This window comes from Excalfactoria chinensis, chromosome 4 (genome assembly GCF_039878825.1).
Source record: "Excalfactoria chinensis isolate bCotChi1 chromosome 4, bCotChi1.hap2, whole genome shotgun sequence".
NCBI lineage: Eukaryota > Metazoa > Chordata > Aves > Galliformes > Phasianidae > Excalfactoria > Excalfactoria chinensis.
Genome location: NC_092828.1, coordinates 7,933,995 through 8,169,146, shown reverse-complemented (window position 1 = coordinate 8,169,146; position 235,152 = coordinate 7,933,995). Strand labels below are relative to the sequence as shown.

Below are 235,152 nucleotides of genomic sequence, written 5' to 3'. Positions count from 1 at the left end.
TGGTAAAGTGTGAACACAGAGGGGCTTGTTTAAGAGGATCTGCCATGGAAAACAATATCTCAGGGAAACCTTCCCCCCAGCAGAGCCTGTAGCAGCTCAGGATTAAGTGGAGCAGCTTTGACAACCCAACTTCTAAACCTTTAAATCCCAGAGTCATAGAATGGTTTGGGTTGGAAGGGACTTATGTACACCTAGTTCCAATCCACCACTATAGACAGGGATGCCTCCTACTAGCCTGGGCTGCTCACAGCCTGGCTTTGAATGCCTCCAGAGAGGGGACATCTGCAGCCTCTCTGGGCAACCTGTTCCAGTGCCTCACCACTCTCACAGTAAAGAATTTCTTTCTCATATCTAGTCTAAATCTGCCCTCTTCCAGTTTAAAGCCATTTCCCTTTGTCCTGTTGCTATGTGCTGTATTAAAAAGTCCCCCCCCCCCACAGCTTTCCTATAGGCTCTCTTCAGGTACTGGAAGGCCTCTATCCTGTCCCTCTGGAGCCTTCTCTCCTCAAGGCTGAAGAGCCCAACTCTCTCATCCTGTCCTTGTACAGGAGGTGCTCCATCCCTTTGATAATCTTCATGGCCCTCTTCTGGACTCTCTTCTGGACTTTCCCTGTATCCCTTATGACCACCAGTCTCCAGTTTCCTTCCAGAGAGGGCCCACACCTCCCCTGACCTTCCTTTTATCACTGATAATGATGTGTATGAGGGCTGAAGTTTACCATCCCAGCTGGAGTTTTGGAAGAAAATCCAATTTCCACCTTTCAGCACAGGTGTTAAGCTACGCAGTCAGAGCTGTGCTGGTGAACTGATGGAGTGGAAAGGATATTTTCAGTGTGCGATTCCTTTTATCCGCAGAACCCCAGTATGATGGATAAACACAAGCAGCAGCTTCTTCACTCATAGTTTTCAGTCCTGGCAGCTTTGTGCCCTGTGCCCGGGCTTTCTGTGCCTCTGAAAGCTATGATCCTTGAGCCTGCCCCTTCCTCTGCCTTCTGCCCCTTTCGTTTGCAGATTGCCAATAATCCTTTAAATGAAGGACTGGCAGCCAGTGCCAGAGAACAGCGCCAGCCTTTGGGGTTGTTTTGGGTGCTGGTCCCTGTTGGGTCACAATCTTTCAGCGCTGTTTCATCTGTTTCCTGCTCCTCTCCCTGTAAAAAATAAATAAATACAAAGCATTGCTGCTCTTTTTACCCTTTCTTTTTGCCTTTTAGAAGACACTGAATACATCCATCAGTTTCAAGCAAGAATACGACAGCAGAAAGATCAGAGCCTGCTTCCTGGCAGCCATTACCATGTAAAGTAGATGTCTAATTTCATTGCAAGTTTTGCTGAGAGAAGCACATTCTGCTCCAGCACTCATTGATCTGGGGCTTTTTAACGTTACCTGAATGAATGGTGCAGCTTGTGAACCTTTCTTACAACTTACCATTCTGCTTCTTTGGCTTTTGAATCTACCACTACAGGAGGAAAAACAAACAAACAATTTCTCATCACTCTTCTATCATCTGTTATCTCAAAATGTCCCAAAGAATTTACTTTTCCTTCTCACTGTGATGCAGTGGGGCTGTGGGTGTTATGGTAGATCTCTTCATAACATGAAAATGCTCAACAGAGTGCACTGATCATCCAGGTTTCCACTCCGTGCTGGAGAAATCCAGCAGAGAAAAGGGGTGGAATTTTCTTGTCTCTCTTTGTGTCTTCTCTGAACTGTTTCTGCCTCTGAGCGATTCAATTCCTGAATTTTAATTGTCGTTCATAGAGCGGTTGGACCCAGAGTATGTGAATGAGGGTTTCCTGTGCTCTGCCCACCTTTCTCTGATGATGGAAGAGAGGGAGCACTGGATGGGGCTGTGTCCTCCCAGCATGACAGCAGGGAATGAACAGCAGTCCCAGAGATCATCTTTCTCAATCCTAGTTGGACAAAAGGAGGTTGAGAACTTAGGCCTTAGGATGCTGCAGTCATAAGATTTATTCCTAGGAAAGCACAGTTTTCCTGACTGTCTTCTTAACATTTCATTTATTACCAGGATATCCCCAAATTAGTTCCAGAAGCCTTAAAAATAGTGGGTAACAAAGAACATATTGTCATAGATGGTGCCTCAGGCAGCCTGCTCTGGTACCAGAGCTGGAGGTTGGTGGCCCTGCCTGTGGCAGAGGGTTGGAACTTGGTGAGCCTTGGGGTTCCTTCCAACCCAAGCCATTCTATGAGTCTTTGGAAAAGATTAACTGGGAAGCAAATTACTCTCCTTGCTGAAGTGTCAGCAACTCCTGCAGCTTGGGCTTTGGTGGACATGGCATTGCCTGGCTAACAGGAATGGCAGCGGTCGTGGTGTGAAGGTCTTGGATGCAGAATATACCTGCTAAAGCACTAAAAAAGAGGTAAGCTGGTCCAGCTGATTTCCATAACACCGTAGCATTCCAACACCTATGCAACCACCTCGTCTCAGTGACCTGCTAAGAACAATATTAGCCCAATGATTGCTCTCAATTCTGCTTGACAGGCACAGAGATTCCCCATATATATCACCCTACAGGCATATGCGGCTATTATCTTCAGTGTCCCCAGGGCAGCCTTACAAAGGGGAATGCAACTTTCAGTTTCTTATGCGTAATAAGAAGCAAGAACTGCTGGCCAGCCATCCCAGGTGTAACTTCAATGCAGCACAGAAGACGCTGCCACTCTCCTGGCCAGGCAGAAGGGAATGGGAGAGCTGGGAGTGGAATGTGGATATGCAGAATCCAAACCCATGGGAAACTTGTGCTGCTCATACAGCGGCATATTGCATTGAGGGCTGAGATACGGAACATCTTCTCCGAGGTTCCCCAAAGCCTGGATCACTGGGGACTCATTTGTGATACAAGACCAAAGATACCAGCTTAAAATTGAGATTTTACAGCTTTACCAGCTGTAACATTCCTGTCCAAACTGACTCACTCCTTACTGCAGTGAGTGTCTGTACTTCAACTGCAATATTTCGCTGGCTTGATGAGATTATTTGCTTGCCCCTGGATTGTTGGTTTATTTCTATGTTTTGCTTTAACTTCCTAGCTGTGTCTTTTAATCTTCAGAGCACTGAGCAGCTAATACAGTCCCAGAATCATACAATCAAATAGTTGCTTGAGTTGGAAGGGATTCTTAGATGCCATCTAGTCGTGCAGTGAACAGGGACACCTACAGCTCCACCAGGTGCTCACAGCCCTGTCCGGCCTGATCTTGGGTATCTCCATGGATGGCGCATCCAGCACCTCCCTGGGCAACCTGTGCCAGCGGATATGATACAAGAAGATGCTGAGCACCAGAAACCTCTGGCTGCAGGCCCTCTCAGAGCTACTGCTACTCCAACCGAGTGGATCAGCGCAAGGTCTGCTGTTAATAATTGTATGGTAGTTGTGTGAATACGTTGTGTCATCATTCTGAGCTTTCCCATTCCCGTGACAGAAAGTACCCAAGATTTCCCAGGGGACAAGGCACATTCAGATAAGGCTGGCACCACTCCAAGGGCACGTAATTGCCAGAGAAAGGGAATTTACTTGATGAAGAACGAGAACATCGGTTGATTTACAGGCTGAGAGCTGACTCTGCAGGGGGTGGAACATCATCTTCCTTGTTGTTGGAATAGGCTGAGGCTGCTGCGCATCTCAGGCCCCGAGTTAATAAACACTGACGTGTTTGCACAGTATGTGCTTGCAAGAGGCATTTCTCTAAGTGCAAGGAGGCAGTTTGTGCATTAGCAAGGCCGGCAGAAACATTTCCTGCACCACTTCAGTGTCTGAGTTGTCAAGTGCAACAGCAGTACCAAAAGCTTCAGCAGGGCTGGGCCTCTTAACACGCACTGTTTCTGGGCACAGACCATAAGCACAGGGCTGGGTTTTGATGGTCTCGGTGTTATTGAGAATACCAAGAGAGTCGCAATGAATGCAGTCTCAAAGTCAAGTGCTTGGGTGCATCACTCCATTGATTTCTGCCCTTCTGATTGGTAAATAGTGGCAAGTTTGGCCACAAAAGCAGCAGATTTCTGCCCTTTGTACCAGTCTTCCTCTCCCTTAGTCCCAGTTCTCTCCAGAATGGTGCCCAAAGGCTTTTGAACAGAATTGAAACAGTGACACAGCATTAAGTAGTCAGAAATTGTGATTTCAAGGCTCACTTTTCCCCATAGAATCACAGGAGTTGGAAGGGATCTCTGGAGATCCTGCAGTGTGACCCCGTGCAAGGCAGGTTCCCCACTGCAGGTTACAAAGGAAAGCATCCAGGTGGGGTTTCATAGACTCATAGGATCACAAGGTTGGAAAGGACCTACAAGATCATCCAGCCCGTTCAGGGGTGGCTCACTGCTACTTGAGCCAAGGGGAACTGAAAAATGACATTTCTGTTCTTCCCACCTTTAAAACATCCCCATTAAAGCAGCAAGTTCTTGCCAGCTGAAGCTGAGGGAAGCAGACGGGAGCTGTGTTTGGTTATGATAGCTTTATAAATGCTTATTTCGTGCTGTAAGAGTGTTCCATCCCATTTCAGTTTCTCCAAGCCATATAACAACTCTCCCTTTTGGCTAATGAAGTGCTTTTAGTCATCCCATTCAGAATTAAAAATACGACCTTGCTGTTGTGCCAGCTGAGAGATGGGTGTATGATCAGAATCCTTTTATTTCTTTGTGACAAAATTAGAACCAGGCTGGGACAAAGAAGGGATATTTCATTACACGCCTGCAAGTAAATGGTACATCAAAACACTCCACAGTACATCGTGCGCTTCAGCAAGGCTGTGTGAGAGGTGCTCCGTGCTGAAGGTTTACCTGGAAATCCCCAAAGGAGGGGCACCCTTCTGCATGGCTGCATTCCCAGCAATCCTATTTGCCTTGAAGCACAAAAGGAAGAAGTGGAGAGTGGCTTTATTTAAGAACATATGGTGGTTGGATGCACCGGAGATAAAAATAATGGTTAATAACTGAAATCCAGAAGGGAAAGCAGATTCAGCCCGAATGGATTTGAAAGCTTTGTCAAAGAGAGCAATTCCGATCTGGCAGTGTGAAAGCTGAGGAAGTTAGCAGGGGGGGCTGCCTGACATTTGCTTGCTGACAGAAGACTGCTGTTGCAAAGATCCCTTAGAAATCAACCTAACCCAGGTTATCCACCCAACTGCACTTGCTGCTACTGCTGTGGTTCAGGGCGTACAGGGCCTGGGTTTCCTCTTTTACCCCGCTGACTCCGAGCATTTATTTAACCTCCTTGGCCTTGGGTTCCCTTGTATACCATGGAAATACAAGCACTGCAAGTCTTCCTTCTGAGTCTCTCCAGCACGTTATCCAACCTTTTGCTTTCACAGTAAATCATGGATGACTGGAAAGGCTCATTATCTACAGAGCAGGTTGGTCTGTCAAAAAGCTGCTTCAGCCGAACTAAATGATGGTTCTCTCCTGCAAAACACAGCAGCAGCATCAAGTCAGAGGAATTATACGGCGGGAAATAAATGAAGCACAAATCAAACCTCTGTAAAACGACTTAAGAACTGCTACGTAATATTGACAGCGCTTTAAAAGCTGTACTTGTTTTGTTATCATGAGTAAAGATGGCTCAGGATTCCTGCAGCAAACAGATACATTCCCAGTGCCTCGTGACAGCATTTGGGACAGCTTCCTGCAGCATCATCCTTCAAGCGTTTATTAAATCAGTTCAAGAGCTGTTTTTTCTCTTTAAGTGGCAGTAAAATACTAAAACTTTATAGACTTTAATAAATGCTCAGGTTCGACCATTTACCAACCTGTAGTGATCTGACTGTTCAAGCCTTACAAAAGGCAAGGTACCAGTTACTGTACAGCTTCTTGTTGCAGGGTGAGATGCTGCGCTTCAAAGACAGCCGCAGTGAGCCCATGGAGCCGCAGTACTTCCCACTCAATACAATCACAGAATGGTTTCAGTTGGAAGGACCTCACAGCCCACCCAGCCCCATCCCCTGCCATGGGCTGGCTGCCTCCCACCGTGGGCCAGGGCAGGGACTGGTTGTGTTTCTTGCTGTATCCATGTAGAAGCTCGGCGATCTGAGGAAGGAAGAAGGGTCAGAAGCCAGGAGGATGTTAGTGGAAAGCACAAGTTTGGTTAGGAAAGTAGTGGCAAGAGGCAAAGGGGATGAGAAATACACCAGGTTTTTTACCTACTCTTTCTTTTACATCACGAGGCCCAAGTGCAAGGACAGCGCACCTTTGTGTGTCGTATGTCCCACAGTCCAGCACAGAAGGCGGTCTCCAAATGCCCCACACAACACGCGTGAGGTCATTCATGCCTCTGCACAAGTGAAGAAATCTTTTATTAAAGGAAAGAAAAATAGCACCAATGGAAGTGCTTCTTAAAAATGAACCCTTTGGATGCACCCGGGTTCCTGTAACCTTTTCCACAAGCCCAACCTGAGAGTCACTATGGCAACGCCAATGCCTGTTTTCTCCTATTTCCCCATTGACATCACACTGGGGGAAGTTGGCCTCACAGCACCAGGGATGCTCCCGGCGCCCACTGCCTGTCTCAGATCCTATAAATAAAAGCAAAACAATACAGACAGGGTTATCTTCCCAATGAACTCAGCTTGTTCCGACAAAAGAGTTCTGCTCCACCAGGTAATTACACTAATTGATGCTTTTAGCTTCATTCTGGTTATCACGTGCAATCCCTCCTCACTACTCCTCAAGGCCACATCAATAGCAGGATGTTGGATAATTCCCAGTGAACAGACAAAACAAGGGGCATCCCCTCAGTCCTTAGCAAGACAAACGCTATGCCTGCAGATGGGTAGGGGCCTTCCAGTATCTAAAAGGGGGTATAAGATAGAAGGGGCAGACTCTTTAGCAGGTCTGTTGTGGTAGGACAAAGGGAAACTGTTTCAAACTAAGGAGGGGAAATTTAGATTGGATACGTGGAAGAAGTTTTTGATGCTGAGGGTGGTGAAGCACTGGCACGGGTTGCCCAGAGAGGCGGTTGCCCTGGAGACACTCAAGGTAATGATGGATGGGGCTCAAACAGTTCTAGGATTCTATGATTCCTTTCTGCTGCATCGTTAATACCTAAGCCCTCTCCACAAGATGCAGATCATACACATTGACTCTCTCTTTACTCTGCCCTCGTGAGGCCCCATCTCGAGGACTGGGCCACCAATACGAGAAAGAGAGGGAGCTGTTGGAAAGGGTCCAGAGGAGGCCACAAAGATGATCAGGGGGCTGGAGCACCTCTCGCATAAAGACAGGCTGAGGGAGCTGGGCTTGTTCAGCTTGGAGAAAAGAAGGCTGTGGGGTGACATCATTGCGGCCTTCCAGTACTTAAAAGGAGCCTACAAACAGGACGGGAGTCAACTCTTCACAAAGGCAGATAATGGCAGGATGAGGGGAAATGGTTTTAAGTTGAGGGAGGGAAGATTTAGGTAGGATCTCAGTGGGAAGTACTTGGCTGTGAGGTGATGAGGTGCTGGAACAGGCTGTGCAGAGAGGCTGTGGATGCTCCATCCCTGGAGGAGTTCAAGGCCAGGTTGGACGTGGCCCTGGACAGCCTGGTCTAGTATTAGATCTGGAGGTTGGCGGCCCTGCCTGCAGCAGGGGGCTGGAGCTTCATGATCCTTGAGGTCCCTTCCAGCCCCAGCCGTTCTATAACAATATGATTCGATGTGTTTGTGCACCACTCACCCCAGGCTCAGTTTCCTGGCTGCAATAGCAGCGAGCTCCCTCTGCGACACAGTGCCAAAGCTCCTTGTGATAACAAATCAGATGCCAAGGGCTGCTGTGCAGAGCTTGGAAACCTTCATCTATACGAGACTTAAACCCACTTCCCAGCCCTGGAACGTGCAGGTAATACTCACCCCATCATACCTATGGCTGAGGAGTCAAGGTTGGATGTGAGGAATCAGCCCGGGCCAGGATGCCTGTGCCTGGGTGCTGTGTCCAAGCAGACAGAGCGCTCTGAAGCAGCGCCCTTCTTGTTGCCCTGCACAACACCCAGCTCTACTCTGGACACTGCAGAAAGCTGCTCTGCCGTTTCCAAGGTGATCCCGGGGTGAAGGCTGCTACATATTCCCTTGCAGGTAGCAGCAGCTGTAGCTGGGAGATGCCCTTGGACAGGCCGTTGTTTGCAAGGAGACAAGGCAAAGCAGAAAGAAAAGATCTGTTGGTGATTGTTTCTTAAGGACCGGTAAGAAAAAAAGACAAATTAGGGCATTTTATTCGTGAGATGGTGAGCGTTTCCTAATGCAGCTCGAGCCTTTGCACCTGGGAATAAGCACTGCAGCTCCATTGTAAACAACAAAATGAATCATTTAATCCTCATTTAGCACTGTCCTCTAATGCAATGGATACAAATGCAGTTGGTGCCTCCCACTGAGGCTGATGTTACGGGAGGGAGGCGCAGTGTGGATGGAGGTGTGCGCTCCTTGCCATGCAGCACCGGCCCCAGACCCCAGAGAAGTTCTTTGGGAACAGCACCTTCCTGCAGCTCCTCACCCAGAGCTTTGCTGCAAACAAAAGCCACATTTAGTTTGATTCGGCCTCGCTGGACTCTTCCTACTGACCTTGAGCTCAGAATTTCACAACACGCTGTGGTTTTGCAGGCGATGGATGCTTGCTTAATAGATACATTTCAGTGGGTTCCCTATGAAAACAAACAGAAGCTCACCCCAGAAGATGTTTGTCTCCTTTCGGTTTCCCTTCTGATCAGTCTGTGGGGAAACCATAAGTGTATCCTGCACACACTTGGATGTAGCCCACATTTCTTGCTAGCGTCACGTCAGTGTCCAGTCTCAGGGTGGACGGTGATTTCCACTAAGGGTCCACCTGTGCCTCCAGCAACTGATGCCAGATGCTGTAAAAGAGAAGTAATAACAGCAGCCCCTCACTCCGTTTGTAGGCCAGCTCTTCCCAGGGAAGTTTTGCCTGGCCTCCTAGAGTTCACAATCAGATTAAACACGGGGAGATAATGAGCTGCAATACAGCACGGGCAGCCAGAGAGCAGTCATTCGCCCATTGGCACTTGTTGTCTTTGCTATGTGGGCTGGAGTTCCCAATAGCACCATGGTACATCCAGCGGCATTAGGGGACAGCATCAGTCAGCAGCACGTGGTGCATACAGGCAGGTTGTGCACTTATCTTGTATACAGGCAGGTTGTGCACTTATCTTGCAGCTCTAACGGTGCAGGGAGCACCATGGAACACCAACACTGTTACAGAACAAACCTCTCTTGCTGTTTACATCTGCACAGCCTTCAGTCTGCCTCCAGCACGCTGAAATGCTGCAACACGTTCGCTATTATTGGCTTATAATCCCTCACAGCACACACAGGGCTCGGAACAGGCACGAGGCAGAGGAGGGCAGATACGTGACGCAGCTTTCAGGAGCCACGTTTCTTTTTAATTAATCATACCCAGACCTGAAATGATACATCAGCCTGTTGTACAGCCATGTGAAACGGGTTATATTTCCATGTAAAATTAACGAAGCGGGAGCATTGCTGGCCTCTTCCTATCCAGATACTCAGTCCCTCCACCTCACTAAGCTCAGCCTTGAGCTCCCAATCCCCGACCCACCTCATCCCCTCAGCTGCCAAGTGGCACCTACTGACCTGGCGTCCCCCCAGGGCTGTGGGATTCACCACCACCTTCTCACAACAAATGCAGTAGAGCCATTACCCCCCCATTACCTCAACAGTATTGTCACAAGTTCATTTATTTCCCCCTCCCCTTCCTTTTTGCAGTCTGTATGATCAGTTGTTAAACAGAGGATGGCTCACTTCACCCCACCCCACAGCCCCCAACCTGCAGCAGTGCTTTAAGTAATTCACTGCTTTACCTTATTACTCCGGCGTGTTGTCAAACACAGCCATTTTATTGCCATCCAAACCACATCTCTTCCCCGAATTAATACCCATTATTTTCCTCTAGCAGAGTTTATAGAGACAGAAAAAGATTTCTGCCCACCTGGAGCCATTGGGGGGAGATCTGTGAGACAGCACCGCCTCAGCTCTGCCCATTAATCTCTATTGGCACCGAGACTGTTTGGAGCAGAACCCACAGCTCCCCTCCCTGCATAGCACCAGGATCCCCAGCCGTCACCACTGTTCTTCTCTTGGTGTCTCTAAGGCTGCTCAGGGTTGGAGAGGAACCTCAGCACACGTATAAGGGATGCACTGCCTTGTGCCTGCTGGGAGGAAAGGGTGCAAGAAAGAGCTGAGCCCAGATCCTAAGTCTAGATCCTAAGCTTTGGACCTAAGCTGAAGCACAGTTTTCTCTGCTTGTGCCCCGCACTGCATCTTGGTTTGATGAACTGAGGTCCTCAGCATCAACATGAGGTGCAACGGGGCAGCACAGCAGCAGCTCAGCGCCCAAAGAGATGTGGGCGTGCAGAAGGATGCTGTGGATGGTTGTGGCTGCAGATGTGGAAGCACAGAGGTACGAGCAAGGAGGTTACATGGCAGCCTGACAGCCAGCCAGGTGGCAGAAATAATGTCTGGCGTAAAGGCAGTTTATAGGAGAGCATAAATGGAGAGATAGGAAACATTTGCTTTCAAAATCACTTTGAAACGAGCTGTCTCAGGAATCCTAACAGAGAAGGAACGGCAACAGAGCCAGCGAGGCCCCATTGGGCAGCAGCACGGAACGTGAGCAGCTGGAGGAGAGAAACAAGATAAAACAAAGCTGATGAGCTGCACTGAGCGGCAGAGCCCACACCCTTACAGAAGCCCCTCAAATGCCCTTCAGCCAGAAGCGGTGTGAAGCCAGCCTGCAGCAAGCACTTCTCTATCAGCGCCCTGCAGGCTGCTCCTGGTGGTCCCGAGCCCCCATCACACTGCAGCACATGGAAGGCATTTTCTTCAGTGTTGGAAGACTTGCACCGTACCCATCCTATAAACTGGCAGGCTAGAAATGAAGCTCTTAAAGAGCCTCGTTAAATGAATGGCTAAACCTTCACCCTGGGCTGTTTTAAAATGCATCTGCCTGCAGAGCAGCGAGGAGGAGGGAGGCACAAAGGTGTGCACGATCCACGTGTGAAACACCAACAGCCAAATTGGAAGCTGTGATCCAATTTCCCATTAATAAACAACTTAAGGAAATGGCGTGGGAGCGTTGGGCACAGCAACGAAGGGCTGTAGGAAACACACATCAGGTTTTAGCAGCATCCGTCATTCAGAATAACAACCAGGCCCATCCAAACACATTGGCTTTCAGACCAATGGAATAGACAGGCCTACAAGCAGCCCTCTGGTGCAGCGCATTTGTACAGGGATGTGATGTAAGCCAACATCTCCACAAAGGGCTCACACGGACACAACAGGTAGCCTGACCAGAAATGCCATTTCCCCTCTCCTTACAGGGCAGGAGCTTCATTGAGAAAGAATAAGGAAGGCAAAGCAGAGGGCTGAGGAAAAGCCACAAGGCAACGGCATCTTTCTGCCTTGTTTGCAGCACAAATGAGCGGCTGCTCCCTGCCGCCCTCCCAGCGTGTTGCACACAGCCACGGTGCTCACAAACAGCACCAGCAGCTCCGCCAACACACAGCAGCCCTTCGGAACGCTTGGAATCGTCAACAGCCACGACAAGGAAGAACTCCTCATTGAGCAAATTCCTTTTTATTTCCACCTGTTGAAAGAGCTGTTTGCTTACCAGCAGAGTCCAACATAGATGTGACATACAGACATGAATACAATTAAATACAGGAGAAATTGAACTATATACAACGAGACATACATTTACAGAATGGAAAAAGTCTTTATATTATAATCTATCGGCTCTTGCCAACGTGAAACATCACCGGAACGCAAATATATCGGGGTTTCCTTTTCCTTTGTAACTAAAGAAGGAAAATGCAAGTTGGCATTTGCCCACATACTGAGAACTTCTTCAGAAGCACAGATCTGGGGCACTTCTCAGGCTGCACAAAAGCTAAAAAAAAACCCTTCTCGTTAAATATTTCGTTGTTTGGGTATCTAGGTTCCAATCAGGGCTACTGAAGCACAGACTGTTCAGTGGTATTTACACGGAGGGAGTTGTGCAAAGTCACGTCAGGCTACAGCTTGTCACTATGGCAGCCACGTGGATGCGATGCAGCCTCACCCGGAGGTGATCCATTAAATCCCCTCGTTACCAGCAGCAGCCACCCAGCAAAAACTGCCCTCAAGTTCTTCCCCCTTCACGGCCTTTAAATATTTTCACAGTTTAATGTTGGGCTGCTTCTCTTCATATTTTAAGTCACCTTTAGGACTGTCCCAGCATTTCAACTTGTTTGGAGCAGAACTTCCAGCCCTCGCTGTGCTACCCTATAAGGCTGCTGTGTTCCTTCACTTATGGGTCCATGTTGCCATCGGGGCACACAGGAAGGAGAGATGCGTAACCTCCTGGTAGTTACAGTATTGCCACAGTGCAGGACCTGCATTGTGCTGGTAACAGAACCAAAGCCAAGCTTCCCCAAAACACGCAGGAAGGTATTGCTGTTCTTTGGGATGCTTTATTACACCCAGTAATGCCCCTCAACATCCTAAAAAGAAACGTGGCTCTTGGGATGCAATCTTCAATCGAGAACTTGAGATGGCTAATTAAAAGAGCTGCTTTAATTAAAGGCTTCCTACCGATCCCTAGGACAAGTCAGCAAAGAAGCATCAGAGCCACTGCTAACCGAGTGCATCCTTCAGCCACATGTTGCCCAGAGCCCAGAATACTACTTCTAAGGTTTTCCATAATCAACTATTAGGGCACCTGACAGTCTCCTTTGGGGTTTATTTTACATACCAAACTTCAGCCTTCACAGATGCAGCTGCAGCACACGTGGACCACACCACACTGATTTTAATGCTCTCGGTTATGATCCTGTTTGCATCAGCTCATCTGGAATCCCACATCAGCCTGCAGATTTCCTCTGGTTTAAGGTAGATGTTTTTAACTCTGTTCTGGAACAACAAAAAAAATGTGACCAGACAACAGTGCCTAAACCTGTGCCCTCACCTGTGCCTTCCTGCCTCGTTCAAACACAGAGCTCCCCCCAGGACAGGCTCCTGATGTCTCTCAGCATCACGCCCACAACGAAGGATGCACGGCCTTTAGAGCAGAGATTAATAAAGTTCTTTGTCCCTCTCAATTCACAGCGTTACAATTATTTAAATGTTAATCTTATGCATCAGGCTAAAACCAGTCAGGTGTGTCAGGACAGCAACTGAAGAGAGCAATGAAGTGAGCGCACTGAATTGGAAGCATTGCATTGGGTACACTCCATTCAGTAAGAAGATCTACCTGGGTAGTTTGGTATTCAGCTGACGAGAGCAAAGCATACATACAATTTGCTTCTCATTCATCACTAGCAAACCTAGAGGACACTACCTGCTCCGCAGCCACAGAGCTCCATAGAATTGCAGTAAACCCAGCATCTCATCATGCTGGAAACCAAAGGCGTTGTGGTTCACACACAGGGATTCTCGGCGGTGTTCTCACGGTGCACATGCTGCTAATGGGGCCACACATCTCAGATCTCACGGAGTCCACAACAACATCTACACCTTCAAGCTGTCTGCTTAAAAAACCACCTGACTGCTGGTTAACAGCAGGTTAATTGACTGCGTTGCCCCCAGATGACAATTCAGTTAATGATGGAACCATCCATTGTTACAGAACTTATTCTACTTGGGCAAAGGCGATTTAGCAGAAAGAAATACACAATGAGCATCTGTTAGGAGAAAAATAAAAGCGCGATGGAACGGCAAACTGTTCATCTGTACTTTGGGAGGTAACTATCCCGTATCTGTACACAATGGTGGGAAGAATCTCAAGAAGAAATAACAAAATATTCAGACCCCTCTTATTCACGCATTAAAAAAGTAGAAGGAAAGTTATTTCCTTGAGTTATTCTCAAAAAATCAGTTTTATTTGGACGTGTGCACAACCTGTTGCTCCTCAAATCTTCAGAGCATCGAAAACGTGACATTTTTCCCCAAAATCCAGTTGAATCTGTCCTGAGAAACGTAAGTACTCATATATAAATCGGATGGTATTGTCTATGAGTGAGTTTTTTCCTACAGGTTGGGCAGGAGTTGGCGTTCCTAAGGGAGTCGCGGAGGCACTGACTACAGAAGACGTGGCCACACTTGGTTGACACAATAAGGCGTCCACTCTGCACAATCTGGAAGAAAAGAAACCACAGCAGGTGTTTCACAGAGCTGCAGGGCTTGGAAGGGATCCCCACTGATCACCGAGTCCAACCCCCTGCTAAAGCAGGATCCCTACAGCAGGCAAACATGGAATTCAGCTCTGCTGGTCTACTGGCACCAAACACCACTTTGGTGCCCACAGGCAGTACATCACTGCTGTAATAACAAACCTCTCAGTGTCTTCTCATCACTTATTTTTCCCCCTGCCTACGCTACTACCTAGTTTTACCTTAGAACCCAAGCCTGCACTTCAAGCTAGCTACCTGTACCATCCCCACCCATCCCAAAGGAGTTGTGCAGTTCACCCTCTTCCCCATTCTCCCTCCAACAAGAAAGAGAAATGACAACGTGGATCCTTACCTCCGAGTAGCCATCCATGCAAATTGGACAGCTAACAGTACCAGAAGGCCTTGTGGTAAAGGGAATAAAACAAAACATACATCCATCAATTTCATGGTACACTGAGAGTTACTGAAACATAAAATGTCACATCATCATCTGACCGCGTTGACAAGCCATGACATTTCATCTGAAGTTCCCTGCATAGCTTTAATTACATCAATTTATTGCATTCAATAAGCAGGTTGGGTCTCTGTCACCAAAGGGAAGCAGCTTCTTGGTTTTCATTCGTCCTTCAGCACACCATGCAGCACACATACAGCAATGCTCAGCTTCAAGACATTGTATCAGTTCTGTTACTAAAGGACAGCTACGTGGTTTTGTAACCATTCATTCCAGAAATGAAAGAGGCTGATAAATTAACACATCCCATATTCCAATTAAGTGATGTCCCAACCCAGCAACATACATGTACCCTTCCGACCCCTGCAGTTCTGTAATCCTGCCATCTCCCGTATTAAGCAACAGTTTATATAATTCATTAATAACAACAAGGATAAAAAGCCTGAGATACCCTTCATCCCATAATCGTTAATTCAAGCAGCAAGTAATGCTGAAGTCCATCCCTAGTTTCACATACATAATTGAATTCCATTAATTTCTCCATTTTTTACTACTCAAATTCTTTAAGCAGAGGCTATAATACCAACTCAATAATTAATTACAGCTGATGATAACCTTCACATGAGCAAGACTAACTCAGCTCTGTACTCTGCCACAGAGCCATTTATGGTGCAAAACTATAACCTCACCTTCACGTCAATGATAGAAATTATATCACTGAGTTGTCTTAGCATTGTCTACACAGAGCAGGAAGGCCCAGCTCTAACAGAGAAGTATGAGCATCTAAACAATTACCTTTTTACATTAACCAAAAATAGGCCCAAAGTAACGAGTTTGCAAATTCAATGAGAAAGAGCACTGCTTTCATATGCTACAAGCAACTTCACATCGCACATTTAATAGCCTGAAAACCAATGTTCCTGTATCCAAGTTCTCTTCCATACTGCCCTCTAGTAAACTAAAAGGCTCACAGCCCGCCGAGGTAAGATCAGCGTGATGAGCTGCTTCCCAAAACATGCTCAGAGAGGCTGTTATGGAGTCCACCTTAAAATGCCTCCGAGTTTTAGAAGTAAGAAGTTACTGCCACCATCCAGACATTTGTGAGTTTGGTTTTTTAAATCACAGTGCATGTCTTAACTCATAGGACTGCTGGGCTGCACAGCTGGATCTGAGTTGAAGGTACCCAAAAAAAGGATTAACAACATCTGAGCTTTAAGGTCACATATAAATGCCTGCAGACATTGGGATGCAAAGAAGGTGAGTTAGCACATCCCCATTATTACACTGACTTCTCTTTGTCAGTGTGATAGACCACTTAAAATTCAAAACAAAATCCCCCACCACTGCTCTTCAGCTTGGAAATTATCAGCCATCTTGCTGACTTCTCCTTCACTCCCTGGTAACCACAGCAGGCAGATCAGCTGTGCTGTAAATGCCATTCACTTGGCTCAGATCCAGTACCTCATGCCATAAGGTCAGCCAGGGATACTCTATTCAGAGTTGCAAGATTGTCAGAGAGATAAGAACAGCCGTCCCTCCTCAGTAACTGCTCTCAGTCAGTTGAGAAGCTCGACTCTATTTTAAGTATGCAGTAAGTGCTTAGGAAATATATATAATGCAAAGAAAAATAGATTTATTTTCTTTAGTTTATTATCCATTGCACTTCAGTTGCAGTTTGGTTTAGTCTATTTCCTTGTCAGAGACAGTCACTTAATGATAATACAGCCTGAACAGTACGGCCTAAGCACACAGCACTACTGCCAACAAAAGCCAACGTTACAGCCCTTAGTAGAAATCTCTTTTTTTTCCCCCCCAAAGCATATTTTCAAATATATTTATACCACGTTTCTCTTGTGACCATGTGACAAGGAAGCTGATTTCATTCATAGTTTAGTAGATTACGGTACCAGATCATCTACACCAATGGAAAAGAATTCCACATCTTAACAGCACTGCCAGAGCTTGGCACAAGAGGCAGACGCAGTGCATCATGAGCTACAGACTGCCACTAATCCTCCTTCCTTGCCACACTTCTTTAGCTTATAGATTGCAAGTAAAATTGTACACCCACCTTGCGTTGGCTTTTTAGTCAAGAAGTGCAAACAGTATCATTTTGTCACTATGTGAAATGTCATGCTGAACTAATCTGAAGTGGAAACTAAGTTATGATTTCAAAGATAAGCCAGACCATAATGATCCTGCATGCACAGAACAGCAAAACTCAATGTTTGTTAGGCCATAAGGCATACATACCTGGAGCTTGCAGTTTCATCCTCCAGTGGTCCCAGCTCTCGAGACGCTTTATTTGTTACATACACATCATTATCTCTTGTTTCATCTTCATCATCGCTACTAAGCACACAGCTGTCTGACTGCCGCTGGCCTCTTAGCCTGAGATTTCTCCTCCGTTGTTGATTCTCTGTAATTTATTAAGTTAGATGTACCATAAAATACATACAGAGAATTCTACAACACTTTTACTACCTTGAAGAATTAAAAAACAAATAAACAAACAACAACCATTGATTGTTTAAAATAAATAAAGGAAGGTAGAGAAGACTCAAGTTTCTGAGGAGCGCAGGGAGGTGGCAGAGCAAAAAGGTTCGGTAACAGTGAGCACTTTGTTCAGACCTGTATAAAGCTTGAGATTAGAAGGGAGCACCATCCCCCACAATTACCTAAACTGCTTAGAGCACTGATATCATTGCCAGCAGCCAGTTGCTGCTTCAGGGGATTACTGACCATATGGACAAACACACACACGCCTCGGGACATTCTTCTGGTAACAAAGTCAAGTCATTTTTCACAAGTGACAGAAGAGGCACCTAAGTGGCACATTTAAATGAGGTAGTTGCTTTCGTTTCTCACTCATACAAGAACAGAAAAAAATTACTGAGCTCACAAAACCCAGAGGTTATAGAACCGCTGTTTGCTTTTCCACCATCAGAAACTGCACGCAAGAATTATTTCTTTGCAGCTCCATCATTAACACCAATGCTGGAGCCCTAATTATGATTTCATAAATAGCCCAAACATTTAGAAGTCCTTGTATGATTACTGAGTTATAATCTCTATTGCATGTGGGGCTTTTGTTTTGTTGCTTTTTTCACTTCCTTTAGAGCCCCCAATGGATTACATCCTAGGTAAGCAGCTAACAACTTCTTAACACACCTTGGGTACTGTAATCAGAATAAGGTCTGAAAGGTACAAAGGATTAGTTTTGTTATACCTTGTCTATAATTCCAGTTACACTTGAGGCAGAAAACACCCAACTGATCGGTGCTACATTTGAGGAGTGTCAGACTACATAATGAAAGTAGCACAACCTTTGATATCTTTCTACGTCATTTCCTTCAGTGCAACACATGCTAATTAGGCCTTTGAACACAGTCTTACTCAAAGCAGATATTCCACTGCTACAAACGCTGACCCAAGCGACTGATGACTTCATGCTTATGGAACTTCTGCACTGGAGAAGAAAAATGTATTCTAAGAACATCCAGTGGGTTTTATTTCAGATACTTCACATCAGCTTTCACAGAGACTCTGAAATACAGATTGAATCCATTCCCTGAGGTGCTGGCCAGGTACTACAGCACTGCTCTTTGTTTTTCCCTGAAAGCAGTTTCAATCCATGCTGCTCATGTTTGTGGGAAAGGAAAAGTTCAGGACAATTCCTTGATTGCTTGTAAAATGGAAACTCACCTTCAACGATCTTCAACGATGAACCAACACACACAGCATGGGAGGGAAAAGAAAAATAAAGTTACATTGTAGTATGCACTGAAGTTTTATGTACAAGCAGCTGAATAGCTATAAATCAACAACAAGGCAAGGTAATGCCTACAACAAAGGTAAGAATTTCAGGATACCACAATGTCATCTTGATTAACAAAATGTTAAAATAGTTTCAGAGCAATGACTCATTTATTAAGCGATTACTTTGGGTTTTGCCTTCACTGCTGCTAAGGGAAGGACATGGAGGCAGCTTAAGAACTATCTTAATCTCCTCTCTGCTCCCCAGTTTCAGTACCCCAACTTGATTGAGGCTGGAGGCAGCTTTATCTCTTTCTCCCCCCAGAGCAGAGGTTCAGGTGTGATATCCATGAACGCCTCAAATCACACTAACTGCTGAAAAATAAACAGAAAACCAACCTGCTGTTACATTCAGTGGAACCAAAGCCAGGGCAATGCAAACCATGTTATAAGGATTGCAGCATTCCCCTTGTACAGGCTCAGCAACAAACCCTGTTATTCCCACTGCTTGTTTTTGGTTCTGCAGGGCAGTAGTGGCATCCCAAAACCAGCATTATTAACTACGCTGCAGACTGGATCAAATACTGCTCAAGCTTTAATAACAACAGTAACAAAAAAGTGAATTTTCAAAGACTTGCTAGAAGTTTAACCAGCTCCTAGTGCTCAGGCAACTTGTAGATGCCTGAACACTTCCTATTTGTCACGCTGAAGACTTACTGCTACTTCTTTGATTTTCTGTTTAAATCATCAGCCTTTTCCCTTGGAATATTCAACACAGCTTCAGCTTTAAATGGCATTTACTTACATGACCCATGATGGGTAACATAACCCCAAGACTGGGAGCAACAAGCTACTTTAGACTGTGCTCATCACCTGCAGGTGGTAGTCACAGATGCAGATACATTAATAGGTCCATCTGGGATTGGATGTGAGCTCTGAAATGCTACATAAGAGCCACACTTTAACCCTTTAACATAGGCTACTTACTGAGATGCCAGAAGACAAACTTAGCAGCTTGTCTTCTGACAAACTAAGGCTCTGGTAAGCTATGAGCCAAGGCCCAGTCTTGTACAGACTAAGTTTACTTCTGCAGGGAGTGTATCCACTTGCTTATACTGCACAGATCTCCTAATGCAGGTCAGTACACATTTCAAAGGAATGCACATACTGAAAAGCCAACTTTGAACTCATCCTTAGACTCTATCAGCAGCAAGCACAACCCAGAACTCATTTGACTACAGCATTTAGATAAGCATGTCACTACTTACCACAATAGAATCATTGTGAGTTAGATCAACTACTACGGGCTCAGAAGATTCACATGTGAGATCTACTACTTCTTCACCGGCTTAAAAACATAATGTTAGAACACAAATCAGAGATCATAGGAGTAAAGTTACCCATCGGTGTATAACAGGCTGAGGTATCATGCAACACTGCCCCATCCCTCTTCTCTTTGGTAACATATTCAACTTTTCATTCATGCTTTGCTGTCATCACTCTATATACAGTATTAACAGCTTCTGCAAGTTGCAGTGCACGACTAACTGACCTCATGTACTTTCTGATATATCAGTAGCTTGTAAGAGGTACACAGCAACACATTCATCTAATATAGGAGAATGTTTATCACACTTTAAAACATGAATCAAACAGGATATAAGAGTCTTTTCCAGTCCTGTAAATGTCCCAGTATCACATCTCATCTAACTTTCAAAAGCCAAATACAGAGCAAAACCAGAAGCAGCCATTTATTTACCTGGAGACCAACAGTTACTTCTAACCCTTTCTTAAAATTTCAGAAGACGGTTTAATTATCTATTTAAAAGGTTAAAGAGGCTTTTTAGGTTCTGGTCCTTTAGTGAAACACACTGGGTCAGAGCTCCTCCCCTCAAGGGACTGATCACAATTTAAAATATCTTTTAAAAACTTGCAACTTTCCCCATTTAGTTTGCTGTTATCTGAAGTGGCAGCTGCAGTAACCCCGAGTGCATCAGACCAGATAACTGGATGCGTGAGCAACACATGAGTACCTTTCTTACCTAATTCACCTATCTATGGAAGTGAAAGCATTGCACCCCAATAACAATCTTAGCTGTCGGTAGGCTTGTTCATTGCTTCCATACTATGCCCTTTCTTAAACAAGTAGCTTTCCACTCCCCTTCAAAGGGCCTTGGATCTGGCAAAAAACATATTACGTGGATTCCCAGCACTCCAGGAGCAGCCTGTTTTCTTACAAAGTTAAAAAGAAAGCTTACCACTTTCTTCCAGTTCTATTGGCTCTCCTTCTGAAGCCATCTCTGTGGTAGAAGCTATCAGTCTGCTTCGTTTCTGAGCTTGCCTAGAGTTAGCTGATCCTCCACGGCGCTTTCTTGGAGTCTAAGAGAGAAGAAAGCCTTAGCACGTTATCTAGGAGTAATACTAATGCAGCCCCCACTTTTGCAACATCAAGGTAAACCAAACACACCACTAGGAGTCTGTAGCACAAATATAACAGCGGTATGGGTGACTCCTATCTGAACTGATCTCATCAAGGAGCAGACATTGTGCCAGGTTTCCCACAAGCTGAGTCACAAAGGAAAAAGCCACACCGCATTCTGAAGGTCTACATGCAAAGATGAGCTCACAATTACATCAGGTGTTAGCTTCCAGCCAATCACTGCCATCAGCCTGGCCTAAAGTTTTCACTCATGCTCCAAGTATTTCTGAAACGCTGCTAGCACCTACAGATAAGAAACTTTTACATATCAAAGAACATGAAGTTAAATGGCAAATTAGTGCTGCAGCGTATTTAAAGCTGTTACCAAGATTTACACAAATATGATAATACATTTTAAGAATCACTTTTGCATTGATCAGTAAAATACTTACTGTACTCATGGTGTTTCTTGATCTAGAGTTACAGAAAAAATAAGAGGCACAAATACCATAAAATTAAACGCGAGGAAGCTACAATTTTCAATTCCTGATATTTCTTTAGGCAGTACACTGTTAAAAAGTCCAGATTTCTCAGTATCTTAGAATGACGTCCTTCCAAACCTATAAGAAAAGAAGAGAGAAGATTACCTATCTGTAATTCTTGTTCTCTCAAACACACCCGAACTTAAGGATGCCGTTTCTGAGCCATGAGCTTCTGACCAGAGCTGGAATGGAAGTCCCACAAGTTTAGTATCAGAGCTACAGACCACTAGAGCAGGGTTTGATGCCTCACTTAAGCTCACTTGTTTCCTTGCTAAACACCAGAGTAAATCAGTTTAACAGCAAACCAGAAAGGTACTAAGGAGTCCCAATTAGGCTTTATCTGAAAAAACAACCTATTATTTGAAGGTAATGTTTATGTGGGGGCAGAAATAACCAGGAGTCATGTTGTAAGAAGCCATCCTTAAAGAACAAAAATTACAGATAAGCAGACCTCTTTTCTCCAAACCACACCAGACTAAAACGTGGGAGTTCAGCAGCTTGAAATGAACCTAAGGCAAGTGGAGAACAGAAATGGCTGTGTAGAAAGGCTCCAAGAAACACTACTCCATCACAATAGCAGGGGTCGTGCCCTGCTCAGCAGGCAGCCAGCTGCTGGATGACCCGGACCCGCTGTCCCTGCAGGGCTGAGCTCACTGCTCTCTGCTCACAGCTCTGGCTACGAAAGGTGCCAACCGTGGCTCATTGAACAGGCCCACATCTGCACAACTGCAACCCAGTGAGTTCCTAGCACTTCTGGATACAAACATGGGCACACACCTGAGCACTGCTAAACCAGCTCTGACTCTCACACACTTCACCAGCTGTACTCAAAGCAGGAAGCACAAAAGATGCTCCCTGCACACAGAACTCACCCACACACCCTTCTCAGTTCCATACCACTCTGTATCCAGGTGCAGTGCATGCACCTCATCCTACTGCTTACAGGTTGAGATTTCACCTCCAGTGAATGAAACCTTTCCACCACCTCTCAGCATCACCAAGGCTTGGGAAGACCCTGTTTTACTAAAGCAGATGCTTTGCTCTATGATCACAATCTTCAGGTGCTGTACAACTTCCCTGCTCTGCATGACCATTACTTACAGGTTTTATTGTGGAGCTTTTAGAGGCAAGAGGGGGGTGAAGCAAGGAAGGCAAGCAACACAAGGGATGAAGGATGTCAATAAAGAGCATGTCCTGGCACTGCTGTGTTCCTTCAAACTGCAGCCTCTCAAAGACAAGATACCAGCTTCATCTGCCAGCTACTGAAACACTGGCAACGTGTGCTGTTCCCTGCGCAGCAGGAAGGTAACAGGGCTGAGCAACAGATGAGGCACATTAACTCACTGTGCCACTCTTTGTATGCCAGCTTAACCCAGAAAGCCAAGCTACACCTTCCTCAGCTCCCCTCTGATACAGAGATGGAATAAAAAGAACAAAATGCTAGGGAATACTGACGTGTGTATCTGAGGATCACAAGGAATTAACCTTCATACAAGCTTTAAAATTACCAACAGCTGGAACTGTTTTCATTGGAGTCTCTTAAGGCAATCTGATATATCTATGCTTAATACAGAACCTACACAAAGCCCCAATGCTCCTGCCCCACTCTAGTCTGCAATAGGCTTAAATCTGAACTTCTCTGGGAGCATCTTTCAAGAAGAAAGCTGAGCACGGATATCCACGGGGAGCCCACTGCTGTAAAAACCCAGAGAGGGAAAATCCACCAGCATCCACAGGAGTCACTAATGAGGGAAACCAGACTGCTGGAACTTGTTACAACTGTGGAAAACATCTCCTGACCTGGCAATGTTTGTCTTGTAAGAGCAAACCTCTCCTGTGTGGCTGCAGATTTCTACAGTAGGTTCTTGGCTTACTCAGGAAGCTTCTCCCAATGGTAACTATCCATACCGCAAGGAGGAGGAAAAATGAAGCCAAGCTTACTTGCTTTGGTACAACACAGATCAAGTTTCCATTACATAAGAACAGAATTAACAGCTGCAAATCCTGCTCATTTAGGCACCTGTTCGCTGATTAGCACCTAAAGGCTTTCAAAGCCCCAGGACCACTCACAGGCTCAGACAGCCATATCAACACATAAGGGCTGCGAGATCCCCCTCTAACACACACTGCTCAACTCAGCACCTAATAGCACAAGCAGGCACTGGGGGGTACAACCCCAAAGCAGAAGCATCCAAAGCTCCAGCTGCAGCCATTAACAAAGTCATCTATTACATCTGTAGCATAATCAGTTCCAGATTATAGAATGAGGATTTTCATTTATTTTTTTTAAACAATGAGGATATTTTTATAAAAATGAAGTTCAAGATGCTTTTTGAATGCAATAATTTTGCAGATCAACTTAGCGAGCTCATAAATGCTTCCAACAGGCAGAGGACTTGTCTTGCATCACTGCAGGATGATGTATTCCTGGAACAAACTGCTCTCCCTTTCTCACTCCACATGCAGCTACTGTTCTGTCATTCACCTCTCCCAGTTCTGAAGTGTTGCTGTCCTCACAGTGAAGCCCAAGGCTTATTCTAGCCAACCTACAGGCATTTTTGGTACTACAGCCACTGGGGACGGGTAGACACTGGAGAAAAACAAAGGAAAAGCCATCTAAATAAAGGATGTGAATAGCACGAGTAGAGTAACATTGCACCTTGTATATTTATGGCTTAAGTCTCCCATTAATATTTTCTTTATAAAATAAATTAATATCTCCACCGAGTTCAAGCTGACCTCATTTAATGTTCAATTACATTCCTACAAACTGCATTCTCTGTACGGTATGAACCACAAGCTTTTCTTGCACGACTCTGAGAACAAAGTGCTGACCTCTCTCATGCTCTGAATGATTTGGAGCAATTCAGCTTAAGCAAGCAACAGATAATTTCACTGTGTCTGACTAACACAAACAAGACTTCATAAACATTCTAAACATTACAAACAGGTATAAGGCAGTAAAGCAGCGTTTGTGGACAGCAGCCATGTCAGACCTGGTACGTGCAAGTCACAAGTATTGTGAAAATACATCGAGCCCATAGAAAAAAAGCAAGTTCTGTGGTTCTCCCTGCAGTGGTGCTCAGGCCCGGCCCAGAGGCACAACCTGGCGACGGAGAGCTCCCCTTCCCACCAGGCAGCAAAAAGAACCTCCTTCCCTGGATCTTATCTAAATCTTTATTCTTCCAGCTTGAAACCACTTCCCCTTGCCCTGTCACCACAGACCCCACTAAGGAGTCTGCCCCCCTTCTTTCCTGTAGCTCGCCTTTAAAAGCTAAAAAGCTTCTATCAAGTCATCTCAGAGCCTACTCTTCTCCAGGCTGAGCAGCCCCAGCTCTCAACCTGTTCTCATGGGGGAGGTGTTCCATCCCCTGGATCACTTTTGTGACCCTCCTCTGGATGTGCTCCAACAGCTCCATGTCTCTCCTGTACTGAGGACTCCACATCTGGACACAGCACTGCAGGTGAGGCCTCACCAACACAGAGCAGAGGGGCAGATCACCTCCCTCTCCCTGCTGGCCACGCTACTTTTGATGTGGCCCAAGATAGAGCTGGCTTTCCATGCTGTGAGGACACACTGCTGACTCACGTCCAGCTCTCCATCCGCCGTTACCCCCAGGTCCTTTTCGGCAGGGTGGTGTTCCAAAAGCCGCCTGGACATTCTGCTCCGGCAGAGCTGGGCCAAAGGTCCCTGCAAACCTCAGCTGCGTGTCTCAGGTGTCTTCAGAGACAGCGCTGGTTTTCCTCCGGATGCAATACACCAACTTCACCAACAGCAGCCACCCAATGCGTTCCATTTCCCCACGCTCGGCCTCGCGGTGCCGTGCCGCAGGAGCTCGGCATGAGGTGCTGCGGTGCCAGAACAAGCGAAGCCCTCCGGCCCGGCTGCACCCCGGGCACCGCACAGGCATTCAGCAGCAGGCCATAAAGGCACAGCCACGGAAACGCAGCCAGAGCTGCCATTTGGCCGCCTGACCTACTTTGTAAACGCCAACAAAACCCGACGAGGACGGCTCAGAAGACAAGCTCTCCGCGGCTCCCGGCGCAGGGTTTCTCATAGGAAGGCCGCAGCTCGCTTTCACGAAGGCCTAGACACACGGACGGACGCGGTTCCCCCCCGCCCGGCTCGGGACGCGGGCAGCAGCAGCCCCGCAGCGCTGTGTCACGCCGCAGGGCGCAGGCCGGCCCGAAGCCCCGCTCCCATCCCCGGGCCGCAGGAGCCGCAGGCAGCACTCGGGAAGGCCGGGCCCGAGGCCCCGCGCTCGGCTCGGAGGGACCGGAGTTCGCGGCCGCCGCGAGAAGCTCCCGAGCCGCGGACAGGCCGCGCCGCCCCCCGCCCGGTGAAGGGGTCGCGGCCGCCTCCAGCCCCCAGAGAACGGCAACGCCCGGCCGGCCGCGGCTCCGCGCCCCGAGCACAGAGACCCGCTCCTCGTACCCCCGGGGAAGCGCGGCCCCCGCCCGGCCTTCACCTGCCCCCCCTCGCTCCTCAGCCGGGCGTCGCTCCCAGCTCAGCGGCGCAGCCCCGACCCGCCGCGCTCACCTTCCGCCGCCGGACCGGCAACGGCGTAGCGCGGCGCTCGCCCCCGCCCTTCCGCCATTGGCTGCAGCGCCGCTCGGCGTTGCGGGGAATGGCGGCCGCGCACGTCAGCGGGGGGGCGGGGATCCCGCCTGGCCCCGCCCCGCTTCCGGCCCCGCGCGCCGCTGGGAGCTGCGGTTCGCACAGCCGTACTGCGCCTGCGTGAGCGCTCATGGCACGGCCGGGTCTGTGAGCCGGGCAGTTACATGGAAACAGAGCGCGCTGTGAGCCACGTGACTCCGCAGTGTGCGATTAGAAGAGCTCTCTTGGTGAACCAGGCTGTCACTGAGCCCACACTGGGAGAAATCCCCCATAGACTATTTAAGAACCATTTGTCCGCTCATCTTCTCTTCAAAGACACAAATAAATGGATCATGAATTATTCACACCCCCGTGTTTACAAGCTGACTCCCCATTATCTGTGTGCAAACCAGCCCGGCCTTGGGTTATCTGTGCCACTGGGGCAGCACGGTGAGTGCAGCTGCATGGCTTCAAAGCTCACCCAGCTCTGACAGCATTACAGCTGGTTTTGTAATTGAAAGCTAACGAGTCCTTTGCCAGCATTGGATCACGTTAGGTCTCAGTATAGCATGCTGGAATGAGCTGTATTGTATTTAGTGCTCTGGTGGCCGTAGGCAGAGTGGCTTCTGCCTCCAACGTGAAGTCATCTGTGTTTTTTATGAGGAACTGTGGTGTTTTTAGTGTTACCTCATATATTCTCTTGCAAGATCTGCCATCATCACAAAATCAGCGGGCAATGGGCACAAGGAGAATACTGGAATGTTTCCCCAAAGGCTCAAAATGTCCTACATTCCTCAAAGCATCGATCCTGAGAATGAATTTGTGCCTCAGTCCTCAAGTAACAAGAGCACTTCCAATGGTAAAGAATCCACAGCTGGATTACTGACATCCCTCTGCCCTTTCATTTGGAAGCTGGGAACACATGGAGAAGGAAATAGCTATAAGTCAGCTTGAGTACAGTTCAGTAAGGATTCTGAAGGGGGGAAGGAGCATGCGGTGTAACAGATTGCTTAGATTTCCCTATCGTGTTCTGGAATATGACACAACAAAATACTGACCATCCACAAAGGAAGATTAGCTCCCTGCCACACAGTGTTTGTTGTTTGGAGCTTTTACACGTCCCTGCCAGATACAATGTCATAGTTGCCTCTTTGTAGTTCTGCTGCTATCGTTCTTCTTTTCACTCTCCTAGCTTAGGAGATAAGCTCCCTATCTCTTCCTACTGAGAATGAGTCCTGCATTGCTTTTGTGCACCACCACAGTGCTTACAATGAATGAAAGGCGCAGCACATTTTATCAGCTTGCAGACTGTGGAAATGATCTTTGCAGCTAGATGGCAACAAAAGAATTCCACCAGACTTCCTTCAGTAAGAAGTGAGATGTGTCATGTTGTGAGAGCAGTAAAAGCAGCTGCCTGACTCTAACGTCAGTGGCATTTTCCTTCAATTTAAATATTTGCAATAGCCTTAATTAAACACTTAGTAACTGGCATCACGTTAAAATAGAAATACATTACGTAGTCTTACTGCTCTGCAGATTCTAATTCAGATTTATCTCCTCCTTGGCTGTGTGCCTGGAATAAGTCTCGTGATTTAAGGGCTGTTTTACACAGTATAGAAATTGTCATAGAGGGCAAATTATCTTCTAGGTGAGTAACAGAATTCTGACTTTTCTGGAAGCAGCTTGCTAAAGAGCAACGCTATGTCCTTCCACTGCTTAAAGACTGAGCAGACTGCAAATAGAGGGATGGTCTCTGGGGTTGCTGAATGCAGCCTGTAGGCTATCGTGTCATCCCAACCTTCCAAATGATTTCCTTGATAAAACCAGTGTTGAAACTGGTGATCTTGTTACACACAGTTACTGTCATGTAAGAAGATGTGTTAGGATCCCGGGCCAAACACGCCTGCTGAAAAAATGCTGATGTAAACAAGTACTGCTTTTTTTCCTCCCCCATTTTTATTCTTTAGGAAAATGAACACAGCAACCCATGGCACAGTGCACAGTGACAGCAGTAATATGGACCTCAGCATTCTTGCCCAGACACTGGCCATCTCGGTTTCTTTCAGCTTTTCATTCTATTAGGAAGAAAATGTAACATTACAGCTACAAAATTAAAATTGCATTATAAAAAATTAACACATTTCCATTCTACCATGTCTGAATGACCCAAATTTTGCTACTAAAATGGTACAGGTGAAATAAAGATTAAAATTCAACCTTGTAGTACACAGTTGCTCTGGGAGGTTTCCAGCAGGCCTGGGTTTGTTCCAAGTGTACTTTATTTTACTTCAGAGCGCAGAATACAGGATGTGGCTCCGCTTTTTGCTGCCTCGTACGCAGCCATTTTCTCGGCTGTTTCTCTGGCCATGAAGCCGTATTGAAGAGACTTGAATCGCCTTTCCCGACTCTCTTCCAGTTCTTTCCAACGGTTCCACTGCAAGGAGTCCTGTAGAGATGACACGCAGAGGATCAGACTGCTGAGAATAGGATGGTTTTGTTTAGAGGATATACTGAACTTTTATTGGACAATTTGGCTGGCAACACAGCTAGCACGACTGGGAAACACCATCAGTTTGGGCATGATGAATGGAAAGGAACTCAATTGGGTTGCTCAGTTTATGATGAAGTACGCAGCTGCAACACTACATTGAATGTGAGGTCGATAGCAAACTATTGGGATGGCTCGTTCCCATGCCACTACCTCGTGTTCTTTCTCTGCAATCAAGTTATCCTTGAAGCCACAAATAAACAGAATCTATCACACTCTGCTGTCAGCTGATTTACAAGCTAGTTCACAAGGGAGTATTCCCAGAAAAAGCTCAGAAACAACAGAAAACAGCTACTTCTTCATCTGATTTTTCACCGAAAATGGTAATTTTCTTTTTTTCTTTTAATTAATGGTAGTTAATCGTAGGGGTTGGAAAGGACCTCTAGAGATCATCAAGCACAATCCCCCTGCAAAGCAGGCTGCACAGGTAGGCATTCAGGGGGGTCTTGAATATCTCCAGAGGAGGAGACTCCACAGCCCCCCTGGGCAGGCTGTTCCAGTGCTCCATCACCCTCACTGTAAAGAAGTTCCTTTGCATATCGGTGCAGAACACGCCATGCTCTAGTTTATGGCCATTTTGCTTTGTTGTGTCCCCACAGACTGCTGAAAATATCTTAGTTTTCCCAATTGCAATATAAATTCTGTTTTATTCAGAACTTTAATAGCGATTTATGAACAAATGTTACCTTCACTTAAACCAGCACAAACCCATTGGGCCTCAAGGGCTGTCCCTAAAGTAACTGAAGCCACAGTCTGGACTTGGGGCTGTTGTATACTGGGTTAGTCTCACTCTTTTTCTACGTACTGAAGAATCTAAAAGGTAGCAGTACAAACTGAATGCCAGATAACTATTGCACTGTAATTAAACACTTTTTCCTATAGCTTTACTAACACCATTTACAGCACTATGCAGTTCAACTAGAATAAAGGTGCTGCTGGGCATATCTGACAAACGCTGAGCTACTTCCCTGTAATAACATTTGGGCAGGGTCATGCAGGGTTGGACAGCACTGACGGGAGACACACCAAAACATCTACGTAATTCAGAGTAACCTTAAGGTTCTCCTGTTGTTTTCTTTCCTTTTTTACAGATGTCTTAACAACTGAGCAGGCCCTACACAAAGATACTGTGACATCTTAGGAGGGGAACTGTGTAAAGCTTTGCTAAAAAACAATAATAAACTGCAAAATCTAACTTCCAAACAAGCAAACAAGCCTTGTTTTGTTGTTTCTTTCCCCACTTTTATGCAACACAGGAGCACTCATACAGACCCACATCAGTAGTAAAAAGTCTGAGTTTGTAATTTGTTTACTTTATAAAAGTCTCACATTTGTAATTATATGGCTGCTTGCCTTTGAAGTCTGCATTTATTGCCTCTGCTTTATACTGGACCCCATTCAGCAAAGTGATTAAGCATATGTTCAAAGCCTCAGTTCAGAAAGCCATCCCAGCTTAGGAAATGCTTTCTTCAAATACGTCTTCAGTATTCTCTTTGCTAAAAAGGAACAGACCTAGCGCTCTGCGTAAGCATGCACTTATACAAGCAGTGGCTTGAAATGGGGATACTGAGGACTGCAAACGTTGGTACTCTGAAAGATTGCACTATTTCAGTTTGTAAAATATGTGCATTTGAAAAATATAATTTTCCCCTTCACTGAATTCAGCTTCGTCTGTTCCACAGAACAAGTAAAAAGTTATTATTTTAGTGGATTGGGAGATGTAGTTCTAATTTCTTACTGGGCTGGTACAGCTTTTAAAACATGACCCCATCACGACTGTTCACTGCAATGGCAGGGGTGGCAGTAGCGGCAGTTCTCACCACTTGCTTTCAGATGCTTGCCAAGGAAACACAACCACTGTTACCAGCATTAAGCCTACAGCCTATCGATGCTTTCATTTGATGTTGTTGGATCATGTAGAGGAAAGGTTAGGTATCATTTCCTTATAAAGGGAATGATAAGCTGAAACCTGCCTTGGGTGCGGGAGGGGGTGAGCATCCCAGTTTGATGTAGCGGGATGTGCCTGTTAGGAGGGTGAGACAGAGTTAGGGACAGGGGTCAGATGCTGTTTCAGTGTGTGGTGACATAAGCAGAAAGGTGGGTATTGTGTGGATGGACCCCAGTCTGTGGCAGCCAAACATAAGGCAAGGAGGTGAGGTCAAGGCCATGGTGAGGAGACTGTGCCTATGCAGGAAGAGGGGACTTGCTACTGTCCCTCTAGTACGGCTTCTGCCACCCTTGCCAGTGCTGGCTGTACAGCAAAACTCTCAACAGAAAGTCTACTGCAGAGCTCTTTTCCTTATGTACTCCCAGACCTTTCTTGATGCAGTGCTGGCTTTCCGGGGGGTAATCTTTAAGAGTCCTGTTTGCTTTTTACGCTCCATTGCTTTCTCTGCAATTTTTCTCTGCAGTTCTAAAATGCGTTCATCTTTCATTTGCCTTTCACCAGACTGGGACTTCCTTTTCTTTTCTTCTTGCCTGCAAAATGAAAAAGAAGCCATGAGAATGTGAAGTAATATCAACCTATGCAATAAATCCATTTGATTATATATTACTTGGATGACAAAGAATTTGCTTTTGCTTCTGGGAACCAGGTTGGCTGAAAACAGGTTTAAATCACATGGCTCAATAGATGTGGTATTCACAGCTTGCTTCTTGTTTAAAGAACAGTATTACTAAACAGTACAGAATCATTTCTTCCCATAGGATTCCATGATGACAATATCTGACGATATTTCAAGCCTGACATGACATTCTTTAGCAAAAAAACCATGCAAAACTTGTGTTAACACTGCAGCTTTTTGCATGTGGAGTTTTCTTAACATGGTCTTCAGTATTCATCTCAGTTGCTGTATTCTTTGACAAATGCAAGATATTTGTTTCTGCATAATCTGAATGTCCAAATTCAGAATCTATGGGGTGGTGATGTATTAAAATTAGAGGTTTTAGGAGAGGATAAATTGATAGTACCATGTGTAGCATATGTGTAAGGCATAGGAGAATGGTTATGGGATAGTCTTTTATTTATTTATATTTTTTCCTTTCTATTATAGCAACTTTTTTTGTCTTTTGGAGTTTACATTTTTGTCTGGTTTTGCTTGCTTTCCTTCAGCTGGTGCAATGTACTCACAATTTCTTTTTCATGTAATTTGCATCACCTGACACTGTGACTTACTTTACATCCAACTTTACATCCAGTGTTCCCTCAACATTACCCCTGAACTTGTCTGGGTACTATCATGCTGCAGTGCTACGTCATGACCAGTTGTGATTCTCTGTTCGGACTCTGAGGAGAGTCTGAAGGAGCTGGGAATGTTCAGCATGGAGAAGAGGAGGCTCAGAGGAGACCTTATTGCTCTCCATATCTTCCTGAAGGGAGGTTGTAGTGAGCTGGGGGTCGGCCTCTTTTCTCGTGTCCTTAGTGATAGGACTAGAGGGAATGGTTTCAAGCTATGGCAGGGGAGATTCAAGCTGGACATTAGGAAGTATTACTTCTCAGAAAGGGTGGTCAGACACTGGAATGCACTGCCCAGGGAGGTGGTGGAGTCACCGACCCTGGGGGTGTTCAAGGAAAGACTGGATGTTGTGCTGAGGGACATGGTTTAGTGGGAGCTATTGGTAATATTGGTAATTGAATGGTTGGACTGGATGATCTTTTAGGTCTTTTCCAACCTTCATGGTTCTATGATTCTATGATTCTATTCTGTTCAAATCCAGTGCTAATGTAAGCATCAAATCTACCAAGGGATATTTATCATTATCTAATATCTCACCAGGTTAGATCTGATGTCTTCTCTCAGCTGGCAAGGATAGTTTTCTGCAAGGTCCTTTTATATTCCAGTAGTACAACATTACAACTGCTATTATTGGAAATCAGAACAGGACTTGGAATAATCAAGAGCAGAGTGCACTGGGGCCTTGTTAGCCACTGTTGAACTCTTATTCTGTGAGTGCCAGGTCCAGTTTCAGGGACAGGTCGTCCTTTGGAAATGTTTTACAACAGGATTTCTCCCTCATCTCTCATGTCTTATTCCAAGGTGTTTTCTCATGACTTCCAGAGGTCCCTGCCAACCTGAACTCTTCTGTGATGCTGTGATTCTCAAGGAGTTGGAAAAAGGGGAAAAAGGGGTTTTCCTTCTGATGCTAGAACCACCAGTTTGCCTTCAGAAGTGTCTGTGTTGAGATTCCAGTGATCCAAACACTCTTTTCATCTTGAGAGAGATATTTTTGTCCGTCTTCGCTAAGAGGAAATTCCTCTTAATAGCAGGTATTCTTCAGGGCAGCCATTCTAGACTACATTACCCAAATTCTCAGAACTTGGATGCACAGGAGATTTGACCCATGCTACACTCCTAAATGCGACTGTGAACTCTTAAAAAAGGGCACAGTGTAGCTTGGTTTCTCATTTCCAGTTGATTTCCTGCGACTCTTCCTGAGCTTCTCAGTTTGCGTCATGTTGTCTACTTGGGATAACACTTCTGTCCCCTCTTTAATACAATCACACACTGCAACAGTGACCTTAATTTTTAACACAGTTCTGTAAGTCTAAAAATTATGTGCTATCATATAATCTAATTGAGAACATGGGTTATTTCTATTTGCATTGCAATGAGGCACTGCATTCCAGGGGATCTAAGAGAATATAACAGTAAGGTTTTATGTAAATAGTCAGTGATTAAATATTGTCAGTGGGAATAAGCAACAAAACCTTTCATTACATGCAAATCCAGATTCTTGTAAATACCACTACAAGGAAAACAACAAGAGGTTTAACATCAGGAAGCAGCAGTATCTGCTTCTGAATTGACATTCTAAATAGTTGATTATTATTCAGTCCTCCTCTACATGAAGTCACGCGTCAGCCATGCATGCACTTCCAAAAAGCATCTAGTCCCATAGATTTTCAGATGCCACACCACATTCTAATGGAAACCTAGAGAGGGAAGTAAAAAAGGGATTTTTCAAGTTCTGTTTTTCTGTGATGGCCAGTGAAGAACTTGTAGGACATGAGACAGAGAATCCTCATACAACTTCTCTCTCTCTGTATCACATATCTCCTAAGGAAGCAAGTTAACAGTCACTCAGAATGAGATAGTCTATGGCTAGAAGAACCCTCTCTAGATATAACATAAAATTATGTGATAATTTTTGGAAAGCATATACAGAATTTTTAGTTTACTTACAATCTTAGAATCATAGAATCCTTAGAGTTGGAAGGGACTTTTAAAGGCCATCTAGTCCAACTGCCTTGCAGTGAACAGGGACATGCACAGCTACATCAGGTTGCCCAGGGCCTGGTCCAGCCTGGCCTAGAAAGTCTCCAGGGACGGGGCATCAACCAACTTTCCAGGCAGCCTCTGTCAGTGCCTCACCACCCCCATTGTAAAAGACTTTTCCCTTTTGTCTAGCCTAAATCTACCTCCTTTAAGCCTGAAAGCATTTCCCCTTGTTCTACTACCACAGACACTGCTAAAGAGTCTGTTCCCTTCTTTCTTGTAGCTCCCCTTTAGATATTGAATGGCCACTACTAGGTCACCTCACCTAGAGAAGAGGCTCTCTTGCCCAGTCTGAACAGCCCCAGCTCTCAGCCTGTCCTCACAGGAGAGGTGTTCCATCCCTTGGATCATTTAGGTGGCCCTCCTCTGGATGTGCTCCAACAGCTCCATGTCTATCCTATACTGAGGGCTCCACATTCAAACACAGTACTCCAGGTGAGGTCTCACCTGCACAGAGCAGTGGGCAGGATCACCTCCCTTGATCTGCTGGCCACGCTTCTTTTGATGCAGCCCAGGATACATTTGGCTTTCTGGACTGTGAGGGCACATTGCTGGCTCATGTCTAGCTTGCCATCTATCAGCACACCCAGGTCTTTTTTGGCAGGGCTGTTCTCAATCCTTTTATCCCCCAGCTTGTTTTGGTAGTGGTGTACCAGGTGAGTGGTGAGAACATGCAGACTCCAGACCAGGCTAGGTCTAATTCAAAGTAACCCCACCAAACCACAGATTTGGAGCCTTAGAACTGACTGGTTTAATCTGTTGTTTGATTTTTACTGTATTAAATTACTTGCAATATAGACATAGCCTCACTGGGGTGAAAGAGAATTGTAACTGAAGTATATGGGCACAAACCTGCAGTATATTAGCATGTATTCCAACAGTCAAAAATCTTTTAGAATTCATGTTTGAATGCTGAGAACTCAAATGTTTGTCCACTTCATATGCCAGTGCTAATTTTCAAACACTGTGAAATTCTTGCAATTAAAGGGAAGTCCTGCATATACACTGAACTGATTCTTAAATGTTCTGAAAGCACTCGTAAAGCTACTGCTGTGATGGATGTAATGGCTTTCAATCTATTAAAGGCTGATGTTTCTGTGATTTTTCATATTTCATTTCCTATTTTGTTTAATATAGTTCATTATAAGCTAGCCCAGTGTGCTTCTTTTGTCCTGATGTATGTCTGTAAATGATATTGAAAGGAACTTGCTTGGTAGGGACCCAATTAAACTCCAGCTGACACTAATTAAAGCAGATTTGTTTAGCAAAGCTTAGCCATCACACTTTGGCTGATTAGCAAGAGCCTTCAACATAATACAGTCACAGGTATAATACGTGAGTTTTCGTTGATGCACAGTGGTATCTTATGAACACCACTAATTCTGTAAGCATAATGTGATCTTTGTATCTCCTGTGTAGTATATCAATACAAATCAGGCAATTAATCACACTGACTTGATAAATATTCTGAGAGTCTAGACCTGTAAATAGGTTTAATGCACAAAGCCCATAGTTTGTTTAGAGAATAATGAAAGCTGCAGCAAAAAGTCTAGCATATGTAAATACGCCAGCATGCTGTGTATTAACAGAAATACCACCACCGATTTGCCTTCTACATGATCAAGTATTAAAGACATTCCTGAAGAACAACATTAATAGTATAATTTGATGATGCCTCTTTATAATTAATGTTCCCAAGTTGTGACCTAGAGTGCCTGGGAGGTGTGAAAAGAAATGCCTTGTAAAACTGATACTGAAACTTTATATTTCCTTCATTTAGAGAACAAATGGGACTCCATTAAAATAAAGTATATTTCTGTATTCCTTATCATGAATCTGAATAGAAACTTGCAAATTCCGTGTATAATTTTATTTGCATTTTACCATCATTGGCATGGTCATCTGTTCTAAATAACCTCTCAAATATGTCAGGACAAATCCATGCTAACTTCACATTCCAGCATACTTTATTTCAGGAATTAGAAAGGTTTTAGCTCTGAATTAACACAAAGAGCCTATTTTAAAGAAACCCAGCTCTATATGGTATGTACACACTGCATATCTACCGTAACAGATGATTTTTAGAATACTTACTTGAGAAATAGATTTTATGTAGTATACAAGTTCTTAATGCCTGGTTTGAATCTCTAGTGGTAAGCAGTGACTTGAATTGCTCCCACAGGATTTCACATGACACTAAATGTTTTGAGATGGGAATTTGTCTCCAGCTCAAAGTCTATTGCAGGTCCTTTAGTCTTCTCTCCATAGATGACAGAGAAGACAAGGTCAATGATCTATGCAGTCAGTCCACTGGAGCTGCAGCTATTGATTCACTAACCTCATTAAAACAAGTTCTTAAGTACTAACACAGTATAACCTTACTCTTTGGAGATTAACTATCAGCTACAAACCAAATCAGAGCTGGGACCAGTGAAAACTAGTTAAATGAATACATCAATACTGCCTTACTACTACTGTAATTGAGATTTAGATCTGGAAGATAAATCAATAACATGAATTGAACTCCTAAGAAGCCACCTTCTGTATCCAAGTGATAAACACAAATCTAAAACATGTCTAAAGACGCACAGCTTTAGCCTGATAGAATATGTCTTCGGAATGGCAGCCTGAGCATCTATTTGCAAAATAAACCTGGCAAGACAAGAAGTAAACTATCAAAGTCACAAAAGAAAAAAGGTGAAAGAAAACTTGCGAAAACAACCAAAAAAAGGGCAGAGGCAAGATGCAGTAAAAACGGCATAAGAGCAAGAGGTGGTCCATATTTTACACACTCACACAGGCTTTCCTCTTGCCCAGATTTATTTGGAAATAATTTAAACTTAGATTTTACATTCCTTGTGGATGGGATCTGTCTTTTGTATTGTAACCATCTATGATGGTTATGGATCCTTTATGACAACGAATAATAAATATGAAAATTAATAATAAATATGCATAATGAGTACAAAATTTGATCAGAGAGCCTGTAAGCAAAGAATCTTCTCTTTGATCTACAGCTATAGTATATTTAATTTATAATTTGTTATTATTATCAGAAAATCTCCTTCTTCAAGTATCTTCTAAAATAATGCCTGCCCTTTCACATAACAAATGAAGTTCAAAGAAGAAAACTGCAGGCCTAATGTATTGGTTTAGGTGAAAATGAGGAACCACTTTAAGTAGCAAGTAAGAATGATTATAATAAAATCAAATGAGTTCTGATTAACTGAAAAAGAGCAGCAGAAAGAGCCTCTTACTCAATGCACAGTTTTGGCTCTGAATTCTGGCGCAGTACTCTCAATACCAGCTGAGCACAGTGTCTTCAGCCATGAATTCAAACTGATGAAAAAGATTTGTTAAATTTGATGCAAATTATTTTTAGGAGTAAAAAGAAATCTTGGTCCCAGTGTAATCTTTGACAAAAGCTACACTGCTTTATAAAAGGGCAGAATTTCGCTCTCAACTTGTCTTTTCTTTTCATGGAACAAGCAAAGTATTAACAAAGTTTCAATGTGTTAAGTGTCATATACTGTTTCATACTGACTTTAATGCAGCCGCTCGTCCAAGTTCTGCTCTGAAAACGGAAATCTGGTCCAGTTTATCTAGAAGAAGTTGTTCCTTAGCTTGTTTATCTTGAATTATCTGGTCTCTCTTCTCTTCCTCTGCTGCCTTCTGTGCTTCTCTAAGTAGAGCAAGGCGTTCACGTAGTTCCACTATTGACATTTCACAAATTAAACCATGGCCACCAGTCTAGGAAATAAGAAGTATAGATTTAAATATCACTGTAAATGGCAAGGAGAGAGAAGAAGAGTACAATCAGAGTATTTTGATTGTGTTCCAAATCATGCTGAATATTTCTGGACTTCAAAAAAGACAGGGATGACTCTAACCTAAATGCTATTTACAAGCTGGTTTTAAAGTGTGGAGGTTATCTTCTGTGTGTGTAAAAACACAAGGCTCTCAAAACCTTTCATGAAAAAATATTGAAATATAGAATAAGCACAAACACAAAGTATGTGCTGTCCAATAAAAATCTACTTGACTTATTACTTTTAGTTTCAATAAGCCTTTTCAAGTTTTGAAATCTGTAAAACAGCATCTTTCTATTTTGTTAAAACCAAACCTGACTTTACACTCAAAAATATGCATCTACGTATCCATCTACGTATAAGGAAAATTTGCACAAATATCCATGAATACTGAACTTCTCTGGATCCATCTTTGCAAAATTTCACCCCTTTCACAGCAATTAATATTCTTTTGTTTAACAACATATTTTTGGTACACATCGTTCATGAAGATCTGGTATCACGGCATGTTATAATAGAAGACATGGGTGCAGGAAGTCAAGATGCTTACCAGACTCTTTTTATACGGTTGTATAATATTAAGAGTGAAAGACTGGTTAAGATTTTGATCACAAAGACCTTGATCTAATTAGTTCCACAGAAAATGAATGGCAAAGTTCAGAAAGGCTGAATTTGAGACAGGCAAAACAAATGAACTACCACTCCTCTGAATGTTATTTCTAAGATTGAACATAAGTAGTAATGATAAATATATGCAAGTAAAACTCATTACAGTCATTTTAATGGAGAGAAATTATTCAGTTCAAGAGCTGATGTGTTTTCAAGCAATGCTTTTCAGCAGAAAAACAAAACAATCCCTTGTATTGAATACTGAGTTGCTTGTTGACAGAATACAACTTGCCTTTCACAAAACAGAACATGAATGGGAAGGGAAAAAAATCAACCACCAGGAAGAGAAAAGAATGTTCTGTTATAGACACATACTCAGATTGTGAGTTTGGCTGCAAGACACCAAGTATGGCAGAGAAACAGACTGAACTATGTGCTGCTACCGCTGTGCTTAAGAGAGCTTATTATTGAGTTAGTTTGGAGAGCCTAATGATACAAACTCATCAGTGATGGTGAATGAGTCTTGGGCAGGAACCAACAGAATCCTCCAACATTTCCAAGAGTCTCTCCTGTACTTTTGGTCCCCACAACTTCTCTTTCTAAAGCTTCGAAAGTTGTATCAGTAGGAAGAAATCAACATCTCACTGTTTTTTAAAACCCAAAGTTTGACTCTTGAATTTTGGCTCAGTGGTTTCTGCTTCCATACTCCTCATGTTTACCAAACATGACCGAGACACTGGTCACAAACAGCATCATAAGAAGAGTGATAGAATAACCCAATTAAACAATCTTCTCTATGCATCTTCTTCATAAATATGTATCCCCATAACTAAATGAAAAAGTAAATGATTATTTCTTTCCTTCTGAGATTTCAGTCCTGAGTGAAGTTGCAAATGGTAAGTACTATATTACCTTGTCTGTAATTTAAGCTACTTAGTGACTGCTGAACTGTACTCATGGGAGGTGAAAGGAAACTGTTTTGCAACAGGGCATATATACCAGTGGTTGCATGTGAGCATGGTAAGTAGACACCAAAAAGATCTAGGAAAGTGAAGCATGGAATGGTAGGGATGAATACTTTGAGCACGTGCATTTCAAAAATATTCAGTGAAGACAGTGAAATGATTCCTAGAAGAAGAAAAGTTCTGTACTTGTACAGTAGGTAACGCTGCTATTAGAGAAACTGAAGTGCCATCAAGGGAAAAACTGGGTACTTCAACGGTTTTGAGTAGTGAGCATTTTATGAATACATACTTAATTTCACGTAGCCTATAAAAGCCTTTTGTAGAAATAAAAAATAGGGCAAGACATCACCAAGAGAATCCTAAATTACTCTGAGTACCATTGTTAATAGTGGGTATACATGAACTGTGAAATAAGCTGAGATATCATTCAGGTTGGCTCTCTTGCACTTGCAATATGACCTGTATGGTCATTCCACTTTCAGCAACCTTATACTTTGGTTACCACAGATATAGCATAAGCTTGATTTCAGTTAAGTTTTTTACATATGCCTTGAAACCTATTGTGTTTTCCTACTTTGCCTTTGAGAAGAGCTGGATGGGAAATTTACTTTAAAGCCACATTCTGTACTTAGTTACAAACAGTGTAAACTACCAGTGGAAGTTCTGTGTCAAGTTGGCAGCCATGTACATGGCAATGAAATTAACCACATTCAAAAGTAAGAAAGTACTGGCATTCCGGTCACCTTCATTTTCCTCAGTGAGTGCCTGCACCATTTTATAGGAGTTGCTGTGATTAAAAAAGTAATGACATTTCCACACGCAACTACTTTGAACTGTTCTGTCTTTGCAGACTGTCTTACGACTTTGCATCCTACATCTTGTGACTGAATCCAGGTAAAAAAAACAGAATTGATCACATTTAAAATTGGTGAGGTCACTTTGTATTACTCTGTGACTTTGTGAAGGTGGATGGCACATGTTGAAATCAGTTGGCAGTCTCTTTTTGAAACATGTCTGGAAAGCCAGATGCTGGCAGCAGAATTCAAAGGAAATTCAAAGGGCCTATGATTTCCCTTACTATCAGAAGTGGTAAGTAAGTTCTCACTTATCATCAGAATATTCTGCATGGTAAAATTTTCATTTTAAAAAATTTGTGAAAGTTTCAGATCTAATCTTTGTCTCATGGGGTCACTTCGTGCTTAACACCATGCATCTCCACTCAGTACACAATTCCTCTGAGTGTGTGAAACACACACAGTACACATTAATGTAAAAACAGTAGTTTTTTTCTTTGAGCTTACCTCAGTTAAATCAACAAACTTGTGTTTAAGGCTTGGTAAAGATTCAATGGCTCGTATTTGTTGAATTAATTCATATTTTTTCTTAAGTTTCTCTTCCTCTTCTTCTAAAGCCTGCCGAAGTAGTTCTCGATTTTCTTCACTGACTTCCTGCACTGAAAGAACTCATCTCTGTTAGCTGGCAGCATATTTTAACAAGTGGTCTATCTGGAGGAAAACTCATATGCGTTTGTGAATAATGATAATGATGCATATCTAGATGTACTTGAAGGAGCAATCTGTCATTGCTGTGAGGAACAATTAAAGAACCAAATGGGTGCTTCCCACTTTCACTATCATTCTATTCAATGTAGAAGCATATTGTATACATACATAAAGTAGACAATTTGAATTATTTCTACTTAATTTCTGTTCTAATTAATGTATATTGTTTCATTTTTCAATAAAAGGATATTGTACAACATCAAACACTTGTAGTTTATGAAGCTGTACATATCCTAGAAATCAGTGACACACAGAGGTTGGTAGGCTTTGCTGTGCCATTTCAGATTGGCTAACACTTTCTGCCATGCTCAGTACAATTATAGAGATAGTTAAGCAGTAAAAAGTATTCTGCTCCCCAAAATACGCAAAATTTAACAGAGCCCATTTGTACACTGTTAACATTTATTGACATGTGTTAACATTTGTTAACATGGTATTGCTTTGGAATATATAGTCTTCTGCCTGGAATTCATTCACTGATGTATTAACTAGGAATTTTATTTAAGAACTGTGGAGGATGTGTACCACAATTTCTCTTCATTCTAATGACTGGTCTGTCTTGTGCTAATCCTTCTCCTTTTTGGTACTGTTCTTACTGGCAGATGTCTTTTCTTTCCTTCAGCTACAATTATCTCCTCCAGACTGTCTTCTCTAAAGAAGACAATAATCTTGAGCTATGATTCTTTCAGAGAGGTTGCTAGGCAAATCTCTCTTAATGGCATGAATCACAGGAATCTGAGCTTCCTAAATTGATTTGACAAAAAGTACAGCCATTCAAGTATGCTGCTTTTAGATGGAAGAGAAATCAGTTGCAGAGCATTAGCATTGTATTCTTCCCTTTTAGACAAAGTTTAATTCCCATAAGCAGCAAATTAGAATTTCTGATCTACCTGCTACCAACTTAGTCCTAAAATTCATATTCTTACATTTATGGGAATTTATATCTTGGATACTTCCCACAGCTTCCTCTTTCTTTCAGTAAAATTTTAATTGCCCCTCTAAAAGAAAGTGATCTGGGGACATTTGGCATTGTATCTGTTTTTTTCTGGCAATATATAAATACCTATCTGCTGTTTGTACTTCTGAAGCTTTAGTTTTGCTTGCTTTGCATTCTTGTGTCCTTCCACGACCTTCTCCACCAGTTCTTTCACTTCTTTCTGTTCATGTAGACATCTCTCTGCATACTCATGCATCAGCTCTGCTTTCTAAATCCCAAAAAACACGTTAATAAAATTCCTGATAACCAATAATAAGAGAGCTTTAAATAACTGAAATAGTGCAAAGACAACTGCATTCATTGGACTATATCATCCCTGAAACTGAGATTCATAGAATGGCTACAATCATTTTTAAATGGCTGAATGAAACCACACTCCATTCAGTTGTACATTTTAGGGTTCAAGTTGTTGCTTGATAGTCTGTTTAGATAAACATAATGCCAAAGTAGCTGAAACATGTATTTTTAAGGACTGAAAAGGACCCCATTAAGCACATTTCCCTTTTATGATGCTCTTAATGAAAATCTGTGTGGGTCTATCCTAAATTGCTGAGTCACTACTGACATCTGTGAGAGGTGACCAAGAGAAAAGTAGTGGTCAGCCTACAGGGCATAGCAACAAACCAAGTCAATAGAAAAGAAAAACAGTGGAAACTGCCCTGTGATAGTCACTCTTCAAACTATTACTTCTATAGTACTTGATTATTCCTTGAGCATTTGCTTAGTTTATAAGAAAAGCACCAGAAAAAAAAAGTGAGTTTGAGAAAAAAAAAGAAGAAAAAAGATTTAGCAATGTTTTGGGGTAAATGTGATTTGTCATGTTGGAAAATATGTGAAAAGGTACTTTTTGGCATAAGTATTCCATTTTCCATATCTGTAGATCTAAAGGGGGTTCCTATCTGAATTTTCCCCAGGAGACATACAGACGTGCTGGATAATATGAAATAAATTGAATTATATCTGCTTAAGGAAGCAAATTTGTTTATATTCACAGCTCTCACTTTAACAAGATAATTAAATTAGTCACATATTGGTGATTTCATTGCAAATGGTGCCTAATATCTCAGTGTATGAGCAAAAAGAATATTAATAATGACATGAATATTGGGAAGGGTGCTTTACTTTCAGTTTATATTCAATTGAATTCAAAAGTGCTATCGATCAAATCAAACACTTGTAAAAACTACTTAAATGTATAAACACTGCAGTGTCTGGAAGTTACAGCATTGTTTACAGACTCCAGTGAGTAAAGACACTGTACAGAACTTCTATAATTACTTGTAATAGGCATCATCTATGGTAAATTTTGCAGTAATTGAATGCAGGCAAAATTTGAACAAAGCTGTATTACCTCTTCTCGCATTAGATCAGCTTTCTTCTTATTTTCTTGAACTACATTCTGATGGGCTAAAACTGCCTCTTCATGACTCAGTTTCCCTCGAAGCCTTCTGCACTCTATTTCAGCCAGCTGCTCTTCCAAATCTTTTCCACGCATCTGCTTTTGCCATTCCAAGAATTCAGAGGGGTCTCCAGTCCCTCGTAGCAGATTTTCAATTCTGCAAGAGTGAGGGAAGAGTACATCACACTCTGGCTCTCCGGCCCTGTTTTGGTTTGTTAAACATTTCTAGAAGGATTTGTGACACAGAGTGCATGATCCCTGCAGAGAGAAAAGGTAGTCACTGTGAAATCACCAAACTGATGTATTTTAATTCCAGTTCAAGAGGTCCTACTAGGTAGAAAGCCTGGGGAAAAAGGGCAGTAAGAGAGTGTATGAAAACATGGATGTGAATGTTGTCAGCACAGTAAAGCCCAAAGAGAGGGCTAACTTTATTTACAAGTACATTCTTATAAGAAGCAAGGAGAATCAGGCCAAAGGCATGTAAATTTTCTCAGGAGATTATTTTGCTTAGAGGTAGAAAGAACAAATAAGTTTTCTCCTTGGCAGTTTTCTTGCCAACTTTACTGTAGAGAAATAAAAACTTCTCTTATTTCTGTTCCTGTTTCGTATTTCACCAATTAAATAATCCAATAACGTTGTTGTAATGAGGAGAGGAAGTATTCAGCTATTAAGTAAAACCACATCCTTGGTTGGTCAGGAGAGAAAAGCAAAGCCCTGGTGCAGGCCTTTCAAAGTCCAGCAGCAAAGGACTGAATGAGCCAAGAGTTTGGGCACAGACAAAAAATGCAGTGCGTGGTGCCTCACAGTTGCTCCCTGATGCATATATATGTATTTGCTTTGTGTTAGATGCAGCTGAAGATTACATCTCATGAATAAAAAATAATGTTAAGGGGAACGTTATTCCTTCGCAGAGCGCAATAAAATTCTACCAGATAAAGTGAACAGTGTCGTGTATAATTGTATGAGAAAATTTCAGTATACATACACAGCTGGTAATGACAGGTGATAGCACAACATGAGTGACGTGTAAAATCTTACTGCTGAAATTCTGATCCATCTATCAAAATGTCATACAAAAGTCAGATTTAACTTTAAACAGTCATTCCAGGACTTAGAATAACAACAGTACTTAGTCCTTACCTTGCTAAGTCAGGTGGATTAGTAAAAATATTAAATCAAGATGACGATGTTACAGGTTTTATCTTAGTTGAAATTATTACTGAAAGCATTCTGTATTTCTAGTTACAGAATACAGTCTGCAGTGGACATCCAGAAGCCCAATTAACATCAGCTGAAAATCTGTGCTGCATAGTCAGGCTTCCTTACGTCAGAGCTCTGTGTGCACAAAATGGACCTGCAAGATGCTTTTCCCCACCCCTAGGATTTAGTTGCCTGTATTCAAACACAGCTGTGTTATGGTGCAGCTGTGCACCACTGGATCTGACTGCAGAGAGAAGAGCTGTGTGAAAAACTGCTGAGAAAATTCTATCTGTGGAGCTTCTTCCTGGAAGCTGCATTTAAACTCATGGTAGAAACCTTTGTCCTTGGCTATGTTGCAGGTATGCCTGTGTCCAGCCTTGTACCTGCTAACCCTATCTTGTTGACTTGTCTCTGGGCTTGGCCTTGGCCTGACTCGTCCCTATAGTCTTGCCTAGTGATCGCTGGATTGCTGGCTGACCCTGCTTCCGCTCATTGGACCCGCTCTGCTGCCTTGCCAAGGTACTACGGGACTGAGTGGCTTCTCAATGAGGACACTGCCCTTGCATGCCTTGCTGTCACTCACACTCCTGCTCATCCAGCCTGTGGTTTTAGTCCTCCCATACACCTTACTGTGACAGAAAGGAACAGGTATTTCTATACACAGATAAACAAATTCAACTATCGACTTTGCATGCAGTCCCACACCCTCCTCACTCCCCCAACCCCAGTTCCTCCCCCCTTCAAAAAAAAGGTGTGTGAAATGTTTAATATATATGCTTAATATATATGCTCCTTTTATAATGGACACAAAGGTAGAAGTGCACTTGTGTCATTATTTATTCTGAAGAATTGGAACAAATGTAACAGTTGATCTTTACTGGACTTTACGAACGGACACTACTATTATTCTTTATCAAGAGGTGTGAAAATAATCTGAGGAAGATGTGTGATCATACCTCTGGAGCTCCTGTTCCATTTTTCGCTGATAGAGGGCACCCTCTCTTAAAATAGCTGCTGCATTTAATTTAATAGGTAAATTGTCGATCTGTCAGTAGAGGGAATGTATATACAATCGTTAGTAATGTAAACCATAAAACAGAATATAAAAACATTTCCATGGGTTAAATAAATCGACCCAAGACAGCATAAATTTTGTTTAAAGTATTCATCTAGCATTAATCTGACATTCACAATGAAATTGCACGCTGTTCATAAACCACTCAAGCTGCTTAAGAAATCAGCAAAGTCCCCCAAGTGGATTATAAATTTGTAATCACTCTTGGACCATGTCAAATCCCTTAGAATGTGTTCACTTCCTTTCATTCGTTCAGTGCTCAAGTTCATGGTGTGCGTGGATTCCATCTGCTTTGGACAAAGGAAATAAACAGTTTCCAGAACAAAATATTTTGAATTCCTGCCTCTGAGGGAAGGTAAATTAGCCAAAAACATTAAAATAAAGCGGTACCGCTTACATGACGTTCTCAAAAGTTCTTTTTATTTCTTTTTTTCTTTTTTTCTTTTTTTTTAAATAATCACAATTTTAACTTCAAAATCTTCCTAAAACAACTGGCATTACCCATTGCCATATCTAGTTTCTAGATCCTGGAAGCAAAGTTCTCAGTGAGTCAGTCTTCTCGTTACAACTTGGACCAGATCCTGTGGTTGCTCTGCAGTTCCTCAGTGTATTGCCTTAGGACTAAACTCCCAGACAATCTCTAAATATTGCATGAAGAAGGGAACAATCTCTTTGCCAGTTTAAAATACTCCTTGCATATGTAGACTGCTCAGATGACAAACTATAGCACCTTTTCAAATGCACAGAATTAGACGTGATCAGAACTAAGGCAAAGCAGGGCAGATAGGATAAAAACTGGGATCATTCCTACAGAAAACAAAGCTTAGTCGTGACAAATTTGACCTAACTCCAGAAAAAAATTCTTTGCTTAATGCCCAAATATGTATTTAAACTCCAAATTAACAGCTTAATGAGAAGCTGACAAACTGATGCACAGAATCACTCAGGCTATATGCTGCAGATACCGTACACACTGCAGTCAACTGGAATGTGTAAGTTAACTGGAAAATTGATATTTTATAATTGATATTAATTAGGCAGGTTGAGGATAATGAATGTATGCTATCACCTGGAAATTCATTAAGTAGAATTAGCAAGTTTTCCTCACAGATGGCACATTTTAATGGCAAAAAATTAACTGCTTGCTTACTTATGGGCAAAATGATGATAGCTAAAAGAATTTGGGACAAGAATGTGACTTTGTTTGACTCTATACTTATTCTTCTAAATGCCTGATGATATCCTTCCTTTTGGTCCACTTATCAGCCCTTACACTGACATTTCCTCTTGACATTTGCCCTCCAGCCTGTATTATACCCTACACTGGTGCAGAGTAGACATTTTCTCTGACAGATGCAGAAATTTCCATATAATTGTTGATTAACTGCATGGACAGATTTCAAGTTCTGTATTTACTAAGTAAAATGTGGCTAGAAAACTGAGTTAAGTCTGATTATGAAAACAATTTTAGCTTCAGATTCTCATGTTGTTAAACAGAAGTATGAATGAAGCCCACATAGTCAAAATTACTAGAACTTCCAAGATATGTAAAACAGGCATAAGTAAAATAACTGCAAAGATTCTTCTGTTTCTTGTGGTATCAAGGAATTCTTGAATTTTCCTCACACCCTTCTGTTGTGAGATACTTCCCCTTTTCTAAGATGAGAAAATGGAATAAATCTGGCAAAATGTAGACCAATTAAATCTCATGGAATAAGACTGCATTCACTGTGACCAACTAATAAACACGCAGTAGCTCACCAAAACCAATACATACAGAAAGAACAAGGCCAGAAATGAGCAAGAAGCAGATTGAGACAGAGTGATGATACATTTGTATGGTCTCACCTTTGCAGTAAAAAAGATGAATAGAGATTTTGTAACGGAAATAATTGTTGGTGCACACAGTAACTGAGCATGATAGAACTGAAAAAGTGTATTTAACATAAAGTGAGTGTTCTAAAAAGAGGAAAAGAACATAATAGTTGGTTAAAACATTATGTGATGTCATTCATTTGAGGACAGATTATACTCTTTATAACACATAATGGACAAACCTTTCAGAGATAGAAAGGCAAGAGGAATAAAAGCATTTTGAAAGTCAGTAACAATATGCCTGTCTCAAAAGTTAGAGCAGCCTCTTGAATACCATCTAACTGACTTTTATGGCAAATGTATTTAGATGAGAAAAGCTTCCAGAGAAGACACTAGAAGGTGTTAGAAATATCCCATATCAATAGAGTAAGATGCCAGATCCACATTTTTCTTCATGCAACTTAGGCAGATGGCTTGACTCTCCTGAGTTGGCACTTAAGTTTCAGTTTTTTAAATTAAGAGAAAAGAAAGTGGAATATACATAGTCCTGAACCAAGTTCACATAATCACAGGTCAGATGTTTGGGTTGTCTGGGTAGTTGTTTCCTGACTTTTTTTCTTTTGAAGGCAAAAGGAATTGGGATGTGACTGTTTTCCCATAATTTACATGGTCTTAGTTTGTTAGGAAGCAGGTTGAGTAGCTGATACTGTTGTTAAAGATAACTTCAGTGTGTGGTAGGTGCCAGATATTCCTTAGAAATGTTCATCAGGAGCCCAGTTCTTCAAGAAGGGGACCAGACTTCTCAAAGTCTGTAAGAACTGTATACAGTTTTAAAAAGTAGGTAGATTTGCTCACAAGGTTTTTGAGGTGACAGTACAAGCACAACTTCTACATAAAGCTATTCTGGACATTAATTTAAATGAAAGGTCACTGATTGAATGATGAAAGACTGAAGATTATCTGTAGCATAACTACCAACAGCAATGTGAGTTTTCATCTATTATACAACCAAGAGTGGAACAAATTTTCTGTATTTATTTATTTATTTTCTGTATTTTCTGTATTTTCTGAGCCTTGCAAATCCTAGCAGAGAAACATGCAGTTTAGTGGATTTTATGACCCGAGTATGTGTACAAAGGGCAGAAGATAAATAACCAGATGGACTGTATATTGTGTATCAGGCAGTCATTATCCAGAGTCAGTGCTCATCATTCTTTAGGGTCTCATTTTGAAACAGTGATTCATAGATTTCAGATTCTTCTGTCCCTGTGCTGAGTTCTTAAATCATTAGTTCACACTTATTTTCTCCCTGTGGGCTATTCTTAATCCTCAGCATTTTATATGTAAATTTCTCTGACTGGAATTGAAAACATGGTTAAAGCAATATGGTTTCATGCTACAGACAACTTACTTGTTAGTGTTCTGAGGGAACTAACAGGCTATAATTGATATGATCAGCCCCACCTAGCACCTCCACTCAGATCCTTTGCCCACTAGTCCAGGATCCCTACATAAGCTCAGTGGGGGGTTTCCTTTTATGTTAGAGGTGATTTGGCTCCTCGTCTCTCCAGTTTGGTATGTGGCTGTCCTTACTGGACTTCCAGCATGTATCTGCATTAATGTAGCATTGTTTCTTGACTGGTTTTCTTAGGTGCATCCCAGACCTCATGTGTGACTGCTTTGTGTAAGGGTGATTGGCAGCCAGCAGAGCCTGTCACTACCAGCACAAGCCTTGCCTTGCCCTGGGCAGATACAGTAACCTACTTCCTGGATGGTGTGGGTACTGCCTGTGCTTTTATAATCCTTGGCTTCTAGTTTGGCATCTGTCCTGGAGCAGCCACTCTTCGTTTGGTCCCTGACCATTTCCTCGTGAATTGTTACATGTCCACAGGCCTAAACTTATAAACCACAAATCTAACCCATCTTGTTCTGGCCACAGAATATGACGTAAAACCAAAGATTCCATTAGACTTTGCATCAGCAAAAAATCTGTGTTTGTCACTCAAAAAATTCCAAACATATGTAGCAATGGGATCTGAAACATTACTCACCCTGCTTTGGATCTTCTGAGCCTGGAACACTGGCGTGCTCTTCCTACTGTCCTGTGTGCTCTGCAGTTCAAACTAAAATCACATTTTTTCATCTCAGAGAGATGTTTTCAAATACTCAGCAAACAATGTTAGCTCTGTACTGAAAATCATTCCTGAGTACTCATCTAGAGTAACAAATATGATCACAGGATCTATATTTTCTTGTTATACATTCAAAACTTGTTATGTACACCCAGCACAGTGGGAATATTTCATATCAAATGACTATACAAATGTAGGTCCAAATAAAAACTTATGACAAATATTATTATTTTATTTCTATAACCTTTATCAAGTAAAATAATGCCAAAGAAGTAACAGTGACATTTCATTTACCTATTGAATTCTACCTGTCAACCATGAATATATTCAGCTCTTAAATGAAATAGATAGTGGGAAGACAAAAAGTGGTGTCAGAGGATATTTCATGGAATCATTAAAGTAGTCAAATTCTACTGAAGGTCATTAATTTCATTTTAGGGTGATACTGACACAGAAGTGTCTACACATCATAAGGACAAATACAGTGAATAGAATATGCAGATGCGATGAATATATTACGTAAATACTTTGTGACAGAGGTGTAAATTAGAAATCAACCAAAGCAAGAATTTGATATGAAAACTAGTGTTACTGCCTCAGCTTGACTGATCTGTGGTCATAAAAATGAATGCAAAAATAATATATAAGTTTAGAAGAATATTGGAGGTTTGGAGACTAGTTGGAGTAGTATCATGGGAGGTTTCAGTGTCTCAGAATCATGAGAATAAAACAGCAGGATCAGAACAAAAGGGGGTTGTACATTATAAATGCAAAGAGACAAATGTCAGTATGTCTGTTGTACAATCTGAAAACAATAATAAAGATGTGAACTGACAACATAATGTTTAGTGACAACACATAATTCCTAGCCTCAAATAAACAACAATTTTCAAATATTTTGAGATATCTTTACACAACTCTGTTATTTTTACCTTCATACTTGGAGATATTTAAGCAATTAAGTTTTTTTGTAGCATACCTCTGGTTTCATGGCTGCACACCTGAACTGGTTTGTGTTTGCTTTCAGAAGCAGATCCTAGGATAAAAGCAATCAGCTTAAGGAGTATGGTACATTCATAGTCTCTGTTAATTTTCTGTCTGAAAAAAACCCTGCAGCACAGACAATATACTAATTTGTTTCCAGTGAATGGAGGATGTGGTTTTCCTGTTAAATGAGAAGACTATGATGAGATCTGAGCACCGAGGATTGTTCCAATAGGCAACTCCAGCTGTCATTTCAAACGTGGGGGAGATAAGTACAAGCATTCACATTTCTTGCTTTTAGATATTTCTTTTAATTGTAATCTCTAATCGAATCTATGAAATAGACAAGATTTTCCAATGGCTTTCTTGTGGGCAGCTGTCCATACTGTCAGTGCTTTTATAACCATCTAGCATACGGTTACCAGTGCTCTCACTCCATTTTTCACAGCTGGTTCGAATTTGTACTTACAGCTGTAGCTATTACAAAAATGCTACAAAACAAATGGCATTTTCTTTCAGGACCCAATATTTCAGCTTGTTTAGCGAAGAGCCTAGCAAAGTGACCTTTGCGAATGCTTTGGATTCCTTTTAAAATGTTCCACAGGCAACAAAAACTGCTGTTATTGCAGCTATAATTTCTGTGGTAGTTTTCTTTTGTTCCCTGTATTCATGCATTTTCTCCACCAAAGAATGTGGCTGGTATTCGAGTGATTTTATAGTTGTCATAGAGTTTTGACAATATAGGCACTGTGATATCTTGATTTTCCTCCACAATTTTTCCAGGAAGTTCATACGTACAAATAAGCACACAGACAAATAAATGTGTGCTTTCTCCACAGGAAATAATAAGAGGATAAAAACGAATGCAGTACTGTTTGACAATAAAATACCATGTACTGGTAATCTGATGGGTCAGCAAAAGGAATGCAAAGTTTATCCCCCTAGAACTTATCACACACTATAGCTTTCACTATAGTTTACGAACAAAATCCAATGCCCCTTTCACAGGGACGTCATGAGAGCCCAGAAGAGTGATAAATGGTTTTGTATGAGTACTAGCTACTAAAAGTTAGAGTAAGGCATTTTCAGAATGGAGGTGGGAGAGTGCAGATAAAAACAAGTTAAATAGCACATGTTTTATCCAGCTTATACTGTGATTGGATTGGATATGGTGATTGCAGTGTGGGCAGAAGAAAGAAGTGGGAACTGACATTTAATTAATTCCCTTCCAAAGAGAAGAAGACAGTAATCTTCTTTAACCATAATAGGAGCTAACCTAGTGAACAGGTTTCATAACAAAGATTGGATCAATTCAAATAGCTAGATCTATTTCTTTCTGTGGAGGCACTTAAGCAGCCCCTCCCTTCTCTTGCCCTCTTAATACACAGATCATGTACCAATTCAAATATCTAGATCTGTCTCTTTCTATGAGGGCCCTTATCAGACCCTCCCTTCTCCTGCTCTTTTAACACACAGACCATGTACTCTGCTTCTTTACAAATCATGATGACTTCCCACTCTCTCAGTCCACTGAAGGAAAGAGCATGAAATCTGTGTGAAAAAGAAGTTAGAACCTACTGATATTTTAAAATTCTGAGTAATTATGTGGTTATTTATCAGTTACTACAGAAGGCAAATAAAAGTACAGAACATATTTCATATTTCAAGTCTGAACATATTTCATATTTCAAGTCTTGATTATTAAGTGAATGTGTTAAGTACCCACATGTACTGTAGAAATAAAAGAGACAATTTCTAGCTCGTGAAGAGAAGTAATTGTTTCTACTGCCTTTTCTAGTTATTTACATAATCTATCATGTAATTCCTATTCTGTGAATAAAAGGTGAACCTACACCCAGACAATTAATATTAAAATAAAGGGTGATAGAACATATTAGAGAATACAAACTTCATGACTCTAGGGAAAGAGCCAGAAGTTATTAGCTGCAAAAGCAAAAATGTTTCAGATAGAGTTCACTGACTTGTGAAAACTGGCACAAGTTGCAGAACAAATGGTTAGAAGAAAGAAAAGAACATAACAGGCACATAACAGAATTACTTACTTCTGCTTTTTGGCGGTTTTTTGTTTTGATTTTCTCTAGTTGCTTTTTTTCTTTTGGAGGCTTGTAGGTGCTTGGAGGAACCTTAAAGAAAAACAAAGCAATGATATCCACAATACGGGATATAAACATTCAAAGTGGTGCAGTCTTGCAATGAAAACACTGCATTCACCTCCGCTATAAATCAGCTGCAGCTATTCATAAAATAATGTTTATTTTCTATTATCGCCCACACAGAAGCCATGGACAAATTCCAATTAGCTGGGACCACTCAAGCTTTTCAGACCTGTCCAGTATAAGACAAGTCCTGGACAAGGGACAAGAAAGAAAGAAAAACCTGAAACAGGTACAAGAAACGCTAAAGAAATAATAAACACCATAAGCCCTATGAAGGGGGAAAAGCAGTTGCTAGAAATGGAAAGGTTTTATTTGGCATCTTATAAACTTGAGCTTTGTAGCACTGACAGCCCAATAAGGCAGCTTCACAAAGTTAAAAGGTGAGGTTCTTTGGCACAGGGTATGGCCAAAGTTTAGTAAAGACACATACTTCACAGGTTATTAAATGGCCAGGAACTGCAGGAACTTCTGTGCTGAAATGTTTGGAAACTGAGAAGGCTGTTGGAGAAAGCAGCAACTAAGCTTGGCTCCTCCCTGTGCTCTTCCTACGCATCTATGTTTGGTCACTACTGGAGAAAACACACTGGGCAAAATAAGCCTTTGCTTTGGTCGACTGAGACTGCCAGGATGTACTTCTGTAAACTGATATCATTGGAGATGTAGCTTAAATGTTTGGAGGTAGAGGACTCAGCCTTAATCAGAAATGTGGGAAAGAATTCACATGTCAGGAAACGCAACAGATAAAATGAAAAATGCATAGTCTGGCTGTCCTTTGGCTGAGCAGAAACTAGGCAGAAGGGGGAAATGGGAGCTGCACGGTTTTCGTCTCAGCTGAAGCTTCTCAGGGATTTCAGTATTTGCTTAAGCAGAATCTGGAAAAAGACTGAATGTCTCCTTCCTGTGTGGGTGAGATAGTCTACCAGCTTACAGGACATCTGCTTAAATATTTATCTTGCTAAAAATGTTCTACCTCCAATAGAGGTTTAAGAATTAATTCAAGAATTAATGGGAAAAATCTGTAATGGGAATGGGGGCATCCCATCTGGTTTTACTGGACTATATAAAGAGCTACGCTTTGAAAAACTCATAGCACTGATGTACTTTCCATTGCCTTTGCTACCTGACATCATTATCTACAGGCAAAACAAATGCTCAGATAGAAAAGGCCAGCAATTAAATGCATGGGTGAGACTACTCAATATCTTTGTGAGCTTTTTAAGTGAAGTAGAACTGAAAGTATTTCCCGGCAATATCTACAATTTTTTTTTTATTATGCTTTTACGGATGGAGAAATTAAAGCCCAAAGGATTTGCAAAGGGTTGCACAGGCAGTGAGTATCAGTTTATTTCACTCTTCCCAGTCATGTGCTTTACCTGCAAAACTACAGTCATCTGTCAGTGTAAGCTGATGATCTCTCCACAGAAAGTGCTGTGCTTATTCCAAGTAATTAAAGGAGGAGATTTCTCAATCAGCTGTTTCAGAAATGATCCTAGCCTTGTAATTTAGCCCTCAGATACCATGGTTATGATTACCAATCGTGCAGATGGATAGACAACACAGCAATTATCCTTTCTAATAATAAACAACTTGCAGTTGTCAGAAGAGGATGAATATATCACTATAGGCAAATTGTAAATTCCAGCAATAGTGAGACTGGAAAGGCCAAACTGTACCTACTTAATTCTTTGTATAAAGGGGGCTGGGAGTGATACACACCAAGCTTGCCTTTCCCCTCTAGCCCGGGGTCAGGTTCTGGATATGTTTCTACCAGAGGTTTATTTCAGGAGCAGACATCATGAAAATTTTAAGGGAAAACAAAATGGCATGACATACTGAGCTGACACCGTGCACAAAGAAGCAGAACTACAGGCTTTTCTATGGGGCCCTGAGACAGCAGCTCTGGATAAACTCCAGACCCAACATGGGCTATTTAGTGCCTTAAAGGTGCAGAGAAGCAAATATCCAGAGAATGTCAAATGATTTCTAAGAAACCATTCAGTTTTGTTTAGTCACTCCCAAAATACGTACCCAAGTAGAAAGTCCTTATTTTAGATGAGGCAGTGTCACAATGCCAGGAGAATATAAGCTTCAGGAAGAAGTGTGAGAGGAAAATATAGTACCGAATGATGGATAAGCACTCTGAACTTTGGTAGTGACCAGAATTCTACTTTTTTAAAGTTACTGTTGTAAGCAATGCTTATTCTATAACAAGATCTGTTTTTATACATAACAAGATCATGAAGGCAAGTATATTGTTTGTTCTATATATTAGCATCCCATACAACTCTCCACCACAGTGTCCAAAACTATGTTCTACTCTCACTTTCATACATCTTTCTTGCCATCCAGACTGCCTCTCCAGTCTCTGCTGAATGTTCAAAATCTAAGATGGTGATGCTGGTAGTACTGTGGCAAATCAAAGTGAAGCTTTATTTGCTGAGATAGGCAAAGGGATGGGCACATCATATGTCACTACTGTGCTAATTGCTTTACATTCACACAACCTATTGCGTTTGCAGACTTGGCCAGAATGTAATCCAAATTTTGTATAACCCTAACAACAAAAATGAATCTCAGTAAATTCATCTGCATTAAAGCAATTTTATTCTAAGAAGAGCTGTGCGGCATAAAGGTACTAAAATGACAGCAATGTGACTCATTCCTATACCTATTAAGTAGTTATTAAATGCAGTTTTTCAGAGCCCAGTATTAAGTTGTTCCAATGTAAAATTCCATTAACTGTATAACACACTACCATTAAATTGCTCTGTTGTCTTAAGATGTAAATGGTATCTAAGAGCATTCAACATATGCATTATTTAAAATCTGAAGTGCTAATGGGAGGCGGCAGATAACAATGACTTCCAAGCTCACTTCCCACTGCATTTAAATATAGATGATTTTGGAGTCTTCATTAAGTTTGTCAGAGCAACATGATCCCAAATCCTGTTTGCTTTACCCCAACGAGGTAACTTAAAACCAATTAGAATCATAGAATCATAGAATTACTCAGGTTGGAAAAGACCTTGAAGATCATCAAGTCCAACCACAGCCTAACCAGTAGCCTATCTCTTAAAAAACAACCACAAAACAATACCACAACAACAAACCTCTGCTAAATCATATCCCTGAGTACCACATCCAAACGGCTCTTAAACACATCCAGGGATGGCGATTCAACCAATTGCGTGTCTCTGGTTTTTACCAGTGTGACTGAACCAGAATCTTGAACATTTAGTAAAAGCAAAGCTTACCATTTCAAAGACTAAGCCAGCTCTCATTTGTATGTGAGCAATAAATTTAAGCAGAAAAATTTAGAGATTCGACATTAATACAAATAGCAAGAAATAAAATTCCACCCTCAAGAAGGAGCTGCAGAAGAATTAGTTATTTTTATAGAAATCTGACTTTTGATAATATTGAAGATGAAATGAATTCTTGTTTGTCTGTCAGAGGTTTTAGATTTTCTATGATTATTTTCAAAGAGACTATTAAATCACTTACCGTCACTTTGCGCACAAGAACACACAAGTCACAGTTAGCTCACAAAGCATAAAAAAACTCACAGGGGGACATTTTTCCGGCACTGGTATTGGCAGAGGTACAGGAATGGCACGTGGCTTGGGAACAGTCAAATTAAATTCCTTTGGCTGAGTGACCGTTGATACTTTGACGCTGGTAGTACGATTACTTAGCTTATCCGCAAGTTGTTCTATCAGTTGCTGTACTTTAGGCTGCCATCTTCAAATAAAAACAAGATTTTTTAATTTTATTTCTTTTTTTTTTTCTATTGTACAAACTTACAGTATTTGCAGTTGGCGCTTGTGTGAATTCTGTAACACTTTGCACCATTGTTAACTTCCTATAAACCCATTAATTTCTACTTATGATATAGTTGGATTGTGTTATTTCACCTCTTGGTAGATGCTACTCCAGAAATAAGAGCCAAAGTTTCTTCTGAATAAGCAACTGTGCTGCCAGCTTATTTTGCAGCAGGATCTGGATAAGAAACAGCAAATTGGCTTTCAGAAGCAGAGTACATCCAGATGAAGAGATTATGGACTGACAGTTGTCTAAGTATTACTGTTGTCATCATCTGACAGAGTACGAAATCAATCTCACAGCAAATGCAGGTCAAATTAAAACAAAAACCAAAAAACAAGTAGAAAGATGTACGGAATTTGGTGGAATTAGCAAACGAGCCCTCAAAACAAGTTGGTGCCTGTCGGGCAGTTGAGATGATTTTGATTTCTATGTTTGGATTTTTGACTGTATGATGGTTCAGACTTCTTCCCAAGAATGACAGGAAGGTACAGAATTCAAGGTGGCATACGAACAAGCTATCACAGGGCTGATTTTGTTGACAGAGCTTAGTGCCAGCTATTGAGTCTCCATATTTATTCAACCTGTAAGTATTACACATGTAATGGAGTTTGCCCAGAATGTAAAAATCAGACGACTGCAAATTTATTGTGACTTCTTTATGTGACTGTTATCTTAACCACTACTGCCACTATGGGATGAGGCTTATGAGTAACTTCTGAAAAAAATCAGACTTTTATATCAACCTCATATTTCAATTAATTTAAGCTACTGAAGTAATTAAATTGACCAGTGCATCCTCAGGCCCTTGAAAAAGGTTTCAAATCAGGTAACAAAATCAGGTCTTTAGCATTCTTGTACAACTTACATTTGCTTGTGGGCTTGTTATACGGAATGTGACTGTGTGCAAATGACAGTTCTCACTAGCCTACTATTAATGAAACACAAGCAACAGATAATATTGTTATTCTGTATCTCTGTATCTTCATATCCTTGTTGTAAGAATACTTCATAATGACAATTACTACACAAGAACATATTGAGCCAAATTCTGACTTCAGATATGTCTCTGTAATTATTGCAGTATGCAGTGGAACTTTATTTCAAGCCCAATCTGTAGTACTACATTTACTAATTTCACGTAGTCAGGGTTAATTCTAGTGACTGATACTGTAGAACTAGACACAAATTGTTTTCAGCTGGCATTGTTTGTAACAGTTCTGTCTAACAGCCTTTGACATCATTTAAGGTAATCTCTGTTGCAGTGAGGAGGAAATGCGGTTGCAGCCACCCAGGTGTACCCATGTTAGCTCTAATTTATCTGTCCTGGGTGAAAACAAGAGTTAAAAAGTTGCACAAGTTGCTGAGTAACTGAAATACAGGCACTCTTCCTCCTTGTGTAAATGTTCCAGCTTAGTAAAGGGTGTGGACACACCTGTCCCCTTCAAGCATTAAAACCACTAAGCGATGCTGCAACTGTGTAAATGAATAATAATTTAAAAATATTTGTTTACACACTTATCTGATTTGTTCAGAAGGGGTTTTACAACTGTCTACTTAAACAAATCTGAGCACAAAGCTAAGCTCCTTTTCACTTTCTTAATGTCACACAGATGTCAAAGTGACTTCTGAGACTGGACTCACTCCCTGAGAGAACACAAACCTGCTAGTGTGAGGTTTGATCTATTCATGGGCAATAAGAAACAAATTTAGACCGGCTGTGGAAGGACTTCTCTATGAGAGAACCTTGCCTCTGGGTAACTAGAAGGGATTACAATGGTCTCATGAAGACAAGAAGGGTTCTCAGTGACTTCATTGGGAAAAATACTTTAAAAGCAAATTGAATTTTTATCTGAAGGTTTCTGTATTGCATTTAAACTCTTGAGGCGACCACAGGTTACTTAAGTACTGACTGCTTACCTCAGCAGTGGATCGATCCAGTTCTCCTTTACATACAGTGAATCATACAACTGACTCCATTCATCTTTTATCCATGTGTTCAAATACAAGGCATTGAAGAAGAATCTAAGAAACTAGTAACAAGTGATTTATTTTTAGTATGGTTATTAAAGGTACAAGGTACATAAAACTACAAGAAAAAAAACAAAAACAACACCCAAACAAACAAACATGATTTGTTTACAAACACTGCTGAAGAACTTGGTTTTATTTTACCCTGTATTATAACTATATCTGCTCGATATTTTCATGTCCTTAGTTCTGCTAGGAAAGCCTCATGATCTTCAGCACTATTTAATGAAACATTAATAGACACTAAAATATTTTAATGGCCTAAAAAAAAATGTAGTGGCTACAACATGGAAATGTTTTGATGCATCTTTAAGCTGATTCAAACATTGTGTAACAAAAGTTTTCATGAAAAAATAAAGTAATTGCTACTCCCATACACTGAACTTAGTTTCATTACACAATAAAGTTTTGAAGTCCAATATACGTGCAGCCAATTCCTGATTATTTGTAGCTGGATGAGCCATGGTGCCCCAAAATACTTCAGGCCTGGCAGTGCACCTGAATTACTTTGGATCCTTTCAATTCCCTGGGAACTCTGCAGGGAGAACTGATGAGAACTACAGCAGCTGCTGTACAATGTGGTTTCATTTCTTATTGTAATACAATTAATGGGCACATTCCCATTAAACTAGGAAGCTTCAATTTGGCACATATATATTATATGGCTCTAAGTGTTTGAGAAATAACAACATTTGGACTTCAAACAGTCTCTTGAAACCCTCTTGAAAAATGGCACTCAGATTCAGCATGTGTTATGGACATACACATTTCTAATTTGAACCTCAACTTTTTCATTTCTGGAAATGAAAGAATTCCTGGCAATCACAGAATCAGAACATCCTGAAGTGGAAGGGACCTGAGTATCACACCAAAATAATCCGAGTAACAGCAAAAAAGCCCTAAATAATACAGACACTGTGGGATGTACTGGATAACTGCATGCAGTCACTTGAATAGTATCCAGTGGAGACTGCAGGTTTTATTATTTCAGGCGTGGTTTCAGTCCTGTCTTATTTGGGTTGGTTGCTACAGGGCCATACAGGTCTTTGTATTGAGTTTTTGTTCCAGACTAACAGGCAGCTTCTTAATTCACAGGTGGTGCCCAGCTCAAGATGGGTTGGAACCTCATGAATTACTCAGCTATGAACAGTATAGGTTTGGCTCTAGGTGTTTGCTGCAGAAGTTACAGAAGCACAGATGGCCTGCTACATTAAATCTGCAGACTTCTGATAATTTCCAAGGAATCAACCTGTAAATTTGGTCTTATTTTCATCTATTCAGCTTTTGGTAGAGTCAACTGTCTTATCAACAAATGAACGACTACGTGATTGTTTGCACTTTGGATTCCCACTCATGTCTAGAAATTAGTGTTCTTCCCCCAAACTGCAGATGCTGATTCTTCACTACCTAGAATATATTTCATTTCTAAAAGCAGGACTAGAAACTAAATGTTGAATTGTGAAGGCTTTTTTTTTTTTTTTCTTTTTTTTTTTTTTTCCCTGTTCCCAGGTTCAGTGGAGTTTGCCAAGTATATGATAAGTGAATGCATTTCAACCTCTTGTTTTAGAAACTCATTCGTTCCCCTTACAGAGGATCTTTCCCTGTAATACCCGTGTGTTCAGTTTCTTTTTTCACATAACATAATTATCTGTGCTTATGCAATGTAAAAATAAAATGCTGAAAGTCTAGACAGTGCACATAGTCTCCAAGAGTAGCAATGCATGGCATGTACACTACTTCTAGCAGTTACAACAGTTTTTACATACAGGTATCCCAGGTGCGGATATGATTATAGAGCCAGAGAATCACGTCCACTGCCAAAGTACTCCTCTTACCCTATGGAAGGCCCTGACTGCACCCACAGTTTGTAAAAAAATGTATTTTTATATCCCATGTAAGCAAGTATGTACACAGGGATGTATTGAACATGAGCTGATATACTTAAAAAGACCCTGAGGTGAGAAGTTCATTTCAAGTTTTTGAGTATTCAGAGTGTTTGCAGAAGAAGCTGCTGTGGAAATACTGCAGGTGGTGTTTTATAAACCCTCCAGTTTTCTTTCATTGGCTTTCATTAATTTGAACTCCTCTTCCTTGTCTGTGTCCTCAATACTCTTCTTTTATAGCCTACTCCATCCTCAGAGCCTTCAATCAGTTTTCTATTATGTTGTCACATGAAACTAAGCCTCTGAATTATTGTTATCTGAGCTTTCCCTGGCTGATCTTTTCTGTCTAGGTCTTCTAAATATTTGCTTTAGTAATCTTCTACAAAGTACTTGCAGCTACCCCTCCAAGGCAGATGAAACTAATAAAAGCATATATTTGGTGATTTCCGCAACTCCACTTGTGTACTCATCATTAACATTTCACACCATGTTAGGACAAATGGGTAATTCTGTTATGGATAGTTGCTATGATGTATTCCTATGAGGCAAAGAGAGTGGTTAACTGTGTAATCAGACACACATATTGTGATGTGCATTTTAGACTTCTGTGTTTTAGTCACAATCCTCAGAGAAATGCTGTAAGGATATGCCCAAAATGCATCATGTGGGAAAAGACCTTGAATGCTGTCCTGGAACAGTTATCCAGGTAATGCAAGGAATACCAGTGATAATGCAGGGATTGCCAGACATTGGTTCAGATCCTAGGCTGCCTGAGCCCAAGTCTGCAGTCTTGGCTTTGATAATTCACATTACAGACAGCAGATCTGGGCAGAATCAGATCCATGAAACAACAGAAAATTTTGTTTCTTAACAATAGAAACTTCTGTTTGTGGGCTGCATTACTAGGAAAAATCCCTTACATTTCTGTCTTTGGTCACATGTGAGCAGGTGGCAACCCCAATATAATAGTTCTTTCCTTTTAGAGCAGCAAAATACAGTCTAAAGTCCTCAGATTTCTGTTTGTTTGTTATCAGTATTTGTCTCCTTAGTGAAGACACCAGACAGTCATTCGGAGAACAGCATTACTCTGCTTACTCCTCTGTCCTTGATGTTCGTAGCCCAAGTGTTTAAGTACTCAATGAGCAAGATGAGCTACATTCATTTCTTCTCTGAAAGTGGTGGAATTATGCCAGAAATTGTACCCATTTTTACTATTTTAGCCTCCTTTGGCTGTAGTAATGCATTTGTACTCATGGGCTGAATTAATTCTTGCTTATGAGAATTTGAACATGTCCTACTATATTTTTACCCAGTGGAATTATTTCTAAAAAGGAAATTTAAAAATGGGGCATTTCCTCATTTGAAAGCATTTTCACATTCACAGTCATTTACATTCATGATACAAGCTTTTGATTCTTGAGTCAAGGAAGTAATTGCAAGAAACAGTAGATTCATTTCAGTAGATTTCATTCTATACAGATCTACCGGAGAATGAGATTACTTTGGCACACAACTGTCTATACAGCTATCTGCTGTACTAGCAAAGGCAATCAAGGACTTTCCTGTCCACTCTTCTCTTTACCTGTTGATTCTTTCCCTCTTATTCTTCACTCAAAGTTGAATCATGTGTAAGCTTTCCTACTAAGAAATGGACAACTCCATTTTGAGAATCCTGAGTTAAATACATGCAGAAAAGTGTCCTAGCATGGTCTCAGGTCCTTCTGCCACTGTTTGACCCAGCTTGGACTTCTGTCCTTATATCCTTGAGGAGGATGATCTTATCCTACCTCCTACTGATCTTTTCTACTATTCCTATCTCACAATAACAGAAATAATAATGTACGCTTCTTATTCAGTAATTTGACTTGCAGATCTCAGAAGTTCTTTGCAAATGACTTCAGTGCCATTGGTAACAACCAGAACAGAACAGAATGAAACATATTCTTAAATGCTACAGGGAATGCATTTTTTACAAAGCAAGTATGAAATTATAAATCTTTACTTCTACTTTTTATTTCAACAGTGTCCTTCCTCTACCATACAAACCCCAAAATAGAATCACAGAAATCAAATACTAAAATGTATGAATAATTAAGCGTGAAAATAGGCTTGAGTTAGCAATGTATAACTAAGTTATTCAAGAACAATCCTGCTAAGGTTATAAAACTGGGTTTTATCTTATCATCCTGTAAGTATACAACCACACAGAATTCTTGTATGTATTCTTAATAATACAGTATGTGATCTTATAATTTTCTATTCAAGCAGGTGAATGTGTGTGAACAAGACAGTATTATTATTCTGCCTGGAAACTACTAGAACAGGCACCAGTCATAGCGAAACTGAATTTCATTCAAATGGATTGTGTCATGCAGTGCTCTAAGAAGGTTTACTCACACCAGTAGATCTCATTCATAAACATATTGCCTTTAATTTCATGAAAGCTACTGATTTGTGCATGGTTTATCTGCATGATTAAGAAAATTCCAGTCAGCCTGTGATATGCGGAAACATTTCTCTTTTAACTGAAATGTATTTTTTCTAAGTAAATATGTGTGAATAACTATTTTCTACCTCAACTGAACAGAGGCACAACAGTCATCAGGCGATATGTACAGGTCAGCATCCTGATGGAAAATCCCAAATTGCTGACAACTTCAGGCTGTTGCTAAGGCTGTAAATCTGCTTCTGGCTGTTTATTGTCTCAGTTGCTGGGGGACCAAATGCTGCTTCTAAATCCTCTACTGCAGGTGCATTAATATAATCTAGTTTCACTTTGCAGACAAAGGTCCTCTTCTAACGCAAGAAAGGAAAACCTAGGTACCATAGTGATAAGGATCTGATCAAATACTTAAGCAAACAAAGTTTCATCTACAGGAGAAAAAAATGTGGTAGGTGCAGATCATCGCAGATGTAGCACTTCACTACCAGACAAAAATTATTCCAGGCAAGAAGGAGAAACTGTCTGAAATAATTCATCACAGTACCGGCTCTGCATACATCTTGGTGAACAGAATCAACAAGAGATAACTGGTATGTAGTAGGAAGATTGTGTTGCTAGCTGAATGAGCTCAAGATGCATCCAATCAAGTGGCTTGTTTCTAAGATGTTTACTAAAGAACAGGCAGGGAGAGCATTTTAGTCAGAGTGATTTGTCTGTCTATCAGATTAAGGTAATTCTTCTTTGTTTGCTTGTTTTTTTGTTAATGAAATATATCATTTTGTTCTGTGAATGGAATTAATAAAAACAATCCACGGTAAACCCATGAAAGCAAAGTGACCAGAGTGTTCCCAAAAGCGTTATGCAGACAACTTAACCTTCTTTCTCCCTGTATAATACAAAACAGCTGTGCTCACGGAAAAGACAAAGCAATCCACGTGAACATTCAATGTTCAGAAAAAAGAGAAACATCACCTTTTGAGCATTAATGATTAAAATTTGGCTATCCCCCAGATCTCACATGTATATAGAAGGCTATGTTATTCATTATTCAAACACTGTGTTTGTATGTGCTTTGCAACACCCAGATTATCACAGTTAACACAAGTATGTCACCAGTAATCTAATTTTTAGCTTATTTCTCCAAGAAAGCAGGGCTTATGAGAAAGCATTGCCAGCCAGTTTATCCTTCTCCCTGGCATTAAAGCACAGCTTTTAAGATAGTCAGCACTTTCAAACATTTTTAAAGAGAAGCAAAAGATATTTACATTTTTATAGCTTTTATGAAAACTAGCAAACAAGTAGAGGAGAGAAACCCAAACTGATGAGTAAAGAGGAAAAGGCAGGCAGAATTTTGTTGCCACGCTTTCTATTTGGCAGCAATGCAATTGTCAGTTGTATATATTTTGTAATTGGTATGATGTAATTGGTACATGCATAACTCCAAACTAGAAACTCTGCTTTTTCAGTAAAGCATTGGAAGGGCAGTAGGATTAATCATCAAAGTGGCAGTGGGTTGCTCGGGGAAAAACAGAATACAAATTGGCATTAAGAGATTCATTGTGCATGGCAAAAACTTTTTCTACTGCCTTAAGATGGAATGCAAGCAGATCCAAGAGTGAGCCAGAAGGACAACTGTATATCATGTGAACTGTAGATCGTGGGATTATTCTACTTCCTTAGATGATAAAAAATCTTTGACTGAATATGAGGTAGTTGCTGCCTAAGTACAGAAACTTAAGATTTCCGTGATAAGAGAATAATAATTTCTATTTAATTGCTGAATTTAAATTGAAAACTAATTTCTCAATTTAAATTATCCTAAAAGTTGAAGTTATCTGATTAACTGATTACAAGGAAGAAAACACTAATTAGTGAAGAAAAAATTGTACTTTTATTACCTTATGCATTTTTACAGTGTCTAGAGATTTCACAATTCTGCTGAAGTGCTGAAGACCAAGCTCTTCTAGTTGAAAAGTCGCCAAATAGCAAATAACTGTCAAAAGAGAAACATATTCAAAATGCAACAGAGAAGTCTGGTATACCCACTACTCAGCATCCTCTAGGACTTTAATCATACATAAGTCATCAGTGTTGCTTTTCTAACTGGGCAATACAGTTCTTGACAGTGAGAAATTGTAAAAGGAAAGTTACAGTATTCACCTTATGCTTACTATTTGCATTGTGACTATGTTATGGTTCATATAAATCAGTTATGTTTTTCTTGAGTTAAATCTAAGCTAGCATATGAAGAATTTATATAGAATTCAATGCAGAAATTGTAACAGTTATCCACATACACTAAAAATGTAAAACAACAGTAGCTATGCAAAAAGTATCCAAGATAGAGGTCCTCCTTGTACCTGCAAATATCTGCAAAGCTGGGAGATCTGTTAGTGCAGAATTTGGAACCCTCTAAGATCTTGCCATGATTTTGCAGTCATTTCATTATGTCATCCTCATCACTAAAATAAGCAGCTCTGCCAGCCTCTAAATGCTTGTTCCCTTTCTCTCCTTGCTGGCATTTCTTGAGCAAGTACATCATGCACACAGCCAAGGTGAATCAGTTTGTGGATTTTAACCTGAAACGGGTTTATTATCTGTTTGCCGGATGGTGGCTAAAAGTTTGTTCTAACTCATGGGGGTGAGAATGGGAGGTGATAAGGGCAGCCCATTTCTTTGAGCAGTTGTACCATCCAACACACCAAGTATATGCATATTCTATCAGTGAAACTCCATGTCAATCTGGCAATAAGGCAGGGATATCAGGAGTCAAATGGCTCCAGAGAGGCATGACTGAAAAGTTGCTGAAAGAATCAAATTGTTATAAACAGCTCTCTTGTGATGCAGTGAACATTTTCAGTATTAAAAAGGTCATTCTGGCAAAATTTAAAGGAAAAGAAACAAAAAAAAAATGTTCTGATAGTGGATTTTTCAGCATATCCTGTTTTTAATATTTTTGGAGAGGATGGCTATTCCCAAGCCGTAGTTTATTGTACAAAACAAAAATTTTAAGCATAAACATTCTAGTCTTTCATTTCCCTTTTATTTGCAAGTGACCACTTGGTGTAGATATTGCATTTTTTGTTTTCATTCTAAATTACAATTAAAGCAAATGTTTGAATTGTGGGATTCTCTGAGAAATCCAAATCTGATTCTCTCATGGCACGTGTGCAGTTTCACACAGGAGGAATCAGTTCTTTGAGGTTTCAATGGGCCTGCAAAGTTCACAAGCTTCTGTATCAGCTTTTATTTCACCATGTTCACTTGCATCAATCAGCCTTCACTCGCACTGCAGTATTTTAGTTGCCACCAAACCAATAAATTCTTGACCAATATGCTGCAACCAACTCAGTGTATCATTAGGCTTCAATCTTGTGCTTTAGCATAGCAACATATTTAAGCAGTCTTAGGAGAATATACATTTATCTCCTACAAGCTTTATTAAATTCAAATCTGCTCACACATAGCAACAGCCCTTATAAGCAGCTTTGATCATTTAAGTGTCAATGCAGCTTGGCAAAGGGAATCACAAGCCGCTTAAAAAAATATAAGCCAATGACCTTAGACTCTCAACTTGTTGATAAGGGAAAATCTTCTAGGATCTCCCCTTTGTCTATGATTAATGGAGGCTTTTGAGTGGACCAGTCCTGACAATCCAATTATAGCAACACTCAGCTTAAAGGTATAATTTACGTGATCCAGACACTGAAAAACAAGGCTTTGGAGAAACGGAGACAATGAAGCATTACCATTTAGAATAAACTCAATCTTCTATGAATTTTGTCCCTGACGTTCCCTTTAGGTTGTTACTTGATTTAGACTTCCAAGTCTTTCCTGGGACTGTGACAGAAGCAGCCAGAATTAAAGTAAAAATGAAATAGCTTTTTAAATATAAAATGTAGATGTGCTTATGTTAGCTTTGTTTTAATATTTTCAACCATTTTGAATGAAATAGTCTGGACATTACAAAGTACCTCAAAAGACTCAGAGAACCAATGCCAGTGCAATTCATTATTCCAATTCATTTAGGAACTTCATAACTCAGCCTGAATGTGCCTGTATTAAATGCATGCATAGCATAAAAATATGTAAAAGATAACTTTTTAATAGTTCTCAATGCCTGAAATAACATTGGTGATAGTACCCACTCTAGCTAACTAGCTCATTCTATCAGATATAGTTGCATTATAACTGATTTTAATCTAGTATCTAGTGTAAGGTAATTGACCTAACATATAGAGACAAGATGTAAGTCTATCTATAGCGTGATGACTGATGATGGAGAAACTATATGTCTATATGGATAGAAGCAATGGTTTCTTATACTGTAAGACATGCTGCAATCCTCAACAGACAGAGCTCTGTTATACAGCTTCATGTCTGAATGGCAAAGGTATTGAACGACATAGAAAACAATAAAGAAAACAATGAGCTCTCAAGATACTTCTAATCAGTGATGCTATTTCCAGCCTGTAAGTTACAATTAACCTAATCTTTAGTCATATTCTACTGAATTTTCTCAGGTAAATCCAGCTGTTACCTGTGAGAACCCAAACTAAATAACAATTCCAGGATTTAGACATTACAACATTAGGCTATTGGAAAAGGTCCTGTATTGCATACTGCACTGAGCACAATGACAATACTTGGAATGCAATAATAAGACCCAAACTAATAAAATAATGTTTTTTAAAGATCTGTATTAAGCATATTTGCTGTTTTGAGGAAAGCTTACCTATATAGAGATTACGCTCAGAAATCAGACAGTATCTCCCATCTCGAGCAAAAAAGGCATTGACTACTACATCCAGTAAGGATTTATATTCTATGCATCCAGCTAGCGTTTCCAATACAAATTTATCTTCTGCCACATTAAGAGTCTATAGAGACACAAAATTGATAATGATTAATGTTTTCTGGAAATCAAATGTTAGTTGTGTATAAAAAGAAGTACAACTGTTTTGAGATAACTGAAAAACACAAACACATTCAGCTCAGAAGGCTGTCACACCACAGGTATCAATCACATTTTTTAAAGAGATTCCTTTTTGGGATATATTTTGTAAATCTAGGAACTGCAGTACGGATTTGGTAAGAGATTTTCCCCAGATAACGCAAACTTATTGATAGCAACAGGAAAAAAATTCATTAATGCTAAAATTGTCTTTCTACTGTTCATCAGGCCATGCTTTTACCTTCTCAATTACCTTTCAACTGCTTTCCCCTCAACTACTGGTTGGTTAGCTTTGCAAGCATCTCTCATGAGTACTCCAGCATGAGAAAGGCCAGATAATTTACAGGTGAAAATAACATGCAGCTATCATCTCTTATTGCACTCACTGAAATTGATCAAAGACAATAAATCTTGAACAATATGCTGCCAGAAACAACCTCTCTATCTCAAATATTACAGCTTAATAATTATTACCTGTTTTGTTGTGTAAAGCACAGTAAGCTTATAGTAGATGAATACTGGATAGTTCTATTTTTTTAACGTTTGGAAGCCTATATATCACAGTGTTGAGCAATGTCTGTACTGGATGGAAGTAAAACTTCGCAATGTGTGTCCACAGTGTCATTCTCATAACAAATATCTGAACACATTCTCTGTATGACACTGAATTTCAGTTTTCCTCATTCCCCAGTGTTTAAGTTGAAAAAGAAGGATCCTGGCTGTGCATGAGATTGACTGACTCATGTTACGAGTACGTGCTGACTGGCATTATCACTGCCTTTTGAGAGATTCCTAATGCCCTTAGTCTGCTTCTGAGGGCATATTTTCCTGCTCCCTGACACTTAGCTGTGGCTGGGAACAGGTCAAGTTGCCTCGAGAGCAGAAGAGAATGTGTAAGAAAGCTCAAGCATAGGATTTGTGAACACAAACAGCTTTCAAAATTTGTTAGTACAAGAAATATCACAAATTACATGGAGAAGTACCTGCAAAAAACAAGCTTTGCCAGTGTGGGTGCATGATAATAAATATGAGCTGTTTAGGGGAGGTCAGAGAAGGATTGGTAAGAAAAGAAAAGTTCTTGTTTCTGGAGAGAAGGAAGGGAAAGAACGTCAGCCATGCCGTGCTCAAGGCTCCTCAGGATAAGGATTTAGTTTAAGGTGAAACAAACATTTAAGGAAGAAGATAATATTTTATGAAAAGATGGAATAGCTTTCACCTCCTGAGAGAACTGTGTAATAGCATGTACTGATCTTGCCTACTTCTAGGCAGAATATGCACATTTTGCAGATGCTGTCTGATTAATTTACAGCACTTCAGATATCAGTGCTAGTCCTCTCCAGGGGTCTAATCAAAATGCCATGAAAATGAAAGAAAATATCCCTACTGACTTTACTGGGATTTGGATCAGCCAAAACTGAGCCCTCTTTCAACCCTGCAGTAAGTGAAAATGCTTCTAGCCATTTCAGTAGGGAAAAAACGTCCTAGGATGTTAGGATACAAATAGGAGAATATACTGCTTCTACTGTTTAGAGTCTATGTTGCAGACACCAGCTAGTATTTTCACGTAACACTGCCGTTCATCTCAAAGAGGTGCAGTTAAGGCTATTTTCCCTCGTACTTATTAAATTACATGAGCAGGATCTTGCAGAAAAATCAGATTCCATCCTTTTCTTAGAAAGATCATAACATGCATCTGTGTCAGTAACCGATAATACAAACTAGATTCGTGCAATTTAGTAGGACTTTTTTCCACCACATTTATCAAAATAATCTTCCATTAAAACCGATGACATTTGACATTTGGAGATTTTACTCACAGTTGAGTGGGTATGTGTGAGACATGCAGCTGAACCAACACAAATGAGAACGATGAAGAGTTATGCCAAATTACACCATGTTCTTGCAAATGGAGAGCTCATAAACAGGTTCCTCTTGTTATCCATGTCAGAGGAATAAAGGAGCAGAACAGTGAATATGGAGTGGCTATTCTGACTTTACAGAAGTTAGCTTTTCAGGAGGTGGGGTTTGTAAAGGTCATATGATGGGTCTGATATTGCAATTCTAATTAAAGCAAATAATTCCACTGAAAATAAAGTAAGTATTTACATAGAGAAAGGCACAAATATTGCACGATATTTTCTGTATTAGAGCATGCCTCTTGTTATCATAGCAAAATCTTGATTCTAACTGTCAGTTGGAAGAAAAACTGCCTGGGATGATTCAGTTTGATGCAAAACTTTTTTCCCTTCAAAATGAACAGAAGCAGTCCATTTTTACAGAAAGCCTGATAAAATCATGTAAAATCATGTCCTTGTGTAAAATACACTTGATGAAGGGTCTCTATGGATGCAAATCATTTTTAACAGATTTAACTGAAGATACATAATAAAAAGAAGGGGCTTTTATAAACAAAAATGTAGATTATTATCTGGAGGGCATCAATCTGATGGGAAGAGTATTAAAAAACATTTAGGAAGATAAGCAAAGAGAAGCAGTGTTTGCATTCAAACAAGGAATAATAGAAATAAACATGCAGTTTTGAATGTGAGTATCCATGATTTAAAGAATCAAGATAGATTTAAATAATTAAGTAAATGTGTTTTCCAGGCAATTCAAATTGTACTCTGTTTTAATATCGGTGAGGTCACAACACTGGAACAAGAGCATTTATATGCACTTACTGTTTGTTTTTATGAGTTTTTAAGGCCATAACAGACTCTTTGAGATCAAAGGTGAAGGCTGGCCTGCTGCAACTAGGAGTCAAACATCATGTAACGAAGGAACCCATGTTCTTCAAAATATTCCCAGTGAAAAACAAGTCCAGTATTATGTTCCAAGCATTATAACATACAGTGCAATAAACACAAGGGTTGTAAATAGCTGAATTACAAGTCAAAGTGTCATTTCTTTCCTGGAAGAAAATCACGTATGGGAACATACTGGGAACAATCAACATAAATTCTCTTCATGGCATAAAATTAATATGATGCAGAAATAAAATATATAGAAATAAACTCAGAATTTCCTCTAGACTAACTTTTATCATAACATTCTAATAACAAGAAACCAAGTACGTGCAGTATTTCATTTGTTTTACTCTAAAAATAGAAGGCTAATAATGAATGAGATCCCTAACTCCACTTGTTTACAGAAACACGAATTAGGAGTTGCAAGAGGGAAATGAGACAGACCTTTCTCTCTTGCTTCCTGAGTGGCCTTGGAGAGATTATGTTCTCTCTCAAAACTTTGGTTTACTAACCTGTGAAATTTATTTAGAACATATTCACATTATGAATGAAAAGTACAGTGATATAACAAGGAGGAATGGCTTTAAACTAAAAAAAGGGAGAGTTAGATTAGATGTTGGGAGGAAATATTTTATTCAGAGTAGTGAAGCAGTGCAACAGGTTGCCCAGAGAAGTTGTTGATGACCCATCCCTGGAGGTGCTCAAGGTCAGGTTGGATGACGCCTGTGCACCCTGAGGTGTTAGAACTAGATTAACTTCAGCTACTATGAGCATTTACATTGCTCCTCAAACCCACCTCATTGTCAAAGAAAATAGGCTTTGGTGTGTAAAATCCCCTCTGCTATCTTCTCCTTGAGGTTCAGGCATCAGCATGTGGCTGTCAGATGTAATAAACTTGTGGACCTGGTACCTTACAATACTAGTGTCCATAGTGGCTTCTACAGGTGATAGAGAACCTGGGGAAGGTGCTGAATCTCAGAACAGATTCTGCAGTGACCTGTGCATGCTGCCTTTTTAATTTGAGCGAAATAAACTAGCTCAAATTTGTTGGTTTCACCAGAAACAACCTCAAACAGCTGGACAATAAGCTAACAAGTGTATTTTCTGTGGCTGAATTCTGTATAAAAAGATTTTATTTTGCTGGATAAATTTTTGGATTCCCATCAAAAATATAATGTAGCAAGTGAGCTGAAATAGAATGTTTTAAGCTATCCCAGAGAAAGGTTTTTGCCTTATCACTGACATCAGCTATGCTCTGTTTTCTCCTCCATTTGAAAGAGTTTAATAAGAATCCTAACATTCACGGTTTTCTAATGGAGTTACTGCTTCTTTTGTCTTTATGTCACCTTTCCTGGGCTGAGAAGAGCGATGCTCTGAATATTAATTTTTACAAGTATTTATTTTGGCAGCAGTGAATTTAGCTGAACTTACCCAGTCTTTGCTCAGTGAAAAATGATTATTTTCAAACTGGATTAGTTCCCTGATGTAATTCAACACATGAATGCATAAAGAGTTACGCCAGTACAGTGCAAGAGGCAGAAAGAAAATAGGTGCCTAACTGGAAACTGTTTAAGAAAGCAAATAGCCAAGAAATGCGAATGGATTCAACACCTCTACCTGTGGTCTCCATATCAGACCTCTGAAGTTCTATATCCCTGTAGTCACTTATGCAGAATGAATACAAACGAAATTAATTACATGGAATAGCAGCACATTAGACTTCATTGTCAGAAGTGGAAATGAGTAATTGAGCTACACAGCAGTACAGAATCAGTTTTGTCAACGTAGTTTGTTAGTACACAGCACATACAGACAACAATAGGCTAATAATACCAATGTCTTCATCATTTTTTAACGCTCATTCAATCCACTGGCTGCATCAGCTGAAGTCAGGGTGTCACTAAGGACAAAGAGATGGGAAAAGATGACAGAGCATGGTCAGTAAAGGATAGGAACTGCTTCAGGCAGTGTAGCTACAGATTGGCAAATCTTGGTCTGGTTACTTGCAGTATTAGATCAAAACGAGGTAGTCAGTTTACTGCCAGTTGCTTTCTATCCCACTTTTGTGACAACCACTTATGTCCTCAAAGCAAGAATACTTGATCCTGTGAGTCAGATTCTAAACTGCTTATGTATATGCAAATAGGTGGTGCTTACAGGAACTATTGTTTGGAAGGAGGAAAGGAGAAAGAAAATGATGAAACAGTTTAGAAATGGAGCTTTCCCTGTAACTGTCAGATTCATTTTAGGACATTGTTGCTTCCCCCATCTTTAGCTGCTATCCATGCAGTTACTCAACCCTTCTGATCTTTTTACTTGTCTCTTTTCTGGTGATAACTCCAAGAAATGTGGGCTTAAAATAATGAATGAAAGATGTTGGTACTTGAAGAAAAATCTAGGAAAGCTACAAGAGTATGTTAGAAAGCTGATAACTTCATACTTAAAACAATTTACTAAAAAGTTGCAAACGGTGTAAAATGAACTGAAACTGAATGTACCTGCAACATCTTAGCTGATTCCTCCAAGAAATCCTCCACGCTCTGATTTTCTGGGTTAAATTTGTTAAGCTGTTGGATTATTATCGTAATATGTTTTCCATGGCTGACCATCTTCACCATGGAGAATCCTATAAATATAGTAAATCATTAATTTTTCATGCCTTCTTCAGTTGTAGCATAATGGATGTTGATAGGCTCATAGAGAAAACACACTGCAGTAATGTACGAGAGAACATTTAGGTCAAGCTTTCAAAAATCACGGTTATTCAGAACTGCTAAAACAAGAAATCTGTAGAAATGTCAATAAAATGCAAGAGATAATTGCATATTTCTTACTTAGCAAATATCTCAGGATATCATAAGGATGATACTTTAAATGGCTTCTGTATCAGGTTACTTGATACAATATAATTAAATACAATCTCGAGAACAACATTAACTTTTGCAGGTGTGCTATACTGGTCCTACTCTATACATTGATCTTCCCAGTGAGATGTAAATGAAAACAGAATTTTCGGCCTTAAATCCTGTTACACATTGATGTTAACAGCCTATTTTTCAGAAAGAAAAATAAAGGAATGGGAATAGAGACATGAGAGGTCAGCAGGCTGGGCACTGATAACTACATACAGGTAGCCACAGCCAGTGCCAGGTTTCTGAAGGCACAGCAGCTTGTTGCTTCTTAGGCTTGATGTTTTGTTTCAGAAGTGAAAGGATTATGCCTCTCTCAAGTGACATCTTACTCATAGGAGCCAGAGTTCACAGAGCCAGCTACCTGGATTTTAATGTTCACATGACAAGAGCTATAATCCATTAGTTTACACACGTGTGTTGCTGTGTTAAAGATAGGAATGATCAAGTCTGAAAGTCATTAATCTGGCTTAGCAACCAGAAAAAAACGAACACAGAAGTAATTCTGCATGGTGGAAAGTTACGTTCCTGAACATTGTTCTTGCATTTTATATATCTTCATACTCTGCTGTTGGGAAAGAAAGCTTGATCGAGATGATTCACTGCCACTGTGGTAAAGATAATTCATTTCTTGTTGTAAAAGGATGTTGTAACATTTCCTGACGCTGTGTTCTCAAACCCTGCCTTTCAGAATTATCGAACTCAATTACAATTGCCTAAGCAGCATTTTAATCACTAAATTATCGCTGAAAAGGAAGCGTTTGTCTGTGATTAGGTGCAATATGGGCATTGGTTACCTTGTGTGGTGAAGACAAAGTGTCCAAACGCACGGCGGCGCCGGCGCTGGCGGAGAACTACCCGGCAAGGAGACAAGATGGCGGCGGTTGTTTGCCGCCGTTGCTGAGCAACGCAGTTATTCTCTGCTCTGTTCTTGCGCCAATGAGGGGCTTAGAAATCAACCGGTCGATTGCTACGCGCTCAGATAAGGTCAGCTGTGACAGACAGAGGCTTGGCGTCCTGAGCGCAACACGCTCAGCGCCGCTCATAGGAAGAAGACTACAAATCCCGGCATCCGCTGCGCCGCCGCGCTCCGCATCGCATCTCGGGTTGCGTCGCGTGGCACGCTGGGGGATGTAGTTCCGCGCCCCCTCCTCGTGTTACGCAAATAAGCGGCTCGGTAGGCAGGGCGAGCCCTCCGGAGGCCGCCCCCAGCCGCCTTCCGATTGGTCGAGGGGTCGGTGGGCGGTACTGAGTGGGAGCGTGGCCCCGCCCTCGCGCATGCGCTGAACGGAGAGAGGGCGCTGCTGTTGGGCGGGCGGCCGCGCAATGTTTTGGGGGCGGGCGCTGAGTCGCGCAGCGGTCGGTGCTGCCGGTGCCGGCGGCCGGTCCCTGCGCTGAGGCGGCGGCGCGCAGCCTGCGCTCGGGCGGCCCCGAGACCCTTCGCCCCGCGGAGCCTCCCGGCCAGCGGCAGGACTCGCCGCGCTCCCCGAGCAGCCCGCTGTGCGGGCGGGCAGCCCCTGTGGCCGCAGCCGGCGGGCGGCGCGCTCCGAGCGGCGGCGGGGCAGCGGCCGCGGGGATGATGAACAGGTTCCGAAAGTGGCTCTACAAACCCAAGGTGAGCGGCGGGGCACGGCCGGGGGCGGTCAGGGTGCCGCCGCCTCAGCGCTGCCCGCGCGGCTCCGGGGGTCGCCAGGGGGCTGAGCGCTGTGCGATGGGCTCGCAGCCGCTGCGTGGCGGAGCGGTCCCCCCCTTCGGCACGAGCGGGCACCTTGCGCCGGGCTCGGGGCGCCGCTCGCTGTCAGCATCCGCCGCATCCCCGTTTCCCCTCGGCGATCGCGGCGGCGTGATTCGCCTTACGGAGCGCTCGGTTTAATTTTGTCCTGTCACCGCCGCCCGTCCTCCTTCCAGCGCTCGTTGGCAGCGCTGAGGCTCCTTCCCGTCACTCTTTCCCGCACGCGGCTCGTTCACCCTCGTGACAGCGCTGCCGGGCTGCGAAAAACCAAAGGAAAAGTTGAGATGAGGCTGCAGAACCGGAGCGCGGGTGGCGGCGGTGCGGGCAGGAAGCGGCGGTCCGTGCGTGGGGGACGCGGAGCTGTGACGGCGCTCCGAGCGGCCGCGGTGGAAACCGAGGAGGGATGGAGTGAAGGAAACGCAGCGAGTGACGGCGGGCGGGTTTTGAAAGACTTCTTGGTGTTTTTTTATCGGCGAACTTTTAGTGAGCTGGAAAAAAAAGATGCACAGAATGAAGTGTGCGGGAAACTGCAAGTGCGGCTTTTGGGCACGGTTTCTGGATCCAAATGGATCGGGTTTCACGTTAATAATGGCAAGTGATCTCACGTAAATCTTCTTTCTAATAGGGATTCGGTCTCTTTATGGTAAGACCTGCCTACCGCTATGCAGTACCTTGCTGGGCACGGTGCTCTCAGTACCCGCTGTGTGCACTGGGCAGTGCATGCCCTTATTTCCATGGGGCTGAGCCGTGCTGGGGGATCTTCCCACCCCACTGTGTGCTGCTGGCCCCACCTAGCACTGTCATCTCATGCCATTGCACTGCAGGCAGCAGCGGGGCCTTCCTGCTCCAGGGAGCTGCCTGAGGTAGGCAGAGTCTCAGTTGTTCCGCTGAGACTTTGTTTGCAAATGGTCCTGGTTGGTTGTGAGAGCAATAAGCGCTGCCTTTAATCTCGTGTTCAGAATGGTTCAGTGTGACAGTGTGGTTTTCAGAAGTAGCCTTGTTTTTGTTTTCCTCGTTTGCCTATTCTTATGGATAACATAATTAAATTAATAACAACAAAATGTTTCAAACCTTGGCACTTTTTGGTAGTGTTTGAGATGGAGAAGTTCTTGTATAGGGACTTGTAGTACTTGAAGGGAGCTTATAAGCAGGTGTGGGTCTGGCATCTTACACAAGCAGATATCCGTGGGATGAAGGGAAATGGCTTTAAACTTACAGAGATTCAGGTTAGTTGTTAGGAAGGGATTCTTTACTGAGGAGTGTGGTGAGGCTCTGGCACAGGTTGCACAGTGGAGTGTGGGTGCCCCACCTGCCCCATCCTTGGAGGTTCTCAGGGCCAGGTTTGATGGGCCCTGGGCAGCATGAGCTGCTGGGGGGCACCCAGCCCATGGCAGGGAGTTGGGGCTGGGTGGGCTGTGAGGTCCCTTCCAACCTCGGCCATTCTGTGATTGTCTGATTCCGTGACTGTAACTTCCCTGGTTATACTGCTTACTGTCCTGTTTTGTCAAGGTATTGTTGAGATTCTTTCTGCTGGGGTTAATGGGTTCCAAGGTTTCCTTTGGAATGCTTTGAACTTCGTGTATCCTGGAGGTGGGTACTTTTGGGATATTCAGTCTGGTGGGGGCTATTATTACTGATGTTGCTTAGTTATAATCTTGTTTGGCACTGCAGGTGCCAGGTATGTTTTATCAGTTAGATATTGCAATTGCTAGTGTTGGAAACTGCTTCTCTTGAGGCTTTCCAGATGCTAGTATCATGTAATAGACTTCTGCATGGCAGCATGTATTGCTGGTTGTTTGTTGTTTGGTAACATCCAGAGGGAACTTCAAAGGCAATGGAGGAATGGGATTGGGAAGGAGCAGGATGCGATGTGCTCAGAGCACAATGCATTCACAGTGCAGTTCATTCAGAGACCTCAGTAAATGCTCTGAATTGATCCCAGGGAAAACTACCTGATAGTCGAATCCCCCAGAAGTATTTGTGTAAACTATTTCAAATAATGTTTTTACATAGGGGAGACTAAAAAATGAAACAGAGCAGGTATTGCTTAGCAGGATGTCATTACAAAGCTATCAGCATAATTGTCAAGTTGCTGCAAGAGGCAGGGACCTGCATCGGGACACACACGGACTTTGAAACTGCTGCATCTGTTTGAATGTAGAGAGGATGTGAGAGAAAATGTGAGTGTAGGGAAGTGCAAAGTCCTGGCTAATGCCTTTCCTGCATCATTATACTCTTGCTGTCTCACCCTGTTCTAACTCTCCAGGTATGCTGGATACCCAGATTTAATAAACTGGCTCTAATGCTGATGGCTGAGGTAAACAAAGGGTGAAACAAATAAGAGCGACATGATGTACGCAGCTGGTAGGAGGCTGCTCTCAGCTGAGATCATAGAGGCAGAGCAGAGAGATGAGGCTTTGTTTTCGAACTCCTGTGCTACGTAGGTTGCAATCTAATTTTTGAGTGCTTTCTGTGAGATGAATCTGCAGTCCCCAAACAGGAAACAGCCTGGTAAGCTCTTGGAAGGGAGTTAGTGTTTGCTTCTGAGCCAGGAGAAGGTGCAGAGGAGTGACTGGAAGCAGCTCAGGGCTGCAGCATGCAGAAGCTGTGTGCTGTGACTGCCTCGGGATGCTGCAGGCATCCCACTGCCTCCTTGGCACAGCTTCTGCTCCGAGAAAAAGGGCGACTCCTAAATCCAAATGTTTACTACAAGCACAGATATAATAGAAACATTTCCTGTCACTCCTTATCCTGTGCCTTTTGCTGTCGGAACATTCCACAGGTGCTAGGTCAGAGCCTGCTCCCAGGCAGATGAGAGCATCCCACAGAAGGATGGGAACAGGCTGCTTTTGTGCAGTTATGAAATGCTTTTGATAACCAAAGTATTCAGAGTAACTCCTATGGATGTTGCTGTTTGAGGTTTGAGAATAGCTGGAGCAAAGAGCAGGTAACTTGCTTACCAGGGTCGGTGTTGAACGGAGCTCTGATTTATCAGTATTTTGAAAGAACTGTTCTGTATTTGACAAGGGGGGGAAAATGTGTTTCCAACCAAGACTTAAAGATGTTTTAATTGCTTAGTATAAGAATGCAGCATCTTTGATGGATGCTCACTTTCTGTGTTATTCTTTTGGGGCAATTAGAGCCAAGAAATACATTTTTCTTGAGATTTCATTTTTTTTTTTTAATTTCAGTTACTACTCTTATTTATTTATTTATTTATTTATTGCTCTCATCTTCTTTTACTGTGTAGGTACATCTTGAGATAAATGTTCAAGAATTCCTTATATTCTCAGCACAAAGTTCATGCTTATTGGTAGCAAGTGCTTTGTTTTATGCATGCTTTGTCCCAGTCGGGTGTTTGTTCACCAGGCTGGCAAGAGCCTGGAGGCCTGATGCTGTTTTTTTAGCACCTCTTCTGCTTGGGGTGAGCTGGTAAGAAGATGCTGTGCAAATAAGAACATCTATCAAGAGTTGCCCAACATAGAAAAGGGAGAGCCAGCGGCAATAAAACATAATTAAATACCTTCTAGGAGCTTCAGCTTTACCTTGTGCAAGGATAAAGGGGGTGGTGGTGCTGTTTGCTATGTTGTTTGTTTGTTTAATTTAAGAGCAGGTAAGTACTGAGCTTTAAAAGTTGTATTTAAGGATGTTATCTCGCTTAGGGAGCATGCTCAGAGTTACTTTAGAAATAGAAATAGGAAATAAATATTAGGAAAAATAGCCAGCGTTGATTTTTCTTTTTGAAAGGAGGATGAAAGATGTCAGGAATTTCTGAAGGGAAGAAAAAGTTTTATATAGAAAATGAATAGAAATATGAACTATGGAGGAACAGAAGACAGTAAAAATTAGTCTCAAGGATGTGCTCAACACACTGTGAAGAACACTTCTAAAGTTGATTCAGTAGAATGAGATGTAGGAAGGGCGATTTTAAGCTGTGTTTTCATTTCTCGCCATTTCAGCCCATCATAAAAAGATGAAACTGCTGGGGTAGCCAAGCAATTATTGAGACAAGTTTAGAGTGAATGAATGGAAGAGGTAGGACCAGTTTACAGAGTAAGAGTTGGAAAGCTGTATTTTGTTTTAGCTGTGACTTCTACATCTTCAAAGTGAAATATTTACTACTTGTGGGAGAGAACCAGAGTGACTTCAGTCTTGGGGAAAAATGTCTTAGAAGGACTTGAAGGAAGAGTGAAAGATAAATATGATTTGTAGCACAAATTTGGTGCTGTACGGTAATCCAAGTTTCTGCACCATGTGATCAAAATCTGGTACTTAATGCCACATGTATATTAACATCTGATGGCTTCCAAACCCGCAAGGATTGGTAATCTGTCCTATCTGGGGAAAGAACACTGGATTTCTGGAGATGCTCACTGTTTTTAAATCAGCTCTTTGATCTCGCTCAATTACCTGCTTAATTCTTCTTGTTACTACTGTCTAATGAGAGGCTGCAGCCATTGAACTGCAGTGATCAGCAGTATTGATAGGAATCCTGTGGAAGGCGACCAATAAATCAACATATGTTATTCTGGCTTCACAGTTCTGTGTGCTGAACAGCTTCATTTTCAAAGCACCATCTAGTGGTTTGAATTCCGGTGTGGAAACTAATAATGTTTTGCTGTTTGTTCTGCAGCTCAGTAGCTAACTTAAAATAATGACCTCTGGACAGGATGGATTGCTGGGCTGAGGCCGGTGGGGTGAAGTTCAACAAGACCAAGTGCTGTGTCCCGTATTTTGCCCACAACAATGGCAGATGATGCTACAGGCTTGGGGCAGAGCTGCTGGAAGACTGCATGGAGGAAATAGACCTGGGATTGTTTAGTCTGGAGGAGGCTTAGGGGAGACCTCCCTGCTGTGTATAGCTACCTGAAGGGAGGTTGTGATGAGGTGGGAATTGGCCTCTTCACCCCTTAAGTAGTGACAGGACTGGAGGGAATGGCCTCAAGTTGTGCCAGAGGAGATTCAGGTTGTGCATTAGGAATAATTTCTTCTCTGAAAGAGCGTCCAGGTAGTGGAGTGGGCTGCCTAGGGAGGCGGTGGATTCACTGTCCATAGAAGTGTTCAAGAAACACTTAAATGTTGCACTGAGGGACATGGTTTAGTGGGGGAATATTGGTGGTAGGATGGTTGGAATGAGTGATCTTGGAGGTCTCTTCTAACTTTGCTGATGCTATGATTACTCTGATATGAGAGAAATGCATACACTTCGCAAAATGACTCCTCTTATGTGTGTTGCTGTGGGCAGAGTTACAGTCTATCAGACTGAAGGTCCATCTAGCCTGGTGTCGTGTCTGGTGGCTCTCAGTGTCCTATAACAGATGCCTTGGGGGAAAAGACGAGATGAATGGAAAGTGATATGTCCCCCGGGCTTTTATTTCTTTTCAGTTTATGGTAGTCTGTATCTTAGTTGTGTGATGAGCTACAGATTGTGCCCTTTCTAATTCAATAGCTTGAGAACATTCTTCCTTAGTATCTAATCATTTTTCAGTCCATTTATACTTCTGGCTGCCTTAATGACTACTAGCAATGAGTGCTTAAAGTGAGCCTCCTTCTAGTGACGTGTGTGTTTTCAGGTGTCCATCAGTGTGACCCGATGTGCTCCTTGTCCTTCAGACTCCCTTCTGCTCTTCATCTTGGATATCCCCTTGACTGCACTGCCGTGGTGGTAGCAGAATGTAGAGAAAAATTCTTTTTTGTTTTAGTGCTTTTTGATATATATATTTAGAACACAATGTGTTCTAATGTTTAGAGTGCCCAAAGAATTCTTTATTCCTGAGCTAACTGGAAGAAGCTAGCAATAAAAACACCTTCGACACGCTTCATTTAGTTATTTGAGTAGTTACTGTCTCCTGTCCTGGTAGTTTTGCTAGCAACGTTCATTTACAAATGTATTCAGTGAAGCTATTTTAAAATAACCATGTTAAAAATAAATTAATTGAAGCCTGAGTTGGTGTGTTTGGCTCATGTCTGAAAACTGACCTGCCTTCAGAGTGCATCTGACAAAGCAAGTTTCTCAAGCTTGATTGTTTTACTGGAAGGTGTTTCTACATTGGAGTCTGTCGTACCCATCCTCAGGAGTCTTTGTTTTCATTTTCAAGGTACAAAATATGCAAATACTTCTTTGTAGCTAAACTTACCAGCTGGGGATAACTGGCTTAATGGCCTCATGCTTGTGTTCTGGAAGTGAACTGCTGCCCTTCAGGCAAGCTGAAGCTATTTAGTTCCCTCAGCCAGAGCTATCCCAAGTCAACAAAGCAGAGCACTCAGCCTGCATACAGCCGACATAGCTGTGTAACAGAGCTTGGTTTTCCTTTGCTGAAGCAGCTTCAGCTGCTTGATGTTGTGAAGCAGGTAAGTGACACAAGTTCTGATATGCTGTATAGAGCTGTAGGTTTAGGATACAGGAAAAGGTGAGCTTTGTATGTTTGGGCAAAGTAGGGTTCAGCCTTCCTGTCTCAGTGTGCTGCTAAAACTGGAGAGCCTCACTCTTGTTTTATTATATATTTGATGAGGTGGATCAGGCTTGCTCCATTCTGTTTATATGTCTGTTCTCCTCTGCAGACTATGGGAATTTTCTTCTTGTTTCCCCAATAGTTAGTAACAATTTTGCGTTACCTCCATGGGCCTAGCCTGGGAATTCTTGACGTTCCTAGTCCTCTTGATGGTGGCTCTGCTTACTCCTGTTCCTCTACATTCACTATATTTTCCTCCTTAGAGTATTAATGCTTTTGATATCATTTAAGGTCAGGATGCCCTGAAGAACTGATCAACAGGATATAACTGGGTAGAACTAGAGGAAAATAGGATTGTAGAGTGAGGCTGTGAATATGTGTAGTATTGTGCAGCAAGTGAGACTGACCTCTGAGAATGTCATGTGAAGATTGCCCCTGCTTTGCCCTGTCTTTATAGGCCACAGTTTCATCCTTCTTTTTCTTCCACAGGCCCTTATACACTTGATAGCTGTTCAGAATGGATAACATAACAGTGAGCGTTGTGCCACTTCCATGTACTCCTGGCTGGGTGAATGAATGAAGGGGGGACTATTGGGCAAAGAACATTGAGAGGGAGAGATGAAGATGGGGTGGTGGAAGAAAGTGCTTGGAATAAAAACGTCTGAGATGAAATTTAAGGGTGGAAAAAAGGTGATGCTCTCTCTCCAATTGCGTGCTTTATATTTTCAGATGGGGCATAGGTGAAAATAAATTGACATGATGTTTATGCTGGAATGTGTTAATTCCTGCCATTCCAGCCATCACTTTGATCTCTGAGAATTACAGGTGGTTGTAGATAAACTAACCAGATGTTCAGGCTGTTCTGCATTTCTACGTGGTGTTCTTCTAATTTTCACCTTCCTCTGTAAACCTTTTAATGTGGAAAAATTTTCCTGAAATTCTGAAGTTCATCAGATATTATAAAGAGTCAGATTGGTTTTGAGAAGAAACTTGAGCAATGTTATAGAGCTGAGCATGAAAGGGTTGTTGTATGTTTGTCTGAACTTGGCTTTTGGATGTTTGTTATCTTAGAAGTCTTTATAGGGGTGATGGGAGGCTCTCATATCAGTGCCTCATTGCCTGATTCTCCTCTTATAAGCACAAACCTGTTGGTAGGCATTTCACCTTCTTGTTTCCAGCTGCTGGAGTTCTAATGCTCCTACTGTACAAATAAGAACATGTCAGACTGCTTTCTTTAAAGCCTTCCAGATTCCCTGCAAGAACCACCTGCTTTTATTTAATCTTCAAGATTCAGGAAGATAGAGTACCTCACTTCTGAATGTGTTATTTAATGCTTTTGTGGAGTGTTTTTATAGAGATGGATGACTGTACGTCATTTAGTTGACAGCCATATAGAAGTACCTTGACGCAATTGAAATGATGTCATTCTATGTTGCAAGGTGGATTATGAGAATTAGATGGAGTTAAAAGAACGTAGAAGTAGGAGAAATCATAAAGAGCTATAAAGCAAATCTCATCTTTCTCCCATGATTTCTTTTGTCTTGGATTTTAGAGGCATAAGAGATGAAGTGAAAATAGTAGTCAGTCCCTTGGTGGTGACTGGTGTGTGTTCAAGCTGGAACATGCTGGTTGTGGGGTTACGTGTGTAGGTCCTGTAGGGACATGTGGTGCCCTGGGTGAGATCCCTTATGTTCTTGTGTAGGCTCCACTGATCTGCTAGGTGGTGGAACTTAAAATAGGTATGTGATGTTTGTTACTCATCACAACAATTGGAAGAAGGCTGATTAATTGCTCTGCTTTATGTTAAGTGCATATTGTTTAACTATTGATGTTCCCTGATGTCATGGTTCATCTGGTTAATTTTTTTCTTCTAATTAAGTGATTAGCAAGAAATGACTTCCAAACTGGTATGTTCATTTTGGAGACTTGTTTTGTGTGTCGTGTTGTATTTGTGTATTAGTTTTGTGGAAAAGTGATTATGGATTTCCTGTATTTTGTTAATATTTTTGTTAATTTATCGTGCTGTTGAAGTTGGTGAGACTCACTGATTTTTGAGGAAGATAAATTCTATCCCAAGCGCGTGCTCTTCTGGTTCTGTAATAAAGGTGCTGCTTCTTGCTTTTTATAAATTGATTCTTCAAGCTTTCTTCCTCTCATGGCTTTGGTCAGCACGTGTGGCATACGGTTGTCATGGCAGTAGGAAAAAGGTGCAGAAATGCTCTATTCCTACGAGGAGAAGAGAGTTTTATTAGTGGCCATTAGTCTTCATTTCATAGCATATATTCTGTTCAGACATTAATTTGCGTTGTTTTTGAAGGTGTGTTATCTCAGTCACGGTACTTCTTTTGTCAGTTGTTTTCTTTAAGAAAGCTTCAGCCTTAGACGGTCTGTTTTTCAGTTCAATGCTTTCGCTTCATAGCTTTGAGAGCTGCGGTTTGGGGCCTGCGTGGTAGATGCTACTGCATGGGGCTGATTAGAAGAAACTGATGAATTAATGTTAAAACAAGTCAGACCTCTGAATTTTCAAGCATTTTCAGATGTGGGACTGGAATACCACATGAAAAATGAACAAGTCTTGAGAAATGCAAGCATCTTGAAAGAGACACAACATAAATTTCAGTATAAGCAGGGTAACTTTGTACTGTAGCAGAGTTCTATTAATTTCTTCACACAATGTGTGTATCAATGTGTACACGTGCATCATCTGTTATTATGATGTTAGCAAATACAAGTGAACTGATGTCTAGTTGTTTGTTTCCTACCTGAAGCAGAGCTAGATGGTTATTTGAATTCACCTGGCTTGATCGGTGTTTTAAAAGCTTCTGAATTAGAGAAAACATTTACCCACTAAATATTAATGCATACTTTTTCAAAAGAATAAACCCTGTCAAATTACTGCAAATGTTTCTTGATGAGTATTCCTGAAGAGTCGCTAGATGACCTTGCTGCTGGGAGCATTGCTTTCAGCATAAGAAAGCCAAGCACAGCTTCATCTGAAGCCCAGAGAGCTGTATGTTACTGGGCAGGCCAAGTGACGCAGGGCCACCAGGGTGATTTTGGCTTATTCTGCTTTTCTTTCTCTCCGTGCTTACATGTTATGAGTGATCCACAACTCGTGTGTCTTCTGTTTGTTCATAAAACACCAAACAGGATTATTTTTTTCTAGCTTTCAAAAGGGGAACCAAGGCATGAAGGTTTAGTTTTCCCAAATATAAGTTAATAGCCACAGCAGCGAGAAAAAAATTATGTGGGGTTTCATTATTTTATTCCTTATCCATCATTACTCCTGTCCACAACTTTATATGATGTTACTTTTCCTTTTAAGATTGCGCTACTGTCATGGTTTACAGCTGAAACTGATAACCAGATTGTATGTACTTTGCTATTCAAAGACTGGAGCACAGCTTACTGTCACCATATGCTAAGATTCACTGCCCAACTCCTGCTTACAAATGAGAACGTATGGGAGAGATGGGTAACGGTGATTTTCTACTGTTAATTAGGCACATTCAGACTGGCTCCTCACTACCCATGCCTTCAGTCAGCTCTGTTTCGTCATCCCCATCTCCCCCTGGTGGTAAACCCTCTGGGTTATTTGTGGTGGGGGAAGTGTCTGCCTATTCAATAGCTATCCAGCAGTCTGAAGTGCAAAGTACTTTTCATTGAGATGGGGTATCTTACTGAAAGATGTTATATCTTGCTTGGTTTGTGGAGGCAAAAAAAAACCAAACAACAAAAAACAACCAGCCAAAAGATGTTATCAACACTGTATAATAAAGTATGAATTAGAACTGCCTCTGAAATACTGGTGTGTGAGATGCAGAGGTATTGCAGCATTGGATGAAAGCATTGTCACTAATGATTAAACTCAAACTTTGAACCTCTTTGCTGCAAACTCGTGCCAGAATATGAGTCAGTTTATAGCTACTCCATATCGCAAGTCTGGTTACTTAACTCTGCTACTATATGCTGTGTGATTCTTTTACTGCTCGTTAGGCAACTTTTCTGTTGTAATGACAAATTTTTTGTGAAGTACTGTGTGCTTTGTAGGCTGCTGGCCCTGTGCTCTGTGTGAGGAATGGGGTGGTCGTGTTCTACATTGGATCACTTCCTGATACAGCTGGAGTACAGTAGTCCATTTGCGTACAGTAACTGGGAGAGTATGTTGTAGCTTTATTGATGGAGGAGCAGCAGGATCACCCCTTTTTTGTGGCAACAGGGTCTTCTCATTACCTTGTATAGACCATGAATTTGTGTCTTCAGTCTTTGTGATTTACATCTTATATTCACAACAGGTAGTGGTAGAATGAAATCTGTCGTCTGAAGAAAGATATACTGATGTTGCTACTTCAAATATCACCCGTTTTATTACTGTTTCTCTTGCATGGAAGATGGTGACTTGTGTAGTAAGGGAGCAGTCTGAAACCAAGGTGAAGTCGTGTGGAACTAAAAGAGTTGGATTTGTGATTCAGTTTTGTATTGCAAAACACAGGCCCACCTCAAGTTATTTTTAGGTGACGTTAGGGTACAGACCATGTATTAATGTAGGTAATACTGAGGTGACAAAGGCACAAAGCAAAGCTACAGAAGCAATGAGCTATGAAAGGATGGGGGTTTTTGCATAGTTGAACTGCTTCATGCTTTGAGATAGCTGTGCTTTTAAACAGGAATTGTGAAGGTACTGAAGTATCCAGTTAATGCTGTATTGTCTGTTTGGCATATCTGCTTTCTGTTTCAAGTTCGTTATGTGAATTGTCAAACTTAGGACTCGCTAATTTGGAGCTTGGAGCCAGTAAAGGGATGAATCAGCCACATTCAATGTTTTTAATTAATTTCCAAGTCCTTAAAAGTCTCTCCCCTATTTAATTTTCATCAGTTGATTCACTATTAATACATTTAATGGCAGTATTGTCCGATAATGTAATATTTTTCACTTTGCTCTTACTGAAATAAGTTTTATGATTTGTGTCACTTTTCTCTGTGGGTTCTTTACAGGGAGTTGGAGAAGTCTGATCTTAATCTGCCTTCAAAAGTATTTTTAGGGCATTATTTCCAAATTCTAATTAGGTCTGAAAAATTGATGAGAGACGTACTGAGGAATATGGGGATCGAATAGAAATTGGCTATAAGCAGTGTTGGAACACCCTCTGCAGCCTCCTAGTTTTTAAATGAGCTTTATACATTTCTGATGATAGTTTAATGGTATGAATATAACAAACACAAAAATCAAGTATCCAGGTGCTTTATGGGCCCATCCAAGCACAATGGCAGATTCTTAGGGAAAATAATTAATTAGCATGTTTTAGGCCTTTTGTGTCTAGAACCCTACTGTTTTAGACCCCTCATATCCTGTCATATCTCTCCTGGAAAGAAAATCCCCAGCAGCTTTTGTAGGTTCACTGCAGTTCAGGCTGAAAAGTAAATACTGCATCCAGTGGAAATTACGTGGGAATTAGTTCTGTATGGTGGTCAAATTATAATGCTATTAAATAAACTGGGGAGAAAAGCTTAAGAATTTGCCTTTTTGAGGCCTAGTTTACTGCCTCCTGATCACAGTTGTCCCAGGATTTGGTAACCAATGAATCATATGAGCTGCATATTCAGCAACAGACTAATCTGATGTCATGCTGGGACATGGGTTCAGGTCAGGTTGGCAAAGAGCATGGCCAAGTGCATCGCCACTGCTATGGCCTTCCTGGAAACATCTGGGTTTCTTCTAATCTGCTGCTGAACAGCCTGACCCTGTTTAATTTATGAGCCAACCTAGCTGGGCTGGAGAGTAATGTGCAGTCTTTATTGCCTTATGAGACAGCTGAACTGCAAACTCCTTGTGATTTGTTTTCATAGGGGAATGCTATTTTAAATGTACAACTGCAGTTTAATTTTTTTTTCCTGTAATGCCTTATTAAATTGGTGACACTGTGTGAAACCTTCTTTGTTACTTCAGTGTCTTTAAAGGATTGGTACAGAATAGCGTAATGGTATCAAGTAATCAATTATGTGAATTTTTTCTTTTATGTCTGTGCAGAATTGCCCTGCTTTGATGATGCTATTATATCAAAGCTTTTTGTGCGTTGTAATTGTAAATAGATTTACAATTGGGCTCTGAGCAAGCATCAGAGAATTGCAGAAGGGATGAGGCTGGAAGGGACCTATGCAGACTGTGTGGCGCATCCACTGTGCTCAAAGCAGGATCACCTAGAGCAGGATTCTTGGGCCATTGTCCAGCAGGCTTGACATGTTTCCAACAATGCAGACTCCCCAACGTACTCTCTGGGCAGCCAGGTCCAGTAGATGGTCAACTGGCTCCTGGCTGGCTTCAGTACCTTATCCTATGGGATTCTTATAAGCCAGACCCTGAAAAGGCTGAATCTTGTCTGAGGGCTGTGATTGCCTTTTCTTCCTTCTGTAAAAACTATATTCTTAAATAGATGTTAAAACCACACTAACACATCTAAAAGGATTTGCTATTTCAGTATTGTAGCTAGTAAATCAGGTCTGGACTGGGCTTCAATTTACATAATCAAGTTCTCAGACTTGTCATAAATGGATTTCACCACTTCTTTAGACAATCTATTGCTCTTCCTTTGTATGTGAGTCCTTTCCAACTCAAAATGCTTTTTCCTGAAGTTTAATCTGACTTCTTTCATGAGCCTGAAGGAGTGTGGAAGAACTTGTCTTTAACTCTTTACATATTGGAAAGTTGGTGGTGATAGTGTTTTTTTTTTATTTAGCTTTGCCCTGAGTGAGCTATAATTGTTTTAGTACATCTATAAGCTGTATTTTTGGAAACCTTTTATTCTTGTTCCTCTTTGCTTTTCCTTTTTCATTTGGAGATGTAGATAGCATACAAAGCTTGATGGCCAGTGCTTTGGCTGGGCTGGAAGGAGTGCCATTGGGTCTGGAATGCACTTCTATAGTGCTTGTGTGTGATCTTGGTTTTATCACTGTTGTGACATTGACTTCTATTTAATTTATGATCTATGGCAATTAGTTGATCCTGCTTTGAAGTGCTCATTCATTAGAACCTATTTTTCTTGAGTACTGCTTTCTTGTTTCATTTCGGTTAGACCTGAGCTTGCCAGCTGATGAGTGAGCTCTTCAGTGCTCCCATTGCTTCCGCAGCTTTGCATATGGTGTTTGTTAGAACCCTTGCTGTCCTGACTCAGCCTGTAAGAAAATGGTTCAGGGATTTTTGAGAACTGAACTGACCTCATTTCCACTCTTGTTCCTTCAACTTAGCTTTTTTTTCCCCCAGTTAGATTTGTTGGCTGAACAAGTTTGAGGTGCAGGAGCTGACTAGCAGCCAGCCTGGTATGTTGGAATGGGGGAGGAAGATTCTGGAGAAACGGGATTTCTTTCAATTGACAACAGCAAGTTATTACAGTTCATCTGTAAAATGGAGTCAGTTTATTGTAATGTAAATTCTATTCCTGCTTTGGAAAGCATTTTTCATGCCTTAATGCAATCTAAGTGGACTGTAACAACACTTAATTATTTTCTTAAATTGTACGGAGCCAGACCCATGGCAGAACGTGAAACATGCTCAGACTTCAATAGCATACAGTATATACACAAGTACTTAAGCAGACTTTTATTTCTATCTGGATTGTTTCTCTAGTTTCTTAATAGTGTCACGTGGGACAGTGTGAAGAGTAAGGCAGAAGAAGTCCCTCCTCTGTGTTCCCTAGACCAGTCATGAAGTTGCAATTGAAATTGTTTCAATTTGTCCTTAATATAAGAAAATAATGTTTGTAGTACAATAATACATTGGCCTATTAAAGCTTGCAAACTTAGGATTTCATAATTCTCCCAGCCTTTCCTGTCTCATCTCTTCCTATGCATTGCCTTAAGCTGAGTTTTCCAGAATTCTTTGAATCCTTTTCCCTTCCTCATCCGTTTTGCCTTTGGCTTGAGACAAGTGAAGATCTGGGAGATGGCGTAAATAAGCATGAAGTAACCAAGGCTATTCAAGGGCTTGCGGCCCAGAAAGCCAACCATAATCCTGGGTTGCATCAAGATGACCAGCAGGTTGAGGGAGGTGATCCTGCCCCTCTACTCTGCTCTCATGAGACCCCACTTGGAGGACTGTGTCCAGTTCTGGGGTCACCAACACAAGAACTACTTGGAGCTCTAGGAACGCTTCCAGAGGAGGGCCATGAGGATGGTCAGAGGGCTGGAGCACCTCCTCCATGAAGACAGGCAGAGAGAGCTGGGTTTTGCAGCCTGGAAAAGGCTCTGGGGGGACATTATAGTGACCTTCTAGTACCTGAAGGAACTTACAGGAAAGCTGGGGAGGGATTTCTTTGAGTGGCTGATTATATTGCTGATTTACTTTGTGGTCTCCTTCAACTTCTGCAGTATCTATTTGTGGCATCCTGGAATGTTTCTTTTTGTTTTCTTTTTTCCTTTCATATTGAAAGTAGCCCAAAGTCCAGGGTGTAGTTCTTGATTTTTAAGTATTATGGGAGCTTACAGACCTTTAAGAGATACCTGTACATGGGTGAAGAAGGTGTGAGAGACCTCAGCAGCTTCTTAGGTAGCTCATTGAGTGATTGCAGCTGAAGAGAGCCTGGGGCAGGGTGGCTGCTGCTGGTGTGTGTTGAATGTGTGCTGCTGCTAAACAGCCTTATTTTCAAAACTCACAGTGATTGAGAACAAACCTACACTGACTTCTTTTAGTTGTTTGGTTTTTTTTGGTCAAAGTGCAGCTTTAGCCTAGTGTAGCCGGCCTGCTTCCTTCATCGAGGCTGAAAAAGATGCTTCTGGAGCTAAGAGATTGTAGCTGCTGCAGGTGTCTTTTGGTATTGCTTGCCACTTGGGAGAGCTGCTGTTCTCTTGTGCTGTGAACCTGGGCAGGTCTCACTCCTGCATATCTGTGCATGCTCCCGCTTGAGCTCCAGAGGTGAGCTGAGGAATTGACTGCTAGCACTTGAAATGCTGTTATTTTCTTCATAAGAGGCACTTTCAGTTCTTGTAAATAAAACAATTATTGGTCAAATATCTTAGAGGTTTTGGAGAAAAGAGATGAATCATAGCAATCAATAAGTGTTTGTATATGCTATGTAGGATTCCTCCAGTTTCTGACCTTTCCTAATGTCATGTTCTTCCACAAGAAAAAATAAAATAAGCCTGAAAGACAGTGAAGGACATCCACCATACTGAGCGTGTTACTTTAGCCTGTTTCTCTCTTCTGACTCTCCTCTTTTACCTATTGAGTACAGCATCGGCTACTTTGAATCTTTGTTTTAAAGGCTGTTTGGTTTCCAACTTACAGAAAAGAAGTTGATAGAAAAGCTTTATATCTTTAGTAATATTTGCCATAACTTGGTTTATGTTCGCTTGTTTTCATCCAGCTTTTGCAGATGGTGTTTTAGTTGGTTCCAGAATGCTGCTAGTGGGAGTGACTGCCTGAAGGTGAAGTCCTATTACTGTCTTAAGAAATCCACACTGGATATGGCATTTCTCTGTTTGAAGACTGGAAAATATTGCATCTATTTTAAGATAACTTGCTGGTTTGGCTGAATGGGCAGAAGAAAACAGGAAGATTGGAAGCTTGTTTTTTAAATGTAACACTTTCGATATATTTTGGCATTGAAGTTTGCAGGTATTAGTTGGCATGATTTCGTTGGTAGTTTTGTCATGCTTGCAGAGAAACTTGAAGGAAGGATCGTTGTCTTTTTCTCTCCTTATGCATTGCTCCTCATCTTAAAAAAAAAAAGAAGAAAAGCTTTGTGAATTTCTTAATGCTAGGAACAGGCCCAGGTAACTTATTTAAGAAAGATAGTTGGGCTGTCAGGCCGCGTTTAGCACGATCTGTTGTCCTCTCTCAGAGCTGTCAGCAAGAGAGGGATCACTGTAGCGTAGTGTTATGACTGTGGGGTCAGTGTGGGTTCAAGTAGTCACTAGGATTTTGTTGGCCCTTTCTTGGCATTTCTAATCCTTGGTACTTTCAGTTTCATTGCCTGCGTCAGTTCAGCTAAAGCTCACAAAGGTTTGCTAATCTCTTAGGCTTACCCTTTTGGTATCATCTGTGTAGATGAATGTCGAGTAGCAGGGATAGGGCCAGGTCAAAACTCTGGCACAGTTTAGGTCTTTTTCTAAAAGCGAAGTGGCCCGAGGTTTTCTTGATTATGAAATCTTGCTTAAAATAAATAAATAAATACATTTAACTGCTGTAGCTTGAAGGAAAGTAACTCTTCCTGGGTGCAGCTGAAATGTGAAGTCACAGCTTGAATCGGTGATTGAGCACCTGGTGGGAAGGCAGGGCCAACCCAGGGGAGCTCAGCTGCATGTGGAGCAGTGGAGGTAAGGATATCTTGCTGGAGACCTCTGTGTACCTGAGGCCTTTCCAAGGCAAGCAGATTCTTTCATTTGTTTCTGTGCCCATAGCTGTTGCATTTGAGCAAGTCCTCACTTGCTGCAGCCTAGGACTTTGCTACTCTGCTGTCACTGCTGTGCTTTCCATCACGTTACACTGGGGAACAAGTCAAATTATGCAGTTGCTGCCAGATTAGCCCGTGCTGTATCCCCATTGTCCCACTCTTCTGAACATCAGCAGTATTTGAGCTTTAACTGATATTTCCAGCAGCTTTGTCTGAACAATTGGTGAACTTGAGCAGAAAGCCTTCTGAGAATGGGATGTGAAGCTTGAACCCTGGGGTCCCTGCTGACCCCAGCTGCCCTGTGATTCTGTAGCTGTGTGGTAAGGCAGAGCCCTCATTTTGTCACATGAGAAATGCAGATGTTTGCCTTTTGTACTGGAATTAATCCGATTATAGTGTATTAATCTCAACTTTGAGTACCCATAGGTGTTGTTTCACTTCTGCTTTTCCCTTGAACAAATTTTGGGCTCAGCATTGTCCTGTGGTCTATGTTGTTGGCTTTCTTTTCCTCCCTCCTTCAGAGCTGTTTTTTGTGTACCTTGTTCAGAAGCTGAATTTCCTGAACTACTTAAAAAGGATCAAGTCAGCCTGTTAAGTTAACCTTCTTAAGAGGTTCATTTTGTTGAGGGATTGTGTCCTTTTCCTTTCCTGCAGCAAGAAGAGGTTTACCAGTGTCAGCAGAATGTTAGTCACCACAAGCGGAGTTACCTTCTTCATGCACGTGAGGTCACTGAAAGAGCAGGGCGAGGTGATAGATTATTTATTTTATGGATGAATGTCTCCATCCTGGAAAGATTTTTTTCAATCACAAATGTTAATGAAAAAAGCCACATAACTGGCATAACGTCAGGGGCTGCAGGGTATGCCTCCAGATGAGTCGGTCTTCATTTTAAGAAGTTTATTTTCTCAATGTTGTTGCTAACAGATGAAAAACTTCTGTTGGAGCAGCGTGGAGATTAGTGTCCTGTATGTCATTTATTCTACCTCTTGGGCTACCGGTTTAATAATATTGGAGGAAATTCTTTGTGGAAAAAAATCATGTTAGACACTTGCTGTTATTACTTTTTTAATCCATGTTGGCATGCTGTACCACAGCTACTTTGATAGGCTGGAGACTATTTATCAAGAAATAACTGAAAGAGGAGGCTGGAGAGATTCTCTCAGGTCACCTGGTTGTTTCTCTGCTCAGAGCAGGGCTGACTTCCAAGTTAAATCTGACTCCAAATTGGGTTGGGTTGCTGAGGTTGCATCCACTGATTTACAATCTTAGTTTTCAGCTGGATGGAGTAATTACTGTCTATAAGTGTGTATTACAACATAGATATAATTAGGATGCGAATGCACGTATAGAAATTTGGTGTCTTGAACTTCTTAATTTTGATATCTACCTTTCTCTCTACCTTCTTAATTTTTTCCATAGGGACAAATTGCTCAGTGTGCAGATATTAATTTGGGGGAGAGCAGAACCCTAACAGAGTTATTGGGGGCAGGAGGAGAGGCTTTTTCTGTGACTTAGGAAGTCTCTTCCTAGATCCCTGCTTGCTGTACGTTGTCTACCGACCTGAGGTAGGGATGTGTGGGGCTACAGCGTGGTGGTGAGACACACTATGAGCAAAAGTTCGTAGAGATGTGGATGGGAAAACACATTTGCCATCTGGAATTACACCTGAGGTCCTTATTATTGCACTGAGAGATTAGCTCAGATTCTGAGACTGGGGATGATTGGGAATAGGTCAGAAAAAATTTCCCTGTGGTGTGCAGAACGATTTAGAAATACAGAGATGGCAGCGATGTCCCGGTCCTTTTCCAAGTCAATGGAAATTGTATTGCTTGCTTCACAGGAAGTGAAACTTCCTACCCAGCTTTTGGAAAGCAATATCTGGTCTAAGACTTTCAGACAGAGTTTTTTTGGTGTGGGTTTGTTTTCCCCTGAGAAAATTTTCTCCCAGGTGACTAGGAGAAGTAACTGACTGTAGTGCCTGGAAGTGTAGTCACACGTCATATTAGTTACTTATGTTTTCTTCTACCAGGACATAGAAATGTCAGTGTCCTACTTAGTGTTTATTTTATTTAGTTTAGATTTTTACAGAAAGAGCAATTGCTGCGACTTACCTGCCCTGGGACAGAGCTGTTCTCAGTAGCTGTTCTGTCACATGCGATGTCCCTAACACAAGTCATTGGAGATTTGGTGCAGCCAATGCAAGTGTTGCATGATTTAGCAATTTCACAGCATCAGGCAGAGTTGCTGTGATGTGCAGAAACAGCTTCCAGACTGTGGCAGGGAGACTGGAAAAGCTTCAGTTATTCTCAGAAGTGTTTTGTAACAACTGACTGCCCAAATCCTACTAGTTAATTAGCCTCCACTGTAGTAATTACTTCATAAAGTCACTCAAGTACACAAACTGAACGCGCATCTTAAGTGGGTGCAACTCTGTGTGTGTGGTGACTGGACATGAAATACTTCAGAAATACTTCTATATGTAACAGTAATTGCAATCAAATAGTTGGATTATTTCCTTAGCAGCTATAGTTTGTTCTCCCTGGCTGGAGAAAAGTTGCACGTTGCAGCCCAGTCTGTACAAAGGAGCTTCCATAACTTCAGAAATGATATGATGTTATTTGCATTATTTTCAATGTCTAGCATCAGTTTATGCAGGCTGTGTGTTCTGTTTCTTCCTGTATATATCAACTAAAAAAACCCAAACCCTCATTTTCTATTGCAGTGTCAGTTTAATATGATTTCTCTCTTAGAGGAATCAGTGAAAAAAGCACTCTATATCCAAATGTATATAACACTTAAATGCAAGGGAATCAGGTAACCTTTGGAAACATAGCTGAAAATGTCCAGTCCTGTGACTTAGCACTCTTAAGTGCAGGTTTCAGTAAGCTTTGTGAATGTGTTTTAACACAGTAGGTAGACACTTGAATATAGCATTAGTATTTTTGCTGAAATCTGTTATTGTACCCTAAGAATGAGTGCAGTTTTAAAACACCCTCATTGAAAATCAGTCAAATATAATTGGGGGTGAATGTTTTGTGTTGTTTTTTGTTTTGTTGTATTTGAGATACTTCCAGCAGCTTGACAAGTGAGTCTCTGCATGAAGCTGTGTGTGTGTGTGTGTGTGTGTGTGTGTGTGTTCTGTGTGTGGATTAGTACAGGTGGCTGCAGGGAGGCAGGTGTACATTTCTGTTGCTGCATTGGAGGCCTTATCAGGTTTGCATTTTTCTGCTTGTTTGTTTTAATGATATTGATTTCCAGGTGTAGAGGTGGCTGTGGGGAGTAATTGATAAAGCATCATCGCTTAGGTCAGCATAGGTCATCTTCATACTGCATTGCATAAGTTGTTGAGAGCAGAGTTGGATTAAAAAATAAGGCTAATAAATGAACCATAGCTAATGGTGTCACGGATTTCTACAGAGGTTCTTTCTTAGAAAGGTTTGGCTGAGCAGCAGATGGAGGCAAAGAGTACTCATGACAAATGCATCTTCTGTTTTTCTTTCTTCTTTTCCCTTTTATTTGAATAAGCAGTGTGTATTTTTTATAGCTGGCTAGGATCAAAGCACTGATACTTAACATGTGTGCAGTGTTAAAGGCCAACTGCTGACAGGGCAGTTTTCCTGTTGTATTTCCTTATTCTGCATGACGTTTTTATGGTGAAGCTCAAGGAAATCGAATCTTCAGTCTCTCCACCCCCCTCTTAAATCCTTTACTTTCAGTGATGCTTTTCCATCACTGTTGTGCTTTGGAGAAATGAATTTGCAGTGCGTTGATAGCTATTAGTTCTTCCAGCCTTGCAGATTGGTGCTGCTGAGAAAGGTTGGTCTGACTATAGGCTTTGAATTGTGCCAAGCTTATATTTAGAACTAAGCTCTTATAGCAGTCAAAACTCTACAGTTTAAGTATAGGCCAGACTGGGTTTCCAGAGGCTACTAACCCCTTGTTTTTCTTTAGGATCTGGTGTATGGTTGAGGGTAGCTCTTGGTATGTGACTTTGTGAATAATTGTTCAATCTAGGCTGTGTCTATTGCAAGCAGCTTTGGAGTTCAGAAGCAGCCGGATGCATCGGAGTCTAACAATGGAAAGCAAATTTAGGTTCACTGACAGCTTCTGTCATTTGACCACATCATGCTTCATGTAGTTTGAGACCAATTTAGACAATGGGATCACCCGTGACTAAGGTTAGACCTTCCTGTTGGAGGAGTTGCAGTATGCCTGACATTCACATGCATGCAGACCCTGTGGCTATCGCCTATTAGTGACATTGATGTTTTATACAGAGTATTAGATGTGGTTTTGTTGCTACTGGTGCCCATAAATGGACAGTGTGTTAGAAAACTAGTGAAGTGCTGGGAGGGTATATGGCATCAACAGCTTTTCTTTATAATACATAAATAACTATTGTCTCGTAGTTTAAAACAACAGTTTCAGGGATTTGAAGTGTATGCTTCTTTCTAAAGGTAGCATGTTCTTTAGCGTCAGTGGTTTATGCTTGTTTGTGCTCTCTGACAAAGAGGTAAAGCTAGTGTGGAAGGATTCAGAATGCTTCTGAATTTGCACGTGGGATCAGAAACCAGAAATTCTTGGATGCTGCTGCTGCCACTTATAACACATTGAAGTACCTATAGGTGTGTTACATAAAGCCACCAACTCGTTTATAGGAGTGGTGGCTGATTACTTTGGGGAAGGTGGTTTAATAAAATCCAAGCAAAATAGCCCCTGAAGAGGGGTCTCTATTACCAAAATGTGTACTAATGATTAGGAGGGAATTATCCTTTTGAGCAGAGTTGGTAACAATTTTTCATGGAATTCAGTAAGTTTCACTTTCCTTTATGCTTTCTTTCCTTTATGCTTTCTGACTTTCTTCTTTCAAGTATTCTCGTATTAGGAATGAAATTTCTGCCTATCAGTGGTTGACATTGCAGAGGAAAGGCCTTGATGTTATTAAACTGGAACCTACAAAGTCTTTCACATACTTATCAAAGTTGTTCTTTGGATCAGTTGGATTTCAAAGTAAACATTTGTTTTGGGTTTCAGATCTTTTCAAGCCTTAACAGACCTTTATTTGGAAAATGCCCATTTTAATTTGAAACATGTTTCTCTTAACTTTGATTTTAATCTGGAAAGCTGATATTTACTCTGATGTAGGGGACTTAGTAAGAAATAATGTGGATAGACTTAGAGATGGTATATGATGGCAAAAGGAGAAATATGAATTTCAGTGAAACATTTCATGTTTCCCTCAGACTGCATAGTCTGGCTTCATCTCACCGTGTTTGTTTTCAAAGAGATTTTAGAGGTGTGACACTTCAGTGACAAGAAATACAAGTTTGATTCCTGCTATTTGAAGTAATGATGCTGAATACAGTGTTTGAAACTGAAGGTGTGAATTCAAAGTGAAAATTCTAGTTGACTTTTTCTTGCTGATCTTCAGGCAACATCACAAAACCTTAACAGTATTGTGATTGCTTTGCAGTGATGCATTCATTATGAAAGTGATGCATTAAGAATAAGTGCTGTCATCTGATCAGGAAAAAGGCCAAATCCTAGTGAGATGTAAGATCTAAATCTTAAATTAGACTTTTTAATCCTTTATAAACAGTTTAAAACTGGAAAGGATAAGACTGAAGGTGATTATCAGAAAACAGTTATCTTGCTTTGTTATTAAACAAGTGTTCAGGTATCGGTCTGAATGCTGTCATGTTTGGTTTGTGGCTCAAAGCTGCGTTTCTGTGAATTCATTTCTAGATGAAGCTTTGGAAATGACCTAATGAAAATGGTCGTTGTAATAGTCTTTGTAGAATCATAAACTATCTTGAGTTGGAAGAGACCTATGGAGTCCAACTCTTTTTGTGCACGTGACTGAAATACTACCTTGTTGATTTTGTTATTGCTCACGTGTAATTATATTTGTAATATAGCAGTAACTTAAATAAGAAAAAAGTAAACAGAACAAGCAAAGAAACAAAACAACTTTGAGACTTCTTTAAGGAATTAGAACATTTGTATTGTTGGCTTTGGCAATATGTTATTGGTAACCATTCTAAGTGTGTTCACAGCTGCAAAGAAAGCGTCCATGTGAATTCTGTGTCTTGGTGCTGCAGAATTTAGGTATGAAATTAGGGGAACTACACCTCATTTGGTTTTGTCAGCATCAGTTGCACTGGGGAGGTGAGCTGACTGCACAGCTCTGGGAGCACTGTTAGTGCTCTGAGTGCATCTGTTTGCAGAAACTGAATTGCTGGTTGGTTCTTCAAATGGATGCTGCTTGCAGAAGATTGCAGTTACTGGAGACCCTTCATTCATTGTGGACAGTTCAGGTCCTACCTTTCTGCAGCCATCAGTGACTGCAAGCCAGCCCATAATGTGACTCGCTTACTAAACTCAAGTCTCTTGGCAAGAGAGCAGTGTTTGTTTGCTGTAACTATTGCCTTGCACTTCTCACATTGTGAAGAAAATCTTTTGCGTTATTCAGTGCAAGTTTCAAGGCTTTAAATCTCTTTTTTTTTAGTTCTGAAGTTCTTGATGTTATGTTAATGTTCTCTTGCAAAGGGTTTGAACCTTTGAAATTTTTCTGTTACTGCATGTTCTGAGCTTTGAGAGTCTGACAAATTTGACAGGCTTGTTCTGCAGGAGATGCCTTGGAATCAGCAGAACAGAAATAGACCCACTAAATACTTGCTGGAAGGTAATGTATAGCAAGAGTTTGAAGGGTATCAAGAGATCCTTCCACTCTGACATCTGTATGTAGAGATCACATCATGGAACAAGGAATAGAGCTGAATGTGTGTGTATGCATGTGTGTATATCTGTTTCTCTTTTTTATTTGCAGCCTGGCTAGGTAACTAATAAATAGTTTTTATCCTTAAAAATGTCACTGCTGAGTTAACGCTGGTAAATGTATTCCTGTTTATTAGAGCAGGGAGATAATGTTCTAATTGAGATGACGCAAAGTTTGTGTGAATTCTAAAGTATCCCGAAAAAACAAAAACAAAATACCTGAAGTATTACCTGCAACTTAATGAAATCTATCATTTGGTGTTTTTGGCTGTTAACTTATTTGGATCAATACACTACGTGTTGGGATGATGGGCACCTACCTGACTGAGGCCTTAATTTGCTTTCATGTTCAGCCAGAACTTCTTCTTAAAGATGTAAGAGATTTGAGATCTGTGAATGGAAGGACATGAGATTTTGCTGAATGTTGTCTTGAAGACGGCATAGAACTGTTGGGGATAAATTGGTTTTTAAAACCAGTGTAAGCTGATTTATTATGACTGAGCACATGGAGGAAGCCATGATTACATTAGGCAGGCCATAGCCTTGGTTTGTTGATGCTGAACTTGATAGTCGGGAGATCGCAAGTCTTCTGTGCTGGGTAAAGGAAAATACCTTCACGATTCCGCTGCTGCTGAGAGGCCATGGTTAAACTTGTTTTCAAATCTGGTTTTGTTTAAAAATCTGCACCACGTGGTGCTTTAGAGACTTGTTTTGTCTTGTTGATCTGCCTGCATTTCTGCAGTGCTGCAAAGGGCATAAGGTTGAGACTTCTGGGGGGAAGGAAGGTTACCTGCCTTGAAATATGTGCAATAAAAGTAGAGTGAGAGCTTGTGTGTAGTTCCCTGCAGCAGCGTGCTGTTTGCATGCTTCAGAGGAAGGAATTGTTTGATCTTTCAGGTTGATCTTCCTGCAGCAGATGTCACTATATTTACACTATAAAATGATTTTTTTAATTATTAAGTTTCTGCTTGGTCTTTACAGCAAGAATTAATGCAGTGAAAAGCTCTTCTCCAAACCAAAAATCCACAGCCACAGTTCCATCTGCTGTCAAAACCTCCTTATAAGTATGACTGCATTTCTTAAATATATATATATATGTTTTCTAAGGAGCTAGTTGTCATTATTTAATGTGTCAGATTAAGAAACCTGTGTTTCATACTTCATCAGAGGCAAAATAGGACACTTTCATTAAGTATTTTCAGATAAAGCAGTGTGTTATGCTGTAATCAGACATTTCTCATTGCTATCTTATCCCTTTAAATAATTAGGGGCTCAGTAGGGAAAGCAAGGAAAGAGCCATGTGAAGAAGTAGTTATCTTTAAATAGTTATCTTTTCTTAGATAGAGAGGAGTTAAGACTGAACCCAAAGAAGGTTTAGTTGCACAGGGTATGTAAACATTGATTATAGTTGCAGATATTCCTTAAGGTCAATGCTACATCATTTTATTTTTTCACATACTCCAACTTTCACAATTTCACTAACACTGAGGTTGCATTGACATGTTCCGAGTGGTAAGTTTTGACTTAGTTTATTCTAGTTTTAGTAACAGTAGTGATTTTGATTAAATATGCTAAAATTAGTGCTAATGTTAAACTGGGCCCTTATCCTAGGGAGGAATCCATCCAGGAGCTGAGTTGCTCAGGCTGTATGCAATGTTATGTATTCTTCCTCTTGCACAGCAGTGAGATAGCTCAGTGGTACTGCATTAGTTGTAGAGTAAGCTTTCTGATACAGGGTAACTTGGAGGAAAAAGAAGTGCAGTAACAGTAAACTTTGTAATTTGGAATTATCAATCCTTAATACTCTGGCTGTTTAAATCTGTGTGGTTCTTTCAGTTCAATCTGAAGTACCAAATCTCATTTGCTTATGGACTGCAAATCTGCTGTTCCTATAGCTTGTGCAGTTCGTGTTGTCCTTCTTTGTGTGGTCATTATTAAAGCAGCTACTTCAGCTAGCAGTGTCTCATTGGAGCCTTGGCATACCTGAACTATAGAACTTGTTTTGAATGCTTTGGGTGGCACTAAGTCATGCTAGGTAAGCAACACTGATTGTACCAGACTGCTGTGTCAAAATGAGTGCTGCCTATTTCACAGAATGTCGTCTAGAGCCTACATAATTTTATCACAATTATTCCTTCACTGGGTTTACACTGCATCCTAGTGGAAAGAAGCTGAATTCATGTATCATCAGGTTTGAGTTTGGGATGTCAGTTAGTGCTCCTAATGAGCCTCGTCAGGAATGGAATCTTTGTGGAAAAGTGTTGGAGAGTTACAGAATCTCTTTTGTGTTGTTGTTCACTGTAGCTTATTTTCAGAATTATCTGGACTTCCTGTTCCTAGGGCAGTATCAGGGCTCTGTGCTTATCACATTTACATGAAGCTGTCAGATAGTTGGACTCAATCTCTGCAGGTCTCTTCCAACCAAGGTGTTTTGTTTAATCCCCTTGTATTTTTTTTTCTCCCCCGTATCTTGTTGGTCAAGTTGCCATTGAGCTGTGCTGAAATTGCAGTGGAAAATGAAGTGAAATGGGAGTTGAAGAAACAAAGCAAGAAAATTACCCATTACTGATTTGGAAAGTATAACTGTGAGAATACAATGAAGTGCATGTGAAGAATCTCGGTTAGCTTTCCACCTGTGTTTGGTCACAGTGAAAGATGGCAAGATCTGCTTAAGCTTTAAAGAGCACAAGTCACTTTGTAGCTGGAGCTGCTGGGATGTCCTCATCAAGTCCATAGTAGTCAGCATCCTGAAGACGAGTACTTTTAGTGCTGCTGTTACCCCCAGTGGCACCACTGCTGTTTATACTCAAAACAGATTAATTTTGGTGGGGTTACTTTCAAATCACTGCTGGCCTGCTCTGTTCACAGGGTGCAAGTGCTGTTGTCAGACCTCAGCTCTGATGCAAACCACTCCGTGTTGATTATTATCCTGGTTGACTGGACTTGTGTAGAGGTTTTAGCTCAACTGTAAGGCAAGCTTGGATGAGAAAACAATCTTGGTGGTAAACCCACCCTTCATTTTTATAATTATAAAACAGGTTATGAACTCTAATAAGTTTTTAACATCGTATTTTCTGTCACAGGAGTATTTTCACAAAGAAATAATTTTGCTTTTACTTTGGTGATAAATGACAAGACTTTCCTATAGTCGTGACCTTACTGCAGCTGGAAGTGTTCCTCGTAAGGGGAAAGAGAACGCACCGGAATGTCTTTCTGATTGAATATTTGTACTGTGACTGCAAACTTCTTCTGAAATAAACTCCGGGGAGAATAAATTGAGACAGAAGTCAGCACCTTCTTCTGAGTTCTTGCATGTGGAAATGCCCTTGGTGTGCATCCCATGGTGAGGTGACAGATGTACTCCCTAGGAAGGGAAATCCCGTTGCTTTCTGTTAAGATTTTCTTGTTTGAACAATTCAGCTCTACTGGTTTGGTACCAACCTGTGTAAATTTCAACTATGCAACTTTGTTTGTAACTGTTCAAATGTTTCTTGAATGCGTAATTGTGGTAAGTTTTGTATTTGTACATTACAGTGTTTACTCAGAAGATTTATAACTTTATTCACTGTTAGTTAATGAGCTGTTTTATTTATAGTGGTACATGTAATGTTGATCTTGTGATTTCTGCTGAATTAGATTAGCTGCTGTACCATCAGACCATCATGCAGCCTGTACTCTTCATAGGATTTTTTTCAGAGCCCATATATTTGGGGAAGCTAATCAGAAGATTAAAAGTCTTTCCATATTAAATGCTTAGTGGAGACTTTGAAATGCAAGCAGTATAATTTCCTCAAAACACTTTTAAAGACATGAATTACTGTCACTGTGAGCTGGGGTGCTTCTGTGTAGATGACTGGCTCAACTTGGGCCTATGTCTGTAGACTGTGTGGCTGGGCCTGAAGGAGATGTCTGTCTGATCAGCAGCAATTGTTGAGGGCAAGTGTAAGTGCTTGCAACTCAGTGAGGAGGGGTGTTCTGTTGATAGAGCTATCAGCTGTGGAACCATTGCTTCCTGAGCAAGTGTAACTGTTTCAGTTTTTTCCTCTTTGAAGAATGTGTTGAGATTTTCAGGAACAAGTAACACCAGCCAGTTACATCATCAGGTGTCTCATAATTCTTTGCCTGTGGTGACAGTGAATATTTTACTTAGATTTACCCTTTCTTATGTGGTGAACTCTTGTCTCCAATTGCTTGATCTTGGCTATGGACAAGGAGCAGCACCAAGGCCCTCACTGCAGCTGCTCATGCCTCCTCCAATGATGCTGGGAGCCATATTGCACCTTCACAGCAGACAGCCTGACAGCTGCAGAGCCACCCTGCTACCACTCCCCTGTAACTTCAGCTTTTTTGTACTCTGTTCTACAAAGCTTAAATACACATGGGAAACATTTGCACTTTGTGTTAAGGATGTCTATAAATATATATTGCTGATAAATTTTTGTGATTTTCCTCCTGACTGACAGTGTCATAGATTGCTGTAGAGAGCTGAGGATGTTTTGTTAGGAGCAGGATGGGAGAAATCACTTGAAGGTTTATTCACAACTTAAAAGGCTGTGGATTGTGTGGTGTGTTGAAGGCTTTGAAGTGGTGACTCATATTATGCATCATCAGTATCAGGAAAGAGTGCTTTATATAACGTTGGATTTAGATCTTGCTTAACGTTTCAGACAAGTAGATTACTTTTAGAAACAGTGAACATGAAGTTTGGAGAGATGTGAAGTTGGGAACTAGAGTGATGCACTTCACAAATCACATTAATAAGCAGCTTTGCAGGAGGAATACAGATTTCATAAATTTATTCCACTTTTGTCTATTATGAGCCATTTGTACTTCTATGATTATAGTAATTCTGGAATGGTTTAAGTACAAAATGATGGTTTGTACAACTAAGTGTTACGTCACATTCTATATTGAAGTTATTGTGACTAGTTCAATGACCAGCCTTTGCTTAGCTTTCTAATTAGCATGAATTGCTTAAAGCTTTACCAGTTCCAACTGTTCTGGGCAAAGTTTGCTCTTTTAGACCGAGGCATGGACAAAAATACTTAAACTTTGGAATTGCTTCCACTGAAACTTGAGCATAGTTTCTACACTGTGAACTTGGGTCTTCAATATATCACATTGTCAGAAGAGGCTTTTATCGCTTCTCACTTGAGCTTCGTTTTTCATGTGAAGAAATAATACAGCTGAGTCAAAATAAATAAGGGAAAAAAGCTGTCTAATCCTACAAAACACAACATAATTGGAATAAGAATATTTTTAGAGTCCCCTACCCTACCTTGTTTTATGTGCTCAAGAGCTCCGTGAAGAGACTCATCCTGTCTCAAGCAGATACAGGAATGTAGTGCAGGAGCTGTATGGCCTGAAAGGGGATCCTCATTCTGTTGCATAACATTGTATGGCTGTATTTCTCCTATCTTTCTTTCATTAGCTTGCAGTTAATGCAGTTATTAATAAGAAATCCTTGGAATGTTTTCTGAAGTAAGTTACCAGCATTATAGCTGTGAAAGTACTTAAACTGTAATCTGATTAATCACGAATCACATACTGGATGTGTGCATTTCCTGTGGTTTGTGTGGGTGTTTTTGTGACCATCCACCATTACCATTGTAAGCATTTGATTTTGTTCTTATACATTAAAGAAAGTCATGCAAGATATTATCTCTTGTTTTTCTAGCATTTTGGGTCTTAGAAGAAGTCGAGTATCTTTCAGTTTGGGTTATGCATTCCTTTACGTCATAGTTTGCTTCCCTCTTTCATGCCACTGCTACAGCCTTGTACTGTCTTTGTCTTAAGGATTCAAGAGATTACAAAATTTCACTTAATGATACAAACTCATCTTAGTTCTTTAATAGGAAATTTCTCTTTTTCTAGCAAGATGAACATGTGAAGAATTCATTTTCTGTCATAAATCTACGGTAGAAAGAGAAAACTACACAAAATAACTAGTTGAAGTCTTTTTCAAGACTGATGGTAGCCTGCGGATTTAATTCATTGTTTTGCTGTGAACTTAGTAGTGCTCTTTCTGATTTATTTATTATTTTTCTGCCCGGTGGTCTGATCTTGTAGGATCTCGCAGGTAAAGGAGAAGTCAACAGCCTAACAGTCTTTTGAAAATTGTTTTGTGCATTGAGACATGAGTTTGGAGTATGACTGCATACAATTAGATTTGGAGAACTGACGTCTTGTGCTTTCTTAATATTCTTCGGAGGAATTAGATTTTAAATTTTATCTTCTTGATTAAAACTTATGCAGTGTGTTTTCTCTTGAGTGCTTCCCTATCTACAGGTGGAGGTACAGCTCCTCTCCAGTGGAATACTGAAATGGAGGATAAAGAATTAGCCAAAAGCAGAGCTGAGGCTCTAAATTGCTCCACTTAATTCAGTCTTGCTTGGTAGTTACTCTTCTAAATTAAATAGCAAGGTAAAATCCTTCTCTGGGATGTCTGATGTAAGAACTTTTTCTGGCTAAAACCTCACTGCTTGTGTGTTTGAGAAAAGCTCGTTGCCTCAGAATCTCTATTTTGTACCTTACAATTCTTACTTTGAATATCTCTCCTCTTTATCTGAAAACCGGCAATTCTCATTTCTTAATCAGGAAGTGAGAAGATTTTTTTTTAAACATTGGCTTTTGTTTATAACTATGAGAGAGATGTGAGAGTTCAGGAAGGAAGCATTCAGTGTACTGAATAGGCAAGGAGATGAAAGATTGGCAATCGTGGAAATGCTGGTATGTTAATACTACATATCTGACTTGTTCTGAAAAAGCATTTTTCTCCAGGTGGAAATTTACATTTTGATTTGAAAGAGTCCTTTAGAACATGCGAGAAGTTGAATACCCAAACCCAGAGGTTTCCCAAATGACATTTGAGAACTGTTATGTATGTCTACTTTTCTTTATCAATTAGGTTTAGTTTTAAAAACATTTATTTAATAATAAGCTCATCATGTGTTCATTCTTATTCTGATAAATCATGGAATGATTTGGGTATACGGTTGGCATTCTGGTTTGAAGTGCACGTTGCCAGCTCATGTTGAGTCTTTCATCAGCTGACACCCCCAGATCTTTCTCAGGGCTGCTCCCAAGCCAGTCTGCACTCAGTCTGTATTTGTGCTTGGCTGATTTTTGTCTTGTACCAAAATAACCAATGCTAATTATTGTTGAAGGGCTCAAATTTCATGGAAATATCTGTGGGGAAATTGCAGTCTTTAATGGAAATAAAACCTTAAAACCTGGTCAAGTCTGAATGTCAGTCAGGTTTCTAACTGCAGATGCAGTGTAACTCTGAATGTTTCAAAGTACTGTAGATCTTACTGTAAAATAAAGCACAGCTTCACAGTAGCTTCTGCTCTGTGCCTTTTAAAAGCACAGTTACAATAAGTTATCATAAAATCATCAGGTAGCAATAAGTTACAAGTGTTTGTGGAGCAATTTCCCTGTCTATTGTCTTTCCCAGAGGTGGGTATTAAGCTGCCAGGATTGATCTCTGTGTTCAGCAATATTACTGCTGGAACTGTTTGAAACTATTTTACATTTCAAGAGTTATTCTCCTAGTTAGAAAAGCTTATTTGTTCTTTCTCACTTATTTTAACATAAAGTAACTTGCTAAACCTGTAGTGGTTTTGTTTTAGTTTTTTAATAATAGGGGAATTGCTTACAGAGAATGATGCTGTTTGAAAAATATTGATTTGAAAGATTGCTCTGGAGAGTTGTGATAAATGGAAAACATTAGTATTATAATGGAAATATTCCTGACGTCCTCTTAACAGTCAGGTAGTGTGGTATATAAAGTAATGCAGTGTTGGTAGTCTTGAACTATCTAACTTCTCTACCAATAATCAAATGCTGTTAATAAGGTTTTTCATTTGTGGCTCTCAATACTGTGTAGCTTCTTGTGTGTGCCTCCCAAGGAACAAGTGGCTTTCTCATCTGCAAAGCTCTGTTTTCTGTGTCTTAGCCCTCAAGGCACTTTAAAAATAAACTTGGCATGTCAGGTTTTTTATGCAGTATTCTTTCCCTGTACCAAATACAATCTTTCCCCCTGCATCTGGATTCATACAATCAGTCAGAGTAACATCCTAGTTATTGTGGCTACCTAAGTCTATTCTGTGCTGTTTTGCAGTGCCTCCCTCTCATAGCAGGCACAGAAGCTATTTTCTTTATTGTCTTTGCTTTCCTCCCTAATACAGCCCACCTAACTCCAGTGCCTGTAGGAGGCTTCATTTAGTACAGAAATGTCAGCAGCTCTGCGCAGCCGGACACGAGTACCAGGTTGTTCTGCTTGCTTTCTTCCCTGCTGCTCCTTGGCAGGTCTGCTGCTGGTTTTTTTCCTATATAGTCATCAAATACTTGACTGTAGCCAGCTTCCTCATGGGATTAATTGGTGTGCTGGGTATATCTTGTTCCCACTTAGGAGTGAAAATCCTAAAGCTTTTTCTCTCTCCAGATAAATACTCAGAGCTCAGTGCGATGTCCAGCCCAAGGCAGGCAGGGGATTGGAAAGAAAAGGCCTTCCTGAGGAAGGGGGAGGTGGGAACAAGTCCTTTAAGTCAGGGTGAGAATTTATTCTGTGTTTTAGCAGTCTGAATTAGAATAACTCACCTGAGGTGCATGCAGAACAAAGGGGATTCGGTGGTTGCTGGCTGGTACAGTGAGTAAAAGTGACCTTGTTTGTTCGGTGTACTTCCTTTTACAAACAAACAGAAAACCCTTGTGAAACTCAGATGTCTGAGTATGTACTTCATCTTAACCTTTCTCATTTCCCCCTGTCTAGCTGAAATATTGATGAAGTTTTGTTCTGTTTTTTTTCTCCAAGCAGTCAGATTCTCTAGTATCTCTAATTGCAGCGCTGTGTTACATCCTGGAATCCATGCAGGTTGTTCGAGTCATTTTGTTTAAGGCCATTTAAGATCAAACAGACAATTCTAGAAAAACTGCTTTGCAGTGCTATCAATACGTATTGTTTTTTAGTGAATTTTGGAGGCTAGGAGGTGAGTGGTAGCTGTTCATCTTTTTCATGTACAGACAAGAACTTGAGGCTGTGTCAGAGGCTTTACTGAAATCCAGATCAATGACATCAGTGAATCTTCCATATAAAAGACACTAAATCACACATTGTATCTTACAGACAGAATAGCAATGTACCACATTGCATGTACCTGCTTTTAGGGGAAAATCATAGAATTGTGGAGTGGTTTGGGTTGGAAGGGCCCTTAAAGGCCATCTAGTTCCCACCATCTGCTGCTGCAGGCTAGCTGCCCACCAGATCAGATTGCCCGGGGCCCTATTCCACCTGGCCCTGGACACCTCCAGGATGGCACATCCACAACTTCTCTGGGCAGCCTGTGCCTTTTAAAACCCTGTTTTCCCAAAGAAGCTTGTGGTATAAATTCTGCTTTCTTTTTGTTAGGTCTTTGGGATGATAGTCGCTTTTGTGTTGGCTTAGAGCAGGACTGAGTGCTGCCCACTGTGACAAATCACATTTCTCAGAGTTGTTGACTGATGAACCAGACTCTAACAGAGGATACAAAATATCTCCAGTGCAAAACTATAAAGATCAATGGAAAAAATTAGTTTGTCAATATTTGTTTTATTATGGGGAGGGATACAGATGTTTTATTCACAGTGTGGCGCTTCAGGGCTGAAGTGTTTCACTTGGCATTCAAAGTAATTTGCCAGGAAGGAGAATGACATTCAGAAGAATGTTCTTCAGAAGTTTGTTGCACGGCAGCCTCAAGTTCCCTTAGGTGATCCTTATTTTTTAATGCAAAATCACCATTTTACTTACCTGCTGCAGCATCTTGGTGTGTCTCTGTGAAACGAGCACTTCTGCTTTCCTTGTGATTGTTTGTCAGCTTGTAAGTTTATGCCGTTGTATTTTACATGGAAGTTGGTCATGTCATTGGTGGCATTTACTCAGATCCAGACATGAGAGTGCATGAAGATCTTAGAGATGAACCTTTCTCTTCATGGCCAAAATAAAACAAAGAAGGCTGTTCAGAATTATGTAGCAGCCTCTTAAATATCACCTGACCTTAAGAAAACAGTAGCAATAAACAAACCTTGGTGGGCTTGTACAGTTTATGTGAGCTGGAGTTAGAGTTGTTGCAGGCTGATGAGATTGAAGGGCTGTGTGGGTTTGTGCTGTGCATGATTCTGCTTGGCTTTTGTGTCTCAGACCCTCACACTGCATCTTGTGTGACTGTTGCATGGCACAGCTCCTAGCTGTGGGGAGCAGGGCTTCAGCTTTCTAAGCTCCAGGAGGTTAATTGGAAGTCAGGTGGCGTATCTGATGAGTATCTTCTTACCTGGTTCTTGTAATTAATACTGCCAGATCTGCATAACTGCACTTGTCAACACTTTGACCTCTCAAGGGCATCAGTCGTCCAGCTCTGCCATCAGTTCTCCCTGTGGCACAAAGCAGCTTTCAAGGAGCAGGTTTGGGGTACTTTGTGGCCTTCCTGCCCCATGTGCTCTGAATACAGGTTTCTCACAGACAGCTTCTGCTTTGTGCTCCCATCTGGCTGTGCTTCTATGGCTGCTCTGTCTCAAGCCTCCCATGCCATCAGCTAGCACATATGATGTGCAGGGATGCAGTGCCCAGAAGCAGATTGCACCATGTCCCCTTGAGCTGCCTCAGCCCTCAGGTTATCCACGGGCGTCATCTGAATCTCTCATGGATCATCCCATCTTTCATACAGTTATCTTTCCTTGTCACATATGAAAAGGGAGGGCACCTCAGGATGGTATGTTCTTCCATCTGGTATGATTCATCAGCCTGCTGCCAGAAGGCAGAAGAAATGTGGTCATAGCTTCGATGTGGAGGAAGAAATCTTGAGCAAACGCAAACATGGGACTGTGCATGTTTAGGTGGAATTTCCCTTGAAGGTTTATTTTGCAGCCTGACACGTACTGACATTGTATTTTTTTAATGCAATGTGGTCAAAAGTGTTTTTCTTGTTATCCATAGAAATTATTTTGAGTCATATATTCTTGGTACTGAAAGAGATGGTGTTTCTATTGTCTTCTGAAATACTTGGGCTTTGTTTTAAGCAATGAAACTAGGCCTTATTTTATATGGTTACTACTTCTGTTTTCACCAGGAGTTAATGTCTTCCAGAATTCCTCTGTTAGATTTTCCTATAGCTTTCTTTCTTTCTTTCTTTCATTTCATTCATTTCACCTCTGCTTATCTGTATTTCTTTGTCTTTATATGCCTTCTTCACTTTCTCTGTTCTTTTCATTGCTGTAATACCGGTTTCATTGTTTTTTTTTCCTTAAGAGGAAAACAACCCTCAAAATATCAAGACAATTTAATATCTCTATGTGGGACCTAACCCAGCAAAAGCATCTTAATGCCAAACTTCTGTTGTCCTTTTTTCTTCTAAAGGTTTGCTCTATTTAGTTTCCTCCTTTGAACTGGCAGAGTGAGCTTCTCAATGGAGGATCAATTTGTTTTTGCAAAGCAATGAATCCCTCCCCATGTTTTGAATCTGAGACAATTTAAAAGCCATGAATATATCTTCCCCCTGTTAATAATCAATAATACATCAATACATCAATACAGGCTGCCTGAGTTGCGGCCTGTCATTCTTCTGGGGTACTTTAAGGAGCAAATGTTGTGTTGCGTTGCTCATTGCAAGTTTTTATATCTCTTTGATTTAATGTTAAAGGCAGTTCTTGCTTTGCTGTTTACAGCTGCTGAAATTTGTCTGATTTGCTAGTCTGGAACTGGAGAGAGTGCCTGGCATACTGCCTGCTTTTCAGCAGCTTGTTGCGGACAGATGTTGTGCTGTCTCCTTCTGAGTGTTTTAAAGCTGCTCGAGTGAATTCTTCAGACAGCAGTTATAAATCCACATACGGGCTTTTGAAGGCTAATAATTCAGACTGTAAGGCTAAAAATTGAAAGCCTCGAATGGCATATTTGACATACTGCTCGGTGGGCGCACACGAGAATCAGTGTCAGCCTTCCTTAGTTTAAAATACACCTAGGGAAAAAATAAATACAAAATCTAATAAGTTACAGTAATTATGTAAGAGATTATAAAACTAGAGAACATCCAAGTGCTCCGTGAGCTGAGCTTGTTGCTCTGCTTCACAAAGTGTGCATAAGATCTAACTTTGAATATTCACATTTTGAATGTGCTAATGGTTATCAGCGCAGTAGATTCCCTGTGCCTGTTTCACTTCATTATAGATTCATATATATGACTTAAAAGTAAAATGATTTGCATGGCTGTAATTCCCTGGAGAATACTGGAATATAAATCAAGTCTGACTGCTGTGTCGGTTGGAAAAGGTTTCTGTATTTCATGTGTTTCAGCTTGGGAAATGCAAGTGGAGTGTGTGTGTTTAAGACTTGCTTGCTGTTCGGTATTGTGCTGCCACAAGGACACCTCCAGAACTGTTGTATGAACCTTGGTTAGGGCTGGGCTACAAGAAATTCCAAGTAGGACCAAATGCAGTTTGTGATGATATATCCAATACTGTCTCAAGAAACTCAGCTGAACACAACTGTGATCGATCTGCAGTATGTTCTTAACCTTCTGTTTTCTGTTCCTGAAGAGAAATCATTGCATGAAAGCAGGGATGAGGTGGATGGGGAGGAATTCAAAACTGACATAAAGAATAGATAGTTTTGGAATGATGCTGTTTAGAAATATTTTGGTTTGCTTTCTTGCACCCTTTGTTATGAAACTGTAGCTTTAGTGGCATTTAGCATCCAGATGTGTTTTAATTCCAGCAGCACTTTTCAGCCACTTGTCAGCCTGTAAAGCGAAGCTTCCCATCCTCATGCATTGCTGCATTGAAGACTGAAGAGATGAGCTGGTTTAAGCTAGTGTGAATGAATACACAGGTTCAACAAGAACAGAAAATACTTCCTAATGAAGTTGCATGTTGTTTAGTTTTTCTCCTTCAATATGGTACTTACATCTTAATTTTATATCTTTTTCTGTGATAGTAAGTGCAGAGATTCTTTGTAAATATACCATGTGCTCTCCAGGGTCCTCTGGAGGCCACAGGAAAAGGTTGGGATAACTTGTCTCCATCTTTTATTTTGCTTTTTGCATGTGAATAGATGTGAAATACTGTCCTCAAGTTAGACTAAGCTGGGTAATATGTGTTCATATTGTGCATGGTCCTTTAAAGGGATTTTAACAGTTTTTATTAAATGCATTTATCCTTAGAGCAGCTTCGCTTGTTGTCTCTTACTGCTGTTGTTGCTCAGAATTGATTTATCAAGTAGCACAACATTTTAGTTTGCCCCTAGCAAGTTTTGGCAGGCAGCACTGAATTGCAAGGTTAAGCTTAGTGGGATTAACACATGTCAGTGCAAAACTTCTGGATTACCTTCTGCAGAGACAGCAATTTACAGTAGCCCCCATGAACTAAGTTATGGATGGAACATTTGCATTGAATTATTGTTGTTTATTTTTTTTCCTCTGTGATTGAGTTTTGTTTAATTTCTGTTGGTTTCATTACATTGTTGCTGTGCAGGTAGAAGTGCCAAGTCTCATTGGTTGTGCTGGTGCAAACGTTCTCCTGTGTTTTTGGAGTTGGCTTTCCCTCTGTGCATGGAGCTTGGGTTTTGGTTATGGTTAGGACCTGGTGTTCTGTCAAGCCAGTATCTTATGATTTAGAAATGATATGCAGGTAATTCTGAAACTGAAATTGTGTAACAAATCTGATGTGAGGTTGGAAGAAAATCTGCATCCTGTTTCATGACTATGTTGTAGATTAATTCAATTAACGTGTTTTTTGTAGGTATGCACACAGATCTATGTACATGATGCTGAGGAGGCATCCTTCTTTTTCTTTACTTCTCTGCCCCCACCCCTTCCTTTTTCTTTTTCCATTCCCCAAACACATATGATGTATCTTTTTATGTATTGCAGGGTATGACAGGGAATTTGGCCTCACTCCTACCCCAGAGCTGGGTAAGATGGGATGGAGGAGCTCAGTCTCCTTTTGGGGGTGGTATGAAGAAATGTTCAAGAAAATCAATCTTGGTTTCATTTCTTAATATGCTTTGTTCTCCCTATAGTACTTTATGGAATTTACAGAGCTTTTATCTTGCTGTATACAAACTCAGATGTCTTTCCTATACAACATTTGGTCTTTTTTGTACTCTTGGTATTGCTAAGCAGGATGCGGATCTGTTATGGACTAAAATGTGTAACTTCATCTCCTCCACATTTTTAAGCAGAAAATCAAATTTGAATAATCTGTGTTTGTTTACAAAAGCAAATGACAAATCTCAGGTCATCGGTTTGTCATCCTCTATCATTTTGGTTTGGTCTTTGTTTATCCTTAAATCCCTCTATACTTGTTTTTGACTTTTGACTTGTGCGGTTATAAATGGTGTTGACAAACAATGAGTTGTATTAATGTGAGATTGCATCTTCCTTTCCACATGCAGCGCGCAGAGAATAATGAAAAGCAGAGGCTGATGTTGCTTGTGATATATGTGGCATTCACAAGGCATCATTTCTGCTGCTGTCCTTGATGAAAATTATGCTGTCAAAGATGCTAGCTATCCATGTGCCAGCAGATGGGTTTCCTTTGCTTTAAAATGTCACCGAACTTTATTGTGGTAATGGCTCAAGGAAAAAATGGTAGAGAATAGATTGTCATTAGCTAAGCAGAACTGAACAATGAGAAAGCATCCTGACAGAGCTCATTTAGAAAGGTGTTCTGTTGTTTTCTGGTTTGTTATCTTTACTGTTATGCAGTTCTGTGGAAGGAAATAGCTGTACAAAGATGCATTAAAAGAAAATCTAGATTGCCCCCCAACTTGTGTTTTATCTTTGGATTTCATTACTTTATAACACTGCAATGGAACCTGCATCAAGTTTGTTAGTGTTTGTTGTACAAAATTGTGTGTTCTGAACATTTTTTTTTCCCCACTTCTGTCTAATAATAATAATAATAAATACTGGAAATTAAGTATCTGCAAAACCACTGCAAAAGTGTTAATATATTTGTTGCTGTAATTCAACTTGTCTGTTGTCAATAATCAGTGCAGTTCAGTTTCCATTTGAACCTATTTCAGGCTCATATTAAAATGCTCTTTAATTCTGATCTCAGATGATGCTTAAAGCATTCCAGCTTTTCTGTTGGATCTTTTCAACTTAAGAACATAACCATTATAAGGTGACTCTTGAAATACATGCAGGACTCTGCCTGTACAGTGGGGAGGTGTGTCTGCTTTGTTTCTGTTGGGAAGCAAGCGTGTGGAGGGATGGGTGGAAAGTAAGGCTGGAGTTACCTCTTGCTGTACAGTCCTTTGAGACCATAACTGTGTGCGAAGGTAATTGAATGTGAATAACGACAAGCTCTGAGAACAACCTGCAAGTAAGACCTGAACGTGTGGAGTACAGACATCTTCCTACAGGAGAATGCCTGTACACACTTTTTTTTTCCTTAGTGTTTCAAGATTAGCACCAATGAGCACCTAAGCTGGAAAGCAGATGAATGCATGTCTGGGGGTTGACAACCTCAAGTTGAAGAGAACTCTGTAGAGTAGATTAACCAAGGCAACTCTTCTTTCTTTTCATAGCAGCCAGGAGTGGCTCCGTCATCTGGATGTTATTGGAGCTGAAATAGCTGCAGTTCTAAGAACTGTTTAGTATGTTTTGTATAAGTAGAGTTTTAGGAGTCTTGTAGCTTAAAGGCTGCTTTTCTGCCATGATTTAGATGACTGCCAGCTGCATTGTAAGGGACCTCTGGAGATTAACGGTGCAAAAAAGAAATCTTCATCTTCATAACTGTAGAAAGCAATGGACACTCAACAATAATATAAAACACAAAGCATAACCCCAAAGTTGTCAGAACTGACCTGCACTAGAGGGGTAGGATTGGAAGGAATGAGTAATAAAAACTTTACAAAGGAGCACTTGTATTCCTTTTTAGCTTTCTGCCTAGCGATGTCTAAATACTTTGTGCTGAATTTGCTTTATAGGTTTTTTGTTTGTTTTTAAAAGTTAACAACCATTCCTCTAAGGAGAAACAAAAATTCACTAAAGCTCACCCGGTGTGGCCCCGTCCTGCTGCTGTGAGCCTACAGTTTCTTGGCTGGAAGTCTGCCTCCTCTGCTTTTGGTCCTTTGTGGTACGCAGAACACAAAGTTCCTGACTTTTAGCTGAAACTAAGTTATATGTGTGGCTTAAGGTGGTTAAAAATAAGAAAACGCCTCAGAAAATGCCTTTTTAAAGATGGAGACACCCTTGGGAAGTCCTCCTGTTTTTTAGGCTAGTAAGTCCTGGATCCTGGGACTGAAGAAACAAATGTTACAGTTTTTGGTACTTTGGAGTTATGTTGGAATAACTGTTCCCTTTGCTGTTACCTTAACACCTCGCCTTCCTTTTGATTTTTTTTTTTTTCTTCCCAGACCTTTGGTAAAAGGCCGGGTTGGTTCTGAGCTACTGGTCAGGGCTGGTTGCTGTGCAGTAGGTTCCAAAGGGCATCGCCTAGGGGGATGAATGAGACCAGATCTGTTTTATGAAGTTAGGACTTAGTCTGCTGCTCAAAAGGTGAAATTTACTATGGCGGTTGCAAGGTAAGGTATACTGAACCTCAATGGAGTTGGTGTGTAATTTGGTCTGGGTGCTGGTGGCAGCAATCGGCTGGGTGCCATGGCTTGTTCTCCAACCCTAGTTCTGCTTAGGCTGGTGGTGTTGAAAGCCATTTCAGGGCTTCTTGAGGTGGGAGAAGAGTCTGCATTTTTAGAGCAACTGTGGAATTGTATTTTTCATGCTGGTCATTTGGGCCGTTCCCTTTCAGAAAGGGTTTTGTGTAGCAAACGGGCTGTTGCTGCCTGACTGTTTTTATGCTTGGCTGAGTGGATGAGCTGTTAGCACCGGTGTCTGGGGATTTGGACATGGGTGTCTCTGGAATATTGTCTTTGTAAACTGTTTTTACACAGTGAATTACAGAGTGAAAACCTATTAATAACAACATTCTCCACTGCCAAATTAATGCAGAATTCTATTTCATAAGCAAGTTGATATAATCTGACTGTGGGACTGTTCTCCAGCATCGGCAAGCAGAGGCATTAAACATAAACAGCGAAGCATCAGGGCTTCTACTCTTTCAGTTTTGCCTGTGTTCAAGTTGGTGAGCAGGCTTAATATGAAATTGAGCTACCAGACCATGAGATAAATGCTGAAGGTGGATCACCTGTATTGCTCAGCATCTCAACACCCACTGAGATAAATAAAGGGCTCAGTATATTTAGTGCTCTGTTCAGTTTTCCTTTGAAGTGAAGCAGATTTGGCTGCATCAGTTGTTACTTGAAGCTGTGGAGGCTGATAACAAGCAGTGTCTTCCAAGGCCTGTCTTTTTAACATCTTTATTAGTGACGTAGATGATGAGATCAAGTAACAGTAAGCTGAGCAGTGTGGTTGATCGTAGAGTCATAGAATGGTTTGCGTTGATACAGCAGAAGGAAGAAATGCCATCTAGGGAGACCCTGACAAACTCAAAAGGTGGGCCATTGTGAATCGAGTGATCTTCAACAAAGCAAAGTGCAAGGTTTTGTGCTTAGATTGAGATAATGCCAGATATGCATACAAACTGCAAGCAGATTTCCTTGAGAGTAGCCATACTGGGAAGGAGTTAGGGGTTGTGGCTGGTGAAGAACTTAGCATGAGCCAGCAGTGTGTGCTCGCAGCCCAGACAGGCAATGGTATCCTGGGATCCATCAGAAGTGTGGTGCCAGCAGGGGGACGGAGGTGATTGTCCCCCTCTATTTTGCCCTCACAAGACCCCAACTGAAGTACTGTGTCCAGGTCTGGGGCACTCAGTACAGGAAGGACGTGGAGCTTTTGAAGAGGGTCCAGAGTAGGGGCCACAAGGGCTGGAGCACCTCTCCTATGAGGGTAGGCTGAAGCAGCTGGGGTTTGTCAGCCTGGAAGAGTGAAGACTGCAGGAAGACCTTGTTGTGGCCTTCCAGTGTTTAAAGGGAGTTTATAAACGTGGAGGTAATCAACTTTTTATAAGGGCAGATTATCAAAGGATGGGGGAGAATGGTTTTAAACTAAAGGAGAGGAGATTTAGATTAGATGTTGGGGGCAGTTCTTTACTGAGCAAGTGGTGTGGATGCCCCATCCCTGGAGGTGTTTAAGGCCAGGCTGAATGGGGCCCTGGGTGATCTGATCTAGTGCTTGATCTAGTAGCCAGCAGTCCTGCCTGTGGCAGGGGGCTTGGAACTTGGTGATCCTTGGGGTCGCTTCCTGCCCAAGCCACTCTATGATATTGGCACGATTAGAGATCTATGATCAGGAAATAAAAAAATAAACATTAAAGGAAATTGAATATTTACAGGACCTGAATGCAGTTCTGTAGTTGTGAAGTCCAGGTTCTGAATTGCTGAATTAATCTGAAAGAAGCAGAGTTGGGAGGAAGTCTTGAAAACCCAAAAAGGAAGTCTGCAGTACATTTCTTTTATTACTGTACTTGTATAATTGGCCTGTTTGCCTAATAGGAGCAGATTAAAGGGGCTGTGATTAGCCATGGGGAGGTCTGAGAGTTACAGTGAATAAATCTGTTTGTTAAATGAGTTCATAATAGCTAAATGCTGTAAATCTTTTTTTGTTTCCTGTGCGCTGTAAATGCATTATTTCTGTGTGGTTGAAAAAGTCACCTTATGTCTGATCTCAGTGCAGGTTTTTTTGTTGTAAAGGTATGTGTGGTGAGAGCACTTCAGGAGACTTGGCAGAGCTGCACCTTCTCCTAACCATCCCTGTTTGACCCAGCTCTCTTCAGCTTGAAATGGGAGCTCAGTGTTCCTATTGCTATGAGTAATTGTGCTGGTTAATGATGAGCAGGATGCTTAACTACAATGTGCTGCAACTTGTCCAAATTTGATAGTTCTGCTGCTGCTTTAAACTGAGACCTGGTGGTTCCGAGAGTGCAAAATAATGTTTTTCAAGCTTTCATTGTGCAGCTGTTCTTCATTTTCAGAGGTTATTTTAGAATATGAAAGTCATTAACCATTTACAACGGAGCTCATTACAGCTTGGCTCATTTAGCATGTTCCCAAGGAATAAAAAAATCCAATCTCTACTCAACTGTAGCTGAGCGTGCATTAAACTCTACCTCACCCCATGTGTGCTGTGCTGAGCTGCTGTATGCCAGGCTTAAAGCTGAGTTGAGGTGTGCAAAGGAAGCCTTATGTCCTGGTGCTGGTGGCTGGGATGGGGCCAAATCCTACCTTGCTGTCAGGGCAAAAGTCTGGCTGTGGATCTGCAAGCAGAGCTGGAGGCAAGAGCTGATATGAATCTGGGAAGAGCAGTTTCTTCCTTACAGACCCCCCTCCAAGGTATGCAGTGGGGTTTGAAGGTTTCTATGATGTTTAATATGAGATTTTGATTTTCACACCATTTTGCTAAGCGTTGCTGTATGGGAGTTCATTTTATTGGCTGAGCATTTCTTCTGCAAGCTTTCAGAAAGAAAACAAAGTGCTTCAGAGATATACTATGCAAGTTGTTGAGTTAGAAGATTTGGATTTTATGGCCTAATGTGAATTGTCCTGAAACCACGTATTTAGACAAGTATTTTTTAGTACCCCAAGTGTCAGGCAGTGAGAATGTAGGATGTATAGGTAAAAGAAGTGATGAATGTGATAGGAGGCTGAGTTAGCTGAGTAAACTAAACTGAGTTAATTGGTTTATGTACTACAGTAAGGTATTCTTGCAAATATCTGAAAAATACAGTGGGAAACTGTGTGATAATATTTGACAAATGTCTGTTTGGAAGAAGAGTTAGCATTCAGCCATGCAGTATCACAGTGGATGCCGTATGGGGAAGGGAAGGCAGCACAATGGAAGATATGCAGTGTGCAGTGCTGTGGTTGGATTACTGGGAGTGTTGGTGTACCTGTGGGAAGGGTGCTGCAGGGCTGGGCACCCACACAGCTTCCTTCCTTCAGCTGGGATTGTTCTGAGCAGGGATGCAGAACTGCAGTGACACCAGAGAGCTCAGTGCTGGCACAGTGCACAGTGAGGGGCCTTGAAGTCACTCCTTGCACCAAGGAATGTGAACTCATCCCAGCTGGTGCACCGACACGCTGAGATGTCTTTACTGCCGAGGACAGGTTTTAGGAGAACGCAGGACTGCAAGTCGCTGCCAGCAGCTCGACTCCAATCTAATTGTGTCATGTTTCCCACAAAAGCTTTGCTGTGCAGCCACATGACTGCGGCATCCATAAATAATCACATAATCTCTGCTAGAGGGCCTGCGCCAGGCTCGCAGCACAAGTCGCTTTTTGGAGCCCTGCTGATTCTTTTTACTTTTTCCAGCTCAAGATAGTAAGAGCTTCCCAAAGACACCGGGCCCTTTTTCTTATCTGACCTTTTTATCTGCTGGGTGTGGTAGAAAGTGAGTTGTAGTATTTTTACACGCAACTGAAATAGCACAAACGTGCAGTAATTAAAACATTTATAATTGGATTTTTGCATTTGATGGAGCATATGAATATGGAATAGGATTCCGAGACACTGCTTGGTTATTACTGCTTGTGAATAACATGTCTAGGATAAGGTGCTCTTAATCAAATGGCTGCTTTTTTCCTTCCTTTTGGCAGTATTTATGAAAATCTCCATAATTCTCTTATGCAACCACTGGCAGCATCATGTTCTCAGAAAGGGTGAGCTGTGTCCAGTCAAGGCCAGGACAGAAATTAAGGCTTTAAATAGGAAAATGTTCATGTTTGAGCTTTTGCCTATTTTAAAGCAATTGTGCTCTTGCTACTTGCTTTTCCTATATGTGCTAAGGAGGGGGATGTTACCTATACAGTTGTTGCACAACAAATTAACGATGTCAGCGTTGTCTTAAAGCCATTTTTCTTTCAGCAGAGGCCCTGGTAGTGTGATTGTAGAGTTTCAGGTGTAGCGGGTTCTGAAATAGAGCTCTTCTGTTGCATGAAATGATTGCTGTATACTTGAAAGGTTACTTCAGCAAATGTTGCTGGGCCTTTTTAACATAGCCCTCAAGTAATGAATAAAGCAGATGGTGACAAAATCCTGTGAATAGATGGTTAATTTTTTTTTATTGTATCTTGTCATTAACCTTTTGTTCTGCTTAGTCATGTGTTCTTCCCCCCATCCCCTGTAAATAGTAAAAGAAGGATAATGGGAGTAGCCACTGAAGGCTTAAAGTGTTGGTTCCTAGTGAAAGTTTCAGACCTGGTGTGTCTCAGCCTCAGTTAAATGAGGAAGATGGAGTTTCGCAGCTGCTGTACTTTCAGATCTCAGATCAGAGCTGCACTTGGGCTCCAGCTCTTGTGCCTGCTCAGCTCTGTGAGCTGTATGAGTCATGGGCAGTGCCAGCTGGGGATCCCTTCCGTGCTGCAGAGTGCTTCCACTGGTACAGAGTAAACAAGTTTGGCATTACAGCAACTTTTATCCAGGAATCTCTGATTGCTTTATAAACACCGGTGGCTTAGTTCTCACAACATTGTTCTGTATTACAATGCTTTGCTGCAAGGGAGTGCTGTGAGCATGAAATGTTACCTTCATTTTCCATGTGCAAGATGGGTATCGTGTGGTTCCGGTGCAAAAGATGTTTGAGATGACTTTTCATATAAGTCACAGGATGGACTACAGTTTAATAACACTTCATACAGTTACAGGCTAAAATTGAAGACTGTAATCATATTGTTCAAGGCCTGGAACTGCTCTGTAGCCATAGAGTTACCTGGAGCAGTATTTGTCCCAGGTAATCATACAGCAGTCAGCAGATTTGCCAGTACCCAAGCTGGTGGTTTTCTCATCGTTCACAAGACGTACAGGTTCAAGAGGAACTGAGGTCAGAGAGGCCCTTTCCTTATTTAAACACTTGTGAGTTTATTAAGCTTTTTGTTCTTGTTTTGCTGCATTTAATGCTTCTTTTCATGGCTTCTGAGTAATCAAAAACTATAAAAAAATGGCTTTTCAGGTTCTGGGAGTTGGATTCCTCTGAGTTCTGTCCAACTCGTAATGCTCCTTGATTCTCTGCTGCAAAGTTTAATGGCTTGAGCAGAAATTAGAAAGCTGAAAGAAAAGCAGGAAGAGAAAAAACATAGGATGAGGCAACAAATCTCATCTGCAAGAGTTAAGAGGATGCAGGTTGTTTTCTTTGGGGCCTTCTGGTTTCTTTGTGGCTTTTTTTTTCCCCTTGTCTTATTCAATCAATACAGTTTTTCTTCAGATCATGATTCCTTAACAAAATGTCACCAGCCTAGCAGTGCTTCAGGTTATGATCTGCATCACATCAGCAGCCTAAAAATATAGCTGAAGTTGCTTGCTTTTGCTCATAGGTCCCTAACATTGTTGTTAAACACTGTGACTGAGTAGCAGAGCAGTTAAGACAGAAACATTTTCTGTGTTTTTAATTACTTTTCCCCCCTCAAACTGCGCAAGGTTTGGTGAGATTTATTTTTATTTCTGGGTTCAGAATAATTGGATTACATTTCTTGGAGCTGTATCAGCTGAGAGGAGGTCTTGTGTAATAAAGGAGTGTAAATAAAGCTTGAAATACAGTAGGTTCCTCCAAAAGTAATGCCTCCCATTTATTTCTGTGGAAATGGCAACAAAGAGCATAATAACTGCGATAGAGCGAACTCTCAGCTGCAGAACACTACTACTTTTCAACACAGTTGCCACCATTCACTATGCATTTTTTGCCAGTGATGAGCAAGAGCCTGCGTGCCATGCTCATAAACATCTGCACCAATGGAGGTGACCCACCGTTGCTGTCACCACTACTGAAACACACCACCCACTGCCTCACTGTGCTCACATCCACTGTTTGGGCTCTGTAAATCTTTAGCAAGTGCCGGTGAATGTCCAAGAGTGCAGTTTTTTTTTCTTCTGATTGGAGGAATTCAATTCTACATACTAAGTTTCCCATTCTTGACTGAAAGGTTCTGCTTTTGCTTTGAGGCAATTGAATGTTTCTATAAAAAACAGGAAAAGTGAATAAGAATATGAAAGCTTCTCATTTAAATCATCATACGCATTATGTTAATACTCTTTTCTTCAGTCTTCATGGTGCATCAGCAGTTGTGTATCTGTGAAGGTCTGTGAGGCTGACCGGGGAAGAACGAAAGAAAGGAGTGACACCAACAGTGTGCAGCACCACGAGTCCTTCCCTGAGGATCTGATAGGAATTCTGTATGGTGTTGGGTTGCCAAGCATTGTTTTCTGCTTACAAAAAAGAATTTACTTGCAGAATTGCAGTTTATCATAGAATCACAAGGTTGGGAATCATAGAATCATAGAATTACTCAGGTTGGAAAAGACCTTGAAGATCATCAAGTCCAAGGGAAGGACCTATAAGATCATCTAGTCCAACCATCCTCCCATTACCGTAGCTACAGCAAACTGCTGAACCATTTCTTGGAGCTCCTCCTCCTTTATCCATATTACCTATATAGTTTTTGTTGACTTTAATGAGTGAATAATTGAAGAAATCTGTAGCATGTTGTAAAGATGAATTCCCAGATTTGATTGATACCACACTTCCACTTTGTCTTGATATTGATACCTCTAGATTAATGCACAAGGAGGACTTAGAAAGCATGATGAAAAGCAATTTAATAAGAAAATTAGCAAAACTCAATAGGGATTATGAGTCTTTTCTAGAAGAACACCATGTTGGTTTCACTTCTGCCTTTAAACTTTATCTACCAAACATGTGTGCAGGCTTCTTTGGCCCTTTCTGTGCAAAGTCCTTTTTTTTTTAAAGAAAAAATCCTTTTTCATAGTTATATTCTGCAGAATGCATCCAGTGAGGAAAATGGGATTTTCTAGTGCTTTAGTTTCACAGCAATTTTCGGTCCCAGCGGTTCCTGGGCTACAGCTGCAAGTTTCTTAGAGTATTAGTTGTCTTGAAGGCTCGTCCCAGATGAGATACGTAATCACCAAAGACATTAATTGTGCATTAAATTACTGCACTCTGACTGTTCAAGTGCACTTCTTAACCTCATCTTCTTCAGTCATATTTTGTATTTTATACTGTCAAGAATTTACTGAATGTTACAGTGAAATACTTTGCATGATTACTCATAAATTGTGTAAGTGCTATTCAGCTCCAGATGTTTAAAAATAAAAAGATGTTAGATTCACAGTGGTGCTTTGTTTGTTCATGTAGAACTTGCCCAGTTGGGCAGCTTTTCAGTTAAGATACAGCAGTGCAGATCTTCTTCCTCTGAAGGTGAAGTTAGGTGGGTTGGGGTCAACATCTGTGCCAAGGCACTCATCTGTCTTGTCCCTGCTTGAAGATTTGTCTGCTGTGTGTTTGACTTTAAGCTGATGTATGTGATGTTCCTTTGAGCCATAACATTTGTCTTATACATAGAGGGGAAAAAGAGAATGAGTGGATTCTGTGTTTCATCATCTGTAATTTGTTGTCTTTATTTTCTTCAATTTTGATTCCTAAGTAAACCCTTCCTAAGCGTCAGTCTGTATTTAGTGATATTTCTACTTGCATCTGCCTTTGAAGCAATGTGCATGGGCATAGAATCACTAAGGTTGGAAAAGACCTACAAGGTCATCCAGTTCAACCATCCATCCCTTCAATAAAGATTGGTTGCTAGTACAGATGCTTTCAGTATTCACAGAAAGAGTGGGGAGAAAAACCCTATTTCAGTGTGTGTATGTGCACAGAATATTTGTAACAAACTTCTGGAAGAAGCTCAGAGGCTCAAGCATAGACCCCTGATAGCTGCCTTGGCTACTATTGGTTACTGGAAACTGCTTCAGCAAATGTTGGTTTTTGAGACATTCCCTCTGCCTTCTCTGGTTCTCTGTTTGAAGTGTTCTTTCCTTGGGATCCTGTATTACTAAAGGGGAATGCTTAGAGGCTAATCTGTTTGGCCCGTTCTTACCTCAAAGATGTGACACGAAACCGAACAAAATGACATGATAGGTGAGATAGCACTGTGAAGTGGTCAGCAGGGAAGAACGTCCAGTGACTTCTAATAGTTGAACAAGTAAGCAGTGCTGGATGGAGCATGTTTAGGGCAAACAGATGGTTCACTACTACTCTCCAGCATGTGATTAACCTGTAGAACACCTCCTAGCAATATACAGATGTTCTGTAATTACAGCCTTTTCAGAAGGCAGCTAGACAAATGATGTTAAGTCCTGGACAGCACACCAGAAAGTTGCTTGGCTGCAAATATTACTGGATTTCAGCTGCGCACAGAGCTGCTGGATGCCTGCTGTAACCACAGCTGGAAATGGGATTTTGACCTGAGCAGACACTTCTGCACTGATGCCACTGTTTCTGTTGTGTGTGGAAGGTTAAGGCATGCATGTTGCATTTGGAATAAGAATGCATCTCGTGTCTCATTTTTATAGTGTTAAAAAATCTTCTGTTAACTTACAGGCTTGAGTGAAATTGAAGACACTGAGTTTGCATGAATTTGCAGTGTCTATCTCTGTAAGGATTCTCGGTTGCTGAGTGCAATTGGAGCTATGAACCTCGGGTAGGTAGCAATAGTGTGAAGAGATCCTGTTGGAAGGGAGAGTTTTCTCTTTGCATCCTGAGCCAACTGCTTGGTTAATGGACATGTTTGTCCACTAAGCCTGGTGAGTGTATGGAGAGGTGTGGCTGGCTTGCTGGCACAATTTGTTCAAAGAGAAAAAAGAAGTTGAGATATTAAAGAATAACCTTCAGGTTCTCATTTGTACCACTTCAAGGGAAGGAGTGATGAGGCTACTTTTTAATTTAGCAAAGTGCTTAACATTTTTTATTAAGAGAAAAAGGAGCAACCTACAGAATTTATCCGTGTATATATATATATATATATATATAAAACAGTAACTTGTTCATTGTTATGGAATCTACAGACCTGTTATTAAGCAAATGCAGAATACAGTGGGACTAGAATGTTGTGCTTGATTTGGTGTTTTTGTTTACTTTTGGGAAGAAATGAGAATAAACGTAGAGGTGATTTAGTCTTTGTTGTCTTGGCTGTTGAATGTGGGAAGAATGACATACCTGTAACCATTTGACATAGAAGTCAAATCCACATAATTACTTGTTGCTCTGCAGCAAACTGTTGTGAAGCATAAGCATAAGCACATAAGCAGAAGCCAGCTTCTGAAAACAAAACCTGTTATTATATATTGAACTGCTCTAGAAACTTAAATGCATTTATATAGAGAAAATGGTATTACTGAGAAGGTGAGCAACCGCAGAGCACGTAGGTGAGGGCTTCAGCAGTGTCACAGGAAGGGAAGGTAGTGAGGAGCTGGCAGCCCATACGGACTGACCGAGCTGACCTGCTGCATGCATTCTGCTTTGTGGGCTTCTTCCTTTTCATGGAGCTCAACTGTTGAGGCTGACAGTGGTCTATGAGTGCAATTCAGGACCATCGCAGCACGAGCAGGTCATGATGGAGCTTTGAAGTTGTGGCACTGTAAATGCAGAGGGTGGTTATTAAACTGGAGAAAGGAATGCAGCAGTTTCTGAAACCCTGCAGTCACTCAAGTTGCTTTCCAACTAAAATTAAGATAGTGTTCTGCTAATAGTCTAAAAATGGAAGATAAGCAGCATGACAAGGCACAGAACCCATTTTGGTTTTGCTGACATCCGTTTCGGTGTTGTGAGGATTATAACTATGGCCAGTGGTTTGATCAATTTAGTGGGCTACTACAGGAAGAAGTGGATGTTGCGATATTACTGTTTTGTGTATGGAAGGTATATGGGATAAGCAGAGAGCTAAGAATAAGTTTTATCTTAAGTGTGTAAGAAGATGATGCATGGTGTTACATCAGTTTGGTAGCAGCAACAAGTTCAGTCTGTCAGGCTGGTACTTTATGTGAACCTTCCCAATGGCAACCAGCAAAGGCTTTTTTTTCCTTCACTAAATCTGTCAAAATCTGCCTTTGGCCTGGCTGTTCTTCCATATGCTGCAGAGTGCTGCAAGAATGGGGATGCAGCTATTTCTTACAGACAGTATTTTGCTGTGCTCTGGCATATTGGTTGTAGAAGGTAATAAGCACTTATTGGGTCTTTCTTTGTAGCTTTTTATTACTCAGTGCAAAATTTCACCTGAGAATTTGCAAACAAGTTCATTCTTACGTAGGTTGCTCTGAAAATAACACCTGCTATTTATTTGTTTGGAAACTCCAACAGATGCAGAGAGCCAAGTACCACTTTGATAGAGCAAACTGTCACCACCATTAGCTGTTTCATGCAGATGAGCTGATTGAGATGCTCTTCATTATGCGGTGTGACAGCTGTGTGTGTCCATCTGAAACGTGGCTTGTCTTTCATGTCACTGTCACAAAGCAACAAGATGAAATGGAGTAATGGTGGGAAGGTTCAACCTCTACCACCGTACCACCAGTATCCGTGTCTGATGGCACAGACCATCATAATAAAATAGGAGGAGTTACTTTCAGAGCAGCCCTCATCTCAGTACGGTGATATCATGTTGGAATGCAGGTTGTTTTCTAGTATCTTACAAAATCATTTCTCAAAGCAGTTCAACCTTTTCTGTGTCATGCAAACAGTCACACAGGGACTTTGTGTAATTCCACATTGAAGTATGTTCTTGCACATAAACCAACTTCAAAACATTTTTGTTTTTTCTTCCAGCTGTGCTGCCGTGGTTCAGTAGCTTGCTTTCACACTGAGTCAAAATAACCATAGATTTGTTGGATAGAAACAGATGTCAGGATACTTAGAACCGCCTTGGTGCCATAACATCAGTCAGTGAACTTCTGACTAAGATGCGAGTGGGGCAAAGTTAGATTTTTTTGTACTCTAAAAACAAACATTGCGTACTGTACGAGACGTTTCTATGCAGATTCTTTAATCTTTTTTTTTATGGTTGTTTTGCTTCTGATGAGACTTTGGTAGCATTTTGGTTTTAATGAAACAACTTGTGGACAACTGCAAAATTAAGTCTGAGTTCATGCAAAAATAACTTCCCTGCTGAGCAGGTCCCGTACACCTCTTTCCTTTTCAGGCTTTCCCTAATTGCTGCAGTGTAACCTGGAGTTCTTCTAGGAGAGTCGGTTGTTTCAAGGCAGTAGGAAGAACAAATTTAGTGTGTACATTCACAATGCAGTGTTACCGCTAAAATTCCCTATGTTTGTACCACCAAGGAAACTGCACTGACTACATTACTTTTCTTTCCCCCTCCCTCCTCCACCCCTCTGGAGTCAAGAATCTGCTTTGATTTTTCTTGCTTCCTTGATGAATCCACAGGAATTTTCTTTTGTTTTGAATCAGTCCAAGACCATATAACTAAATGCTGTTTTTTTGGTTGTTTTATTTTATTTTATTTTATTTTATTTTATTTTATTTTATTTTATTTTATTTTATTTTATTTTATTTTATTTTATTTTATTTTATTTTATTTTATTTTATTTTATTTTATTTTATTTTATTTTATTTTATGCAGAAGTTGAGCTATATTACAGATAGAATGTAGTCTTAATCCAGGTTTCTCTTCATCTTACCTTACCCTGGCAGTAGATGCAGTTTCCAGGAGATTCCTTCTTCCCTTTCTCCCTCTCTTTGCCATTTTCTCTTGTTGTACTTCCAATGATTCAGACTTGAATGCTTTGATCTCAGCTCATATTCATCCTATTTATGCTTGGTGCAGGGCTACCTGGGCAAGGTTGTGACTGTGGCCAATCCAAGTAACATGTCTGTCTCCCTGGAGAGTGAGTGCTACTTCTCTTTATAAATAACCCTGGTGCTCCACACCACACTTGCTTTCCCGTGTAAAGCTTTTTGGAGGAAAAGCCAAGAGTGCTATTCCATGCACAATTTGGAGCAGTCAAGCATGATGATCAAATTTTCCACTTTGTGATAACTTTCTGAAGAGAAAAGATGCATCAATGGAGGGCCACCATCTCTAGGGTAAAACACAGGGAGTGCATGGGGAGACTGAGCAGGAAAAGCTTCTATGAATGAGCACATCTTCAGAAATAGAAGCTTTTGGGAATAGCTAAGCCATCTGTAATATGGAAGTTTTGAAGTCAGTATTTGCATTTGTAGGTTCCTGGCTGAACTTTCCCATGCAGAATGGGTCATTTTGTTGTCACAGTCTCACGTGGGGATGGGCAGCCTTCATGCAGAGCTGTGATGTTTGGGTGAGAACAGCTCCTTGATGTTAAGTCTGCAGTAGAATTTGGTGTAATCTGACTGTATCAATCCTTGGTTTTCCTTTGGACTGCTCAACTTGATGTTTTTTCTCCTTCTGCCTGAGCTGCTGAGGCTGTTTGTGCTTCAGCAGGATTTTCCTTGGCACAAGCTGACAGTCAGTCCTAAGTCTGAGAAAAGAACTTGTTTTGATTCTCTTCCCAGCTATGAACAGCACTGAGTTTACAAATGAGGAGCAATCCTCAGAATGGGTTGGCCCCGATGAGGAGGGATTTTTGACTGTGCTGGGTGAGGGTCTGTGAACTTCTTTATGGCATCACTACGCTGGAGTGGGAAAAGAAAGCCTATGCTTTCTTCCACCCTAAGAGGAAACAGCATTCCTTGGTTTTAGATGTGGAAGCAAAGTATGGATACTGCATTGTAGCAGTACAAGTTGTCTGTTATCCTCTGCATGTCACTGTTGCCCTACCAGGTTAGATTCGTCTCTCCCAGACAACAGCTAATTATCAGTTCCTTGTAAGATGTGTATTTAGTAGAAGGCCACGTTTTGGATGTGTAACTCTCAGAACATAATTGATTTAATTTTTTGAGGCTGTGTAGGCTGCTATCTCCAATTAGGGTTGTGACTCCCCATGAGAATCAATTTGTTTTGTTTGTCTGTTTGCTGGTTTTCTAGCCTTTCTAGCAGTTCTGAGCTAACTGTGGAGATAATAATCCAGTGTTTAATGAAAGCACCTTTAGTGACATGCCAAGAAAAATGGAGACAGCCAAACTGACTTGATTTTTAATTGCAATTTTTTATCTTTATTATCTATGTTGTCCTGTGATGCTGGATTTGTTCTTGCTTTATTGAATAGGATTGTGGTGTGAGGTTTGAACCTTGTGTGCCTATTTACTCTGCGTTACACCTCCACATCCTGCTGCACCCAGGCTGACAAGCTTTGTGTCTGCAGGGCTGATTCAGAGAGCAGGGAAGACCAGTCAGCCTGAGCAGGTTCACACACGCTGCAACTGCTTTCCAGAAGCCCAAGAGAGACTTTCTGCTGTTTCAGGGAGCGAGCAAAAAGCTTGCTTTATATATTTGGTTTGCTATGTTGTCACTTTTAAGCGCCAGACTCTTATGGTAACTATTTTCTGGCTACAGTGTTTTTCTGGAAAGTGACACGTTGGTTGGGTCAGGGCAATGTCCTCTCCTAAATTCCAGTTTCCTGTGTCAGAAAATATCAGGACTCCAAGTGTCTCATATCAGAATAATTTTACTGGTCAGATAAAAGCTTTATTAACTGTGTTCATAGCAAGAGATCACTGGGATGGCATCTCTGCTCTGCTCTTCTGTTCCCTGCCATTTGATCACAGAGACCAGTCTCTTGATCCAAAGAGAAATTGAAGAAAGAAAAATCTAACAAAGCCAGATATCCCTCCTTGGGGGTCCAGACGATTATTTTTGTGTTAACAGGGCAGGTGGCTACCCCAGGCAGGAATGGGCTAAAAGAGCTTGCTGTCTATCCCTAGGAAGGAATCATACAGTGGATGTGTGACAGTATAGAGAGCTGGCTCTTGGTGGATGGAAGTAGGGACTGGAAACTATCAGGCTGCTTTTGGTCAAAAGTGCTGTTTTTTTTTTTTAGGTAGGATAAACTTTTTAACCTGGCCTCTCAAATCTTAAATATTAATGTTACCACCACACTTAAAGATACAGATGGCTTGCAGTGAGATGCACTAGGGCAAGCCTTTATTTTTACGTCTCCCATTGCAAGCCAGAATAAATTCCTCAGTATGTGGAATATGTGAGAGTCACGTCTTCTGCTACATACGTTTCATTGCTGAAGTGCCTGACAGCGCTCTGCAGGACAGCGTTCCCATCTGTTGCAGGGGGTGATGCCTGGAGAGCAGAGCTCAGTCACTGCTGGCCTGGACAGAATGGGGGGGAAAAAAATACTTCTCCATTTAAACTGTGGTTTTCCAAATTTTGTGTGCAATATATTTTGCTCTGATTGCTGTAAAATAAACTTTTATGTAATATGTCAAGAGAGAAATTAAGTGCATTTAAGTGAGAAAGTTCTCCCATTTCCCCTTGGGCTCTTCTAGAAACGTGGAGCATGGAAGGCAGGCTCACCTGCACTTCACAGTGCAAACTGCTTTCTGGTAAGAAACATATGTAATCACTGGGAGCCCTAGCAGTCTCGTGGTTTTTTGTGTTTCCTGTAATGGAACTATTCCCTGGGAAATGAAGCCGTTTGTAATGGCTTTGCTGCTTATTTGGTGGGTCTCACTTCACAGGTAATATAGTTTCTCCTTTATGGAATAAAACAAATTGCATAGCTTTCTTGAAATTGTATTTTACAAAGACAGTTGCATAAATAGAAGAGCTCTTAGTGTGACTCTTGTAATTAAAGTTGCCTCATTTATTCAAGGATTTTCTATAAGGGCTGAGTTAAACATAGGTTTAGATGTTGGCTTTAACAGCTGATTTTCTGCTGGACTGCATTTGGTCCTCAGAAGTTACCAGTGGGCAAGAGCGGGTAGGTTTGCTATGGAATTTGAACATTTGAAGAGGAGGTGAGGTTTGTGTTGAGCTTATAAACCCATCTTTTCATTTCTGTCTTTATCTCCTGTATTTGTACTGTTCTCAATGCCAGTATCATGGTTAGTTTATGTCGACATTCGAATGTGTGTTTTTGTGCTTTTGTGCCCCGTGCTTCAGGTTCTTATTGCTTTCCTTGCTGTAGCACCTGAGCACCTGGTGATGGGTTGAACTTTATTTTCTGTGGATTTTTAAATTATTTTTTAAGATTTAATTCTAGAGAACGTCTGTCTCAAACTGATCTTTCTGAAACAATTCATATTCATGTATCCCCTAGAAATCATTTCTTTTACCATACATTTTTTTTTCCTAACATATTATTTTGCTTTACATGAGATTGTTTTTCCATATATGGAATAAATGTATAAACATATATCCCAGAAATGTGTCACTGTGTTGTAATCACCGAGTACTTTTACGGTCTTGCTGGTAATGTTTTTTTCCCTTCTAGTAGTGAATTCCTGTTCCTTTGTGTAGGATGCATGGGGAGCTGCCCAGTGCTGCTGCAGGTGCTACAGCCAACAACTGAGCAGTAACTGCTTGGAGAGCAGAAGTATAATGCCTGCTTGATTTACGCTGCTGTTTTCGGTCCATTTCAAAACCATAATTGTGTTTTGCTGACTGCAAATCATCTTTGATATCCCTCCAAATGATGTGTATCCCCAGTCATGATAAATTCCAGGCTATATTCTTCTGCCTGTCATCTCCACTTGATTAATTCTGGACTTTCTTTTCCTCTTGAATAAATAAACAAAAAAGTAAATGAATAAAAATTGTTTCTGCATGCATGCTGTAATTATGAGCGTTAGTCATGATTTTGAATAGTACTTGTGATCTCAGTGCAATTTTGGGTTACGATAAAATCATCCTCTGAAGCTGGTGTCTTTCTCAGCAAAGACTTTAATTGCATATATTCCACTTTAATCTAACTGTAATGATTTTCAATGCATACGATTGATAACTTAAAGTAATGTAAGAAATTATACCAAGGAAAACAAATGACAAGAACTAACCCCCCTTCTGCATTTGTAACACAAAGTAAAGTCTTGAGCTGGAAAAATGGAAAGGTGGGCAATGACAACTGTTACATTTGATCTGACCAAATACCGTGACTGCATGACTGTTTGCAGAATACCTGCATATGGAATGAATCCACCTAATATCATCTATTTGTGGAGTAGTCATGAAGTTACTGGGAATAATTAATAACTTCAATTTCAGATTTGCCAGAACTTTTTTGACCCTTTGTTGATTTTATGCTGATGGTTTTATTCAGAGAAAAATATTCCCCGTTTTTCAGTTGAAAAGCAATGAATGAATGACTTTGATCCAAGACTGCATACACGTGGAGCTTTATATTAAATGCAGTCTCGATAGTAAAGCAGTTTAACTTTTTGACCTGTAACGCTGTTGAAATGTAAGCTGTAGATATTCCAGTAGGTGTTCTTCCCTGAGGCTGTGGAAGCACAGGAATTCTTCATCCCATTATGTGGGAGAAAAATCACGGTTCAGCCTCCAGTTTTGGTACTGTGCTTGGCAAGGGTTCATTTTAGGAGCCTGCCTGGGGTGTCAGAGAAGAAAGCTCAGCTTTGGAAGCTGAAGGTTACTGCTGTCTACTGTGAAGACCAGCATCAGGTGTCTGCTTTGGGAATGGAAGGAGCAGTTCCTGTAGGAGTTGAGTTTTTTGCATTAACTAATCACGCTTCCCTTTTCAAAGATCAGTTTTCTCTTTTATTGGTGCCTCCAGCATAGTGGGTTGTTGTTCATTTTCTTGATGCTGTTATCAAATATAGCAAACTAAAACTAGTCTGAATCATATTCTTGCCAGAGCATTGTAAATGTTAAAATAAGCACTACTGGTAATGCGTTTCCTTGCTTTAAGCAGCAGTTCTGCAATTAATGCCTCTGGCTCTTCTGTCATTTCGCATACTGAAGAAAATTCTTGGCAGCCCAAAATTTGAGAAACGCTGCTGAGGGGGAACCTGAAAGTATATAGCTGTGATGTGAAAATGATATTGCTGGTCAATAGAGAGTGATACGCAGGAGGCGGTGTGTATTACGGCTTGTCTGACAATTGTTTTCTGCAATGAGGAAAATCAATTCTCTCTTGGTTAAATTGGTAGAGCTGTAATTGTGCCGGATTGTTTTATTTGCCTAAACAGGAAGCAGACAGGTCTCAAAAATGATCTTGCCAGAAGGGAAAATATATGGTTTTGAAATCCTAGCATATGTGACAACTAGATACATGACTGCTAGAGACTTTTCTCATTAAGTCTTCTATTTCTCTTTATTTCAGTCTCTGTGCAACATGATGGAGCTATAGGTGACCCTGTCCATTGCAGGCGAGTTGGACTGGATGATCTTTAAGGGTCCCTTCCAACTCAAACATTCGTATGATTCTATAGTTTTCTTTTCAATAGTGGAGATAAAATTGACCAGGAAAACATATCAGGAAAGTGTTCATGTTGCACTATTGCTTCGTTCTTGTGTGTTGTGTCCTGCCTTAAAAGGAAACTGCTAAAATCAGGGGAAGTGGTGGGAGAACAGCTGAAGCCTGATGCAGGTTACCCAGCATCTGCATGCTGATGAGGGGAAACAGTCAAACAAAAACCACGTGCTGAGCTGACATGGAAAACGTAAAACAAGAATTACTGTACAAAAACCCATTTCTTTCCCAGGAGAGATTTCTGTGTGCCCAGGAGGCCAAAGGCAGATCACGAGGGTATGTCTGAGAGGACCAGAGCAAGCCTTGTTGGAGCAAAAATGTTCAGTTCTACAGTGGTTGGGCAAGGATATGGGTGACCACACTGCCACACAGCATTATACAGTCAGCGTACTGCTTGCCAGCAAATATATGCTTTTTGTGTGCCTGTGTATTGAGCATGGACAAACACCAACTGAAGCTTGCTATTATCTCAAAAACAAACCCGGTACAACAGATGATGGCATTCAGATCTACTTGTTTGTGTTCTTTAGCTGAAACAGTGGAAATAAGTTCAAAAGTTTTACTTAGGCAGTCATTCATTTGAAGTTATTGTCAGATAGAAGACAAGCAGCTGGGAGAGGGTTTAGTGATGATAGCCTGGTTGCTTTCATTGCTGGGCTTGAACAGGTGCATTTAAGAATAAAGTTCTGATGAAATCTTTTTGTTGCAGTGATTGATTGTGGTAGTGATATGATGCCAAGGTAGTTAAATTCTGCACATCTGGCGAGGTGTTCAGCCTGGGCTTATTGAGAGTCTCCTACCAGACAGACAAGGTTATGAATGAGCAACTTTATGCAGATGATTGTTCTTATATTAAAATATGATACAGAACGCCTCAAGATTCATCATGAGCAAATCTGCTGAGGCAAAGAAAAATAAGGATGCATGTCATGGTTTTGTGCTGTCAATATTCTACATCATGACATCATGTGCGGTATGAACTGTTTTGGTGGTATAAGAAAGTGTAATAGAGGGTATGTGGAAGTGTAACAGAGGGTATGCAGAAGTGTGGAAGGTTCATGCTCCAGATCTGTGGAATGGCAGCATCCCGAGTACTCAGCCCTTGGAGGAAACTACATATCCCAGGGGACAACGCGGCCAGAGATGAATCACCAGAGGAGGAGGACACACATATAATCTCGCTCCCAGGCTGGAACGTCCCTCTTTTCACCCTGTCTATCGCTTTGGAGCGCTCCATCCCTGCTGTCTCGCTCTATCAGCAACGTTCCAGCCTGTCGCCTAGAGATTGCAGTAGGCCCCCGGTTCTCCGGGACTCTTTTTTCTCTCTTTCTTTTTCTCTGCCTTGTTTGATATAGTAGTTGTAGTTATATTGTATCATATTGTGTCTCGTATTTAGTAAAATAAGTTCTTTTCCTTAGATTGCTGCCGTTGTTTTTGTTCATTTTCCCCTTCTAGGGGCAGCAGCCTCTATCACGGATAACTCTAGATAACCCGATTACATTATCTTGGTGGAGAATGCGGGCAATCTGATTCGATTAGATCTGCTGCTTTTTTAGCTTCCACAACAACTCTCTTTTTGCTCTCTAAAAGCTTTGTTACAGGAGTGTTATTTTTTCATAGCTGCTCACTGAGAGCGTGACCTTGAAATTCCAGACGAACTGTCAACAGTCTGAGCTAGCTGCTCACTCTGAGCATTACTATCTTGCTTTTGTAAAGAAAACAAAGAGATTTCTTGCTCTCTCAGAGCACAGCTAGTTAGCTCTGACTTTCACAGGGCCTGCTAGCTACTATCAGCTATGAACCCACTCTTCATTCCAGTCGCTCTGTTTAGGGGATTGAAAGCAATCATGATCCTCTCAACATATTGTCCATACGTGCTTTCTTTTTGCGGAATTCTGTATCTATATAACCTAATAAGAACAGTGATGGAGACACCTGCCTGGTACTTATATGCAGTGTGGTATAATTTAATTGTCGGCACATACATTCCAGATGGAATAGCTAATTTAACAGACACCACGATGTTCAATCCAGTGTACAGGCTGTACTCTCAGATTGTCGTACGCTTTTCAACAGCCGAGGTAATATTAATTCTTGGTCTCATACTCATGTTCATGTTATCAATATCAGTGAATGTATATGTATTCCTATACATTCGTTCTATGCAGAAGTCTCCTCCAAAACCAGAGAATGCTGACTGGCAGGGAATATGGAAAGGTTTAGGAAAGATCTTAGAAGCGTGGGGACCCGCAGTGTCGTGGGATTTCACTATTGAACACCTGAGGGACCCTGAGAAATTAAGTGAGTACTTGGGTCAGAAATCTAAGGAGGTAAACATTATTTGGGGTTTGGCTTACGCATACCGTGCTCTGTATAATACTATTCTGGAGAGAGAGAGTTTCCGATCTGAGATTCAGACCAACAAAGATAATATCCAGGTCGACTCTAATCAGTCACGGGAGGCATCAGTAGCAATATCAGTTGCCCCTGTGGAAGGCAAGAAATGGAGACGGGTGTCCACGCGTCTAGAACGAAGAGAAGGAGGAGCAGAAGAAGAGGAAGCAGAAGAAGGTACCTTGTCTGGATCGGCACCGAGAAAGGCAAAAAGAAAGACTAAGAGGCGTGAAGAAGAGGCTGATGAGGAGGAGGAAATTGTTTATCGTCGACCTCTAAAGCTGACTGAGATCCAAGGCTCAAGAAAGGAGTTCATACGGCGTCAAAACGAAGGTATCCTTGCCTGGTTGCTTCGCTGCTGGGACAACGGGGCCCACAGCCTGTCACTAGATGGTAATGAGGCACGCCAGCTAGGAAACATTTCCGGAGACACAGCTATCGACAGAGAGATTAGCAGATGTTCAGATGGAGATGCCACCCTCTGGGAGTGACTCTTAGCAGCTGTGAAAGTAAGGCACCCCTACAAGGCAGCTTTGAAGCTTAACGTTATTAAATGGGATACAATCCAAAGTGGTATCCAGTACCTGAGGGAAATGGCCATGGTGGAACTGTTGTACAACCCTGCGAATTTAAACGAACGTGATCCTGAGAATGTGAAGACCGATCCTGACATATGGCAGAAACTTACAAGTACAGCACCAGAGAAATACGCGTCATCACTGGCAACAACGTGTAAAGAATATGTGGACCACAACAGAAGGCCCGAAGTTAGTGAACTGATTAGGACACTTCAATACTTCGAACATCAGTTCTCCCCACTGTACACCGCCACTATTTCTGCCATCTCACAAGTAAAAGACCGGCTGGATGAAATGCACGAGAAACTATTTCCATTGACCAATCGTGACAAACCCATACAGGTATCAGCAGTGTCCAATGAAGATCAGAACAATCAAGGAAGTCTACTAAAGGAACTGATCAAACTAATTAAAGGTGATGAACACTACTCCTCACCTGTAAGATCAGAAGTCTCGGCAATTAGACGCACACGCTTCCCAGCTCGAGCAAGGAATAACAGTACAATTCCACCATGTGTTTCCATGTGGCGCTACCTACGTGACTGTGGAGAGGACATGAGGAAGTGGCATAACCAGCCTACTTCTGTACTGCGAGCACGGGTGAGAGAACTACAGAATAGACCAACCACCAGTAGAGCTGCTCCGGTTACCACAGGTAACCAATAGAGGGGCCCTACCCTCAGTCAGGGGAGGGACAGGGATAATAGAATTTATTGGACTGTGTGGATTCGATGGCCTGACACATCGGAACCACAGGAATATAAGGCACTGGTGGATACTGGCGCACAGTGCACTCTAATGCCCTCCAGTCATGAAGGGACAGAACCAATCCATATTTCTGGAGTGACTGGGGGCTCTCAAGAGTTGACTGTGTTAGAGGCCGAAATAAGTCTCACTGGTAAAGACTGGCAGAAACATCCTATTGTGACTGGTCCAGGGGCTCCATGTATACTGGGTATTGATTACCTCAAAAGGGGGCATTTCAAGGATCCTAAGGGCTATCGATGGGCCTTTGGAATAGCTGCTGTAGATACAGACAATATTAAGCAGCTGTCTGTTTTGCCTGGCCTGTCAGAGGACCCGTCTGTTGTGGGGCTGCTACGAGTGAAAGAACAGCAAGTACCAATTGCTATAAAGACAGTACATAGACGGCAGTACCGCACTAACAGGGATTCCTTGCTCCCCATTCATGATTTGATTCGTCAGCTGGAGAATCAGGGAGTGATCAGTAGAACTCATTCCCCTTTTAACAGCCCCATATGGCCAGTGCGTAAAGCCAGTGGAGAATGGAGGCTAACTGTAGACTACCGTGGCCTGAATGAGGTAACACCTCCACTGAGTGCTGCTGTGCCAGACATGTTGGAACTCCAATACGAGCTGGAGTCAAAAGCAGCCAAATGGTATGCCACCATTGACATTGCTAATGCCTTCTTCTCCATTCCTTTGGCTGCAGAATGTAGGCCACAGTTTGCCTTCACCTGGAGGGGTATTCAGTATACCTGGAACCGTTTGCCCCAGGGGTGGAAACACAGTCCAACCATTTGCCATGGACTGGTCCAAACTGTGCTGGAACAAGGTGGTGCTCCCGAACACCTGCAGTATATTGATGACATTATTGTGTGGGGCAATACAGCAGAGGAAGTTTTTACAAAAGGAAAGCAAATAATTCACATTCTTCTACAAGCCGGCTTTGCTATTAAGCGAAGCAAAGTAAAAGGGCCTGCCCAGGAAATTCAGTTCCTAGGTATCAAGTGGCAGGATGGACGTCGTCACATCCCAGCAGATGTGATCGACAAAATCACTGCCATGTCTCCACCAACTAACAAGAAAGAGACACAGTCTTTCCTGGGTGTGGTGGGCTTTTGGAGGATGCACGTTCCAAACTACAGCCTCATTGTAAGCCCCCTTTACCACGTAACGCGGAAAAAGAACAATTTCACATGGGGCCCTGAACAGCAGCAGGCTTTTGAGCAGATAAAACAAGAGATAGCCCGTGCCGTGGCCTTGGGGCCAGTACGGACGGGACAGGATGTAAAGAACATCCTCTACACTGCTGCTGGAGAGAAAGGTCCCACTTGGAGTTTGTGGCAAAGAGCCTCAGGAGAGACCCGAGGCCGACCCCTGGGATTTTGGAGTCGAGCGTATAAGGGGTCTGAAGAGTGCTACACTCCAACTGAGAAGGAGATCTTAGCCGCATATGAGGGGGTTCGGGCTGCTTCCGAAGTAGTTGGAACTGAAACGCAACTCCTCCTGGCACCTCGACTGCCAGTGCTGAACTGGATGTTCAAAGGGGAGGTTCCTTCCACCCATCATGCTACCGATGTTACCTGGAGCAAGTGGATTACCTTGATTACACATCGAGCAAGAATGGGGAACCTCAATCGTCCAGGAATTTTAGAGGTAATCATGGACTGGCCTGAAGGTAAAAGGTTTGGAACATCACCAGCAGAAGAGGTGTCACGCGCCAAAGAGGCCCCACCATACAATGAACTTCCGGAAAACGAAAAGAATTTTGCCCTGTTCACTGATGGATCGTGCCGCCTTGTTGGGAAACATCGCAGATGGAAGGCTGCTGTGTGGAGCCCTACACGACAAGTTGCAGAGGCCACAGAAGGAAGAGGAGAATCGAGCCAATTCGCAGAGGTAAAGGCTGTCCAGCTGGCCCTAGACATTGCTGAGCGGGAGAGATGGCCAGTGCTTTACCTCTATACTGACTCATGGATGGTGGCCAATGCCTTATGGGGATGGCTGCAGCAATGGGAACAAAACAACTGGCAGCGGAAGGGTAAACCTGTTTGGGCCGCTGAACTATGGAAGGACATCGCTGCCCGAACAAAGAATATGGCCCTAAAGGTGCGTCATGTAGATGCCCACGTGCCCAAGAGTCGAGCAACAGAGGAACAACAAAATAACCACCAAGTAGATCAAGCAGCCAGAATTGAGGTGGCTCAAATTGACTTGGACTGGCAGAATAAGGGCGAACTATTTCTAGCTCGATGGGCCCATGAGACCTCGGGCCATCAAGGAAGAGACGCAACATATAAGTGGGCCAGAGACCGAGGGGTGGACTTAACTATGGACACTATTGCGCAAATTATTCATGATTGTGAAACGTGTGCTATAATTAAACAAGCCAAGAGGATGAAACCTCTCTGGGAGGAAGGGCGATGGCAGAAGTATAAATATGGGGAGGCGTGGCAGGTTGATTATATCACCTTGCCACGATCTCGCAGTGGTAAATGCTATGTGCTTACCATGGTAGAGGCAACCACTGGGTGGCTTGAAACATATCCAGTACCCCATGCCACCGCTCGAAACACCATATTGGGTCTTGAGAAACAAGTCCTGTGGCGGCATGGCACCCCAGAAAGAATTGAATCTGATAATGGGACACATTTCAAAAATTCACTTATAAATACTTGGGCTAAAGAGCATGGCATTGAATGGATTTATCATATTCCCTACCATGCACCAGCCTCTGGTAAAATTGAACGATATAATGGGTTATTAAAAACGATGTTGAAAGCAATGGGTGGTGGAACATTTAAGCACTGGGAGAAGCACCCGGCAGAAGCCACTTGGTTGGTCAATACTAGAGGATCTGTCAATCGCGATGGTCCTAGCCGATCTAGTCCCCTACACACCATAGAAGGAGATAAAGTCCCTGTTGTGCATGTGAAGAGCATGTTGGGAAAAGCTGTTTGGGTCCTTCCAGCCTCTGGAAATGGCAAACCTGTCCGTGGAACTGTTTTTGCCCAGGGACCTGGGTGCACCTGGTGGGTGATGCAGAAGGATGGGGATGTTCAGTGTGTACCACAGGGCAAATTGATGCTGGGGGAGTGCAGTCAGTAATTCCATGTATCTGTGTAACCATGATGTAATAATGTAGAATAAGGGATGGAATGTCATGGTTTTGTGCTGTCAATATTCTACATCATGACATCATGTGCGGTATGAACTGTTTTGGTGGTATAAGAAAGTGTAATAGAGGGTATGTGGAAGTGTAACAGAGGGTATGCGGAAGTGTGGAAGGTTCATGCTCCAGATCTGTGGAATGGCAGCATCCCGAGTACTCAGCCCTTGGAGGAAACTACATATCCCAGGGGACAACGCGGCCAGAGATGAATCACCAGAGGAGGAGGACACACATATAATCTCGCTCCCAGGCTGGAACGTCCCTCTTTTCACCCTGTCTATCGCTTTGGAGCGCTCCATCCCTGCTGTCTCGCTCTATCAGCAACGTTCCAGCCTGTCGCCTAGAGATTGCAGTAGGCCCCCGGTTCTCCGGGACTCTTTTTTTCTCTCTTTCTTTTTCTCTGCCTTGTTTGATATAGTAGTTGTAGTTATATTGTATCATATTGTGTCTCGTATTTAGTAAAATAAGTTCTTTTCCTTAGATTGCTGCCGTTGTTTTTGTTCATTTTCCCCTTCTAGGGGCAGCAGCCTCTATCACGGATAACTCTAGATAACCCGATTACAATGCACTTGCAATATCAAGAAACCTAAAGAATGTTCTGTGCCTGTTCATGCTCAAGAGGGACTGTGTAGTGACTTCTGTAATCAGAGTGCTTGAGTTCACTTCTGGGTCAGGTTTCCCACCTGTTGGTATTTTGTTTATGCCCTGATTAACGAAGACGTTTATTCCTTGATCCCAAAGTAAAATACTGTATGTGGCAGATTGTTCAAACTAGGTTAGTACTGAAGAGAGAGGCAAAGCTGGCATTCAACCAGGGCTGCTGAGCATGAGCAAAGCCCTGGGACTGCAGACCTGGGAGGAAAAGAATATCCTTTTAGGATATATCAATGTGGAGCAAAATGGAGCCTTTCAGAGAGACTGCAAAACAGTTCTTAGAATGTGCAGTTTGTTGTTGCTTTGTGTGTGTGTGTGTGTGTGTGTGTGTGTGCTTTTAAGAATAGAAATTTGGTTTTTAGGAAAGAAAAAAGCTTATAGAAAATAATAGGAAGATGTGGACATTGAGGACCTGCAGGATGGGGGTCGTGGTTTATCTCAAAGTTTGGGATTTTTTATAAATATTTGAAAAGATTTATAGAACATTGTAACAGCAGTAGGGGAATATTAAGTCATTTAGTGCAGGAAGTTGTGAGTGAATGGAGCTTAGCAAGGTGGAGGGTTTCAAGTTATTGGGGGGAAAAACAGTTGCGTGCCACTTCCTGATGCCACCCCATGTTAAGAAGGGTCCTGTAGGTCCAAAAGCCCAGGGAACTAAATGTGTGATTTTTCTTGTGATAGGTAGCAGATGACCATATATGTGGCAGAACAAGCTGAATTTGTTCTTTCTAAATCCTTATTTGTCCTTTAAGCAGCAGATGATGGAAGAATGATGAATATCCTAAGGTCAAACTGAAGAAGGCGGGCTGTGAGAGGAGTAAGGCTGTGGAGTTGGTGGGTGCACCGTGGCTGGTGTAGCTCCCACCTGGCTACTCCATTGCTCCTCAATAGCCTAAGGGGAAGAAATAGGACAAAATAACTAACAGGTTGGAATAAAGACAGGAAAATGACTTCTTCTCCCTAAGGCTCCTCATAGCTGTGTTTGGATTTAGCAGGAGGCAGCTCTAGAGGTGGAAATCCCTGGCAAGTGGGCTCAGGCAGGAGGCAGTACTGGAGGTTACCGTGCTTCCCATGGCTACTCCATCACTGGCTGGCATCTTCATATCCCCACAGTAAAACCATTTCCTCTTCCTCAGGGTATATTTGTTTCCTAGAAATAGAGGCTATGGTTCAGCTGCAGTCCACTCCTGTTCAGCAGAGTGCATGTCCAAAAGCTTAAGTAACACATGTTAAGCATATGCTTATGTGCTTCCCCTAGAAAATACGAATTTGAGCACATGCTTCTCTAGATTAGTACTATGAGCATACAGAAATAGAAGCTGTGTACAGTGACTTAATCCGTCATGAGTGAAATCTGACTGTGTGGCAGTCTCAAATATTTGCTGTTCTAGTTCAGTGAAACCGATCTGATTTTTTTGTTTTTTGGCTGTTATTACTCTCCTATTACTGTTCTGCAGTGGAGACATAGCATTTAAATGTGATTTTTGAAGAGCGTGCTGGTATTGGAAAAAATCACCTGATATTTTTGTTGTCCAATAATAATTTGTTATAGCACCGACTTTTTTGCTTAAGGCGCTGCTAGCATTTTTTTGTGCTAACAACCTGTTTACCTGTCTTTCTAGCTTGTGTAATGATGTTCTATAGATAAACACAGAGCAGCTGGTAAGGACTGCAGCTTTTCCCACAGTGCTTGCTTTTTCTGTGAATTCTTACACATTCTTACAATTGCTGGGCTCATCTTGGCGTCCTTTTTATGCATGTGCAACATCAGACAGCCGAGAGAATTCATTTAAAAATGCATTTTTATTATTTTTAATTCTTCCTATGTTCTGCATAACAAACCTTAGGGGAATCATTTCCCCTTTTTTAGCAGGTAGCTCTTTAGATAAGGCTGGTAGATTTAATAAACAAAAGCAACGACAACAAATGAACTCACATGCTTTGAGTTGCCAAGACCCTTTTTCCTTTAATGTGAAGATACATTGTTGCTAATAAAAATTATAATATTTGAAATTAAGTATCAGATACTGAGTCACCTGCCTTGTAGAGAGTGACTCTCTCTTGTTCATATTTATTACCCCTTATAAAGCATGGAAGAAGGATCTGACTGAAGAGAGGATGTGTGTATGCTTCCTTGTAGAGAAGGTGACAGTGAAGCTATATAGCAATGTATTGGCAATCCCCTTTTGAAAAAAATGCCTTAGATCTTTGGAATAAGTCATCTGTCAGTCAAGCTTGCTTGCATCAGTGACCCGAGTAGTTGTGCTTCAATTGAGTAAGTGTTGGTCATTCAACATGGACATAAAGTCCATTTATGGCTCAGTATCTGGATGGAGATGGTGATGAGTGGTATCCCCCAGGGGTCAGTGCTGGGACTGATAGTCTTAAATGTCTTCATCTGTGATATCAACAGTGAGGTCAAGTGCACTCTCATCAAGTTTGCTGATGACACCAAGCTGTGGGATGTGGTCAACATGCCAGAGGGACAGGCTGTCATCCAGAGGGACCATAGGCAGGCTTGAGCAGTGGGCCCAGGTGAACCTCATGAGGTTCAACAAATCCAGATGTAAGGCCTTGTACCTGGATCAAAGCAACCCCCATTACCAATACAAGCTGGTGGGTGAAAGAATTCACCGCAGCCCTGCTGAAAAAGACCTGGGGGTACTGAAGGATGGGAAGCTGGACATCAGCCAGCAATGTGCCCTCACAGCCCAGAAAGCCAACAATACCCTGTGCTGCATCAAAAGAAGAGTGGCCAGATGGGCGAAGGAGGTGATCCTGCCCCTCTATTCTGCACTGGTGAGGCCTCACCTGGGGTACTGTGTCTAGATGTGGAGTCCTCAATACAGGAGAGACATGGATGGAGCTGTTGGAGGACATCCAGAGGAGGGCCACAAAAATGACCTGAGGGATGGAGCATCTCTCCTATGAGAACAAACTGAGAGAACTGGGGCTGATCATCCTGGAGAAGAAGAAGGGTCTGAGGTGACCTGATAGCAGCCTTTCACTATCTAAAGGGGAGCTACAGGAAAGAAGGGAACAGTATCTTTAGCTGGGTTTGTGGTAAAAGAACAAGGGGAAATGCTTTCAAGCATAAAGAGGGTAGATTTAGGTCAGACAAAAGGGGGGAAAGTCTTTTACAGTGCCAGTGATGAGACACCTGCACAGCTTGCCCAGGGATGTGGTTGATGCCCCATCCCTGGAGACTTTCAAGGCCAGGCTGGGCCAGGCCCTGGGCAACCTGATGTTGCCACCCCAAGGTTTTTTTTGTGTGTGTGTTTTTGTTTTGTTTTGTTTTTAATATAAGTTTTAAATGAGTTTAATTAGTTTAAAACTAGTAATGTGCAGCATCTGTTTTAGGTTTGAAAATATAACACCGCCTCTGAGATGCAGAACTGACCATACTTCAATTCTTAGCACCTACATCTGCCTTGTGATACACAAAGCATATGGTACATACTGAACTGTTTTCTAACATGTTACAGAATATTATCTGTGTGCTGGAGAACAGGACTGCATTTCCAAATTCCCACCTCAAAGCAAATGTACTTTCACTTGTGGGGACTTAGTTCTGATTTCTGTGCCATGCAGAAATTGTTCCTATTTGGCAAAGTCCAGTAACTGCTGCATTGAATCCAGAGAATGGAAAGTTGGAGGATGATCCTCTTTGCCTGGTTTTGTGACAATCCACTTGTTGCCTTTGTCCCAAAACACAGTAGGCAACAGATTTAGACTGACAACTTGGCCTTCAGTATCAGAGACATTTATGACACCCTTCCCTTTTCTGAGTGAGGAGCAATGGAGGCTATACAGATAAAGCAGTTGTGCTGATGCAAACACCACAGTCTTTCCCTACAACTTCTCACATCAGCTGGTGGAATCCCATCAGCTGTAGCAGATTAGAGTTGATGTTTAACTGGTCCTGGCTATGGAAGGGCAACATAGTATGGCACCTACAGCAATTAAAATTGTCATACGGGGACTGACTGTTCTTACCCAATATCGTCCTGTAGATGTTTGTGGATGCAGTTGCTCTGATGGGTAATAAGGTATATGTAAAATGTACCTTTTACCACTACCAAATGCTATTTGAGAAGTTTCCCCAGTGGGTGTAGGCTTATAGTGTTCCCTTGTCAAAAAGCAATCTGGATTAGCCATCAGAAAAAGGCGTATATAATTAAAGCTTTTTTCCTTGTAGTTTCATTTGATTAGGGTCAGATCAGAGCTTGAGCATGTGGGAGAGCTGTGAATGCTTAGGATACTGAAGGACTGCAAAAGGACAGCCAAGGTCTGAAGCTTTTCATATCAAGTCTGTGGATTTTATTTAAGCAGGGCTGTGTTTTTTATATTGTTCTGAAACCCTTATATCAGCAATTCAAACATGATGAATGTTATTTTCTGGAGAATCAGGAAATAACTAGCTAGGATTTTGTTCATCTCCCTAGTTCCTTTGTTTCAGTTTTCTCTTTGGCTTGTTGGTGTTGATGATGTCTTTCTATTTTTGATGGTGGTGCTGGAGACTTCATCCATATTGTGACATCTGTAGAAGAACATAATAGTTCTTTTACACCTCTATGAAGGATCACAGAATCCTGAGGAAAATGTTCCTTGCTGTTGAAATTATGGTTTGCTGTCTGTTATATTTATAAGACCACATGTTTTATCTGTTAACTTGTTGAAAAAAAAAACCAGTATGCTGATCAGTTGCTATTAAAATCGTTCAAAAGATGCTTCAAATCTTGTTTCAAAAGAAGGGAAAAACTCTACTAGAAAAATCCTTACTTCTGGAAACTTGATTTTCAAAACAGTTCTGGAATTTCTGACTGGTCTGAGATTTCTCCCAGCACCTCGGCTTCTCATTAGAGTGCCTGTTTTCTCTCTGGCTGCAAGCTTCTGTCCTGTGTCAAAATGTGTGCTACAATTTCTTCTTTTCCCACTCTGCTTACCCCTTTTTTCCCCCATTTTTAAGTGACAGTTTCTGTTTTTGATAAAGACCAGCTTGTTTACAAGATGTGAGAATAGCATCTTTTAAATATAATGTATTCAATGTAATCTTAGAGCCCTATTACTTATCTAATAACCTGCATCTGACAGCTTACTTAAACCAAGTTGTTGTTCCTTTTACCACTCTCTTGTAGTCGATGTAAATCCTGATAAAAATAAAATCGGAATTTATTGTGAAATAAACTGAACTAACCTAATCTAGGTGGGGGTTTGCTGGCAACATCTGTGTGTAGCCAGTTCGGTAGTTAATACAGCTTCTCACATGGGCTGTTGAGTGCTGAGCTTGGCAATGACAAGCAGTCTTACTGCATTAAATCTCTGACCTAACAAGCAGAGAATGAAGAGTAATACCTAATAAGAAATGTGTGTTTGCTGTGGGGTGAGAATGCACATATCAGTGAGCGACCTTTCCTAATAGAAGGAATGATGCACTACTACTGTAAGTGATGTTATGTTATTCCCTATCTTTGTACTGACTGGAGTGATAGCCAATGTACATCTTATAAATGAGGATAATAAATAATTACCAATGCATAAAAAACTGATATTGAATCTCTGGTGGATGCAGTCCAGTGTTGTGGTAAGTCATATGCTGGCAATTAACAGCTACAGAGGATAGCTGGGATCAGTTGGTGAGCTGAGTCTTTTAGAAAATGACTTGTGAGATGCAGAAAAACATCAGAGGGAATACAAGATGTTCTTGTTCAGTGGAGGAGACTCCTGTGTGGAGAGCTCAGACTCAGGGTGGTGTTTGGTTATGTTTTTTATCACCCCGACAGAACAGGGACAAAAAATCTATACGGGTTGTACAAGGGCATTGTGGCAACAAGGGTTCCTGCAGTTTATGGATACGAAAATAACTGAAGTAGCTGCAATGCATGATGCTCTAGTGGAAAAAGGCAAGATGTGGTACCTAGAGGATCACAGAATCACAGAATTGTAGGGGTTGGAAGGGACCTCTAGAGATCATCGAGTCCAACCCCCCTGCCAAAGCAGGCTCCCTACACCAGCTCACACAGGTAGGCGTCCAGGCGGGTCTTGAATATCTCCAGAGAAAGAGACTCCACCACCTCCCTGGGCAGCCTGTTCCAGTGCTCCGTCACCCTCAGCGTAAAGAAGTTCTTGCGCACATTCGTGCAGAACTTCCTATGCTGAAGTTATCCCAACAAGAATCTAGATGAACAAATTTGATTGTCAATGTGGTTAATTCTGGGAACAATCAGGATACTAAGCGGTAGGTTCTTTGTTAGGTGCACTCAATTGAAGCTTTTCTATTAACTTTAACAGTTGAAGATAAGAATGACTATTTGCTCTGCCTGTGAATAGTAACCTATTCTGATGGAATTATTTGAACCACGTTTAGCATGATTTGAAAGCAAAAATTGGCACAGAGTATGGTGCTGTCTCTTTTCTCCTACTGGTTGGAACAAATTGAATTTAGAAAGTTGTGGCCATTGACTTTAAATGGTCCCCTGCTAGGAGATTTAGAGTCTCATGCAGCTTTGTCTTGCCAGGGCCCCCATGATTGACACAGTTAATCAAAGATCACGATACTAATCCACAACAAACATAACACGGGAGAGAGAACTCAATTAAAACTTTTGTTTCTCCAATTTAAAAGATCAGCCACATGGGAGTTCACTTTCTCAGTCTTACATTTGCTTTTTTAGCTTGGGACCGGACCACTCAACAAATTGCCTTATTTTGCTTCTGCAGTGCAATTTAGATGCATATAAATAAGTTGTGTTTTGCCACACTTCCATGCACAAATTCCTGTGTCTTCAGTTAACAACTTTAACTAGAAAGTTTTCTTGATGTCAGTAAATACTAAAAGAAAATGTAAACATCAGATATAATAAAAATAATTGGGTGGGGGAGATGTGAGAGTTTAGTACTAAACTCAACTTATTTAAGTAATTCAGTTATAGGATCTCTCTGTACTGTCCTTAATTCTGGATTTTGTTTATTCCCCATATGTTTATTCCCCATATACTACAAGCTTTATCCCTCTCCCTGCGTGTTTTTCTATCAAGGCTTTAATGAAGCCAAACTTTAAATGTCTTACAGTTTATGCTCAGTGTACTGCAGCTGCTTAATAAAGGACAACATTAAATGAATGCAGAGGAAAAATCTGAAAATTGCTGAGGCTCTCTGTCATTTATTTTGTAGTAAGCAACTGGTTTCCCGCTTAAAGAAAGAATCCAAACACTTTCATTACTGTGTTTCATCAGCTTAAAAGGTATATCTGATTTGCCTCCCAACTCAAATGTGAACTAGCAATGTAGAAAGCTGAAGGACAACCTTAAATCATTATATTCATGCATAAGTAAGACGTGTAGGAACAGGAGCTGGTGTGTTTGTTTTCAGGGAAGGCTGTTGTTGTTGTTGTGCCATTAATTTGCTGGTTGAGAAACCAAGCAGCGCGCACTGGTGAGGCGGTCTGTAGCATCGCTAATGAGACCAGGTGTCACAGTAGTTAAGTGTGTGACTGTACAGCTCTGTAGGTTTAGTGCTTGTGTAATGCAAATGCCCAAAGGGTTTTTTCTGCTGGAGTTGTATTTTGTGAGTATATGGTATTTCACGTTACGTTACTGTGCTCTCACCATTTCTGTAGGCTGATGAGAGCCCGAGAGAGCTGGACAACTTAGCCTAGAAAAGAGAATGCTTGGGCAGATCTCGCCAGCATCCATAAACCTCTGCAGGCAGTTGGATTTCAGGGGTCACTGCAGTGGTCATGAGTCCAGCCAGCAGCTGCAGAAGCTTCTCCTACAGGCTCCTCTCATTGCTTTGTGTTGGCAGCAAGTGGTGGTTGTTGTCTTGTTTTGCCAAAATTGAAGCATACTTTTGTTTAATAAACAAAGCTTATGATTCAGTTGTTTGTCTGCCAGGCAATTATGCCACCATGGGTGAGAATGCTGGGATGGTTTTGGAGATAATAGTAGCTTAATAATACCTGCTTTGTTGGAGGAGAGATTTTTTCTTCAAGGTAGGAAGATCTTGTGATTGTATGTGAATGTTTCAGTGTCATATTTCTAGTGCTGATGCCCTCCTAATTTGGCTTAGATGATTTTAAAAAGTAAATTACAATCAAGATAATTCACTGGAGTATTTTTTTAATTGCAAAAAAAATAATGTAATATTTTATAATGCAATATTCTGTGCATCTCTTCTGCAGAGAACAGACCCGCAGCTCCTTGCTCAGTTCTACTATGCTGATGAGGAACTAAATCAAGTGGCAGCTGAACTGGACAGTTTAGATGGAAGAAAAGACCCTCAGAGATGCACCCTGCTGGTCAACCAGTTTCGTTCTTGTCAGGTAATAAAAATGACATCTTTCTGATTTAGTTGGCGTTTTTGTGTGCATTAAATGCTATTTCTTGTACAAATTAATTTTTATTGTCAAATCCCTTTGGTAGATATGTGCCTTTTATTGGTTTAAAACCTGTTTTCTTTGAAAACACTATTCATAAATGTGTTACATCTCATTTAAGTGTTGATGGTTTCCTTTAAATGAGGTCACATAATGAAGATCCTCTTTGCGCATGGAGCTTACCAGAATGAGAGAAATACTGCAACGTTTCAGTCAGTGTAAAGTAGCCACATCCTTTGTAGACGCTCAGCTTTTATAATTTATGAATCTGATAGCTTTTAATTAGTAAATAAGCTATTTAAGAGCTGCTGATATCTTTGCTAATTGGAAAGAATGTTATCTGCTTCACATAAAAAGCTTTGAAGTTAAGAGGAACTCCTGAGGAACCAAACAGAAGGGGATATTTATTTGTAAATGATTTCAAAAGTATGAATCTGTTTCTAAGTTCTCGTTGCATTATATAGTTCACCGAGGAAAGGATTCCTCATGCTCTTTGCTGAAACTGTGGCTATACTTTAAGCAAGACCTGAAGGGAGAAGAACTGGAGACAAAGACAACTTAAATGTAGTTGTTTAACTTGGATGAATTTGTGATTTGCTTTGTTAAGAAAAACAGTTCAGAAATTGAAGAGTAATAGATGAGGTTTAGACTGGACATAAGAAGGAACTTTTTTTCTCAGAGAGTGGTCAGGCGCTGGAATAGCCTGCCCAGGGAGGTGGTGGAGTCGCCATGCCTGGCAGTGTTAAAGAGGTGTCTGGATAGGGAGCTAGGAGAAATGGTTTAGGGCTTTTCTGTAGGTATGGAAAAGAAAGGACGGTTGGACTTAGATGATCTTGTAGGTCCTTTCCAACCTTGTGATTCTATGATTCCATGAATTGAGAAATATGATTTTGTGTCACAATGTATATCATTCTACAATGAGATTTTTCGACCATAAAATTCAATACATTAGAAATGTAAACTGCTTTTGTGATACACTTCATTCTTGCACAAATGCTTCCATTCTTACCCTCCTCGTCACACCAAGCATCTTGCCAGAAGGCAAAGGGGCCTGGAGTCCAGGAGGATTTCTTTGTGAAAATTAAGCACTTGCTGTCAAGTTGAGTGAAATGTAAGTGCAATGACCATGGTAATAAAAGTTAGCTTCCAGTGAATAATAATAATAAAAATCTAAGTCCTATGCAAAGGATTTGTTTTGATTCGACCTTCCTTTTTTTGGTTAAGCTCTGGTTAATGTAGCAAGTGTTGGCATTGAGTTAGCTGGGTCTGTTGATGTAAAGGGGAAGGAAAAGGAAGCGAGGTACTGTGTGTTACCTGAATGAAAAAGTGCAGTGTTGTTTTTTTTTTACCCAAAGCATTTACAGAGACTTGGCAGCCAGTGAACTATGCTAGAAACAATTTTAATTCTTCTGCGTGCTTTGATTATCTTCAGTTTCCTACTGCACTGTCACTAGAGAAAAGTGTGGAGCTTAAGAGTTTAGCAAACTGGAAACAGTCAAAATTCAGTACCTTGGAGGAAAAAGATACGGGTGAAGTTACCTTAAAAGGTCATTGAGGTCTTCTCTGTGATGGATCAGCTATACCTGAACCAGCTTTCACAAGCTTGTCTGACTCGTCTGTTTAGAAACCTCCAGTAATGGACGTTCCACAGACTTCCTAGGCAAACTCTTACCCAACTGATACTGGTGAAGGCTTTCTGGTAACAAGGATAGATGAACAGTTTCTTCTCCTTGATGCTTTATCCCTGGAGGTAAAAACTTCTTCCCCGACTCTCAGCAGGTGCACAGGCATTCCTATTTGTTTATTGTAGTTTAGTCAGACCTTTCTGTTCAAAGAGTACCTTCTCTGAATCTTCTAGCTGTAGGAATGCAAGAAATGCACGCTCTGATAGTCCTTGGCCAGTTTACTTGGTTGACTGTGTAGTGACTCACTATCTTGTGACTCTTAATACAGTCTGATGCCTGGTAATTTCTTCTTTTCATTTGTCTAACAGATTGCTGTTACTAAAACAATCTGTTGCTGGACAAGAAAGAAAAGATTGAGAGTTTTATTTATTTATTTTTTTTAATGCAGCTATTTCTGCGATTTCTAATTTTCAGTGTTCTATTGTATAGGTCAAATCATAGGCAAATGTTATTTCAAAAACGACTTTGCTGTTCAGGTCTTGCAATATTTTGTAGTAAGCAGTTTAAAAAGTGTATGTTGTGTAAAGGATGCAGAATAAAGGGTGGTATTTTAGAAAGGATTCAAAGTGTAGGTATTTGCTAATCAAATATTGCACAGGAGGAGAGGAGAAGAATGGGCTGCAGATGAAATACGGTGGTGTTTGAGGCAGATGGATCAAAATAATAGTCATGTAAGGCTCTGCATGTGATAGCAATGCAACAGCTACATTGTGTGAAATGGGCTCTTTCACGTGATGCTTTTGAAAAGCATCTTGTGCCCACAGCATATATTGCTAAATAGACTCCGAATCTTGGGCTTAAAGTTTTGGGTCTTTTTTTCCTATTTTCCCTTGATGTTACATGCATTAGTAAATGTATATACATCATTTTCAATCTGGATAATTTATTAAATCCAGATAATTTGCAATCTAGATAAAAATTATCTCCTTAAAGTTCATTGGTACATAGTCTTTATTTCTATCAGGCTTGAATATTTCTGAAAACCCTTGACCTTATGCCTTTTCTTGATTTGAAATTGATTTTTTTAAGGTTGTTTATTTACAGATGAATTAGTGTTTGTTTAATAGGGAATATGAAATTTTACTGTTTCATTAACTAGAGCGAACTGCCTTTAAATTAGTGCTGTTCTATGACAGACCCACAAGTCTTAGGAACTCAGATTCTTTTTTCGAGAGGTTGTATTCTGTTGGATCTTGATCATGTCCCAGGAGATGTGCTTTCTATCTCTGTCTATACTTTCAATTTTGGAACTGTTTCAAAAGAGTTCCAAGTTTACTGCAGTACGTAAACTAATTCAGGTAAAACGAAAGGGTTCTACCTAGAGGATGTGCTTTAATGGATATATTTAGTATTTTCTGTCTTACAATAATAGCAATATTAGACAAGGCAAGCTGAAGCTCTGGCACTTCAGCAATTCTCATGCATTTATTCCACATATACAGAAAACTTCAGTTTTCAAGAAGGTAAAAAGTAATCAAATTTGCAACTCTGAATGTTGTATTGTACTGATCTGCTTTAGTACTGTTTCACTGATGATAAAATCACATTTTTTACAGTAAATTAACTTGTAAAGACCGAAGATCTTGCAGCTTGAATTTTAAATGCTGTGAGTTGACTGCTTAGCATGGATCCAAGTGTATTAATGAGTAACAAGGTGCTGTTTTGCAGTTTGCTGTGGTTATGGTAACTTACTGTAAAAATGATCTCTCTTGTCTTGCTTTTGGGTTTGCATGTTAACAGCAGAGTATTACAAGAATGTATTGTATCAACGGATCTGTTGTCTTGCACTTATAGCGTGGCCAATACCTAACAGAGTAAAGCACTTCTGGTGTTGCTTTCTGATGTGTGCAGCGATGCATGCTAAAGAGACATTTATGTTGTGCTGACGTGAAAAAGAACCCAAAAGGTAGAGTGGCATACTTTGATTTGTTGAATGTGATTGATGATAATAGTGGGAAGATACCAGAAAAAACAGAAAACAACCAAGATGTTTACATCTGTGTGTCTCAAGGAATATGCAGTGCTGATTTATCCAAGTATTTTTTCTTTTCTTTTTGAAATGCAAATAATTAATAGAAATGTTTTCGTGTTAGGGTTAATAGATGATGTCCTTTTCTGTGTGGTTCCCACCCCTCCCAGTGTCATAGGGCATTTTCTGCCACTGAATTTCATAAGAAGGGACAACATCTAGTGTATGTTTTCAATTAACTGTTTTGCACATTTGTTATAATTCCCTGAATGTATTTGCCTTGACCATTACTATTTTCACATTGATTAATATTGTGGTACATGAACTGATGGATTTATTTAAAACAACTTCACAGTCATTTAAATGGAATTAGGTTTAATGTTAAATATGGCAGGTCATGGTTAAATTGGAGAATGAAGAGGAAAAGCTCCTTTGATTCTAACCAAGAGATTTTGTAAGATCTTGAGAGGTCAAAAGTGAATGGTGTGTGAAGTGCTTCCCATTGCGAAGGTGTTCCAGAATCATAGTGCTTGCTGGGTTAGTACATTGAGAATTACTTCTCTCTGTAAAGCAGCAAGTTCTCAGAATAGCAGATGAGTCAGTTCCCAGCATGGTTTTATCAAAATAATTCCTTGAACTGCAGGTTGTGTCTCAGCACTGTGCCATTCCATCCATTAAAACACCCTGTATAGGAATTTGCCCCTGCCAGGGGATTGACCTGAAGCCAGACATTTGCTTGCTGAGATAAGGTACCTCTTGAGCTTTGCCACAGAGTAGTAAAATGAGAAATTTCTGCTATTTGTGAAACCTTATTTTTCTCAACACTTATACGAGTGATTGACTGGTAACATTATACTGGCTCTTCTCTTTTCCTGCTATTTGCTTGATGGAGCCACTTGGGAAACACTACTTGGATACCTTAAATAGGAACTCCATCATTTTTGAGTCATTGCTGTGTACTTTCGACTTGATGGAACATCAGGCTTTAAATGTACGTAGTTTTAGTGTACAACTTGTGAACACAGGTTAGTCTGTACAGTGATGGCCAAGTAGGCACCTATGAGTCTGAATCTCATTATCTATCCTGGTATAAATTGATGTTACTTGGGGAATCAGAGCCCTTAGAGGAAGCTGACACACATTTGGTTGTTATCATTTGTCTGCCTCAATTTCTGTAACTATAGAAAATACATTGTGAGTTTGGCTCTTCCTATGAAGGAGCATGCTTGTTATAGAGTCTGGTTGTCAGCAATGGGCTGCATGAGCTGCCTGTATTATGTGGAAAGTGGGTAGGAACTGACTTTGGGAAAAACAAATAAAAAGATTGAGGGCAAAATGCTGCTGGAGTCCTCTGGGGACCCTCCCTTGTCACCGCTTGGTTTGCTAAAATCTGTGTTTTAATTTAGAAATGAAAAGAATTCCAGCCTTCATCATTGAAATAAGCATTAAAACATGATTTGCTTTCTGATGCTGGAGTTGTGTGGGTAAGAGAAATCTAAAAATGGGTGATCTCTTCATCTGATGCTTTTTGGTGTTTGGATGAAACAACATTGCTGTTTGATAATGCGGCACATCTGGAAGGAGTTAGCAATGGCCTGATATGAGGTAGACAATCTGCTTGCCTTTCACAAGGTTCTTTTCACAAGGTTCTTTTTCTCTTTAATTAAAAAACAGCTGAACCAAAAGCGCAGTAGTGGTTGCGGGATTCCCAAAATGCTCGGTGCTGCTTCTTGAGGTAGCTGGGGAGAGCCATCCCTGCATGCAGCAAGCTGTCACACAGCACACGGGGACTCCTCTGTAGCAAAGGATGGAAAGTATTTCAGTGTGATTTCTTTATTTTGTGTGTATTTCTGTTTCACAAGGATGAAGCTGAAGCTAGAATCACAAGTTAGTAAATAATGGAAAAGGAAACTTGTCTTTGTATATAAAATACAATTAATTTTTTATCATTGTGAAGAGGGATGTGTTTGTATTAAGTAGTGCATGCTGGGGAAGCGGGTGGTTGTTGCTGAAAGGGCTTGTGACGCTCGGTCACGCTGCACCATCTGCTCATGATGACCAGGTTCTTCGCATGCAAACTTGTAAGGAAAAATAATTCATCTTTAGTGGAAGATGAGGTAGTCATCCATTTCACAGGAAAACAAGGTTAATATTTTATATGTACTTCAATTAAAGAGCTAAAACTTTTTTTTTTTGTTTTTTCTGTCCAAAATAAAATAGTGTTTTCTTCTATGAGAAAGAGAACTCAGCTGCAAAAGGTTAAGCCAGAAATAACCAGAAGGTTCTTCGTTTGAGTCTTCTGACGCTGTTGGAAAAGATATTCTATTTCTTAATGTGTGATTGTGAGCCCTAGATTATACTTTTTATATTAAGAAGAATGGGCATGTCAGTATCTTGACTGAACACTGACGTGGTATACCTGAGATATGCTGATAATTTATGTGCATTTGAAGGCTAAGTGAGGACGAGGGTGTAAGGTCATTTTGAAACCGACTTTACTCAGCATTTGTGAGATATGGAACTATACCAGATCCACTTCTGTGGGCACTAACGTAATATGTCTCACTCTCAGGGGCTTTATAATTGTACAGCTTTTCCACACTCTTCAGTGGTGTCATCTGAGAATTGTCAGTTCCATTTTTATTTACTCTCTCTTTTTTAACTATTGCAAAGCAGGATGAATTCACATATCAGCATCTAAACCTTTCATTCTTCAGCTTCTCCACACGTGTGCGCTACCAGCATCTATGCAAGATCAACAATATTGATTCAGTAGACAGTGCGTGTTGACATTGGATAGTGTGCGACTGCTCAAGACGGGCAAGAGTATTCTGGGCTGGGAAGCCCACTGGTTAGGCTTATCACTAGAGCTTTAAATTAGATCTCAGTGGGGGGAAGGGGATGTACTGCTGAGTGACAGAGAAGAGTCATGAAGCTGAACATGTACAAGTCTTGTAGAGCTGGATGACAGGCATCTCAGGGTCCTAAAGGAACTGGCTGATGTAGTTGCAGTGTTGCTCTCTATCATATTTGAAAAGTCATGCCTGTCAGGCAGAGTCCTTGGTGGCTGAAGAAAGGGAAACATCACTACCATTTTTATGAAAGGGAGAAAGGAAGACCCAACAAACTACAGGCCGATGAGCCTCATGCCTGTACCTGGGAAGGTCATGGAAGAAAAGTGAAGGCATATGCAAGATAAGGAGGTGATCTGAGACAGCCATTACAGCAACCTGGTCTAGTGGTTGGCAACCCTGCCTATGGGAGAGGGGCTGGAACTAGATGATCTTTCAGGACCATTCCAATCTAAGCCATTTTGACTATGTGCAAATTATTTGCTTGATATTTCCGTCCTTGGGGATTAAGTCTGTTTTCTGCTGTTAAATGCTTTTCCACTTAATCATTTAAGAAAATAAATCATATAATTCTTCTTTCATCCTGGACAAGTATGATAAGAAACACAAGACGACAAATTAATTTCATAAAGAAAATCCATAGCAGTGGAATTCAATTTACATTGGGATCTTAACAGCTTTGAAAGCTAAAGGTTAAACTTTCCTGTATGAAATAATTCATAAGTCATTAACTGTTTCCTGTTTTGGATGAATATAAAAACAATATACTGTGTATTTAATAATACTGCCTATAAATTTGTAATATTGGGTTATTATGAATATTTTGAGGAATGTTTTGCAACCTGTTTTTCTCATGTGTAGGTTGTAAGTTTTCCTTAAACAAAAGGAAGTCTTTATATAAAAACTGCATGCAGATCTATACCTAGACCTATTACACATTGAGCACACCAAAGACTTCTGCATATTAACAGGAAAAACTGACCTGTTAAATTAACTTGATCAGTCATTGGGACTTTATCATAAGATAGAAAAGTACTAAATGTAAATAGTTTAGTCTTAATTCCTAGTTCCTCTTGCATTGTAAAGATGCAATCAATGTCTTCCTCAGACTTATGCTTTGGAAAGAATGTGGTTTAGCTTATTGCAGCATGATGTTCTAAAATGATAATTATGAATAACTTAGTTTCTCAAAGTTTCTACCTATTTTAGTAAGTGAGGAACACTTCAGAGAAGATGGAAAAGGTTGGTATGTAGGCAGCTTATGGTGAGCCTAGGTTTGTTTATTGGAGAGCAGGCAGCAGATGGTAGACTTTGTTCCTGCGAGCTTTTGCACTGCTTGTACACATGGAAACTTGGAACACCTGGGAAAACAAATATTTGTATGAACTGAAGACTGCTCTGGTGGTTTAAGAATGCTCACTTTCTCACGCTTCTACCTCTGCTGGATTTTCATTTCTTACACAAAATAGTGTTGCTTCCTTTAAAAGCAGTGGTGAGATAAACAGCAGTGTTATTAGCCCACTACATGGTCCTTCCCAAATGTCAATCCTGCAGCTGTGATTTCTGTTCAGAGAAGGGGCAAGAGGGAGAAAAGCAGCCATTGCGCTTTTGGTGTTGCTGTACAGGGTACTCCATACACACTTTTGTCTCAGCCCTGTAAGTTCTCCATTCCCAAGGTGTGTGTGGGTGAAATTTGCTGAAGCAAATACCAAGCATCAGATTCTTGTATTCTGTGATTTTTCAGGTGCCTCGGGGATAAAACAGCTAAGTGATCGTTCTTAGGCTGCAAAGCTCGGTGAATTGATCTGCATAAATACAAGCGGCATTGAGATAAACTGTCATATTGACCTGTGATCTCTCTTACTTTTTTTATGTTTTTGTTAGATCTGGTGTAGTCTTAGAAATATTCAAAGGAGGAATTCTGTCAGGCTTACGTAGCGATGTTTACTTTGGACTTTCACAATAGCTGGGTTAAAAAGGTATTCTACGTTTTTTGTGTATTCCTGCAAACCAGTGGCCTCAGGATCTGCCTTGTTTATTATTTCTGCTTCCGGGGGGTTTTGCAAATTAGCCTGGAAAAATAATTTAACCCTCTAACTGGAATGAGAAGGGCTGTCTCGGTAGATCTAATTAACATATCTCTGGTTGTCTGACTTATTCTGCAATGCAAATAAGAGCCTAAAAGCACATCATATTTTATAATTGAGAATATCAAATTCCAAGTGCATTCCTCAACAGGCAGCATTCTCTTTCTGTAATTTATTTTACTAGGAGATTTCGAAATTGGTTGTGTTAAATATACTGACAGTGGAGATGTTCATGAGCCTGAAAATTCAGTTTTAGAATAGATGCCTGCAAAGTGTTGGGCTCTAGTTTTGAGTTGAGCTATTGCTGGATCCAGCTGAGTGGCTGATGGCTGGTGTAATACCGTACTAGCCTGGGTATGTGGCTGAGTGTGAGCAAACAAGATAGACTTCATTGTAAAAATATTTACTTTCTATTAAATATTTAGTGCCACTATAAAGCTTTTCCAACCCCAGCTTACACAACTATTGTTCCTATCCCTGCACGACAGCATAGTAAAACCTCAGAGCAGAGCTTCATGTTAGAAGTGATCTAAACTGATTAGAGCCTGTGTTGCTATCAAAGAAGGCAGCCTTGTCTGTCTCTTCTTCCTGTGTGTCCCAGGAAGCAGGTTTGTGTTCCAGCAGGGATGAAGCAAGCTCTGAGGTGTGTTGAATCTGCATGGAAGCCTGCTTGTAGCCAGATCCTTGGGACTGCATTCCCAGCTAAACGGATGTGCTGTACGTATGGTTGTGCAATGGTATGAAATTGCTCATGTGCAGCTGGATGTGTATCCACAGCCAGGACTGGAGAGACAGGGAGAGGGGTGGTTGTATAGATCCTTATCCAGAGCCAGTTTAAATAAGCTGCGGCCAGCTTTAGACTGCTGAGAAGCCATGTTTTCACCTGTACTGATGCAGATATTTGCAGTGTCATCCCATGAACTTTACCAGAGGAAATGACCTGGATTACTGTGGATCAGTGCACTGAACCCCTTCACATATGCTCTGTGTACAAGGAAGCTGCCAGTGTTGATAAGACTGCCTGGTACAGGCTGGAGATAAGACTGAGAGCTGCAAAGTGGGTGAGATAAGAGCTAGGCTTCCTGAGCTGGCATTGCTACCTGTCATCTTATATTGCAGAATGACCTTATGCCGTTTGCTGCTCATCTTTAAAAACTGACTAATCTGAAGGTGTCTTCTCTTATCTGAAAACTTCAAGTGGTATGACAGTCAGGGATCTCTAGGACAGACCTTTCATTATTTATTTTATCTGAAGTATCCATGCTGATGAAAAAGCAGTGTTTAAAATGAAAGCTGGCTTTAATGAATACCTCTTGGTGAAGAAGATACCTGTGAAGAGCTGTTAAATAACTTATAGGACAATGATGGTGTCATAGTGAATTGGCAGCAAATTATACTAATTGTATTCATTAACATTCTTGACAAGTGCAAACTGGGAGTATGTGCTGTAATCACTGTGAACAGTGAGGCAATTCAGAGGTGTGACATTTTCATGTTTGATTGCATCTGTCCATCGAAGAACATTTTCCTCTAGAATTAGACAGAAATAGATACCATTAGATGAGACAAGTTAGACTAAAGCTTTAAGAAAGGTCTCCATTGGATTCTGAGACCTTGTGACTAGTTAGAAGTTGGCAAGAATCTATATCTTATGTTACTTTACTAAATGATATAAAGGTTAAACAGCATGGCTTGAGCCCAGAGTACTTTTAGAAGAAGTAATGGCCAAGCGTTTCTGGTCTGTTCAATTTGCAACCCTTGAGACTTTGTATTAGTGATGTTAGTGGAGGTCAGTGAAGGAGACAGACGGCCGATTTTTGAGCTATAGGGAAGAAATGAACTTAAAGAAATTGAAAAATCTTTGCCTTAGTGTTCCCAGAGTTTAGAAACTGTAGATAATAAGGGTATTTTTTGGAACAGCGGAGGCGAAAAGTAGGAATCCAAGGCAGAATCTCTCCGTCAAATAGAACTGGAACACTTGGGTATTCATTATTCATTGATCTGTGATAAGGATGGACTCATGCTGGTATCCTGATTTGTACCTGTTTGTGAGTTTACATAAAGGATAATAGAGCTGGTGGGCTCTAGAGAAATTCCCACAGGCGCTATATTTAGGAGACAGATTTAGGAGACTCAGAAATTCATGCCAGAAGGGCTGGGCAGTTCACTGATAAGAAAGTGAGCCTAGCCTTGCTCAGAGAAAATTGTTCTCTTTTATACTTGAATTGATTTGAAGTGCCAGTTAAAAAGAAAAAAAAAGGCACAAAATGAAACAGAGAAGCATTTCTTGAGGAGTTTAATTGGTGATACCAAGATTATCCCTAAATTCCAGACAATAAATGCTTATGCTGCATTGTTTCTATCTGATAAAAGATTTCTTTTTGCTGTAGAGTTTCATCTTTTTGTTTAATAATTTATTGCAGTATTTCTGATTTCATTACTCGTAGTATCAGAACGGTTGATGTTTTTTGGTTGCAGTAACCAAAGTAGGCTATGCCTGCTGATTGTACATTTGCTTTTTTATTCCCCAGAAGTTACCAACAGAGAGATACAACTTGATGACAAACAAATGTGCAGCAGTAAGCTTTTTTAAATTAGAAAAGAATTGTCCTGTTTATGCTTTCTTTGTCTGTTTATCCACAGTTCTTCTTAGTTGGGAATCATTTGGTGATCTGTATTATTTTTGACTATAGAATGATGGGCAAGGAGGCCAGAAAATACAAAATGCTTGGCCAGAAGTTGGGTCATCAGTATAACTCCATCAGCTAACCATGGGCTCTCTTCCCTTTCTGTTTTTTGATTGATATTTGGCCTTACGTAAGGAGGTTAATATTATAAGATATTTTGCTTGGAATAAAGAGTTGCAGTAGCATTTCCTAGAGGTGGCAGTAAGTCACGATGATGTGTTCCTTTTTCTGCTCTTGTCCTCCACTGCTGAGCACCTTTGAAGCAATACTCAGAAGCAGATTCCAAGTTTTACTGTTCTTGAGAGATCCTGCAGTGCATTTTCAGGCATTTTTGAGGTCGCTGTGCTGCACAGGAAACCTCAGGTAATAAACAGGTAATGTTTATTCTAGCACATGCCCATGTTCAGAGGGAATGATTCCTCTGTTGCTATGAAACTACATAAAAGGGGATGTTGAAGTACCAGTTTACTTACTGGATTGTTTTCAAGCGTCTTTTATTACAAGACAAACCTTGTAGAGTCTTTATGGAAAAAGCTCAAGTAGTTATTAAACTGTTTTAAGAGCACGTCTTTAACCGCAGTGTTTATCTAGTAATACCTTGTTTTACCGTGTACAGAGTTGAGTTTTCCCTTCTTGGTGAAGGAAGGCTTGGCCAAAAAGCTCTGTGCTGAGAGCCCAGTTCTTCAGTACGAGTTCAGGTGTGCTTCATTTCAGTTAAGGCTGTCATGTCTGTTATTAACTAATGGCTCATTGGTGTGGAGAAGTAAAACAGGTGGCTTTTTTTCTTTTTTCTTACGATGACATGAGGAACACTGAGATTTTCTGAGATCTGAAAATGTTCTTTGCAAAGGGAGGATACCCTGCAATGATGTGTTACTTAACATAGACTTTCAAGTTGGTGGTTGTTAGGAATGTCCCTTCTGTTAATGGTGATTTCTCTTGTATTTACTGAGAGCTATATTTGGATGGGCAGCATGAAAAGAGGGAAATTAATTCCACAATTAGGTCTTTGTGTTAAAGGCAGACTCTCGGAGCAGATTTAAGCTAAATATAAATGTAATCCATTGGAAGGACGCATGCTGGCTTAGTGGAAATGTTGTTTTAGTCTGGAAATAAATAAATAAATGTTGATTAGAAGAAAAAAAAAAAGGTTGCTGTGATCAAATACCTGCATCTTCTCCTGTTTGAAAATTGGTGCCCATCTTCACCAGCTCCGAATGCATCAATCACTCCACTTGGAGATGCAGTTCTTCAGTGTATGCATAATAAATTGGAGCACGTAAAGGAGATAAAAATCAACATTTCTGTTAATAAACCCATGCTATTTGGAGTGTGCTGTGCCCTCATAAGGATATTCCATCAAGGCAGTTTGGGAAGAGAAGCTTTGCTGCAGTTCAACAGACTGCAGCAATTGTTGCTACTGGGGTAGAGAGATACAGTATTGCTAGAGATCCAATCTGTCTTTCAGTTGTGGTGCATTCTGTAAGCGTTTTATACTGTGCTGAGTGAAGTTAGCTACTGCACAAACTAGAGAAAAGTCTGAAGTTACTTTTAGAATGGGGAACATCTTGAAGTAAGCAGTGAGAAATAATTACAAAGCTTTGCACTGTTGAAGTGATCTGCAACTTAACGTCAAGCCAGAAAAAGAAGCAGGAACTTTGAAGGACATATTCCAATGAAGATGCTAACAAGCACTGTCTGTTGAGCTCATGGTAATATTATCAGACTGTGTTACCGTGGCTAGATACTACGATAATTCAAATAATGGAGAACAAAGAGGTACTTAGCCACACAGGAAACTACTTCCCTCTTGTAGAGGATCTCAAGAAAATTATATTAAATTTAATAGCATGGAGGGGCAGCACAGATTTTATCAAGGATAAGTATGGAAGGTTAGATAAGTCTGCCTTTCATTGACAGAAGCATACCTTTTAGACCATAGCTAAGATGCAGTTATTAGCTCTTCTTTTTGTACCTGTCCAAAGGCTAATGCAGTGGTTACTGTTGGCTTTTTGCTCTGATTATTGAGTATATGGCCAATTATTGCTAGGCCAAAAATAAACCAACTTTTTCATCTCTACCGCGGCTAACTGCATTCACCGTCCCTCTGCTGCTCATTATGTTTCCTATCAGAATAAATATAAACAAATGTTCTTCGTTACAGGAAGCACCCAGTTCTGTTTTCCAGGAAATGCAGAACTTGGAAGAAATCCCAAAAGCTGAACTGGCCATTGTGCTGCTGGAAAGCCTAGAGAGAGCAGCCGAAACAGAAGTGCTCATCCCTGTATGCAAATGACCCAGCAGATAACAGATAAAGCCACCAAAGGATACATTAACATCCGGAGGCTTTTATGTAGAAAGATGGATCAAGTGAAAGATTTACGACTTCAATTCCAACTAATTGATTTCTGTTGCTTAAATTAGAGCAAAACCTCCATGCTGCCATGTATCTGAACCCATTCATTCGCTTACAAAGCAGAATGCTGTAATTAACTAAATTGAATGTTTCTTGAAGCTCTTACAAAGAAAAGACTAATTTGCTTACAATGCATTGGCTAGTCTGTCTAAATTGGCTGGCATTCTTCCAGTTTCAAAGCAGCTGAGATTTGAAATCATTACAGTAGCAAGCGTTCTAAATTTCCTATTTAGATTTCTCTGCTCTGGGTGTCCTAAGAAGGCGGAATGGAATAGGGAAGGAATCTGATGGAGAATTGTATTTGTTTTTTTCTTCCTGTAGTAGGATAAAATAAACACTAGGGAGAGAGAGAATGTGTGAAACTACACATCTCGAAACAGCAAAAACAGTTTACTTCATAGGATTGTCTCAACACCTACGCACTATGTATTGAAGTTCTATCAAATACCATTTTCTTAGTCTTCCATTATCACCAATAGATTAGGAAGGGAAAGGTGCTCATCTCTTTGAAGCCAGGTAACTCTTGAAAAAAAGCCTGCTACTATTTAATGGTTGAGTGATTCATCTTCAGTAAAAAGTGTGTATTGCATTAAAGCTCTTATTGCCAATGGTTTAACTTAGTAGTGCTATGCAAATAACAGATAAGTCGTAGTTTTGGTTTTGCTTCTTTTTTCTTTCTTAAACCTTTTGTGGAAATGTGGCATATATGGAGACGTGATGACAGATCTTGGGTGGTGTTTTAGAGCAGAAGCATCTGTCAACTCTAGGAATACCTGAAGAAACGGAACAAATATCAAATGCCATTTACATGGTAAACAAGTGATGTACTGAAGAACAGGTGGAAACTTCTTTGTAAAAATACAGTTATCTTTATTGCACGTTACTGCTTTCCATTACATCTGATCTGTGCATTAAGGTACAAAATTTCATGATGTCTGTAATTCGTTCCTTAGATGATTTAGTTGGAAACTTTGTTTTTGTTTTTGTTTTTTTTCAAATATTAAAAAAAGAAAAAACACACAGGTATGAGGCCTGCACTCCATCTGCATAAAGTTGTCTTGATGTATTGGGAATATTAAGTAAGAATGTAGTTGATTATGAAATGTCTGTCCTGCTACTGTAAAATAAGGTAGCGTTTGAAAAGGAGCACGTTAACGTTAAATAATCATTTAAACAAGCAATCTGGAAAGGCTTTTCAATATGGACCTCACGATCCTCTTCTGTGCAGCTTCTTCGAATACAAGAAATGGGAAATTGTACTTTCTCATATTCAAGTTTGGTGCCATGTAAAATCAGCTGGAATATCATGTCCTAACCTAAAATTGAACTGGATGATTTAAACTGGTACAAATCAGATTCAAATGCAGTTCTTTTCTGAGTTCCCTGCTCTAATAAATGTTATTACATTTTCTGCAGCTTTTGTAAAAAAAAATCCATCTGGTAGGGTTACTTTTAATACTGAATTGATACAGAGACTAAATAGATCTTTGCAAACTTATACCAATACCCCGGAAACAGAAATCTAGCTTTTTTTGTACTGATGTGCCAACTTCTGTTGCTCTGGTGCCAATACTGGAGCTCCATACAAAGCACCTGCACTTGCAATAAATCAGTTGTAACTGATTTAAAGTACATCATGTTTGACTTTTGACTTTCTCCATTTATAAGATGTAATCCTCAGTTCTATTCTTTGCTCTGTTACTTTGAGAAGGGAAATGAATGGTTTAGGAGCTGATTTCCTTATGAGACCTACATCCAAAATATTTTATTGTCCCATCTAGATCTTGCCTGTATGATGATGTGGGGAGAGCACTACCTAGAAGGAATTCAGAAACTGCATTTCTGCTGACCCATTTAGCTACATCTGTTTTATATAGAACTGAGGAGGAAGAGAAGGGATGATGGAAAATAGGAACTGGCCATTAGTCTCCATTTGTCACCCTGACACTACCTATGAATTTGCATGTAGTTCATTCCGATTTACCCAGAGGGTGGCAGGTGGAGGCAGGCTGCAGCCCCTTCAGCAAGTGACCAAGAGTGCCAGTGCCGAGCCTGGTGTGGGCATCTTCATACAACAGCCTGGGCTGAAAGGGATCCTGAAGAATCGCTGAGCCCAACTCCTGTCTCCATACAGGACCACCTCAAATCCCCAAACCGTGTGTCTGTGGGCGTTGACCAAATGCCCACCAGAATTACAGAGTATTATTTTTTTCCTTAAAAGTAGGTTTTGTTTTTTCTCAGTGGGGAATGTACAAAAGAGGCAGCTTTATATAAAATTCCTGTCCTCTGTTATTTAAGTGCAGAGAAAGATACAGCAGCAAAGTGCACTCTCAAAGCAATTCTGCCTGTTAAACAGTTCTATACGTGGCAGATTTGTTTTTATTTGTTTGAAAAGTATTTTAAGTAGAATGTGAATTCTGTAAATAGTGCAAAAAGCCTGAGACAAACAAAGCGTCTTTGTAATGAAAGCACTCGGCCTTCCCTGTGCGCTGATTCTACCTTTATTATGGTAATTAAATTCCTTGCAGTACCCAGAAGGGTTGTGTGAAAATTATCTTCTCAAGTAAATGAATACAGATTATTCTCTGCATATCAAGAAGCTGGTTAGAGCACTTTGTTCTTTGTCCTGCTCCAGAGGTAGGTCAGAGCCATTACTAAGCACTTTCTAATTAGTGCTGTGGTCCTCACATCCTCCCAGGTGGTCTGGGAGGCACAGAGGTGTGCCAGCTTTTTACCCACTGGGGACTAGACTTGGCGAAACCTCCTTGTCTCTGTTTCTGGGGCAAACTCAAGTCTACTCAACCCTGACTATCACAACATAAGTCAATTTCTTATGGCTCCGGGGCACTCTGTAGGGCATGCTTTTCAGGAAGAATGGAACGTGTGTCACTGGGGCTGCTGAGAGGAAATGAAAGAAATCTAATTTACTTCTGGCTGATTTACCAGTATCTTGCAGGTAGATAGCCGGAGGTATTAAGAAGTTCTTTAAGTCCTTCCTCCTTATCAGAAGTCCTGCTAAAGCATTCAAAGTTAAGTGAAGTGAGTCTGAGAAACAATCAGAAAACAATAAAAAACTCAATTCCTACCCTTCCTTTGGGTGGTCCTGCATGGAGCTGAGCTCCGTGATCGTTGTAAGTTCCTTCCATCTCAGGGTATTCTGTGATTCTACAGTTCCTTCCAAGCAATATTCTGCTTTTCTTCACCATAGGGGATGCTCTGTGTGCATGTGTGTGGTGACCTTATGGGATGCATATTGCGTTTTCTACCTTGCTTACTTGGAGTCTCACTAATAAGTTCCATTGAAAATTAGAAAAGAAAACTGGGATTTCTTTGGAGCAATTTATGTGTTGTCTTTTTCTTCAGGATAATGTTTTGAACATCATAAACCAAATCATGGATGAATGCATTCCTCACGAACGGGCCAATCGAGATTTTTGTGTTAAGTTTCCAGAAGAAATACGCCATGACAACCTTGCAGGCCAGCTTTGGTTTGGAGCAGAAGTAAGTCTCTTGTATTTCTTTTACTTGGGGTTAATGGGCAGATTTTTGCTGTATAAAGCTTGCAGTTGGTGTTTAACATTTACTCTCAGACTTCTTTGAAGATGGTCCGTTTAGTTACAGAGTGAAGGAAACAGATGTTTGAGAGCTTGCTGTGGATGCACAGTGGAAGGGGATTCTTTCACTATGGCTTTTGTATGTGTATTAAAAATGCACTGCTGACATTTCTTGCACTTCATGTACTCATTCTACATGTATGCAGAAAATATGACGGATTCTGTGTAAAACATTGAACATTTCCTTCTCTTACCTGGTTTCTCTCAAAGACCTACTTCCACAGCATCCCATAGGAGCAAGGGGTTTTACAGTGAATAGTCCACAATTATATTAATAAAGGGAAGCCTGAAGAATTAGAAAGAAGGATGTGGTATGTAAGGTGCTTATTCATTAATACTGGTATCTATTAACTAAAACAATTACTATGACATCTTTAAGGTAAATTTACCGTCTTCAGGTCTGCTAGCCCTGAGGTGACTTAAAGCACAGTGCATTTGTTAAGGTGGAGGGGAAGTAGCCAAGGCATCTCAGAGCTTAACAGCACCTTATGTTATTTTCAGCTTTGCATCTTTTCTACCTGAAGCAATCCCTCAGCTCCTGCTGTTAACCATTTTTTTTTCTCTATCAGTGCCTCCTTTCCTTTTATAGTGTGTGATCTATCTCAGCAGAACCTGTCTTGTTGTGTCCAATATATCTCTAGGTGTTCTGTTTCTGAAGATTTCTTTAGCAGTTGTTAATTGTGGGCTCCTTTGGGTTAGGGTTGTCCTGGGCAGAATTTACAGAAGGAATTTGCAGTATCAGTGCTTTATAATCCTGTGCTCAGCAGTGAAAGCAGCAGTTTTTCTTCATGTTAAGATGTGACCTTACCAACAATCATCCAGATGGCACTCAGCTCAGTTTTAAAACGCTGAGGATGTCTGCTACGTTGACTTAGTAGCCCTTCCTTGATAGTTAGAGAGAATAAGATGGGGGTAATTCCTTATAAAACCTTTCACAGAATCACAGAATGGTGCAGGTTGGAAGTTACCTCAAGGACAATCAGGCCCCAGCTCCCTCCCACTGCAGGCATGACCACCTTTCATACTGAATCCCTGTGAATCCCGTTATCTTTTAGTCTTCTAAGGGACTAGCTCACTGGGACTGCAGAAACAAACAGGAAAAATCTCGATGAAGGTAGTAACTTCTCTTTGTGAGTGCATGGAGGAAAATGCTTGTGGGAACCACTGAGATTGCCACTATCTTAGGGGAAAAAAGCTTCCTCCCAAAGCTCATACTTGTAATCTTTCCATTTTGAACTTTCATTGTGGTCTGAGCTGTGCAGTTGGTTTTGGAGATGTAATGTATGCAGTGCTGAAGTTATACTTAGCACTCGTGTCCTGTTAGTGTTGAGACTTTCAGTCAACACAACTATACACAATATACAATAGGCTGAGTGCCTATTGGCAGGTAAGAGTTATCTTGTCTTGCTTTGGCTTAAAAGAAGTAACAACACAATTGGTTCTGAGTACCCATAAAGCACAAATGTGACTGCTGGGACTGCACCTCATCCATCCAGAGCTGCAGAAATGGTCCTTCCATGGAGTGCATGGAGAGACTAAAGCAAGCCTCTATGTTTCCAGTTAGGGAAATACTTCCGTTAACACACCTTGGAGAACTTATGTCTGTACTTCTTGTCTTTTAATCTCTCTTCTAACCTATCTGTAGGGGAACAAAGCCAAGAGCAAATGGTATTAAATAACTTATTCTTAGTAGTGTGATTTTTGTTACTGAGGGAAAAAAAGAAAGTTTTGTTAATATGTTGTATACATTCAACAGCTCTGAGCTGGTCAGAGGAAGGAATCTCTTAAGCAGAATTTCTTTCCTTTTTGTAAGGACAGATCTGTTTTACAAACTGAAGCAGTGCAGCCTGAATTTAAGCAGTCCATTGATCATATTTTATTTGCGTTCGTGTCCCTTTTCAGCAAGCAATCTGTGCACATACCAAGTTTACATTCTACTACAGGCTTCCTTGTTAGTCAGAGAAGAGCTTTCTGTAAGTTCATCTGCTGTTCTTCCTCTCACTCACGTATCTCCTTGACTGAACTGCTTCCTGACCCTTTGGGTGAGGTCTTAGGACTCTAGGCATATCAGTTTTAAATCTTTGAGTTATTTAATAGATAGCAACAAATGAGGCTAAGTCCTGCCCTGGGTCAAAGTATCAAATATCTCATCTTCTGCTTTTGTTAACATAAAATTAACTTTACAAAAAACATTTTCCTCTCTCAATGTGTTTTCATAGTGTTTGGCTGCTGGTTCGATTATAATGAATCGGGAAATTGAGAGTATGGCGATGAGACCATTGGCCAAGGATCTGACCCGCAGCCTAGAGGAAGTGAGAAACATCATACGTGACCAGGCCTTACGGGATTTGAACCTCTACACTGAAAAAATGAAAGATTCGCTCAAGCATTTTGATGTCCTTTTTGCTGAATTTGAATTAAGGTAACTGATCCGAAGTAAATGCATTGAGATTGTTTCCCTGGCTGCTTTCACTGTTGCTTGCCTTTTATTTTTTGGAAGCTGGCTGTTTTGTTCTGTTTTCTTTTTCTGAATTCTTCAGTAATGTGTTATATTGTTAGATTTTTCTCTTCCACTGTAGCAATAATAGAGAATTAAATAGCTATTTAGCAATCAGCATTTGCTCTCTGGAAGTCAACTGTAATCTTCCGTTTGCATAGTGGCATATGGCATTTGAGGGAGGTTATCCAAAACACAAAAGGAAGCCATAAATCTCTTCCCATAATGTTTTCTTTGTCAGAGGAGAGGTGACAAATAAGAGACATCAAAAATATATTTATGATAACAAACAGTCCAGAGATTATGAGATTTTGATCCCTCTCATGCTTAGGGATAAAAGTGGGATGTACGCTGAATTTAAGAAGGCGAATTGAAATCTGATGAAGGAAATGCTTTTACACATGAGCCATAATTAAAGTCAAGATTGTATTGATTTAGAAGCTTGTGATAGAATTATGGCTTGAAGGTTTATGGCAAAACTAAAAATAATTGCTTCTGGGGTGAGAAAAATAACTCCTTATTGGGTTAAAGATCCTATTGATTGAGTCTTGTATTGTGCTGCATTATTTAAGACAGCTTCCTGCATGTATCCTAGAAGTACGAGATGCTGGAATAGTTAGAGACAAAATCCTGGGCGAATATAGATGTGGATCTAATATAATACAGCAGTTCCTGCCTTTAACAGAACAGTTTTTCTTATAATTGGATACCATTTAATTTTTTCTTAGGAATAGTCCCCAGAATGTCCTGTTTTCTTTTACTGTTTGTTCTTCCTCAGTGTTTGTAAACTCTTTTATTTTACTCAGAGAATTATAAATATGCTGTTATATTGGAAATCATTGAAATCACTGATTGAAAACATTTTCTAAGCGTGAATTCCATACATACACAAGCGACAATCAGTAGCTGATTCTGGACGATGCCTGCTCAGTTTGTGACCTGTTCAAACCTGTGTACATACAGCAGTTTTATTTGCCATTGTTTTCTGAAACAACTTTTTTCTTTCCTACGTTACATGTAGTCCTCAAATGACTTCGGATAATATGACAGAAAACCATTTCCTTCTGCTGATGTTTCTTGACTTGTCCATTAGGACTTCTGCATGTGATTCCACATAGAAATGAGGCCAACTTTTTAAGTCTCCTAAATTATGTCTCTGCTGACTAAATGAATTTCGCTAATACAATTTCAACTGAAACCTTTTTAGATAAAATATGTTTTTGTTTTGTTTTGTTTTGTTTTGTTTTGTTTCTCTCCATGAAATGCAGCATCAACTCTTCTACTGTCAAGATGTGGTAATAAAGATCTTTGTAGGACCTGCCTCCCTGTGCCATGGAGTATGCAGTTCCAGCTGTGTGATGTGCATAATTATATGTATAAATTACTTCTGAGTTCTATTACCTCAGTGTGCAATAAGTAAATCAGCTGCATTTCATATAGCTTCTTACCCTGTGCAGGTTTTGTAGTGAGTGCTCCCAAATATAAAATGGCTTAGGAAATGTTATATTTCTACAGTGATTTGGCCTAGGTTTGTAAATAAATATAGTCTGAATTGGTAAATCGTGTAAAGAAGTTGTACACTGACTGTTTTGTAATCTTCATAGTTATGTGTCGGCTATGGTACCTGTGAAGTCTCCAAAAGAATATTATGTACAGCAAGAAGTAATCGTACTATTTTGTGAAACTGTGGAAAGGTAAGCAATTCAATTAATTGCTAGATTTTCATTTCAAAGCTTTATAGCACTGCTGCATTCGGCTTTCAATCTAAACCTTTGTAGAAATACCCTACCAGTATCCTTTAAGAGGAGTCATAAAAGAATCAGCTAAATGCTTTCCTAGCAAGTATCCAACTACAGACGTAAAAAGTATTTTGCATGCTTGCCAGGTACAGATGTTTTCTTTTGGTTGTACAATGAAAGGTAATCTTCTTGTGATATTTTTAGTGTGGCTATTTGTAGACATGTAAACAAAGACCATTTAATTGGGCTAAATCTGTTTAAGACATCAACAGTTAATGATAATTCAGTCAAGAATATGTGGGGAGATTATTCAACTCATCTATGAAACTCCTGTGATTTACATGAAGATTCTTGAAAACCCTATGAAGACTGGAGCCTAGCAGCTACTCATATGGTGTGGTTAAGATTTGATCAAGGAGTTGAGTACAGAGTACACTTTCACAGTCTGTAGATGGCACCCAGTTTTAGGCATACTTTATCTGTTGCAGTATATAACTTCTTTTAGTTGCGTTTGTAAGCTTAGTGTGTTTTGACCTAAAAGATTTTAGCACATTTTAATTGAAATGAAAAGAAATACTTCCTGTTTTTTTAGAAACATTTTGCTTGCAAACCCATAACCACCAGTATTTTCCAGTAACAAGTGAAAACAGTCATAAAATAGTGAATAAGAAGGGGTAAGAACTATTTTGGTTTTGGATAACCTTAAGAGCTTTAAATGTTGAAATATTTTTTTTCTTATATTATCTTCTACAATGGAGACTGCAACACTCAGTCGGGTTTACTTCACATTATTTTCAGGTATTTTTTCTTGTTGAAATGGTTTCTCTGAGTCTAAGCTCTTAATAAATCAATTTATTCTTCTGCTTAGAGCCTTAAGGCTTGGATACCTCACTCAAGATATGATTGATGACTATGAACCAGCTTTAATGTTTACTATTCCAAGATTAGCCATTGTATGGTAAGTAATTCTGTTGACTATTTTGCTCCACTTCTGTTCACTTACAAAATGATTTCAAATTTAGAAAACTCGGCTCAGAATTTTGACATACTTTCTTTCACCTGAGTTTTGTTGCATTTTCTTACAGAAAAAGAGGATTATTATTTAAGAAGAGTCACTGCCAGTTTATTGTAGAAGGTCAAGAGCAAAAAGAAAGAGGAGGTGGGCTATAGGAAGCAGGGTTCTAGAACTACTGGTTGGTCATCCTCCAGAAAGAAAATAGTAATTGAGTGATGAACCACGACCATCAGAATGTAGGATGTCGTACTGTCAAAAAAAGATCTTTTTGAAAGCAGATATTCTGTCACTCAAAAATAATGTAGCTTAAGGACACAAATTCTGTAAAACAAACATACTTATTAGATATTGTGTATTTTTCTTAATTAGTCAAGATCTGATAGAAACTGTCATAACAAGTTGAGTGCATTGTGAACATTGAGTCTGTTTAAATCTCTTGCAAGGAAAGTATTAGTAAGTATGAACTGTTGTATGAATTCATACCCTGTATTGACCATCCCAGCAACTGAATTAAAAGAGATTTTTTGCTTCTCACAGTTTTTTCAGGATTGATCAGGCCAAATGCATTTTTCCTAATGAGTGTTCCCAATTTAATAAGACAGCAGTTCATGTGGAGTAAAGCCTGTACATTTAAAATATTTTACCACTGGGAATGTTTTAAAGTTAGCTAATAAAAGCAGTGTAGGAGTAGTATAGTAGTGGTAGGGAAATAAGAACCCCCAAATCCTGAGTGTAGTATTCTTCTGGAATTCAGCATTTTTTATTTCATTCCGCAGTACGACTAGTTTCAAGCTTTGATTCAGAATTCTTTCAAAGGTACCAAATAGAGATCTTTTCACAATCATTCTTGGTAGCGCTGTAGCCCTTTTCTATTTCATATATTTTCTTATTTCTTCTTTGAATTAAGCTCTAAAGAAGGTGAAGTGAACGTAGGAACTGATGAAAGAATGATGTTTTGTCTGCTTGAAGTTCAGCAGAAGCAGTCTCTAGCTTCTGCTCAGAAAGAAGTGACATTCAGGCAGAACGTTACTACATGAGTCAGTGATAACTGTGTTGTTTTGTGTCAGTCTCCTTGTTGAAGCTCATAAAGCTTAAAATAAAAATAAAAAAGCATGTATCCTTGGTAACAGGATGATTTAAGGTACACACACACACACACACAGAACGTGCAAAAGAAGCAAATGGCTTCTTGCTCTCCCCTCCCTGCTCCTGCCCTCAGAGCACCAGCCCCCAGAAGGAGATTCATCAAGTTCAGTAGTCAGATTTCTTGAACTTTCTGTTACCTTGACAACTCTGAATTTTTTGATGGCCATCTTCCAGCCTGATGGGAGACTACAGTACTATCCTGGTACCAGGGCATGAGCCAGACTCTAAGTTTATAAACAGAAGACAAAGAGTAGTATTTGTCAGATGGTAAACAGAGTCGAAGTGGTCCTTATTTTCTTTTCTTTTCTTTTAATTTTTTAAAAGTACTTCAGTGGGATTTGTATTACTTATGGTGAGAGCATTGCTGCTGTATCTTAGAAAGCTTTAGCTGGCTGTGCAAGGTGCTCACTGGTGAGCAGAAGACACCAAGACCTGAAAAGATAGGAAAGTTGGGCAGGGAGGAACCTGATGAGATTTAAGAAGAGCAAGTGTAGAGTCTTGCACCTGGGGGGGAACAACCTCATGTGTCAGTACAGGTTAGGGGATGACCTGCCGGAGAGGAGCCCTGTGGAGAAGGACCTGGAGGTCCTGGTAGACAACAGATTGGACATGAACCAAAAGTGTGCCCTGGTGGCCAAGAAGTATTCTGGAATGCATTAAAAAGAGTGTTCCCAGCAGGTCAAGGGAGGTTATGCTCCCCCCTTCTTGGCCTTGGTGAGGCCACATTTAGACTACTGTGTCCAGTTCTGCACTCCCCAGTTCAAAAAAGGTTGGGATCTCCTAGAAGGTTTTTTATTCATTAATTTATTTTTTTCTGGTTCACCTACAACAGTGAATTAAAATTGTGTACTTTCTCTCGGGCTTCTGTTGCTCTTTCTCCCATGCGTTAGAGAAGCATCGATTGGAGGGAAGAGGATCTTTCTCCTGCTGCTTTAAGTAACTTTTAATTCTAATAGAGGTGAATAAGACAAGATAACAGTATGAAAATTCAGTAACTTGAATATAGTTCTAATATTTATGTATGGTTTCGTTTTTGATTCCTCAGCCAGCAGTTTCTCTGTGTGATTAAATGTTCATTTTTGTCTATTTGTGCATGTCTGAACTGCAGTGGCCTTGTAGTCTACTCCGAGGGACCACTGAACTTGGACCACAAGCCAGAAGATATGTCTGAACTCTTCAGACCTTTTCACACACTGTTAAGAAAAATAAGGCAAGTAACAAACAGTGGTTGCAACTGCTGCTTTTCTGCAGCGAAAATCAGTAAAATAGTATGCATAAATCACTGCAGAAGTGTTTGTTTGCTAAATGAACACTAAGATAGATGCTTCTCTCACCTGCCTTGTGTACCCATGAAGTATCGAACTTGTTTTTCAGTTACCAGGATTTTTCTGAACATTTCCTCTCCTTGCTATTTTCTTCTCCCTGAATATCACTTTACTACATTTCACGTTTTCCCTGTGTTGGGCTGATGCCTGAAATATTAAAGTTGCAGTTTATTTTGGGAGATCCTGTTTCTAATTAGCGTCAATGTTTCTGTTTAACGAGACTTAATATATTTTCTCTGTATGTTATGATGTAATGCTCAGGTCATTCTTAATCTAATGGAAGTGACTATAAATTTTCATATTTTGGATCTGTTTTTTCAGGATGTGTCATTTTATATGTACCTCTTTTCACAGTGTTCCAGCCTTGGTAACCATTGGAGAAGTGTTTTTTTTGGCTTTATTCAAGTATAAAGGGCATTAAAATAGTAGCCTGTAAAGCAGCGTGTTCTCTCAACCCATGGACCCTGCTATTTTCTTATAATTCGTATTTGTATATCAACTGCAAATTTTATTTCCATGGTTCTTGAGTTACCGTGGTAGTTTTTCTTTCCCATGTCCAACTTTCACTTCTATGCCTCCGTTTTTGTCTGTCATGATAGTGGTTTGATGTAAGAAGAATTTTCATGGGGACTGCACTTCTTTAGATCGATCTCCTAGTGAGGAACCTATTTCTGAAGTTAGTTTTTATAAATATTCGCATCACTCGCTGGCTAAAGCCAAAAGTATTTAAAAACAAATACATTTCTTAAGATCCATACTTTGTTCTTACTCCTTACAATGAGGAAAATGAAAATCGGTGAAGCCAGCTTATTGCTTAGCCCGTTTGATTTTCAGTTACTCTGGGCTTTATTCATGGGTTGAAAAGACACGAGTAACATCCTTGTCCGTTCAGTATCTATAAATTTCATTGCATGCTTTCAAAAATGAAACGACTCTTTTAGGTTCAATTTTGGAAGAAGGGATTCTGATGTTGTGCGTGTATAATTTATTATTTCAAATGGCCATTAAGAAATGTGATTTTGGTGTTCTTGTCAACTCTTTGCAAAATGCTTTTGGTGAGGTAGTATTTATTAGGACACTGGAAAAGAATTAAGCAAGCTAAGGTACAGTATGAATTTTTTTTTCAGTGGCAGTCTCTGGTTTGAAGGAATCATAGCCATAGAATCACATAGATTCTTAGAGTGGCTTGAGTTGAAAGAGGCCTCCAAAATCATTTTGTTCCAATTTTCTTGCTGTCAGGGGGAGCTGTCAAAGAACTCATCCCAAAAAACTTGATTACTTGAAAGAATTGAGCATTAGAAAAAGTCCTTAGTGATACTTTTGAGTGAAAAATACATTGTATGAAAATAAGGAAGAATGTAATACAGAAAAGAGGGCAGTTCATTTGGAATCATAGGATGGCTTGAGTTGGAAGGGACCTCAAGGACCGTCAAGTTCCAACCCCCCTGATGCAGGTAGGGTTGCCAACCACTAGATTAAGTACTAGGTCAAATTGCCCAAGGCCTTAAACATCTCCAGGGCTATGGGGTACCTGCAACCTCTCTGGGCAGCCTCTTCCAGCACCTTACCAGTCTCTCAGTAAAAATTTCCCCAGCATCTAATCTAGATTTCCCCTCCTTTAGTTTAAAACCATAACCCCTTCTCCTATGATTATCTGCCCTTGTAAAAAGTTGATTTCCCTCATGTTTATAAACTCCCTTTATATATTGAAAGCCCTTCTCTGAACCCTCTCCAAAAGCTCCACATCTTTGCTCTCCTAGGGGCCCCAGGCCTATATGCAGTACTGCAGATGGGGCCTCACAGGAGCAGAATAGATGGGGACAATCACCTCCTTCACACTACTGGTCATCCTTCTGCTGTAACCTAGGTTACCATTGCCCTTCCATGCTGTAAGCACAAGAATAATGAAATCTAGATAGTTTAGGCACTTCTAAAGTGGTCTTCTTGTTCTTTTGTTGCTACAGATTTTTTAACTCATTAACTTGCAATCCCTGCTCACTGGCAGCATCCACAGAACCCTACAAGGGAAGATGGGATGAGATATTTCAACACACCTCCAGCAAAAAGGGAGCGTTATTTTCCAGAATCTTTCTCTAGTCTCCGTCAACAGTAGTTAAGACATGAAATATAAATCTAGTTGTCTTCTGCGAAATATTTTCATTTTACATTGCAGTTGTCTGGTGTTTGAATATAGAACATCTTACTGCAGAATATGGTGGCATCCCAATAAACTTCTCCATACAGCTCAATGTGCTGTAACCTTTAACCAAATTTCTCACCATTATATCCAAATATACAGCTGAGAACTTTAACGTTGTATTATCCAAAAACAAGTCTGTTGTTAAAGGCAGTAAGTGCTTTATTTACGTACCGGTCAATAGATGTTTGTCTCAGCCAATTTTTTGTGGCTGTCAGCACTGAAAACAGTAGAGATTGTTATTTGTGGAGACCCTCTGAGCAGAAGTATTAAGGGGTTTTGTTTAGGTTTGATGAAGCTGAGCAGTATATGGTCAGTCTGAATATTTTCACGTGTGCAAGGTCCTTGTGTTGATTTTGATTTTAGACATAAAAAATCAGCATTCTGTTTTATCTATCTACCAGTACGTATGTAGTAGGGTCTATACTATATGTTTGACATTTGAACCATTTCTGCCAAACCACTTTAATCAGCCTTAGAAGTACACCAAACGTATGATCTGGTATATACATATATATTTAATTTAGATGCCCATGGCTGAACATTCTTGGGATAAAATATTACCTATGCTGTATGTGTATTTGTGGCTGCTAGGTGGTGATTTTTGGAGGTTAGCAAATCAGGTATTTTGCAGTACTCCTAAGATCTACCCTCTTTTCTGAGCCCCCTGCCTGCCTGGTGCTTGGTTCTGGACCTCTTACAGCTGATGGCAGGGTCCCTGTGGGTTGCAGTGGTGTGCAGTCAAGCAGACTGAAGATTAAATGGTGCAGAATCAGGGACCCTACCATTTTACATACACTGAAATCTTTCCGTGTGCACTAGAAATCAAATGTAGTCTACCTGCTGTCAGTGTGCTAAAGAGTACAGGGGGGCAGGTTGTGAAACACACACAGTGACTCGGGGAAAATGTGTTAGTTTTTCCATTATTTTTTTATGATCAGAGGGCTGGAGCACCTCTCCTATGAGGAAAGGTTGAGGGAACTGGGCTTGTTTAGCTTAGAGAAGAGAAGGCTCCAGGGAAACCTCATTGCAGCCTTCCAGTACTTGAAGGGAGCATATAAACAGGAGGGGGAACGCCTGTTTACAAGGGTGGACAGTGATAGGACAAGGGGGAATGGTCTTAAACTGAGTCAGGGGAAGTTTAGGTCAGATATTAGGAGGAAGTTTTCACACAGAGGGTGGTGACAGACTGGAACAGGTTGCCCAGGGAGGTTGTGGATGCCCCATCCCTGGAGGCACTCAAGGCCAGGCTGGATGTGGCTCTGGGCAGCCTGGTCCTGGATCATTGCGGTCCTTTTCAACCCAGGCCAGTTGATGATTCTGTGATTCCAAGATGGTTGTGTTTAAAATTTGGAGCTGATTTCAAGACTTTTATGGTAAGAGAGCACTGTGATGTTTGTTATTTATCAGTGTCACTTTCTCAGTGGTGCTGTGTTGAAGCTGATCTGCTGGTGCTGCTGTGCTGAGCCTGGCTTAGTGCAGCAGAAGCAGGAGGATGCAAATTGCATTTCCATACCTCCATCATGTCTCCCAGTGACAACCCCATAAATGGAGAGCTGTTTGTGTTCTGTTCAGTGTATGGACTGAGTCATAGGCTGGCAATTGTAATAATGATGCTGCCTTCTGAAAACAGCATAAAGTGACAGTCAGAACAGGAGCAGAGTCCATGAAGGAGGCAGATGTATGAGATCCCTGCACCTGGGTTGGGTGGCCCTGTCCTCTGCTCATCTGGCCGTCCTTGAGTGGACATATGGCCTCAATCTTTGAAGAAGTAATTTCTGCATCCTGGATATTGGCAGTAAAATACATTTATTGTTTTTGCAGTACATAGAGTAGATGTTACTACCGGCTTGTAATAGGCACAGTACATTTTAAGACCTTGTCTCACTGCTGAAGCCACTGTAAGAAAAATGTTCCTTGTATTTTCAAGGTTAGATTGCTTTGCTGTGATACCATGCTAATAAAAGGAGGTGAAACCCAACATGCACTTTTCTTAATTTGCTGTTTCCTGAAGCCTCAGTGAAAAGCACCAGAGCTGTCAGGATAGACTGCAGAAACCCTCATTACATTTGTCTTGTGAGTAATGAAAGCAGAGGGAGAATTCTTTTCATATGAGCACAGTACTTGCCTGGATCTACTGGCGAGTTAGAGATGCTTCAACAGAAAGGAAATGAACCGTGGAAGTAGGTTCAGTTTAATTAAACTTTATGCTTTGACAATGATATCTGCCATTTAGTTTTAAACTTCCAGTAGTGAGATTTACTATTTATTTTTGTGTAGTGGTTAACATTAATTCTGTTCCCGGTAGAAGATGTTTTAAATATATAGGCATTTTAAACATGCTTTGTTCCTAATGTTGTCAATGAATCTTTCTTATTTACTATACAGTGTGTAACTTCTCATTTACTATTTAGTGACAGTTGTTAATCAGAAGTTTGTCATCTTGCAAGGAAACCTGTATTTAAATTAACACAGTGAGTGTAGGGTTTTTTTTATGCAGGAAACTGAAGGAGAAGATCCATTTTTCTTTGATTTATTTTGGGGCTTCCTTGCAAGGATATAAATAATTTGCCACCCTGTATTTGCTTGAGTGTTCTCAAATTCAGGCACCAGCAGTCCCACGTGTTCTGAACACGAATGCAAAATGCTCCGTGAGTGATGCAGCTGAAAGCACTCTGTGCTCCCAAGTTCACTTTCTGGATTTCAGTACTGACAGTAAAAACCTTTTTAAATTGTGTACTGTCGGTGCCTCCTGTGATTGCAATAGCAGTGTCACATGTATTTCTTTGTTTTTAGGGATCTACTTCAGACATTAACTGAGGATGAACTGCACACGCTGGAGCGTAACCTTTGCATCTCTCAAGATGTGGATTTTCCTGTCAGAACGGATCCTGAAGTTCCCTCTGTCATTGCACCAGGCATAACTGCGACTTTGCCAGCAACGGAGCTCTCTGCAAAAGCTGAGAACACAGAGGCTGAGCTGGCTTGTTCAATGCAATATGATGAACAGGAGCTGGAACAGCTGAATAGGATGGTACACAGAGTTGGAGATGAAATGTCTTCTCTGCTTTCCCCTCCAAGCATTTGTCAGTCTCCAGCTCACAGACCTAGCCTTAGAAATAGTTCCAGTGCAGAAGCTTCACCGACTAGACACCATCTTGACAATTTAACTGATGAAGAGGACAGAGTGTTTTTTATGGATGACCTAGATGGAGCGGGAGAGGCTCTTGCTGGGTTGGATTCAGTAAGTGATACGTTTGCTTGGGTGAATAACCCTTGTCATAATTCAAAGCAGAACCTGCAATATAGAGACGCTCTGCTGTACGAGAACGTTCAGCAAACAGAGGAAACTTTGCTCTTAAAAGACGCAGAAAGCGATGTAAGCAATAATAACAATATTGAAGACAACAAACAGATGTCTGGCATCTCAGTTCAGAATTCATGCAGCTGTTTAGAAGGTCCGGATTCACAGTTATACCTCAATGGTTGGGATGCTTATGCTGATGATGCAGAAATGGCGGAAATGATAGCTCACAGGACAGGGGGAATGAAAATATCTGCTACTGTGATATTCAATCCTAAATCTCCCTCTAGCTCAGAGTCCCCAGTAACACCCGAAGCAGCTATTAATTGTGTTCCTGGATCTGCTAATCCATTAGCAAATGAGGAGGAGGATGAATCTCATAAACTCAGTATAGCTGCCACAAACTGTCTAATTAATTCCTGTGTGTGTTGTGGCAGCTGTGAAGACAGCAGGGAGGAGAGTGTGGAAGGTTTAAAGACTAAACATTCTGCAGGAGGCGTTGTAAATGCTTCGTACACATTAGTGAAGTCTAAGGAAATGGACCATGTAGATAACCTGGACAATTCAGTCCCTGCACAGGAAACGTTAAAACCCGAAACGTCTGCTTTATTAGCAGAAAGAGACTTTGGCAGAGAAGAGCAAAATCTGCCTGTCTCCTCTAAGTGCCTGGCACATTCCTCAGGTTCACAGGTAGGAGCGGAAAATGGCTCTCAAGGAGAAGCGGAAAGCGCCTCAAGTCAGCAGAAAAGGTGGGAGAAGAGAAAACAACTGTGTGAGAGAAAAGTGGAGAATAGCGAAGATGCTGGTAGTGAAAGGACAGCAAAGGAAGACACAAAGTCAAGATCTAGTTCAAGGTAAGACCAACTTGGTGGTTTGGTAGTAAGATCTGCATATAATTAAATCCTTCTAGCCTTGTTCTTTAGCGATCTGTGTGTAATAGTTGATGATTTAAAGTAAATTTGTGTTGAAGGATTAAGTTTTTAATACATAATGCAAGTTATTTTTTGATAGTTTTTATCAGCTTTTTTTAGAAAACAAATAGAGAACAGCTGAGTTGGAAACCAAGTAAACTAATTTTCCCATTTTAATGTAACAAAAGATGTACTGCCATCATACGTTACCTGGATGACTGTATTTGTTGCATTCTGCTGTTTTGCAGGAATAAGTGTCTAGCAGATACTAAAAAGTTAAATTCTGCATCACTGCAGGGGATTAAATTGTGATTTAAATACATCCCAATTCTTAACTTCATTTAAGGAAACAGGGCTTATCTGATCAAGTTGCCTGTGGGTATGAGTGGATTTGTGAATACGTTTGTTGAAGGAACTTAACAGTATGCAGACACAGCGTTTAAACTTTACTGCACCATTTCAACTCAAACTGGTAAAAGAATAGAGGTCCTTGATTAATGCTCAGTGCATTTTGTTAAATTGAGGAACTTTATAACACCGAGAGACCATAGTAACTGTGAAAGAAAGAGCAGTGCTTCAACTCAGGTTTGATGAGTTGTTGGGATCCTACATACAATTGTAGAAAGCCAAACCTTTTTTTTTTGCTGTTTTGTTTTTATACATATTTTTTGTTACTCTTTAGAGAATAACTTGTTTGTTAATGAATAATATCCTCAGTATCCCTGGAACACTAATATCACAAAGCAGAGGGAAGAAATGAAATAAGTTACTGTTGTCTTCCTTATATCTGTGATAATTTTCCTTCTTCATGCCTTGCTTTGTCAGCAGTGCAGAGGATGTAAGGTGCAGGATTTCTCTCTTATTGTATGTGTACAGAGTTCAGGACAGTTTGAACCATGAAGCATTAACACAGTATAAAGGCTGCAGAAATAATCATTTAATAATGTTCCAATTGAATTGTGAAATATTTTGCTAGCTGTGGAAATGGAATTAAGAGTTCTTTGGGCCAGAGCTGATTCCTCTTACAGGTACAATACAACTTAGCATGCTTAAAACTCAACTTCTGAAAAGAAAACATTGCTTTCCTCATTATTCCGAATGTTTGCGATATCAGACTTTGCAACTATGATCACAAATAGGGCCTCATAACTGAAATACCATGTGTTATTTTAAGAAGTAATTGAGAAATCCCCTTGACTTTTAGTGATTTTATGGCACTTCAAGTAGAATACAGTTGCATGCTTAATTAGTGTCCTGATAAATTATGAATCTATTAGAAAACTCAATTTGTGTAATAATTCTTTTTCCTTGGGTAAGATATTAAGTGAAATTTGTGAGGGCAATTCTGTAAAAGATGGTAACAATATCGATCAGCTTCTTTGTAGCCTCTCATGGTTTGTGTGTGCAACAACTTCTTTTCCAAGTCCTCCTGCTGTCTGTGCCCTTTGGGACTTTGTAGACCTCAGTCATGCTCTCCTGATATGGTCTGTCTTTGAGGTTGGGGAAATCACAGCCTGCTTGATCATTCTTTCTAGTGAAGTTGTCTCATAACTGTAATCTTTCTTTTTGTCTTCTCCTAAACCTTTTTCCATTATATTGTTTCCTTTTAGAGATCAGGGAATCAGAACTACATTTGCTCAAGATATGGGCAAACCATGAATTTGTGCAGTGACCTCATCATTTTCTAAGGTTTTTCCAGTGATTCCTAATATTTGACATTGGATTTTTTTGGCTTATTGCTGAGTGATGAGCTAATGGTTTTTGCAGTTGTGTGCCAGCTCCCAAAATCCCACTTGTGAACTTGGAGACCATCCATCTTAGTGAAGCTTAAGTTCTTCTCCCAGTGTTTATCAGTTGAAGCTCCTGCCCTTTTATTACCAGGTCTTTATGATCCTGTCCTGTTCCTCAGTCTGCCCTTGTTCGAGTGCTCTTCAGATCTGCTTGCTCTCCCCATTTCTGCAGGACATAATATGAAAACAAAACCGCCTAGATGACCTCCTGCTCTTTTGAGAAGTGCTCATTTAACAGCTCCTCCCACCTTATGGCCGAGAATTATTTATCCATTTGGGGACCTCTTATACTGTAGACCCTTAACTACGGTTTGTGTTTTCACCATTGCCTCTTTCACAGTTCCTTTATTGATTACAGCTCATTCTCTCTTCATTATGGAGACTGGAATGCCTCTATTAGTAGTTGTTAAGCAGCATTCCATTTCGCCAGAAGTGGGGAAATGAAATGAAAGGCGTTTTGATGGTAGATTGTTGCTTCTTTACTGAAAACTACTCTGATGTAACCCCTTCAGTGTATTCTGTGGGAAATGGGGGTGCTGGGGGGTCTATCAAGGGCATTAGCTTAAAAAATTGTGTGCATGTGTAGCTCCTTAGTTTTCAAATACATGTATGCCTATTTATATACTGGGTTCTTGCCTCTGAATCACTAGTCGTGTTATCAGGAAGAGAGAGAAAACACAACTTTGTGGACCTTTTCTTACTTATGATGCCTGAGTGGTGACTAATCACTGCTTTCCAATGGTATTTTTAATTTGGAAGATTGTGTTAGACTGCTGTGACTGCTCCCTGTGCAGGGTTGTGAATGCCAACTTAACCAAAGGGGGAAATGTTTGAGACAGAGGATAACTCTCAGAATGATGGACCCATTAGCTAGAACAATAAGCAAGCTAATATACATGGAATAGCCGCAGGGCATGCTCGTTCATCACACTGATAAATGTATTTACTTTCTAGTTACTGTAACTCAGAAACTAGGAAAAGAAAATTTTCTTTCCCTTGTCTGAATCAGGCAGCTATCAAATGTGTACGCTGTGACATAAACTGCTTCCTTTACTAAATCTGTTCTTATTCAGCACAATATGACATTATTAGTATAATTTCAATGATCCTGTCAGGTTTACTATAATTAATCCTTTAAGTCTGAAACGCCTTGTGTTCCTTGATCTAGCATCAATGTTTGGTGCAGTTTAAGGTAAAGATTAAACACTCTTCTGCTTAAGATCCAGGCAGTGGCGTGTCTTTACTTCTTTGGGTCCTCTGCTCCATTATTGGTCTGCACAAAGAACACAGTTTTTGGCAGCAGGATTAATGCTATACAAATATGAGAGGCACTGGCAAAAATGTCATCGGTATCTGGTGTGCTGCAGGTTTTTAAATGCTCATTCTGCCAGCATTTTCTCCCTCCTTTTTCTGACAGAAGAATGTACAGGGACGGAGTATTGTCTTTATTTTGTCTTTATTTTGTCTTTATTTTGGTGTTTTGGAAGTTTCTGGCTTTCTGTTTATTTTTTTTTTCAGCATTGATTTGTCCTTATCAAACTTCTGTTACATCTACAGATACAATAGGAAGTCATACTGACGTGCTGTGGTGGCGTGGTTGTGCATCCGGCTTAAACATTTGGTTCTGTGGCATATTCAGTTTTCTATGTACTGATCCATAACAATTTGTACATAAAAGATTCCTAAACACAGTTCCTCTCCTTTCCTCTGTATGTCTGTTACATCTAACTTAAATCATACTTTTTTTTTTTGCCATTTTCTGTGACCTTAACATTATCTGATGAGCGTACTGCTTGTAATGAAGCCTTTTACAGTGCAGCTGAGGCTTGGCAAATAGAACTGAGATTGGTGTTGAGAAGAACATCCTATCTGCATTCGTTCTGCAAGTTCTAAGTGTATCCATTGGCTGCAAGATACTGACACTGTTCACATTTCTTTGGGAAGGCTTAACAAATAGCATAGTTTTGCCATATGCTTTTGCAGTGTAAGGAGGAAGAATGAGACATCCTCCTCCAGAAGAGCACGTTTTGCCATTTACTGACCTGTATTATAATTCTTCAACAAGATTAAGAATTTAATTTTCTCCTTCTTGAGATTCAAGATGTCCCATTACTTATCTTTGCACTTCTGTAGTCTAAAAGCTGTAAAACTAGAATGTATTTAACGTATTTACTTCCTCAGCACATTAGAATGGCTTCGTGAAAAGTTGAACACTTGTTTTATGCGGTAGGATTTCTGGTTTTGGTGTTTTGTTCACTCTAGCAACATATGACGTGCTCACATTTTCATTAGGCAAACTTTTAAGATACTTCAGACATTCCATCACTATTAATGGATGGAAAGCAATTATTTGGATCTGGAGGCTGGCTAGCATTTACTTCAAAAAAAAAGTGATAGTAATGATTTAACAATACTTTTTAGCTTGTCTTCTTTGTAGCATTTGATTTTGTAAGTGGCTCCTCTATCAAAACTAGATTGATATAGCAATACAGAATAATTCGATTAAGCGTAATATATTCTTGTCTTCCCTATAATATTCCTATCACAGGAAGACTTAAGAAGATTGTGCCCACCTTCATGTGACCATTTGGCTCTTCCAGAAAAATTAATGGACAGCTGTGCTTGTTCACAAAAGCAAAAGCACGTCTGCTTAGCCGGCTTGTATTGATTAGTCTTTTATGTAGCTGTTCAGGAGTAAGAATTTCTCATCAGCAAGAATGAAATAGTAGCTGATTGGGGAAAACATACCAGCCTTCTGATTGCAAAACTTTTCTTAAGCAGTCTTTTATCTGCCTGTTGATTGAAATTCCTTTGTTCCTCTTCTGGTATTCTGTTTCTTCACTATGTAACTGTATATTCATGAAACTGGAAAAGTTCAGATGTAATACAAATAAGTTCTTTCAATCCCTCCTGCTCTGATTTATTTCTTTTCTTAACAATACAAGTCTGAAATTAAAAGTGACAATGTGTGACCTTGTCTGTTCAACAGGGAACAGATTCCATGTGGTATCTGATAACATAACTGCTGTTGTGAAGCATTAGCATACAAATAAAAGGTGTCAGTGTTGTAGGGCAGCTTTCTTCTTAGTAGATCCATATATCAAAATGCAGCATCAGGGAACTGTATTAATTGACAACATACATATTCCCAAAATGAATTTGTGTGTCTAGTTGGTAAAACAATGTTTTAGAAATCACTTTTCTGAGTGGGTTTGGTATTGCTGACACGAGGCGTTAGGGTAAGCTCTCATGTAGTGTGAGACCAAAAAGAGAAGTGCTAATTAACTAACGTAGTGTGGAATATAATTGTAACTCAAGTAATAAGGTGCATGAGGAAGGCGTTCAGTGAGATGACATGAGGTATAATTGAACTTCTGGGAGGCTAGAAGCATATTCCAGTAGAAAAGAGAACATAAACCAGGACAAAAGTAGCTTTGATTTATTATATTTTTTATACTTATTATATTTATATTTTATTATATTTTTTTAAGCTTACCATAGTTGCAAAAAATTCCAAAGATCAGCTGTAAGTATGTAGTTTGGTCCATGAAAAGAGATGGCCACATCACCCCAAGGTCCTTCGTTCTGTTGCCTCAGATCTTTATTCTGTCTTTATCAGTGCTGAATAACTTGAATTTGGTGAGTCTGGGTGGTGGTTTTATGCCATCCTAGAATGTAATTTTAAAGTCATCACAACAGGCATTTAAGGCCTCCCAAATGAAACAGAATTTTGCCACTTTACATAATTGGAACACAGCCTGACGAATCCTGTGAGCACAGAGGTCCAATGCAACCTGGCACTGAGCTCATGTGAGTGTGAGATGCCATGAAGTTCAGCTCACACATGGACTGGTGTGGGAAGGAAGGAGAAGCTGCCCTGTGGGACTGCAGGCTGCCACAGAACCTGTCTGTATGCACACACGTGTCCCTTCCTATAATTGTGCTAATGCACACATGCACCTTGCTAGCACCGGCTGTAACAGCAGGCATGAGTTGGGAAAAACAGGTCAATTCACATCAGTACCTACAGTGTCAGGCAGGCACTAATGAGAAGAAGAGTGTGTGGAGGGGTGTCCTGAATCTGTGCATACTGAGAAATGAAAATGTAGTGAATATGTCAGGAATCTGTTCTTAAAAAGTTATTTCATGTAGTCCTGAGAAAGGTGTGAAGCAGACTTCTCATTATTCCATTTCCATTTCTTCGTACTGAATAAACACAGAATATCTGGCTCTGAAGCACTCCACTGTGGATATCAAATAGAAATAAATATAAATAATAAATATTATTTTCTGGTAGAAAAAATCAATCTCTAGTGGTACAAATAAGCACGAAAAATAATTGCGGAGTGTAATTATCTAAATGGTGAAGGTTTTTGTACAAGAAACTGAGCTGTGTGAACCAGGTTTGTGTAAAGCATCTCCAAACGTTACCAGGTGGTTGCTGACAGCTGGGTGAGATCAGCGGGTGACTCCACCTGGCCAGGCTCCTACACCGAGTAAGAGATAAAGCAGAGGAAAACCAGGGCTTTATGAGACAGTGGCAATCAGCTTTAAGACTTAAAAATAGATGGGTAGTGGGACTGAAGGGAAAAAATTATGCTAGCTGTTACAGCCAACAGTGAGTTATAGGTGACTCAGACATCCATGCGAGTGAAAGCAAAAGTACTGCTAACATTTCTGATAATGTGAACCATTCTTGTGCTATTCAGTTCTGAGGTTCCTCCTCATGCTTATCCGCCGTCAGGTCCCAATCCATTGCGTTCCAGCCCTCTGTATCATTTTGCCTTCTGGATTGGACCATCCCATCCAAAAAGTCAGCTGGGGATTGAAGGTGATATTGTTCTTGGGACAGAGTTGCTAAAACCTCTTAGCAGAGAGATGATACTGAGGGTGGTGCTGCTTTGTTTTACTTATCCCTTAGCCTGAAGCATTTAGTTCACAGAAACACATCTTGGTCTCATACACAAGAAAAGTGCTGGAATGTTGGTTTTGAAGTAAAATTTTTAAAAATTCAAATTCTTTAAAAACAAAGTAAAATAAGAAAAATCACACAGAACCTATGAAAGTGAATTGAATTTAGGTTCTTAAATCGTCTCATGATCTTGTTTTGTGTACTGCTGGTAACAGATATTTGCTCTGGATTTCAAACATATCGGGCAGAGCTTAACAGAAAGCACTCAAAGATAAATAATAAACCTTTCTTTTCTCAGAAGTACCTCTGCCTCAGTCAGCAGGGAGGATTGCTGGACTACAAAAAAAGTGGAAATAATGGGGAGTTGAGAGAACAGGAGATGCTGAGTTTGCTAGTCATTTTCTCGTGTTGTTGTTTAAAGATTACTTTATTCTGAATGATACACTCCATCTTTGCAAGACAGCTTCTCCTGCTCAATCATGCTGTGAAATCACATTCTAATGTAGGGTTTTTTTTACATCCGTTGCTGCCATAAAACAGATAGCAAAAGTACATTCTAGTAGCGTGACCATATTGTAAGATTGGATGCCTAAGGTGATGAGGTATAAAAGTGAAAGCCTTTATTTAAATGCATGCATCTCTTCATAATGAGCAGAATTAGCAAGGGAAATTATATGAAATGAATAAAAGTTTTGTTCAAGTCTGATAAATTATTTTCCAATTGCAACTGTTCTGCTTTTAACCAAAGCATGTTATACTTGGAATTTGTTCTCAAATTGGCAATCAGAAATGAAGTACACGAAGGGGTCCGTTTTGCAAGCGATTAGTGGGAGGCATGCAAACAAATCCTATTATTCCATAGAGGGATTAGAGCACATACCTTCCATACGCTGCTTTGAAGAATTCCTTTTAAGCATTCTTCTAGTCTTCTAGCTGCAAAAACAGCTACAACAGTAAATGTGGTAGAAGAAAAGAATTTGGAATGTAGCTGGTTTGAATGTGTAGCCCACATGCTCCTACAGTTCAGTCAAGCCTAAGAAATCTAATAGTTGTGGAGGAGGAGCAAGGTAAAAGAATTGTGAGCTATTCAATTCTTTCTTTTAACGACCGATATTTCTTACGTTTCGGCATTTTCCAAATATTTCTTTTGACTGAATTTTTGAGTGCAGCAGCCTTGGCTGATTCTTCTGCACTGTCTAGAGCTGACACAGCTTTGATACATTTGCTCAAGATCACATATTTTCTCATCTCACATAATTTAATTTTCTTGGTGCAGTTTTCAGTAGCTGAGCACTAAGTTGTTATTGAAACAAAAAATCGGTCTTTCCAAGACCAGTTATGAAACAACATTTAACCTCCTAATCCCAGTTTCTGTTTATAAAGTGGCATGAGATCTGAAGCAATGTACTGTTTAAAGGCTTTTCATTAGCCCAGAGACCACAGAAGCAGTTGTATACCATTAACTTAAGTTATTTGTGTTCTTTGACTTAGTAGCTGGTGGATTTCCATTAATGAAGTTTCCATGAATGAAGTTTCCATGATTTGTCGTGGGACTTCTGCTTCGTGCTCATCTGGTTGATGTAGGACCACAGGTTAGAGATGAACACATAGCAAGTCCTCATCTCCTTTACTAAGTGTAAGCTGTCTGCTTTCTCATGGACTTTTCCCTTCCTGTTCTCACTCTGTGGAAAACTTGACCAAACTTGTGGTATTACAGAAGTTCTTGGATCTTATTGATGAAGATGGTCTTACCTTGAAGCGTACAGTGTTGTTATGGACCTCCAGTGATGTTATGCCTTTGTTATAAGATTAAAACAGTGTGGGCTCACTGTTCTGTCTATGCCCTATGAAAATGCAAGATCCTCGGTTCTGTCCTGAATGATTGAACTGTGTGTCATAAATTAAACTGAGGATTTTTATAAGATGCGTGCTCACCAGATTTGCCATATTGCCTGCCCCTTTGGGAAGAACCCAAGGTAGATATCACAGAGGAACAAAAATACACTTGCCCATTTACTCTTAGTTCTGTATAATCAATGACAACCCACGTGTTTGTTTTTTTTTTGCCTTTGTTCTCTTCAGCAGTTCATTTTGTTTCCATATGTTTTTTCAGTTCTCAGGATGGCTTACGTGATTCCCCCCTCAGCTCCATCTCCAGCAGTGACTATGAGAGTGTTTCTGTCACTACATGTAGTCTCTCCAGCATATACGCTCTGAGGTAATAACTCCCTTCACAGTCAGATTTGACTCATTGTATTGCATTATGGTTGGTTGAAAATTTTCATTGACTTAACGATCAAGTGACAGCAACACTTCTGAATATTCTTCCTTTTGTACAGTGGATGCGTTTTTTCCCTGGCAGTTCTCTTTAGCACTGTTGCAATTAAGAGACAACTACTTTCAGAGAAGTTTTAATGCATGTTTCATTGAGTTATATGATGTGTCGGTGATCTTCCTCTTGTTTGTCCATGTAGAATTTCTTGAGATTCTGAAGGTTTTGGCTTGAACTGCATCGAATGTCTGTCTTAGGTCTTGCCTTTCTAGAAAGCATGTTTGGTTTTTTTCCATTTAATGCAGTAGTGATGTGAGAGCTGCATGCCAGATAACTATAATACAGCTTCCAATGCTATTATTTTTGGCTAAAGTTGTTAAGAATACTAGATTTACCTTCTCATCTTCTAAGCCTGCATGTGAGGGTTTTAACTTCAGTTTGTTTTGCACAGAACTCCTGCAGCAAATAATAGAGAAATAAAGATTAGGGGAAAAAGTTACTAAAGCCTGATTTATTTGGCTATTTTCAAGGTGTGAATACCATACATGTATGTCGTGTATTGCATACATTCTTCTTCATAACGCTGTTGTTCTGGTACAGGTAGAAAGGATACCACAATTTCAGTCAAGGTAAATCTTCCACTGCTTCTCGCCTTCTGTTTTTTTGTCCATTTATCTCTACAAAGTGCTTTATTTTAACTGCAGGAATTCCTGATTTTTGTGTGGAGTTGGGAAAAAGAAGACAGTAAAAGTGGTAGAGGAAATATTACATAAAATAAGTATTTTTAGAATATTCTCACCATCAGACTCAATAGTTTTATATGTCCAAATTTTAAAAGGGTGCATAAGGGAAGGAAGATGCAGCACATCTGTTCTTCATGTTTTTAATTCTGAAATATACTAACTTTTTATAACTTCTGGCTATTCTTCAAATAAGACTCGAGTTGCCAACCTGAAGTGGTTGCCCTCTGCTAAATACAGTGGCATGGAACAGACATTTTGACACAGGACTGTTTGAATGGACAACAGAAATAACCTCAATTATTCTTTGGGCGTTACTGAAGTAAAACAAATGAGTCTTCCTTCATTATGCACAACACCTTTTTTTCAAGGCCTTACTGTACTGTCTTTGTATGTTAGTATTGCACTTGCCACCGTGTTCTTGATGATTAAATAAACTGTCTCTCTCTCTTCATTTTTTTTCCATTTATTTATTTTTTTCTCTTAAGGTTTAATTTACAGGACAATATTTTTGTATTTGAGCTTTTGCCCAGTAAATTATAGCTTTAGATCATCCCCAGGGGTCACGCAGGAATTCAAGTTATTTATTTTTCTGTATCTCATAGATATTGCTAGGGATCTAGCTATTGTAATTAATGACCTATAGAAACAGTTAGGCGCCTGCTTGACTATACAGGTGTGAATTGATTTCTCCTATTGAAATGCTTACACAGCTTAATTTGAAAAAAGAAAAGGAAATGAAGCTCACAAATCTGACCACTTCAAAGAAGTTCCTGCATCTGTGTGCATAAAAATGGAGCATTCAGCACATCTCTTTACATTACATTTCAAAGTTATTCTTACAGACCTCACTACTGTCTTGCATCCTGTAAAGTGTTTTCTTAAGCTACAAAACAACTTACAGAGTTGTGTTATCTATCTGCTACAAGGAGAATGTTCTTTGCAAAGACCATCACATCTCTACAAATGTTCTTTTCTGAACTAACCAAATTCTCCATGATGTCATGTGCCTGACCAAAATAATGCCTATTTTTTTTCATTTTTCTTTTGAAATACACCATTTTAATGTCTTCACTTTTTTCTGTATTCACCTGTAATCTTGACAGTTACCGATTTTAATTTAACATGTAGATTTTTTTTTCTGATAAACGATTAGTGAAAGAGTTCACATACAGTGTTGAATGAACTAGTCTATTAAGGAGCATAAATGTGATGGATTTGAAACAGCGAAGTGTGGTAGATACGAAATTCCACTTATCTGTGCATGTGTTGTTTTCCAAAAGAAGAACCAGGGAGAAACTTCCCACTCCATACATCCTAGAGCACAGTTTGACTCGTGCTTCATTGTTTGCTGTTTTATTTATAATTGGGAAGAAAAAGCTACAGAGACTGTGTAGGATCCGATTGGGATCCTATAGAGGAGGCACCTTCAAATCTTCTCCATCTTCAACCAGTTCTGCGTAGTTTTCTGAGCTAAATTCATCCCTCCTAATTTTATGTGCCAGACTGATACACCTAAATCAGAAGTTTTGTTGCTCTACATTCCCTGTTCTATCAAGGGAGAAAAACAGGATTCTTAGTTACGTGTATTTTATTCAAATGCACCTACGCCTCAAAGTTTCAGGCTTAAATCAGAACTACGATTATTTATTTTTATCACCGACTGTTCTGATGAAATATTTGCCCATAGAGCACGAGTTGGGGGGTAAAAAAATGAGAAAGTACAGAGGATTCCTGAAATGGCTTTGTTAGTGAAGTTTGATTCATTTATTTCACTTGTAGCAGACCTGGTTAGATGGTTAAACTAGGAGTTAAAATAAAACTTTCAGAAGTTAAACTTTCATCCCAGTTCAGAAGATATTTTGCAAATTGTGCTATCTGGATTTGAGATGCTTAATATGTGAGTATCCAGCTTTCTTAGTGAAGAGTAAATATGCTCTGTGTAATTCAGGAGGTTTCAGAGAAAACACATTTTTATGCAGACTTATGTGAGTTTGCCTCATCTTTGTCTTACTTCAGTGTGAATGTGGAGTGATACAGCTTACTTAAGTGCAAATTGGATGTTTGTAACTACAGCAGGGAAGTGGCAATCTGTCCATTGTTTATATTAGCTTGGGGAAATGAGGCATCCTGGTTTTCCTTTTTACTGGTGTCTGTTTTCTAGATGTAATTTTTAGAGCAACTTTTAATGTGACTAATAGTAAATATGCAGTTATTAGTACTTCAGCACAATGCTGGGAGCTTATCCATTTCATTGTCAGAAGCACGAAAGTCAGTGGCTTTTAAAAATAAGCTGTTTGTAGGAATTTGTTTGTCTGTCAGCTTTCAACATGCATTAAAATCATCAGGCAGGATTCTGAGGGAGCCATTAATTTGAGTGGAAACTGAAGTGAAGGCTATTTGTGTGCTAACTGAATGAGACAACTTGATATGCTTAAAGCCAAGAATGAACCAAAGTTCTTTGAAAGTCTGGAGCTGAAAATGACCATGAAACACAAGTTTGGGGAATAATGAGGGGGGAAAATGGGGCAGAAGAAAAACAAGTTACTAGAATTATTTGACTTCAAGCCTTCTTGGGGTTCTTTGTCAAAAATGATGCAAAAGAAGAAGAAACACCAACAAATCTGCATTCAGGTAATTTGCCTGCCTGAAGAGCATGGGAAAGCCTACTTCTTCATTTTGAGGCTATGATAAGTCAGTAACTGATAACTTTAAAAGTAACTTTCCAAAGCAACCTTAATGATGTAATAGGTGCCTTCACTGGCCACTTTTTTCTTTTTTTTTTTCTTATTCTTTTTTTTGAGGCATATCCCCATGTCTTAAATACGAGTATTCTGTAGTGTTCTTTTTGTGTTGTTACAGGAATTGGTGGTGAATTTTAGCCCGTGTTATTTACAGTTTGTAAAGGGAGGTATCTGAAGTGTATTGTGGCTCAAGCCTGTGCCAAAGCGGCAAGACTCTGCCAGCAATTAGAGCAGGATGTTTATCTGTCTCTTTGTTAGAGTATTTGTATCTGCATGCATTGGGCCAAGCCCAAGATTGCTGGATGTACTTGAATATCATTTACTGTATTGCATAATTTCAGTATATCCCCGTTTGAATGAACATATACATGTGAAACAGGGTTATCTCAGTATACAAGTGAGAAAGATGAGGTTTTGGTTATCTACTTCAGAGGCTGCAGGGAGCTGCCTTGCCAGCCAGCTCCTGTGGCTGGACTCTTCTTTACAAACACACTTTACACTGTTTTAATTCAGCAGAACTCAGTGCTTCAATGGGAACATGAGCAGTCAACAGAACTAAGTCGTTCATCAGAACTTGAAGGAGAAATCATTTCCTTCATCTTATGGTCCAGTGTTAACCATTAATCTGTCCTATGAAAAACTACAGCACAGATTATTTGCCCACAAGAGATGGCAACTGCTCCTGGGGTTGGTCAAGGAGGTGGTAGTGTGGAGGACAACAAATGTGCTAACAATGTGTTTCCATTGGTCGGTCACAGTCAGCCTGGTTTGCTGTGTATCCAAGTCTTCCCTCTTGCAGTTTTACCACTGCACTTGTTCAAGCTGTACAAAATAACTGGTGAATTCAGAATTCAGTTTGGTGGGCATTTTTGATTGGATCAATTAATTTCTGTAGATTTTCCTTCCTCCCTTTTCCCTCCTTATGGAAAGCCTGCTCATTGACATTTGGACTAGATAATCTTAGTGATCTTTTCCAACCTTAATGTTTCTGTAACTGGCAGAAGATTGACAATAATTGCAGAATACTGTGCTGGAATCACAGAAATAAAGAGCTCAGTGGGAAAAGTTGTAGGACAAGAACGGGTTCTATACCTTAAGAAAATTAAAATGCTTTCTGATAGATGGTATTGCTTCATAATGGTTTTGAGCTGCATATTTTCAGTGCATGTTTCAAACATTCTGAGTCTGTGCTGCTTTGTATAGCTCTGTCACTCAAGCGGTGTGAGGGCAATTAATATGCATATTAATACCATCATAAGCAGGCTGCTGTGGGGACTCTTCCTGCTTTGCAGCTAAATCCCTTGCCCCAACAACCAGCTGAGCAGTACCAGCAAAACAAACCCGTCAGCGCTGATGATGTCTGTCAGCTTTTGCTTTATTTCAGTCGGTGAGGCATATGTGAGTGTAGCAGATGTCTCTGGTTTCTCACTGCCAACATCCTTCTTGATGTGTTTCATGCCGTCTTGTTCTTCACCCTGCAAGACAAAAATTAAAGCTCCAAACAGTGCAGCATTTTCTAAACTTAGCGTTCCCTTTTATAGGAAATGCTGTAAGATAATTCTAGGTAAATTTTATGCATGGCTTTTTCTTGAGAAACAAGAAGCTGGTGCAGATTTTGTTTCCTCCAGGAGTGAACCAGGTATCTTGTATGAACAACTTGTCAACAAGTGCTTGCTATGGCGGGAAGGTGAAAAACACAATTGGGAGTTGTTTGTTGGTGGGGTTCTGTTTTGTTTTGTTCTTTCATTACTGAAATGGTAAAGATGTTGAAGTGCCCAATATGCTTGAAGTGAATTGAATAGAAAATGTGTTACTCTCTGTGTAAAAGAAGTGAAATAAGGCAGTATTTTAACCTGAGTAGCATCAGTGGCAGAGGCAAGGAGTCTGTTCTAGCAAAATTGCTAAGTAGCCCCACATTTGCCATTGTAGGGCTGTATTCCAGCCAGCATGTTTGGATGGGAACAGGCACAAAGTGATCATAAAGGGTCAGTATTTGTGTTCCTACGTAGCTCAATTGTCATTTCCATTTTTAGTAATTTGGCCAGATTGAAAATTATGTTCATTTTAATGACGTGTAAAACCTGCTGTTGAATGTCACTTGGTGTTCTCTATGTTTCTAATGGAACAAAGATTGTTGCCTTGCAGAAATTAGATTTTCTTCTACAGATTTTTATTTATTTATTTATTTTAAATGCCCCCAAAAAACTTAGAAGAGCCTGTTTGGGAGTCTTGAGATTGTGTAATTAACCAAAATTGCTATAGCAACTGCAGGCTGCCAAGTTGTTGAATTCTTTAGCAATGCCTAAAACCGAGGTTATATTGAAAGTAAAAATACTTCCTGCAGCATTGAAACTGAGAAATGAAGAGAGAGATATTTTTTGATTACAATTTCAAAGCTCCACCTAATACTGTGATTAGCTTTTCTCAGCTTTGATTCCCATGACTGGATACAGAATTCCCGTGGGGTTTGATTGCCTTAATGTTTCACCTCTTTGTTTTTTATAACCTTTTGTGAGAACTGAAGGAGGTGATAGGAAAACCTGCTGATAAGCTTCTCTGTCACTGAGATTTCTTTGTGCTGCAAACTGTTTTCCAGTGCCTCTTTTCCATCTCTGTGTCTTCCACACACACACAGCAGTTATAACTGGAGAGTTTCTGCTGGAGCTTACTTCGATTTAAAGTTAAGCTGTGCAGTATAATTGCTTGCATATTACAGAGGGAACTGCTGAAGAGCTGTATGAAATGACTTTGTCACTGGAAATATTTGTGTCTGACATCAAGAATCCAGGGCAATATGTTCCTGGATAAGGCATGAAAAGCTGGGACTGCTGCTTTTCTATTGTCATAACCGCTACCACAGCTGCTATTACAAACTATTTCTTCATAAGCATTTAACTCTTCGAGTTTTTCACTCTCAGTTTTTACAGTCCAGGGTTATTCTTGAAGTTTAAGTATTTCTGTGCTCTAATCTCATTATTTTTCATTTGCACTGTGAGTGGATGTTTGAGGGCTTTAAATGCATGTTTGATTACAGGGAAGCATTAGAAACAGAACATCATGTTGGAACTGGGAAAACCATAGAACCCAAGCAATTCTAACTTCCTATGTTTTCATTTCTATTTTTTCCTTGAATTTTACAATGTTCTTATCTTGTGGATCTTATCCTTTTTTTGGGTTAAATTTTAAGAAAAGTGGTAATTATAGTGCCTGATATTTAATTTGGTGGTAAGAAAGCCGCTGCACTGATTACTCTTGCTCTGAGCAATTTGTCCTTATTCCTGTAGATGTTTTATCCATAACCAATATAAAAATGTTCTCTGGAAGACTGCATTATCCAAGGCAGTAACTCCTGGCCTGGCAGTATCATTCATCTTAACTCCCACTTGGAATAGAGTATCATGGCATTCTTCTGAAAAGCCAGTCTGGAGTGGTGATGAGTTTGAATAAAGCAGTTGTCTAGGTCGAGTTCCTTACCCTGGATCTGCTTAGCTGCATGGTGCTTCAGCAGGTGTGGTTTTTCAGAAGTCCAGCATGGTATGCACAACAACAGTGCTCTTCAGTTTGAGAAGCTAAAGGAAGAATCCAAGATGACTTTCCAGTAGAGTGGGTAATTGTTAAAGCTGCCAGGTTGCGGGATATAGGTTGTACTTGTTGACTTGAAACTCAGTTTTCTCTGGTTGAAGATAATCAGTTGGAACATTGAATGACCCTGTTTGCCAAGTTCCTTATTTTAGTCTGCTCACCTCAGCTGGGGCAGAAAAAGACTAAGAAAGAGCTTCTGCAAGTCTTACAGTGGTGGAAAAATACTTCTACTGTGGACAGCAGATGAGGCTTATAGCACGTGTCCTGATATGTGTGGGGCTGGGCATGGGTCGTATATGTGTTAATACTGTGGTGCAGTCGGCTTGCCCAGCTAAGCTGTCATTGCTAGAGGTGTTTGCATGCTGTTGTACTAGTCATTTCTCAAGGCAATAAAGTTTTGAAGACTTGGGAACATTTTAAGGCTTTTATTTTTTTTTCCTCTCCTCTTTTGTCTTCTCTCTTAAAATAGAGGGAAAATACGTAAGAAACTGCATATAAAAAGCCCTCTTGCCTAAGTATAATACTAGGGTGGAAAGTCAAGAAATAGAGTTCTGAATTAAAGCTTTTTTAGTCTGCTTTAAATGTGACTTCTGAGATCATTGATTAAAATACGTGTATGTTATTACCCGAATAATAAGACTTGTTCTGAATTTGGTTTTAATGACTCTAAAATTGAGTGTGTAGCCACCCACTTCACTTAAAATAATTGTAAGAAGCCATTAATCTCATCATGGTTTCCCTCCCAGTCATATTAAAACTAGTAGTTACTAGAAACAAAAAAGTTTTTGCCTACTGTTTATTGTAAATTTTGTTTTGTTAGATAACCTGAAAAGAAATAGCAGAGGTACCGCACAATGCAGCACAGGAACTAGTCATCTTTTTTCTTCTTTCTTACATGAAGTCACTCTTTTCTTATTCAAACCCCTATCATTTTCCTGTTGTCACTCCTCATGTAGACAACCTTTGCCTTTCCCCAACTATTATGTGTGATCTTTCAGATGGTCTTTGGAGCAGTCGTCTGTTCTTTTGGCAGAATGGAACATGATGCTGACGGCAGCCTTCAGGCACTCATGAAGTGCACAAGCAAGTAAGAGTAATAGCTCGGAGAGTTATAATTGCAGCTCAGTCAGACTATGCAAGCATCAGTGGAATGGATGCTGCAGTTACCTAAGTCGTGCTAGCATCTCTCTTCAGACAATTGCAGACTTGCCTGCCAAAAGGGATTTTTTTTTACTTAAAGTATAAGAGAATTTGGATGAGAGAGGAAATAACGCTTAAATATTGTAGATTGGAGCAGGATAGTTGCTGAATCATGTGTTAGCATTTGTAGTGTTGCTCATAGAGTTGGGTTGAGTTTGTCTTGCTGGAACTTGATCCCTCCTGATTTAAAGGCACATCTGGCAATCTTCTGAAATCTGTACCTGAAAAGTAGTTGTTGTGTAAAGCCTTGCATGAGATCAGAAGCACAGGGGATGGTCTTACTTTCCTTTTTAAACTGCTGATGTAATTGTGCTGTGTGTAGTGGAATAGATACACTGGATTTTCTTTCTCCTCTGCAAGGAGTGACCACCTGGTGCTTATCCGGTCTGCTGTGTATTTAGTGGGTACTTAAGGTACTCAGCAATTTGAAGAGTAATGCAGAAGTCTTTGAGAGATTCTTTTATGTTCTGCATTCAATACAGAACAGATTTGAGTTTTGTGAACCAAGTAAATTTGGAAGGAAGCATCTATGACGTGTTACAGACTTCTACTGCCACTGCCTGTTTTTTGAGCACAAAGTATTTAATTTTAGACTGACTTTGAGTCTTGTTGAGTTTGATTGCTCAGTTTTAGGCTTTGCTGCTTTTACTGTTTTTGGATGGGTGTCAGCACTCAGCAAATGGAACACAAGGCATGCTGGATCACAGCTGGTTACCTAATATGACTGGCCCCTTCTGGAGATATCAGTCATAACTTTTCCTGTTCCACAGCTCTGCTCCCCACTGTGTGTCTATTACTGCTTAACATAGCTTTGGAATTTAAAAAGCTGTGAAGTGTATTGGTTTCATGGGCGAAAGGTGATTCTATGTATAATGAATTACTGGCTTGTACGTATTTGACTAAATTTCATGGTCAAGTGTTGAGACCAGGCAGCCGTTCTAGAGAGAAAGCTGTGTTGTGCTGAGACAGTTCTGCTGCTCTTATAATGTGATCAACGGAATCATCTTAAATTGCTGTGTAAACGTAAGTCAGGTGAAAAGCTGCTATTTTCTATCAATTCCTTTATAACTTATAAGTGGACTTATTGTTTGGAATCAACTTTTGACATAATGTCTCCGTTCTTCACATTCACCTTCTGGCATTTTATCTTTGCAGCATTTTCACAGTGTGAGGAATAAATACATGATGAGCATATTTACAGTAAGCATTTCACAGAGGGAATTCCGTGCCTGTTGTATCTCTTTATAAAGGAACTCCTTGCTTAGTGCAGGGGGTTACCTCCAGCTGAGAAGGTAGAAAAATAGACAGCACATCAATAGCCACTTGGTTCTTAAATCTGTTTATTTGTGTTCTGTGGTGATATATATTTCTGCAGATCCTGATGGGAAAACATTGTAAATCTCAGTACAGTCTGACATTAATGAAAAGCTCCCTACACACTTGGTATCACATGACAGTTGTTATCCAAATTACGCGTGTTAGATAAGCCTGGCTGGAATGGCATTCCTCTTAAAGCTATAAAAATGGCGTAAATGAATGATAGGGGCTAAAGGTAGGCAAAACTCTATAGATCAGGTTTCCTTTCTAAATTGTCAGTTTAAAAATCCAGAGAATCTCTAACATTTGCATAGATGCAATCACTGCTGTTTGGAATACTCAGTAGCAAGAAAAGCTGTGTATCCATAACCGTTGTGTTTCTGCTCTTCCTGTGTTACTGACTGTGTCTGCAGTATTTTCTGACTACCTTCTTTAGGAGTAAGATGTATTTCCAAGTAAAGAACAGATGGTCATTAGTCACTCTTTAAGTGTCATTTCTGATCTAAATCTGACTGTGTCATATTGGTAAATCAGAGTGATCATTTCTTTCTAACTGTAATGGTACTTAGGTCTAGTTTTAAATTATTCTTGAATGTTCACTTTTCACTTGGCAGCGGCACAAGCAATCAAAATACCATTTTTTATCCTGAATCTCTTCTGTATTGAAATCATACTCGATAGATCCGTGCATATGAATGTATGTTGTGAATACCAGTGTAGTTCATACTGACCTTCATTCCACAGTGCCACAGTGATTCTTACGTGCTCTGTACTGGGGAGTTTTAGGGTAAGTCCAAGACAGTCTTGTGATCATAGCATCATAGAATGGCCTGGGCTGAAAAGGACCATGGGGTGTAGCCAGCCTTAATGAGGCACCATGCAACACTTGGAGGGAGTCATCCCTGAAGCATCACTGTCTGTGCCCTGCATTTTGGGTTTGGCTGAGAGTGGGACTTCAAGGGCACTGCTGTGCTGAGATTAAATATGAGGACTGCTCCAAAAGTAATGCCTCCTATGTTGTTATGCTGGCCCACAACATCAGGGACAGATGGCGGTACCACAGTAGTGCTTGTACATACCCACCAATATTCCATTGCACTTTATTACCATGCAACAGGTGCAAGACTGATTCTTTAAAAGAAAAAATAATTAAATAACGGGTAGACCTTATCTGGCCGTGTTAGGAGGCAGACAGAAACCCTTTTGTCTGTTTATGGGAGCGTTTTTGCAATCAGACCATCCTCTAACTCCATGCTATTCTGAGCCAAGGGTGTCATCCTGGCACTTAGTAAATCTCAGTTTATTCCTTCATAAGCCCCGTTCTTGCATGACCTTTTCATCATCTTCAGCACAGTTCTTTCCACACTGACAGATTTGCTGTTGAATATATATATATATATGTATGTGTGTGTGTGTGTGTGTGTGTATACATATGTATACACGTATACATACCCACTTGTATGTCAACTATTCTGTACAGAAAGGCAAAGGGAAAACTGAGAGGGGGAACTCCCATGTTTTCAGTATCTTCAATAAATCTGGTCAGTCAACCTGCTGAGGGAGCTTTAGACATAAAACACAGCATCTTTTTACAGGAATTTGCAATTGTTAATAGCGATGGAGATATGAACAGAAATGAGTTTCTTTTAAGTGTATTCTTCACTCAGTATTTGATAGAATGGGAAGCCAGTTGAGGTACTCGCACTACACGTTTTCCATTGATATTTTTATCAATAATGAATCTCTAGTATTTATGTGTTTTTGTTTCTATTTTTACTAGGATTTTTGAGATGCATGGCCTAATAAATTCATTTCTGCATTTTAAGGTTCATCTATATGGCTCACGGGGAGATATTTCAAAGCGATACTCCGTAAATTTTTGTTTCTAATTATTTTTATTTTTCTAAATGCTGCCTGTGTCTCATCCTGCAATAACTGTTTGTCATAGGGATGGGGTCTGTTGCTTTGTGAATGTTTCAGCACTTAATAAAATTTACAGGTTGAGCTCAGAGTGCATTAGCAATTACATCCTTCCTCTTGCTTGCTATTTATGTGGTCAATAACTTTATTTCTTTGGGGTTTTTTTTCTTTCATCGTGGCTGTCTGTATAGTAAGGAGTTCTTGAGTTCTGGATAGCTGAAGTATGGCTTTAAGTAAGACATTCTGGTTTCCTGTAGTCATTGCTGACATTACTTTATCTCCAATATGTGGGGAAAATTGTTTCGTGTTCTTCTGTCTTTGAATGTAGTAGAGTGAGAGGGCAGTGTCTCCTTCCAGTCAGCACAGTGACTCCTTAAGACTCCAATGTGATTGCATTCCATGCTATACTCCCATTTCAGGGTTGTTTTATTTTGTTGGCAAAGTGCTACATTCGTCCTAACTGTTTCCTTCTTCAATGTGTTTTGATTTACAAGCAGTTTAGGTAATTCCTGATATTTGGATTCCTCCCAGAGCTTTCCTGTAGCCTCAGTTTGTTTCAAGTTTTCCTTTCTTAAAAATGGTAGCGATGGAAATTGCTAGCAACCACGCATCTGGTTTTGAAATAGAAGGGTTAAGCCTGTAGTAGACACCTGATGGCACATACTAATCTCTTTGGAGTTGATGAGCCATTTTCTTGCCATAGTTTGACATTTCAGCAATCTCTATACTTAGGTATATAAAGAGACTAATCTCTCCTTACTGTGTAAATTGTATTTTATCACCCGTTCCATTTTTTATGTATGGTTATATTTGGATTCTCTTCTCACTGTTCTGAGGTAACGTAATTCAGAAATGCTTTTTTTCAAATTAACTCCCACAATAATAAATTTCTCATCTGACTTCAGAACTGACCTTCTTATTTTTAGGCTGACATTCCCCTCTTGCGTTTTCGGTGGAGTTATGGTCTCAGGACAGAGCTTTTAGTGGGAGTTAATGTGAAAAATAGTCCTGTGCTTTGAAATAGCTAAGGGAAATGCAATAAAATACAGACAAATGATTTTCTGCTTTAAAGTTTTTTGCAAATATGCCACAGAGTGAAAATCAAACATGATGGTGATTGATTGCATGTTGATTACCTTCAGCAAGAATTTATAGCAATTACTTCTTGTTTGCTGTAGAGTATTGCCTGAGTAATAAATCTTCTAGGATTTGCTGAACGTTCTGATCAACCAAGTGAGGACTTTACATTGCTCTTCTTCTTTATGCCTTTTTTCTCCAACAGCAGTTTAATGACTAGTTCTTGTTCATCCGATGACATTGATCAGGAAGAAATCCAGCTTGCTTTGCAGGCTGCTAAAATTGCCACCCGAGAAAAGATCAGATCCAGATTCCATGGCAGCAATGATCTTATTCACCGCCTTTTTGTCTGTATCTCAGGTATGAGAGCATCCTTTTGTTCTGAATGTAAAAAATACTCTATTTATTATTAAGTTTTATAAAAATATGTTAGAACAGACTAGAGATTGAAACAAAACATTGTATTCTGGATCTGAAGTCTTATAAAAACCTGTTACTTCGTGAAGACTGGAATATGCAGAGATACAGACCTCTTAGACCTATAATGATGAAGGTTTTGGGCGTGCAATGGATTTGCCTTTGTATTGCTTCCTTCTCTTTATGATGCCCTGTCTTTAGGGGAAGAAATAAGAGGCAGCTGTTTTATTTTGACACAGAAGGAACGTCCCCTTTCTGCCAAAATGACAAGGAAAATGTGTTTGAAATCGCGGCTAACATAAAGGCCAGGACATGTCTTAGCTATTACAGAAAACGAATTTAATTAAATCATCCATTTTTATTACAGATATGAGCAAATGATTTTTCAAATATAAATACCAGGCCATTACTGGTATCAACAAATGTAATTTTTTAAGGGGGTTGTAATAGTTTAGTAATGTTTTGTGTTTTTCCTCAAACTCCCAGGAGTTGCTGACCAGCTGCAGACAAACTATGCTAGTGATCTGAGAAGCATCTTGAAGACCTTGTTTGAAGTGATGGCAACCAAGCCTGAAACAGAAGACAAGGAAAAGCAAAAGAAAGGTAACCAGATTAGAACAGCCTCTGTAGTGAATTTCTGCTGGTGGCCCCATGTGGAAATATGAGCTATTTGACAAGAATTTCCTTAGAGCCGTGCGGTGGACTCACTGTACGATGGTTTTACATAAGTTTAAGACAAGTCATGAAAATTGACTTAAAACAGGATGAAAACACTGGAATTCTGTGTATTCAAAATATGTGTTAAAGTGAATGTTCAGAGCATTCAGAATGTATGATCTGCCTTTTTCCATCACTCTATATATAACAGAAAAACGTTTTTAGCCTATTTGGCCATAGTGTGATGTAGGCAGAGTCTGGAGTTCACAGATTCAGTTTTTATTTTTCCTGGTTCTATTTCACAATGGATGCATTTTATTTTAGCAAGGTAGGTTTTGTTTCTTTGGTGGTTTTGTTTGGTTTTGCTTCTGGACTTTAAATAGCCACGCAAGAAAAGCAGGCTATGAGATCCTAGAATGCTCAGTATGATGCTGGGATCTGACCTGTTTTATATAAATCACAGAACGCTGAGTTTGGCTTCGAAATAGAAAAAATAGCCTCTTTTGAATTCTAGATAATGCAGATAAAGGAGCCAGAACTGCATCATCAGCCAGTGAGACTTTCTTTTTTTTATTCTATTCATTTTTCCTCTATCACCATTTGGATCATTTCTTTTTCAAAGACTCAGGACTGCTAATTTACCTAAGAATAACTTTGCCATCTCAGTAATACTGCAGTTATCATTGTCCTTGTTGTGATTACACCTGTCGGCACCTAGAGGTAATCAGAGCTCCTTTTTTTCCTTCCTTTCCTCAAAAGAGAAAAGTTTTTCTGGCCCCTTCTCCACTTCTCCATGTTTCAATGAGGATTTCTGTTGTGGTTGGGTTTGTTTGTTTGTTTGTTTTGTTTTGTTTTTCCCCCTGGAGATTTTATGTAGAGCACTAAGTTAAAAGTTGGTTAAATTCAGCAGAAGAAAATCCAGTGCAACTCAACAATGCAGTGGAATAGTGCACAACGTGCACTGGAGTCTTCAGTTGTGTGCAGCTGAAACTTCCCTGGCGTTTGGGGGTGGCAAGACGTACTGATGTAAAGGAGACTGACTTCTCATTGGCAAGAAAGAAAAGGAGGTAGACAGAGGTAGGATAAAAACGAAAGAGGTGGATCAGAGACCTACTGAATATTCAAATGGGAGTAATGAAGAAACTGAAGATTTAAAGAATTACCAGTAGGAAATAAATGGTAGGCAGTGGTACTTAGTTGGAATAATTTCCAGTAGATGAACTGTTAGGTTAAAAAAAAGGAGCATGTTAACAAAGGTAAGTATAAACAAAATAAGTGAATGAAAGTCAGGGACTCTTGAGGTGATGTTTCTCTTTGTGATCTGTGTGATACACCTGGGGGATCTCTGCTTTTATCTACTTGGTGAAGTGTGCAAGTTAAAAACTGAGAAACATAGGATGCAGCTGAGCTGCTGAAAGTAAGGGGACTGTTTGTCTTGTAACAATATCTTTAATTGCTCTTGTTGTTTCAAGGAAGGATTCAGATTTCTTTCAGCGTGTCAGGGTGAAGAAAGAGCAAGAGGTGTAAGAAGCTACGTATTGATTCTACCGATATCTAATCCTTGAAGTCCTAACTTTGGTCTTTCAATTTCTAATTGGAATAATGTGAATTCTTGTACTTTTTCCTTTGTTTTACAGTTAATCAGGGTTTAAGAAACGCAGCACTGGAAGATTGTGCTTTATGTCAAGAAAGTATATCATCCTCAGAACTTGCAGCAAAAGCCAGAGATGGGGACTTTGAAGGTACTTCCTTTTATTCCAAGAATTCAAATGAGACAATACTGACATTAAGGAAAAAAAAGACATAAAAAAATCCACATTGAAATGGAAAACAAAAACTAAAGCAAAAAACTCTTTTTAAGTTCGGCTCTGGAAAGGGAATATCAAATGTTGTCAGTCTGTGGTTTAGAGACAAAGTGAGATGATCAGCTGTATATATATGTCTTCAGTAATTTTTTCTAACTTCCTCATGAAACTGTGTGACCTACAGATTGTCACAGCCATGATGACTGCTTCTGTAAGTGAAAGGAGGTTCTCTATAGTAAAGACTTTAATACAGCAGGAGACACTGTGTGACAGCTCTTGGACAGCTGTGTAGGGTATCCTGCTGTAAGTAAGGTGGTGCAGCCAAATCTAAAGGCTGCTCTTATGGCAGCTGGATGTGAAGGTTCTACTTTTTTTCTCTCCATATTTTGTGCACTTCTGAGTCTGAGGAAAATGATCCAAATATTACGGTTAGTGTTTTCATACTCATCACCATATTACTTCAAAGTAAGGAAAAGGCAGTTCTAGTAAATCTTCGGAGGGTACTTAAATCTCACTGATAGTAAGGTTATGAGTTAAGGGGAGTGCATAACAACTCTGAAAGTCTGAGTCAGGATTCAAGCATTCTGAGAGCTCAGAAGTTTCTAGTTCGTGTTTTGAATCTGAGCTGCTTAGGAGTCAGTTAGGGACTGCAGCCTCAGTATAGGAAACATATAAAAAATGGATTGAAAGAAATCAAAGCACATGCAGTCAAAAAATAAGATAAAATAGAGGTATGCAATGGAGCAAACAAGAGAGCAGCTGCCTTTGATCTTCAGGGCTGAATGATGATTTCATCACTCCATGAGCTCTGTTGTTGGGGAGGTGTTGTCTCTGGTCAGGTGAAAAACAAACACTAGGCAACCAGAGACTGTGAAACTGTATTTAAACTTCCCTGAAGTTCAGGTGTGCAGTAACTTTGCTGTGCTTTGTTCTCTTGTTGTCCATTTGCCGATGTACATCTTTGCTCTTCCAGTCAGTTTTTGAATCGCAGATGATGTGAGTGATAAGCAATGTACATCTCCACTTGTATGCAGCAGGGGATGACCAACGGTCAAGAAATGTTAGTTCTTGTCTTTGGTAATAAACATCAGAAACGCTGGGAAAAAAAAACAACCTTAAGGATTAGATTTGAAAGAAATGCTCTGTATTTGTAAGTTGTGCTCGTCTAAACTCACGGATAGCTTGCTAACCCTCCTTCTGAAGCTACAGGCTAAAGGATTTCAAATCTAATCTATTCATTTAGAGCAGCGGGGCTAATTTATGTAAAATGTACTGTGGAAAAATTATCTCTTCTGGAGGAAGATGATTTGGGGGCAGATAAAGTAAAGAACTATTCAGAATAATTTTAATTGATTTTTCTATTGTGCCATAATTGAGAATGTGACAGAAGGCACAGTGAAGAACAAATCTTTAAGCAAAATATCTGCCATATACAGGCTGAAGTGGGAAAGAATGCAAGAGATGATTCACTCCCTACCATTTCGGTTCATTTTGTTTTGAATCAATGCCTGATGCTGTCAGTGTATTTGACTTCCAGAACTGAAAGCAAGTTTTTCTGAACTGCAGGGTGCTGAACAAACTTCTCACAGAGGATGTGTATTTCCTCAAAGCAAATTCACTACTTTTTCATGGCGTGCTATTCAGCTTTTAAGGCTTTTAGCTTATCATGATAAGGTTTTGTGTATGGAGAAGCACAGCTGCTGAGCTGAGATGCTGTTTATTGGAACAGAGAACATCAGTCTCAATGCTTAGGTGATGTTATGACTGGCTGTCTTGGAGTGCGGTAATGGGGAATCTTTGGTGATCCCAGTAATCCCAGTTACATACTGGGAGCTCCAATAGCCCCTGCAACACACAGGCAGTATAGATCTGGTATGCCCCTGCCCTCTGAGAGTGGTAAAACCCACCCTGCTGTTTCAGTAGCATATGGAGATAACTACAGCAGAACAGATTACTGCCAGCAACTTTGGAAATAGCATGTGTTTCATGTATGTCAGTGGGACAGAAGCAGAACCTTGTGGGATAATCCGAGTCCCTTTTGAATAAGTAAATTTGGATCCCAGAATCAGCTTGGCTGTCTTAGCACCATGCTTTGCCATGTTGGCACCTTCCCTGTGTGGGGTCCTTACACTTGCAGTTACTCTGCTTTTGATACCTGCCCTCGTTCACCAGCTTGGTGAATGATCTTGGGTGAGGCTGAATCCATGTCCTTGCAGCGTTCTCTGGGAGTCTTACTTGGCTGGTGTGTAAATGCTCCTGCTTTAAATAGCTGCTCTTTCAAACCAGTACAGCTGCTCTGTGTGAGATAACTTCCTGATGTTTTGGTGGAACCTCCTGTGATTCAGCTTGTACCTACTGCCTCCTTTCCTGGCATGGGGCACAACTGACAAGAGCCTGGCTCGGTCTTTTTTGCAGCCTTCCTTGAGATATTTGTGGACATTGACAAGATTCCTCCTGAGCCTCTTCTTCTCCAGGCTGAGCAGCCCCAGCTGTCTCAGCCTCTTCTCATAAGGATAGTTGCTTCAGCATCTTGGTGACCCTCCGCTGGACTATTTCCAGTATAACCAGATTCTTCTTATACTGGGGGGCGTTACAAAATGATAGAGGGTACAGGCAAGCATGGAGATGAGCTCTGACTTCCAAACCACAACAAAGATCTACAGAAAGGAGTATCTGAAGTGGGTAATTTTCTTGCATTTGTGGGAACTGTTAGAAACATCCATCTTGTTCCCTTTCCAGTACATTCCAGACTTCTGTCCTTTCAAACATGGGTCATTGCTGGCAAAGCTCTGCAGTCCTGTATCACTTGTATCACCTATCACTGAGATACTTAGCGATAGCTCATGGGATACATATCTTTGCTGTCTCTGAGGCATCCTGCTTGAGATGGACAATTGCAGCAATATTTTAACCTCACAGATATCTGCTTTCCTCCCCATCTTGTGACACCTCCCTAGCTATATGATTGTTGCAGGTCACTGTGAAAGCAATAGCCCCTGACATTGTGCCGGGTGATGTTTGGATACATGTGAAGTTATCTGGTGGTTTGGACAACCTTTGCTGCCTTATTTGCTGCAGCAGGCCTGTTGGCTGCATCCTTCAGGCTAAAGCTGGGCTGCAGGCCACCAACAGGAATACACTGCAGTTGTCATGTAAATGGGTTCAGTGCAAAGTCTGTGATTGTTGCACCAATCTATTGATGTCATTGCACCAAAATTATGTCTTTTTTTTTTTTAACATCATTTCTACACTTAAAGTCTTAATGATTTCAGCAGAAAGTGAAGCAATTTAAAGCAGATGAGTTGTAGATAGGCTCCTTTCTTCTGCCATCGTGGCAGAATACAAGCATGGGTCAAACTGAGAATGTCCAGCAAGCTACCTGCCAGAGAAGCTCTTTCCAGCTATTGAATAAAACACTTTTACTGCAAGTACCCAATGCATAAGATTGTGCTCAAACAATGTTAATTAATAATAAACAACACGCAAGCCTAGAAGCCCAAACAAAAAAATGAAGTGTTAAGACTTTCCTGCAGGTTCCAGCTTCTACTTAGATTATAAAAATGGATCCGTTGTTTTTGTCAGATTTCTCATTCCTACTCTACATAAAAGCCACCAGCTTGTCTGGGTCATAAAACAAATATGAATCCTTATTATGAGCCAACTGACACTGGCAAGAGTGTAAGAATTGGATCCTGTGACCTCCTGAAGGCTGAAATACAGTGTACTACAGATTAATTGGCATCCCAAAACAGAAGCATTTTCATTTTCAAAAGTGCAGATGAGCCTGTGGTGTATATATTCATCTTCGCTTTCCTAATGCTCTGGGGTGTTTTTTGGTTGCTTTTTTTTTTTTTGAGGAAGCATTTGTATTTATAATTTATAGTTGTAAAAAGCATTCTGTTTTTTAAAGAGAATGCAATATATTTTCCTAGAATATAAGATGAATTCATGCTATATTCCATAAGTAGTTTCTGATGTAATAAAATAAGCCCTGATCATATGATGGAGAAGGTAACCAGTGGGTACAAAGTCCAGTGTACAAATGCAGAGCAAATGGTAATGGCAGCTGCTCAGAAACAAGCAGGTTGGATTCCTTGCTAGTAGAAAGGATGCCAGGGTACTTGCTCTGAAGTGATAACAGGAGGGCTGTGTGTCCTGGGGCCTTTTGTGGTACTGCCTTTATCCCTGTGCCAGTGGTGGCCTTGCAGCCAGCACAGGGAGCAGGTTATTGGGAAGTTCCCAAGCTCTGGTGTGGGTCCAGCCAGTCAGATAATAAACTGTCCAAGGCATTTGGGACTGGGAGTGGGCAATGTGAGTCGTTTTGTGATTAAAGCAAACATTTGTATATGAAAATAGAAGAAAATTACTTTTCAGTTAACCTACTTTGAGCATATCTCAACTAGGTCAGGGCTATGTTGCTTCCGGAGACTTAATTTGAAACATAGAAATGTGATATCTTTATGCAGTTTGTGTGTCTGGGATCTTGATTCCAGTCCCAACACAACATTTACTTTGTATTTGCCAGCAGTTTCTTATATATATATGCAGTAATGCAGTAACTTCTTGGTTTTGATAAGGATTTGTGTGTATTCCTTTATTTATCAGTATGTAAATGTGATGAACCATAAGTCCCTGCTTTCCCTGAGGAAAGGTGAATACTTTAATGTGTCAATGTCATGAAGTTACAGGCAAGCCAACCAAGTGGGCTGTGTACCTGTTCTAGGAATAAGCGTGAGACTTTAAGAAATGAAGAGGTTTTCTCAGGAAAACCAGAAAGCTTTACAAAGGTGTTTGTTCTTGGAGAACAAACTGTAGCATCCCACTGCTCTCTGTAGCCATACGTTCACTTTCACTCCCTGTTCCTCTCCTGTTTATACAGGGCTGCCCTGCTCACTGCCGCCTGCTTGTAACTCCAGCCACAACCCATGTGCTGTGCCTGCCAGTACATATAACTGCTTGTTCCAAATGACGTTAGCATCTGTTTGCTGGACAACAGTGCGGTCTTACTCCTCAGTCCCCTCCCATCCCATGACTTTCCAGCCCACCCACTTCTGTCTACTTGCAGCTCCTCGCTGCTCTCCAATCAGCAGCACTAGCACAGTTCAGTAATTTATGGTCCTGAAGCTCGAGCTCTTGCCATGTTGCCATATGGAGTCACAGAGTCAAGAAAACCTGCCCATGCTACTGTGTGTGCAAGGCCTAATCACCATCAGCCCAGAATTAGCTCAACCCTTGCTGAGTGCTTCCATTTTTCTTCTGTCCTCTGCATGCCTGTGGCTGCACTGTTATTTATAGTGATGACCAGCGACATTTGCTGGATGAAAGAAGTTAAATTGTTGCACAGTTCGGTGGCCAAACAAATTCTGTCCGTATAATTTCTCACGTTTTCCTTTTCTAGCAGCTCTGCTTCCATTGCACAAGAGAAGAATTCAGCATAAGATTTTCCAAGATGAGGTGCTGTTTTATGATCAGCTGAGCACAATCAGTTACGCATGCAACGTTACGAGGTTTCCAATTGCACAGTTTTGAGGTAGCATTGCAGTAATGCAGTGCAGCTTCAGTTTTAGCAGCTTGCCCCCTATCTCTTATCTTTTCAAATACAATCTCTCTCTGTCAGCACAGTGTGGAACTTGAGACTTCATTTGCAGAGGAGATAACACCCCATAACTACCATACGGCACCAGCTCATTTGTCTCCACAGTGACATCATTGAGATTTCGATTAGGTTTGGATTTTCTCTGCCCTCAGAACACACATTTTATGTTCTGCTGGCACGTGGTGCATAGATCTACTGTTGATTCTAGTTTTTTAGAACCTACGTCAAGATTGTCATTAGAGAAATACTTGCTCTAAATGTGTGTTGTTCTAATATGTAATTCTTAAGTGTAGGCTTCAGAATATGTTCTATTCCCCGTTCTGAAGAGAAGGCTAGATTAAAAGAAAAGAGGGGAGGGAGGCAGACAAAACGGAACACTCTGGGGGAAATCCAGAAGACGGCCGTTGGATTGTTGGTAGCAGTTACAAAGGGCTCCTAGTAATGGTTAGTTAGCCCACGGGATGAGTTGCTGATCACACACCTGTCCAGAACAGATACAGCATGTTGTGGGCAGGATTGCGTTCTATCAGAGCTCCGTAGGGACAAAGTGCCAAGCCGTGCCCCCAGCTCCCTGGCTTTGTGCAGAGGTTCCATTCTAAGGAAGCTGTTTGACAAAGCTGCCCTCGAAGCTTATCAGCCTGTACCTCTGTTTTCTCCCTCACCTCCCCCGCCCCAATTTTCATCAAATAATATTCTTGAAGCAGAAAATTATTTTAATTGAAAATTTTCAAGCCAGCTGTAATCAACGCTGAATCTACTGAGCAAGCAAAAAGATTTCTGTGGTACAATTGCCTCCAAGGAATCTTACATAAAAGTTGGAGTCTACCCAGAGTGACATGTGGAAAATTGAATGTCATGAGGGACAAAAAGGTTTGTTTCTCTGTGGTAGTTGAAGTGGGAGGTGAAGTCATATCACTCTCATTCTCTGCTTTCTGTACTTCAAACCGAATTTACCATGGACAACAATTCCTGCATTCATGAAATAGAACCGCAGCAAGGCAGCCTGACCTTTCATTCAGCAGCGAGGATAATGCACATTGATGGCTGCAGAGGTGCGACTTCCATAGGCTGCAGGAACTGCCCTCCTAAGGATGGTTGGTAAATGTGCACTCAGGGTTATGCGTCAGTCTGCGAGGAGCTTCCAGCTGGAGTTCTGCATGAGGGATATCTGGTATAAACAGAAGATGAGGGATCCTGTGAGCTGTCAGGCACTGCGGTGAGCTCAGGGCTCAGCAGGGTGTGCTTGCTTTCTAAAGTGTTTGTTTTCTTTCAGTCTACAGATCTGCTAGATGAAGGCAGTTTGCAGGCTCCAAAAGCTCTAGGGATATTTTCTCCCCACCTCACCCAGTCTGTTGTGTCTCATTGCCACAGTGCACTTGTGCTTTCTCTAAGAGCTCAGTGTGACTTCCAGACTGTAGCTCTACGGTGTCACAGCTTGGATTTGGATGGTAGATGCTCATAGAGTTTTTAGTTCTGATCTTTCAGTCTTCAGGGTTGCTGCTGCCAAATGCATTGAGCTCTCATTGAGGCATACACTGCAGTGCATCCTGATGCTGCTTCAGTCAGCACTGCTGATGGATCCCGTTGCAGGCTCTCTTAGCCTGCTTTGAGGCACAGATGTTACCCTTCTTCCTTGCAGCAGTTTTCTAGCAGGCATGTAAGCAAAATAATGTGTGCTGTTTGACATTGTTTCTAGTGTCTGAATTTTGTCCCAATTGTTTTTCTTCTTAAAGTTCCACCGCTTTGGATTTATGTGAGATTTTAACTTCTGTGGCATAGAATGAACTTATCTAGCTGCTGAGGTTGCAGAGGCATGTAAAGGTGAATTCTAAAAGCTACAGTATAAAGTGAAACAAAAGACCATAAAGTTTCTCACTTTGTTGGCTCTCTTAATGGAAGACTGGTGAATAGTTTGGAGTTGGAAATGTGGTTTCTCTGTGTCTTTTCTTAGTTTTCACACCATTTCATTTCATCTTGAGTTGTCTTTTTCCTTTCTCTAAACTTACTCTTCTTCAATAAAATACTCATTTCACTTCTTTTCTCTGCCTTTTTCCTGTACATGCTTTTCATGTTTTCTTCTCAGATCCGTTTCTCTGCTCTGTCTCGTTAATCCCTTCCCTCCCTTCCTCCTCCTCTTTGATGTTTTTGCCGTGGTCTTTAGCTGTTTCCCAGTAGATTTCTTAGCTCTCATTGCCTGATAAAGCAGAGGGCCAATTAGCCCAGAAGCGAACCTTTCCTCCATGCCTGCTGCAAGTCCCCGAAGCACAAGCAGGCAGAGCTTCCGAGACTGGATGCTTCCATCTGCTGCTGTGTGCAGAGCAGCAGAGCCCGAAGAAGGACTGTAATGGGAAAAGCCTTTGGGTGCAGTGCTGCTGCCCTGCTCCCGGCCTGTCTGCAGGATAATGCCAGAGGTTTAAGCTCCTCACACTGGAGCTCCATACCCTCATGAGGCTGCCCTTCTGAGAATACTTCCAAAACCTGTTCTATAAAAAGCCTGATGACTCAGTCCTTCATGGATATGTCAGAAGGCTGCTCCCAAGGTTGAGTGAGATAAAGCTTGAGGCAGGACCTAGGGACCCCTGGGGCTTGTGTGATCGTTCCCAGCCTCGTTTTTCTGCAAGCACCACAAGGTCCAGGCTGGACTTTGTTCCTGAGCAAGAGCAGAACCTCAAAATGGAGCTCCTGCCTCTATCCAGTGTAAGGAGCTTTTCTTCACATTGAATGGAAGTCACATATGGAAGGAAAAGCACAGGGCTGATGACCCCCAGAGGTTCCTACTTCACCATGGCAAAAGTGTATGATTTAGGTGAGGCATTTCTCTGCTGATTTCTCCCCACAGAGTGGTGACTGAAAGCAGACAACGCATGCATGGTGTTTTAAATGTTAAACACCCTTATGTAACAAAGTGTTACTATTCGGGGTGTGCTGCAGTGCAGCTGACTCTGGTGCAAGGAATTTGGGCATTAGAAGGGTGCTGGAGCTCAGAAGCAAGGGGGCACAGTGCTGGTTGCATGGCTCTAAGTGCCTCAGTGCGCTGAGTCTCTGTCTGGGGGCAGGTGTCTCAGGCTGCCCTGAGAGCTGTGGGTGCCCCATCCCTGGAGATGCTCAGGGCTGGGTTGGATGGGCCCTGGGCAGCCTGAGCTGGTGGGGGCAGCAAGGCCATGGAATTGGTTGGGACTGGGTGGGCTTTAAGGCTCCTTCCAACCCAAACCATTCTTTGGCAACGTGTCCTTGGACTTGTTCTGCTGGTGCATTCATTCTGGAGAGGTGAGTTGGCCAAACTGAGACCAACTTGAAAGTAAAAGGTGTTCCTCTAGTCTGGGAGGACTTGCTGTAGGGAGGGTTATACCTTTAAGTGCCAGTGACATGTGATTTTTGATATTTATGTGTTATGCAATTATTAAAGCAAAGTTTTCAGATGAATTAATCTGACAGTCAATAATTGTATAATTGTGGATTATGTGACTATGATGAGTTTATAAGGTCACTAATTACAAAAAAAAACCAAAACCTTCTGTTTCTGATATGTCCTTTTTGGTGACTTTCCCTTTTATGTAGCACTGAATCCACATTAGGGCACTTAACTTTTTCACCAGTGCATATCTAGGTAGGGCAGCAACAGAACAAAGCAAACAACCCAGAACCCAAACAGTTGGCTCCTACTGGTAGGAGAGCTGCTTTCTGCTGATGAGCTCCAGAGTTATGTTGGCTTATAATGTCTGGGGAAAGGAAGAGTTATGGGACAGGATGCTCCAGAAGCTTCGATTCATACTGCCCTGCTGCGGCCTATACAAAAAGGATTTTTAAAGATGGTGAAGGGCCTGGACCATCTCCCCTATGAGGAGAGACTTAGGGAACTGGGTCTGTTTAGCCTTGAGAAAAGAAGGCTGAGAGGGGACTTGATCCAGGTTTATAAATACCTGAGGTGTGGGAGCTATAGTGGCGAGGCTGGTCTCTTTTCAGTAGTGCGTGGGGACAGGACTAGGGGCAATGGGCTGAAACTTCAGCATAGGAAGTTCCGCACGAATGTGCGCAAGAACTTCTTTACGGTGAGGGTGACGGAGCATTGGAACAGGCTGCCCAGGGGGGTGGTGGAGTCTCCTTCTCTGGAGATATTCAAGACCCGCCTGGACGCCTACCTGTGTGACGTGGTGTAGGGAGCCTGCTTTGGCAGGGGGGTTGGACTCGATGATCTCTAGAGGTCCCTTCCAACCCCTATAATTCTGTGATTCTGTATTTTGTGGCTTTTCCAATGGAAGTGCTAGGAAGTTTTTAAACTCAGCATCACAGACTGATTTCAGGGCTGAGTTTCACTGGATGAGTTATGTGCAGTAGCTGAGGTAGCTGCAGAGAGGAGAGGGAAATCCTTTGGTTTCACTGACATCACTGCTTTGATTTAGCTAGGCAGTGCTGCCTCTCCCTGCTGCCATAGGAAGGCATGGCTATTAAATGGGATTTCGTGACCTTACTTCCCCACAGAACACTTAGCAGTGAACTGCTGTGGTGTTCCCAGGGATGAGGTGAGGGCTGTTACGTGCACTCCTCCGCAGCCTTCAGAACCTGAAGTTCTGTTCAGATGTTTTTCTGTCTGCTTTTTGAACGTTTTCTGCACTGAGTTGTTTATCCTTCATAGCTTTCATTTCACACGTGTTGCTGTATGACAGAAGAAGACTGGTCAGTTACATCTGGCTGATGGATATCATGGAATGAGCTGGATTTCCATGTAATTATCTTCCTTCTGCCTTTAGATAGCGCCCACTTGATCTCTGCATTAAGTGTACCAGTGTACCATACCATTTGTTGTTTGATTATGTGCTTCTTGGGGCAGGGATTTTGTTTGTCAGGTTTATAAATCAGCAGTCACATGGGCCGCATACTGTAAATAATGCTTGGAGGGAAGTCCCATATGGGTAAATACACCCAGCAGTTTGCGTTCCACTGTGCCCACGGATTCCTTCTGGATAGAACTTGGTTTGCCCTTGATTAGACTTTTATTAACCTAATTAAGCAATAGGCTCCATCATTTCTACACTCATAATTTTAATCTCCCAGAGGTCACATCAGCCTGTCACTGGCAGAAGCAGCTCAACAGAAGCGAGCCCAATACTTTCTGCTTTGCCAGAAACAAATCATTTCACTGCTTGGATTCTGTGAGAGGTTATAGAGCTCGCAGGAAAAATAAACAATCGAGACATGCTGTTAGGGATAATGGTGGGGTTCTTTTTCTGGTGAGTCTTGTACGTGTGACTTTCAATATTTGCTTCATTGCTGGTAAGGCAGCCAGCCAGAAAGAGTCCTGATAATTTACCAGCGAGTGACTGGGCTCTGAGCTCATTATCTGCTTGCCTAGCGGTAGGAAGAGCAGTCAGCTTCCTGCCAGAGAGGCTGAAGGGGCTGGGGATGGTCACAGCCCTCAGCATGCTTTGCTCTTCCTGGAGGTGGATGCCTCAGGGCAGCCCTCCCTGATTCCTGAGCTTACCCACCTGCCTGCTCACACAGTGCCTGGGGAGACCTAGATGAAAGCAGCTGTCTTTATGTTTTTATCCTCCCTGCTCCCTGGAGGACCCGTCGGTCGCATGTTTGGTGCTATTCCCTTTTGATTTATCTCCGCTTTTGTTGCTGTGCTTCTGACAGATCCTCCTGACTGGGTTCCAGATGAAGTCTGCAGTTACTGCACTGCCTGCAAGGCTCCGTTCACGGTCATCCGCAGGAAGCACCACTGCAGGAGCTGTGGCAAGGTAACGACTCTGTCAGACGTGGGGGAGCCTGCAGAGAGCCACATGCTCTTGCCCAAGAATTTCAAGCAATGAGTGTTTGTTTGTTGACTGTTCAGCTACATGGTGTGACTGCAGTGTGTAGGTGAGCTCAGCTTTTCCCCACTCCATTCTCCAAGGAACTCAAGTGCAATCCCCTCTTGTTTTCCAGATCTTCTGCTCCCGCTGCTCCTCCCACTCTGCGCCATTACCTCGTTATGGTCAGATGAAGCCTGTCCGCGTTTGCACTCACTGTTACATGTTCCATGTCACTCCTTTCTATAGTGACAAAGCCGGTATCTGACGTATTAAAGTACTGCTGTGTCCACTGGAGTCTGACACGGACCGATGCGTTTGACCTAAGTCAAGAGTTAATGTGAAAGAGGGACCGGGTGAGGGTGTGTAAGCTTTGACATCCATTGTTATAAATTTTGTACAGATGGTTTTTATTGCATTTTACTAAGCTGCTAAAGGGAAGGGTGAAGCGTCTGCAGCTCTAAGGCTGCAGTACAGTCTTCCATAAATTTATAACATTAATGTTACGATGCCATATGCAGAACAAATGCACTGCGTGGAAAGAAATAGGGCTCAGAGAACCGAACAAGCGTTGCTGCTTATCTGTCATGCTGAGCTCAGAGCAGGTGGTTCAGTAGTTCTTCACAGCAGAGCAGCCCCAGAGCTCGGACACAGACTGTGCTCACCAACTCCAGCATGGCTGTGGGCATCAGCCCTCTTCCTCCCGTTGCACTTTAACTCTCCCAGCACTGGGGGTTTTGTACCCATGGCAGGATTCATTAAAGCAAAATGCTTTGAATCCATCTTCAGTATTTCTAAAAGCAAAACTTCCTCTGAATCACATAGGATTCACACCGGAGGTCCCGAGGCAGTACGTTTCTGTTGCCTTTCACTTACTGAGCAGAGTAACAACTCCAAGTTGTCTTCTAAAAGTTAAGATTTATGACTCCCAGTTCCATATTTTTAGACTTTGGAATTGTTTATAATCATCATTTATGCCAAATCCTGGTAAGAGAATTCTGAGACAGAGCTTTGCTTTCTGTATCAGCACCTAAAACTTAACGAAACGAACTTCAGAGGAGATGATTACCAGATGCATGAATTAATATCAAAATGCAGACTTTTGGAAGAGCTTAGCAGCGGAATTCAGTATTGTGACAAATGATTTATCCCATGCAAGTTTTTAACATGATTTTTACAAGGCAATCTTGATGTATTGGAAAGGTCCTACGAAGGTCAATTGGAGAAGGGTTCATGTTGACCACGTTTGGCAGAGTAACCATGTAAAATACTGCATACTGCTGCTTCACTCATGCTAACAAATTGGGAGTTGTTTGCATTTGTTTGAAACACCGGGGATTCATTCCTGTTTCCACTTGGAGAGGAAAGGAGTAAGATTCACATGGATTCCTGCTATGTTCTTGCGTAAACTATTACAGCGAGAGCTCCCTGAGCACTGAGGTTTCAAAGCTGTCTGGACAAGCTTTGAGTTAGCCACATTAAAAGCAAAGGCTCTGTGTGCTGTGGTTACAGAGGAAGGGAGATCAAGAGCTCTTTGCTTGTTCCCTTTCCTGACATGCAGTGTTACACGGCGTGTTTCAAAACGATAACTTCAAGAAATGGATGAGGGAAGTTGTTTGCAGTGTCATGCTCAAGAACTTGTCCTTCCACGTGACAAAGCGAAAGTGGCCGGGCTGATTTCCTTTGGTTTTATTTTACCTTGCGGATGTTCCCTTCGTTATGTGGTTTTACATTAAGCGTTAATGAGCCATCGAAAGCTGTCACGTTTTGGCATTGCTGCCATTTTGAATCAGCTGAAGCAGCTTCACCTGGCTGACGTGTCACGCACAAGCTGTACGATGCTGTTTGTAGCCCAGGCCGGCTGTAACGTGTTATATCCTCACCTGATTTAGATTCTTCCTCTTGTTTTTCCCTGACGTTCCTTCAGCAGAATCCTGGAGCGGGAGAGCCAGCACTCAGCAGGGCTGCAGCAGCACGGGGTGGGCGGGCGCGCGGTGCAAGCAATGGTACTTATTCAGGCTTAAATCTCAGGCTTCACATTGCAATGATTATTGCAGTTTTATTTTTAGAAAGAGAAAAACAAAACAAAACAAAACAACAAATGTAATGCTTCTTTTATAGGATAAAATTACGAAAACTTCAGTTGTGTAAGAAATATGCACAAAAAAGTTGCTTCTGTGAGGAAAAAAAAAAAAAAGTCTTATTTAATGGACTGGATATTTATTCAAGCTTGTTTTTATTTTGTAAATGCTGTAATTCAGAATCATTTCCATAAATATGATATTTAAAGATCTCAGACACTATAGTTTCTTATGTAAATACAGACTCCTATTTCTCTTACTGAAAAGCACAATGACTATATCAATACTAATATACATTTGCCTCAAGGAAGACTTTCATCTTGTAATCTCTTCAGATAATTAAAATGTCAGGACTTTCTACTTCCCTGTGCTGGATTGCTCTTTCATTTCTGGGTCCGTTGGTGTGCAGTGACAGCTGCCAGACTGTTGAGGAAACTGCCCTTAATTATTTCTCACTTTGCCCACTTTGGAAATACTGTGAAGGAAAGGAGCCGGCACAGAGGGGTGGCGGTGCCAGCACCAGCCTGTCCACCTGCCTGATGGAACAGCACTGGGTTTGGGATTCTTTTCCCATAGGATTCAGTGCAGGGCTTTGGGATGCCATTTCACTGCGGAAATGTTACAGCTCCATGTTGCTGGGATGTTTGTTTCAGCGCTGCAACGGCCTGAAAAATGAATGGGATGTCTGCACGCAGGCTTAGGATTGCAGTTGAATTGATGTGTATAGTACAATAATGCGGCCTTAAGGTTTTTCTAAATAAGTGAAGAGTGGAGCTTCATCCCAAAGGGCTGCCTTCATGAAATTCGTGTTGCTGCTGTACTTGTCAGAAGAAGAGCCTCAGCACTGTGTAGCACTGTGGTTTTCCCTTCCCTGGTGCTACACAGGCAGATATAAAACATAAGGTTTGAGCAAGGTGGCTGCCATTCACCTGGTGGCTGCCCTGGTCATGAGAGGAGCTTTGGCCGAGAGTCTCTGCCTTCTGTCCAGGAGATCAAGAACTGAAGAGGTCACAGGGGAGTGCAGGGAGGAGGGAGCCGGGGGGAAGTGATGGGCAAGGGAAACAACCCGTGTGCATTGGCTGACATGGGGGGAGAAGGATCGAAGCTGGGGTGCATGCATAGTGGGGAACACAAAGCCTTGGCTGTAGGAGTGGTGGGGCCAGAGGACGTGGCTACGGGGTTTCAGAACACGGCCCCACCGCGCCTGTTCCTGGAGCTGGAGGAAGGCAGCAGCGCTCCCAGCGCCTCGTCCCCAGCTGAACCCGCTGTCAGTTTATGCAAAGTCAAAGCTGCTGGGGCTGCATCCTCCCGTTGCCATGGCAACCCCGATAGCATCTCATCAGCGGGCGCCAGGACTGCAGCGCTCCATCCCCGCACAGGCTGCAGCTTTCTGCTTTGTCAGAGGGATTGCGATGGCTCCTGTGTCCTCATTTGTGCTGGAGATCACAGTGCTTGCTGTCAACCTTTTTCTGATCATAACGCCTTACTGAATTGCGCTGTGCTGTATTTATTATGCTTGTCTGAAAGAGCTCCCCTCAATGGGCAACCTTTAGAGTATTTTAGGATCCTTCAGCATTTTCCCTCTCTTCTTCACCCTTCCCCCTTGCTGCCATCCACCTTCCCTTTCCTGCTGCATGGGCAGCAGACCTTTTCTTGCCGCAGCCTCGCAGCAAAGAGCAGAGGCCGCATCTAACAGCTCAGCAGCTTTTAGCTCCCTGGCTTCTCCCCAGGTTCCCAGGCACAGGCTCATTTCAAACCTCTAATTCGTGTCCTTGGCCCTGCAAGAGCATCCCCTGCTTGAGCCCTTCCTGCTGTCCTGCAGTACTCCAGGTCCTGCAGTGCCCCTTGGCTTTGCAGGAGAAAGGAGAGATCTTTGGTCTGAGGTTTTAATAGCTGTTGGGGTAATGGATGTAATAGAGGCTGTGATTTTGTGTCTGGCTTTCTCTCCCGTGGTCTCAAACCAAGAAATGGCAAAGCATTGAGCTGGAAGGATGAAGTGAGGACTTGTTACAGCAAATCTGGAAATGCGGAGGTAATGTTTTAATGAAATAATTGGTCTGAAAACAAGCTGTAACTGCAGGTACCGGGGCCATCCTTGTGCGCAGAACAAACCAGGCAATTAGTGCTTCATGAGCTCATTTCTTGTGCTCGCTAACCATGAAAGCTCTGACGTCTGAGGCGTGGGCCCAGATGTTCCCTTCTGCTTCACTCAGCTGTGTGAAGTTGTTGTTTTTTGCTTGGTGTTTCTCTGCACACCACCAGCACAGGATCAGACTGAACTGGTCTGCAGGAAAGACCATGGGATGCACCCATGGGTGCCAAGTTAATAATAATAAAATAATAAATAAATAAAAAGAAAGAAAGAAAGAAAGAAAGAAAGAAAGAAAGAGAGAGAGAGAGAGAGAGAGAGAGAGGAAGGAAGGAAGGAAGGAAGGAAGGAAGGAAGGAAGGAAGGAAGGAAGGAAGGAAGGAAGGAAGGAAGGAAGGAAGGAAGGAAGGAAGGAAGGAAGGAAGGAAGGAAGGAAGGAAGGAAGGAAGGAAGGAAGGAAGGAAGGAAGGAAGGAAGGAAGGAAGGAAGGAAGGAAGGAAGGAAGGAAGGAAGGAAGGAAGGAAGGAAGGAAGGAAGGAAGGAAGGAAGGAAGGAAGGAAGGAAGGAAGGAAGGAAGGAAGGAAGGAAGGAAGAAAGGAAGAAAGGAAGGAAGGAAGGAAGAAAGAAAGAAAGAAAGAAAGAAAGAAAGAAAGAAAGAAGAAAGAAAGAAAGAGAGAAAGAAAGAAAACTGCAGTAGGGAGGGTGTTTGAGGTCACTGCTTTCGAGGCAACGTTTCAGCAGTGCCCAGCTGTCAGTCTCTACCTGGAATTAAGCTGTGGTACTGCTGAGCTTGTCAGCATGGGGGAAGGTGCTTTGAAGAAATAGCCCTGAGCAGAGTTAGCGCTGGGAAGTGCTGCGAGGACTTCCCATAAGGCATGCTGTGCCTGGAGAACTGCGGGTGCCCCATCCCTGGAGGTGCTCAAGGCTGGGTTGGATGGGTCCTGGGCAGCCTGAGTGAGTGGGGGACACCCAGTCTACCGTCTAACTCTGGGTCAATGGTTGGATTAGATAACCCCCTGCAGGGAGGTTGGAACTAGATGTACTTAAAGGTCCCTTCCAACCCAAACCATTCTATGGTTCTATGATTCTCAGCACCTTCTCTTCCCTTGCCACCCTGGGACTGTGCAAGGGTTGGAGTCATACTGGTATATGTCTGCAGACAGCAGGGAAGAAATATATAACACTGATCAAATGCAATGGAGGAGGAGGCTGAGGAAAAGTGCGCTGCTGTCTGAGAACCCAGGGTCTAAAGGAAGGGAGGGAAAGTCTGAAACTGCAAAGCTCTCACTGTGTGCAGTTGCCATCAGCAGGAAAGCAGGGAGGATAACCCTGTTGGGGAGCAGGGCAGGGATCAAAGCAGCTGCACCTGCCCAAATGTTACTGTGACGCACAGAAGAAGACACGCAAATGCCATACCTCAGTCTTCTCAGTGCACTGTGAGACTGAGATGGTGGAGTTCCCAGGCTCTGATGTTTAAGTTGCCCTTTGAAGCTTAACCTTTCCCCGCAGCCTGAGTTTCTCTTGCTTGGAAAGGCCCCTTTTACTCTGTGCCTGTCACTGGGACTCTGCCCTAGAGATGTGAGGAAGTGCCTGTGTAGAAAACATATAAGTATCTCCAAAAGCCACTCCATATAAATAGGTGCCTGTGGTGGCTTTGGTCTTCAGCTCAAAAATGTCAGTTTCACCTTAAAGGGGCTGGTGTGCTATGGGCTCCATGCCCTTTGGAAGGCTGCCCTCATCCTAAAAGCAGACTTGGGCTTTCATTTGGTTTGTTAAAAAGCTGCAGTCTTGCTGCGCACTTCAAGCACAGGTCAAGGTCAACTTTAGAAGAATCAATTCTGCTTTCATTCCCATTGCTTCCTTTGGGTCTGTAGGGGCAGCTCTGTCTCAGTTATCATTCCCTGACATGCTGAGGATGCTCAGCACATCAGGGGATATACAGGGGCTCTCTGGTGCAGACTGAAGCACCTGAGGAAACCTGGAATGTGTTCCTAGTGACAGGGCTGGGAAGAGGAGAGTAATGTGGGGCTGCAGGACATCAGCAGCACTGCAGTGTAGTATCTGCAGCCTGGGGGTCTCAGCACTGATATCTTCTCTGGCTGAGCATAGCATGGAATGAGTGGTTTGTTTTGCTTAGATGGTAACGATGCAGTTAATTACATTTGGAAGTGGCTGACCGCCTGTCTGCTCAGAGGAGCATCCCAGACACATGTCCATGCATCCTACATTGCACAAGCACATGGAAGACGTCTCCTATCTCCCTGCCTCTCTGATCATCCTCTTGCGATGCCTTTGTCCCACAGTGCTGGACCTGATGTCCTGCTGCTCTCCCCGTACTCCCAGCAGCCAACTGGGTTTGTTTCTGCTTTTTGCATTTTGTTTATACTGGGGTTAAGGCCTGGTGCACCTGGTGCAGCATCCCAGAGTCATCTTCCAACAAAACAGACATTTCATATTGAATATACAACGAAGCTGTTTGTGCCAAGTCTTTTGGCCAAATCATAGTTTCTCATCCTTTAATGGACCGGCAGCTGGGATGGCAATAGGCAGTGCTCTTATAGCACTCCTGCTCTACCTGCTGCCACAGCACTGCACCATGCAATTGCACTTTCAGTTCAAGTGCTCAGACGTAGCGTGGGAACTGATGGTGAGTACCGAGTGCTCCCATTCTCAGCTTAGCACTCACACAGTGGCACTGCTCCAACACAAAGCACAGCGTTTGGGTCAGATGCAGGTGGTTTGGTCCTCCCAGAGCAGATTATCGGAGGCCTCACTGTCCTCGGGGGGCTCTCACCAGCCTGGCCCAAGCACAGCAGTGGGATAAAAGCAGCAAATGTCACTGCCAATTCCAACCCCCCAGGGACAAAACGCAGCCCCTTCTCATTCCCTCTCCCATCCCTGCTGCCACTGTCCTGGTCCCCAGTACCCGCTTTGGGACTGGAAATGGCTGGTTGTCCCTATAAGTAGCAGCTGGTGACGGAGTGTGGCACAGCAGCACAGGGCTGGTGTGACACCGTGTGGCAGCCGCAGAGTTTGTTGAGACTGAAAGGATGAGAATTCTTGGGTTAAAAAAAAAGGCTTTCCGTGGTCTGCTCTGCTGCTTGTTTGTTAATTGGTGTTGGCAAATGTTCACAAACCAGAGAACTGAGCTGGGAGCAAAGCCAGGCTGCTCCCCAGCCCCAGTCCCACACTGATAGTCCTTGGTCCATCCCCTTTGCTTGGAAGTCTCCCCATGCCCTGACTTACAGCCTCCCCGTGGGTTTGCAAACTTGCTGCACATTTTTTTCTTTCTTTTTTTTTTTTCCCTTCAGAGATGACTTCTCCTTGCCAAGAAGGTTTTAATAACTCACCATGAAATTTATAGCGTTTAAATTTAAACCACACGTGGGAAAGCTTAGCTGTAACAGTTTAATCCAATTTAACCTTGAGCGATCCGTTCTGCAGCGCTCCGGCAGACAGTTCACCCCGCACGTGGAATGCCTCCGTGGCGGCAGGCTGCGGCTGTCCCACCAGCCCCATGTCCTTCCTATGGGCAGAGGAGCTGCACAGCTACGTCCCCTTGACCAGATGTCAGGTGTTTTCACCTTTCTGCTGTGCTCTCCATGTGAAATATCAAGTACCCGACGTCGGTTGCAACCAGGGCATACCCTGGAGGAGGCTGAGGTGAGCTTATGTTTTCCTCTCTATCTTAAGCCTGCCTTGTCCAAACCCCAATCCCACGCTCACTCCTTCCCCATTCCCACCACTGAGCAAAGTACATTTCATGGTGGAGTCCCTGGAGGTGTTTGATGAACATGTAGATGTGGCACTGAGGGATGTGTTTAGTGGACGTGGTGGGATGGGTTGGGGTTGGACTAGATGATGTTAGAGGTCTTCTCCAACCTTAATGATTCTATGACTCCCCAGGGAAGAAACCCCTGACACCCTTCCAGGAGAGGAGGTGGGTAAGTCTTATTGCCAAGTAAATGCCATAGGATAGGAATATATGTTGAGATATATTACAGCACAAAGAAAGGAGCTGGGCTGCTTCTGGGCACTGCTGAACACTTAATGATGCTTAAAGAGTACTTTACGTGTCCCTTGGCAGCCAGCACATCACTCAAATCTATGTTGTTGATGAAGCAAAGCAACACGTACAAAACTCTGACCACTATTTGCACATGTGCTGAATAAATAGCCCCCTGATCCTGGTAGAGCCTCCGAGTTCTCCACAGTCAGAAACTACATCATGGCATAAAACTCAGCTATGAGCTTGAAGATGTGTCCCTCTGAAAGCAATGCCCAGGGGATCACCGTCACCACTGAAGAACTCCTTGGAGATCCACAAGTCACCTGCACTAATTCCTGGTCAGCATGCTGTAGGCGGCCCAATCTGAGCAGGAGTTGGACAAGATGGACCCAGAGGTCCCTTCCAACCCCAGGCATTCCATGATTCTGTCACGTCTAAAATAACGTGGCACTGAAGTCCTACAACTGTGAGCTTTGCAGCCATCCACCATTAGAGGGAGTCAGCTGCACGTATCCCAGTTTCTGTTGCTGAGTGGTCCAACATGGGGTGATGAGCTGAGCTGGGAGAGCACTGAGGTGTTGGACTTCCCATGTGATGGATTGGTGTGCCTGCCTGTGTGCTTTGGTGCTCACCTAAGCAGCTCTGCCTCGCTATTAAGGAAATAGATACTCACTATTGTGTCTCAAGGAAACTAAAGGAGTTGTGCTGATGGGCTCCTCTCCTGTCCAAAATGAAAAGGTTAAATCCCTTGGTTCACAGAAGCACAATGGTTACGAAGCACCGTTATCATGAAATCAGCAAGAAAGTGCTAAAAGTTTCAGTACTATTGACCTGTTTTGGCTTCTATAGAGAAGTCAGTTTTATATCATCACTTTTTGTAGGAGTTGGGACTTGAAATAACGAATGTGCATTTGTAGCCCAAGCAGGACATAGAATTGGCAAGGGTGTAAAATTACTGCTCTCATCCCATGACCTTCTGCGACGGCCAGGTGGAGGAAATCCAGACTGGCCCTGACGTATCTGACTTGCAGCCTGGAGAACAACGTGGATGGCAATGCTGTCCCTGATCAACATTTGTCTGAACCAACACTGTTTATATTTGGTGTGTTTGAGTGCAACTGGGCTTTGCGCTGCCCTTCTTGGAGATACATCAGGAAATCCTCACTTGATTTTCTTTTTCCCTTTCTCCGAGTCTCACTGAGTAGCTTGTTCTAGCGACGCTTGCTTCCTTGTTGGCTGTTTTGCTGGAGAGAGGGACCTTGACAGCCAAATGTTCTGTAGACACGTTAGATGTGACTTGGTGTGATCAGAAATTGATTTCACGTCGTGTTCCCTGCCAAGCCATTTCCCAAGGAGGCTGACTGCTGCCTGTGCTGCTCAAGTTAGAACTGCGAGGTGGTGGAACAAGACAAAGGCATCTTCCTTTCCAGCTTGCCAGGTATGCCAGGCTCCTGGGCTGACTCACCGAGGTGGAGGCTTTCAGGGTGATTAATGGTCGAGCAGGCATTGATTTCTGCCTGTCTAATGGGACATGTCTTTCAGTCTCCAGCTTCCAGACTGGGTGGGGCGTTTGCCCTTTGAACATCAGATCCATGTCCTGTGTCTTGAGTTAGGTGCTCCAAAAAAGAAGCTGTAACCTTGAGATCAGGTAAGTGTGTCAGCAGCAGGCTCCAGGCTGCCAAAGCTCATGCAAAGTGCTGAGGCATCTCCTGGAGCTGCCCTCATGTGCTCCCGTGCTTCACCAGTGCTGTGAGCAGGGCCTGCACTGCACAGTGTACTTTTCAAAGCCTTCTGTCTTCAGGTAAGGGGCTGATACACTCCCCTGAATGGAGTTTCCTTTCCTTTTCTTTTCTGTGAGAATAATACCAGCTCTCCCATTGCCACCTTTCTGCTCTCAATGAGCACAAAGCATGTCTATGTGTTTAGGTCCGGCTGCGCAGAGAGGCTTGAAGCTGTTATTGATCAGCGGTGATGTGCCAGTTCCATGGTCTTCAACTCATGTGGGACATGTTGAAGTCCTGGTTTGGCTTGTAAAGCCAACAATAAGTCCTCTGCAGTGCACAAAGTGAGTTATAGAAAAAGATAGAAAAGAAATTATAAAGATTAAATATAAATAATATAAAATGAATAGAAAATAAAAAATTAAATATAAAATTAATATGATTAAAATAAATAAATAAATAATTGGTAATTAAATAAGAAGATAATGAATAAAAATTAAATTTTGATAATAAGTCTTGAAGTGCACAAAGTGAGTTATGTCTCTGCAGAGCACCTGCTAGGGATTGGGACACACTGATTTAGGTTATTTTTTGTCCTTTCTTGTATTCTGCTCCATCAATTTCTGAAATAAAGCCTGTGAATGGCCAGCACTATCCACTTGTCATTTTCTTGCTTTTTGGTAACAGCCAGCAGCACAGCTACACCATGCCACCCCTGCTGCCCTCCATTCCAGAGGCTGTCCTGGGCTGCTGGACCTGGAGGGTGCCCTCCTGGGAGACATGATGCTTCTCAAGCCAGTGCAGGACTATCTGCCTGTGGAGAAGAAATGAGGACTGCTCCTACTGCCCAGGGAAGGGGCTTTCTTCCTCCAGACTCATAGCTAGCTTTGCACCTTGCCATCCTTTGGACAATTGGGTGATATCCTGTAGGAGTTGGGTACAGCCACTGGAAAAAGGCATCCCAGCAGCCGTGACAAACATGACAATGACCCAACCAAGCAGTGCTGTGTTTGTGCTACACCGGCTCCATGCACATCCCTCACTGGGCTCGCCTTTTCCTAGGGAATACCCCCAGTCTTGGGCAACAGAGGATAGAGAGCATTACATTCGTAAGAAGCAGACTGCAGAGCCTGCATCCTGAATTTTTCTGCTATTTAAAATGTTTCCCTAAGGTTTTACCGCATGTAAATGAAACGATAATTACAATATTTTAATCCAATTAGCTCCCTTCATGATCTGGCAGGTGCAAATTGGAGATGGATCAAACTTCGTCTTGCTGTGGCTTGTGCCTGGAGCCTCCTTAAAGCTACCTCCTGGCCTTGTGTGTACACACCATGCGGCTTGTGTTACGGGGGGACCGCGGCGAGCGCCTGAATTATGTATAGCATATGAATTATTGCAGAAATGCATCACTGAGACTTCACTCATCAAACATTTCCAGCTCCCTGAGAGCTGCATGGGAAAAGCAAAGACTGTGCCTGTGGCGTGGGCAAGGTTTTCATCTGTGTGGATTTAAATGGTGTGTGTCACCGGCAAAGTCACAGGTCACCCCAAGTTAACTTCATGCATGCCCCCAGATCATGAAGGAATTGTATTTTGCAAGCTTTCATCTGATTAGCATGGATATTACATCGGGGCTTCATTTTAAAATAGGGACAGGGTTGAAAAATATATATATATTGATTTGTTATTTGGGAAAAAAGAAAATCCTTTGAAGCCCAGAGCAGCTGCCTCTCCTCAGGCTGCCCTAGGAGGACACTCCTGGGAGGACATCTCCTCTCCCACCAAAGCCTGGAGCCATGAGCCCACTGTGCACAAGGAAGACTCAGGAAAACTGCATGAAGAATAACCAGAGTGCTGCGGGTCTGGGCCAGTCTCATGCCATTAATTTTTTGACACCTTTGAGTACAGCTGGGCTGCAAATGGTGGAAAACTGTGAGGTAACATCCTAGAAGTTCCCCAGTCCTTTTCCAAAATGTGACACTTCTCCTCTAAGGCACTGGGGCAAACACGGGAGCTTTTTAAGCAAGTTGACAGCTGCTGAGCCTTGGGCAGCTGTGGAAAGGCATCCATGGGGGAAACCAAAGAGGGAAGATATTTGGAATCTTAGAACATCTTAGATTGGAAGAGACCTCAAAGATCATCAAGTTCCAGTGCCCTGTCATGGGCAAGGCTGCCAGCCACTAAATAAGGCACTAGGTGATGGTTGGGTGGTGCCCAGGGTCCCATCCAACCTGGCCTTGAATACCCCCAGGGGTGGGGATTTAGCCTGGGTTTTGACCTAAAGAGTGTTTAAGGAGGCAAGAGCCTGCAGACATAAAGGGAAGCAAAAATTCCTCTTTCTGTACCCCACCATTGAGTTTCACCATCTGTAGGTTAAGTTACAGAGGGAATTCTCGCCATAACAAGGGAAGCCCCACCATGTAACGTCACTCTGTTTCCCAAGGTTATTGTTACAAAGCTGAACGGTTATGGTTTGTCTCAATCTGTCTGGCCACTGTATTTGCATAGCAGTAAGGTCTTCCTGAAGAAATTGCCTCTTGATGACAACCATAGAGGAGGTAAGAACTGCTCCTTAATGTTTTGACAGCTCTAATGGGAGAATGTCCTATTGAAAGGCTGCATTTTCCATCCCTCATGTCTAAGAAATGAATGAACCTCCAGATCACCCAGGCACAAATGGCCCTTGGACGTACAGGGAAGGGAAATCTTCACTCCTTTCAAAAGAAGGACTCAGTAAATACATTTCTGAAGAATGTTTCCTTCAATACATGCATTTGAAATCACTGCATGCTGACTGTATTACATTCTGTTCATGTTTCTGTGCCTCTGACTTTACAACCAAGTTCTATCAACAGCTGTCAGAGGGAGAGGTCTTAATCTTCTGTCTTCAGGACAGATGGGAAGGGGATTTAAAATTGGCTGCCTTTTAGTGTGAGCACCAAAATCCTGACAGCACTCGGTGATGGAGGGAGTGGAGCCAGCCCCAGCAAAGCACAGGAGCTGAACTGTTCAGAGCGAGCCACAAATCACACAAAATAAATATACATCTAGGAGGTACCGAATGTTTTCAAACTAACTGGAGATTAATAATCTGTGAATGTAAGGTGGCAAAATCCTGCCAGCAGTTGTTTGCTTCAGGCGGACAGCTGCTGGTATGAGGAGACTGTGATGGCATCAAGGCGAGGGAGCAGAGGGTGTCTGAGCAGGAGCTGCACCAGCACTGGGAATGCTGCTTCAAGTGGAGCAAAGAATACAGTTATATTGCTGAGTAGGTTTGTGCATGTGTGAATGTGCACTAAAAGGACAGCAAAAAAACACCCAACAACAGTTGGAAAGGATGTTCTGGGGGGCAAGCCAACTCGTCAGCGTTGTGTAGCACAGTGCTGTTCTGCCTTTCATTTCCAGAGGGTGGAGAAAAGTTGTCCCCCTGAGCTTGTGATTCAACACAGCTTCAGCTCCAGATCCCAGTTAATATGCAGGGCCAGACTGAGTCCTACCGTGACTGCTCTGTTTGTCCACACAAAGCCCTTAATCGTGAAGGCAAAGAGCACCAGAAGGCCAAGCATTGAGGAATGGAAAGAACCCACCTAGTGGGAAATAGCCAGTGGAACTGGAGTGAACAGAAAGCTAGGAGCAAGGCAAGGAGCAGATGAGACAAAGGTGAGATCTGTTCTAGAGCTAATTTAGGGAATTTACTATAGCTAACTTAGTCAACTCTTAGACTAAGAATTTACATCCTTCGTGATTTCTATTGAAAAATGAAACTGAGGCACATTTGGAAAAAAATCTTTCTTTTTTTTTTTCCAGTTTTTGCTGACATTGTGGTGATTCATTCCAGGCCTCCAACCAAAGGGCCTCCTGCTGCTGGGATAGGAGGAGATGGGTTTAAACAGGCTGTTCTCTGGAAATAAGTCTGTGTCGAGTCACGTTAACCGTGAGATTCTGGGGAAACTTTTAGCTCATCCAGTATTTTTGGGGCAAGGAAATAGGTCTGTTTTATGGGCAAATCATAGAACCATAGTCATAGAATAGCCTGAGTTGGAGGGGACCTACAAGGATCACCGAGCCCAACCTGTTATCCAGACTATCACTCAACAAATCTGCTCTTTGCACAGTAAAATCCAGCAACCCACAGCCCAGGCAGAAGTGAGGTGGCTGAGCTGAAAGTAGCTGTACCCCAGCTGGAGGAACTGCTGGTCCTCAGTTGCACCCCTTGTTTCTGCCTAGGCACTGCCTTCTCAAGAAACGTGCAGCAATTCAGTGCTTTGGAGGCTGCTTCCCCTTTTCCTCACTGTCGGATGTGGGTCATTGTGGGCTCTGACATCCCACCACGTTGCAAGGCCTGTTGCAACTCTGCTGTTCTCAGTGCCAAGCCTCACAGCAGCACAGTGTCACTGGGCAATGCCGAACCTTCTGCCAAGCTCAGCTTTCTGCAGGTGCTGGAGAAGATACCTGAGGTTGGCACTGACCAGAGCTGGTTAAAGATGTGTCTTTAAGAAAGTTTCTGAGTTTCCTGTGCTCACAACGGAACGATGGTTCATATTTATTTAACAGAGTGTCAGGTCTGTGGGAAGACAGGAGGTAGTTCCTACCTGAACCTGGGTCTTGGAGGGAAACTCCCTGCAGGCTTCAGCTCAGCCTTGCAGGAAACAGCACAGAGGCTCCGCTTGAGCTAAGCTCCAAAACTGCCATCTCCTGACACAGGCAGAGGGAGACGGCCACCATAAACAACACCCTGTGCAGCTCAGACATCTCTGGAGCCTGCAGTCTGTCCCTCTGGCTATGCAGGAAAAGTGGGGTGCCTCCAGGTGGCAGCCCTGTCCACTCGAAACAAGGTTTTCCTGATGAGGGGATTTCATTGGTGGGATTAAACTAGGACTCTGCCCACTTTAGTGTCGTTATTGGTAGGATGGTGCCTTATGTCTGGTGCACAGAACCAATGCAGAGATGTAGAGTCTGGGTCCTGTCTGTGGACAGGGTTAGAGGATCACAAGACTGATCCAACAGCCTCCACATCAGCTTCAGTCCTGCCCAGGTCCAGGCTCATGAGGGTTATGAGGACAGAAGGTAGAGAGCATGGAGCACAGAGCCCAGGGATTAGTGATGATGGCTTTCAGTAGGCTGATTATAGACAGGAACATGAGAAAATAATACATCGACAATACAAGGTGAAAACAGCATACAAAGGAATTGGACTTTTTTCTCTTCCAAAAGTGTAGACCTGAGTCTTACACAGATGTGACCACTGTCACCAGCAAAAAGGCGTCTTCTGGTGCTGGGTGATGAAGTCACCTTGTTTCTCCTCTTGTTCTTGGAAGCACCTGGCAGTTGTTGGGAAGTGGGATGGAAAGCTCAGGCCCAGCCAGCTCAGCACTGCCAGGACTTTGGTTATCAAGCACCCACAAGGAAGTTCTTGGTGAGAAGACGAAAATATGTGGAGAGCTGAGAGGCTTTTTGCAAAACTTGGGCTTGATTCTCTTGTGGACCCAACCAAAAACACCTTGAAGGACTGCTTGACAGACTTTACAATAGTAATAAAGCATTCACAAGTTGACAGGGTAATGAAATCTGGGTGTTCCCAAAATTTGCAGCTCAGTTACTATTCCCCAAAGAAGAATCAATAACTAATTCTTTCCTGGATCCAGCTAGCTCATTGCTCACAGGCATCCTGGAAAATGGCTTGGTTTTTTATCAGAAAGGAGACTTATTAGGCTGATTATGTGGAATATGAAAACTTGCTGTAATGTGGTACAAAAACAATGCGAAGAGCTGGTATCTGAATTCTGGTTCATCTGAAGATATAAACCCCTTTTATTTATGTTTTAATTAACGATGAGTTTGTGTTTCTGTCACAATGCACAAAATCATTTCTAAATCATATTTGAGACTTCCAGTAGAAGAGGTTAACTAATACTGTGAACTCATCCACCCAAGAGAGCTCTGAATTAATGTGGTATTTAAGTCAGGAGATCAGAGTGGTGATACCAGATGAAATGCCATTAACACTTTCTCATAAGCAAAAAAATTATCGAGAAATTTCAACACAAGGCTTTGGAACCGAGGATTGGTGGTGGGTAGGGATAAAGTGGCTCCATGCCAGTGCTGACTATTTTATTGTCACAAGGCAGGGGCTGAGAGGAGCAAATCTTTCACCCACAGATGTGGATGCGTTGGACAAGGTCAAGGATATCATGTACCTCCTGAGAAGCTGGAGGGCAGAAGCAGTGGTGGAACTCCTGTACCCTGTACTGTTTTCTTACCAAGTGCCCTGCCAAAGATGAGGGCCGTAGTGTGCTACTGTGGTTTGGAGAAATAGGCATCCTAAGTGGAATATGCGATTGGCCAATAGTTGGAACAGATGATCTCAGTGGTCTTTTTCAACCTTAATGACTCTATGGTTCTTAGTAGTTCAGGAAGCTGCTCCATCCAGTGACATTCTATTTCACTCTTTTCAGCTAGATAGCAGCCCCATTCCCAGTGTTTCCATAAGGATTGCAGTTCTGTTTGAATAAACCCAAATTCGTTGCCTTTGTTCCTTGATAAAAACAAAATAACATTGCGGAGAGCCTCTGCATTTTTCAAAGCCTCCGTATCATTCTCACAGCATTGGTTTTTATAACTCCATGCCAGTGAGCAAGTCAACAACTTATAAAGGTAGGGTCAGGCTGCTAATTAAGCAAGAACGGTAGGAAAAAGTCAAGTAGAATCTACAGGGCTGACCCATTCTTCTTCAATACCAGGTTCATATATGTGACCGTGCATTTCAAATGGGTCAAGAGAGCTCAACTGTAAGTACCTAAAACACTGCTGTGAATTAATATTTAATCAGATGTACAGTGCAGAGCTGGATATTAAAGCCTATCTTTGATTTTGACTTCCATGACTTTCCTGAGCTTGTAAACCCCTCTGAAAGTACTTCAGCATTTCATAACAGTGTTACTCATGCTACGTGTCTTAGCCATGATTAAAGCTATTGAGAATGTAAATCTACAAAGGGAAATCTAAGCATGACCTCATCAACGTATAGCATGTGGGAGACTAATTTAGTTATATCCCTATTGGTAGTGACAAATCAAATTGTTCCTCCGGTTAAATCACTAATACAGCAAGGTTTTGCAACTCAGCACATAGCATGCACGATAAATCAGTTCAGTCTGTACGCGAGTACTGATGGCTGCCTTAAGTCTGGGTTAATTTCTGGCCCTGTATTCTATGCTATTGAGCCGAGCCATCTCAGGTCTCTTAATACCTGGAAAATAAAGTTATCTGTGCTTCCAGGTATTAAGCACTGCACATTTATAACCCTGTAGACGATCACTTAGCAACGACTGGGCTCACCTGATGGCGATCGGGCTGACGGCACGACTAGGGCAGAGTGCGGGTGGAACAAGGTCAGGCAGCACTGTGCCGGGTGCACTCGCTCCTCTCTGTAATGAAATTAATCAAGGTCATTCATTTGATTCTGTTTTATAGTTATAACACGAAGCTGTAATTTGAGGTGGCTCAAAGAGGCACAGCCTTATCTGTAATTATACCTTTGTAATTACATTTATATTTTAAAGTAAACATTTTCATGTATTACTGTAAATAGACCTTGTGTTGTAGAGAATAAGGCCGTCTCATTCTGCTCTGCAGCCCAAACTGCCATATTGAAAACACAGGCTGTAGAAATAGGGAGCTACTGAAATCAGTCAGTTATGTGCTATTCAGTTTCATAGAATCATAGGATGGTTGGGTAGGAAGGGGCTTTATAGCCCATCCATTTCAGCCCCCTGCAGGGTACCCCCCACCAGCTCAGGTTGCCCAGGTTACCCATTCAACCCAGCCTTGAGCACCTGCAGGGCAGGGCATCACTGCTCTCTGAATAAAGAACTTCTTCCTGATATCTAACCTAAATCTCCACTCTTTTAGTTCAAATCCATTGTCCTATTACTATCTGCCCACGTAAAAAGTTGTTCCCCTTTACACTAAAACAAAGCCTAGAACTCCATTAAGGCCTCAGACTAAAGGCTAGGGCAATTGAGATAAGGAAGTATTGTTTTTCAGTTGTATTCACTTCTAAAAGTAACTAAAATGCTATGGATCCAGGACATAAGGACTGTCCTCATCTGGGGGATCTCCAGTGCAGGAAGAGCACCTAGCTGGGGACAACCACTTACCAAGGACACCTCAGCACGACTCCTGTGACAACACCAGGAGGCAGTAGGGACCAGCAGCACTGATCTGCGGGTACTGGGTGAAGGGAGATGGCATCTCTTGGTGTCACCATGGCAGGATCCTAACACTCCTTGGTCTGCCCAGCCCATTTGGCTGCCTGTGCTCCCCCCAGGGCTCTGCTCACCGGCTGTCTCCACAACATGCATATGAGCTCCCTCCTGTCTCAGCTCTGGAGCAAACCAACTGGTTTCTTCCAAGCAGAAACCTCGCCACAACTGGCAGGCTCCTGCTTTTTCTAGTGTTACGCAGATGGAAAAACCTGTTGTGGGCTGCACCAGGCTCTGCCATGGACAGTTCTCCAAGCATTTCAGGAGAGACCATGCCCAGACCTTCATGCCATGCTGCAAAACATGAGCTCAAAGGAGACCAGTGCAACCATGGCAGAGCCCCTTCAGAAGAAGCTCAGTGAAGTGAATGCAGGCCAGTCTGTAGCAATGAGTCCATGGTATTGTGGCCTCCCAACCATCTTCCACTACAACAGCACAATACAGAGTCTCTGCCAGCTGGCCAGCAGTCAATATGTTCCTTTCCTCTCACTAGAATTATTTCTGGGCTCTGCAAACCTCTGCTTCTCTGTGGCTCAGTGGTCCATTTGGAAGCAAGATGGTGGGGACCTCCTGAGTGGCAGAGGAAGATGAGACATAAATGGGTGACACAGGAGTGGGTGACAATGAAAGGTGTATGGTGCCAAGATGGCGCTCCAGTAATAGAAGGAGGATGCTGAGCACCTCCAGGTATGGGGCACCCACAGCTCTCCAGGCAGCCTGTGCCAGTCTCGCCACCCTCTGAGTAAAGAATTTCCTTCTAACACTTAACCTAAAACTCCCCTCTTTCAGTTTAAAGCCATTTCCCCCCGTCCTATCGCTATCAGACAGTGTAAAATGTTGGTCTCTCTCCAGTATATAGGGTCCCTTCAGGCACTGGAGGGAATGTCAACTTCTGCAGGTGCTAATCCTGAGATCCTGAATACAGGATTTTACTCACATTTAAAACTACTCAAACAACATAAAAGATTTTGTCTTAAGGGAAAAAGGGGAACCCCTGCAAGCTGAGGGTTGGGGGCTGTGAAAAGCGGGAGGCTGCTGCTGTTTGGCCTTGACACA

The 235,152-nt window shown here is 41.3% G+C and overlaps 3 protein-coding genes across 6 annotated transcripts; 1 reads left to right on the top strand and 2 right to left on the bottom strand.

Annotated features, from left to right (window-relative positions):
- Positions 1-11,571: 11,571 nt before the first annotated feature.
- RNF4 (ring finger protein 4) lies at positions 11,572-26,005 on the bottom strand. The gene is made up of 8 exons (XM_072336277.1): positions 25,872-26,005; positions 21,242-21,409; positions 20,629-20,749; positions 19,639-19,718; positions 18,320-18,329; positions 16,868-17,033; positions 14,513-14,561; positions 11,572-14,124 (listed from the first exon to the last, which is right to left on the bottom strand). Exons 2-8 carry the CDS (start codon positions 21,248-21,250, stop codon positions 13,975-13,977), a joined length of 585 nt encoding a protein of 194 aa, XP_072192378.1. The 5' UTR covers positions 21,251-21,409; positions 25,872-26,005; the 3' UTR covers positions 11,572-13,974.
- Positions 26,006-27,872: 1,867 nt separating this feature from the next.
- Positions 27,873-74,295, bottom strand: CFAP99 (cilia and flagella associated protein 99). Of its 2 annotated transcripts, none has more exons than XM_072335485.1 (16): positions 74,063-74,295; positions 72,855-72,982; positions 67,391-67,535; positions 64,554-64,648; positions 58,219-58,331; positions 56,043-56,217; positions 52,363-52,443; positions 50,295-50,351; positions 49,235-49,306; positions 45,250-45,338; positions 43,046-43,250; positions 41,761-41,902; positions 40,437-40,588; positions 37,297-37,502; positions 30,792-30,954; positions 27,873-28,374 (listed from the first exon to the last, which is right to left on the bottom strand). In XM_072335485.1, exons 2-16 carry the CDS (start codon positions 72,972-72,974, stop codon positions 28,207-28,209), a joined length of 1,983 nt encoding a protein of 660 aa, XP_072191586.1. In that variant the 5' UTR covers positions 72,975-72,982; positions 74,063-74,295; the 3' UTR covers positions 27,873-28,206. The 2 variants fall into 2 exon arrangements, with proteins under 2 accessions (XP_072191586.1, XP_072191587.1); XM_072335486.1 differs by lacking the exon at positions 74,063-74,295 and adding an exon at positions 72,190-72,256 and having other exon boundaries at positions 72,855-72,926.
- Positions 74,296-74,585: 290 nt separating this feature from the next.
- Positions 74,586-218,370, top strand: ZFYVE28 (zinc finger FYVE-type containing 28). Of its 3 annotated transcripts, XM_072336301.1 has the most exons (14): positions 74,586-74,880; positions 148,473-148,613; positions 165,727-165,864; positions 168,197-168,399; positions 170,079-170,168; positions 171,082-171,171; positions 173,483-173,584; positions 178,693-180,054; positions 188,927-189,031; positions 201,871-202,025; positions 202,569-202,685; positions 204,377-204,481; positions 215,775-215,878; positions 216,066-218,370. In XM_072336301.1, the coding sequence occupies exons 1-14, from the start codon at positions 74,842-74,844 to the stop codon at positions 216,195-216,197; spliced, it is 2,883 nt and encodes a 960-aa protein (XP_072192402.1). In that variant the 5' UTR covers positions 74,586-74,841; the 3' UTR covers positions 216,198-218,370. The 3 variants fall into 3 exon arrangements, with proteins under 3 accessions (XP_072192402.1, XP_072192404.1, XP_072192403.1); XM_072336303.1 differs by lacking the exon at positions 188,927-189,031 and having other exon boundaries at positions 201,874-202,025; XM_072336302.1 differs by lacking the exon at positions 188,927-189,031.
- The last annotated feature ends 16,782 nt before the right edge of the window (positions 218,371-235,152 follow it).

Bases quoted from the DNA above. Each gene is read 5' to 3' on its own strand.
- RNF4 (XM_072336277.1), bottom strand. The intron at 14,562-16,867 runs GTATGTATGCCT...CTTTACCACAAG, and splicing joins GATGAAACTGCAAGCTCCAG to GCCTTCTGGTACTGTTAGCT. The intron at 14,125-14,512 runs GTAAGGATCCAC...CTTTTCTTCCAG, and splicing joins GCATGGATGGCTACTCGGAG to ATTGTGCAGAGTGGACGCCT.
- CFAP99 (XM_072335485.1), bottom strand. From the start codon at position 72,974: ATGGTGAAGATGGTCAGCCATGGAAAACATATTACGATAATAATCCAA. The intron at 52,444-56,042 runs GTGAGTTTTTTT...TTTTTCTTTAAG, and splicing joins TGCCGGAAAAATGTCCCCCT to GTTCCTCCAAGCACCTACAA. The intron at 50,352-52,362 runs GTAAGTAATTCT...CTTTTATCCTAG, and splicing joins AAAACCGCCAAAAAGCAGAA to GATCTGCTTCTGAAAGCAAA.
- ZFYVE28 (XM_072336301.1), top strand. From the start codon at position 74,842: ATGATGAACAGGTTCCGAAAGTGGCTCTACAAACCCAAG. The intron at 168,400-170,078 runs GTAACTGATCCG...TAATCTTCATAG, and splicing joins TTTGCTGAATTTGAATTAAG to TTATGTGTCGGCTATGGTAC. The intron at 215,879-216,065 runs GTAACGACTCTG...CTTGTTTTCCAG, and splicing joins ACTGCAGGAGCTGTGGCAAG to ATCTTCTGCTCCCGCTGCTC.